Below are 288,358 nucleotides of genomic sequence, written 5' to 3' on the forward strand. Positions count from 1 at the left end.
TGTGCAGCTTTGAAGGAAAGTATTATTCTATCAATCCTCCATCCGCGGCTGTTTTAAAGCTGCAACACAGCTGCCACATGTAATGTATAGATGGGGATCAAGCAAATTGCATTTCCAAGGTGTAAAAATACATTTATTGCTCTAAAATTTAATTCAATTTGGAGCTGGGCAGACTAAACACAATGGAAATCAGTGACGTAGCTAATAATTTGCAACATCTGATATGAGGAGAATCAATGCTCTCGATGCATGATGTCATAATGATTGACATCACCATTATCCCTCCTCAATGCCAGAGACTCGTGTGGCCTTCAAGATGAAACATCATCTTATGGTTACAACAGCTGATGTAAACTACTTATTCTCAGATAGTCTCTATTGGATGAACCCCAGAGAGGAATAATGTAGAGGAAAATAAACTGGATAACCAGCAGAGCATAACTAAAGCTCTAATGATGATAGTGCGCTAGGCTTTGGTAATTGGATCAGGCGGTGCTTCATTTACAGCACCTTCAGCACTTTTCGTAGTTCATGAAATCTAAATGCTTTAACTTTCAGCATGTTTTTTTTTACCACTGTTGAACACACTTTCTCTTTTGTCTGTCTTGGTGGGAGTTACACAGCCTGAAACAGCTTTAGCGCTGGCCTGGTGGGATTCTGAAACCTCAGCCATTCACTCTGAGGCCAGTCCGCAAGGGGTTTTCAGCTTTCAGAAGCATCAGTTTCATCACACGTCCCTCACTGAATCCAGCGGGGCGTGGCACCCTGAGAAAGACCCAGAAGGGAGAAAAAGAGTAAGGCTAGCAAACGACACGTACTGAGCCCATTCATCTCCTATACTTCAACACGGAGCTCCAGTGTGGCCAGGGTGTTTACTTCCCAGTATTACTTAGTTTTGTTTTTACTGTTTTGTCGCTATCGGGGAAGATGAAAAGAAAGATTTGCATTTACATAGCACCTTAGATGTTTCTTCAGTTAGGGAATCAATGGTTGTAGGGAAAAGGCAGGATAGAGGAGTTGAGGACTATCAGATTAGCCATGACCTTGCTAAATTCTGGAGTAGAATAACTGGGCTGAGTGACCTCTTTCTGCTCCTATGTTTTATATTCTGTGCTAAACTTCCTCTCAAACTCAGCCTACTTTCAGTTTTTTTGTTTACTTCTTAAACCACAACGATGAATTAGGTTGAAGGGATTATTCAATGACGAAATGTTGGACAGGTTGGCCATATCTATTGGAATTTAGAAGAATGATAAGTAGTATGATTGAAATGCATAAGATCCTGTGACAGCATAGATCCAGGGGCATGAGGGGGATGGGAGGCGAACGATCAAAAGAGGGAAAGAGAAAGGGTGATCAGGGAGGCCTGAAAGAGCAGGGTGGAGGGGCTGAACCAACCATCTGCTGGTGTCAAACACACATCCCTCTGCCCCTCACATCCTGTCAGCCTGTAGCCCCGGCCCTACATGCTATCCTACCCTTACCTTGGCCCTCAACACTCATTTGTTATCCTATCTTTACCTCAACCTTCAAAATTCATCTGCTCTCCTACCCTCAGCTCGTCTTCAATACTTCATCAGCTTTCTTACCTGCATCTGAGTCTTCAACACTCATTAGCTATCCTACCCTCAACTTGGCCCTCAACACTCGTCAGCTACATCACCCTCACCTCAACTTCCAAGGCTTATTCCTAACCCCACCCCTCTCTCTCACACACACACACACACACACACACACACACACACACACACACACACACACACACACACACACACACACACACACACACCACTCTAGTCCAGCCCCCTCCATCCTCCCAGCGCCTAACTCCCTCCAGATACTCAGGTTTTGTCAGGACCTCACGTCCCCACAGTTACACAACTCCTGATCTGTACTTAGTTTCTTCTCCCCTACAAACTAGTCAGCCTCGTGGATATTGAAGATCCCAAGGCACAGCTTGGAAGGAAAACTTGAAAGCTGTTCCCTGTGTCCTGACCAATGTTTATCCCTGACAGAATTAGATTATCTGGGTCATTCGCATGCTGCTGTTTGTCAGAGCTTGCTATGTACAAATGGGCTGGTCTGCTTACTGCATCACACTTCTAAAAATGTTTGATTGTCTGGTAAGTGCTTTGGGATGTTAGAACGAAACATGAATTATAGAAACATAAGTTACTTGTTTAGAAATAGGTGGGGTTTAACACCCCTCCCTGAAAACCAGCACCTTCAAGAGTACAAGACGCAGTAACACACAATAAATGCTTCTCTTGTGAAAAGCTAGCTCTACAGTCTAGGGGAATAACAGCTGAACCATGACAATCTAGAAAGAAAAACGAAACATGATTGCAATCTATAAAAACATTAACATGAATGCACAAAAATGCTTAATTCTCCTTGATGTATATTTAATAGTATTTACTGTTTTGTTTGGAATACTTTGTTATTCTGTTTGTAAACCCTTTTATGCTGCCTTTGATTATCAGCAATCTCTGTCCTCAATGCCTGATGAAATTCACAAGGTTGCAAGAGATTTGTACAAGATAAGCCACCATAAAGTAAAATACATAATGAATATCAGAAAAGGCTTCCTCTTCAGGGCATTCAATCAGCTGCGCTATTGGTCCTCACCACAAATTCTGTTTAAGCCACCGGTAAAACATTTTGATTCAATTTAAAAAAACGCTATTTACATACATTAATATGTTGCTGAGATCCTCTCCAAGCATTCTCTTCATTCTTTCACACTAAGCCTGTTGTAAAGTTAATCAAATTGTACAGCTACTGTAAAAAGTAACCAATTCATACATCAGGCAGCCTCAGGCTCAATCCCTAGTCTAATCTGTTCTCAGCTGGAACAAAAATGGAGATACTATAGTTGGCCACAGTGTGCTGGGCGAAGGAGGGGAACATCAGGCTTGGCTTTGCTCCTGATGGCAAAACCAGTGACCCTTTGTCGTAAGGTGTGTGCCTGTGAACGTTGGGGGAGGACTGACTGTGTCTCAGCTGTGATATCCTTCACGAATGAAAAGCTTGATGGCCCAAGCTCAGTGGTTGCTTTTCTGAGGGTGCGAAGGACACTCAGTGTCCACAGATCCATATCCAGCAACCATCAGTGCTTTCAGGAAAGGATGAAAGTACAAACTCACAAAAGACCTTGAACAAGCTGTACTGTGATGGCTAAGCACTAATAACATTATTGTTGCTACTCTGACATCCTCTCACTCCCACGCTACTGGTTCACATAGGAATCAAAATTTAATCCATGCTATGAGCATTCAAGAACTGAGCGAATTATTAAAACAACAGAACTATTAATACAAGCCAAAGACTTTAATTTTGCATTATTTTCAATGAAGAAAATATTCAGGATAACAGATGGTTGTTAGCACTGTTATAAACTATACAAATGGATGTCACTAAACTGAATGAATAGTTTAGTCACTCCCACACATTTACTAGTCATAGAGTCATAGAGATGTACAGCATAGAAATAGATGCTTCAGTCCATCTCATCCATGCCAACCACGTATCCTAAATTAATCTAGTCCCATTTGCCAACATTTGGTCCATATCCCTCTAAACCCTTCCTATTCACGTACCCATCCAGAGGCCTTTTAAATATTGTAATTGTACCAACATCCATCACTTCCTCTGGTGGCTCATTTCATACTCGCACCACCCTCTGTGTGAAAATGTTGCCCCTTAGGTCCCTTTTAAATCTTTCCCCTCTCACCTTAAACCTACATCCTCTAGTTTTGGAGACCCCATCCTGGGGAAAAGATCTTGACTATTCACCCTGTCCATGCCCCTCATGATTTTATAAATCTCTATAAGGTCACCCCTCAGCCTCCAATACTCCATGGAAAATAGCCCCAGCCTATCCAGACTCGCCCTATAGCTCAAACACATCATGGTGTCTCAGTGGTTAGCACTGCTGCCTCATAGCACCAGGGACCTGGGTTTGATTCCACTCTCAGTCGATTGTCTGTGTGGAGTTTGCACATTCTCCCTGTGTCTGTGTGGGTTTGCTCTGGTTTCCTCCAATAGTCCAAAGTTGGGCAGGCTAGCTGAATTGGCTGTGCGAAATTGCCCGTAGTGTTCAGGGATGTGTAGATTAGGTGGGTTATAGCAGGTTGGGTCTGGGTGGGATGCTTCGAGGTTCATGTGGACTTGTTTGGCTGAAGGGCCTGTTTCCACACTGTAAGGGTTCTATGAAAAACCCTCCAACACCAATCTTTATTGCACCATTTCAAGTTTAACATCATCTTTCCTACAGCAGGGAGATCAGAATTAAACGCAGTATTCCAAAAGCAGCCTAACCAATGTCCTGTATAGCTGCAATATGTTGTGCTAATTCCTATACTTAATAACTGACCAATCAAGAAAAACGTGCCAAATGCCTTCTTCACTACCCTGTCTACCTGTGATGCCTCCTTCAAAAGAACTATGAACCTGCACCCCAAGGTCAATTTGTTCTGCAACACTCCCCAGAGCCCTACTATTAAGTGTGTTAAGTCCTCCACTGACTTGACCTGCCAAAATGCAGCACCTTACAGTCCCAAGAGGTTATTCTGAAATTTGATTTTCCATATACATGAGAAATGCAATATATGGTTCTGCTCATTAACATGCGTTGAGGTCCTACTTAAATGTGTTTTGCTGATTTCCTATTACTTAAAAGTCCTGGAGACAATGGTGAGCTACGATCAAATAATTGCTGGTCACTGCACGTTCACTAGAAAACTTCTAGTGGCAATAAGCATTGCTTTGTGAGGAATATTAACAATTGGTATTTGTTTTCTTATCTGATGTGGGCATCACAGGCAAAGCATTTGTTGCCCTTCTTACAAGTACATCACACTGTAAGCCCGACTGACAATTGTAAATTGGTTGTCAACATGATTTTTCACACACTCAGCAATATTTAACAAATGCTGTTCAACATGAAACCACGTCTTTATATCTCACTGCGCATTGTGCAAACTCATGAATGGGCCAAAGGCTGCTATTTTTGTCTTAAAACGTGTCCCATCTGCCTGCATACGCTCTGCATCCCGAAGTTAAATGCATTCACTGTTGAACCTGGGGATTGAACCAAGGACCTTTAGACCTTCAGTCTAACAATCTTTCAACTGAGGTATTTTGGCTGCAGATTTATGGCAATAGATGTAGTTTTGCAATTGGATAATATTTACTAAATAATTGTATGAAGAATTAAGGTGACAATTGGTATTATTGGTTAGGTCATGTCCCAGAATAAAACCTGCCTTCATACATGATATGCTTAGTTTTAGTTTGTTAACATGGTGGTTAGTCATGCAAGACTACATATTAACTTTAAAGATAGAATAATGGTTTATGACACAAAAAAGATGCAAAATAAAAATCAAGCAATGAAGATATAGGAAAAACTCTAGTCCAGAGAAATTATACTCAAATTCCAAATCTTTAAGCTTCAACTTAACTGACTGCTTCCCGTTTCTTTTCTGTATGACAATTTTACGATTCCTTTCAAAGCCTGCTTTCACAACTCTGAGGACTGAAACTTTCCTAATTCAAACAATTTGAAGACTTCTAAACAAACTCTCCCAGCTTGGAAACTCCACAGATGAGAAAACTCTTCTGTTGAGGTGACTGGTCCCTCTGAATTTAATTGTATTCTTGTTTCTTCAGAAATGAGCTGGCAAACTTGCTTCTATGATTTGAAGTCCAAACAAAACTTATGGCTTTGCTCTGTTTATTCTGCCTGTCATAAACTCACCAGTATAAACATTTTATCCATTGACACATGTGGGCTCTCCCAGTGACTTGATTGCAGTCATCTAAAGCGATAAATTTAGGTGACTGTCCTAATGTTTTTTACTTACTGAAAACAAAACTTTTATAGAATAGTTTAAAATCCACCTGCATTTACTTAAAAAAAACAGAATCTAAAAATGATAATCATATATATTATATGCCTTTCATTACATAACGAACATAGGAATACTATTGAGGCTTACATTGTGGTGTGCTTGCATGTACTGGAATCTACATATATTAATACACAGGGCCCTGTTCTTCACATGCAGAAAGAACACATAAACACTCACTTCAGTTTTATTTCAACAAAATAAATGGTAGCCATTCATGGGTTCACTTCTCAGGGCAATGTCTTGACCAACAAGAGTCGACTTATCTAGTTTAAAACTTGAACAAACCTGGTAGTTAACTGTCAATTATTGTTAACTGGTCTATCTTCCATCACAACAGCTCTACAACAGAGTCCAATTTTCAAATAATCAGTACTCTTCTCATGAAGTATACATGTTGTTTTTCCTTTTCTTGGAGAAAGAAATGGAGTTTAGAGAACTCACAGAAACAATTATTGATGTTTTTGAAAACAGTTCACATTATAGAAGAGGAAATGCTGCAGGTTTTAGAAAAATATAAAGGTGGATAAATCTCTGGGAATTCATCTTGTGTATCCCAGTACATTGTGGGCCCCATTGTAGAAATACTTGCATCGTTGATCACTACTTGTGAGGTGCCAGATGACTGAAGAGTGGCTAATGTTGTGCCTTTGTTGAAGAATGGATGTAAGAAGCCTAGGAACTGTAGACCTGTGAGTCTGACTTCAGTGATGGGTAAGTTGTTGGAGGTTGATCTGAAAGATAGGATTTGTATGCATTTGGAGAGATAAAGAATGATTAAGGATGGTCAGTGATAATGGGAACTGCAGATGCTGGAGAATCCAAGATAATAAAATGTGAGGCTGGATGAACACAGCAGGCCCAGCAGCATCTCAGGAGCACAAAAGCTGACGTCCAGGCCCGAAACGTCAGCTTTTATGCTCCTGAGATGCTGCTGGGCCTGCTGTGTTCATCCAGCCTCACATTTTATTAAGGATGGTCAGCATGGTTTTGTGTGAGAGAATTGCATCCCACAAACTATTTTTGAGAAAGTAACCAAGATTAAGCACTGAGCAATAGATGCTGTTTACTTGGACTTTGGTAAAGCTTTGACAAGGTTCTGCACTGTTGACTAATTAGGAAAGTTAGATCACATGGGATTCAGGTTGAACTTGCCAGTTGGATACCAAATTGGTGTAATGATGGGAGACAGAGTGATAGTGAGGATTGTTTTTCGGACTGGAGGCCTGCTACCAGTTGGTGTTCTGCAGGGAATGGTGCTGAGTCCACATTGGTTTGTCATTTATATAAATGATTTAGTTGAGAATATAGAAGGCATGGTTATTTGCAGATGACACCAAAATTGGTAGCATAGGTAACCTTCTTCACCGTTCACTAAGATTACAAAGAGATTTTTGTCCAATTGATTCAATGGGCTAAGAATTTGTAGATGGAGTTAATTTGGATAAAGGTATTGTATTTTGGTGGAACAAACTAGGGCAGGACTGATACAACTACTGGTAGGGCCTTGGGTAATGTTGTAAGACAGAGACACCTAGAGGTTCAGGTACTTAATTATTTGAAGTTTGTGTCAGATATAGACAGACACTTGCCTTCATTACTCAGATTCTTGAGTATAGGAATTGGAATGTTGTGTTGAGGTTGTATGGGATGTTGGTGAGGCCTCTTTTGGAGTAGAGTGTCCTGTTCTGGTCACCCTGTTGAGGGTGGTTTGTGCGTGGAATGAACTTCTCCAGGAAGGGTTGTATGTGGGTACAGTTACAACATTTAAAATGCATTTTGATAGCTACATGAATAAGAAATGTTTGGCAGTCTATGGACCAAGCACAGGCAGGTGGGACTAGTTTAGTTTGGGATAATGGTTAGCTTGGACTAGTTGGACTGAAGGGTCTGTTTTCGTGCTGCGTGACTCTATGACTGTTTGGTTTTTCTTTTCATTTGTCCTGATGACCACAAGACAAATGACAACAATGACAAATGTCCATTATCAGCAAAAATTTCATGTGTCAAGAATTACAAAACAACTAATTTAAGATTATGAACTGGGGTCACAGTGCAGCTCACTTATGTTTAGTAGAAGCTACATATATTTATATACAGGGACAAGTCCTCTGCCGGCAAAAGAGATATGCCTTGACATTATACTTCTCTAGTCAATACAAAAACATGGGAGACAATACTTCCTTGGTCCATGCTTTTGGGACATGGGTTCAAATTTCATCAGGGCAGCTAGTGGAAATTAAATTTAATTGGATAAAACATCTAGAATTGAATGCTGTTATCAGCAATGGTGATCATGAAACCATCATAAAACCCCAGCCAACTCATTGATATCCTTTTGGCAAGGGCATTATATTCAGCCCTTACCTGATCTGGCTTATACATGATTCCAAATCAACAAAAATGCAGTTAATTCTGAAATGTTCAAGGGCAGTGAGGAACTTCCAACAAAAACTGGCCTTACTAGTGATGTCCACGTCCCAGAGAAAGCAGAAAATAAAAGACTTTGTTGTATTCAGGGGAAAGCCAGTTGCATAAAGATGTACCCTGAAAGCAAGGTAAATGTATTGTGCATAAAATGGTATAATGTAGGGGACTGATGGAAGTCACCAAACTGAAATGTTAACCTGGTTTCACTCTCCACAGTTGCTGAATCTTTTCCAGCACTTTCTGTCTTTATTTTAGCTTTCCAGCATCTGCAGTAATTTGCTTTTTTGCACGTGGTTCAATGTTACTGACATTACAAAACAGTGCAGCATCTCACTGGCTGCGAGCAACACCACAGGAACTCAGCTAGCAAATGTAAACCATTTCCAGCCCCTTGTGCTTCTGGGCAGTTGCCAGCAATTCTCGGAGAATCATTTTTTCGGGGCAACCTTGGAAAGTTGATATTTCACTCAAATCAAAAGAACACAAAAAAAACCCGTAAAACAACCTGTTAGTTTACAGTGAAGTAGTTGTAGGATTTAAAATGTGAAATTAACAGCTACTCACTATTACTGCTAAAAAAAACCCCACTAAAAACCTGTTGTCATAAAAGATCATGTTACTCAGACTGAGTTTGGGACATTCTACAATTGTCTGGACATAAATGTATACCTGAGATACAGATGAATTTTACTTCCCTTTAAGAAGTCAAACAGTAAGGGAAAGGTGAACTATGAAAGGGGTTACTTGAGATGATTTAAAAGAAGTATTTTTTTAAAAACTCCTTAGGAAAATGTGACTGCTCATGATAAACTTTAGTACAATGAAATTCGAAGCTTGAGAGAACTTGATTGGCATAACCCAAGTGTCTGCGCAGGAGAGGTGTTGGTTCACCTGTTTGTGCATGGCCCCTTGACAGGATCCATTTAGTAACATCAGGTGAGCTGCCAGCACAAACAAAAGCACTTTTGGGTAAAGGAACAGCTGCATCATTCTGCAGTGTCAAAGAGCACCCTCTGACCAGTCACCCAAGTAACGACATTACAAAGGCCAATTTCTACCAACAGTAAGGACAATGTAGTATGGGAACAAAACTGTGAAGAGGACAAGAGAGGGACAGAAACGAAAGTGAAATCTTAATGGGACTTCAGGGAGTGAATTTTCACTTTATGCGATACTGTAAAGTAATTGATAGTGAATCAGCAATTCATGTTACAACCTTTACCATTCAAGACAATGCAATTAAAAATGTGAGAGATGCTAATTTAATAAAATCCAACTTGTATTACCATATAAAACCAGTGATGTTTTAAAAACAAATCATTCTCTAGCAAACAATGCAAAAGTAAGAAGACTCAGAACCCCTGTGAAGACATTTTTTATAATTATCTTATGCACTTACGATTGTTCGATTGTTTTACTCAGCTGCAAGACAGGTTTTAACCTTTTTTATTTTTACTGTAGTGAGTTTGTGTGTGTATTAACTTAGATGTGCCACATGTTTAAACTGGACCAGCATGATTGGGCTGCCAATCAGTTTCAACAAGTAGTGAAGCCATCTCTCCACCTATCCACACATGTTCTGTAAGCAATCCAAATGACTTCATTAGACTTCAACATTACCGAGCACTGAGAGGATAAACACTGTCTAGTTTACAATAACAAAGTTGCTGGAGAAGCTCAGCAGGTCTGGCAGCATCTGTGAAGGAAAAAACAGAGTTAACATTTCAGGTCCAGTGACCCTTCCTCAGAACCGTTTAGTTTACTTTGATAGGCAGGATTGTGATGCTGGCAATGTTTTAAAGCTCCTTTTATTTAGATGAACATACAAACAGTGGAGGACAGGAGAGCACTGGCTGGGGTTGAAAGGATGTGAAGGTACTGGAGAGGACATTGCAAAGATTTTGAGAACAGTCACAGGGATGAGAAACTTTATCAGTTAGTGGGATACACTGATGAAGCTGGGGCTGTACTTTTTAGAGACATGACAATTGAGATTATGTCAACGTTTCCAAAGTCATGATTTAACATCCTGACAGAGACAGAGAGAAACTGTTCACAGAATTACAACATTGCTGTGGTTGAGAAGGAGGTCACTCGGCCCATCATATTCCCAATGGTGGAATGTTGGAAAACCAATGGAACGTTTGGATCTGGAACTGAGAGGGTGTTACTGGCAGACTGAATCTTTCAAAAGAGAATTGAATAATTATCTGAAGAGAATAGATTTGAAGGACTATGGGGAAAGGATGAGGCAGTGAGATGTGCTGAGTAGTTCTTACAAAGATGAAGCAAGGATATGACAGGCCAAGTGCATCCTTTTCATTAGTCTCTGATTTGATGTGGGCATTGCTGGCTGAGCCCAGCATTTATTGCCCATCCCTCCCTTGAGAAGGTGGGCTGCCTTCTTGAACTGTTGCAATCCACTTGCTGTAGGTAGACCCATAATAGTGTTAGGGAGGTAATTCCTGGACTTTGGCCCAGCGACAATGAAGGAAAGGAGGTATATTTCCAATCTAGGATAATGAGTGGCTTGGAGGAGAACTTGCAGATGGTGGTGTTCCCATGCATCTGCAGCCTTTGTCCCTCAAGAGAGAAGTGGTCATTTGTTTGGAAGGTGCTATCTAAAGGTCTTTGGTGAATTTCTGCAGTGTATCTTGTAGATAGTATGGCAGTACACTCTGTGGCTCCTAAGCTTCAGTGGCAGAGGGAGTAGATGTTTGAGGACGTGGTGCCAATTAATTGGGCTACTTTACGCTGGATAATATCAATTTTCTTGAATGCTGTTGACACCATTCTGTGTAGCAACCACACTATGATTGTCTAAGTTTAAGCTACATTGAGACTGTCCTAGGTAGTAATAATACTTCTACACCAGAATACAAATACCCCCCCAACCACCCCACCAAAAACCCGTCAATATTTCCACAGCTAGTAATAATTTTATAGGAATGTGATTTTATATCTTTCAACTTATTTTGGTGACTTAGAAAATTCTGCTTCAGAAAATCTGACAAAGTTTAAAAGTCTCACAGCAAAATTCAGCAGAATTGCTTTTAAAGACAGATCAAATGTCTCTTGCAACCTCCTCCTTGTGAGACATCACATCTAGAACAATACAGAGGAATATTTTAGGTGTAAGATCCTCCTAAATCATAAAAACGCCAGGCTGCCTTCATCAGATTTTCCATATTTGCTTTGAAAGATCTAAATATACAAATTCATTTTGCAGAATAAATGACTGAAGTGAAAGCAACTAATCAGAGGGGATTGAAATCAATGCGATTGCTTGCCTGTCAACACCACTGCTGAAAGTGAAAGGCCAGTAATTGCACCCTATGATGAAAAAAATTATAGTCAGTAGCTTTTGTCACTGTCATGGCTATCAGTAGATCCAGCTGTTAGTCCTAAGTCTACAAGGCTTCCTGTAGATGGTAAGTGGGGCAATCTCAATTTTGCTGGATTTGGCAAAATCTCACTGGAGCTAATTTAAGGTTTATAATGAACACATTTAGCTTGTGTATTGGACTTCCAATATCTGAACCTAAAAAGCTGTTAAAGACAAACATGTTAGGATCATAAATATAATGTTCAGTTTATTTACTCTTGTCGGCATCACATTATTTCCTGAAGTTGAATTGCCGATTAATGAAACACACGCATTGAAAGTAACTTATCCCTACTGAAAAATGGATGGCAGCAGATTGGGTAAATAATTAGAATGTGTGTCTAATTAATCCTCAGAGAATAAGAAGAGGACAGGCTGTACCTGGGCTCAGGAACAATGTATTCCTATTCAACCACTGATCTATGATCAGGAGCTTAGCATCAAACTCACTGAGGTGTGGAAAATTGTTTTGGTCTCAGATGGACTTGCCTTCAATAGTGCCTCACCTCTCCAGGCCTCCAGCTCCCAGTGGAATAAATACTCTTCTTCTCCAAGTCTGAGACAGCTGCGTACTTGTGGGCATTACATTTAGCATCTCTCTTTTGTTCCCCAACATGAACAGGATTAAGGAAACATGCATTGCAGTCTGTTTGAGGCTGGTTATGGTGCCTGTCATTGAACTGCAAATTTGAGGCCTGGTCATAGCTGAAAAATTCTGCAGCACTACAGCCTACAGTAATCAGCTTAATCGCCACCACGCTCCCCCCCCTCCCCCCACTGCGCTTCTGAGCTTGTTCTCTATAAACGAAGGATCGACAGGCTGTTCTTCCTCTTGCTTGCCAAAAACCTGCGGCTTCATTATTGACAGCAAGGACTGAAAAGCCTGCAGGTTCAATTCTACTGCCATGCTGCTGTCCAGAATTAGAACAAAGAGATCACATGCATGGCTTGCAAAAAGGGCTGACAGAGAGGAAAAAAAATACACACAGACATTAACATAAGCAAGTGGATGAACAACATACAGGGCAAGTAAATGAACAAGAATCTGAGAATAATTCTTTGTCTCATCCTTCAGTTAGACCTCCCATATTATCTGCAAGTGTTTTGCTATCATGGCAGTGAATTTCTGTTTTTGAGCTGTTCATCACAAAGTGAAGCTGTTTTGTAGTGACAGAAAAGGAAAATAGAAGTTGAGTTTGTGTGGGCTACTCCTGTGAGCCTCTAATACGATACCTCACAGAATCACAAATGGGAACAGCCTCTATTGCTATTGTCAATGGGTAATTTAAACTCTACAAGTTCTTAAGATAGGAGAAACTTTATCATTATACGAAACATTTTTTACAAAAAGCAGGTTCACGATTTTTACAGTTCATTAAGGTGGGAGATGTCACTGTTGTGTAATTGAACAATTTTCTTCTTCCAGTACTTACTGTCAGCATCAGACACCTGGGTACAGCACAGGCAAGATGTGGAGTTTAAGTTAATAATCTCCATTAGAGTGTGCTCTGATCCCGACTTCAGAAGCACATTCTTTAATACACTCGAGTGATTGCTTTTCATCACCCACACAAAACATCCTGTTGGCTGTCTGAGGGACATCGCTAATTTCTCTGAAACTTGTGGGCAGCAGCGTGTTGAGTGCCTGTGTTCATTTGGAGGAAGCCTGACCTCAAGTGAATTAATAAACTACTCAGAGGAGAAATAAAGATGGGAGAGCAAGTTTGATGAATCCTTCAGGGAGAAAGGGCAGGAAGGCTGGGTGACAGAGAATACTGTGACATGCTGAGCCACAATAAAATGGAGGTCAGAAGGGCAGAGAAACTGAAAAAAAGGCAATGCTTCAGTGGCAAAGACTCAGCAGTAGGAAAGCATTTCAATACTTCAGCAATCAGAGGATAGTCAGAGAAAACCACATGACAATTAAAAAAAAGTCAACAGGCCAGAAATCAAGGATAGTTAACATATTGAATAATTATTTCCTTTTGAAATAGACTTGAGGAAAATGTCACCCTTAATAGAGATAGCCTCGGCATAATGAATTGATATAGATGAGATGGAATTCCTAGAAAGGCTAAAAGTATTGAAAATAAATAAATCCCCAGAGCTGGATAGCATTTACACTAAAATGCTAAGGGATGTAAGGTGAAGATTTGTGAGCCATTAGCAAAACCATTAGTAATGATTGGGAAGTGTCACCATGGATACTTGGGAGGTATTAATAGATTGGAAGCTGGCTAATAGGGAGAAGAAAGTCACAAAATAAATAATGAAAGCCCAATCCACTTGTTGCATTCCAATTCTCTGTAAAATAATGAAATTCAGAATCCTTCCATCAGAATACCTAAGCCAGACGATGCTTGAACAAGTATCTGTTGTTTAGACTGCCTTTTGGACAAACCCTTACACATGTCTAAGATTTGCCTTAAGTTGTGCCAGCTTCCAATTTAATTAAAGGCCTTTCATGTGGAACTTTGTCTGGTCACAGGATTTTGTAGGTTATTCCAGAGTCCATTTGAGACATGTGTCATTTCTCGGAAGATATCAAGCAGGTTTTATGCATTCACCCTGGAACCAAACATAGCCATCATTGTGTGACTTGTCATCATTGATGAAAGACCACTAACCTGAAATATTCACTCTGTTTCTCTCTCCACAAATGTTGCCTAGTGTGCTAAGTATTTCCAATAGTTTCTGCTTCAATTCCAACAAAGTATCAAAATCTTTAAACGAACAACAAAGATCAAGTCAGACTACTCCAAGAATACCGGGTCTAATTTTGGATAAGAAGAGTAGGTTCAAGTTTTTTAGGCACAGTGGGGAAGAGAGACAGAGTTAATCATAGTATCAGGCAATTGCATTTGTGAGGAAAGATTAAAGAAACACATATTTCCAAAGCTTGAAGATTATCTTCTGAGAGGTGAGATAGACAGGATAGTCAGCAGTTTGGAATATGTAGGTCTGGAATTCCATTAAATTGTAGAGAAAGGCTCATGAGTGATCTTAGATTCAAACAAACAATCAGTTCTGAAGAGGAGATTTCGGACTTGAAACATTAACTCCTGCTCCTTTCTCTATAGATACTGTCAGGACTTCTGAGTTTCTCTACCATTTTTATTTCAGACATCCAGCATTTTTTTTATCCAAACAATCTTTGGCTATTTCTAAATCGTTACTGTACTATCTTCCCAGATGATTACTGCTGCCATCTGCTAATAGTCACATGGTACTTGGGAAGTGTAATTTGAGGTAGTTTACTGCACCAATCCCATTTGTCTTTGCGAGAGATAATGGGAACTGCAGATGCTGGAGAATTCCAAGATAATAAAATGTGAGGCTGGATGAACACAGCAGGCCAAGCAGCATCTCAGGAGCACAAAAGCTGACGTTTCGGGCCTAGACCCTTCATCAGAGAGGGGGATGGGGAGAGGGAGCTGGAATAAATAGGGAGAGAGGGGGAGGCGGACCGAAGATGGAGAGTAAAGAAGATAGGTGGAGAGAGTATAGGTGGGGAGGTAGGGAGGGGATAGGTCAGTCCAGGGAAGACGGACAGGTCAAGGAGGTGGGATGAGGTTAGTAGGTAGCTGGGGGTGCGGCTTGGTGTGGGAGGAGGGATGGGTGAGAGGAAGAACCGGTTAGGGAGGCAGAGACAGGTTGGACTGGTTTTGGGATGCAGTGGGTGGGGGGGAAGAGCTGGGCTGGTTGTGTGGTGCAGTGGGGGGAGGGGACGAACTAGGCTGGTTTAGGGATGCAGTAGGGGAAGGGGAGATTTTGAAACTGGTGAAGTCCACATTGATACCATATGGCTGCAGGGTTCCCAGGCGGAATATGAGTTGCTGTTCCTGCAACCTTCGGGTGGCATCATTGTGGCAGTGCAGGAGGCCCATGATGGACATGTCATCTAAAGAATGGGAGGGGGAGTGGAAATGGTTTGCGACTGGGAGGTGCAGTTGTTTGTTGCGAACTGAGCGGAGGTGTTCTGTAAAGCGGTCTCCAAGCCTCCGCTTGGTTTCCCCAATGTAGAGGAAGCCGCACCGGGTACAATGGATGCAGTATACCACATTGGCAGATGTGCAGGTGAACCTCTGCTTAATGTGGAATGTCATCTTGGGGCCTGCGATAGGGGTGAGGGAGGAGGTGTGGGGACAAGTGTAGCATTTCCTGCGATTGCAGGGGAAGGTGTCAGGTGTGGTGGGGTTGGAGGGCAGTGTGGAGCGAACAAGGGAGTCACGGAGAGAGTGGTCTCTCCGGAAAGCTGACAGGGGAGGGGATGGAAAAATGTCTTGGGTGGTGGGGTCGGATTGCAAATGGCGGAAGTGTCGGAGGATGATGCGTTGTATCCGGAGGTTGGTGGGGTGGTGTGTGAGAACGAGGGGGATCCTCTTAGGGCGGTTGTGGCGGGGGCGGGGTGTGAGGGATGTGTTGCGGGAAATACGGGAGACGCGGTCAAGGGCGTTCTCGATCACTGTGGGGGGAAAGTTGCGGTCCTTGAAGAACTTGGACATCTGGGATGTGCGGGAGTGGAATGTCTTATCGTGGGAGCAGATGCGGCGGAGGCGGAGGAATTGGGAATAGGGGATGGAATTTTTGCAGGAGGGTGGGTGGGAGGAGGTGTATTCTAGGTAGCTGTGTGAGTCGGTGGGCTTGAAATGGACATCAGTTACAAGCTGGTTGCCTGAGATGGAGACTGAGAGGTCCAGGAAGGTGAGGGATGTGCTGGAGATGGCCCAGGTGAACTGAAGGTTGGGGTGGAAGGTGTTGGTGAAGTGGATGAACTGTTCGAGCTCTTGTGGGGAGCAAGAGGCGGCGCCGATACAGTCATCAATGTACCGGAGGAAGAGGTGGGGTTTGGGGCCTGTGTAGGTGCGGAAGAGGGACTGTTCCACGTAACCTACAAAGAGGCAGGCATAGCTGGGACCCATGCGGGTGCCCATGGCCACCTCCCCTTCCCCTACTGCATCCCTAAACCAGCCTAGTTCGTCCCCTCCCCCCACTGCACCACACAACCAGCCCAGCTCTTCCCCCCCACCCACTGCATCCCAAAACAAGTCCAACCTGTCTCTGCCTCCCTAATCGGTTCTTCCTCTCACCCATCCCTTTCTCCCACACCAAGCCGCACCCCCAGCTACCTACTAACCTCATCCCACCTCCTTGACCTGTCCGTCTTCCCTGGACTGACCTATCCCCTCCCTACCTCCCCACCTATACTGTCTCCACCTATCTTCTTTACTCTCCATCTTCGGTCCGCCTCCCCCTCTCTCCCTATTTATTCCAGCTCCCTCTCCCCATCCCCCTCTCTGATGAAGGGTCTAGGCCCGAAACGTCAGCTTTTGTGCTCCTGAGATGCTGCTTGGCCTGCTGTGTTCATCCAGCCTCACATTCCATTTGTCTTTGCATTGTCTTGGGCTTATCCAGTAATTAGTGACAAAAGCTACAGCAGAATAATCTGCCTTCACCCACAAAATGTGTGACATCAATGCAGTGCATGAAGCCAATGTAACATGAGCTTTAACCTCTACAGAACTATTAGCTTATCCACCAGTCCGGTTTAGATCTTCAAAATAACTCTTCTTAGAGAAAACAGCAAAGTTATGTGGATCACAGATTTTAAGGATCATAATGGTTAATATTTCAGAGAACGGGGTAGCATTAGTAATTGTGCATTTCTTCCCCTGCACCTCTGACGACACAAGACTCTGCACTTTGGGCCAACAGAGGGAGGGGCATAGTTTCCCATCGCGCCTCATGGCACCTCTGCAGAGAACAGAGAACACGACTCAGAAGAATAATCAGAAAATTGAGAAAACAACTTGGTTGATCACAAACCATCCAGCTGCCTTTGTAGTGTCCCTAATGCTTCTGCTTCCAGTCCCCTGCCTGGAAAATTGTTCCAAATACTTGTCAAAAGACGTCTCCCTAACATCAGTTTTAAATGTATGTTTCACTCATTATGGTCTCAGTTTCTAGCCTCCTATATCTGTGCACATACACAAGCCTAGTCACAGGCTGTTATAAAGCAGCGCAGGCAGAGCTAGGGTTATTGCCAGCCTGATCTGCAGCATTACGAGGATGGAAGGAGAAATGAAAAATAATTCCATTAAGTATAATGAGTAAAATAATTACATTGCCATTCAGATACAATGGGGCTGAATCCATTTGCAATCAAGTTTGAGACTGAGATTGTGTCATCGACTGTGTTCTCAGAACTAACAGAAAAGCCTTGCTGTCAAAGTGGCCCCATTCTCACAGTGTGAGCAGACTCTTGGTTTGTGCTGAAGTACCTCTTTTTGTGTGTTACCAAAGTGACAAATGATACAACAGTGCAAAGTGCAAAATGCCTCAAACTGTATGTTCTCTGATAGCATCAAGCACTCTCGAGTTTGTTCTGGAGAAGACTTGCTGTAAGGTTGAATTAACCCAGGAAAGGGCCTCAGCTGCATCATCACTCAGGAGTCTCTGCTTTATTAGGCCTTTCAGTCCTTCCTGGCGATGGAACATTGCTGAATCGCTATTAATTACTGCCAAATGTACAGGCTGCTTTGTGTGATAGAAGCTGGCTTGAAAGTGCCTAAACACACTGCACTTGTGATCCTTAACAGCCAAGAGAGAGGAAACCATTATCCACCCATCTGTCTGGGTTCGTATTCAACTCAGGCTCTCTGGGGTAAAAAGGTTGTTCTGACAAACTGGGCCACCCAGAGCTTTCAGAATCCAAATTGGATTATAGCACATCAAATTAGTGCAGCAGTGAAGTGAAATTTGACCTGTGGCATGTAAAAATGCCCAAAGCCCCTTTCAGCCTCTTACAGATTGCCAATTAAGCAACAGCTTTTGCACTTGTTCTATTTTGACGTCAGGTACCTTGGCTCTGCAGGGGGTGATGGGGGGTGGGGGAGGTGGTTTTCTGGGGAGGGAGATTCCCATGCAAATGGGAGTCCAGAGCAAATTTTGTTAAAGTCTGGTTCTGTGATCACTGAAATGTCCACTGAAATATCGGCCTCAATTAGAACTGGGGTGATCATTCAGCAAGATGTTTATTTTGATTGGTTCTAATTTGGATGTTGCTGAGCAATTTAGCTGTTCCAAACCAGATGTAGATGGATTTTCCAGGGTGTGCACTCTCCTGGGTACCGGCTGATGAGTTTTCTTACTTAATTTAGGCCTAGAGGGACGCTTTTATGGCCTCTGCCAGTTATCTTAACCAAGTCAAAAATGTCGATATGGATTCCCTCATTCTCAAATTGCCAAGTAAAACGGATAAGGTCTCAGAATTAGAAAATGCTTGGGGTCATAATATTCCTTAAATATATCTGTCAACTCTTAAAAGGTTTTTAAGACAGGGATGCCAGGCTCCTAAGAACTGAGAAAGCTGCGGGTCCACCGGCTCTCAGGAGAATTACTTATTGCTTTTCATCTGCCCCAGTAGTTATTTGCCCGGAATAAATAATGCATTCTTTCCACATACTGGGCCAGTTTTCAATGGCAGGATCAAACAAGTCAAGCTTCCCAAATAGTGGCATGATGCCAGAAATGCCTACCCCAACTCAAGGATGACTGTTGCAAGCAAGTTTTTTTAAAGAGCATCACTACTGAAATAACTCCAGAGACCAGTATCCCATCACCAAGCCACCCTTTATTTGCATGTGGAGAGTCCTTGACACTGATCTAGCTTCCTCAGTGTGTAAAGAGCCTCTGACACTCCTGTGTATGTCTGTCAGCCAGGGCTCCGTAATTGGATCAGATTAGCAGCCCCAATAAGGGAACTCATATTCTATGAGGTCCACCTGGCTGACCCAATTACAATCTCTACAACACTGCCACTGCACAGCTGTGGTAGCAGAATGAGATCCTTACTTGGCCTTTAATTGTCCAGTTAGGGGTTCCATAGGCGTAAGGGTGGAGAGACAAGCTGCTTGCCTTTGGGTTTTACCCATTCTGCTCTCCCTTCCCCTGAATATGGGATAATAACTCAGGCATGGGTGGGGAGGATCTCAGCAGGCCACCCCTTTATTTCATGCTAGTCTGACCTTCAACCACATTGGCAATGTAGTAGAAAGCTCAGCACCTGGTTTGTCATGCTCAGATTCCCATCTGCGCATTACTAATACCCTACACTGCAGGGAAGACAGCCAGAGGGTTGAATGCAAGTTTGCTCTCAGTCTAGTTGTTGTGTTCATTTGGAACACTGACACCTCAACACCATGACTTTTAAACAATTTTTAACTTCTCTGATAAATCCAGAAATAATGTAGGAGCAAATTAAGTACAGATTCCAGCATCCGCAGTAAAATAAAAAATGCTGGATATAACAATGGGTCAGGCAGCATCCATGGAGAGAAAGCAAGCTAATATTTCGAGTTGGGCTGATGTGATCTCCAGAAATAGTGGCCTTGATTTCCATCAGGCTACCCCAGTGACAATTATTTCCATAACATTGTGGATTAAGTAGCAATCTGTTGGAATCATGACTGTGTTGCATACCAACCAGTTGCAGTTCAGGTTCATTTTTCTCCTGTTTGGTGTGTAGCCACATTACTTTCCACCTCATCCCTTCCAAATGATCCATCATTGGGTGGTAAACTAGCCCATTTAACACGGGATAGGAAAAAACACTTATTTTGACATGCAGCTAAATGAAGAAACGTGAAACAGATTCAAGCACAGCTGATACAAAGGACCAAGAGTATGATGCTTCAAGTCAGGATTTGCTTTGAGTGAAAGGATTTGGCCCATGGACATGGTTCCTATTGTGCACTACCTGTTCCTAATCCCGGTTTTGCTTCAACAACTTGCTCATTGCAGAGAAGGAAAGTCAGCAATAATATTGCCTGCAGTTAATCTCATTGGACTCTGAACAGCTAACTCAGGAATAAGGCCCTCAGAGAAGCCCACGACTTGAAGATCTATGAGCTCTTCTGGTTGGGGAAATAGCGTACAGGCTGATAAGTTCTAAAAGCATTAAAACAGAATGTATTTTAAAAGGTGGGAAGTAACAGCAAGTGGAGTACAAAGCTGAAAATTCTTAGTGCTAGGGGTCTCTCATTAGCTGCTGATTCAAAACCTTTCCTGGAGAATATTATTGCAATGTGCAATGAAATCATAAATGTGTTCTTTATTAGTGGGCTTGCAATTCCGTTACACAATGCACAGCGGAAATCACAGCCCCTTAGTTGGTGTTCACTTGCTGAAGTTGATAATAAGATAATATCTCAATGCTTCCAATCTTCACTTGGCAGTATAATTTCCTCGGGCAGCTTCTTCTCTTACTGGTGCTATAATTTTAAGCAGCAGTGGGTTTTATAGCAGCCACTTTCTGCCTCGCTCTGTCCACCTAACACTGGAGGAGGTTTCCAGCTAATTATTGTAACAGCTGCAGTCAACTTCGCTCACCCGTATTCACCTTCCAACTCTTAACTTTTATAAATAGTTTACACTGTACCCTTCCCTTACTGGGCCAGGTGGAAAACTATTTCAAAACTCAGCACTGGCTAAGATTAAAGTACTGGTGAAGGCAGACACTGACAGTGCCCTCCTCGTGAAAGAAAAATATTCCTGTTATACCTTAACTATCACCTCATAACAGGGAAAGAAACTCATGCAGCATTTCTCCAACATAGTGCTCAATAAACTTTGTTACAAACGTTTCCATTTCTCTCTAGCATTATGCAGTTTCTCGCTGTGCCCATGCACAAACATCAAAACATTGCAATAAATCAGAATTGCTGTGCGGCTGTTGTTAATAAGAAGAACGTGGTGCAGGAACACTCACTCCACTACACATGCTGCTATTGCACAGAGAGGCATTAGGTTTTTATGTGGAATGAATTTGTTGCTAGGCAGCAAGTTGTGGTGAAGATGCTCATAATGTCTTGTCTCCATCCAGCTGCGATGAACATTATCATGTCTTAGTTAAGTACGGGAGCAGAGCCATCATTTCATTTGAATTTCCAGTAGCCTTTGACATAATGCAGTTCCCACTTTCATAGCAGCTGAGCTCGGATAGAACATGACATTTTTGGATCTTTCAGGATGAGAAGTGTTTGAATTTAAGACAAAGCTATGTCTACAACTTGAAATATCCTGAATTGCAGAAAATATAACATTCACTTTGTTCTGAGAACACTATTAACTCAGAGTTGCTGCATCTAAACAGCTACTTGACATGTGACTTCACTGTTACCATTGTGTCAATGAAAGGAGCTGGAAAGGCCATAGGTTGTCAACATGACTTGCCTTATAAATCTTGATAAAGCTTTGACAAGTCTTTATAACCACAAGGCAAATCATAAAGTTGAAAAGCTTATGGCTCCCCATTAGCACCAGTCATTAAATAACCATTAGAAAACAATACTGCTATCCACCACTGAATTATTTAATGAATTAACACTAATTATGAAATACTCATCATGTTCTAGGCACTGAATTCATTCAGGCATCGAAACCTTTCGTTCGGTGTGTCTGTTTTTAAGCTCTGTGGTAGGCATGTGCCTTTCAGCAACTTAAAGACACGTACTTTGTTCAAAAAAGTGAAAGTTTAATAACAAACGTCTAAACTTTAAGTTAATAACTTTATCATAATGGAAAAGTCAATAACATTTAGCATATAATCAATTTTAGTTTCCAGAAAGCCACTTCCAATACTTGAAATTAATTGTTGCAAACCACCGATCCATCTTAAAGCTGGAGTTTATTTCAACTTGTAACAGCCCAATTAAAGAGAATTATGAAACTACTTAAATTCCAAATTCTTAAAAACTCGATTTACTTCGGCAAGTTGGATATCATTACATTGGCCCACCATCTTGTCTACCTCTTCAAAACCCATTCAGAGTCATAAAGTCATAGTGGTCCACACTATGGAAAGTGGCCCTTTGGCTCAACTTGCCAACGCCACCCAGCTTTCACAATTAGATTAGTCCCATTTGCCTGCATTTGGTCCATATACTTCCATACCTATCCCATCCATGTAACCACTAAATGTTCCTAAAATCATGAAATTGTACTCGCTTCCACCACTACTTCTGGCAGCCTGTTCCAGACACTCACCACCCTCTGTGTGGAAAAAAAATTGCCCTTCTGCATCCTTTTGTCTCTCCCTTCTCACCTTAAACCTATGCTCTCTAGTTTTAGACTCCCTTAATATGAGCAAAAGCTGTTGGCTATCTACCTTATCCATGTCTCTCATGATTTTGTAGACCTCTAAGGTCATCCCTCAACTTCCTACCCTCCAGAGGAGAATTGTCCCTGCCTATCCAGCCTCTCTATATAACTCAACCTTCCTTTGACCTAATTTGCAGTTAGCCCTAGAATTGAACCATGTATTAGATCTAATCAATGTTCTTTGCAAAGAAGAATCAGGAAATATTTATTTCTATATCATACTTACACAATACCTTGCAAACATCCAATTAATGTAAATTTTGGCATGTTCCTGCAAGCGATTGGTTAACCAATTTATGCACAGCAAATACCCACAAACTGTAATCTGATGATGGCAAAATAATCTTTTGAATTGGGAGGAATATGATCCCAGACATTGAGGAGAGCATCCAGTCTCTTCTTTGAAATATGCCATTGGGTTTTTTGCGCCTATTTGAGTGAGCAGACATGACTTTAATCAAATGATTCACACAAAAGACAGCATTCCCATCAGTGCAGTCTTCCTTCACTACTGCATTGCAACGTTAGTCTGGACTTTACACTCAGACCTCTGTGATTTGAACCTTCATGATATTAGAGGCAAGAGTGCAATCAACAAACCATAGCAAATACAGTTGTCAGAAAATATTTAATAAGTAACAAAGAAATCAACACACTGATCACAATCCACAACAGTATCTGATGGAACAAAGGCTGTGAGAAGGATAATAAACAGTGGGCCAGCATTAGCAAGCTCCCATTGTTATTGCTGCTGCTTCCAAGTGCTCAAACTTTGAATGGCAGAAGCAATGCCATTGGATTATGGAGACAATGATGGTAGAGAACAGAAAGCACAATGGGGAGTGTATAACAGCAGAGCACAGCAGACAGATGGGTAGCAGCCCAGGCTGTACAGGGTGGTGAAAAGCAATGACATCAGAGGAGCTAAAGAAGCTAGTGGGTATTCAAAGGAAAGGATGGGAAAGTTGTGGGGTGGCAAGATCAGGATTTTTTATGTTGAAAAATTATACGCATGTCACTCACTGATTGTGATACTCTGATCCCATCCTCTGCTGTGAAAAGGCTGGAATCCACCTTTTTTTTTGAAAAACATTATATTAACGTGTGCCAAGATAATAAAATGTGAGGCTGGATGAACACAGCAGGTCAAGCAGCATCTCAGGAGCACAAAAGCTGACGTTTCGGGCCTAGACCCTTCAGAGAGGGGGATGGGGAGAGGGAACTGGAATAAATAGGGAGAGAGGGGGAGGTGGGCCGAAGATGGAGAGTAAAGAAGATAGGTGGAGAGAGTAAAAGGTGGGGAGGTAGGGAGGGGATAGGTCAGTCCAGGGAAGACGGACAGGTCAAGGAGGTGGGATGAGGTTAGTAGGTAGATGGGGGTGCGGCTTGGGGTGGGAGGAAGTGATGGGTGAGAGGGAGAACAGGTTAGGGAGGCAGAGACAGGTTGGACTGGTTTTGGGATGCAGTGGGTGGGGGGGGGGGGGAAGAGCTGGGCTGGTTGCGTGGTGTAGTGGGGGGAGGGGATGAACTGGGCTGGTTTAGGGATGCAGTTGGGGAAGGGGAGATTTTGAAGCTGGTGAAGTCCACATTGATACCATTAGGCTGCAGGGTTCCCAGGCGGAATATGAGTTGCTGTTCCTGCAACCTTCGGGTGGCATCATTGTGGCACTGCAGGAGGCCCATGATGGACATGTCATCTAAAGAATGGGAGGGGGAGTGGAAGTGGTTTGCGACTGGGAGGTGCAGTTGTTTGTTGCGAACTGAGCGGAGGTGTTCTGCAAAGCGGTCTCCAAGCCTCCGCTTGGTTTCCCCAATGTAGAGGAAGCCACACCGGGTACAGTGGATGCAGTATACCACATTGGTAGATGTGCAGGTGAACCTCTGCTTAATGTGGAATGTCATCTTGGGGCCTGGGATAGGGGTGAGGGAGGAGGTGTGGGGGCAAGTGTAGCATTTCCTGCGGTAGCAGGGGAAGGTGCCGGGTGTGGTGGGGTTGGAGGGCAGTGTGGAGCGAACAAGGGAGTCACGGAGAGAGTGGTCTCTCCGGAAAGCAGACAGGGGTGGGGATGGAAAAATGTCTTGGGTGGTGGGGTCGGATTGCAAATGGCGGAAGTGTCGGAGGATGATGCGTTGTATCCGGAGGTTGGTAGGGTGGTGTGTGAGAACGAGGGGGATGCTCTTTGGGCGGTTGTGGCGGGGGCGGGGTGTGAGGGATGTGTTGCGGGAAATACGGGAGACGCGGTCAAGGGCGTTCTCGATCACTGTGGGGGGGATAGTTGCGGTCCTTGAAGAACTTGGACATCTGGGATGTGCGGGAGTGGAATGTCTTATCGTGGGAGCAGATGCGGCGGAGGCGGAGGAATTGGGAATAGGGGATGGAATTTTTGCAGGAGGGTGGGTGGGAGGAGGTGTATTCTAGATAGCTGTGGGAGTCGGTGGGCTTGAAGTGGATGAACTGTTCGAGCTCTTGTGGGGAGCAAGAGGCGGCGCCGATACAGTCATCAATGTACCGGAGGAAGAGGTGGGGTTTGGGGCCTGTGTAGGTGCGGAAGAGGGACTGTTCCACGTAACTTACAAAGAGGCAGGCATAGTTGGGGCCCATGCGGTTGCCCATGGCCACCCCCTTAGTCTGCAGGAAGTGGGAGGAGTCAAAACAGAAGTTGTTGAGGGTGAGGACGAGTTCAGCTAGGCGGATGAGGGTGTTGGTGGAGGGGGACTGGTCGGGCCTGCGGAACAGGAAGAAGCGGAGGACCTTGAGGCCATCTGCATGCGGAATGCAGGTGTATATGGACTGGACGTCCATGGTGAAGATGAGGTGTTGGGGGCCAGGGAATTGGAAGTCCTGGAGGAGGTGGAGGGCATGCGTGGTGTCACGGACGTAGGTGGGGAGTTCCTGGACCAAAGTGGAGAAAATGGAGTCCAGATAGGTGGAGATGAGTTCGGTGGGGCAGGAGCAGGCTGAGACGATGGGTCGACCAGGGCAGGCAGGTTTGTGGATTTTGTGAAGGAGATAGAAATGGGCTGTGCGGGGTTGGTGAACAATGAGGTTGGAGGCTGTGGGTGGGAGGTCCCCTGAGGTGATGAGGTCATGGATGGTGTTGGAGATGATGGTTTGGTGCTCGGGTGTGGGGTCACGATCGAGGGGGCGGTAGGAGGTGGTGTCGGAGAGTTGGCGTCTGGCCTCGGCGATGTAGAGGTCAGTGCGCCATACTACCACTGCGCCACCCTTGTCTGCGGGTTTGGTGGTGAGGTTGGGGTTGGAGCGGAGGGAGCGGAGGGCTGCCCTTTCTGCGGGGGAGAGGTAGGAGTGGGTGAGAGGGGTGGAGAGGTTGAGGCGGTTAATGTCTCGGCGGCAGTTGGAGATGAAGAGGTCGAGGGAGGGTAGGAGGCCTGGGGGTGGTGTCCAGGAGGAGGACTTGTGTTGGAAGCGGGTGAAGGGGTCAGTGGAGGGAGGGTTGGGCTCCCGGTTGAAGAAGTAGGCATGGAGGCGAAGGCGGCGGAAAAACTGTTCTATGTCCAATCGTGACTGGTATTCGTTGATGTGTGGTTGTAGGGGGACAAAGGTGAGCCCCTTACTGAGGACTGACTGTTCGTCCTCAGTCCACAGACTGAATACCCAGTTTCACTCAGCTTTGCTGGACACCAAAAATCAGTGTGGCTGTCTCCTCTGGGGTTGCTGGCTGTGGAGGTTGTGGGAGGAGCGATGAGGTCGTCGGCCGTGGGCGGGGTTCCGTCGGCCGTGGGCGGGGTTCCGTCGGCGTCGGCTGTGGGCGGGGTTCTGTCGGCCGTGGGCGGGGTTCCGCCAGCCGTGGGCGGGGTTCTGTCGGCGGTTGGAGTATCGGGGTGGGCGGCAGCGGCTGCGGTGAGGGTGGTGTGTGGGGTGTTGTACCTGGACGTGGAGGTGGTGACTGCAGCAGCGGTTCCGGAAGTTCTGTGGCCGGCGGAGGCGGATGTGACGTCATCGGTGGGGTCTCCGGCCGCGTCCTCATGGTCAATGGCGGCGGGTGCATGGTGGGAGAGGGGCAGGGACAGAGTCGGGATTTGGGAGGCGCAGGAATCCTCTTGTGGGTGGCAGGGGCCCGTGAGTTGGTAGTACTTACGATTTTTGGTGTCCAGCAAAGCTGAGTGAAACTGGGTGTTCAGTCTGTGGATCCTGCGGAGGATAAAAAACAGCAGGGGTCCTTTGCAGGTCTGGGAGAGGGAGGCTCTGAGCTGGGGCAGGCTGGATTGCCACACTGAACCCTGCCGCATCTTCACCATCCCCCCAGACCTCCCACTGACTGAGGACGAACGGTCAGTCCTCAGTAAGGGGCTCACCTTTGTCCCCCTACAACCACACATCAACGAATACCAGTCACGATTGGACAGAGAACAGTTTTTCCGCCGTCTTCGCCTCCATGCCTACTTCTTCAACCGGGAGCCTAACCCTCCCTCCACTGACCCCTTCACCCGCTTCCAACACAAGTCCTCCTCCTGGACACCACCCCCAGGCCTCCTACCCTCCCTCGACCTCTTCATCTCCAACTGCCGTCGAGACATTAACCGCCTCAACCTCTCCACCCCTCTCACCCACTCCTACCTCTCCCCCGCAGAACGGGCAGCCCTCCACTCCCTCCGCTCCAACCCCAACCTCACCATCAAACCCGCAGACAAGGGTGGCGCAGTGGTAGTATGGCGCACTGACCTCTACATCGCCGAGGCCAGACGCCAACTCTCCGACACCACCTCCTACCGCCCCCTCGATCGTGACCCCACACCCGAGCACCAAACCATCATCTCCAACACCATCCATGACCTCATCACCTCAGGGGACCTCCCACCCACAGCCTCCAACCTCATTGTTCCCCAACCCCGCACGGCACGTTTCTATCTCCTTCACAAAATCCACAAACCTGCCTGCCCTGGTCGACCCATCGTCTCAGCCTGCTCCTGCCCCACCGAACTCATCTCCACCTATCTGGACTCCATTTTCTCCCCTTTGGTCCAGGAACTCCCCACCTACGTCCATGACACCACCCACGCCCTCCACCTCCTCCAGGACTTCCAATTCTCTGGCCCCCAACACCTCATCTTCACCATGGATGTCCAGTCCCTATACACCTGCATTCCGCATGCAGATGGCCTCAAGGCCCTCCGCTTCTTCCTGTCCCGCAGGCCCGACCAGTCCCCCTCCACCGACACCCTCATCCGCCTAGCTGAACTCGTCCTCACCCTCAACAACTTCTGTTTTGACTCCTCCCACTTCCTACAGACAAAGGGGGTGGCCATGGGCACCCGAATGGGCCCCAGCTATGCCTGCCTCTTTGTAGGTTACGTGGAACAGTCCCTCTTCCGCACCTACACAGGCCCCAAACCCCACCTCTTTCTCCGGTACATTGATGACTGTATCGGCGCCGCCTCTTGCTCCCCACAGGAGCTTGAACAGTTCATCCACTTCACCAACACCTTCCACCCCAACCTTCAGTTCACCTGGGCCATCTCCAGCACATCTCTCACCTTCCTGGACCTCTCAGTCTCCATCTCAGGCAACCAGCTTGTAACTGATGTCCATTTCAAGCCCACCGACTCCCACAGCTACCTAGAATACACCTCCTCCCACCCACCCTCCTGCAAAAATTCCATCCCCTATTCCCAATTCCTCCGCCTCCGCCGCATCTGCTCCCACGATAAGACATTCCACTCCCGCACATCCCAGATGTCCAAGTTCTTCAAGGACCGCAACTTTCCCCCCACAGTGATCGAGAACGCCCTTGACCGCGTCTCCCGTATTTCCCGCAACACATCCCTCACACCCCGCCCCCGCCACAACCGCCCTAAGAGGATCCCCCTCGTTCTCACACACCACCCTACCAACCTCCGGATACAACGCATCATCCTCCGACACTTCCGCCATTTACAATCTGACCCCACCACCCAAGACATTTTTCCATCCCAACCCCTGTCTGCTTTCCGGAGAGACCACTCTCTCCGTGACTCCCTTGTTCGCTCCACACTGCCCTCCAACCCCACCACACCCGGCACCTTCCCCTGCTACCGCAGGAAATGCTACACTTGCCCCCACACCTCCTCCCTCACCCCTATCCCAGGCCCCAAGATGACATTCCACATTAAGCAGAGGTTCACCTGCACATCTGCCAATGTGGTATACTGCATCCACTGTACCCGGTGTGGCTTCCTCTACATTGGGGAAACCAAGCGGAGGCTTGGAGACCGCTTTGCAGAACACCTCCGCTCAGTTCGCAACAAACAACTGCACCTCCCAGTCGCGAACCATTTCCACTCCCCCTCCCATTCTTTAGATGACATGTCCATCATGGGCCTCCTGCAGTGCCACAACAATGCCACCCGAAGGTTGCAGGAACAGCAACTCATATTCCGCCTGGGAACCCTGCAGCCTAATGGTATCAATGTGGACTTCACCAGCTTCAAAATCTCCCCTTCCCCAACTGTATCCCTAAACCAGCCCAGTTCGTCCCCTCCCCCCACTGCACCACACAACCAGCCCAGCTCTTCCCCCCCCCCACTGCATCCCAAAACCAGTCCAACCTGTCTCTGCCTCCCTAACCTGTTCTTCCTCTCACCCATCCCTTCCTCCCATCCCAAGCCGCACCCCCATCTACCTACTAACCTCATCCCACCTCCTTGACCTGTCCGTCTTCCCTGGACTGACCTATCCCCTCCCTACCTCCCCACCTATACTCTCTCCACCTATCTTCTTTTCTCTCCATCTTCGGTCTGCCTCCCCCTCTCTCCCTATTTATTCCAGTTCCCTCTCCCCATACCCCTCTCTGATGAAGGGTCTAGGCCCGAAACGTCAGCTTTTGTGCTCCTGTGATGCTGCTTGGCCTGCTGTGTTCATCCAGCCTCACATTTTATTATCTTGGAATTCTCCAGCATCTGCAGTTCCCATTATCTCTGATACTATATTAACGTGTGCCAGTTGGCAAAAGCTGAGCCATAGGGGTAAAGACAAAGGAAGAGCCAGAGAAAAGATACAAGATTATCAAAATTTAAAATTCCCCGAATTGCTCACTTATAAGAATGCAGAGGGAAGTAACTGGCATCTTTTAATATTTATTAATAAACATAGGCAAATTATAAATATTAAGACCTGAACAGAAGTGATTAATAGGATCTTGACAGAACCACCAGCATACAACAATGTTCAGATTTAGATCTGTCACCATATCCTCACAGAAACATATTTACCTGAGAATTAGGAATGATTTCTACTTTTAGGATTTAAACAAACAATTTTATGGACAGAATGAATGACAAACTTAGTGATCAGATATACACCAAATCATACGCACTGTAACAACATGTTCCTAGAAAGCTCCAGAATGAATAACATTGGGATGGACTCAAAATGACTGCTTCATGTCTTGCTTTCTGAACCATCTTTGGAGACATTTACACAGATGGAGACACAATAAAACTTCAAGCTGAAAGGAGGATTGTGATGGCTTCATCATTTAAAGCTTCTATCTTGCTTCCCATCATATGTGATGTGTAATGATGTGCAAGAAATATAATGAGGCAGAGTTCTGCTCCGCTTTTCCCAGTAGCACGGATATTAGAAAGAGGGAAGCACAAAAAAAGTCAGTATCTCCAGAGAATTAAATACATACAAGGGAGTTTGTCAGGAAGTCAGATTAGACAGATACAGTAACAAGAGGAATGGATAAGATAACACAGAAAATGCTGAAATGCTGAAAGCAGATTGAGAGGCTGATCATTAGGGAGGAGATTGGGCAGAGAGGACAAGTTAGGAAAGATAGGGAGAATAGATGGAAAAAAAACACAAATGCAACAGCATAAATTATATCAAGATAGAGGTTATGTGAAAATTTCAAAGACTGGCTTTTGGAGAATAAAAAAATCTGATCTAATTTCCAAATCACTGAGATCCTTTCTTTTCTTCTCACTGTTAAGTCTCCACAAATTGTGCATCATTTGCTTGTTAAACAGACAGACAATTTATTCCCGGGTCTCAAATAACTTGATTCTTTAGCACCAGGTTATACAACCCAGAGAAATGAAAAGACTTTTCTTGGCTCGCGTCTGAAGCACTGGCTAAAATCGTGAACACTGTAGTGTTAACCTTCATTTTGGCACTGGTAGAAAACTAATTATTAGTGGATTGGGTTTCCGTTGTTCAAACAAACGGGGGGCTGAATCAGTGGTTTTATTGCCCCATATCTGAATGAACCTCAGTGACAGTGAAGAATATGTACATTGTGTTTCGAAGAATTCTCGTTTGATTTTGCTTCCCCTTCCTCCTCTTAGGTGCACTGATATTGGTGACGAACCAATCGCTAACTAAAGACAACTAATTTAGCATGAACTAGGAATTAAACTGTTTATGCAAGAGTGTTATAAAACTATTAAATTTGAAATACTGATCAATATTGGAACTTATTTGAAATTAAAGCAGTATATTCAAAAATTAATCCCAAAAGCTTTATTGCTGAATTACACTGAATAATAGACAGATTACAGTTTCTGAATTCTAATTCCAAAATGCCTTTGAAATTTTTCTTACAGTTTGAGACAGTTGGTATTCTTTAATATATCTACAGCTGTAACAGGCCAGCTGCACTGGGCATTTTGTATTCACATGAAACAGTTTTGTTTTAATATTGATAAGCTTTTTAAGAGTCAAATTGTGAAAAGCAACCTGAGATAAATTTAGTCAATTGACCACTGACAAAGGGGGCTGTTGCCTTATTTGGAATCTATCCCTATTGTTTTGTTTTTGTGTCATTGGTTCTACCCTCTGAATTTTACTAGCATCTGAATATTGCCAGAATGTGTTCAGAGTTCAATTGCCTCTGGCATGGGACCTTGAAATACAATTCTTGTCTGCCAGCCTCACATCTCTCTCTGAACACATAGCCAGTCTCTTGTACAATGCACAAGGACATTTTTCAAAAGTGGAACTTATATCTGTCGACACCAGCTTTTTCCTCACTCTCTCTCTCACTCACACACACACACACACACACACACACACACAATGATACAGCCATTTAAAATTCATTTAGAACCCAAACCATCAGTACTTGATTTCCCAGAAAAAGAGGGGGAACATCAGAACAAACCTAATGAGATGCAAAGCCTCCTAAATTGCTACTAGAGATTCAAACATCTCCTACTGAACAATTAATTCAAATCAATCAGTAGAGATTATGATTAATGACACTCACAGAGATGTTGAAAGGCTGGTAATAAGATACAAAATGAGCAGATACACATGGCAGATTTGATTCAAGTTTAAAGTTGCTTGTGACATGAAGTAAGGAAACGGGCTAATTTTCTCTAAAGGCCGTTACGTTGGAGAGTGGTTGCGGGATACTGCTAAGATGCTTCTGAAGAAACACACTCAGGATTAGAACATGTATTAGAATGTCAAGAGCTATTAATTAAAGTGGGCATGTTATGCAGGCACAAGCCTGCGCTGTTTAACCCCACGACCCACAGCCTGGATCTCCGAGATCATCAGGTTTCGTCCCACCTGGGACGTCACATGCACAAAAATGCAACACACCTGAGTATCTGTCAACTCACCAGCATATAGTTTCTGTTGTTGTATTCTATCAAGAACAAATGGACTCCAAGCATATTACTTCCTTTTGGGACATTGACTTTGCCCATTAGAAATTGAGACAGGAATCCCTAGTCGTATCAATATGTGCAGGGAGTACCCTCAAACAATATTAGTGTAGGATGATTATTAGGTAACAGCTGGAAATGTATCACAAGATATGTAAACTTGCACTTTTGTGTCAAGTGTCAAATAGAATAAAGATTGTGCAGCTCAAATAAATTCATTCAAGTTTCCCACATACCTCACACTGACAACTACTCACAAACCTGTGACAAGACAGCATTGCAGATGGAAATTATTGAAGTCTTCCAGAGTACTTCCAGATTATAGCCTCTGACATGTACAGCTATTCCTGTGGCAAGTGTCTTGCTCTTATATAATGTCTGAAGAAAGCAAAAACAAACTAATCTGAACGCTCTCCTGGCCAAATTCTGCTTCTCGCTTATTTTGAAGTATGCAGCATTTGCATCAGAAGAATAAACATTGCAGTCTAGGATGTTTGGATCAGACTATGCCCTAATGAGGACTTTGTAACAGGTCCTTTAGTGGACATGGTTAATACCTACCATTGAGTTGTGTAGAATTAACTGGGAAAAAAAAACCCAAAAGGTATAGTGATAAGTCTGCACATAATATTTTATATTTGACCTTTGTTTATCCAAGGGTACTGTCAGAAGGATAACAAATTTCAGTCATTCAGGCAGCTTGTCAAGTTGAATCTATCATACAGAAGTCCTTCAAGCTTATTAATTGAAATAGTGTACACTTTGTAGGTTTTTCATAGTTATATTTATTAACTCATCAAGTTATGAGCTGCATTGGTGACGCAGCAATTGGTGAGACAGCCCCCACTTTTCTGCAACACCCCCACCCCCTCCCAACATAGAATAGTGGAACAAAAGCAGAAGTTTCTGGAAAAGGTCAGCAGATCTGGCAGCATCTGCAAAGAAAAATATCAGTTAATGTTAACATTAATCACAAATTGTGATCTGTCATTGCTTTTGATCTGATTTGTTATTGTCACGTGTACCAAGACAGAGCGAAAAATAGTTTTGTGAGCTCTACAAGCAGATTGTACCAGAATGCATCAGGGTGCAGAACAGAGTATAACATACAGTATCACAGCCACAGGAGAGAGAGATCGATATTATTACTTGTGAGGTCCATTCAAAAGTCTGATAACAGCAGAGAAGCTGTTCTTGAATCTGTCTGTACATGTATTCAAAGGTTCATATCATATCTACTACCCAACAGAAGAGGATGGAAGAGATGATAACAGGGGTGGGAGGGGTGTTTGATTACGTTGGTTGCTTCTGTGATGCATTGGGAAGTATAGATGGAGTCACTGGATGGACTGGATCGTGTTCACAATTATAGTTTCTCGCAGTCTTGGGAAGAGCAGTTGCCATATCAAGCTGTGATGGATCTATAAAAAATGGTAAGAAGCTTTGCTGCCATGCTGAATTTCCTTAGCTTCCTGAGGAAGTAGTGTTGTTGTACTTTCTTGATCATAAATAATTTTTATTAGAGCTCTGTTCACTCTGATTTCATTTTATATTGTCAATACCCGTCCATCAGGCACTATTCTTGCACATATCCATCATCATTTTCTAACAGTTTCACTTAGCTGAAAGTGCTCATAGCTCCCTTTGGGTAGCCATCATTGGTCAAGGGATCTTCGTAGACTTGTATTTTTAGTTCATCAAATGTGAATAACAATAAAATTAAACCCAGCAAAAGCAGTCAATACAATGTTTGTACTGATTTTTTAAAATCAAATCCCCAATTGCATTGTGACGTATCTTACTTTGGTAATAATGTCATCCAATTGTAAAATCAACATGGCAATATTGAATGGTTATGACTCTGGAATCACTTCTGCTTGTTGGGATGATAGGGGCTTTGTCATTTTGAAAGGGGAGAAAGAAAAATGATTTTGAGAGATTTATTAGGTTTTGTACTCAAAGTTGTAAGAACTATTAAGATATGCATCAGCAAAAAGGCCATTTAAAATCTTCCACTGTCCTAGCTGCAAGGCTCACAGGAGCTCCCAGCACTGATGCCTAAAGCCTTCCCTATCTGCAAACAATTGAATCTTTAGCTCAGGAATTATGCACAATTCAAATCAGGGGTCCTGAGGGAGTTCGAAGTCAAAACAAGAGATACTGAAATGCAAGATTCAAGCATAATCAGAAGTTTAAAACTTTGAAAGGATATTGAGGATTCACAGCATGAGCCAAGTACACATTTTGGTTGAGTTTGAAAATCACTAATGTCATGCATGGAAACTGGCACCAATTAGTCAATAATGAAAGATTTAATTTTCAGTAAGTGATGCTAATCTGATTGACTTTCCATTATGTAGCTATAAACAAAATACTAGAAATCTGAAATTAAAAAGCATTAGAAATACAGAACAGATTGATTAAAACCTCTAAAAGGTCCAAAGCCATGAGATTTAAGGACAGCAGAACAAGGGGCAGACATCAAACAACTTGCAGATTATTTATTAATAATGAGGACCTGTGCCTTCATTTTACCTATCAATATGATTAATGTCGATTGCAGGCAGCTGGGTTTTCTGATCCTTAGAAGTCTCAGCAATGTAGAGATTCGCTGAATCCAGAGGTAAGCATCTTTATAGAACGGCTTACAGGCCAGGCACAGGATGAATGTTTCCTCCAGGTTCAAGAAGTTATTTCTATTAAACCTCACCACCCCACTCTCCCCACCCCCTGCATCCAGTAATCTATCTGCTCCACCCTTGAGCACCATCACAGCCCCAAAATTAGCTATCCATCCACCAAAATGGGAAAGTTACTCAATCCATGCCATGATCTTTCTTGGTTCCACTCTTTACTACCCTGATCCCTTAGTGTTCGACCTTGCAAGGCTGACTTCTCACCAGATCGTACTCCGTCTGGTCATTCAGGCTGACAGTGGCAACCTCACTTTAAAAAGGAGTTCAATGATTAAATTCTGCAAAATATTCATGAAAACCATTCTTCTGACCTCCAGTCTCCAGCACAGAACAATCCTTTAGGCTAAAATCTAGGCATACGTATTCAAAAAGAAGCAAAAAAAAATCTACTTTTCAGCATGCAAATCCCTTACCTAATTAAAAATATTTTCTGATACTTTGTACTAATTAAAAATAGTGGTTCATACACATCAGGCATGAAATGCCTTTGAGAAATGAGGCTTCAGCATCACAACGTGAACGGCACAATTTAGGGCAGCATGTTTAATTGGGAACATGTTAATGATTGGTTGAAATAAGAATTATTACCACTGAAATATTTAAACAACTAACGGTGTTCCACAATGATTGGTGATGGGTCCTTTATTTTTCCTTTATTCATTCACGGGATGAGGGCATTGCTGACCAGGCAGCATTTATTTTCCAGAAATAGTACGAATTGCAGATGCTGGAGAATCTGTGATAACAAGGTGTAGAGCTGGATGAACACAGCAGGCCAAGCAGCATCAGAGGAGTGGGAGAGCTGGCGTTTCAGGCCTAAACCCATCTTCAGAAATGGCAGGGGGGGGGGCGGGGAAAAGGGGGTTCTGAAATAAATAGGGAGCTGGGGTGGGGCGGGGGAGAAGGCAGATCGTAGATGGGTAGCGGAGAAGGTAGGTGGAGAGAGACAGACCGGTCAGAGGCAGGGATGGAGCCAGTAAAGGTGAGTGTAGGTGGAGAGGTAGGGAGGAGATAGGTCAGTCCAGGGAGGACAGACAGGTTGGGGCAGCGGGGGATGAGGTTAGTAGGTAGGAAATGGGAGGAGGGGATAGGTGGGAGGCAGGTCAGGCTATGGAGGCGGGGACGAGCTGAGCTGGTAAACGGATGGGAGATTTGAAGCTTGTGAAATCCACGTGATACCATTGGGCTGCAGGGCTCCTAAGCCGAATAGGAGTTGCTGTTCCTGCAACCTTCGGGTAGCATTGTTGCCCAGGGGGCAGTTAGGAGTCAACCACAGTGCTGTAGCTCAGACTGGGTAAAGATGGCAGTTTCCTTCCCTAAAGATATTACTGAACCAGGTGCATTTTTCCAACAATCGACAATGGATTCATGGTCATTAGATTCCAAATTTCAGATATTTTTAAATTGAATTCAAATTCCACCATCTGCTTGGGTAGGCTTCGAACCCACATCCCCAGAACATTATCTGGGTGTCTGGATTAACAGTCCAGCGATAAAACCACTAGATCTCCCTATTTGTTTGTCATTATATAAATGATTTGGATCTTTATCAAATGGGTCAATGGGCTGCAAAATGGTAGATGGAGTTCAATTTGGATAAATGCAAGGGCAGGACTTCTGCAATTAATGATAGGCCCTTGGATAGTGTTGTAGAACAGAGGAACCTAGGGGTTCATGTTATTAATTCTTTGATGTTTGCAAAGATAGCATGTTTAAAAAGATATTTAGCACACTTACCTTCATTGCTCAGACCTTTGAGCATAGGAGTTAGGAAGTCATGTTGAGGTTGTACAAGAGATTGGGGAGGTCTCTTCTGGAGTACTGTGTCCAATTCTGGTTGCTATTTTATCAGAAGGATGTCATTAAGCTGGAGGGAGTTCAAAAGCAGGATGTTGCTGGGTGTGGAAGGTTTGAGTGAGAAAGAAGGGCAGGATAGACAGGGCTTTTCTCACTGGAGCCCAGGAGTTTGAGATGAGACCTTAAAAAGTGGTTTATATAATCATGAGGGGTATAGACACAGTTAATGTGAGATGTCTTTTCCTTAGGATGGGGGATTTCAAGACTAGGGGCATATTTTTAAGGTGAGAGGAAACTGATGTTAAAAAGAAAGACATGGGAGGCAAATGTTTTTTTGCAGAGGATGGTTCACGCGTAAAATGAACTTCCTGAGGAAGTGGTGGATGTGGGCACAGGTATAACATTGAAAAAGACATTTGGATAAGTACATGAATAGGGGAGGTTTGGAGATCAATAGGCCAGAAGCAGACAATTGTGTCTAATTTAGTTTGGGATTATGTTCATCACAAACTGGTTGGACAGAAGGATCTGTTTCTTTGTCATATAAGACCATAAGACAGAGGAGTGGAAGTAAGGCCATTCGGCCCATCGAGTCCTCTCTGCCACTTAAATCATGGCTGACGGGCATTTCAACTCCACTTCCCTGCATTCTCCCCATAGCCCTTGATTCCTTGTGAGATCAAGAATTTAATCAATCTCTGCCTTGAAGGCATCTAACATCCTGGCCTCCACTGCACTCCATGGCAATGAATTCCACAAGCTAATTATGTCAATGAACAAAAATCAAAAACTGTTTATTTGACAGATTCTTGGGATGAAGGGGTTATCTTATAGGGAAAGGTTTGGCCTGTATCCATTGGAATTTAGAAGTGTTTTTATAAAAAGCTACAAAATCCTGAGGGGACTTCACAGAGTGGATGCTGAGAGACTAACACAGGGTTCCCCTTTTCAAGATGGAAATTTCTTTTCTTTTTTGATAGTTGAGCCCTTCCCCACACACTAGTGTAGACAGGGTCAGGGAATATTTTGATTGACTAATAGGGGAGTCAAAGAATTTGGCGATTAACTAAGAAATTAAGAGTTGACTTGAAGCCACAATCAAATCAGCCGAGATATTCTATAAAGAGGGAGAATGAGAAATGTATGTATATATTTATAAGGCGGGTGGCCAGGAGGGGGTAAAGTGTGGATCTGAACGGACCAAATTACCAAGACTGACCTCTTATTTTATGTATGTTATTAGTTTGCACTATTGGTGAATAAGCAAGACAAGTAATTCAAATAAAGTTAAGCCATCAAGCCTTCTTTGCAATTTGACTTATACCCATGTAATAAACACAAATAAAATGCACCGACTTAGAGTATTTATACTTATTCAAAACCATTTCTGTAGTGATATAAATCTTTGAAAATGTTTTGAAGTTAATCCTACATCACTATCTCTTGCAAATTTTGCTTCCAGGCTAATCATCTTTTTTGATTCCAGAATCTCACTACAGCTCTGTGGACTTCCAGGTTTAGAAGGAAAACATCAACGTATGGTAATTAAAATTAAACAGATGAAGGTGAGATGATGGTGGAGGCAATTTCATTGAACTGGTGATCCTGAGGCCCAGGTTAAAGCTAGAGTGATACTGGTTCAAATCACACGATAGTACTGGGAGAAATTAAATTCAGTACGTATATTCAGTTCATGTAGCCACCATACATAGTTATTGGAATGCACCTGGTTCATTAATATCCAAGGAAACCAATCTGGTATCCTTACCGGGTGTGGCCTAGAACTCCAGGCACACAGTAATACAGTTAACTCAATTAGAGATGTCTAATACATGCTGGAATTTCAAGACACCCACATCTTGTAAAAGAATTTTTTAAAAAAATTATGATGAGCACTTTGCTCATACTTTCTAACAAAATCAGAGACCTAGGACCAAGACTTGAGTTGATAGGAGATGTCAAAATAAAAAGTAAAAAAGCAGAAAAAAAACAAAAGTAAAAACAGAAATGCAGGAAAATGTTCAGCCGATTCAGTAGCCTCTGTGGATAGATGAGGAATTTTAACATTTAAAGATTGCTGGCCTAGATATTTTCTAATTAATCTGTTCAGAGACGTTATTACACAGGTCTGGAGCAGGTGGGACTTCAACATGGGTCATTTGGCTCAGAGGCAGGGGATTTGCCATTGCACCACAAGAGCATGTAAGGTGAATAGCCTATCATCAGAATTATTTACTGAACATAGAAAATTACAGCATAGTACAGGCCCTTCGGCTCATGATGTTGTGCCGTGGAATAATCCTAATCCAAATCCAAAACTAAAATAACCTACCCTACATTCCCCTCAATTCACTGCCGTCCATGTGTATGTCCAGCAGTCGCTTAAATGTCACTAATGACTCTGCTTCCATGACTACCACTGATAAACTATTCCATGCGCTCACAACTCTCTGGGTGAAGAACCTCCCTCTGACATCTCCTCTATACCTTCCTCCTAACACCTTAAAACTATGAGCTCTCGTGGCAGCCAATCCTGCCCTGGGGAAAAGTCTCTGGTTATCAACTCTATCCATGCCTCTCATTACCGTGTACACCTCAAATCAGGTCACCTCTCTTCCTCCTTCTCTCCAGAGAGAAAAGTCCAAGCTCAGTCAACCTCTTCTTGTAAGACAAGCCCTCCAGCCCAGGCAGCATCCTGGTAAACCTCCTTTGAACCCTCTCCAAAACCTCCACATCTTTCCTATAATAGGGCAACCAGAACTGGACACAATATTCCAAGTGTGGTCTTACCAGGGTTTTGTAGAGCTGCAGCATAACCTCGTGGCTCCTAAACTTGATCCCCCTGTTAATGAAAGCCAAAACACCATATGCTTTCTTAACAACCTTATCCACTTGGGTGGCAACTTTGAGGGAGAATAATCATTTGGTAGCACAAACTTGAGTAATGATATAAGAAAACTAATCTAAGAGGACAACCAATATTTACATGTGATGAAAGAAAGTATGCTGATCGATTGGCAAGAGAACTCTTGTTGGGAGAAGTGTTGCCAGGAAGGATTTTTTTGAAAAATGTTCAATGGGATGTGGGTCTTGCTGGCTAAGGCAGACCTCTCTCATTGACTGAACAGCAATTAAGAATCAACAACTTACGAGCCTGCAGCCATGTGTAGGCTGGAATAGGTAAGGATAGATTTCCTTGGCTCAAATGACATTAGGATAGAGTTAATGATTGACAGGTAACTGCAAGACTTTGTTTAAATTTTAAACCAGACAGATTGCCTCTGATTGATTAAATCGTTACCTGAACAAACTACTGAATGACTGTTATCTATTTCATTGAGTTAAAGCAGTCACAAAGAATATGTCTACTCAATTTGCTTGCCAAAAAAACCCTCTGTATTAAAATATGTAGCTTCCAGTACATTTTGGACCACCATACAATGAGGCTGACTGACATTCCTCAATTGGCTGTCAGTGTAATTATTCACACACTTAGGATTATCCAGCAAATGCAGTCTTATGGTGAATCACAGGTAATGTTGGACACAGTGTTGCCCATTAAACAAGCAAGAGCCAACTGGATATTGTTAATATCTTGTATCAAATTTCTGATGAAGGGTTTGGCCTGAAATGTCAGCTTTTGTGCTCCTCTGACGCTGCTTGGCCTGCTGCGTTCATCCAGCTCCACACCATGTTGTCATGGTTAATATCTTTCTTGCTGCAAAGTGAAGGGGAGGTGGGCTATTTGATATGATCTGCAAGTCTTTGGCTTGGCCACATACTGGTGATGAAAGATAAATTTGACAGCAATGAACACAATAGTAGCCTCAGTCATTTGCCACAATTATATACTTATTCTGTGCCACAGACATCTGACAGTCAATTAATTTAATTTGCGTAATTATAGCTTAAATCAGTGAAATTAAGATCATGACCAGTCAAACACTTGCTGCACTGCTCCTGCATCTTTCCAGTTCAAATCAGCACATCCAAAAAAAGTCAAAGCCAACACTGACATTCTCCTGTAGCTTTCAGCCAAGGCTACAACATTGTGTTTTGTGCAATGCATTACCACACAGCAGAAGACCAAAATCAGTCAATTTAGGGAACAGACAGTAGCTGGACATGCTGAACTGATCAACTAGGGTGGGAACAATATTTTCCTTTTATCATACTATGTTGTTCAATGTAGATTTGTTAAACAAAATGTAATTTTCTACATTTCACTGGATAAATACATTGTACATTTACAAGAACTTTTTTTCATAGCATCCCTACAGTGTGGAAACCGACCCCTGGAGAATCCCACCCATTCATAACCCACCTAATCTACACATCCCTGAACACTACGGGCAATCCACCTGGCCTGCACATCTTTGGGTTGTTGGGGGAAACCAGAGCACCTGGAGGAAACCCAGAGACACGGGGAGAATGTCCAATCACCACACAGACAGACAATCACCCGAGGGTGTAATCGAACCCAGGCTCCTGGCTCGGAGAGACAACAGTGCTAACCACTGAGCCACAGAACTAAATCTGACCACATTTAAACTGGTAAATGAAATGATAGCATTTGGCTTGATTGCAATGTGTAATGCAACTATCATATGAAAATGTTACCAATAATCCAGTGAAAGATATTAACTCTCAATTGGACATCTACAACTTGCCTGTATTTACAATAAATAATTTTATAACACTGAAATTCTTTAATGAAGATTTAGGCATGTTTGCAAGATACTATGAAAACATAGAAAGACATTATACTCGAAAGGCAAATTACTTGGTATATTTGTATCCATAGCAGGTCAGGCAACATTGGTGGAAAACTGGAAATGACAGGACAGTGCTTTAGTGAGGACTTGTGATTGGAGATGATTTCAAATACAGGATTATATCATTACTTAGTACAGTTCCCTAGAGGTCCTTTGAAAACATATTAACAAATTTAAATAATAAGAAAAATACTCGGTTGACTTAGGAGGTAAGAGGCTTAGAATAATGGAAGAAAGAATTTTGGCAGGCCATCATCCATGTTTGTAAATATGAATGTAACCAGACAACTATAACAAGTATAAAATGCAAAACCAGAAAACTCCAAGTGAGATTAAAAATTAGAAAGGAGTTTCTCCTTCCCATCTATCAAGGTATGCAGAATGTGTGGATTTAAAAAAAAGCAGCTGCATGAACATTTGTTTAGGAATGAGACTGAAGGTTACAGAGATAAGCAAAGAAAAAGATAATCAAAGTGAATACAATGACTTCTGTGCTACAGTCACAATGGAAGGATTATCCACAGAAAGCAAACACTGATATTTGAATAATGCAGAACATCTCCTCAGGACATTAAACAAGCAGGTTAGAGGCTCTGATGGGATAAATTGGTTACACAGTCAAAGGCTGGCAGGCAAGCTGGAGCAAATGGCATTTTAAAGTTCCGTGATTTGTTATGATGGTACTAAATTAGAGAACAGGCATCACAATGACATTTATTTAAAATTCTATGAAAAACTAATGAATTGCACAGATGTGAAGATGTGTCAAAATGCAGTCCCAGATGCTTAAAGCCTGTGCATTTGTCATCAATGGCACTGTAATAATGCAATGTTAGTGTTTATCAGACATTGATTCTGATCATGCAGCACTCTTACTTCCATAAGCAGTTCACCAAAAAACAAAGACAAAAATAAGTTGCCATCTATTTCCATTTTACAGGTATCAATAGAGTACATTTATTTGGCAATCGATTTCTGAAGTGCATCATTTTCAAAAAAATAATCATTTCTCTGACGCATGCCCCTGAAATGTTACTACATTTGTTGTGCAAGATTTCAACTGTGTAATCCTGGGCGCATGCTCTAAAGTTGTGAGAGATAATAACTATAAATCATAAAATTGACACGGCCAGGTTTGGTGTTCATCCCAAAGCATTGGTATCCTCTGTTACATGGTATCTTTATTTCCATTCTCTTTTAAAAGCTATTTTCTCATCATTATCATTGCCAGACATTGTGGAACTGGGTTTAAGTTGCCTTATGTGCAGGACATGCTCAATTGGTATACTTGTGGAGGAGTATCAAATCACTGCCCATCACAATAAATCCCAATAGCTGTCGAGATGAGGACTACAGTTCCTCTAGTGGTATAGTAGCAGTACTGTTGCTTTAGGAATCTGATGGTGTCTCAGATATCTCACTGTATCATAGCTCTTGTATGGCTACTGAACACTGTGGAACCTGTGGACTGGAACCATATGCCATATAGTCAGCAGATTGCCCTTTTTGCCCACCTCTGTCAGTCTTTTTGGTCTTTCCATCCAAACTTTCCCTAGTTCACTCAGTACATTTTAGCATACACTTGCACAAGTTGCTTTGGAGGTGATTTTCTGCATTAATGGTACCATGTAAAGTGTAACATTACAAATATAGTATTGTATCCACATGAGGAAGCAAAAGCAAATTACTAATTTCTGTCTGACCAAAAAATTACACTCAATACTCAAACAATTAGATTTGTTTTGCTTTTTAAAAATGACATATAGCTTTAAGACAGGACAGCACCCAAACTCTCGTCCTTCTAAAGCAGCACCTCATACTACCTGCAAACAGAAACCTTCTTGAGACAGATCCTCAAATTAGGCATGTGGAACAAATAATTTCTATGTTTCTACATAACTTTGACAGTGGAACCTAGATAATAAGATCCTTTGTAATTGTTGCAATGAGTTTCTGAAATTTCATTGCTGACACAAAGTTTAAGAAAATTTCATTTTGGACCACAACCCCATTTTAAAAAAATTTAAGTTGCCCTCCACATTTATATGCTAAAAGCAGCATCAATCCACAGGATACATATCAACAGTAGACAGCCAGAAATTTATTCTGCAATTAATTGAATAGCCCATTAGCCCCGATATGGAGACTTTGCTAACAGACCTTTTTTCCTCCCAGTTTGATCAACCTAACTAACTCAATTTACAAAAGGGTAACAAATTGAGAAAGTTCATAATTTGTTTTAATCATTACTGTCAGTGACATAAAAACTGTATTTGAGATATTTTATATTTCTATACAGGAGAGAAAAAACCCACTGATAAAGTAGATCACCATGTGGTGATAAGAAACAGGTTCAGATTTCGGATGCACTACAGGAGTTCCCAAACTCTCACTGTAAGAAGAAGGTGCTCATCACTTCATACCATCTTATAAGAAATGAACAGAAGTACACTCAATATTACTGTCATTTGTATTCATGGGCAATACTGGAACCAGGATGAATAAGAAAGAAATTCAACAGTAAAATAAAATAAACTATCAAGTTTTCAAACACTGATGCAGTCTATTAAATTTATCAACTGAAGAATTTATAGTTTTGAAACCAAGTGAAGACAGAACGCTCTTGCTGATAAATTTAGATTGCATAGGTTTAAGAAAAAAATCTACTGCCTTTAATCAGATGAAGACCAACACTTCTTTTCTGTTTAAAGACAGTCTGCAGGTTCTTGATTGAGCACCTTTCTTCATTCTCCCACATCTTCAGAAAAATAGCTCTTGAATGCACACAAGGAACAATTACTGTAGAATTCTCAAAGTGAAAAAATTCTGTGACTACAGTATATATCACTGACATTGGAAAAGTTTCAGACAGACTTGGGCTTATGTTAGTCCTATTCACGTTCTAGGGACATTTCAGAAAACTTATTACAATGTAGCAAGGTGGCAGTACAGCAAGCTGAATAGCCGGATATTTTGTTTAACGGTATTGATTGAGAGATAAATACTTACCAGGATAAGAGGTGACAATTTGCCCCTTCTTCAAAATACTATAGCACAGTTTACGTTCACCGAAACAAAAGGGACCTTAGTTCAATGTCTCATTCAAATGGTGACAACTCCATCAGAGTCACACTTGAACTCAATCTCTGATCCAGGTGAAAATGTCATCAATGAGCCACGGTGGACGTTAGTATGACAGAAGCTAGGAAACATTAGAACTGTGTTTAACATGAACTAAAAAAAAAATCAAACTTTGAAAATTTTTTTTAAAATCTAAAACTGTCAGCAAAAGTTACTCAGTAGAAATCGGTTTTGCTTCAGTAACTGGGAAAAAAGCCAGCATAATAACTATGAACTTTGTAGGTGGGATTATTGTATGTTGGCAAGGCCTATATATTGTGCAGCAATCACGGTCAATAGGAAATATTTTCGATTACTTCCGAAACTGAATTTTAATCACAAGAATGCAGTGCACTAGCTGATTGGGGCGGGGGGAGAGAGGAGAGAAGCTCTACAGCTACCATTCAAAATTGTTGTATGTTCATCAGGGCCCAAATATAATAACTGGATATGGTGAGCACACTGAGCATCTGCACAAAAAAAAGGGGCACATTAGACCACTCCTGAAACACTGGACCCAGTGGACTGGGTTTACAGAAAGAAACAAATGAGACAATTAAAATGCAGTTTCTCTGCAATCATATTTATGATTAGAATTTTCATCAATCTTTTTAGAGTGACCAATTCAGTCTTTTATTATTTACATTCGACATAAATATCAAATAAATCTTCAGGATGTCCAGCTTGTGCAGGTGTTTCAATGCGGAAGGCAGACTAGATATGCATCTAGCTGATGATTCCGATAGCAAGCAACACTGTCCAAAATCCATTCTCTGGTGACTACAATGTTGTTGTACTGTCTCTGGATTGCTGTAACAATTTAGAACATTATGCATTCTTAGAATTAGCATTGTAATAGCTTTCAACATAAACATTAAACCATTTAGAAAGATCTCAAATCAACATTAAGTATTTTGTTCATCATTGTCAAATGTTTAGCTGTCCTGAAACAGACAAATGATTCTGAAATAGAACCATCTCTGGCCTAAAACATAAAATTAGCCTCCAACAAAATAGGGATGAAAACGCAAGTAGAAATTAATTCAGCTCAGACTGTTGAAGCCCTTTGCTCCAGCAACACACTAATGAGGCCAGTCAGAACTAGGGTTTAGAAAAAGTATGAAGATTGCTATAATAGATACAAGTTATTTTCAAGACTCTTCATTAGGTTTGAAGATTCTGCAAATTACTACAGTGTAAACAGCTTTTAAACTGGTCCTGCATTTTTAGTCCCTATCCATTTAATATTCAATTCTCTTCCATTCACCCCAAGGTTTTACCTTTAAAGTGTAAAGCCAAAGCAAAGTTCTTGGGCTTATAAGTAGGTAATTGAATCTTCAACATCTCAAACACAGGTGGCTTTAAGCATTATTCAGTTGCTACAAATGACAGAGGAAAAAAAATAATAAAGGGCTCTATTGGGTCCTGTTTTAAAAGAAAATGAAGCAGACCCATACAGCCTGCTTAAAAAGAATGAGGGGATTTCTGGGCCTTCTTGTGGCACAGTGGTAATGTTCCCATTCCTGGAATGGGGGGCCCAGGTTCAAATCCCACCTGCTCCTAAGGTATGTAATAACATCTCTTAATAGGTTGATTACGGAAATATAGATGAAATTAAATATACAAATGAATTACCAGTAAAACGACAACAAAGGACGCTATTGGGTCTTATTTAAAAAAAACAAATGAAGCAGATCCATTGGGCCTTCTTTTAAAACAAAGGATTTTTGGCCCCACTTGTGATGCACAGGTAGCGCCCCCTGCACCAGGAAGCCAGAGTTCAACTCATCCCTGTTCCAGAGGTGTGTAATACCATCTCTGAACAGACAGAACAAAAAAGACAGATAAGTTGAAAACCAAAAGAAACATGGATGCAATAAATCAGGAACAAAATCAAAAGTTGCTGGAAAAGCTCAGGCGTGGCATTATCTGTGAAAATAAACCAGAGTTAACATTTTGGGTCCAGTGACCCTTCCTCAGAACTGATGGTAGCTAGGTAATGTTGGCTTACTTGCAGAAATTAGGCTGGGAGGAGGCTGTGACATAAACAATAGGTGGGGTAGAGCCCGAAGAGAGAAAAAGAACAGTTGGATTAACAAAGGAGTTGATAATGGTCTGGCTACGAGGGTGAACATCTGTTTATGGGGACTGTTAGTGACTCAGAGATAATGCATAACGGCAGACAATGTGATAACAGGGCCTGGTGTGGGGGGGTTGGGGGCCAGGACATGGGAGAATTTAAACCCTAAAATGGTCGAACTTGATATTGATTTCGGATGGCTGCACGGTCCCCAAGTGGAAAATGTGGTGTTGTTCTTCCAGCTTGTGCTAAAAAACTTTGCTAGAACACTGCAGCAAGCCTGAGACAGAGATGATGGCCAGGGAACAGGGTGGCGTGTCAAGAGTGGCAGAAAACTGGAAGCTCAGGGTCTTTTTTGCGGACGGAACGTAGGTGAACCGCGAAGCAGTCACCGAGCCTCCGCTTTGTTTGCCGAATATAGAGGAGACCACATTGTGAGCGGTGAATGCAGTAAAATAGATTATGAGAAGTGCAGGTAAAGTGCTGCTTCACCTGGGAAGTATGTTTGGGCTTTTGAACACTGGGGAGGGAGAAGGTAAATGGGCAGGTGTTACACCTTTGGCAGGTGCAGTGGAAGGTGTTATGAGACTGTGGGGGGTAGTTGGGAGTGAAGCAAAAGTGGACCAGGGTGTCCAAAAGGAAACGGTCCCTGGGGAAGGCAGACAAGTGAGGGGAGGGAAATACGAGTCAGGAGGTGGCAGAAATGGTGTCAGATGATCTTCTGGAAGTGAATATTAGTGGGTTGGTAGTTAAGGACAAGAGGAACCCTGTCACTGTTGTGGGAGGGAAGAGGGGAGTGAGAGCCAAAGTGCACATGATGGGTCAGACCCAGTTGAGTGCCCTGACAATAGTGCTGGGGAATCCATGGTTGAGGAAGATGGACATTTCAGAGGATGCCTTTTTGAAGTTGGCCTGATCTGAACACGTGATGGAGACAGAGAAACTGAGGGAATGGGATGAACGCTTTTCAAGAAGCAGGGTGTGAGGAGATATAGTTCAGATAGCTCTGGGAGTCAGTAGGTTTATAGTGGATATTGGAAGCCAGGCAATCTCCAAAAATGAAAACAGATGTTGAGGAAGGAAAGGGAGGAGTCAGAGATAGTCCAGGTGAAAGTGAGGGCGGGGTGGAAATCAGAAGCAAAATTGATGAACCTTTCCAATTCCAGATGAGAAGGGGAAGCAGCATCGATATAGAGAAAGAGTTGTGGGTGGGGGCCAGAATGCGATTAGAATGAGGAATGGCGATTAACAGTTAAAAGCCAAGAAAAACACTGATTTAGTGATGGGAAAGTTGTCAGTTTGCATGTGAAACCACTTGTAGATATACCTTAAAAAAAAAACAAGTTAGCATTCACCGTTTTCCAGCATTCACAAATGGTTGTCATTGGGATGGATTAGCTCTAAACAATATTTCTTAAAATTTTACATTGGATAAATACTTAATGTCAATGTAATACGAGTAGCTAATAGTTTTACATGATGGAGATTTAACTCTAAACTCACCTCTATAGTCAGTGTTTTCTGGATTAGCATCAGGTTGCACAATCACCACTACAGTACGATTCTAAGAGATCCATAAGTGAAAATTACATAAGATTATGCTAGAAGTTTCCTCATCCTTTCACAAGAACTCAGGTCTTCCACTTATTCCGTCAACAGTAAGAAAATACTTCGCTCAAAAAAACGCAGTAAAGATTTTCTCTCATTTATTCAGGGATGTTAGCTTCACTGGCTGGGTCAGCATTTATTGGTCATCCCTAACTGCCCTTGGAACCACTGCAGTCCTATTGGTATCAGTAGACCAATAATATTAGCATGTGCTATGATCTTAAAAGTAGCTACAGTGAAGGAACAGCAGTATATTTCCAAGTCAGGATACGTGTGGTTTCATACAGCATTTACTTTGGGAAATGGCACCATCTGCATCTGCAGCTCTTGTCCTTCCAAGTGGTGATCGTGGGTTTTGAAGGTGTTCTTGATAGAGCCTTGCTGAATTCTGCAGTGCATCTTGCAGATGGTAGTCACTGCTGCTATTGAGTTTTTCCAGAATAGATTATTTTAGCATTCATACTGTATTATATCAATACCATACTTTCTTTATATATTTTGCATTTCCCATAGATTTTAACAGGCCAATAACACAAAATGTAAAGGTTGCTCAGGTCACAATTTGAACACAAGACTGATAAGGATCTTTTGGAGAATGATTGGCAATGGAACAAATGTGGAGGATGCAGAGATCAGGGTTGAGTAACATACCAAAGTTCTGCATCTTTAGGTTTAGCCTGATATGACACGTCACAGAAGCCGATTGCAATGCAAAGTTAAGTCAGGAAAGCTTTACTGATGGTGACACCGCGCTTGAGGAGATTTCAGTTCGGAAATCTTGAAGACAGATAGGCAGATGAAGAAAGTGCCAAGATCCTTGAGGGAATTTAAAAGGCATCATTACTTAACTGCTCGATTTACTCTGTAAATCATTAGGCAGTCATAATGTACTATTTAATAATACAGAATTTCAATTTCTCTCCATTAGGATAAATCTAATCCTTTTATTTTACGGGTTTATGACCTTTAGACATATTATCCTGTACTTACAGGACTGTAGGTGAATAAATAAGGTTCCTTAATTATTGAGGCACCACAGAGCTCTACCATCCACTCTAGCTGATCTGAAAGACAGAGCAATATTCATTTATGACAGGTTTCAGACCTACATTTCACACTAATAGCAAGGCTGGATTTAAAAAAAAACTTGCAGCACAATTGAAAATTGATTTGTCAAGCTTCAGTGCCCAAATTTAGTTGAGCAGAAAACAAGGCAATTGAGAAAAAGTATGCAGTGTATCTGTCCTTATGTAGCCTTTGTACAATGCCATTAATCCTCATCCCCATAAAATATAACTATCTATAATCCACATTACAATCCAATAATTATGGTCTACCTTTCCACTGTGGTCTTATTAAATATGATATTGAAAGCTGCTTGGAAATATTTGAATTACAAACACCATTCCTGGAGCCAAGTTTTACAGTTAGGTTGCATTCCCAGAAACTGTGCATGTGTTGAATTCAATTTCTGTTTGGTAATTTTAATGGACAAAAAAAGATAAAAATCAGGAGCTATGCACAAATTATTTTCCAACAATAACTGCCCAAAGGGAAGCTTTTTACCATGAACATTGAAACTAAATATTAATGTTTTATATTTTCAGGGAAGAATGATCATTTTAAAATACAGCAATAATTTACTTTAATTTAGAAAAGGATTTCTAAGAAACATTCAATGCAGTAAAATATTATAACTCAAAATTTACTGCATTGAAGGAAGTCCTTGAAAGCAACACAACTGGGATGATAGATAACAAAGTGTGAAGCTGGATGAACACAGCAGGCCAAGCAGCATCGCAGGAGTACAAAAGCTGACGGTTCGGGCCTAGACCCTTCATCAGAGCTCTGAAGGCCCGAAACGTCAGCTTTTGTGCTCCTGAGATGCTGCTTGGCCTGCTGTGTTCATCCAGCTTCACACTTTGTTATCTTGGATTCTCCAGCATCTGCAGTTCCCATTATCTCTGATCACAACTGGGATAATGCTGCCTCTAAATTATTTAATCTAATTTCTCTTTTTCCTTTTCAAATACATAGTAACATCCGCTCCAGAAATGCTAGTATGAATCTCAATAGTCACATGTAATTTTCTAAGCAACTGCTATGTCAAACTGCCTAATTTTCACCTGGATTCTTTAGTGGTATTCTTGAATCTTTGCCTAACTTTCAGTTGAAGTAAAGCTGTCACTTCGTCTGAAACAAAATCTCAATAACTTCTATAAGTTTTGAAAATTTCCACTAGATCTCCTTTTAACTTTCTTGGTTTGAAAAAAGTAGTTCATTCTCATTTAAAAGCTACAACTTCTTACTTAGGCCCTGGTGAACCTTTATTATACCCATTTCTATGGTTCTATTATGCAATGCAGAAATGAATATAAAAATCTCTTGGGTCAATGAACTGCACTATACTATGTTTATTATACAATGCTTTCTGATGTTTGGGAGGCTAGTATGGAAAAGCCACATCAATCCTAAGCAATTCAAATCCAATATTATTAGGATGTATCCATGCATTATCATTGTTCAGACCTGCACTCGAATTCGACTTACAGCAGAAAACCAGCTTCCATATACAGGCATCCTTTATGCACTGAAACTTGTAACCATAGGTAGATAAATGGAATAAGAGTAATGTGTCTATTAGTGTTTAAAACCACTTTTCCCTACCCAGAACTGTAAACAGGTAGTCAAAATAGGAACTGAAGACCATCAGCTCAAACAATTTTGAAACATTTCAAAGACTGAAGATTCCATTTTGGGTATTAAAAAAGATTTCTCAGTAAAAGAGGATGACAGCTAAGTTAAGTGGACGATGAAGCAGCCAAATCTGGCAGGTAAAAGTCATGACCGAGGGTTTCAATAGGCTTGAGCTGAGAAATGATGTAGTTATCATTATGAACCTACAGGGGATCAGATATTCAGCTTGAAGTTGAATCAGCTAAGAAGGCTGAAAATGGAACCGTTCAGATTGCAACAGCGGGCAAGGAGAGAAAGAACGTCAGTGGCAAGCAGGTGACATGAGATCAAAGATAACAATGTTGTAAATGTTGGTCCCTTTAAGAAATAATCAATGACATGCTCCAGAGATAACAGCATATTGCAGCAAATAAACAGGGGCTGGTTTTTCCCAGTCAGGGGACTTGGTCATGTCAAAGACGGAGTATAGTGGAGTTTTTAAAAATTGAATTATGAAGTGCAAATAAGTAGTTGTGGAAGACAGACTGACTCATACTTTGGTAAAAGGATGAGCACTTCAGCAGAAGACAGCGAGTTCAGTTTTACTGTTTAGCATGAGGACACTGTAGTTCATCCAAGAATAGATTATGGCTGACCAGTCTGACTCTGGGATAATGAAGTCAATAGGTACTTGTGATTATTGTTGTGGATATGTATCCCAGGAGGATGTCCATAAGGCAACATGCACACAGGAGGACAAAGATAGAATGTTGGGCGACTCTAAATGAAACAAGAAAATCCTAACAAAAGAGTCCCTAGTATACAGCAAATCAAAATAATTATAATCCTAGACACCTCATACTTGAAAATCTTTCTATAACTTGTTAAGGAACAGAAACATATGCAAGGAAATAAAAATCTTCAATTATACTGAAATTAGTAAGTTATTGTTAAAAATAAAATAGGTGCCATGTGCCAATGAAATGTGTCCATCTGTGATTAACACAGAAACTAAAGGAAGCATATTAATTTATTATAACTCCTGAAACTTGTTAATATACACTAATGAACCAATATTAACCTTGCTTTCACTCTTTCAAGTATTTAATGATGCACCCAAGAAACCTCAGATTACCAATCACGTGTGTGTGGTCTCCACACAACAGTAGCTTATCTTCCTTTGTAAAAAGTGTTAAAGCATGTGGGAACTAGACATGCCCATCACACAGCATGCTTTAGAAATTTCAATGAGAATTTGCAAAATGACCCATGATCTCCAATCGAGATGACTCAGTAGTAACTGCACTACAATCATCAAACAAAGAGCTCAAATATTCCTAAGTCCATTGCAAAAGGTTAAACATGCTCTAAACCAGCAAGCATGTACCATACTATGCTCTGAAATTGCCAGCGTGCCCAACTAGCATTGAGGACATTTGAAATGGAGTGAAAAAGTGACACACAATAGAGGTCTTCCTAAGGTCACTAACTGTAAATCATCCTTGGACATGGCATATTTTAGATAAGCATTTGCATGGTCAACATCTTAGCGATACAGCCCACATAATTACTAGACTAAGCAAATATATACATTAAACTCTTCACTGCTTTCTTAAAAATCTGAAATGGAATGGTATAAAATTGGTAAGGGAAACGTCAGAGGTATCACTTCAGCAAATCCCTTATATGGTTACATCCTAATGTTACTTATGAAATAATTGACAATAAAGAAACCCTAAATACAGAAAATGGATAATTTAAGCATTTGCAGTGATGAGTCAGAAATGTCTTTGACATCAGTGAAAACAGGAGCTAAATGTTTTAGTGATATTTTAACAACTCAGTGGTTTCAGGCTTAATTCTAGCAAGGAACTTTGTAATTTTATAGTTATACATATACACCGGGACACACACACCAAATTTTCTGGTGATCAACTGCAAATTACCATTTGTGGTAGGACGTTGTACCAATTAACTGCTGTGTGCTGCATCAATGTAGAGTGCATTAGCAGCTGGTGTTGAAACTGGCAGCTAATACCAGAACCGCTGAATTAATCTCATTTGCATTGTTTCACTGACAGGTACATCCATCATTTAGTATCAATGATTTCCTTAATTACAATATCTGCTCAACATTCTCTAGAAACACGATGAAAATTTAAGATGTAGTGAAGTGGTTTACAGTATAGTCTACTTACAGGTAGCACCTGCAACAGTGGATAGCCACATTTCAGGGAGACAATAGATGTTCTTGTGGTATAGCATGGTTCACATTGGTCAATGCCAAAATAGTAGGAAAGCCATTGTACAGTTAGCCAAAGACAGATTAATACAAAGCCTAGAAGCAGCTTTTCTTATGTTTCTTAGTCATGCTTAGTGAATGATTTACCCAATTACCAGAACACAAGTAAATGGATTCCATCAACACCTCCACTTGTGAGCAAATGCTCAATTTCTAGCCAACATGTCAGGATTGGGAAATCAGTTTCTGTATTTGGCATCTAATGGCAAATGGAATTATCTAAATGTAAAGGTCCCACCACTACCGCTTTCTGGCATAGGCTGTTTCCCCTTGTTAGTGCAGAATTTGAGGACAAGAATTTGAGAGCAGATCCAGGGACCTACAACGCTGAAGAAACTATACTTTTCTGTTCCACTTCCAAACTAAACAAGGCATCAGAATTGCTAACAAAAGATACGATTGCTTACTTGGATTAGGCAAACATTAAGTGTTATTTCTTCCACTTTCCCCCAAACTTTCACAGCTATTTAGCTGCTGTCTTTACTTAAAAGATTTGAAAGCACTTCAGAAGTTTAAGATTTATTAAATTTAGTAATGCAAGCAGGGTTTAAAAAACACAATTTCTTATGCAGTTTTCATGAATAGTAAAACAATAAAAATAAAACGGTGGGCTCAGCAATGTTAGGACCTGAATAAAGATAGTTAAAACAACTTGAATTCACAAGTCAAAAGATGTAAAAAAAGAACTACTCCATGTCAAATCACTGGACACCTTCAACATAGAATGAACTATGTAAGGTTACTCTACTAGTCCCTTTCCCATTTAGGCATTTAAAACAAAACGACCTTAAAATGGATGGGAGCATAAGATCAGAAGCTTACTTCAATAAAGATACCACTTATTAGGTATTTAATCACACAAAATGGCATACATATTTAATGTATGAATACACCCAAGTGTATTTAGGTCAGTCTGTAGCCCTTGTGCTTCACCTTTATAATTCAATGCACTGTTTTTAAAAAAGTTAGGAATGCTTATGTGAATCCAAGATCATCGAAATGTTCAAGTGGCGTGATACAAAGAGGAGCAAGGGAGATCTCCCAATACCATGGTTATCCAGCACTGCCTGAAATGAATACTTCAAAACTCCATTTCTAATTGCGTGTAAGCCATTTTGTTGCGATTGCCTACATAAGATTGCTGAACAGCAATTCACAAGCACTTCACGAATATGGCTTTCTTCTCCAATAAATCCGTACGTATGCTCAGATTACATTATGACAGCACAGACCAGATGTGTTGAATGGTCTGCTTCAAGCTGCATATTCTCAGCCAATGAAGAAACAACAAAAACAAACTAACAAAATTATTGGTGAATGTAACAGATTCTGTCATGGAATTCAAGAAGTTCAGCTTCAACATTTATTGAGACAATATGTCCTACAAGTACAAGAAAACTTCGGTGAAAAACTTTAGGCTAGCATGCACGTTATAGTTGTATAGCAAGGAGTGGAGAATAAATGAGACAAGCATCAATAGCTGATTCTATGACTGGACTTCAGTGGAAAATTTGTTCCACCTCATTTCATTTGGGAAGTACCTGGAAATGTGAACTAATAAAGGAGTATAAGCATTTTGTTTGGGACAACTGTGTAACAGTTTATTTTCCATTGACATACCAGACTGCTTAAGGGTAATTGTGGTTACCATGGTTACAGCTGGCACTTAGTGACGATGAAATCAGATGCACAGCTGTTTTGATTTATTTTTAAAAATGCTGGTGGCTTGCGGGTAAGTTTATGTATATGAAGTCCTGTATTCAAAGGCAGGTGAGAGGATTCTCTTCTGGGCAATAATTCTACATCCAAGAAAAAGGGTGCTTCATTTTCTTTGGTCCTGGTGAACACCACCCCAGTCCTCAGGTTTTTCTGATCTAGAGACAAGCTCAAGCCAAATAGGTGTATAAGCAACCTGTCCCCATTACTTTATCAAAAATGCTCTGTGAACAGCTACTACAAAAAGGGAGAAAAGGCACAGTAAACTCTTACCACCATTCCCCCTTCGTCTCAAAGATCTCTGCTTGGTGCCACTACACAAAGCATAGTCAAGGTAATAGAACTAAAGGAATGGATATTCCTGGCACTAACCAGGTGTTCTGAAAACTCTGCAACTTTACATACTAGAATGGATGTGTGCAACAGTAGCATAACAGATTTCCAATTCCTCCTCCTTCAATTTCACCTCACCAAATGGACATGGGACAAAGACAGAACTGGCTTTAAACTGTCAAATAGGCTTTTGGCACAAGTTCTGGAATGTGAAGAATTTGAAAAGGTACGGGAGGAGGAATTTAAAAAAATCTTAGGGTTTCTATAACCCAACAAACAGCAAATATCTACAAGAAAAGGAAGGGGGGGTAGAAAACATGCTATTTAAAAGGAAATACCAGATAAAATAGCCAGAAGGCTTTAATTATTGATAGCACATGTATATATTTAATTTGTACTTCAAGTTTAGAAGGTTTTGGGATGATCAAATCCAATCGAAGATACGTAAAATGATAAGAGATTCAAATGTGTAGTTACAGAGAAACTATTCCCTCTAGTGGGAATACCAGGAACAGACTTAGAACCTTAAAATCAGCTCTGAAGGCATTTAGCAGTGAAAGCAGTGTTTTATAATGATAACGAGGAACACTTTCCCGACCGGCAATCCAAATCAGGAAAACTGCAGTTAAGACTAAAATTGATGGATGATTGCTCTTAAGTAAAGATCAAAAGATAAGCAGTCAAGGCAACTGTACTAAGTTTAGATTCATTTCAGCCATTTTCTAAATGAGAGTCAATGCCTGAACTTGTGCAATGGTTATCATGCGTGCAGAAAATTTTGAGTTTTATAAAAAGTAAAATTATGCTGGAAGAAACCACTTATCTACAGAACACTATTGGCATATATAAATGGTTGTACCTTGGTTATGCCAGTGAATATTTGATTAATCCATCTGAAGGTTCACATTTGCTAAAGTTATGCAACAAAAAAAACAAAGGCCAACCACATCAGCATAATTGAACACTAATGCCAACTTGGTCACCTGCAACCCATTATACAAGGCTTACTCCCTATTTTTCTATTAGATATGCTGAACCATAAAACTAATACACTATGCAAATCATCTCTCACCAAGCAATTAAAGCATCAGTAAAACACCCAATTTTTCTTGAATCATTCCATTCATTGAAAAGCAAAGGCCCAACATTCTCTTTGCATTTATCAAATGGACATTTATAAACTTGAAGAGCATTGACAGCACTTGAACCCACCAAGCCTTGGTTTACTGCACGATGAAACACTGATGTAAAGCTAATTGCTGCAATAAAACTGCATAAATATACATGATAATGACTAATTCAGGTGATTTAATTTCATTTTTATACTAGAAAGTTAGAGTAACCTACCAAAATTTGCATTGAGATCAATTCAGGAACTAGTATAATTTCAATCTCAATTAGTCAAACAGCAGTTTGAAATGTAATTGAGAAGTTCTTACCTCTGCTCATACCTGTAAAAGAACCAAAGCAGCAAACCTCGTAATGGCTTAACAGAAGCTGAAAAAGAAATTTTAAAAAAATTATAGCCAAAAAAAGTGGTAAATTATCCAAAAGTCAAAAATTTCAATAGCAAATTATAAAAAACAATTAGAAGGACAAAGGTAGTTAAGTTCTCTTCTGAGGGAGACGACGGCCTAGTGGTGTTATCGCTGGACTGTTAACCCAGACACCCAGATGATGTTCTGAGGACCCGGGTTCAAATCCCAAAATAAAAAAAAAAATCTGGAATTCAGAACCTACTGACAACCATGAATCCATTGTTGATTGTCAGAAAAACCCAACTGGTTCACTAATGTCCTTTAGGGAAGGAAACTGCCATCCTTACCTGGTCTGGCCTACATGTGACTCCAGACCCACAGCAATGTGGGTGACTCTGAACTGCTCTCTGGGCAATTAGGGATGGATAATAAAAGCTGTCTAGCCAGCAATGCCCTCATCCCATTAATGAATAAAGAAAGAAAAAAAGAACCCACCATTTGAACCTCAAAGTAAATCATTGTTCCTTCAGTGTTACTGGATCAAATTCCTAAAACTTCCTCACAAATGACATTGTGGGTCTACCTATAAACCACACACCCTGCAGAAGTTCAAGAGGCAGCTCACCACTACCTTGAAGAGAAACTAGAAACAGACCATGAATGACAACAACACTCACATCCCATTTATGAATTTTTAAAAATTGCTTTAATGCACTGTATTTCCACAGCACCTCCTCTTGGGAAAATGTCCAAGGCCACGTCAGAAGGGGAAAACAGAATTATATTTGGGCAGACAAATACATGGGTGGTGATCATTTATTCTGAAAAAGTGAGTAGTAGAGATTGATATGAATTGGGAAAGAAAAACTTGAAAATGGGAACAGAGCTGAGGCTGAAGATTCTACCAATGGCCTATAAAAACATTGAAGCTTGGGCAAGGAGACAACGCTAAATGATGGCAGCCAAAACTCTAAATGAAATTAAGGACAAGGAATTTTAACTTTAAAATACTTGGACAAGGCAATACGCGACCTGTTCAGGCATAAGAGACAGCTGCGATTTAGGCAAGTTAGCATTTATTTTGAGTGAAGAATTGATGGACAATGTAAGACATTGGGACTAGAAGAAACAAAGAGATGGATATGTGTCTTAATATTGGAAGGTAGTTGGAGGCAGATGATATTATCAAAATAGAAAAGACGTCCTGATGATGAACGGGTATGTGAAATATTTTTATTTTCAAAGCCTGGGTTAAAGCATAATTTGTTTATCTGGCCAAAGAAAGTAACAGTTTGCTAATTAGATAATAGGGAAGAGAAGCATGGAAGCAAAGGATTTAATTCTCTGCTGTAACAATGGACGAAAGTAAAAAAAAAATTCCTCTGAACAGACTATTTGTATTTACTTGTTAGGACAGCCTCTTCTCAAAGGAATACTAATAATCCGGTAATTGAAGTGGGTTGCACTTGCCATATAAATTTGTTACCAACCTATGATATAAATAAAATTCTGCACTACAATAAAATTCTTCAGATATTTGGTAACCTATCTTAAAGACACACATGTAGATGATGTAACTTGCAGTTAATTGTTATTCCTCAAAAATAGTCTCTAGACTGTTTTAGCAATGAGATTATAGCCAGTGGCAAGACAATTACTGAATTGTGTGTGCATGTGTGTGTATATGTATATTATATATATTTCATAAGTGTTAGCATAAATGATATTAACAATCTATTAAAAGTCCTCATTATTTTAAATGTCAATTAGATAACCTGTTCTATCAAAAGAAATCAAAGTTACCAATGTACAGAAGAGGCAATTTACCTTCAGGATATTCACATTTTCTTTACATACATACTGAATGACAAATATTACATTTGTCAATAACAACTTCCACTGAAAGAAGTGGTGGGAAAGGAAACAACAGCTATCACAATAACTCAATCTGTGACCTTACTTTTTCATCCGGTGTTTCTCTTGCTTTTCTTGGGCCATTGTGACTTCTTCCATTGATTACATCACCCTTCACCTCAAACTCACGCTGCAATATTTCAAAACAAAAAATATACCTTGTGGAAATAGCTTGAAAAATAGCAGATTTACTTAAAGATTACCAAAATACTTCAAGATTTACACTGTCACACACTTAATAGTTTGAAAAATGTTTCCAAATGCCCTAACCTATTGGGCATACGAAAAGAAAACTAATTTCTGTAATGAGGTTTCTAGAACTGCACAGACACATAAATTAATGAAAACAATCTATAACAAGTTAGATCAACATCTCATTCAGAGACTTTAGATTACCAAAGCAAGAGGCTGCAGAAGGACTTGGACATGGTAGGTAAGTGGGCAAAGAAGTGGCAGTCGGAATACGGTATGGGAAAGTGAGGTTAGCTCTTTGTTAGGAAGAACTGAAGCGTAGACAATTTTCTAAATGTGGACAAACTTTAGAAATCTGAAGCACAAAGACATGGAGTCCTGGTTTAGGATGCTCTTAAGGTCAATATGCAGTTCAGTTGGCAGTTAGGAAGACAAATTCATTGGTAGCATTTATTTCAAGAGCGCTGGAATATAACAGCAGGGTTGTACTGCTGAGGCTGTATAAGGCTCTCATCAGACTACATTTCAAATACAGTGAGCAGTTTTGGGTCCCGTATCTAAGGGAGGGCATGCTGGCTTTGGAGGCGATTCAGAGGAGGTCTACAAGAATGGTCCCAGGGATTAAGGGCTTGTCATGTGAGGTGTGGTTGAGGACTCTAGGTTTGTACTTGGTGTTTACAAGGATGAAAGGGGGAATCTCATTGAAACTTACAGAATACGGAGAGACCCAAACAGAGCGGATGTGGAGAAGATATTTCCATTAATGGGAGACACTAGGACCTGAGGGCACACAATGGGGAGGGTGTTCAAGGAATTTGCCCCAGCAACAGTGGAGGAATGGCACTATATATTTCCAAGTCAGGATGGTGTGTGGCGCTTGTAGAGTAATGTGCAGTTGGTGGTGTTCCCATGTAACTGCTGCTCATATCCTTCTAGATGGTAATTTGGAAGGTACTGTCTACACACCATTCATTAAATTCTTCAATGCAAATTGTACATGGTGTACACGGCTGCTATTGTCCATTAGTGGAGGAGACACTGAGTATTTGTGGATGTTGTGCTGTTTTGTCCAAGATGGTGTTAAATCATCAAATGTTGCTGGATCTGCACTTATCCAGGCAAGTGAACTGCAATCAGTTCTACTCTTGTCGATAGTGGACAGTCTTTGGGGAGCTAGATAGTGAGTTACTCATTGCAGGACTCCTAGCTTCTAACCTACTCTGAAAGCTTATAGTACTCATATGGCTGGACCAGTTCAGTTCCTGATCAATAGAAATCCGTGGCATGTTCATTGAGGAGATTCAGCAATAGTAAAACCTGTGCATGTCAAGAGGCCATGGTTACCGTCTGTCCTGTTGGTGCCAGTCATAGCCTGGTACTAGAGGGGCATATATGTTACTTGCCACTTGTCAGCCCAAGACTGGATATTGTCCAGGTCTTGCTGCATTTGTACACAAACTGCTTCAGTCTCTAAGGGTTGTGAATTGTGCTGAACATTGTGCTATCAGCAGCGAACACCCTGATATCTGACCATACAACTAAGTGAAGGTCATTGAGGAAGTAGCTGAAGGTTTTAGGAGCTTGGACAATACCCTGGTGAATTCTTGCAAAGGTGACCTAGAACCTGGACGATTGACTTCCAACAACCACAACCATCTTCCTTTGTGCTGGGTATGTGGACGTGGGAGTCAGTAAGTTCAGTGATAGAGCCAAGAAAGTAATAGAATATCCTTTATTGGTGCAAAACAATAATGGAAAATTGATTAGACCTTCAAACTTGGGAGAAAAATTTGCTTTCTATATATGGTGTCCAAAGCTTATTTTAATACAATTGGGAGTAACAAAGGAGGTAGAATGGTATGGTTTAAGTCTGTCATAAGGGTTTGATTCGAGACCAGATTTTCTTAAAAATATTAAGTAGTGAAGGTATCAACCCACGCCAAATCAAGATAGATTTTGATAGAAAATCTGAATTTTCTTGAATAAATAAATATCCGCAGTCAAGAGTGAACATTAACATTCAATTTCAGTGGTCTGGGAATGATCAAAGATAACATACTAAAAATGAAACAAGCCAGCAATACCATCGTCGTCAACAATTTTGCAATGATTTGTACAAGTGATTAAAGCCTTGGTGCACTAATGTCCACTGGACCAAAGTTATAAATACAGTTTTCATTTTGTGATGACAAATTGTTTTCTACAGTGGAAAAAATGTAAACGTACCTCATCAATTACCATTCCTTTTCTGAAACACTCAGTAATCCCTGAAATAAATTGTGATAGTAATTTTACAAGCATGATAAAATCTTAGCAAAAATGTTGGTCACATTAGGCATTTAATGACAATGATTTTCAACTGCTGAGGCTGCCATGGTTTCACAAAGCTGATCTCTAAGTGTTAAGTCTTGGATCAATGATAGAAATGTCACCGATTCAGAACGTCACACTTTAAGTTCATGGTCTCAACTCCAAAGCTAAGCTGATAATCTAAACTGACGCACGAATGCAGAACTGAAGAAGTGCTGTACTGTCAAAAGGTTCTGATTTTAGAAAGGAAGTGAAACTGAGGAATTCTGTGCTTTCTCAGATTTTCTAGCACTAAAGAGAATGAGTTCAAGTGACAACCTATCCTTTAAACAAGATCAACAGGACAAATTAGTTGGTCATTCATCTCCTTGCTGCTTGTGGGACATTACGTGCAAACAGCCTATTACTTTTGAAGAATCATCACTTCTGTATTTAGTTAATGGTGAAGCACTCTGGGACTTCAGTCCTGAAGGATGCTATACAAATGTGCACATATACAAATTCCCTCTCTCTCTTGTGCTTCAGTTATGAACTTTTCAACTTTCCTCTGAACTCAATCAGCCTATTTTCATGGTAATTTGAGCCAGCACATGAATGCAGTTGGTAATTAATTTATGGTAGAGTTTTTATTAAATTGCGCTTACACTGATAACTGACGACCCATCGCCTCCCTGCTATTCCCATGAAGTACTTCAGCGTTCTCTCACAAACTAAATCTGCATCTGAAATATAAATTTGTAAATAAATAGAGAATTAACTTGTCAGTTTGGTTTGGGTAATAATTTAATATCATCCAATACAAAACTTGCAGTTCTTATGTAGTTGATCTCCTTTTAATTATGGTCCCATTCATTGGCATGTTTGCACCTTGTGTGTTGTTTGAATTCTAATACCTTGTATTTAAAAAAGTAATCTTGATCAAGTTGCACCAACTAAACTTAATAATCCAGCAACAATCTCAGTATAACAAAGTGTGGAGCTGGATGAACACAGCAGGCCAGGCAGCATCTCAGGAGCACAAAAGCTGAAGAAGGGTCTAGGCCCAAAACGTCAGCTTTTGTGCTCCCGAGATGCTGCTTGGCCTGCTGTGCTCATCCAGCTTCACACTTTGTTATCTTGGATTCTCAGCATCTGCAGTTCCCATTATTCCTGAAACAACTTCAGTATGTTGCTTCTCGATGTTGTGCCATATCAAATTCGGATTTTACTGGGATTCTAACAGTACACTCAGTAAATTTTAGGCACTTGCTTTTGGTGCAATTACAACCAAAGTAGTGACAGAATAGAGGTGAGTGTTTCCAAAAACTTGATAAAATGCTTTTATTTTGATAGGTTGAATATTAATACTAGTCAGCTTCAATTAAAAGAATTATTTTATTCAAGGAAGGAGAAGAAACTAGAAGAATACAGGGGCAGGGTGGGAATGGTTACAGGTCAGAATAGGAGGAGAGGTGAGACAAATAGAACTGGCATTGACAGTTTGGTGATGAATGGCCTAGTTCTGTGTTGCAGATTCTAAGTTTCCCTGCTTCAAAACATTGACTTTCTTGCTGGAATTCAATAAAATGTACAGTCGTCAATATAATAATATACCTGTTTTCATGATGACATGGGTTGTGCTGGTTGAAAAAGTACTGAGAAATGTGGCCCCTGTTTTTCTTGCAAACGTTTCAACCAAAAGCTGAAATTAGCCAAAAAAAATCTCAAATGTATACAAGTTAATTTTATTTTACCACAACAAGGCATTAACTTGATTCAGTTCTTGTACAATTAACATTTTTCTTCAATTTCATAACTATCAAACTGATAATTCCATTGGACATGCAAAGTAATTCGAAGTTATGGACCCGACCAAAGCTCTTTCAAATATAACAAGGAGACAGGATAGACTTGCCTTTTAAATAAGATAAAAGTTAAGTGTAAGGTGTTATGTTCCAAATGTAAATCGATTGGTTACACTACTCAGCTTAAAGCAGAACACACTTCATTCTTACCTTATAGTTAAAATACAAACAAAAGAAAGATGAATTAATATAACTTTAACTCTGTGAGACAACTTAACAGAACAATAGATTATTTAACTACTGAACAGCAACTGTTCCAATACAGTAACATCCCATAAACACACCCTAGTAAATTCAGTAAAATAAATTGCCTCACATGCAATTCTTACAATAAACAGAACAGCTTTCAGCTGTAGTAGAAAGAATAACAGCTTCTACGTCCAGCTTCAAGACCCCAGCAACTGCTAAAAGCTAAACAAAAATCCTGGTTCTGAGAGAGCCTGATTCCACCCATTCAGGCTGCTTCTATTGTTCCAACTTTTTAAAAAAAACCATAAGTTTTCACAAGCTGTTTACTTCATTGGAGCAGTCTACTTGCTACCTCTGCCTTAACCTCTCTTCATAAAAAAAACCAGGACAGAATACAACTCTTAAAGCCACAGCATTGTCACAAAGTTGCCTTCTAAAGAAATGCACATCATCTGTCTGGTCCACACTTATAAAAGCATCAGGCTGGGGCAAAAGGTAATGAAATGGTGGAAACAATCCACTCTATGAAGTGGAGAGGTCCCGGGATCTCTGTTGAACATAAATCTCAGTTTTTTTAATTCACCAATTTAAGAATATAAACATACAGGAAGTGAAATTCCTTGTTAAATTGACAGTGAAGAAAGTACCTTTACAAAAATCAAAACCAAGTCATAAGTCATAGAGTCAGAGAGATATACAGAACAGAAACATAGTCTTTGGCCAACTCCTCCATGCCAACAGGATAACTTAAATAAATCTAGACCTATTTGCTAGCATTTGGCCCATATCCCTTTAAACCCTTTCTATTTATACACCAATCCAGAAGTCTTTTAAATGTTCTAATTGTACCAGCCTCCGCCTCCACTACTTCCCTGGCAGCAGAGTCCATACATGCACCATCCTCTACATGAAAAAGTTTCTCTTTCGGTCCCTTTTCAATCTTTCCTCTCTCACCTTAAACCTATGCCCTCTAGTTTTGGACCCCTCTGACCCAGGGGAAAAGACCTTGTCTATTTACCCTATCCATGCCCCTCATGATTTTAAAATCCTCTACAAAGGTCACCCCTCAGCATCGGATCCTCCAAAGAAAATAGTCCCAATCTGTTCAACCTCCCGCTACAGTTCATACTCTCCAATCCTGGCAGTATCGCTCCTGGCGAAGAACTGAAAGAAATTGTTTGTGGCCAATGTGGTTTGTTTTCTTTTGGTATACAGCAGCAAAAAGTGGCACAGCTTGTAGATAATTGCATCTCATTGTTTAACTGGAATACTGTCAATGCCAGCACTTTGTTAGCAGTGATATTAACATACAGAACTGAGCATGCAATGTCATGGGTGCTGGTTTTTAGCATTTCAGTTCGTTTGGGAACAGCCACGCTCAATGGTTGAACATGTGGTTCATATAAATATCGGCCCTTTGACCGTTTTGGCTTCAGAATTAGTTTCATAGCTTTCACTTTACTCTTGTCCAGAGCAAAAATGCCAGCTCAAGAACTAATGAATTATACTTGCCTTCAAGTTCTAGCTTCACGTGTATGCTTAATATAACAGCTTCAACTATTTTTCTACTGTGTCCTGAGACTCAGAGGTGCTGTCCTGCACATAAGATGCTAAATTGAGGCCTCTTGTGTCTTCTCAAGTCAACATAAAAAGAACTTCTGAAGTTCACTGAGAGAACATGCAGTGTAAAGCAGCATACTTTTCGGCACCATGTTGAATTCCAGCAAGTTATAGACCATCACAACAGCTAAATACTTCTGATGTTTCGAGAAGGTCATACGCATACAAGAACTACTGGCATGGAAAACATATCATTCTTTGGGGTAAACTTGCTCTGCAAGTAGCTGATTTTTTTAAACATGACCCAAGTAAAGGCGCTCCTCCGATGTCAAGGAGTAAGATGCTTCTCTGGTTGTTGTAGATTCCTCTCTTGTTTTTGTGTCAATGTGATAACTTTTGCATCACACCAGTCTTGTGGAATGGAGCATATCTCCCAATTAGAGAAGGGAAAGGTTGCAAAAGTATGGCACTAAAGGGAACTTCTGTTCAAACAATTTGTCTGACAGCCTATCTTAGTCTAACATCTGCACGATCAGGAGACTGGCCTTTTGAAGCTCACATGTTGAGGGTTCTTCATTTAACTCAACCATGACAGGAAACCGTGGGAGTGTGTGTCACATAACACATTGGGACATCTTAATTCTGAGGTGTACTTCACTAAACAGCGACTTCAGGAAGCAACTTTGATGACACAATAAGTGATCTTTCAATCCTTTCACCTTCACTTGAGGATTTTCATTATCGTGTAAAGTTTGACATACATCGGTCCAGTATTTATTTACACAGCACTTCTATCTTCTGTACAGCTGTCTTTGTCCAATGAAACTCCTCAATTTCATCTTCTTTCTCCACAAGATGTTATGAACAGTTTGATGGTTGCACTTCTGACAGTTTCAACGTGTAGATTAGAGAGTGCAACAGGTCTGTGCCCGGTATCTTCTTCAGCATGTCCAGACCTTTGCGTTCCCACCAGATATGGAAAGAGTCTGCATGCAGAAATGGCAAGCTGTACAGTCTAGTAAGAATGAAAGCCCAGGCAAAAACTTCTGTCCTGATCAGAGATTACCTCTACACTCATTAGCACAATATCAGTCACATGGAAACGCAATCACACATGCCTGCAACTTTTTCTGCATGAAATGTTACATTATCACCCTGAACACACTAAATAACAAGGCTGAGAGTGTTTAACAATTTCTGTTACTTTGGATGCAGTAACAACCTATCCTTTGGAGCAGAACATGATACACGCACGATGCTAGTGACAGTGGCTTTCACTTTTGCTGATTCACGAAATGCACAGAAGACCATGTCAAGCTCATCCTTAGGACCAAGGTAATGGTTGGTAAGGCCTATGTTCTTGGTACCTTGGAAATGACCGCGAAATATCGTTGACTTTCTGCCAACAAGAGTAGTTCAACGATGTCTACCTTCATTGGCTGCATCATATTATGCCAGGTTAAAATCGCAGATCTCTCTCAGGAATAATTTTTTTGAAAAATTCATTCACGGGATGCAGACATTGCTGGCCAGGCAGTGTTTATTGCCCATCCCTAATCGCCCACAGGGCAGTTTAGAGTCAACCACATTGCTGTGGATTTGGAGCCACAAGTAGATCAGACCAGGTAAGGACGACAGTTTCCTTCCCTAAAAAGACATTAATGAACGAGATGGGTTTTTCTGACAGTCGGCAAAGGATTCATCATCATCAGACGCTTAATTCCATATATTTATTGAATTCAAATTCTGTCTGTGGCAGCGGGGTTCGAACCTAGGTTGGCAGAACACTATATGAGTTGACAGTCCCATGACAATACCACCAGGCCATCACCACCCCACTGCCTACAATGTTGGCACTCAAAGGCTTGGCTTGGCCTGGCCACTCCCACAAGATGGAAAACTATCATATAGGGTCTGCTGTATAGTGAGCTAACTGGAGCTAGAAAATCAGCAGGAAACAAGCTTTACTTCAAAAGATGCTTGCATGAAGGCAATATGTATTAACTATCACATCTGGGAGTCACTAACATATGACAAAACAAAAAGGCAACATCTGTGGCTGGAGAGCCTCAGTATGGCCAGTAATTACAGCAGTTTGGGAGATATCAATGCCAAAAACAATAACAAGCCACAATCACACCTGAGGAATGGTCACCAGACCCAAAACATTAGCTCTGTTTTGTCTTTCACAGATGCTGCCACACCTGCTGAGCTTTTCTAGCAACTTTGTTTTTTATTCCAACTACACCTGGTTTTGCATTTATGGCACAGTCTGCCTTTCAAAGATGCACCTCTTCAGCCAACAACAAACGTGCATCATATTAAGGCATCCAATCAGAAATGGATTTGTTCGCTGTGCTTCCACCATCTTTTGTAGAAAGAAGGCTACCAGCCAGTGAACTACCTCTGGATTCAATTATTTTAACAGGCAATTCTGCTACCTCCAACAATGAGGTTCAGTAATATGCCAAATATCCTGATCCAACTGGCAACAAAATTAATTGGGAGGGTACAAGGAAAAAAAGAAAAAAAAATTAATACTTTAAGTGGTATTAGCTCTGTTAAAAGATGTTAAAAGTTTATATTTGAGGAGAGTGATTGGTTAATTTGCTTCAGAAAACTCAAAAACTGACATGGATTCAACTTACATTTTCATTTTTGTTCAGACCAGAGGCTACTAAGGACATGTTTCTTTGGATTGTCACAACTGTGTTCTTGGTGGTGCTTGAAGTTTTATTGAAAACAGGAGATGAAGTTGGTGAAGATCTGTTTTCCTCACAGCTTTGCAATATTGTCCTTCTGTTAGCATTCTCATTTTCAGGCTGTAATGTACTTGCATTGCCGACATTCTCTGTAGATTGGCTTTCTATGGGTGACAAAAATAGAAAGAAAAAACACTACTTTTTGAAGGCAAAAACAATCTCTCTTTCCTGCACTTTCTAATTTCTGCACCCGGACTTTCAGCAGTTCCTCAATATCAATATTTGAAGAATAAACAAATTAGTTAGCAAATTGTAGAATATTATATGTTGTAGAACTCAAATTTTTGATAAGTATTAGCAATCCTTGCTGATACAATTACATCGTTTGAAAGATTTTTGCACTTTGAAATCTCTCTTTAAAGGCAAAATGAAAAAAGGACATTTGACCAATTTTAAAGACTGCTTGATAGATAGCAAGCCTGGCTATTTTGGTTATTGAAGTGTCCCAGTCTGATTAGTAAGTAAGGAACTGCAAAGTACTTGGAGACAATAGCAACAGTGCATCCACTAGCAGTGGAAAGACAGTCTCCAAAATCCCAGAATAGTGTTGAAAATGTCAGATTGCCAGCCAGTGTACTTTAAACTGTCCCAGATAGGAGAGACTTGGACGCATAAGGATAGAAAATCAGTATTTACAGCTGGATACAAGACCCAGGTGATTGATCGTACTGTAGAAATGGGTTTTGAGAATAGGGACAGGTATCTAAGAGATCCTTGCAAACTTAGACACATCTAGTTAGTCTGACAAGATGTGGGGCAGGGAGAACTACAGGGAACAAGAAAAGATGGTTCACCATGCAGGAATACACATATACTTGAGCTCAAATCAGAAAGGCCAAACCAGTCGGGAGTTAAAACAAGACTGGAGGATTGGTCTGGCTTTAGTTAAGCAATGAAATCTCCAGGAAAACCTGCACTGCATATCATTTCCAGGCTTGCAGAAACAAACCCCTGGAAATCAGTATAATTTTGGAATGATTCTGAGAAAAGTGAACATCATCTTAAAGGACATTGTACCATAATAGGTTTCTACTTTTTCAGTAACATGTATTTTAAGCTAGAGAACTGAACAAGTTTCCAACAAGAATGAGGTTTATGTTTTTAGTCTGTTGCTACAGCAAACTTGCTAAAACATGAAATCTCATCTGTTCAACTATGAACTAAATTTTAGCTTCTTTTTAAATGTTATCAGTATTTACAGGGATTGTGACATTGCCCATTTAATTTAGTTACAACTCGAAGGATACATCGAGGAAATCAAAAATCCAAGCAAAACATGAAATTGTGTCCCAAGTGTTATCTTGATGCTTAAAAGAAAATTAGTTAATTGAATGTAACCTGTGTTTTCACTGCCATTCTAAGTCAACCACTAGGAAATTATCCACTTTTTCGCATGTAAACAAGACAGAACAATCAAATTCCTGCAAAATCAACAGTTCAGCTGGATTGAATTATTCAGGCAAACACTTCAGTAGTGGAAATTAGGACCAGACAATAACACTAAGCTTGCATAAAGATGCCGCAGTCTGCATTATACTAATTGTGTTAAATTTCTGCGGTACTTTTAAAGCAAATATATTGTTAGGGTCCTGCCATCAAACTCTAATGCAAACATTTGTGGATGTTTTGACTGTAAAACTTTCCTTTATATGAGAAATACCTTCACAGTCTGATTTTACATGCACCTTTGTCTCCCCTTCCTTCTGTGCTGCATTTGGAGAATTGGTCATTTCGTCTTTAGAACCAGCTTTAGCTTGGAATTGGTCCAGCAAGTCATTTGCAGCTTGGTGTTTCTCTGGTATTTGTCTAATTTCCAAATCCCCAAGAGATTCTGGGCTGACAAAGAAGAGAAAAAGCAAACTAAAATCATTTTGTTAGAAACACAACAGTCTTCAATACAATTTACAATTCCTCAGATACAGAAGTAAGCCACATCCACATGCAGCAAGCCTTGGACAACTTGACACTTAGGCAGAAAAGGTGAAAAGCAATATTCATACAACCCAAGAAAGAATGCAGTCATCACCTCCCCCTGGAAATTATCATTGCTGAATTCCGCAATACCAACTGAACTGAAATAGGTATAAAAATTTAGTAGTTATAAGGACGGTCAGAGATTGGGAATTCCGAGGCTAGCAACTGGCATCCTGACTCCCCCAGCTCAGCCAAAGTCAAACTTCTCACCAACCAAGAAAAAGCCTCTCTGATTGGTACCAATGCAGAGTGCCACCAGTGTGTGCTAAATACAAGATGACTCAAATATCACCAAAGCTCTTGTCACACTTGCAAACTCTATTACTTATCGGGACAAAGACAGCAGAGGCATGTGAAAACTGCCATCTACAAGTTCCCTTCCCAGCCACATCCAATATTGAACTGGACCCATTCACTGTCGTTCCATCAATGTCATGACAATTCTGGAACTGCCTTTCAAACAGATGTTCAGGTGTACCTGCTCCAGGTGGACTGCAACGTATCAAGGTAGCAGCACAATACTATCTTTGGACAATAGATGTTGGTTTTGTCAGTGCCAGCCACATCCCACAAAAGAATAATGAAAACAGTCTACAAGTTAGTTCTGACATTATTCACAGAAGGTATTCTGTTCACCTGTATTTTTGCATTCCCAAAATAATTGAAACACAAACATTACAAAAGGTAATGGAGATTTTGCAAGTATTTCTGTGTCATGGCAACCTACACCGTACCGGTAATTAATACTTCAGGTTAGATCAATATCATTACTTGAATCATAACTGGAAAAAGTTAACAATGACACTATCACAGTTAAGCACCACATGAAACATTCAAGTTGTTCAGACGCTGACCAGCTCATTACAAACTGAACTCAAAAAAAAGTTGTAATAAACTAGATTTCCCAGTCTGAGGGGAGAAACAAGAACAAGGGCTTCCACTATTCATGAATTCACAGTCTGCATGTTATATGCCTTTAGTCAGGAAACGTATGCAGATTTAAAACAAGCATTTTATCATTTATTTGATCTGCAAATGTAGTATTTTACCATTCAGACTCCTCTTGGACCTCATGCATAAAAGTTACACTTGTATTTAGAACTTCAGCTGCTGGAAGACATCTTGATCTGCTTTTCAAATTTTCAGTGTGCCCCTGGTAAAAGCCAGTCGTCACTGTTGACATGGAGAAAGAGAGGTTTGTGAGATATACTTATTTATTCTTACGAAGTTACAACGTGGAAGCTAGCCAAGCATCCCAGTCGGTGTCCAGATCTGTAAAGTTTTAGATGAAAGCCATAATTCCAAATTTGCTTCCAAAATTGATTAGATATGAGAAGATTTGTAGCTCAGGTGGAGGTTCTGGATGTGAGTTTGCTCGCTGAGCTGGAAGGTTAGTTTTCAGACGTTTCGTCACCATTCTAGGTAACATCATCAGTGAGCCTCCGACGAAGCGCTGGTGTTATGTCCCACTTTCTATTTATCTGGTTAGGAAATGACATCACCAACCCAAGGAAACCTAACCAGATAAATAGAAAGCGGGACATAACACCAGCGCTTCGTCGGAGGCTCACTGATGATGTTACCCAGAATGGTGACGAAACATCTGAAAACTAACCTTCCAGCTCAGCGAGCAAACTCACATCCAGATTGATTAGATATATTCTACCCAAGGCCAATTATGCTCCACTGCACTGATTGCAAAGAATTCATCAGCATAAACAATTCAAAATGCTGCCAGTGGATTGTGAAGGCTTAAGAAACTGATCAAAATTAACCTGTTGATGTCTTGCTACCTGTAATATTTAGGGGCTTGCAGCTCTCACCACTGGATTAAGCACTTTAACTCATCAACATTTTCCAATTAAGATTTTTTGTCGTTGAAGGTGAATGGCTCCAGAGTCATGCAAAAACCGACAAGGGAGAAAATCAAACAACAACAGGAGGGTGGTGCATGTGCTGAATTTGTTTTTGGGGGGGGGGGGGGGGGGGGGGGAGGGGATGGTGGGGGTACAATTTCAAAATTTTAAAGGCACCCGAATGGGTAAATGAATAGGAAGGGTTTAGAAGAATATGCACCAAATGGGGCTAGATTAGTTTAGGATATCTGGACAGAAGGGTCTGTTTCCATGCTGTACTGCTGATTCAAGGAGGGTCTGAATCCTCAGAGGAAAGTATGCACCTTGTTTAAAAAAAAAGTGACGTCACAAAGTAGCAAGAAGCCAATAACTTACAGAAAGTAATTTTACTGCAGTGAAGTAGTGTCTCATTATACAAAAACAACAGCAATACACAACCTTCAAAATTAATTAAGAAATTCAGAATTCAAGGGAAGGGTAGGGGAAAATGGTGGAAGAAGTGGTAGAAGCAATGAGTAAAATCAATCACAATACAAATAACCCAGATGTTGTGAAGTAGCTTTAATTCAGCATGCTCAACTGTTCCTGATACTTCATTTGTGACACATTTAAGGTCTGAATTTTCAAGTTATGGGCTGTAATGAGAAACTGTCATGTTTTCATCCAGAGTTTTGGAAACTAAGGGTTATCATATCACAGTTATAACTAGTATGAGACTACATTACATTTACAGTCTTGCAATAATAAGCCTAAAGTAAAAACTGTCAGTTGTAAAAAGCCATTGCAGTTAAGAACTTGAATCTGTGCTGGAATAGCATTCTGTGAACAGTTTAAGATCTCCGGTTAAAACAATTGTGTGTTTTTGGTAAGAAATGAAATGCTTGTGGATTGCACATGTGTAGTCTTGATTGTAAATAAAAGTAACGCGATATCACAAAGTACAATGCTAGTATGTGCATGCAATGGTTTCATTAATTCCAGTTTGAATTCATTTGAAACTATTAAAATGTCAATACCATCTTTTTTGATGTTGGCTGGCTTACCGAGCTGGTTTCCGGTTTCGGGAAAACACACCGATGCTTCACTGACGATATTACCCAGCATGGTTTAAAAAAAAGCCTACAAAACATAAAACCAGCTCAGCAAGCCAACCAACCTCAACACCCACAATCCGAGATACAAATCTACTCCAAGACCTTACAATACCATCTTTGTTAACAGCTCTCAAACGTTTGTTTGCCTCTGCAGTTAATTTAGAAAAAAAACCTATTGACTATTTGTTCTCAAACTTAAACTGACAGTTTAACATCTGGGCAGACCCACAGAAATCAAAATGTGAACGTTTTTAAAAAGTAAATATGTTCATGAAAACCACCATTTAAAAACACACACAAGTTTAGCTAATGAGTAGCTGCAGATGTGAAAAAGATTGCAAATGTGATTGGCAGAACATGCCGAACTGAGTTGATTCAATCTCAACTGAGATTAGAGAAATCTCAGCGCTCCAGAAATTAAACAAGTCATTAAGGGTACTTGATTCTGATCAACGGCATGCACCCATGCTTGAAGTCAGATTGTGTCCCCTCAGGCAAGGGCAGGAGCAAGCTTAGATGGGATGACCCAGGAATTTAATACTTGTAAGGACTGTGACAGATTTACACACAAGTAACATTTTGCCATGAACTACACTCAGTGAGCTCTCCACATCCTAATTAAAGAGAATGGAAAGAAAAAAAGACAAAGAAGTATATTTACAGCAATAATAGATTAGCTTTTGGCTCTCTCCATATAAAACAATGCAAGCTCAACTGTTGTATCAGTGATAGTGGGAACTGTTATCTTGGATTCTCCAGCATCTGCAAAGTGTGGAGCTGGATGAACACAGCAGGCCAAGCAGCATCTCAGGAGCACAAAAGCTGACGTTTCAGGTCTAGACCCTTCATCCATGAAGGGTCTAGGCCCAAAACGTCAGCTTTTGTGCTCCTGAGATGCTGCTTGGCCTGCTGTGTTCATCCAGCTCCACACTTTGTTATCAAGCTCAACTGTTGTGTTGGTCAGATGCAGTAAAAGGATGTTTGGCGCAAGCAAGTTGATCCCATTCCACTATAAATAATCCTCTGAAAATTTTCTGTCCAGTGAACAATACTGCTGTTGAAGTGAGATTTAATGTCAAAGTTGGTTCCTTAAATTTATCCCAAATAACGTGCATGTTAAATCTTTCTAGGAAATCCATACTAAAAGAAAATAGTGAGCTTTAAAATTAGATTAGAATCTTCAGTATTAAAATGAGATCAAGTCCAGAGCAATTTAATTTTTAAACTGGCGGCTTCTATCTGGGTTTCAGTTCTGCAGAGTCAGAAATATTTCTTATTAGAAAGACTGGATTTGACAGTGAACAGTTACAACTTATCTAAATAGTAGTTTGACTAAATTTTAATTACAGGTTAAAATTGCATTTCACAGAGATTGCAATTAAACCAGTTTGTAAATATAACAAAATAATGCTTCATTGTATTATGTGCATGATGGTAGAGAAAGGCTCCTGTTCTGAAGCAATGAAACTGTTGAAAAAATAGTCTGTAAATTCAGATAATATATGAAATATCACAACATGCTTGCACAACTAAATTGGTTTCCCGTGAGTCAGTCATGGAAAATTAAATTTCAAATTGGATACTGACCACTATGTAATATGAATAAAGTTTAATTCACATCACAAAAACTCCCATATTATTCAAGCACAGAATTTTCAAAATGGTTTAATGACTTGTAATAACTTTTAAAAAGTTCATTCGATGTGGGCATCACAGGCTGGACCAGTATTTATTACCCATCCCTAATTGCCCAGAGGGCAGTTATGAGTCAACCACATTGCTGCGGGTCTGGATATTGCTGGGGGTCTGGAGTCACAAGTAGGCCAGGTCAGAGGTAAGAGTGATAGATTTCCTTCCCTAAATATCATTAGTGAACCAGAAGGCTTTTCCCTGACAATGACCCAAGAACTTCACTTTTTAAAAAAAAAGCAAATCAAATAAACTACCTTCACTCCCATTAAATTCAATTAAGTCTGGACAGTCTTCTTGATCATTCATTGAGAGCAAGTGTTCAGAGTCTTGGCTTCCATGTTCATCCAGAACTGCTTCAAGCACAGCCATTTCATGTTCAAGTTTTTTGATGTTATCCTGTATTGCATATCTTTGCTTGGAATGTAAAACAAAAAGTCTCCAGTTTAAATAAAACTTGTTTTAAAAAAGTAACAATGTTATTTAAATGTAGCTAGTGACATTGACCAAATTATTTTAAACAATTCAATTCTACAGAACAATTCAAGGCCAAAAAGATCTTTATAGCTCTAATTTATAGCTCCAAACTTACGTGGAGGATTTTTAATCATTATGCCATGCTGATGCCAGACTTCATTAAAAAGAGTGATTTTCACCTAAAAATCAATTAATTTCCTCATGACCTGATTGAGAACATAAATGTACACTACAAGCTAAGGCTACTTGCTGCACCAAACTCACTTTCAATTGACTAGGCAAAAATTACACCATTACAGTCTTAACCCCACCTAATGTCCCAAGTCAGACTAATCGCTACAAATTAGATTTGAAAGGCTCTGGAAAGATCTGTCGTGTACCCTTACAGTCACTGATCAATAACTCTTGGATATTGATTTGTGAGATGTTATTCAACTCCAGGTAGTACTTCGCTGGCCCTAATTGGTATAGGAATATCACATCCTAAAACAGTACTACCTTATCTTGTTTCAACTTTGTTGTTAACCAATAATTTAAAGTTGTAGGAGGAATACGGCTGTTTAAAATCATAAGTCTATTCTACAGATCAGTCATGTGGGAAAATATTGCCACAAGTCCCAGGTCTTCTAACTTGTAACAAATTAGTTGCATTGAATAACATTAAAAAGTTGAAATGTGCTGTGGAATACTTTTGCGTCAATTGTATCAATATATCTTACCTGTGTGGTTAGAATCTCACTCTCTGGAGACGAGTCACCTATGTGGCTGGCTTCACTATCATTACCAGGTACATTCTCACCTTCTGTTGGAGAATATTGAAAAACCAAGATGGTTATAAGCTGTCAGAGATAATGGGAACTGCAGATGCTGGAGATTCCAAGATAATAAAATGTGAGGCTGGATGAACACAGCAGGCCAAGCAGCATCTCAGGAGCACAAAAGCTGACGTTTCGGGCCTGGACCCTTCATCAGAGAGGGGGATGGGGGGAGGGAACTGGAATAAATAGGGAGAGAGGGGGAGGCGGACCGAAGATGGAGAGTAAAGAAGATAGGTGGAGAGGGTGTAGGTGGGGAGGTAGGGAGGGGATAGGTCAGTCCAGGGAAGACGGACAGGTCAAGGAGGTGGGATGAGGTTAGTAGGTAGCTGGGGGTGCGGCTTGGGGTGGGAGGAAGGGATGGGTGAGAGGAAGAACCGGTTAGGGAGGCAGAGACAGGTTGGACTGGTTTTGGGATGCAGTGGGTGGGGGGGAAGGGCTGGGCTGGTTGTGTGGTGCAGTGGGGGGAGGGGATGAACTGGGCTGGTTTAGGGATGCAGTGGGGGAAGGGGAGATTTTGAAACTGGTGAAGTCCACATTGATACCATATGGCTGCAGGGTTCCCAGGCGGAATATGAGTTGCTGTTCCTGCAACCTTCGGGTGGCATCATTGTGGCAGTGCAGGAGGCCCATGATGGACATGTCATCAAGAGAATGGGAGGGGGAGTGGAAATGGTTTGCGACTGGGAGGTGCAGTTGTTTGTTGCGAACTGGGCCCCAGCTATGCCTGCCTCTTTGTAGGTTACGTGGAACAGTCCATCTTCCGCACCTACACAGGCCCCAAACCCCACCTCTTCCTCCGGTACATTGATGACTGTATCGGCGCCGCCTCTTGCTCCCCAGAGGAGCTCGAACAGTTCATCCACTTCACCAACACCTTCCACCCCAACCTTCAGTTCACCTGGGCCATCTCCAGCACATCCCTCACCTTCCTGGACCTCTCAGTCTCCATCTCAGGCAACCAGCTTGTAACTGATGTCCATTTCAAGCCCACCGACTCCCACAGCTACCTAGAATACACCTCCTCCCACCCACCCTCCTGCAAAATTTCCATCCCCTATTCCCAATTCCTCCGCCTCCGCCGCATCTGCTCCCACGATAAGACATTCCACTCCCGCACATCCCAGATGTCCAAGTTCTTTAAGGACCGCAACTTCCCCCCCACGGTGATTGAGAACGCCCTTGACCGCGTCTCCCGCATTTCCCGCGACACATCCCTCACACCCCGCCCCCGCCACAACCGCCCCAAGAGGATCCCCCTCGTTCTCACACACCACCCTACCAACCTCCGGATACAACGCATTATCCTCCGACACTTCCGCCACTTACAATCCGACCCCACCACCCAAGACATTTTTCCATCCCCACCCCTGTCTGCTTTCCGGAGAGACCACTCTCTCCGTGACTCCCTTGTTCGCTCCACACTGCCCTCCAACCCCACCACACCCGGCACCTTCCCCTGCAACCGCAGGAAATGCTACACTTGTCCCCACACCTCCTCCCTCACCCCCATCCCAGGCCCCAAGATGACATTCCACATTAAGCAGAGGTTCACCTGCACATCTGCCAATGTGATATACTGCATCCACTGTACCCGGTGCGGCTTTCTCTACATTGGGGAAACCAAGCGGAGGCTTGGGGACCGCTTTGCAGAACACCTCCGCTCAGTTCGCAACAAACAACTGCACCTCCCAGTCGCAAACCATTTCCACTCCCCCTCCCATTCTCTTGATGACATGTCCATCATGGGCCTCCTGCACTGCCACAATGATGCCACCCGAAGGTTGCAGGAACAGCAACTCATATTCCGCCTGGGAACCCTGCAGCCATATGGTATCAATGTGGACTTCACCAGTTTCAAAATCTCCCCTTCCCCCACTGCATCCCTAAACCAGCCCAGTTCATCCCCTCCCCCCACTGCACCACACAACCAGCCCAGCCCTTCCCCCCCACCCACTGCATCCCAAAACCAGTCCAACCTGTCTCTGCCTCCCTAACCGGTTCTTCCTCTCACCCATCCCTTCCTCCCACCCCAAGCCGCACCCCCAGCTACCTACTAACCTCATCCCACCTCCTTGACCTGTCCGTCTTCCCTGGACTGACCTATCCCCTCCCTACCTCCCCACCTACACCCTCTCCACCTATCTTCTTTACTCTCCATCTTCGGTCCGCCTCCCCCTCTCTCCCTATTTATTCCAGTTCCCTCCCCCCATCCCCCTCTCTGATGAAGGGTCCAGGCCCGAAACGTCAGCTTTTGTGCTCCTGAGATGCTGCTTGGCCTGCTGTGTTCATCCAGCCTCACATTTTATTATCCTGGTTATAAGCTGTGCCTACATGTTATTTCAGATAGATGTATGTAAGTCCTTAGGTGTGGAAAGGGAGATCTATTATCAAATACTCCCTTTCTGAACAGTAGTTTCCAAGTGGCGTAACTCAGATCCCAAAAACAAACAAATCTAGATCTCCAATGTTCTAACTGAAGCAAAGTAGCACAGACAGCATTCTACATCACCATCTTTCAGCTGTGCTTTCAACTCAAAATGTGTTGTTCTTCATGCATTTCTCAACACTTCCAATGGAAGATCATGAAGTTGTATGTGGGATATGATTTTAAAAAAAATTTGCTTACAAAGTTAACCATTTCTTTGAATTCTCCTATAACATGATAGTTGTGTTCTTGTGTGACTGTGTGCTATAGAAAATCACATCATAGGGAAGTCACTATACTGTAATAGAAAAGTTGCATTATCCAAAATGTTCACTACTCAATCACGTTACAGTCAATTCATGTTAACGAAACATGTTATAGCAGAAATACCTGTATGAATATTAAATTTATTTCTAACATTGATCTGTATTCACCAGTCCTCCTGAGACACACACTGTATTCCAAACTCTAAGGTTACCTCTGATTCTCTTTGGGATCATTCTCAGAAATTGTCCAAGCTTCTATTCCCACCTCCAGAACTATCAGCTTATTGAATTCCTATTAAAAAACCTTTACTAAACCGCTGGACTTGTTCTATTCACAATCCTGCTGGTCAGGTTGATCAACTAATTTGATACATTACTTCCAAACTTTTGATACAAAGGGAGGAGGGAATACAAAACTGCATCAGATATTGAATGACAAAATCAATGAGCAGTAAAAATACTGGAAATTTGGTGTCATTAAAATTCAGAAATCAAGATCACTGCTTGATCAAGATCAAGATCAGAAATCATTATACACACATTCCATGACACATACAAAGTCTCGTAAACAACTAGAACATACCAATAAGAAAACATGAAAAATTGATTTGTTAATATGAAGTGATACTGCCTGCAGTATCAAGACACACTAGATTCTGAAAATGACATTTCCAGTCGCCTTAAATGGTCTTGTTAAAAAAAGCACAATGACCACAAATGATCTTAATTATTGTTTTGATTAATAAGACAATGATTCAGTTAATATTTCTTCGCCAAACTGCAAATTTGGGCATTTATATTTTCTTTTTGACTAGAAATGTCACCCTTAAAATTTGTTTGAATTTTCTAGTCAACTGATAAACTAACAGAATTTAAGATCAAAACACCAACAGGAGTAGGCTGTTCAGGCCCCATAGCCTGGTCTGCCATTCAATACAATCACAGCTAATACTGATCACAAATCTATCTACCTCAACCTTAACTGTAAGCTTTTCCCCATGTTGAAACATTAGATTGCTGTCTTTTTCTGGGTCAACTAGCATCAAAAACTAAAACGTTTTTCCATAATGACCATTAATTACCATACCTAAACATGGTGGCTGAAGGTGTTGAGCTCCCACTGTTTCTTCAACTGTGCTGTAATTTTTTTCGTGATTTTCTAATTCAGTTACACTTAAAGCATTTATTTGTCTCAAAGTCTTCCCGCTCATTTTTGGTTGGGGACTGGCATCAGGGGATGAACCATCAGACTGAGAAGAGAACAAATCAGGAGATTCTCCAGATTCTTGGCTTGGGGAAAGGCATTTATTTTTGAGCGAGCCTTCACTACCTACATTTTCTTCCAATTTATTTGGTTCAGAACAATCAGCTTTTTTAGCTTCTGTACTGCTGTTGGGCAATAAAAAGACTTGTCCTGGTGAGCCTTTTGAAGACAGATATCCTGTAACTGAGGGGCTTTCTGACACAGTTGGAGCATTTGACCGTGATCTGCTGAATCCAAAGATCTGAAAACATGGCAGCTCTTCATCACTTGTTTCAGATTCAGAAGTTGATAGTTTAACTGGTCGCTTCCTCCGGCCTTTAAGTTGACCTTCAGATGAGGACTTCGAATGAGAGGAGCTCACAGGTTTCTCCACTACAGCTTCATGTTGTCTCAGTTGCTCTTCACAGGATCTCAACTCGTACACACTTTGTACTTCATCCAGTTCATCCACCGTTTTTGAAATGATTTTATTTAGGGTACCTCCAGAATTGTCCAACAGCCCGTCAGGAGTTATGGAAGATATCTGTGAAATCTCTGAACATTTGTTCTCACTAGTTTCATTTTTGACAGTTGTGCTGTGTTGCATGTTCATGAACGTGGGCTGAGTGTGACATCCTGCAACATCAGTTGACTTATCCAACTTGTTTTCTGCGGTGTTTTCTACAACCAAGAGACCATTTAGAGGTAAGTTGCTGGTTTTATAGAGACCTCTCTCTTTTGGGGATCTTTCTGAAGTATTTTCTTGACAATTATCTTTTTCACTTGCTTCTTGGCGAAGCAGATCTCTTGTTGAAAAAAATAATTCAGACTCTGGATGGGCACTGGATGCAAGTCTTGTGCTTAAGAAATCGTGCTGAGCCTCCAGGCCAACAGCTACTTCTAAGCCTCTGTTTTTGACTATTTTTGTGTTTTTTGTGTGCCATGAATTTTCTCTTGCATTGCTAGAAAACTTCTCATTAGCTCTGGCTTGGCTTGATCTATCAGAATCAAATATTTCTTTCTCTATAGTAACCACTGAGCTACTACAGTTTGATCCTTTCTTTCTGAGCAACCTGGTGTACCTGTTTCCCTTCGATCTGCTCCTTGATGGAGGCACCACCTTCTGGACATGCTGTGGAAGTACAGGTGGTAGAGGTGATCCAAGCGTTGAGGCTGTTGGAGGCACAATTTCTACAGAATTGCCATTTTCCCGATTCAATAGTTGCTGTACATTGCCCCAAGTAAATGTGCAAAGTTTGCTTTTGTCATCACTAGCAATCTGAGCATCTTGATTTGGAGAATCAATTTTATCCAAATTAACTTTTTCCAGTTCCTGACGTGTACCATCGTTCCCATCAGTGTCTCTGATTACTGCATCTTCTGTTTTGGTCTCCTCTGAATTAGAAGCAGCTACATTGTCAAAACACTGGGTATCTGGAGCTGTTGTACATGCATCTTGTGCTGCCTGATGCTCTGTGGCTGCCATAAGAATGAATGATCTTCGTTTTGATAACCTGAAAGATTTTAGAAGTAGTTCAGTGTCTACTTCACTGTCTTCATTTGTGTCCTTTGATCTTGTCCATTGTTGTACAGATACATCTTCTCTGCTGTTTACTTTGCTCATTACTGTTCCTGCTCTGGAGTGACCTACACACGGGGTCACTTCACTCTTACCCACATACCTGCAATCTAACTGAGGGTCACTAGGTCTTTCCCCTGGAACTAGCTGAGGTGCAAGTAGTAACGAGCTGGCTTCTGAACCTGAAGCCTCAGAGTTTCTGCCAGATGCTGCAACGAAGGAAGAGCGATCAGAACGTAATGGATGATGTTCAGCCAGCACTGCAGCATCCTTGGTTTCTGCTGATTTGTGACAGTCCTTTAACTGACATACAGCACTGTCTTCAAGCTCTTCTACCACAGAGTTAGCAAATGATTCATTAGAAGTGACATAGTCTTGCTTTGAGCAGTCAAGATCTGGCAATGGGTCCTTACAAGTCTGAACTATAACATCCAGCATTGGTAAATTCTCACTTTCTAAACACACCATTCCTTCTTCAGTATTTTTCTCAATAGGCTCTGTGAAAGGGACAAAGCTTGCACTAGGTGAGGGGACTGAATGCGACCTGGTCAATTTAGATTTTTTCCCTTTGTTTTTATCTTGCATGATCAACTCTTCTAACAATTTCAATCTGCTGCTTCTTCTGGTAATCCTAGTTTCTAGTTCAGCCTTCACTGGTTCTTCACTACTGGGAAAACTATCAATCTTGTTCTCATTCATAAAAATCTGGTTACTTCTTGGGCTTCTGTCAGCTTTGACGATGTGATTAACCAGTTGCAAGGGTTTAGATTTTTTTTTGGTCCGATCTATTGATGATTTTTTCCCCTTTCTCCCCAAACTTTTGCTCACTTTTTTCTTGCCTTCAGCATTTGGCTTACATAACTCCGACTTGAGCTGCTGCACAGTTTGCTCAGAATCCTTCATTATTATGTCATTACTAATTGCTACCTTGGTTGTTGTAGCAACAACTAGTTTGTCAATTTGTTTGACATCAGATGACTCATCTAATATTTCTTTATTTGTCTCAGTTTCAATGTTCTTAAATACAGGAACATTCTCTTTGGGGTCTATTTCATTATTTTCATTCTGAACACCGCTGTCACGATTATCTTCTTCACTTACAGTCCTCTTTATAAAGTCTTCAGGGTTCAGTCCATTACTTTTTCTTTTTGCCTTCCGAGATTTACTACAACTGTCAAAGACGTCTTCTCTGTGAGAAGTCAAATCATCACTCTTACTGTCAGAATTAAAACTCCAGTTTACTGGAACACTTTTTCTCTTGTCTCTCTTGTAGGTTTTCACAAAGATTTTGTTTTTAATGTCAGCTGGAGTGGTTTTTGGCATTTTTTGTTTGAAAGAGGAGAGGTGATCATTTTTAACATATTCAGCATCTTCGGCATGAGAAGCTTCCTTATCAGAGGCAGAGTTCTCTCTTTCCGCTAAGGAATCTGATTCAACGTTCTGGTCACGTGGATTAGGTCCAACAGCAACAGTTGCCATCTCATCGACATTAATTTTGGATAACCATTCGCTGACTTTCTTCATGATTCTCTGGCTTTTTCTCTTGGACACCTGTGGAACTGATGAATTCTTAGACTGCTTTATACTTCTCTGAAAATCAGTTTCATCTTTAACCATTTGATTGGAAACTTTCTGGTTTAACTTTTCATGGTTATCCAACAGATTAGCATCTTTCTCTAACGCATTTTCTGAAGAAAGCATTGTTCTGTCAGTGAAAGGTTTGTTCCCATCAGTGCAATTTTGTTTATTCACCCTTTCTGCAGCAATCTGTAATGAGTTCTCATTTGCAATGACTTTGCCGGGGGCCTCTGGGCTACAGAAGTCACTTACAGATTTGTCCTTGGTCATTTGTTTTTGCTCTGTTTCAGATTCAGTTGCACAGGAATAATCACCTACGTCTGTATTTTCAGTATTCTCTGGCACATCATTATCATCTACAAATTAAACACATTTTCAGACCTGGGATTAGTTTTGATTGCACATTAATTTTTGATCCCTTATTTTGCTTGTGAAGATTTTCTTATGAACCTTTACAGTTGAATTTAAATACAAAACCTTAGGTAGCAATTCTCCCTTGCAATGAAAAACAACTTTGAAGAAAAATGCAAATGAAAATTTGGTGAAAATTATGTTAAGTAACAGATAGCTGGGCAAACAAAAAGATCACTGTCATATGATCACAAGGGAAAAGTGTCATGTCAGAGACTTTCTTCCCCCAAAATTTAAAGCAAATTGATATACAATATCAACAGTTAACAATTTATTACGAATATCCAATATTATCCCTAGTCATATTAGTGATTCAATTCCTGCTTCTTATATTGAACTACATGGGGATAAGAACCATCCCATAACGCCCCCAAGAATGAGAGCAATGCGTTTCGTCCAAGAATCATTCATTTTTTAACAAATGTCTATTTATCAGTCAGATCCATTGTGGAATTCAATGGGGGGAAATTTTAACTTTCACAAAACTCCTAAGGTCAACATTCTGAATATGGAGAGATAAAAATTGGTGTATTGAAAGTTAACCTGCTTGTCTGAAAATGACACCACAGTGTAGCATGTAGATTAAAACGGACGGAAATCTTTGGATATTGGTCAAAATAGCCAAAAAGCATCGGCAACATACTGATGTTTACTACATTATCTAAAACTCAGTTTCTCTCATTTCACAGCCAGTCTCTCAACTGTGCCAACTCCTGTGGCTTCCCTCAATTTGAACAGTCAACAATTTCTGTTACTTCCTCCTATTGCTTAACAACTTTATTCTCCAAATCTCACCATCTGCCTCTCAGGAAAATACTGCTCCTCTGTACTGTCTATAACTTACATTCAAATTCCTAAGCATTTTCCTTGTTGACGTGCTTAACTAGTCTGTCACTTCTGCCTTTAAATTTCATCATTCCACATTCCCTGCTATAGGACCCATCTTTGTTCCTTCAGGTTCAAAGGTTGCATTGGGACATACCTACCATACAACAAGGCCAGTCATTCGATGAGTCGCGGCATTGGCCTAACTCTGTTAATTATTACTGTGTCTCATTTCTGTCGCTCTTGTGAAACATCAGTTACAGGCTTGTCAATGTTTCTACAATAATTATGAACCAGGACCACTCCATTCCAATTAAAAACGGTCATCACAGACTTCCTTCAAAAAGTCCACACTTCATCTAACTGACCTCAGCCAACATTTCCTTTTAACTTTTTCTTGGACCAGGGGCCTGTCGGTGATTTAAAACTTTGAGCAGCAGCAGCACCTCGGAGAGCAGAGGTTTCTGCGAAAGGAGGGATTTTTTCTCCCCCCTCAGCTATGTAAGTGAATGTTTTCTAAACCAGAGGCCCTACCACCAATCCAACTCCTCTAGCCTTATACACCAGGGACAAATCAGGTAAGCTTCTTTTTTTTAAAATTTACTTTCTGATAAGGAGACTAGCAGGGATGGCAGTGCAGGGAGAAGAATGCTCCCCCTGCATGATGTTTGGAGGTGAGGAACGCCATTAGTGTCCCATCGAAGCACATCTGCAGGAAGTGCACCCAACTCTTTCTCCACCAAAACCACGTTAGGTAACTGGAGCGGTAGCTGGATGAACTTCAGACCATTTGGGTGGCAGAGTCTGTGATAGGTAAGAGTTACAGTGAAGTAGTTACTCCTAGGCATTGGGGGGGGTGGGGATCAAAAAAAAAAGTCAGTGCAGGGATCCCCTGTGGTCGTTCCCCTGAAAAACAAGTATATCGCTGTTGGGTGGGACGACTTACCAGGGGGCATGCACTGGGGTGCAGGTCTCTGGCACAGGGTCTGTCCCTCTTGCACAGAAGGGAAGGGGGGAAAAGGAGGAGAGTTTTAGTCATTGGGGACTCAATAGTTAGAGGGTCAGATAGAAGGTTTGTTGGGAATGAAAGAGACTCACAGTTGGTGTGTTGCCTCCCAGGTGCCAGGGTCTGTGATGTCTCGGAACTTGTCTTTGGGGTCCTGAAGGGAGAGGGTGACCAGCCCCAAGTCGTGGTCCACATAGGTACCAATGACATAGGTAGAAAGGGGGATAGGGATGTAAGGCAGGACTTCAGAGAGCTAGGATGGAAGCTGAGAGCTAGAACAAACAGAGTTGTTATCTCTGGTTTATTACCCGTGCCATGTGATAGCGAGGCGAAGAACAGGGAGAGATATCAGCTGAACACATGGCTGCAGGGACGGTGCAGGCGGGAGGGTTTCAGGTATATGGATAATTAGGGCTCATTCTGAGGAAGGTGGGGCCTCTACAAACAGGACGGTCATCACTTGAACCAGAGGGGCACTAATATCCTGGTGGGAAATTTGCTAGTGCTATTCAGGTGGATTTAAACTAGTTCAGCAGGGGGATGGGAACCTGTGGTGTAGCTCCAGTACACAGGAGGATGAGAGTAGGGAGGACATGGACAGGATTTCACTGTCACAGGAGTGTGCTGGCAGACAGCAAGCTGGATTGAACTGTGTCTACTTTAACGCCAGGAGTATCCGGAACAAGATAGGTGAGCTTGCAGCATGGATAGGTACCTGGAACTTCGATGTTGTGGTCATTTCGGAGACACGGATAGAGCAAGGTCAGGAATGGATGTTGCAGGTTCCAGGGTTTAGATCTTTCATGAAGATCAGGGAAGGTGGTAAAAGAGGGGGAGGTGTGGCTTTGTTAGTCAAGGACAGTATAACGATAACTGAAAGAATTTTTGATGAGGACTCATCTACTGAGGTAGTATGGGCTGAGGTTAGAAACAGGAGACAAGGGGTCACACTGCTGGGAGTTGTTTTTTTTTTAAAATAGGCCTCCACAAAGTTCCAGGGATGTTGAGAAGAGGATTGGCAAAATGATTCTGGGCAGGAGTGAAAGGAACAGGGTGGTCATTATGGGAGACTTTAACTTCCCTAACATTGACTGGAAATGGTATAACTCTACTAAGTCGGATGGATCAGTTTTTGTCCAATGTGTGCAGGAGGGTTTCCTGACACAGTATGTCGAAGGGCCGACAAGAGGGGAGGCCACACTGGATCTGGTACTTGGTAATGAACCAGGCCAGGTGTTTGATTTAGTGGTAGGTGAGCACTTTGGAGAGAGTGACCATAATTCGGTTACTTTTGTGCTCCCGAGATGCTGCTTGGCCTGCTGTATAGAGCTGGATGAACACTTTGTTATCCATAATTCAGTTACGTTTAGTGTAGCGACGGAAAGGGATAGGAACATGCCACAGGGCAAGAGTTATAGATGGGGGAAGGGCAATTATAATGCGATTAGGCAAGACTTAGGAGGCGAAGAATGGGGTAGCAAAATGCAGGGGATGGGGACAATTGAAATGTGGAGCTGGTTTAAGAAACAGATATTGCGTGTCCTTGATAGGTATGTCCCTGTCAGGCAGGGAGGATAAGGTAAGGGAACCGTGGTTTACTAAAGAAATTGTATCTCTTGTTAAGCGGAAGAGGGAGGCTTGTGACGTTGAGATGAGATGTTCAGATGAGGCGATGGGGAGTTACAGATTAGCTAGGAAGGATTTGAAGAGCAAGTTAAGAGCAGCAAGGAGAGGACATGAGCAGTCATTAGCAGGTAGAATAAAAAAGAACCATAAAGCTTTCTATCAGTATGTGAGGAATAAAAGGATGACTACAGTAAGAATAGGGCCAGTCAAAGACATAAGTGGGAAGTTGTGTGTGGGCCCTGTGAAGATCAGAGAGGTACTAAACGAATACTTCTCATCTGTTTTCACTCAGGAAAAGGAGAATATTGTAAAGGAGAAGACTGAGATACAGGCTATTAACTTGAAAGGATTGAGGATAGTAAGGAGGTGGTGTTATCAATTCTAGAAGGTGTGAAGGTAGATAAATCCCCTGGGCCGGATGGGATTTTTCTGAGGATTTTCTGGGCAGCTAGGGAGGAGGTGGCAGAGCCTTTGGCCTTGATCTTCGAGTCATCATTGTCTACAGGTTAAGTACCAGAGGACTGGAAGATTGCAAATGTTGTGGCCTTGTTCAATAAGGGCAGTAGAGATGACCCAGGTAATTATAGACCACTGAGCCTTACATCTGTTGCAGGAAATGTTTTGGAAAGGATTATAAGAGATAAGATTTATAATCATCTAGCAAGCAACAATATGATTGGAGATGGTCGACAAGGATTCGTCAAGGGCAGGTCGTGTCTCACAAACCTCATTGAGTTTTTTGAGAAGGTGACCAAGCATGTGGATAAGGGTAGGGCAGCTGACAGTGTACATGAACTTCAGTAAAGCCTTTATAAGGTTTCACATTGGAGAAAATGCAGAGGCATAGGATTAATGAGATTTAGCAGTTTGGATTAGAAACTGGCTTTCTGTAAGAAGGCAACGAGTGGTGGTCGATGGAAGATATTCAGCCTAGAGTCTGGTTACTAGCAGCGTGCCACAAGGATCTGTTTTGGGACCACTGCTTTTTGTCATTTTTATAAATGACTTGGACGCAGGCATAGGTGGATGGGTTACTAAGTTTGCAGATGACACTAAAGTCAGTGGAGTGGTGGACAGTATGAAAGAATTTTGCAGGTTGCAGGGAGACTTGGCTAAACTGCAGAATTGGGCTGAAAGGTGGCAAATGGAGTTCAATACAGATAAATGTAGGTGATTCACTTTGGGAAGAATAATAGGAAGGCAGAATACTGGGTCAATGGAAAGATTTTTGGTAGTGTGGATGTGCAAAGGGATCTTGGTGTCTGTCCATGTACAGAGATCCCTGAAAGTCGCCACCCAGGTTGATAGTGCTATTAAGAAGGCATACGGTGTGTTAGGTTTTATTGGTAGAGGGATTGAGTTCCAGAGCCGTGATGTCGTGCTGCAACTGTACAAAATGCTAGTGCCTCACTTGGAATACTGCGTACAGTTCTGGTCGTCCCATTATAGGAAGGATGTGGAAGAACTGGAAAAGATGCAGAGGAGATTTACCCAGACATTGCCCGTTCTGGAGCAAAGGTCTTATGAGGAAAGGCTGAGGGAGTTGGGTCTGTTCTCATTGGAGAGAAGGCGGCTAAGAGGGGATTTAATAGAGACATACAAGATGATCAGAGGATTAGATAGGGTGGACAGTGAGAGTCTTTTTCCTTGGATGATGACATCAGCTTGTACAAGGAGGCAGAGCTACAAATTGAGGGGTGATGGATTTCAGACAGATGTCAGAGTCAGGTTCTTTACTCAGAGAGTGGTAAGGGCATGGAATGCCCTGCCTGCCAACATAGTTAACTCAGCTACATTAGAGGCATTTAAACAGTCCTTGGATAAGCATATGGAATGGTGATGGGATAGTGTAGGGGGATGGGCTTAGATTAGTTCACAGGTCAGCGCAATATTGAGGGCCGAAGGGCCTGTTCTGCGCTGTATTGTTCTGTGTTCTATGTTCATGAAAAAAAAATTTCCCACTCTCGGTAGATACCTCTGAAAGCTCCCTACTCACATTCTTCATTATGTCCTCTGTACCTACTAAGAATGGAGACCACTTCAATACAGCAAAACATACTCTTTGATCTTTGCAGAATTTGATATTTTTGCCTCTTATCCCAAGTTTAGCTCCAACTCTATTGTTTAAAAAAATGGATAACCAGAGTTCTTCTCCAAATGTAAGGTCTAGGCCCGAAACGTCAGCTTTCCGGCTCCTCTGATACTGCTCCAGCTCTACACCTGGTTGTCTTTCCTTTTCCAAAAATTTCTCTTCCCGCTTCTGAAATTTTCAGCAACATGCAAGGATTTAAAAAAAAACAATCACCCCCATTTCCCTCTGCTTTAGCTACAAGCCGCATGATAGTGTCATATCCAGTCATGGGGTCAGCATTCATTATACCAATGTTTACCTTTCCACATTCAGAATGTCAACATTACAGAAGTTAGGGCAAGTTAAAATTTGTTCCAGTTAAATTCCCAGATGGAAGATATACCATTAAGTTTCCACTACAAACTATATTGCATTCCCATTCCTGGCCAATTACTCAGACCAAACAAGAGGACTCCATTTGGCCAAAAATAGAGCTTCAAACATAATTAGAATTTTCATAATTGGTCAGAAATAATGTTTCCAATCTCACACTGCTAATGAATACGGATTCACATTTTTCACCTCCAGACTACATTTGTTTAATACATTACTTGCTAACGTTTTGAGCAGAAGTGATGCTGGAACAAAATCTAAATAACCCAATGCTGTCTGGAAAGAAAAATGGGAACCCCATATGAAATACATCTTAGATAGTCTAAATCATAGATCTGAGAAAGTCTAAAATAAATTCTGCAAAGAGCATGCTTAAAACAACACTATGTAGAGTCAAGCATATGTTAATCGATGAGCTATTGGAAGGACAGAAGTACACTAAATTGGGGTAAACGAGTGATTCTGGTCATGAGGAATTCAGAAAGTGTTTGAAAAGTAGGTGATAAAATGATAAAATCAAAGATTAAATCTGTAACACACAGAATAGTGTTATATTTTTTGATCACATACACCAAATACGAACACGGGAAGTAAGCACAAAGTAAATCTGAACAACTGGCTTTGAAGCCACTTCTTTCAGATGAAAGATCCTGCTTACATGACTAATCTTTGAACAAAAGAGTTGAAGAATCTTCTTTAAAAATTTTCCAACAAAGAGATTGCGTCTGTAAGGAGAAAGTTCTTCTAAGAAATCTCAGTCCTCCAAGAGAACAAAACAATACCTCTTGGACATCAATCGATTCCACATGACTCAGTCACGAAATAATGCTAAGCAACTCTGTTCTGTGTATTATTGATTAGGATGAGGCCATCAGTGAAACAATGTGATTTGCATAACTATTTATTTTCTATTGCAGCCAGCAGCACAGGAACATCAAATGGCAAAGATTACTTGATCATTCAGCTTGGTCTCACTTTAATCAATTTTCCTTCGTTTCTTTTTGAAAAATGCATTTACCACCAAAAATTGCTTTAGTCCAATTACCAGTGCTTCTTTCAGACAAGATGTTATAATAAATGAAGCCAAGAAGGTTGTAAATGCAGTTCTGAAGTTATATTGGACGCTAAATGTTAACTTTGTTGCACTCTCTGCAGATGCCGTCAGAGCTACTAGGTTTCAATGGTACTTTCTGCTTTAATTTTAGACTTTCTGCATCAGTAGTACATTTCTTTTATTGGAATAAATTCTATCCTTCACAGCAATGGAATGATACACGCATGGAGTTAGTGGTAAGGACCAGTAGGAAAATGAAGGAGGAATGCTAGATGGACAGAATTGCAAAGCACCACGGAGCGACAGTGCTTTAAACAAAGCACAGGCAACATCAGGAGTGAAAAACAGCTACTCATAAAATGGAGAGGAAAGCCATTAAAATTCACAACTGCAGAGCCATTGTGACTGAACAGCAAAGTACAGCAGGACATGTCACAGCAACATGACAGAATAAGTAGTCACATGGGGTCAGATGCAACTAATCCTTGAATTTTTCAGACATGAGGTTTGTCATGTAATTGTACGCAGTTATGAACTAATCAAACAAATGTAGGACTTAAGTTATGATTAAGTATAAAGTGAGAGAACATAAAGGTTTGGAACATTTCAGTTAAAAAAGCACAGCGAATGAGTAATGAGAGTTAAGTAAAACATTTAGATTTACCTCCCTATAAAGAGTGATGGTAGGACAAGGGAAGAAGTTGATGCATGAGAATCTTGATTTACAAGTTAATCTATTAGCCCATTGCTAAGCTGAATAAACTAATTTATCAGGACATTTGCCTTGATCATCTAGGGCGCTGGAGAAGAATTTCCTTTCTTGCACTAAACTTCTTCAGATTTTAATCAGGTTTGGTGCCTCTCTCTGGATCAATGGTAGCACAGGTACATAAGATACTATACGGTTAAGATATCAAGGAAGAGTTTGGAAAGAATAGCACATCTTTGGAACAGACTACCAGAAGAACTGCAATGTAAGGAAACAAGTGTGTCAATGAAAAGTAGGAAAATAAACTGGTTAGCTCACAAGGATTTTAATTCCTTTCACAAAACTCACATGTAGCAGCTTTTAGTTGTTTTTGAATCAAGTAGCTTATAAAGCAACAAGTCATTATGGCAGAGAATATTTATTGTCTCAGGAGGAAACATAAGGAATTTGCAAGCCTGCAATTTTGGCAATTCAAACAAAATCATACCTATTTTTGATGAAAACAGCTCCTCCAGTGTTGGTTGAGATAGGTTTGATTCTTCTCCTTGGCAAGGTTTCTCATCATTGTCACTTTGATCAACTTTCTCTTTTTGAGCAGTAGTATTTGTATTAACAGTCCTTGCATGTAGCGTTGATCTATGGGAGCACCAGAAAACAACTTTGGAGTTCAAGCTTCAGTCAATTAATTACTGGCATTACAAATCTTCATTTGAAAACTGAAGTTAGGGGTCTTGAAAGTGAATAATTCTGGGAAAAAGTACGAGTTGAATTAGTTAACAGACTACTACGCTAACACAGACTTGGATCAGGATAACTAATCAGCATGAGCAGCGGTGGGAAAGCACATCTGTTACCTACCAGCTGTTAATACCAGCTCTTGCACCTGTGCTTTCCCACAATAGGGCGAGGGGAGCTAAGAAGCTGCCTGACCTATTTCTTTCCTAACTGCTCATTTCACACACATACCATACAAACCCAAACAGAACAAAACCGGAAATGATACAACTCACCACAACAGACTGGACAGTATAAATTCCAAGCAGAGTAGAACAATATCGCTTCATTGGAGGCCTCACTGATGTTACCTAGCATGGTGATGAAACGTCTGACTGAAAACGAGCCAGCTTGGCGAGCAAATCAACAACCTCATGAAGAGATATAATTCTTGTCGCAGCAACTGCTGAACTTGGATCGCTGGCTTGGAAGTGTTTTGTGCACATGCCAAGGTGACAGTCTGAAGTCTGAGGACTTGAATACAAATCTGTCCTAGCCCCCACCCTGCTCCAAAACCTTGCAAAATCTGGGTCGCTTGGGAATTAGTAAAAACGTTAAAGTAACAAAATATTAGTTACTTTAACAAAAGGGCTACCCAACCAAATAATAAATTTGGAAAGTGTTCAAAGACATAAAAATCCTAATGTGTGACAATGTATTGAAATCCTATCTTTGCCACCGTGGCTGATCTTCTGTTGCAAGTCAATAATCTTTTCCAAATATCCAATGTCTCTATCCACATGGATAAGGAGAACCACGGATTCGATTGGGACAACACCAAGATCCTGGGACATGCAAAGCAGAGGAGTTCGTAGAAGCCTGGTACTCCATGAACAAAGCCATCAACGAACACATTGAACTTGACCCCATATACACTTCATTGCGAAGGAAAACCTGGAGAGGTAATCCAGCTCAACTGACTCCAGAGTTTAAATGCCAGGTGGGAAACCACAACGGCGCTTCAGAGGCTGCACTGATGTTACCCAGCAGGTAACAGGGAGTTGAGGACTGGCAGTTAAACATCCAAGGAGTCACAACTTATTGAAAAGACAGGGAGGCGGGCAGAGGGGGCAGGGTTGCCTTGTTAATTAAGAAGGAAATTAAATCCACAGCACTGAATGACATAGGGTCAGAGGATGTGGAGTCTGTGTGGGTGAAGTTGAGGAATCACAAAGGCAAAAACACCATAATGGAAGTTACGTACAGATCTAACAGTGATCAGGACCAGGGGCGCAAGATGCACCGGGAAATAGATAGGGCCTGTCTGAAAGGCAAGGTCACGGTGATCATAGGGGACTTCGATATGCAGGTGGGCTGGGTGAATAATGTTGCCAGTGGATCCAAAGAAAGGGAATTCATGGAATGTCTGCAGGATGGCTTTTTGGAACAGCTTGTGATGGAGCCCACAAGGCAGCAGGCTATTCTGGACTTAGTGCTATGTAATGAGCCTGACTTTATAAAAGATCTTACAGTAAGGGAACACTTAGGTGGTAGGGATCATAATATGGTAGAGTTCAGTCTGCAGTTTGAAAGAGAGAAGGCAAATCTGGATCTAATGGTGTTAGAGTTAAATAAAGGTAATTACAGGCGCATAACAGAGGAAATGACGAAAATCGACTGGAAGCAGACCCTAGCGGGGAAGACAGTAGAGCAACAATGGCAGGAGTTTCTGGGTGTAATTGAGGACACGGTACAGAGCGTCTTCCCCAAGGAAAGCAACAATTACCCCGGGGTGGGATTAGACTGCCATGGCTGACAAAGGAAGTCAGGAAATATATCAAAGAAAAACAGACAGCCTATAAAGTGGCCATGAGCACTGGGAAATCAGAAGATTGGGAAGGCTACAAAAACAGAGGATAACCAATAATGTACTTCACATTTTTTAAAATATAAATCTAAAAGAGCATTGGAGAAACATTTATTAAATGCAGTTAAGTTTCTGGCTCCATACAGGGCATGATTCTCTTGATTTGTCTAGTCCCACTTACTTTATGTTAACGTGTGTTTTGAACAAAGGCTCCTCTGAAGAATCTGAATCTGTAAAACAAAAAGCAAAAAGGCACACTTTAAACATTTGTATGTTGACCAAATGGCAGATGTTATTACAAGTAGGAACACTTCTAACTCATTGGCTAACTTGAGAGGACACAATCTAGACCAGGAGCGTTGTACTGCTAGAGGGCTCACCCCAGTACTAAATCACAAAAAAAATCCACTGGGGAGGGAAAAGAAGACCTCAACAGTATCCAAAGACAAGCAGGAATGCTCCCAGTGACCTTGCCAGCACTTATTCCTCAAACAATACCACTAAAACATTGTCACACAATTTATCTTCAAAACTGATAATCTTCAGATGAATAATTTAATTAAGCAAGAATCTACGGAACACATTTTACTTCAAAGGGAGACACTGCAAGCAGAACTGGCCACTGTTCTGTTGTTTGGTTATTGGTAGAATTAATCAGTAATGAAGGAGCTGCTGATGCCTGTGTGAAAAGGCATACTTCTCCTCCTAAATTTTGTTGGGAGAAGTGGGCCTTTGGTCCAGAGAAACACAATAAGCCACATAAAACAAAGATCATTTCTTCATGCTCAGTCATCAAAATTCTTACCAATCCCAACATAGGCTGGAGTTCCCTCTACTTTCTGCCTTTTATTTCTTGTGGAAACTCTTCTTACAAATTCAGTCAAAGGAGGATCAGAGTGCACTTTCTGTATAAGGAAATGCAAATTTATTTAGAAAATCTTTAATTATACAATAAGTCATGCAACATATTGTAATTATTGATCAAAAATAATGAGGAACAAATTGCAGAGATTACATCACAATCATCACTATTTTGGTCAAAGTCTCCTGCAAGAAACCCACTGGCTGATGTCTAACACAATATGAAGATCAAAAATTCTCACTGGAACTCCAGAAATAAAGTATAAACATAAGGGAGTGATCATGAGGCTGGATCTAATTCAGACTTCAGAAGCTCGTTACATCAATTGTTTTAAGCCACGAACCAAATCTTTGAACAAGGTGACTGCCATGAAATCTCAAGTATCTCTACACAGTGTAAATCGACCAAGGCATTGGAAAAGGCAACAGCAGAAACAGCCCTGTTGACCTTGCAAAGTCCTCCTCACTGACATCTGAGGCCAAAATTGGGAGAGCTACCTCCAGACTAGTTAAGCAACAGCCTGACAGTAATCCTCAAGAAATCATACTTTACAGACAAATGTCCCAGACACCACCATCACCATCCCCATCCCTGGGAATGTACTGTCCCACCAGGAGAGGTGGTGGTACAGTGGTACACAGATGGGAGGGTGTCGCTCTAAGAGTCCTCAACATTAACTCTGGACCCTGTTAAGTCTCGTGGCTGCAGGTTACACATGGGCAAGTAGACCTGCTGCTGATTACCATGTACCATCCTCCCTCAGCTGACGAATTGGCAGTCCTCCATGTTGAGCAACACAAGGCGCAAAATGTATTTTAGATGGCAGATTTCAACGTTCACCACTAAGAGTGGCTCAGCAGTACTGCTGATCAAGATCAGATCAAGGCAGTCGGGTCCTCAAGGACATAGCTGCTGGGTCTGCAGCAGGTGGTACGGGAACCAACAAGAGGGAAAAACATACTTGACCTCATCCTCACCAATCTGTCAGCTGCAGTTGCATTTGCCCATGACAGTATTAGTAAGAGTAACCATCACACAGGCCTTGTGGAGATGAAGTCCCACCTTCACATTAAGAACTTCCATCAATTTGTGCGATACTGCGCTAAATGGGATAGACTTCACACAGATCTAGCAACTCAAGACTGAGCACCCATGAGACACTGTGGGCCATCAACAGCAGCAAAACTGTACTCCAGCACAATATGTAACCTCATGGCCTAGCACATTTCCCACTCAACCATTACCATCAAGCCAGGGGATCAACCCTGGTTCAAATGGACAGTGCAGGAGGGCATGTCAGGAGTAGCATCAGGCATATCTGAAGATGAGGCATCAACCTGGTGAAGTCACCTAACAGGACAACTCGCACGCCAAACGGCAAATGCAGCAAGTGATGGACAGAGCAAAGCGATCCCACAACCAAAGGATCAGATCTAAGCTCTGCAGTCCCGCCACATCCATCATGAATAGTGGAAAATTAAATAACTCACTAGAGGAGGCTCCACAAATATCCCCAAGAATAAATGAAGTGCCAAGCACATCAGCACAAAAGGGTGAAGCATTCACAGCAATGATCCATTTTGGCCTCCTTTAGTGATCCCCAACATTACAGATACCAGTCTTCAGTCAATTCAATTCACTCCATGTGATAAAGAAAAAGTTGGAGACACTAGACATGGCAAAAGCTACAGGCCCTGACAACATTTCAATAATAGTACTGAACACTGGTGCTCCAGAACATGCCGCTCCCCTACCCAAGTTATTCCAATCTACCTGGCAATGTGGGAAATTGCCCAAGCATGTCCTGTACACAAGAGCAGGACAAATCCAACCCAGCCAACTACCACCCCATCAGTCTATTCCCGATCATCAGTAACATGACTGAAGGCGTCATCAACCATGCTATCAAGCAGCAGCTGCTCAGCAATAACCTGCTCCGTGATGCCAAGTTTGGATTCCGCCAGGGCCACTCGGCTCCTGAGCTCATAACAGCCTTGGTTCAAACATGGAAATAAATCGTTGAATTTCAGAGGCGAGGCAAGAGTGAAAGCCCTTGACATCAGGGCTGCTTTCGACAGAGTGTGACATCGAGGAGCCCTAGCAAAACTGGAATCAATAGGTATCGGCGGCGAGCTCTCCGGTGGTTGCAGTCATACCTGACACATAGGAAGATGTTGAAGTTGTTGGGTTGGTTGGCTTGCCGAGCTGACTTCTTGTTTCGCAGACGTTTCATAGAACATTACAGTACAGTACAGGCCCTTCGGCCCTTGATGTTGCGCCGACCTGTCATACCGATCTGAAGCCCATCTAACCTACACTATTACATGCTTGGCAACATCCTCGGTGCAGTCTCCGAAGAAGTGCTGGTGTGTTTTCCTGCCTGGTTTTTAAAACTCTGGCTTTTAATCTCAATCCACATGGACAAGGAAAATCACCACTTTGACTGGGACAACACCAAGATCCTGGGACAGGCTAGGCAGAGACAGGCACGAGAATTCCCAGAAGCATGGTACTCCACGAATCATGCTATTAATAAAAACTCTGAACTCAACCCCACATACATTCCACTACGAAGGTAGCCACAAGTGAGGCAATCCATCTCAACAGACCCTAGACTTTAAAAACCAGACAGTAATACATGGTACCAGCATGGTAACAAAACGTCTGCGAAACAAGAATCCAGCTTGGCGAGCCAATCAACTTCAACCACCTCAACACCCACAACCCAAGCTACAAATTTACTCAAAAACCTTAGACACAGGTAGATGGTCGCTGTTGAAGGTCAATCATCTCAGCTCCAGGGCATCTCCCCTCAGGGTTGTGTCCTCGGCCCAACCATCTTCAGCTGCTTCATCAACAACCTTCCCCCTATAAAGGGAGCAAGTGGGGATGTTCACCGATGTTTGCACGATGTTCAGCATCATTTGTGACTCCTCAAGTACTGAAGCAGTCCATGTTCAAATGCATCAAGGTCTGGGCAATATCCAGGTTCACGCTGACAAATGGCAAGTGATATTCACGCCACATAAACTAACCACAGACCCTCGACATGCAATGGCGTTACCATCACTGATCCCCCACTATCAACATCCTGAGAGGGTTATCATTGACCAGAAACTCAACTGGACTCACCACAAACGCTGTGGCTACAAGAGCAGGTCAGAAACTATGGCAAGAAACTCACCTCCTGACTCCTCAAAGCCTGTCCACCATCTACAAGGCATAAGTCAGGAGTGTGATAGAATACTCCCCACTTGCCTGGATGAGTGCAGCCCCAACAACACTCAAGAAACTTGACACCATCTAGGATAAAGTAGCCTGCTTGATTGGCACTATGTCCACAAGCATTCACTCCCTCCACCACCGATGCTCAGTAGCAGCAGCGTGTACTATTTACAAGATGCGCTGCGAAATTCACCAAAGATCCTCAGACAGCACCTTCCAAACCCATGACCACTTCATCTAGAAGGACAAGGGCAGCAGACATATGGGAACCCCACCATCTCCGGGTTCCCCTCTAAGCCACTCCCCACCCTGACTTGGAAATATATTACTGTTCCTTCACTGTTGCTGGGTCAAATTTCTGGAATTCCCACCCTAATGGCATTGAGGGTCAACTTACAGCTGGTGGACTGCAGCAGTTCAAGAAAGCAGCTTAACACCACTACCTTTTCAAGGGCAACGAGGGAAGGGCAAGAAATGTTTACCAGCCAGCGATGCCCACGTCTCACAAAATGAATAACAAAACGTTCTAACAATTTAAAGTTTCCTTAAGGATTGATATCATAGTTGCAACCTCATTTTGAAATCCAAGATTTAAAACAGTGGGCAAAAAAAAAATTCAGCTTTGAATCATCACCTTAAGCACACGTGGTTAGCTATTTGTTTAAAAAGCAAATGTCTTTTCCTTAGTTTATCAATCTCATGTTCAGAGCATACAAGGAAGTCAAGTATTTATGGAATTGTGAAATGGAGGGGAAAGAAAGTAAAAAATGACTCATAACTAACTGGAAAAAGAACAGCAAAGTCACAACATCCACCACCACGGTGCATTTTTAAAAACTGCAAGGAGGAAGAGATATGCTCTGAACTGAGAGCAGCCATAATTTACTGGACACACTGCATCTTAGTCGTCAAACTCCTCACAAATGTCAAGGCGTTGCTGGACTTCTGAACTTGTACAATAAAAACAAATGAATATTTCAGCCATTTAGGAGGGAATTTCATGTTTAACCTTGCTATTGATGATGTTTTATGGCCTTAACATATCAAAACTAGAAATGGAACTCAAAACTGCGACGTCTCATCTTTGCTAGGTACCAAACTGCTCAAAGATTATGATTAAAAACTGTTTTGTTGGCATCTAACTGAATGCTTATTCAGACTTCCCTCTCTGGACTTGGTCAGTTTGTCTCTTTATCCTTAGATCTAATGGTCCACTTTGACAATGAAAATTAACGTTCAAGATATTGGAAACCCCTTGCTGACTACTGCCCCGGGGGTTATCAAATCACATATCCAGCAATGTCTACTGCAAAAATATTACCTGGAACAGAGAGGTTAAAAAACAATTCACAAAATTCATGCGAGATGCACTCCTCTGGCAATTTTTTAAATCAACAGAGTATGAAACAAGCTGTTGTAGTACCAAAGTGCGATTTTTGGAGATCCCAGTAGCTTTAATGTTTTGTGGTGTATTGTTGCTCCAAGCTTGGGTGTCATCTTGCCATAAGTCTCTGTAAGCGCTGATCTCAGTTGGGGTCTTATTTGGCGTGTTGTCTGTGGAAACTATTAAAAAACATGCAAAATCATAAGTAATCCAAATTTTTCATTTGTTATTCTATATATTTACACATTCATTCACTAATTTTAAAACAGATTGAGTTTTTATTCCATTTTGTAAAAGCTGCAAAGGTATCTAATGGTTGAAGGGGGTTAACTTGAATTATTTTTAAATGCATTACTCGAGATCAGCTCCTCAGCAATTTTAAAAGCTTGATTTGAAAATACTCATTCTTAAAAATAAAACTAAAATATTTAAACCACCAATTTTTCGAAACATTTAAGCAATCTCAGCAGCAATGTGGAGTTTATCATTTTAATAAGACCACAAAGCATAGCAGAAGTAGGTTATTCAGTGAACCCTGTAGATTGAGACCATTGAGCTGCTTTCCAGTCTTTCCCTCCATCCAAAACATTCATGTCCTTTATCCTGTATGTGTCTGCATACGGGAAGTTTATCAGGCTTGTATATTGAAGTTTCATAATTGTTTATCTGTAGTTAGAATCTATTTTTCTGTAATAAATAGTAATTTTCTATGAATGTCCCAGGCTCTCTGTAAATCTGTCTGAATTAGGGAATTCTGCTATAAAACCACCAACTCCTACAGTAACATTGTCCACACATCCTCCCACCGCCACCCCCCCCCCGCCCACTTACTGTAAGGACTCCTTTCCATTCTCCTTCTCTGACTATTCTGGTGCTGCCACCTTCCACAAGTGTCCTCAAATGCCCACTCTTTCCTCATTAAGGATTCTTTGGCTTCACAGTTAACAGGGCCCTCAGTAGTGTCTGACCCATTTCCTGCACTTTTGCCTGCACGCTTCTCTCCCACAACATTCCCCGGGGAGGGGGTGGTACGGGTGGCGTGCAGTCTTCATTTCCTACTCCACAAGCATCTGCATCCAAGGATCATAAACTGGCATTTCACCCACATGCAGCGGGATGCCACCACCAGGTGTATTCTCTTATCCTCCCTTGTCAGCATTTGAGGGACTATACCCTCCAGGACACCCTGGTGCACTCTTCTGTCACTCCTAATACCTCAATTCCCAACATCTCCCCACAGCACCTTACCATGCAATCACAGATGGTGCAACACTTGCCCTTCCACCTCTTCACTCCTTGCTTTTCAAAGTTCCAGACACATCTTCCAGTACAGGCAACAATTTACCTGCACTTCATTTAATCCAGTCTACTGAATTCATTTTTCACAATGGGATCTCCTCGACAATGGGGAGAGGAAATGAAAACTGGTGGTTACCACTTCACAGAACACCTATGTCTGTCCCACAAAATAGCGGAGCTTCTAGTTGCCTGCCACTTCACACCACTGTTTCCTAGCCAATATTTCTGCCTTTGGCCTGCTTCACTGTTCTAGTGAACCTCAGCACAAGATACAAGAACAGCATCTCATTTTCTACTTAAGGACCTTGCAGCCTTCAGGACTCAGTATTGAGTTCAATAATTTTAGAGCCAGAATACCACCTTCCACAACCTTGACCCATCCCTACATTCCAGGCCCTGCCATGACATGGGCTGTTTTCAGCACTGTCAACTCATTTCATCTACCCATTGTCCCCATCAGCTATGAGCCACCCCTTGCCTGCCTAACTTTCTTTCCCTCTCTCTGGGCTCTATTGTCAACTACCCGTTCATCTTCATCACCACCACCACCACCCCACCTCACCACCCACAGTCAAGGCTTGGGCATTTTTGCAATGTGCTGGGCTCCTTCATTAATAAGGATGGGGATAATTGTTGCGCCTCCATCTCCTGTTATCTGTTTAATTGTTCACCATCATTCATGACTGTAGGCAGCAGAAATGCAGGGCTTAAATCCCATGTGTACTGCATACAGTTTTGATCACCTTACTTTAGCAAAGATGCACTGGCACTGGTAGGGGTGCAGCGGAGATACACTAGGTTGATTCCAGATTTGATGGGGTTGGCTTATGAGGTGAGATTGAGTAGACTGGGACTATACTCATTGGAATTTAGAAGAATGCAGGGGCAACTTACAGAAAGATAAAATTAATAAGGGAATAGACAAGGTCGAAGCAGGGAGGTTGTTTCTACTGTCAGGTGAAATTAGAACTAGAGTGCATACCCTCAAAATAAGGGGAAGCATATTTGGGACGGAGTTGAGGGGGAATTCTTTACCAAAACGTTTGTGAATTTGTGGAATTCCTTGTCCAGTGAAGCATTTAAAACTACTTCACTGAATGTTTTTAAGGCAAAGATAGACAGATTTTTGAACAGTAAAGGAATTAAGGGTTATGGCAAGTGGGCAAATAAATGGAGCTGAGTCCAGGAAAAGATCAGCCAGGATCTTACTGAATGGCACAATATGCTTGCGGGGACAGATGGCCTACTCCTGCTCCTATTTCTTAAGATTCAATGTTTATTGCAATCATTTAGCTTGGTGTACTGTGACAGGTAGATTGTTGAGGATAAGGTCAAGTTGTTTTATTAGTCTGGTTCTCATAATACCCCCTGCAGGATCAGTCTCCCAATCAATGTCATTTAGATCATGGCCAGCTCAGTCAGTAGTGGTGCTACCAAATTTTGTTGGTGATGAAATTGAAGCACCCCACCCTGACTACATTGAAACCTTTCTGCCCTTAGTGCTTTCATCAAGGATATGCTCAACACAAAACGGTACTGATGCACCAGTCGAGTAAAAAGTTGGAAATTTCTTTGCCTATGTTTGCTTTGTTACAATCAGACTTCATGGGTCCAGAATTAACATTAAGAACTCTATTACAGGCCATAACATATGCCTTACTAGTGGGAAAAGCATACATAAAGATGGTGATGCTAGTGTTTGGGACATCCTGTTTAAGGCAGAATTCAAAGTCAAAGTCAGGCTGCTGCTTGACTAATCTGCGGAACAGATCTCCCATTTTTGGCTCAAGCCCCCAGATATTTGTACAGGCAACTGTGCAAGGTCGACACACTCACTTTCTGTTGTCATTTCTGGTAGCTAGGTCAATGCCAGTAGGTCAGTCCAGTTTCATTCTTTTAAGACTTTGCAGCAGTTTGATACAATTAAGGGGCTTGCTGGGCCATTTCAGATGGTACTGAAGAGTCAATCACATTGTTCTTGGTCTGGAGTCACTGGCTTCATGTCCATTCACTCAAGTTCAGGACCACTGTGCTGCCATAACTTCAACTCAAAACACTAACTTAATCTTAGAGTTGCCAAAATTCATTACCAAGGAAAACCAACCTGGGACATCAACATACATTGGGCCAAGCTACTTACAGTCATGATGTTATGGGCAGCATTACGTGTATGGGACTATCATATGATCTACTTTTATTCCTACGTTTAGTCTTATGGTTTAGGTCCGTTTAAATTTGTTCCAACTTTTGGATATTTTCCTGTCCATTATCCAATAGCTAATAACTTGCACATCTGCAAACAGTCATTCTCTAAAACATACTTCAGGAGAACTCCCCCCACCAAATACACTTTATAAAAGTGTCGTATGGTGTAAAATACAACATGACCGCAAAAGAAGCAAAGCAATTTACATACTCACACTCATAACCCGTATCCAGTTGAAAGGCATGGATCATTTTCATAATACCCTCTGTAAGTTGTTTAAAGCGTGTGCTTTCCTGCAGACTTCTAAAATGTATAGCAAAAGTAGATAGGTGTTTAAATGGTAGGTATAAACAAAGCATTACCCATCTCCATCAAATCACAATCAGTGCTCTTTTCACAATCAAATGAAGAGGGATCAAATGGCTTCCCTCTTTTCTCATATTGTTGACTGCAAAGGATCACGCTTTCAAAATAATTTCTTGCCAACAGTGGATACTTCAGTTTATCACAAAAGCCAAAAATTGCACAGGTTTTATTTGTTATGCTCAAGAAACAGTTTAGCTTCATTATGTTGAGATAATAAAATGTGAGGCTGGATGAACACAGCAGGCCAAGCAGCATCTCAGGAGCACAAAAGCTGACGTTTCGGGCCTTGGTCTAAGTATAATCAAATGTGCTTTGCTGTTCCCATATACGTTTGAAGTTCACGCACAAAAAGATTTGAGGGGAAGGACATCTTGGTCCAATTATAGTCTGTGAAAAGTAAAGTGAACATAGACTTTGTAATTTTTTGACTCAACTGGCTTCAGGCTGAATTTGGCAGTCCTGTGACTTTGCTTCCAATTGAAAAGGATTGGATGGTTGATCTGGTTGTTACTATGGAAACAGAAGAGTCAAGTGACTTTTAACCACAAAGTCTCTGCCTTTAGTACCGCATAATGATAATAGTCAGCAAACACAGAATTGGAAGGTTTCAGGTGGATTCAAAGGAAGTGAGGAAAGGAGGGACCCTAGTCAAGGTTTTCTCTTTTTACCGTGTGATCTGAATACCCTCTTATCACAGAGATGCAGCTGCTTAAAAAACACAAAAGATTGGATTATCCCACGAACATCATCCAGTCATTCAAATATGGTTAACATTGGTAAATTCCCCCTTGCAACTTTGAACAGTTCACTTGTGGGAATACTCCTCTGAGATGGGCCTTTACTGTTCAAGTGATTAGGCTTAACAGCCTGATTAACGCAGCAGATTGTGTGGATGCCTAACTAAAATGTACAGGATGTGTGGCTCATGATATTCCCCAAGACATTGACCTTGATTGCAGACATGCTGTTCTTATTTTACTGGAATGGAAAGTGACTGTACAGTCATGCAAACTGGGGTGGCCACCTTTAACTCCAAGCTTAAGTCACCTTTAGGGTCAGAATTTTTAAGAAGTCTGTTTTTTTGCAAAATCAATTCATATTTCCAGCCAGTGGATGCCAAATCGTGATCTGTCATTATTCATAATCATGACATGACACACTGCAAAGCAGAGCAATTAAAAAACCTGAAAACACACCGTTACATCAAGTACAGCACTGCCTTCATTACAACTTGATCAACTAGAAAACACAATTCTCTGACCCTTCAAGAGTTTTCTTTAATCTTATTTTCTATTTTGAGAAGTAAATGAATGCTATGAATTTACATAACAGTCCAACAAAATTGCTAGCAACATGCATAACCAAATCACTCTGAAAGTGGTGTTTCTCCACAATGCAACATACAGATAGCTGAATTTAAACAGTTTCTTTCTGCTAATCTTCCATAAAAATGAACGTTGCTCGTAAACTTAGCATTTATTGCCCATCCCCAATTTTGCTTGAGGTGAATGAGAAACACCTTCTTGATCAAATGCAATCCATAAGCTTAATATTTGTTCTGGACAAATTCTGAAGATGACTCACTGGACCTGAAACATTAACTCTGATTTCTCTCTGCAGATGCTGCCGGACCGACTGAGATTTTCCAGCAATTTGTTTTTGTTTATTTGTTTGTTACCTGCCTAAAGAGTGCCCTGTCCAGATACAGCACTGATTAAAGCACACAAATGTTGCCTTACTGGCTATTTGTCCCCATTACAGATTACATTTCTGAATAAACACATTCGCTTTCAACCCACTAACCTTGGAAACCCAAATTTTGACACAAACACCTTTGAATAAAGATGCAGCTGCAGCATCTGAAATCTTAGTTTACCGAATATAAACTGAATTCCTGAAAAAAAAAACACTGTTGTGGGTGGATGGGGAGTGGAAGGTGGGGAGTAACTATAGATACAAGTTTCATAATCAGTTACAGATAGTTATCAATCTGAAACTGTATTTGCATGGTTTACTGAAAACATGTTGTTAATAAAAAAAGTAGCAATTAAATGAAAAACCGAGCAGGAAAACCAAGAAAATGATAATGATTGAACCTTGCGTGCAGCGGCGTCCTTGGAGGATACTGAATGAGCCAAGATGAATGCAAACATGGAGCAGACAACTGTACATCCAACCAAGACAAATTTAATTGGAATATAATACCGACTGGCACAATCCAATAAATACCATTGCAGGAGATCTCGTGAAGATCAATTTTTGGTCTGGACAGCACGCTCTTCAAAATGGTACATGAACAACAACTAAAACAATACATTTTTAACCTTGGTACCAACCTACCTCTTGGTAATTACGTTCTTACAAAGTGGGCACGGTATTGTAGTTTTCTTCCCAAAAAGCTTCAATATACAGAACCTTCACAAAAGGAATAAAAGAACTTTTTAAAAACTCAGCTGGAAAAAAAGGAAATAACATAATAAAATGTGAGGCTGGATGAACACAGCAGGCCCAGCAGCATCTCAGGAGCACAAAAGCTGACGTTTCGGGCCTAGACCCTTCATCAGAGAGGGGGATGGGGGGAGGGTTTGCAGAACGCCTCTGCTCGGTTTGCAATAAACAACTGCACCTCCCAGTCGCAAACCATTCCCACACCCCCTCCCATTCTTTAGATGACATGTCTATCATGGGCCTCCTGCAGTGCCACAATGATGCCACCCGAAGGTTGCAGGAACAGCAACTCATATTCCGCTTGGGAACCCTGCAGCCCAATGTTATCAATGTGGACTTCACCAGCTTCAAAATCTCCCCTTCCCCCACCGCATCCCAAAACCAGCCCAGCTCTTCCCCTCCACCCACTGCATCCCAAAACCAGTCCAACCTGTCTCTGCCTCCCTAACCTGTTCTTCTTCTCACCCATCCCTTCCCCCCACCCCAAGCCGCACCTCCATCTCCTCCCTACTAACCTCATCTCACCACCTTGACCTGTCCGTCTTCCCTGGACTGACCTATCCCCTCGCTACCTCCCCACCTATACTCTCCTCTCCACCTATCTTCTTTTCTCTCCACCTTCGGTCCGCCTCCCCCTCTCTCGCTATTTATTCCAGAACCCTCACCCCATCCCCCTCTCTGATGAAGGGTCTAGGCCCGAAACGTCAGCTTTTGTGCTCCTGAGATGCTGCTGGGCCTGCTGTGTTCATCCAGCCTCACATTTTATTATCTTGGATTCTCCAGCATCTGCAGTTCCCATTATCACTGGAAAAAAAGGAAACAATGTTTTATTAACTATCATGGATCTTTGCACCATTAGTAAATTGTCAATGGAGAACATGCATGACGTACAGATAGTGAATCAGAATTTGGGACTATTGGTCGTCTCCACTGGTATTGTGAGCAATCTAAAATAAAGATGAAAACTTGTAAATGCTGGTATGTCCGGTATCAGTGCTCACAAGCGTGTGTGCAGGTGTGTATATAGTGGGTGGTGGAATTAACTGTAGATACACGTTACCAAGATCAGTTGCAGACAAGGTGCAACTTGGAAGAACTGGTCCCTTAATAAGATGTTACCTTAAGTATTATAGAACTGTTATGGAACTGGCAGGCATAGTATAAAGTTACCCTGCAGATAATCTGTTTACTTTCTCTCGGGAGAAATTAAACAGTAGTGAAAAATCCTGACTCAAACTTCCAATCTGACATCCCTGACAAGTGCATCCTGTATTCCCTTAACTGTGGGGCAAGAGCAAATAAATGACCTGCAACATGAAATAACTAAAGTGGTGTGTATGGAAGAGGTATAAGGTTGGTATCCTAATAACCTGGGTACCTGTCTTAATTTCATTGGTTTGAAGTGTCTGATCAAGGGATTGATATTGGGTAAAATACAAGCCCTTTGCAATAAAATATATTAACGGGTACTTGGGGGCAGAGGCATAACTCGACAGTCAGCTGTTCTTTTCGATGGAAAAAAAAACTGAAGACAACAGAGGGTACAGTTTCTTAACACTTTGACAGGATAGCAAAATGCTGCAGCTGTGAATTAGAAAGATCAGCAGACACTGTGCTATCCCCACCTGTATGTCCTTTGGTTTAGAAAGCTGCTCTCAGTTGTCATGGGTCATATGCTTTTACTTTGTACTTAGCTTATGAATCATAACTAAACTATGATTTTTACTTTACCATTTATGGGTTCTGAAGCATCTAGTTTGAGTAATCTGTGACACTTTGAATCATGTCATTGAAATAACAATCCAAAACCCTAATCACATAGATCCAAATTCCACCATGACAGACGGTAAAACTCAAATTCAATAAAAATATGGAATTAAACAAAGCTAGCCTGGTTAATTAGTTTACCATAAGACTATAATGGGTAGGAGAAGAAGTCAGCCATTTGGCTCACCAAGTCCACACACTGCTGTTCAATGAAATCATGGCTGATCTGTAATCCTTACCATTCCCCTGCCACTTAACTCACTGTAACCTCATTTCCCATACTGATTAAAAAAATCAGTCTAGACTATCCTCGACAGCCCTCTGTGGAAAAGAATTCCACAGATTCATCACTCGTGAACAGAAGAAAATTCTTCCTCATCTCAGTCTTAAATGGGTGACTTCTTACTCTGAGAATATGCCCTCTGTTGCGAGACATGTCCACCAAGAAAAACAAAACTGTGCACCTACCCTTTCAAGGCCCCTAAGAATCTTCTGTGTTTCAATGAGGTCTCAGCTCATTCTCATAAATAGCAACCAGTACAAGCCCAAGCTACTCAACTTTTTCTTAAAAAAAATCCCTCCATACTCAAGATCAACTTTGTTAACCTTCTCTGGATTGCCTCTACTAATAAAGCTTTCCTTAAATAAGGGATCAGGCATCACAGTATTCCAGTTACAGTCCGACTAATGCCTTGGAAAGTTTTAGCTTGGCCTCCTTATTTTTATACTCTATTCCATTTGAAAGAAGTGCCAACAGTCCATGTGCCTTCCCTACTACCCACTGAACTTGAATGCTACGTCCTTGTGATTCATGGACCAGGACCTTCTGAATCTCTCTGGGCTATAGCTTTCTGCAATCTTGCCTCATTTCAATAATATTCAGGTCTGGCATTCTTCATGCAAAAGTATACAACCTCAGATTTTCCCACATTATTTTCTATTTGCCAAATTTTTGTCTATTTACCTAACGTGTCTACATTCCTCTGAACTTCTGCCATTCTCACTACTTGCCTTCCAACCTATTTTTGCATTGTCTGCAAACTTGGTAAATTGTACACTTACTTACATCATCTAAGTCAGTAAACATTTTTTGTATATAATAATGGCCCAGCGCTGATCCTTGTGGTATTCCACTAGTTATAGAGTTCCATCAGTAAAATGGCACCTTTATTCCAACACTATCTTTCATGGGTTAGCCAATTCATTGACAATTGCTGTCAAAATTCACCTGGTTCACTAAATGTTCACTATGGGAAAAGAAAACAGCCATTTTACCCAGCCTAGCCTACATAAGATTCCAGATCTTAACTGCCCTCATGGTATTCAAGAATAGGCAATAAATGCTGCCTAGCGAGAAACACCCATATTCCATATAAAAAACAAAAAAATGCTTCCAAATCTTAGGCTACAGTCAAGATAATAAAATGTGAGGCTGGATGAACACAGCAGGCCAAGCAGCATCTCAGGAGCACAAAAGCTGACGTTTCGGGCCTAGACCCTTCATCAGAGAGGGGGATGGGGAGAGGGAACTGGAATAAATAGGGAGAGAGGGGGAGGCGGACCGAAGATGGAGAGTAAAGAAGATAGGTGGAGACAGTATAGGTGGGGAGGTAGGGAGGGGATAGGTCAGTCCAGGGAAGACGGACAGGTCAAGGAGGTGGGATGAGGCTCTTAGGCTACAGTCAGCTGTTTTACATGTTAAAGTGCCGCATTGGAGGGGCAAAATTTTTGCAAATTCCAATAATTTAGCACTTTTGAAATCAAATGTTTAGGCTCGTCTCTCTTTTTGTCATTAAGTAGCTGAGTTTATCAACACGTGTAACAGTATGAACATTTACATTTTAAACAAGGAAATCCTTCATTATTCAGATTTGTATAACACCGCAAAAACTGAAATGACAGGTACTCAATTAAAAGAAAAAACAGCTGGTGGCAGTACATGTGTCTGAACTGGAACCTCCACATTTGCTTTAAGTGAATTGCTCAAGTTAAGGAGGATTAGTCCTTAAGCAATTAATTTTACAACCTATTGGATATCTTTCTACTGTGAAAGCAAGTTGTATAAGTTACTGCTATTTATTTGTGTGCTTGTCTGATGTTAAACCCATGAAAAGACTTGGAAACATTTAGTGCTTTTCATGGTCACAAAATGTTCCAAAGCATTACACAGGTCTTCTGTATTGCCGGATGTGGTAAATTTGCACACGGCAACGTCCTACTATGCAATTATCAGATTCTGTTTTTTTTTTGTTTTGTTGAAGAAGTGGTTGGATGGCTAGTTTGAGATGTAGACTGACATCAACAGATGTAGGTTCAATTACTGCACTGGCTGAGGTGACCATGAGAAACTCTCCTTACTAACTCTTCCCCTCATCGGAGGCGTGGTGATCTGTAGGTTAAACTCACCAACAGTCCTTCCTGTCTAATGAGAGCAGCCCTCTGGTCCTCTGGGACTGTGGCAACTTTGGAACGCCAGGCATAACACCGTCTACTCTTCTTCAAGGTCTTCATGTAGTGTCTCACACAAGATACAGGACAACCGCTACCTTAGAGTTGCAGTGGAGCAGCAGCTTTTACTTTTAAGCTAGAGACCTGATATGCATTTGAGGCAAACTGCTAGAAACGACAGCTGGCTCACTGGCAGTTAACATCTGAAACAAGTATCAACATCACCCCGATATCTGTAGAAGCAGAACTTACCATGCAGTAATGCCGGAGAACCATTAAGACTTGTCAACCATTTTAGAAAACTACTGACAGCAACTTTCAGGAATAAATCATCTCTAAAAATTGTCAGGTAACTTACCGACAGAACTGATGATCACATTTTGTTGAAATTGGTTCTTTCATCAATTCCAAGCTAAAATACAAATTAAAAGGAGCAAATTCATGGATGCTACTTATAATATAGCAAAGACCAAACAGCATGTATTTAAAGAATAGTTACAGTACAGAAGGTGGCCATTTGATCCACTGTCTCAGTGCTGGGTCTCTGCAACTCACCTTATCCCACTATACAGGCCTTTCATGTATCTTCTAAATCAACCAGTTCCAGTTATTACTATACCCCTTTGGAGCAGGTAGGGATGTAAACCCAGGTCTCCTGGCTCAGAGGTAGGGACACAACTGCACCACTAGAGCCAGAAATATTTGACCCTCTTACGGCAAGACCCTTCAAACCAGGATCATTCCAATCAACCTCCTTTCAACCCCATCCAATGCCAGCACCTCCTTCCTTAGATACAGTAAAAACTGTTCACGCTGTTGGAAACGTGGTTTGACCATAGCCTTATACAGCCTCAGCAGTACGTTCCTGTTCTGGTATTCTAGCACTCTTAAAATGAATGTGAACATTGCATTTGCCTTCCTAACTGCCAACGGAACCTATATATGTTAATTGTAAAGGAATCCCACATCAGGATTTGCAAATCCCTTTGTGTTTTAGCTTTCCACAGTCTTTTCCCATTTAGAAATTAGCTCATGCCTCTACCGAACCAAAAAATGAATAACCTCACACTTTAACATATTGTATTCTATCTGCCACTTCTTTGCCCACTCTCTGGCCTGTCCAAGTCCTGCTACAGCCTTCCAACTTGCTGAACCCTACTTGTCCCTCTACTTATCCTTGTGTCATCTGTAAACCTAGCAAAAACTCCCTCAGTTCCTTTGTCCAGATCATTAACATGGAATATGGATAGTTGGGGTCCCAATACAGACACTGTAGGGTTCCACGAGTCATCAGCTGCCAACCTGAAAAAGGATCCCCAACATCAGCCTGTCAGCCAATCCTCTATCCATACCAGTATCTTGCTCCTAACACCTAGAACTCTTGCTTTATTTAGCAACCTTCTGTGTGGCATCTTGTCAAAGGCCTTCTTGATATCCAAACAGATCATGTCTATTGGCTCTCCTTGTCTAACTTGCTCATTACTTCCTCAGAGTTCGAACCGACATGTCAGGCATAACCTGCCCGTGACAAAACTACACTGATTCAACTCCGTTTTCCAAGTGCTCTGCAATCTCATCCTTAATAACAGGCTCTAAAATTTTGCTAACGACTGGGATAAAGCTAAGTGGCCTATAGTTTCCTGTTTTCTGACTCCCTCCCTTCTTAAACAGGAGTGTTACATTAGTCATTTTCCAGTCCTCTGGGACCCTCCCCGACTCAGTGATTGCTCAAATATCATCAATGCTTCTATAATCTCACTTATCTTTGCCAGAATTCTGAGGCTTGGTCATCCACCCTCAGACCTTTCAGCTTCCCCAGTACCTTCTCCTTAGCAATAGGTACCACATTCACTTCTGCCCCTGACTCTCAAAGTTCTGGTATGATGCTGCTGCCTTCCACTGTGAAAACCAATGTAATATACCTATTCAGCTCCTCCACTATTTCTTGGCTTTCCATTCTTCCTCAACCTCATTTTCCAGCAGTCCAATATCCAATATTGCCTCTCTCTTACCTTTCATATATCCAAAATACTCTTGCAATCTTCTTTTATATTACTAACTAACTTACCCTCTTATTTACTTTTTCCTCCCTCACTGCCTTTATCAATATCCTCCGCTGGTTTTTAACAGCTTCCCTACCTCTGGTTTCCAAGTAGTTTTCACCACATTGTCTGCTTTTGTACTGTCCCCGACTTCCCGTCAGCCACGGATGCCTTGTCCTCCTCTTAGTATGCTTCCTCTACCTTGGGATAAATTTTTGCTGTGCCTCTCGAATTACTCCCAGAAACCCCTGCCAATGCTGCTCCACCATCTTCCCTGCTCCCCTTCTAATCGCCTACGGCCAGCTCATCCTTCACGTCCTTGCAGTTACCTTTACTCAATATTATAGTGTTACATCTGATTCCAGCTTTGCCTTCTCAAACTACAGGTTGCATTCTATCATATTATGGTCACTGTCCAATAGGGATTCTTTCACCTTCATCCCCCTGTTCAAGTTTGCCTCATTACATATCACCAAGTCCAGAAATGACTGTGGCTCTACCGCAAGCTGCTCCAAGAAATCATTTCATACACATTCCACAAATGCCTTGGCTTGAGATTCCCTACCACCCTGATTTAACTCAGTCCACCTGCATATTGAAGTCCCTATGATTATTGTAAGAGTGCCTTTCACATGCCTTTTCTATCTCTTAGTTTATTTTCTTCTCCTCATCCTGACTACTGTTTGGAGGCCTGTTTATAATTTCAAATCAGAGTCTTTTATCTTTTGCAGCTCAACCCTGCCCGACACAGATTCTAACCCTTCTGATTCCATGTTACTTTGTGCTATCAATTCAATTTAATTTCTTACTAAGAAGGCAATCGCACCTCCTCTGCCCAGCTGCCTGTCCTTTTGATAGGTCGTTATGTCTTTGGATATTTAGCTCCCACTCTTATCCCCTTGTAGCTGTGCCTGTATACCCACAACATTGCATTTTCCAATTTCAAACTGCACTGTAAACTCATTTAACTTGTTTCTGTAGGCTGCGTGCATTCAAGCATAACACCCTTGGTCCATTGTTGATTACCCCACCTTTTCGTGGTTGACCTCATATCTGCTGTGCCTGTTAGGTCCCCGACCCTTTCTATACTTTGCGCTATTACTGGTTCTGGAAAACCTTACTAACTCTGTTGAGCCCTCCTCTCCTTTAAACTTTTACTATAACATGCTAAGGCTCGGGACCTAACGTGACTCAGGTGGAACTTGTCATCAGAACAGCCGCCTCCTTTCCCAGTACTGGTGTCAATGGCCCATGAATTTGAACCCATTTCTCCCATACCAAGCTTTGAGCCATGCACGTACCTCTTTAATCCTGTTCACCCAGTGCCAATTTGCTCATGGGTCTAGTAGAAATCTGGAGGTTATGGCCTTTTCGGTTCTGCTTTTAAATTTAGTTCCTACCTGCTCATATTCCCTCAACCGAACCTCCTTCCTCTTTCTATCTATAGTTATCTTCCCCCACAACTCCAAGCTCCTCTACAGTCCAGATGAGATATACCAAACCCAGGCACCATGCAGCAAGACAATCTACAGGACTCTTGATCCTGGCCACAGAGAATAGAGTTGTTTCCCCTGACTACTCTATCCTGATTACAAATACATTCCTCTTTACTCCCCATTGGTCTGTTTCCTGATCCCCCCCCTACAGACCCTCATCCACACAAGTATTTCAAACTTGATAGGCAAGCTCAAGGGCTGAGGCTCCTTCAGCAACACCTTTTGGATCCCTCGACCTGCCACACTCAGTCACACCGTTCTATCCCTAACCACTGAGCAAATTAAATAGTTAATCTAAGTGGCGTGCTTGCCTCCTGAAACACAGCATTCATGTAAATCTCTCCCTTCCAAATGCGTTGCACTGTTCAAAGCTCAGACTCCAGCTCATCAGCTCTGAAGCGGAGTTTCTCAAGAAACCAACACTTACTACAGATTTGGTCACTATGAACTACAGTGAGACCCACCAGCTCCCACATCATGTAAATGCAACACATCGCCTGGCCCTACATCTCCAGTTTATTTATTCATTTCTGAAGAAGGGTCCAGACCCAAAACGTCAACTTTCCTGCTCCCCTGATGCTGCTTGCCCTGCTGTGTTCATCCAGCTCTACACCTTGTTATCTCTATTTCATTTGCTTTGTTTTTAAATTTGATTTCTAAAATGTCCTACAGGTTTTTTAGTTTGTAACTTGTAAATATTTTCCCCATTTACATTCGATAGGAGGGTAACCAATACAAGATAGTCCAATTAGTAGCTGTGACCTCTGATTTCACTTTTGTACTGGACCCTAATCCTGGGCTTCAATTTCTGTTTAAAAAGGCCTTACAAATTATGACCCAAAGAAAGCAAGCGAAACGCACCTCTGCACTGAATTCCCACATTGCCAAATTCCCTTAATTGTATACTCACTCAGGCAACATCTCACACTGGATGTGATCACTTGTTCCTGACTGTGCACCTTCAACAGGTCCTCTTTTAAACAGAGTTGAGATGACTCACTGGAATTAAACTTCAACAGTAATCAACACCTATCAAGATCCTATTCAGGCTTTAGGTAATTGTCAGATAACTGTCCCTCAGTCAGCTATCACTAGACTACTGAATATCAAAATGAAATAAAGATTTACCAGTTCTACTTCAACAGTGCCTCCAAATTGACTGAATTATATACTCACTCGGTGGCATCTCTAGATATGATTTCTCATTCCATGTGAAACTTCCTGATCCAAACGTGCTATTGCAATAGTTGCAATTATAAAATTGACATTTTCCTAATTTCTCTCTTTCCGGAGAGATGTGGTGGGACTTGAACCCAAGTGGCCTGGTTCAGAAGTAGGGACATTCTAAACAGGAGCTAACCATCCACCACCATGTGTTTTTAAATATTTGTGCACCTCCGGCGCAGGTGGAACCTGAGCCCAGGACCCCTAGCTCAGGGGTGTGGATCCTAACACAATAATTCTGGATCCAGGCCTTCCAGATACTTTCAAATTAACCCGTTCAGAAATGTTCTTACACATCTCTGGAACAGGTGGATGTGAACCCATGTGTCCTGCCTCAGCACTCGGGGCACTTGCCACTGTGCCACCCTATAAAATGATGTCTTTCTTAAATCATATTACAATAAAGAAGAAATGTATTGCCTATAGGAAATACTATACGAACGTTCAAAATGAATCAGTTTAAAAACTACACCTCAATTCATATATTCTGGAACTTCAGAAATAGACAAGAAGTGTGACTCACCATATTGGGCACTCCAAATTTTTCAGCATTAACGAGAGAACCTCGTGTACGTGCTCAATCTCTGATTTGCACAAAGACATTTCTCTTTAGTTTGATTTGATGCCCTCTGCAAATAAATTTGCACTTAGTTAGAGAACCATTTGATTTTGGTCTTACTCTCCATTTCAATCTGATGCGGTGGCATATTGCTGACATCACTGGGCAAGTAATCCAGAGAGTCAGGACAATGCTCTGCAGACTATGCAGTCAAAATCCAGTGGCATCAGGTGAAATTTTAATGAAATTACCAAAGAAAACCAATATGAATTCAAAACTTATCACAGTGATAATTACCAAAAAACAAAAATCCATCCTTATAAAAACCCAACTGATTCAGAAATGCCCTTTGTAGGGAAGGAAACTAGCTATTCTAATTTGGGTTGTTTCCTAACTTGATTCCAGAGCTGCAGCGGTTGAAAGGTTAAGTAAGCCATTTGATTCAAGAGCAATTAGGGATGGGCAAAGAAATGCTGGCACTGTCAGCAATGTTCCCCTTGAAAGGTTTTTCACTGCACGTATCTCCAAGGTATCAACACACAGGTTAATGTGGATAGAGATGGCCAGCAGCTACACAGTAACAAAACTTAGAGGTGCAATTTGTCAGTGATGCTCGCATCCCATGGAAGAATGTGGAAGGAGATGTGGCGGGAGGTTCACAATAAAGTTAATTTTGGTTCAAAGCTTGGATTCTCACATGAAGGAATGATGTACTGCTTTAACTTTTTGAAAATTTATGTATTGATATGGGTGCTGCCGGCTGGGGTCTGTATTACTGTCCACCTCTGGTTGCCATTGGTGACAATGAGCCGTTTTCTCAAAGCATTGCAGTCCACATCAGGAACAGTGATACATTTCCAAGTCAGATGATGGGGCTTCCAAGTGTCTGCTGCTCTGCTCCTTCCAGTTGGTCGTGGTCATAACTTTGGAAGATGCTGAGCAGCCTTGGTGAATTTCTACAGTGCATCTTGTGGATCCCATACACTACTGCTACTGAGCATCATTGATAGACAGAATAAATGTTTGTGGATATGATGCTACAACTGCACCCATCCAAACAAGTGGGAAGCATTTACCACACTTCTGGCATATATCTTGCAGATGCTGCACAAGCTTGGAGTTTTTAGGTGGGGGGTTACTTCATCAACATACACAACGAGGAAGGGACATGGTTTTAAAGTTTCATTCTGGGTTTGTTCTGAAAGTGGCAGTGGGATGACTCAAGATTTGTTTTGTTATCAAGCATTTCGATGTGGTATTAAAATGCGAGGTGAATAGCTCAGTGCATTAGAAAAAAAAAAGAGAAAAATTGCCATTGCTAGCTACAGGAGTCTAGTAACAAAAACAGCCACCCAGAAGAAGCTAGGTTCTGAGAAGTTACATTATCTGGACTGGCATGACAAATGGGAGAGGAGGGTTGTATAAATACCTGATAGCCTGCATCATCCAGTTTCTACCCTGTTTGTCAGATAAGACATCTTATCTATACCACCTGAACAAAATAAAAGCACCTTCTTTAACTGTGTATTTTCCACTACCACTTTTGTGTAAGGAATGTTTTAGGTTATGTAGGAGGGTATAAAAACAGAAGTTGCTGAAAAAGCTCAGCAGGTCTGGCAGCGTCTGTGAAGAAAAATCAGTTAATTTTTCGGGTTCGGTGATGCTTCCTCAGAATAGGTCACCAGATCTGAAACATTAACTGATTTTACTTCACAGATGCTGCCAGGCCTGTTGAATTTTTGCAGTAACTTCTGCTTTTGTTGCTGGTTGACAGCATCTGCCTTTCTGTTTTTATCTAAGAGGATATCTTTCTTATGTCAACTTCTCAGTGAAAGTGACCAAGTTTCAATTGCTAGTTGACTGATGAAATTTGAGTTGGCACAGATTAAATTAAATGCAATTGAATGAAAAACAAAAAAGGTGGTTAGGCTAATTGGCCTATAATTTTCATCTTTTGTCTTGATCCTTTCTTAAGCAAGGGGGTTACAACAGCAATTTCCCAGACTCCAGTGACTTTTGAAAGATCACAACCAACACCTCCACTATTTCCTCAGCCACCTCCCTCAGAACTCGAGGATGTAGCCCATCGGGGCCAGGAGATTTATCAATTTTTAGACCTTTTAGCTTTTCTAGCACTTTCTCTTTTGTAATGCCCCCCCGACTCTCCTTAATTGTTGGGATTCTTTGGCTCATTCTTACTTAGAGTGCAGTGCATAGGCCACAAGCTGAAGAACAATAATCAAGGCCAACGTAGCATTCTACTCCAGCCTCAGTCTTGCCCTGTGTCTCAAAGAGAGAGATGATGATTCTCCTCAAATTCAGTGCTGCATTTGCGAGGAATAGGTGTTATTATCTGAGTGGATGATTTTGCTGGGCAAGTCAAATTCTAGATTAAAGTCTGGCTTGACTTTTTGTTTTAGTGCAATGCTGTTTCAGTTAAAGCAAAAACAGGCAAATGCTGCAGATTTATGTTTTTAACAATAAAGCAGAACTGTATTAGGCAAAAGAAAGTATAAAATAGAAGAAACCATCCATTTACATATAACAAAGATTTTGAAACGCATGATAAAATGTGACCCCATAAAGCCTGATGACATTTCTTTACAATATTCAAACAGCTGAGACAATGGCTTTCTTTTTCCCACTGAGGATTTGACCTAGCTATGATATCAATTCCCTGTCCTGGGTCTCAGTTTCTTCACACAACTAAGCTTAGACTTCTTCAGCTTCACATAATTCCTTGAAGATTTTAACCAAACACTTCTGGTCTGGAAACCTGGAAAATTACTCTTTATACTGAAACCAATTACAATTGTTAAATAGTGTTAACTCCTTTTTATAGGAGCAACTGATTTACACATCTAGCTTCATGCTAGACTTGTGCAAACCTGACAAACTGAAACCCGAAAACTTTAAGCTACAGATAGCATCCCTATCAAAAAAGAGGGGAGAAAAACCAAACAAATAAACAGACATTTGAACTGCTTAACATACACTGTTTACTTTGCTCCCAGTGATAAACTTCAATTAGATCACAAGAACTCTCTCTTGGCTACAGAAACACTTAAAAGCTCATCATTAAACTACAGATTTCAAAACCCCATATGCCAAACTAACATAAAAGGTACTGAAATACACAAATTACACAGTTTACATTACCACACACAAATCTCTTAAAAAGCAGGTGACTGGCAAAGAAGGCAACCGTCAATGAATTGCCCTCCTGATGGAATTGGCCAGGGCAGAATCTGGTTATAACAAGTATTTATTTTTGTCACAGAGATAAATTCAAGACCTCATGGCAGCACACTTGCCTTAGGAACAAAATTGAGCACATGCTATTACTCTTGAGGGACCATGAGGTGTTCACATCACTCGTGACATGCCAGGATCTGCAACTGCTGGACTAATCATTGGCTAATACAATTTGCTATCTCCATCAGCCTCACCCAAGAACTGCAGCAGTAACATAAGCCAATCAGATGATATTCCATGAATGGCGCAGTGGCTCAGTGCCAGGGACCCGGGTTTGATTCCAGCCTCAGGTGACTGTGCAGAGTCTGCACATTCTCCCTGTGTCTGCGTGGGTTTCCTCTGGGTGCTCCAGTGTCCTCCCACAGTCCAAAGAAGTGCAGGCTAGGCGGATTGGGCATGCTAAATCGCCCAGAGTGTCCAGGGATGTTTAGATTAGATGGGTTCGACAAGGGAAATGTAGGGGTAGGGGAATGTGTCTGGATGGGATGTTCTTCAGAGGGGCGGTGTGGGCTCATTGGACCGAATGGCCTGTTTCCATACTGTAGGGATTCTACAATCAATGAACAGGAACCACAAAAATGCCCACAGCTCTTGGTCTGCCCTTAAATCTGTCTTAAACAGCTCATGAATAAACTCTAGCTTTCCCCAGCACAAGACCAGTTTGATGAGAATGATCAGATCCAAGGAAGGTGTTCTTGAACTGGAATTATCTCTGAAACCCTGAAGGAAAGAAAGCAGGGGGTGGAAATAGTCAGAGATGTACAGCACAGAAACAAACCCTTTGGTCCAACTCATCCATGCCACCCAGATATCCTATGTAAATCTAGAAATTGCTAGAAAAGCTCAGCAGGTCTGGCAGCATCTGTGAAGGAAAAATCAGAGTTAACATTTCAGGTCCAGTGACCCTTTCTCAGAATTGAATTATTTAGCATAGTCACAACTATTTGTGACCCAAGCACATATGCTGAGAGCAAAGAACAGAGTGGTGCTCATAAGAAGCAGTGCACCATGAAACACCACAACTTGCAAGTTCCCACCACACACCATTCTGACTTGAGATTTCTTCGCTGTTACTAGGTGAAAATCCTGGAACATCCTTCCTGACAGGACTGTGGGTGTTCCTATACTTTCAAATGGCTAAGTTTGAAGCAAGCAGCTCACATCACCTTAAGGCAATAAAGAACTAGTGCTGCCCCAATCATGTGAATGTATGAAAAAAATCTTAGATTTCATCATTAGCTTTTTAAAATTAAAACTGGCTTTAACATTTTACGGTCAGTCATTATCACCGTTTCCATTTTTGTTTCAGGTCCTGATGCTGCCAATTTCAGCTCTCACGCATCCACTGTTTTTGACTTCTGATCTTGCTACCCTACCACCATCACTTTTTGTCTTGTATAATCATCCCTGTTAGTTCGTTTAGACACGATCATACATTCCCCTTCTTTCTCCCTCCCAGCTCATTATAAGCTGAAGTATCATCCTGAGCATTTTGGTTTTGCCTCATAGGGTGTCAATGGCAGACTTTCTCAGGGGCAGAGCAAGGAGATGGATCTCAAGATTACTCCAGTCTGAATCGGAATGAAACCTGAACAACTATTATTCCCTGTGTTTATTTAAAATTTTGTTATAGTATTGTAACCTCTTGATCCGAACAAAAAGTTCTTAACTTGAAACTTTAACTGTTTCTCCCTTTTCAAATGCTGTCTGACCTGCTGAGTCTTTCCAGGATTGTTGGAAATCTGAAATTAACATCGACAATGTTTTGTTTTTGCTCTTACTTCCACAGATTTGCAATCAGCTTTACACAATTCAACTTTTATTTCTCAAGGTCTCAGTCCTGTGGTAAAATGCAGGAACACACAAACTTGTTAACAGTACAACTATATATTAATCCATTGTGCCAAGTGTATATGATTTAAGCATTTCATTGACTATGGATTGAAGTTTTTTTTTCCATTCTAACACTGCCACCTTCTCACAAATAGCACCCATAGTTATAAAAAAAACTTAATTCCACTTGCTTTGACTTCAAAACCAGGGAATAAGAAACATACTCATTCTCAGTGTCTGTCCTTCCTATTACTAATTAATAGTGACAAAACACAAATTCAGCTATCATATTACTACTACTTTTTTGGCTCGTCATATTTCAAGTCCAATCACAAAGACAGCAGCACAAATAAATTAAGCTTTGGAATAACAAAGTGTGGAGCTGGATGAACACAGCAGACCAAGCAGCAGCTTAGGAGCACAAAAGCTGACGTTTCGGGCCGAGACCCTTCATCAGAAAACCTCTGATGAAGGGTCTAGGCCCAAAACGTCAACTTTTGTGCTCCTAAGCTGCAACTTGGTCTGTGTTCATCCAGCTCCACACTTTGCTACACTTGCCCCCACACCTCCTCCCTCACCCCTATCCCAGGCCCCAAGATGACATTCCACATTAAGCAGAGGTTCACCTGCACATCTGCCAATGTGGTATACTGCATCCACTGTACCCGGTGCGGCTTCCTCTACATTGGGGAAACCAAGCGGAGGCTTGGAGACCGCTTTGCAGAACACCTCCGCTCAGTTCGCAACAAACAACTGCACCTCCCAGTCGCAAACCATTTCCACTCCCCCTCCCATTCTCTAGATGACATGTCCATCATGGGCCTCCTGCACTGCCACAATGATGCCACCCGAAGGTTGCAGGAACAGCAACTCATATTCTGCCTGGGAACCCTGCAGCCATATGGTATCAATGTGGACTTCACCAGTTTCACAATCTCCCCTTCCCCTACTGCATCCCTAAAAACCAGCCCAGTTCGTCCCCTCCCCCCACTGCACCACACAACCAGCCCAGCTCTTCCCCCTCCCCCCGCAACCAATGCATCCCAAAACCAGTCCAACCTGTCTCTGCCTCCCTAAGCGGTTCTTCCTCGCACCCATCCCTTCCTCCCACCCCAAGCCGCACCCCCATCTACCTACTAACCTCATCCCTACTCCTTGACCTGTCCGTCTTCCCTGGACTGACCTATCCCCTCCCTACCTCCCCACCTATACTCTCTCCACCTATCTTCTTTACTCTCCATCTTCGGTCCGCCTCCCCCTCTCTCCCTATTTATTCCAGTTTCCTCTCCCCATCCCCCTCTCTGATGAAGGGTCTAGGCCCGAAACGTCAGCTTTTGATGCTGCTTGGCCTGCTGTGTTCATCCAGCCTCACAGTTTAATATCTTGGAATTCTCCAGCATCTGCAGTTCCCATTATCTCTGATATGGTGACTATCTTATGTTGAGAATCTGCCGAGCTCAGGCACCTCCTGTGCTTTCTGCATTATAACAGGAGTCACATTGTAAACCGATCACTCTAAAACGTTTCGGAAGGAACAGCAGATGTCAAAGGCGCTGTGGAATCGCAAGGTACGTTCTATTCATTCCCCGCTCCCCATTCATCCAGAATCCAGTCTTCCCAAAAAAACACACATACCGCTAGGGTCCGTTGCTACAAACACAGAAAATCACACGCATTTTAATCAGAGAAAGATAAAATACCGGACGAAATGAAAAGTTGAAGCAGCATGCGACAGTGATCTCAAGCACTACCCTCAGCTCGAAGCATCGCCATATTTTGGGTCTCCCGCGCTCACACATGTCACAGGACATGACACGCACCGGAATGACGGTGCACGCATAGGCGCACCGTTTGTATTAAAAAAATGACGTAAGACGACGCTGCAAGCTTTTAACTTATACCCGCCAGATTCTAGCTGCCAACTTATTGTTTTAGACGATCCTTCATCTGACGGTCCAACATCCAACATTTTATCCGGTCTCTGATTTGTTTTGACGAATAGTGTGTAATCCCCCGGCCAAAGGCGTTATGCATGACGTCACATCCTGTCAGATGACTGGTTAGCTGCCAATGGGCGACCGTGTTTACCCTGGGCCGCAGTGGATGCTGGGTAACTGCAGGGCTCTGATGTAAACAGAAGCCTCTGGTGCCGAGGGGGGGGGAAAGTAATTACTGTCACTGTCACTATCATTGTCATCGGGCGGACGCCAGCTTCTCACCCACCGTGGAGGTATGGAGGAGCAAATCAAACTGAACGTGACCTTTGGTGGCGATACACAAACTTTCCTGGTGTGTGACTCGCAGAAGACGACGTGGGCGGATCTGGAAGCTATGGTTAGTGATGTGTAGGGAGGGGGTGAACCCCGCCCTGAATCAACTCTACACCCGCTCCCACATCTACTTTTCAATTCCCCCTGTCTGCATCTCCTCTCTTCTCCTGTCAGCGCCGCCCCCCCACCCCACCGCAACTTGTCGTCTCTCCCCAGCCCTCGCATCTACTGTTCTCTGTCCCCGACCCAACATCTATTCTTCTCTCTCCCCTACCCCCGCTCTCCCCCGATATTGTCACTTCCCTCCCCCCGCTCTTGCATCTTCATTTCTCCCCACCCCCCCCACTCCCGCAACTTCTATCTCCCCCCCCCCCCCCAACCCCCTGGCATCTTCACTCCCCCGGCATCTTCGATCTTCACCCAAACCTTCGTCTACACTCCTCCGCTTAACCCCCCCCCCCACCCCGTCTACACTGTTTCACCCCCATCTGCGTAGTCTACACTCCTTCCCCACTCCACCCCACCCCACCCCATATACACTCTTTGCCCCCTCCCGTAGCAGACATAGGATGATGTGCTCAAACTATTATGTTACGTAAGAACTAGTAGCAGAGTAGACCTTTCGGCCCCTCGAGCCTGCCCCCCCATTCAATAAGATCAAGATCAGCTCCACTTACCTGCCAGCACACCATAACTCGTAATTTCCTTACTGTTCAAAAATTTATCTAGCCTTGCCTAAAACACATTCAGCGAGGTAGCTTCAACTGCTTCATTGGGCAGGGAATTTCACAGATTCACAACCCTTTGGGTGAAGAAGTTCTCCTGACCTCAGTCCTACATCTGCTTCCCTTTATTTTGAGGTGATGCCTTCTATTGCTAGTGGAAACAATCTCCCTGCCTCCACCTTATCTATTCCCTTCATAATCTTATGTGTTTCTATAGGATCACCCCTCATTCTTCTGAATTCGCATGAGTATAATTTCAGTCTACTCAGTCTCCCCTCATAAGCCAGCCTCTCAACTCTGGAATCAACCAAGTGAATCTCCTCTGCACCCCCCTCCAGTGCTAGTATATATCTTCTCAAGTAAGGAGACTAAAACTGCACATGGTACTCTAGGTGTGGCCTCATCAGGACCCTATACGGCTGCAGCATAGCCTCCCTGTTTTTAAACTCCACCCAAAATTCCACTTGCCTTTTGCACCTGCAATCCTACTTCTAGCGACTCATGCACAAGGACACCCAGGTCCCTCTGCACGACAGCATGCTGCAATTTTTTACCATTTACAACATTGTCCATTTTGCTATTATTGCTACCAAAATGGATGACCTCACACTTATCAACATTGCACTCCATCTGCCAGACCTTTGCCCACTCACTTAGACTATCTATATCCCTCTGTAGACTTTCAGTGTCTTCTGCACAGTTTGTTGTACCACTCATCTTAGTGTCATCTGCAAATATTGACACCCCACACTTAATCCTCAACTCCAAATCATCGATGTAACTTGTAAACAATTGTGGTCCCAATGCTGATCCCTGAGACACACCACTAGCCACTGACTGTCAACCAGAAAAACACCCATTTACCCCTACTCTTTGAGTTCTATTAGTCAACCAATCCTCTATCCATGCCATGTTGTTTTTTAGTATTTTGAATAAAATGTTCAGCAATGACTCCTTGCAATAGTGATTCTGTCCTTGCAGCTAGGTTTCCTGGTTTAAATAAACAGTTTGGTTAGCTGTAGTATTATATATGAAGAATGTGATAACAAATATAAATATTTACTTTATAGTGTGTTGCTGCCACCTTGGGTTCACATGAACTCTGTTTAGCTAGTTCAATTGGGCAAACCGTGATGTGACGTTACTATTGATCTAAGCAGAACAATTTCAGATTCAGAACTTATTTATAATGTGATGTACCCTGACTCATGATATTTATCTCAGTATGTCCTGATGTTTATGCTGCTTAACAGATATGCAGTTTAATTTTTTTTCTGGGTGGTGTTAAATTGAACCTGTAAACAGGATATCAGATCATGCTTGTAGCTTTAGAAGGTTCTGATTTGTAGACATCAGGTTGAAACTGTTTGACTGAGTCACGTAACATGTGATGATATCCCAAATACCTTGGCAGTGTACTTTTTCTGTCATGACTTCCTGTGTTAATGGATTCTGAAATTTTATACAAGACTGTCTTCTTTGTGTTAATCTTTTTTTATATGTAAGCATTCCCTCACCAAATCCAGTAAAATAATACTGGAAGGGTGACCCAAGTATAGCTAATAAGTGAAAGTACGTTACAGTGAAAGTATTGTTGCAATTGTATAGCGTCTTGGTGAGATCGCACCCAGACTATTGTGTGCAGTTTCAGTCTCCTTTTTCAAGGAAGGACGTTTTGGCTCCGTAGGGAGTGCAGTGATGGTTTAACCAAGCTGACTGCTGGGATGGCAGGACTGACATATGAAGAGAGACTGGATTGGTCAGACTATAGAAGAATGAAGGGGTATCTCCTAGAAACCTATAAAATTCTAACATGACTCAATAGGGTCTGCCCAGGAAGGATGTTCCTGAAGGCCAAGTATCACAGTCTTGGGATATGAAGTAGGCCATTTAGGAATGAGATGTGGGGAGGTTTCTACACTTAAAGACAGGTGAATCTCTGGAATTCTTTCCTACAGAAGGTGGTTCAGGTCAAAACATTGAATAATCATTTATGATTACATTGAATGGCAGAGCAGCCTCAAGGGCCAAGAGACCTCCTCGTATTTTCTACATCTCAAGGAAATGATTAGCTAAGACAAATTTGGTCCACTGCAGAGAGAGTCATGAATGGGAAATAGAAAAATGGCAGAGAAGTCAGATACCACGTAATAATTTATCTTCACCTAAGGAAAGCAATAAATCTCCCTGACTTAGAAATTCAAGGGAAAAGAAGAATGAAGAATTGAAGAAGATTTGTATTAGTGAGTAGACTGGAGAAATGAATTGCTTTGAAGGTTAAGTTCCTGGGTCCCAAAGTTCCACATTTCAGAATGTTGAAAGAGATAATTATTGCAAATATGGGTGCTCTGCTGGTCACGTTCCAAATTCTATAGGTTCTGGAATGGTTCCTTCAAATTGAAACACGGTCAATGTTACCCTGCTATCTGCGTTTTAGAAGGAAGGGAAAGAGAAAACTGGGAAATACAGACTTGTTAACCTTTAAATTTGTTATGAAGTATGTGATAAATGGACACTTGGATAATAATTTGTTTGGACATAAATAACGTAGATTTGTGAGGATATATTTGAAGAATGTTACAAGCAGAATCGTTGAAGGGCAGTCCGTGAATGTAGCATATTTGAATTTTCAGAATGTTTTTGATAAATTCTCTCACACAAGGCTGGTTAGCGAAATGGAAATACATGGTCATGTGCTGGTGTGGATCCAGAGTTGGACAACAGGCAAAAGACTGAAAGTAAGAATAAACAAGTTATTTCTGCATTGACAGGCAGTGCCTGGTACTGTATACAGCAAAAATCAGTGTTTGTTGCTGTAGTGGTTCACAATATGAAACACTGATTTGGATATGGGGGTAAATGAAGTATTTCCAAGTTTGCAGATGAACAAAAAGCTAGGTGGGAATGTGTGTTGTGAGGAAAATGCAAACTTATTTCAAGGCAGTTTGAGGCAGACTTGATGAGTGAGCAAGTACATGGCAGATTGAATATACGGTAAAAATCTGAGGCAATCCAGTTTAGTAGGACAAGCGGATGTGCAGTGTACTTCGTAAATGAAACCTGTTTATAAAGTATGGATGTGCAAAGTAACCCATTTGTCCTTCAATTTGATCAATGAGTCAAACTGATTCTCAAAGCTCAAAAAAAATTTAAAACTTGGAATAGATTCCTCAACTCTCTTATGCTGTGTATGGAGTTAACTCGGCATGTTTAGATTTGAGCTCCTTTTTTTCTAGTTTTTTTTCCTTCCTGCCGTAGTTGCTGTTCAGCCAGTGCTAAAGTTGCAGCTTTCATTTGGTCAAAATTTTTATTTTATTTCCCAACATTGTGCATGATTAAGCATTCTTAAGATAGTAATCTGAATGCTGTATGATATAAGATTACTTGGATCTGTAGAATTTTGTTCGCTGGGCTAGAATATTTGTAAAACTATTAACTGGTGCTGCTTCTGGAGTGAAATAGCCAATTGCTACGAGGAGCAAACAAAAGACAATAAGATGTGAGAAGAGGTAGGCCATTTAGCCCATCAGGTCTATTCCAGTATTCAACGAGACAGGAACAGCAGGAGGCCATTCTGCCCTTCAAACCTGTTCCACCATTCAGTGGAAGAGAGTTCCAAAAATCTGCCACCGTCTACTCAGCCTCTGGCTGAGAAATTCCCCCTCATCTCAGTCCTAAATTGTTGCCCTATGAATCTGAGGCCATCTTTGTCTCTCCAACTAATGAAAACATTGTTTCAATATCCAATCTATCCAGGCCTCTCAGTATTGTGTAAGTTTAAATGCAATCCTCCTTCAAGCTTCTAAACTCCAGAGTTGTTTTTATTCATTTATGAGATATGGGTGTTGCTGGAAGACCAGCATTTATTGGCCATCCCTATTTATCCTTGAGAAGTGGTGTAGCTGCCTTCTAAAACCACTGCAGTCCACCTGTGTAGGTTAACCCACAATTCCATTAGGAAGGGAATTCAAGGTTTTTTGACTCTGCAGCAGTGAAGGAACAGCAATATATTTCCAAATCAGAATGGTGAGTGGCTTGGAGGGGTACTTGTAGGTTGTATTGTTCCCATGTATTTGCTACCCTTGCCATTCCAGATACAAGTGGTTGTGGGTTTGGAAGGTGCTATCTAAGGATCTTTGGTGAATTTCTATTCTGCATCTTGTAGATAATACATAGTGCTGTCCAGAGCATCAATGGTGGAAGGAATGGATATTTGTGGATGTGGTGATAATCAAGTGGACTGCTATGTCCTGGATGATGTCAAACTTCTTGAGTATTGCTGAAGCTGTACCCACTCAGGCAAGTGGGGAGTATTCTGTTACACTCCTGACTTGTGTCTTGTAGATGATGGGCAGAGCACTGGGGAGTCAGGAGTTACCCGTTGCAGTATTCCCAGCCTCTGACCTTCTGTTGTAGCCTCTGTGTTTGTGTGGTGAGCTCTGCTGAGTTTCTGGTCAAAGTAACACCCAGGAAGTTAATGTGGGGGATCCAGTGATGGTAGCACAACTGAGAATCAAGGCACTTTGGTTAGATTGTCTCTTGTTGGAGATGGCCAATTCCTGGCAGTTGTGTGGTGTTACTTGCCACTTGTCTGCCCAAGCCTAGATATTGTCCAGATGTTGTTGTATTTGAACACGGACTACTTTAGTATCTAAGAAGTCGTGAATGTGCAGTCATTGGCGAATATTTCCATTTCTGATCTTTTATGATGGAGGGAAGCAGCTGAAGGTGTTTGGGTCTAGGACAGTACCCTGAGGAGCTCCTGCAGAGATGCCTGGAGATGAGATGACTGACCTTCCACAACCACAACCATTGTCCTGTGTGCCAGGTATGACTTCAGCCAGCAGAGAGATTGTCCTCTGATACCTGTTGATTCCAGTTTTGCTAGAGTTACTTGAGGCTGTACTTGGTCAAATGTGGCCTTGATATCAAGGGCTATCACCCTCACCTCTGGAATTCAGGTTCTTGTCCATGTTTGAACCACAGCTGTAATGAGGTCAGGAGATGAGTGGCCCTGGCAGAACCCAGATGGGCAGTGAGCAGATTATTGCAGAGCAGGTGCTGCTTGATTTCAGTGTTGAGGACACTGTCCTTCACTCTACTGATGAAGAATAGATTGATGGGGCAGTAGTTGACTAGGTTGGATTTGCCCTGTTTTGTGTACAGGACATACTGGACAAGTTTCAACATTGTCAGGTAGAAGCCAGTGTTTTAACAACTGAAAGAACTTCGTTAGGGAGTTGCACGTTCTAGAACACAGGTCTTCAGTACTATTGCTGTAATGTGATCAGGGCCCCCAGCCTTTTCTTGATAACAAAGAGTGAATTGAAATGGCAGAAGACTGGCATCTGTAATGTTTGGGATGACTGGATGAGGCCAAGGTGGATCATCCACTTGGCACTTGTGGCTGAAGATTGCTGTGAGTGCTTCAGCCTTATCTTTTGCACTGTTGTATGGAGCTCTTCCATCACTGACAAGAGGGAACCATCTTCGCTAGTGGATTGTTTACTTGCCCACCATCGTTCACAACTGAATATAGCAGGACTGTAGAACTTGGAAGCGATCTTTTTGTTGTGGGCTCGCTTAGCTCTGTCTGTCCTTGCTACTTGTGCTGTTTGGCATGCAGGTAATCCTGTATGGTAGCTTTACCAGGTTGATGTCTCATTTCTCAGTCTGCCTGGTGCTGTTCCTGGCATGCCCTCCTGCACTATCCATTGAACCAGGGTTAATCCTCTGATGTTTTGGTATTGGTTGAATAGTGATATGACATACCAAGAGGTTGCAGATTGTGCTGGAGTGCAATTTTGCTGCTGTTGAAGGCTCACAGTGCTTCACGGATGCCCAGCCTCAAGTTACTAGATCTGTTCGGTTTGTCCCATTTAGCATATTGATAGTACCACACGATACGATGAAGGATAATGTGAAGGCAGAGCCTCATCTTCAGGAGGATTGTGTGGTAGTCACTCTTACCAGTACTGTTTAAGACAGATGTACCTGCAGCCAGTGGTTTCCTCCCTGTGCTGGAGTACTGATTCATTGGCCAAGGGAGGATGGTATGTGGTAATCAGCGGGAGGTTTCCTTGTCTGTGTTTAACCTGAAGTCGTGAGACTTCTTGGAGTCCAGACTCTGTGTTGAGGACTCGCAGGCCAACTCCATGCAGACTGTATACCAACCAAGCTTCCACCTCTGCTGGGTCTGTTCTGCTGTTAGGACAGCATTTATCCAGAGATGGTGGGACACTGTCTGTAATACGAATGTGACTATGTCAGGCTATTGCTCAACTTTGGTACTAGCATTCCCCCCCCCCCCCCCAGCAGTTCAGTTGCATAATTCTTTGAAGTTTGTTTCACACATGGATAGGTATTTGGTACGCTTGTCTTCATTGCTGAGACTTTTCAGAATCGGGGTTGGGACATTTTGTTGAGGTTGTACAAGGCGTTGGTGAGGCCTCTTCTGGAGTACTGTGACCAGTTCTGGTCTTATTGTCAAAGGAAGGATATTATTAAGCTGGAGAGGGTTCAGAAGACATTTACCAGGACCTTGCTGGGAATGGAGCATTTGAGTTTTAAGGAGCGGCTGGATAGGCTGGGACATTTTTTCACTGGATTGTGGGAGATTAAAGCGGGGGGTGTGCACATAGAGGTTTATAAAATCAGGAGGGGTATAGATAATGTGAATGGCGGGTATCTTTTCTCGAGGGTAGGAAATTTCAAGACTTGGGTGCATATTTTTAAGGTGTGAGAAGAAATATTTCTTTAAAAACAAGTGATTTGTTTTTAGAGATAATGGGAACTGCAGATGCTGGAGATTCCAAGATAATAAAATGTGAGGCTGGATGAACACAGCAGGCCAAGCAGCATCTCGGGAGCACAAAAGCTGATGTTTCGGGCCTAGACCCTTCATCAGAGAGGGGGATGGGGGGAAGGAACTGGAATAAATAGGGAGAGAGGGGGAGGCGGACCGAAGATGGAGAGTAAAGAAGATAGGTGGAGAGGGTGTAGGTGGGGAGGTAGGAAGGGGATAGGTCAGTCCAGGGAAGACGGACAGGTCAAGGAGGTGGGATGAGGTTAGTAGGTAGCTGGGGGTGTGGCTTGGGGTGGGAGGAAGGGATGGGTGAGAGGAAGAACCGGTTAGGGAGGCAGAGACAGGTTGGACTGGTTTTGGGATGCAGTGGGTGGGGGGGAAGAGCTGGGCTGGTTGTGTGGTGCAGTGGGGGGAGGGGACGAACTGGGCTGGTTGAGGGATGCAGTAGGGGAAGGGGACATTTTGAAACTGGTGAAGTCCACATTGATACCATATGGCTGCAGGGTTCCCAGGCGGAATATGAGTTGCTGTTCCTGCAACCTTCTGGTGGCATCATTGTGGCAGTGCAGGAGGCCCATGATGGACATGTCATCAAGAGAATGGGAGGGGGAGTGGAAATGGTTTGCGACTGGGAGGTGCAGTTGTTTTTTGCGAACTGAGCGGAGGTGTTCTGCAAAGCGGTCCCCAAGCCTCCGTCCAGGGAAGACGGACAGGTCAAGGTTTGTTTTTATGATTTGTTTTTATGCATGTTTGGAATGAACTTTGCCGAGGAAGTTGTGGATTGGGTATTTTTACTATGTTTAAAAGACATTTGGATAAGTATATGAATAAGAGATGTTTGTAGGAATATGGGCCAGGTTAGGCAGGTCTAACTAGTTTAGTTTGGGATTGTGATTGGCATGGACTGGTTAGATCGAGCAATCTGTTTCTGTGCTGGATGAGTCTACAAGGGGTCTGAGGGTTTTGCACGGTCCTTTCTGCGATGTAAGTCAATGCCAGGTGGTCCATCATGTTTTGCATTTTTTTTTTGACACTTTGTAGTGATTGATGCACTAACTGCCTTGCTTGGCCATTTCAGAGGGCAGTTGAGAGTCGACCACATTCCTGTGGATATGGAGTCACATGTAGACCAGGCCAGGTGAGGGTGGAAGATATCTTTCCCCGAAGGACATTAGTGGTCCTCAATTGCTCCTCTTGTGACAAGCCCTTCATTCCCAGGATTATTCTTGTAAATCTCTTTTGGATCATCTCCAATGTGAGAACATCCTGCCTTAGAACATAGAACAGTATAGTTCAGGAACAGGTCCTTTAGCCTGTGATGTTTTGCCAAACACGATGCCTAAATAAACTAATCTCTTCTGCCTGCCCATTGGTCCATATCCTTCCATTCCTTGCATATTCATGTGCTTATCTAAAAGCCTCTTAAAAGCGCCTATCATATCTGCCACCTCCATCTCTAGCTAGAGTACCCTCTTATTTCATCTCCTCCCTTTTATTGCTTTTTTGTTATCCTCTATCGGTTTTTAAGGTTTTGCAATCCTCTAAGTTCCCTCTAATCTTCCCCACATTATATGCTTTTTCTTTTGCTTTTTGACATTTTCTAATCAACCTGTTCAGAGGTATTAATACACACCTCAGCAGCAGAAGGGACTTGAACCTGAGCCTCCTGGTCCACAGGTAAGGACACAACCACTGTGTCACCTGAGCGGCTGCTCCCTGACTTCCGTTGTCAACCATGGCTGCCTTGTCCTCCCCTTAGTATTCTTGCACTTCCATGGGATAGATTTCTGCTATGCCTCTTGAATTACTCCCTGGAATCCCTGCCATTGATATTCCACCATCTTCCCTGATAGGTTTCCCTTCCAGTCATCTCTGGCCAGCTCCTCCCCATGCATTTGAAGTTTAAACTGCAGGGTGAATTCCATCATTTTATGATCATCCCATCGTAAATGGTCACTGATCCCTAGCAGTTGTTTCACTTTCAGCTCCCCAACCATGACTGCATCATTACATCACCATATCCAGAATTGCCTGTAACTTTGTGGTGTCTGCCATACGCTGCTCCAAAAAAATACCTTGTGTACATTCCATGAATTCCCTTTCTTGGGATCAACTTCCAACTTGAACTTTCCAGTCCACCGACATGTTGAAATACCCAATGAATTTTGTAATAGTGCCTTTTTTGCATCCCTTTAGTATCTCCTGGTTTATTTTCTTCCACGCATCCTGACTCCTGCTTGGAGGCCTGTAGCTGACTGCCATCAGGGTCGTGTGGTTCCTCAATACTACCTGCACAGATTCCATGTCTTTTGCTTCAACATCACTTCTGTGCATCTGCCTGTCCTTTCAATAGGATGAGTATCCTTCGATGTTGAGTTCCCAGCCCTGATCCCCTTGCAACCAGGCCTCTGTAATTCTGACAATATCATACCCACCAATTTCAATTCAATGCCTTCATTCTTGCATTGATTCTTCCCTTCAGAGATAGTAGGAACTGCAGATGCTGGTGAAACTGAGATTAACTGCAGAGACCTGCTGTGTTCATCCAGCTCCATATCTTGATTCTTCCCTTATCTGCTGTGTTGTTTTCCTCCTTATTTTACTGTGAATACTGAGGCAGAGAAATTGTTCAGTATATCTGCCATTTCCCCATCATCATTGACAGTATCCTCACTTTGTCTTCCCTGGGCCAACTTTACTCCTGGCCACCTGCTTTCCCTTTTTTTTTGGTAACTATAAAACCTCTTCCTATTGATTTTAAGCCCCTGCCAAGTTGCTATTCATGATCCCCCTTAGTACTTCTTGTAAGCTATTTTGTGGCCCTATGCTGGTCTTTGCATAATTACGATTTAACTGGGTTTTGTTTTTTGCTGTTTTGTGCATTTTTGTCAGGTCTTTCTTTTAATTTTATGCTGTCACTTATCCCTAATCATCCGTGGCTACTGATGGTGGCTGATCAACCTCACTTTGCTGCCTTTTTCCCCATAATCCTCAATCCCCTTACTGATTAAAAACCTGTCTATGTCACCCTTCAATATGCTTTAACAATCCAATCTCTGTAGTTAAGAATTCATCACATTGACTATCTATCAGAGAAGTTCCTCATTTCACTGTTGTATGGGCAACATCTTATTCTGAGATTGTGCCCTTTTTGCTCCCAAACTTTTTCACAAGGGGAAAACCTATCCTGTCAAGTTCTGTAAGAATCTTTGTATATCTTTCAAAAAATAAGGTCACCTATCATTCTTCACCTTTCCTCATAAGACAGTCCCTTCACCCCAGGGATCAGTCTATTGTCTCCAATGTCAGTATATCATTCTTTGGATAAGGGGACCAAAATTGTTTGGATTCCAAGTGCTGTCTGACTCGTGCATCATTTCGTTTTAGCAAGACTTCACAATTCTTGTACTTTTTTCCCTTTTGAAATAAAGGCCAGCATCCATTTGCCTTCCAGTAAACCTACTGAAATTCTGTGCTAGCTTTTTGTAATATATGAAATGTTTGTGCTGTAGCTTTATGCTGTTTGGCCCCTTTCAAGTAATGAACAGGTTTTTATTCTTCCTGCCAAAGAGCATGGCCTCACGTTTTCCCACGTGATATTCCATCTGCCATGTTTTTGCCCACTTGTAGACTGTGTCATTCTCATTCTTACCCTCCCCTCCATTCACAAATTTGGCAATAATGCAGTCACTTTCCACATCTAAGCCATTCATATATCTTGTAAATAATGGTAGCTCTATCTCTGGATCTCTGTGGCACTACTAATTAAAGGTTACCATCCTGATAATAACCCCCACCACCACCACCATCTCAATTCTGTCCTCCATCAGACTGCCAGTCCTCAGTCTATACTAGGATACTACCTCCAGGAGAAAGGAAAATCTCTGTGCATTTTAGCATAAGAATTAAAGCTGAAAAGATTTAAATCAACTTTGATACCTCTTATTTTGGACCTAGAATTTTCTTTTAAATGTACATTGTAATGGTAAGTTGATTTGGCTTTAAGGAAACTGTTGCAATAAATTCAGTTTCTGCGGTCATGGTTAACTGTCAGATCAGCTTGAGGAGAAAATTGCAGTCAAATTGGTTTTAAAACAGTACTTATTTCATTGTGAGTTTTCCTTATTAACTGTGCTGAAATGTAAAAACATCAAGTTTGTAGAAATTTAATTGAAAAGCCTATGGAACTAATTGTGATTTCCATTGAGGTGCATCAGTGAATCCTAGGTACAAATTACAGTGTAGCCTTTACTTCAGGATTGAACAATACAGGCAATAGGACTAAAATTCTTTCCTGAAATTATTCTGTTGTGAGTGCAGCACAAAAGTATGATATGGCTGGAATGCATTGGAATCATGTAAATAAAGTGAATTGGCACATACTTGATACTGCATCTCGGATCTGGTTGGATACTTTAAAACATGTGAGAGGTACCAATGACCAATCATAACTCACTTGGTCACCAGACTGTACCCATGGGGCAGCCACACCTCTCAAAATAATATTTAATTTTGAAATTGAATTTTGACTGTGTAACCTGAAAGCAAGTTTAACTTCACACACTGATTCATACTTCAGTCATGTATGCAACTGCCCGATGTGCCTATCACCACTTATGGTGAAAATCACGCCCATACCCAGTTTTGAATTGAAGGTCATTTTGGGCTGTGGCTACTGTATGGAGATGTAAAATAATTTTTTGAGATACTTTGCAGACTGATTTGCTGATCACCTTATTTTCAAACTCTCCCTGATATCAGCCCTAAATTTGCCATTTACTTGTTTGGCTCTTGTGTCTGAGCCTTCTCCAGTCTGTTGTATCAATACTGATGTCCAGCAGTATAGGGAAGTTAATTTTCATCTTCTTTGACTGACTGAACAATACTCTACAGCGCATTTAGCTCATCCAATTTTCATTCGATAGATTTTAAAGTACTGTCCAGGGACTGGGGTTCAGTGTCTTTTACCTTTCTGGTTCCCTGGTGAAACTTTGACTTCTACCATCCTAGGATTCCCTAATCAATAGAAACAAAACACTTTGAATGACTATAAAACAAATTTCAAAGGGCTTGAATGATAGCTGAAGTAACTCCGCAGAGGATGGTATCCTGTTACCCTTTATTTACCTGTTGGAGAATCCTCAACACAGATCCAGCTTCCTCTGAGTCAGCTCTGAGTGAACAGAACCTCTGACACTGCTGTTTTTATCTGTCAGTCAGGACTCTCTGATTGGACCAGATTAACTGCCACAATCAGGGAACTCTTATTTTATAAGCCACCTGGCTAGCCTTGTTACAATCACTGCATTCTGCCCCTCTGAAAATGAGGACGTAGGCCTGTCCTTTTTTGTAGCTCCTCTTGGTATTTTAGCACTAGGCCAGGTTCTTCCAACTCTGCCTTTGACACGGGCAGCATGTAATGCACTGAAGGGCCTGGAGCAGCTTGGAAGAAATTCATTCTCCTCTTCAGGTGGCAGAGGCATTGAGACGATGACACCTCCTATGTCCATGATAGATTCTGAGGTATTTTCAACGTTTGATGGAGAGGGAGATCCAATGGACTCGGAATAATCGGAAAGGCAATCGAGGAGTCTGGCACATTTTGCTTCTGCACCATTTGCAAGCTTGCAACTTTCGTATCGTCTACATGCTTGTTCAGAACCGCCACATCAACCTGACCTTTATATGTAACTGGACCTGACCTTGCATTGACCATATCTGTAACTCATGCAGGGCTATTCCCCTGGTTCCAACACCAAACATCAGCCCCTGAAGTAAACTTCCTTAGTGGAGTCTTGAGAGAGAGAGAGATACCAAAGTGTGGAGCTAGATGAACACAGCCGGCCAAGCAGCATCTTTGCACAAAAGCTGATATTTCGGGCCGAGACCCTTCATCAGAAAAGGGGGATGGGGAGAGGGTTCCAAAATAAATAGGGAGAGAGGGGGCAGGCAGATCGAAGATGGATGGAGGAGAACTTCTTCAGGTTAGGTATCCCTGGAGGAGACTTCGCAGTGAGGTTAAAATTGTATCAGAGATAATGGGGAATTATAGTGGAGTCTTGTCCAGCATTCACCAACAGCCACTCCCCGCCACCACCCACCTCTGGTTCCGAGAAGATCAGATTTAACCTAGTGTGGAATCTTCTCTCCATTGTCAACTCTGCTGGAGCTGTTCTTGTAGTTGCATCAGGAGTTGTCCTATAATCAATTAGGAAATGGGAAAGTTTGGTATCTGGTGAAACTGTCAGCTGATCCTCAAAGCCTGCCTTCAAAGTTTGGATTGCAAGAAATGCTTAGTCCAACTCAAAGACAACTGTTGCGAACAGATTTCTTCAGGAGCATGCTTCTCTCCTGTCACCACCTAAATAACTCTGTAGAGGCTGGTATAACTTCACCAAGTCACCTTTCATTAATCCGAGGTGATCCTCATTCCAGCTTCCTTAGAGCCAGTTCTGAGTGAATAGGATATTTGGCACTCTTGTTTATATCTGTCAGCCAGGTCTCCCTGATTGGGATTGTTAATCAGTTCTGGTTGGGCAGTCAAATCTGAAGCCCACCTGGCTGACTTTGTTACAATCATTACAATAGCACTTGTACACCAAAAGGTGTGTTCTTACCTCGTAAATACATATATATTTAGAGTCTGTTCTCAGTTTGGAAGTTAGAAATTCAAATAGGTCAAGTAGAATTGGGTGAGACTGTTGTTATACTCTTAGTGGTTTCTAGCCAAGTAATACATCAATGCCAACATACAAAGTCCACTGATACACAAGGTAAATCCTACACTGTATATTGTACTTCGGTTCCTTGAATTTGTCTCTGAGACAACAGCCCTTCTGAAAACCTAAGGTGCGTGCTCATTTAATTTTTTATAGACTTTCTTGTATATTTTTTGGAGAGATTTCTAATATTTTGATGTGCTTGACTGGTAATTATCTTGAACTTTGTACCCAAACAATGGAATTAACTAAATTGATGTATGATGCGCTATCCTTCTGTAGTTCCATTAATTCTCGGTACCTTACCTGCAATTTACTGCAATTACGGGAAATAATGGGTTGCAGAGGAAATATAGTCAAAGCATAATTTCTTATAGCCACAAGCTAGGGGCCTGAAATTTTGCAGTAAATAATGCAATGTTTTTATTTTATTGAATAAGTAGTCATCCATCACAACCAGTCTTGAATTGTTTCAGAGATAGTAGGAACTGCAGATGCTGTAGAATCTGAGATAACAAGGTGTGGAGCTGGTGGAACACAGCAGGCCAAGCAGCATTAGGGGAGCAGGAAGGCTGACGTTTCGGGCCTAGACCCTTCTTAGGCCTGAAACGTCGGCCTTCCAGCTCCTCTGCTGCTTGGCCTGCTGTGCTCATTCAGATCTACACTTTGTTATCTCAGTCTTGAATTGTATGGCTTTGTAAAATTATGAAGAATGAAGCAAAATGAGCATACAGCTTTCCAGTCATTCAGAAATTTTGGTTCCCAGCATATTGAGAGATTAGGTTTGATCACTGGTTTTCCTAAGTATTATAAATCGTTTTCCATATTCCGATGGAAATTCTTATGACTATGACACATAAAATAGAGACACTGTGGAAATTAGGTAAAACAGTGTGGAGCTGGCGGAACACAGCAGGCCAGGCAGCAGCAGAGGAGCTGGAAAGCTGGCACTTCGGGTCGGGACCCTTCTTCATTTCTGAAATGAATAAGGGTCCTGACCGAAATGTCAGTTTTCCTGCTCCTCTGATGCTGCCTGGCCTGCTGTGTTCCTCCACCTCCACACTGTGTTGTCTCAGACTCCAGCATTGGCAGTCCTCACTATCTCACACTGTGAAAATGTATTTTGTTTTATCATTTTCAATTGAGCATAAATTAAACTTCTGTAAAGTCGCTGACTGAGGCATTTCACATCCCAAGTTTAAGAGGAGAGAATAAGTCCACAGGAAGGTGTATGCCCACTTGTTTAATAAATTCATGATCGGGTTGGTTAAAGCTTATGACTAAACAGGGTAGCAACTCATACCCTCCCTCTACTGTGTTCATCATACAGCACCAATGCACTTTGTAGAATTTTTACATGACAGAACAAAGCCATTCTGTCCTTCACCTGTGTCCCCTCCAAACTTCTACTTTGTTCAAGATGACTGAAGGCAGCCTTATGCTCAAAAGTGAGGAACAAACTATCCAAACTGTCATGTTCTGTGCAGGTCAACTCTCTGACGCAACCATTTTGTTTTATTCTGGGAAGTAACTCCAAATGTCAGCCTGTGCTGCTTGTGTGTGTGTGTGTGTGTGTGTGTGTGTGTGTGTGTATATCTCGGTGGAAATTGACAAGACTTTGTGCTCAAAACCAATCCCCTGCAATACCAAATAATTTCTTATACTAGGCTGTTCAGTCTAACATTAAAAGTGACCACTTGAATACGATTGCAAGAGAACTGGCAGTCTTTGAGGAATCTGCAGCATCTTGGATTTAATGAAATGTAAAAGACATTTGGATAGGTACGTGAATGGGAAAGGTTTGGAGAGGTATGGACCAAACGCAGGCAAGTCGGACTAATTTAGTTCGGGAAATTGGTTGACATAAACTAGTTGAACGAAAGGGTCAGTTCCATGCTGTATGATTCTGGCTCTCTCTACCATTGTTCCACCGCCGTCTTTGTGGCTAAACCCCTTTCCCAGTCCACTCCAGCAACACAGCCCTCTCTATATTTATCCTTTTTTCAGTTTAGCATTATTGTTTCTGACCAAAGTTTCTCATTCCTAAAAGAATGCCAGGTTCTTCCAGGTTATGGTCACTGTTATCCAGATTATCTCTCTTACTTGAAGAGCATTTATTAAAACTGTCTGAATACGCATTAGCCTGATCCCTGGTTGGTGCTGTAACATATTGTTTCAGGAAACTGTATCAAATGCACTTGTTTTTAATTCATTAGTGGAACATCCACATCACTGCTGACAGGTCAGCATTAATTGTCAGTCACTATTTGCGCTTGAGAAAGTTGACCTGCTGTAGGTTGATCCACAATGCTCTGAGGAAGGAAATTCCAGTATTTTGACCCAGCAGCAGTGGAACAGCAATATACATCCAAGTCTCAATGTGGGTGACTTGGAGGAAGCTTGCAAGTGGTGGTGTTCCCATGTGTCTGCTCCCCTTGTCCTTCTAGAAGGTGGTAGTCATAAATTTGGAAGGCTTTGCCTAAGTATTTTTGGCAATTTTCTGCTGTGCATCTTGTTGCTACTGCTGCTATTGAACATCAGTGAATGCTTGTGGATGTGATGTCAATCAAGCGGGCAGCTTTGCCCTAGATGATGTCGAGCTCCTTGAGTGTTGGTGGACCTGCACCCATCCAGGTGAGTCGGGAGCATTCCGTCACACTCCTGACTTGTATCTTGTTAATGGTGGCCTGAACTGGGGAGTCAGGAGATGAGTTATTTTCTGCAGGATTCCTAGCCTCTGACCTGCTGATGTAACCATTGCTTATGTGGCAAGTCCAGTTGAGTTTCTTGTCAATGGTAATCCCAAGGATGGTGATGGTAATGTTTGGAGCATTGTAAGGTTGCTGACTTGCTCACTAAGCTGGCTTGTTTCTGTTCAAACGTTTTGTCACCATGCTAGGTGACATCATCGGAGGCTCCACTGATGATGCCACTTCGTATGGTAATGAAACATCTGAACAAAAACAAGCCAACTCGGTGAGCAAGTCAACAACCTCATCCACAACCCAAGCTACAGATCTTTGTCAGTACTTTAAACGTTGTCTGTAACATATAATTCCATGAGCATGATTATGTCAGGCTGTTGCTTGACTAGCCTATGAGAAGCTCTCCCAATTTTGACAGTAGCCCCCAGATGTTAGTAAGAAGGTCTTCCCAGGGTTGCCTTGGGTGTTTCTGCCTTTGTCTTTTCTGATGCTTAGGTTAATGTCAGATAGTCTGTCTGGTTTCCTGTCTTTGTTGAGACTGATCCCTCTGAAATGGCCTAGCAAGCCAGTCAACCACACTCCTGAAGATATGGAGTCATACGTAGATCAAGCCAGATGAGGATGGCAGATTTCCTTCCCTGAAGGGCATTAGTGAGCCAGATGGAATTGTTTTTTTCTGATTTATCACTGGCATGGTTTGAGCCTAGGTCCCTAGAACATTAGTTGAGTTTCTGGGTGAATTGTCTGGTAATAATACTACTAGGCCATTCCCTTCCTTTTTATCTTTCTCTATGATGTATTCTTCTAATCTGATTTGATTTCCCTCACTTTAAATATTATTTTAAAGCTGGAGCATATAACTGGGTTCCCTAGATCTCAGGAGATTGTTCCAAACCTTGACAAAAAGCTATTTATTTACCCCTCCATAACTTGTAGACATCAGACTGTGTATTTTCTTTTTTTTTGGCTAGCTTTCTCTAGAGTAGTGCTTGACAAATCTTTGTGCTATTATAAAACTGCTGCAATGGTATTTCAATATGTTAGAATGTGTGAAATTATGCTGCACTTCTTCAAGAATGAAAGGAAATATATTGTGATAGAATTTTACAAAATGTTCAGACTTCATTGGCCATAACCTTTAACAATATATTTAATTCACATGGCCAGCGAAGTCTATATTTAGTAAAGTTCTTTCCACAAAGTATTTCTCTGCCTTAAAAAGTATTTCTTTGCTTAAAAATTCAAGACTTGAATATTGTGATCAGTGCAATGCATTTAGAGATTCCTGAATGTTCTATCGAAATGGTATTACATTAGATCTGAATACTGTCATTAGTGAGAACAGTTTGCCCAAGGAGGTTTTCTCTGTCACTGACCGGGTGAGAAGAAAAATTGGATGAGCAATTGCCTCTGAGTAACTAGTACAGGTAGGCCAATCAGTAATGTCAATGAGAAGGTCTGTATTCTCAGAGGTTGTAATAACTTGAATTTGAAGGAATGAGTAGGGAAAATTTAAAACTGAAAGAACTGTGGATGCTGAAAATCAGAAAGAAAAGCAGAAATTTCTGGAAAAACTCGGCAGGTTTGGCAGCGTCTGCAGAGACAAATGTGAATTAACACTTTGGCTCCAGTGAACCTCCCTTGGTTCCTTACTTGAGCCAAAACGTTGACTATGCTTTCTTTCCAAAGATGCTGCCAGACCTGCTGAGTTTTTCCACAATTTCTGTTTTTCTTTCTCTTCGGTAAGAAAATGCTCTTTCTTCTTTTAAGATTTCTGGGAATACTCCTGCAAGCGTGGAAAATTGTTGTGGTGTGGTGTTAAACCCGATTGTTCGGGAGGGCTGTACAGTCTGTTTGAAAAGCACTACTCCTGTCACATTGTTTTTTGAGATGAATTCTCAAACTTAATTTGAAATGACAGTGCTAATTAGAACTGATTTACTTTCATAACCGAATTCCAGCAGTGCAGATGCTGTTTACTAATTCACCGCCCTCAAGCTGTTCTGCTAGAAGTTGGGCACATTGGGTGTAGTGTAAAATGTTACTATGGTTGACAAATTCTGTAACTGTATGGTAAATTAAAATACACAGTATTTTCCTTTTTTTTTTCCAGGTACAAGTTTCCTTTGACCTCAACAAAGTGCAAATGAAGTATTTTGATGAAGATAATGAAGAGGTAAGCATTTGCAGTGCTCAAATCTTTTGGAATTCTTTTGGCTTTCTTCGTGTTACCCTGGCTTTTACTTCTCAAAGTAGGAATGTCCATTACTTGTGTAACCTTCTCTAATTAATACAGGTATTTTGTGCAAGGTTGTACTGTGAACTCCTTAGTACCTCTGGTCCGTTAGCACTGGCTTAAACCTGTGCTTGAATATTGTTTTAATGACCACTAATAATTTCCTGGAGAATAAATACAAATAAATAAATTCCCTGGGCTCACCTGGCTGCAAGAGCACACCAATTGTAGTGATTGGAATGAGCTCAGGCAGGTGGACCTCATAAATATGAGTTCCCTGATTGGGGCTATTAACCTGGTCCATTGAGGGAGTTACAGCTGGCAGCTATAAACAGGAGTGGCAGGGGTTCTGCTCACTGTAGGTGCCAGCGCTGAGCTAGCTGGGTTAATGACATGTGTTTAAAAAAATGTGACTTGGTGGTTCGATACCAGTCGTCTTGGAGTTCTTTGACCAATGAAAAACAGGAGTCATGTTGAATCCTTAGCAGATTCAGAAATCGGATAATTGAGCTAGTCCTGCAGGATGCAGTTGATGAATGACTAGCTGGTCTGGCATATTAACGGGATGTGTCAGAATAAATCCGTCATGAGGTCTAGATAAAGCTGACACATTGGCTAGTTTTATAAGCAGTGGAAGCTTGCCAGTGATCTCTACTGTTATGTAATCTGGAGGGTTTTCACTGGTTAACCTCCATCTGTCATCCTGTGTATGCCTCAGGTCCATAACCTTGATTCTAGTCAACCTGCTTCAAAATTCTGTAAGTTTGAGCAGAATTTAGAAATGCAAGTCTATGTCTCGTGCACAAACTGCATGTGATTTTCTCAAACTTGCCTTGGAAACATGTGCTAAGTCTGTGCAGAAATTAATTCCCTTGCTGATCAAAATTCCATGTTCACAGCATGTGGATATGTGATATTGCTTTGATATGCTCTTTTGCTCCCCTGGCGGGGATTGGTAAATTCTTGATCTCACAAGGAATTAAGGGCTACGGGGAGAGTGCAGGGAAGTGGAGTTGAAATGCCCATCAGCCATGATTAAATGGCGGAGTGGACTCTGGGCCAAATGGCCTTACTTCCACTCCTATGTCTTATGGTCTTATGCTCCCAAGCACCTCAGTGTTTGAGGAAGGGAACCTTAAAGATAGATCAGCAATTTGACAATTAGTTTTCAAAGCTATGTAAGTACTTGATTTTGAAAATTTTGAGAATATTCTGTAGTTCTTGCTTTATTTCATAACTTGTTTTTTGTTTTTTAGGTGTCTGTTAATAGTGCAGGTGAGTGTGCCATAGAATTAAATTTAAAAATATAGACAACATGTAAATGATTTACATGTCAGTCACTTTTGAAATATTCAACAACGTAACTTTGTTGGGTTTCTCAAACATTTGGTTTGCCTGCAATAAGTTGTTAGCAGAAAACAAAGTTTTGCTGTGACTCCAGAATCATTAATTTTCAGAATAAGCTTATAATATGTAAGTTTGTATTTTCTCCCCTCTTCATGCCTGCCATTTTCGCAAATAGCTCAAACGATTCTAACCCTCCACAATGAAGTTTTGGAACTAACTTATTAGTGTACAAAAGTACTATACTTACACAAAGAGTCTCAGGACATACTGTGTGCTCAATATCATCTGTAATATCCAAATTACCTAGTTAAATTTGTGCTTTGCAATCCTCATTATGATTCATATCTTTTTTTGTTTAATCATTGGGTTAAGGTAAACCTATGTTTGTAGCATTGTATAAAGAACCTATGTTCTTTTAAACAATGTTTATTGTTAACTATAAATGTTTATTATTGGAGTATTATTTTTGTGAAATGTTGAATAGTGCTAATTAAATGGTGCTGTCGATGCTTTTGTTTACAAGTGTGTGTTTAAAGTGCAATATTGGACCTAACCACTGATTAACTTGCCTGGAGGTGTTCGTTTGCAGGTTTAGCATTAGTACCTGAGTACTGGTTAGAAGTTTTTGTGGGCTGTAAATGCGTGTTTTTGTTTTTTATTTGCTCGGGATGTAGATGAAAAGTGAAAGCTGACTGACACTAAGGAGAAGGTTTCAGGTTGGCTCTGGGACACAGTAAGAGATCACATAGATTTTTGAAAGTGACACTGGTGGTTCTTGCACATGTCCAGAAGAAGATGGATGCCCTTTACTGCCAGGGTGAAGGACTCCATCTCCCCATCCTATCCATTTCTCCTCTAACAGCTATTACTGTTTTGTCTGATGTCTTATTCCTCCTTTCGATCCAGATGATGCCTGAGAAACATGCAGACAGAAGAACGTAGTAATGCAATGTTGTCTATTGGATTAGTAATCCAAAATCCCAGGCTTGCTTTCTGAGGTCATGGGTTTGAATCCCAATGTGCTAATTGGTGAAATTTAAATACAGTGAAAGTCTGGAATAAAATGTGAGACTCACCGTAACTACTGTCAAATGTTGTTAAAACCTATAAGGTTTGCCAGTTCTCTTTTAGTAAAAGGAAACATCCTTATCTCCCATGTGATTCCAGACCCACAGCAATTTGGCTGATTGTAATTGTCTCTGGGCAGTTAGGGATGGGCAGTAAATACTGGCCTAACCAATGTGCTGACATCTCACCAACAGTTTTTTTAGAACTATATTCTTTTCTCCAGATTATAACTGCAGAGTATAGTAGTGTAACATTTTCTTTTTCTTTAAGTGAAATCCCCAGAGAATTTAACTGTTGGAATTTTGGTGAAGTCTTGACAAAGTATTCCAAAAGGTCTTCCAATGTGTTTTAAAAGTACTGTTTAAAATTCCAACAACAAAGAAATAGAAAGTGTGTACAACTCTAAGTTGTGCTGAAAATAACAGCAGTGAAGTGTTTACTCCGATTCAGCTTGTTCCTATTAGGACAGGATGTCAGAATGAGTAACAGCCTTATCCACAAACCAAGCCAGTTTCCATGGTAAGGTCTAATAAATTTAAGTTGTAAGTAACTACTGAACAATCCTTTTGGCAGTAATTTCAACACATTTCAACTTTTCTGAGTGGTTTCTTGTGAGCTCAATCCAATCCAGTACTCCAGCCTGCACCCTATCTTGACCACTTAACATGCCATGTTCCCTGTAACTTTTTATTTTGGATATGTAGTTTAGTCATCTGGGCAAGTGCAAGGTTCATTGCAAGGCTAAACAGATAGAGTGTGAGGCAGAAAGGCATCTACAATGCACTTGGAATCCTTGTTTTTACAGTGGTAGTTTATGGAGGCCTGTCTCCTTGCTTTGACCCACAATTTATGTGGAATGGTGCCCTTCAGGGTACGTAAATAGGTGAGATAACTCGTGTTCATCCAGCTTCACACCAGCAGGCCAAGCAGCATCAGAGGACCGGGAAAGTTTGACGTTTCGGGTTGAGACCCTTCTTCAGGGTCCGAAATGTCAAACTTTCCTGCTCCTCTGATGCTGATTGTCCTGCTGTGTTCATCCAGCTTCACACAGTGTTATCTCAGATTCTCCAGCATTGGCAGTTCCTACTGTCTCTACACAAGTAGGTGCCTCCCTCTCTAATGCCTTTGTGGTCTATGGCTGGTTACCAGTATAGACTTAGATCCATAAGGTACGTGTTTGGAAATTTTAATTGCATAGGTACACTCTATTCTGTATGACTATTTTTTAAAAACTGTTTTTTTTTTACAACAGAGGAATATGAAGAAGTTTTGAAGGTAATTACACAATGATTAACTACTGTTTAATAATGTGTCACTCAGTGTTACGCCAGTCCTTTACTTTCTGCTTAATAACAGTGTTATGAAAGATGAACAGCATTGTTGTAAGAAAAGTGGTTCAGAATACAGTAATAAAGATAACACATCTGTAATATGTATGCTGGCCCGGTTACTTCATTATAATTAAACATATATTAGTAGTTACTTATACTTCCCTTACATTTTATCTTGTATATGAATAATCATTTTCATGTTCAATATAGTAAAAGTTAATAATAATTATATTATGATCCCAACTGATGGTATAACTTGACAAGTTCAGATCCCAGAATGAAAACCTGCTTGATGAATCATGTTTATTTTTCTTAGTGACTAACCACCACTTGAACTGACATATTCCCATGAGGCTGCAGGCTTTCTTTTTGAACAAAAGTTTTTTTTACGTAAAAGGATAATAAAAGACAAAATGAGCTATCTAAATCTAGTAGTCATTTAGAAAGATCTCAAAACACGCAACAGCCTGTTTCCTAACTCTATGCATTAAAGACACTATACATTAAATGCAGTGGAATTGTATCCAGATCTGAACTGACATTTAACAACTTATTCGCTGCAGTGGTGAGACAGTTTAATGGTTCTTTTTCTGATCTACTGAATGAGGTTTTCACAAATCTCAACACTTGCACTTCCTTGGTTCTAATAACCCACAGATTTCTAACCAGCCTCTCCTGGTTTGTCAGTTTCACAAATGAAAATTTTCTACTGAAGTGACTGGCTTCCTAAACTACTCCTAGGAAGGAATCTAAACTTACCTCTATACTCCACCTTAGTGTCTACTAAATTGAACTGAAAACAAACCACGTGGCCTTACATGTTTACTGTACCTGTTATAAGTTTACCAGTAGGCACATCTTTCCATTAAGACCTTTAAAGGTCTGAAGTTACCATCCTTTATGACCAATGCTGGATTTCATCACTTCCAAAGGGATTCAAAGAGCAAACCCCTCCTTGTCAATAAATAACTAGCATCCATCTGCTTCTGAAACTTGCATACTAATATCATTTTTCATACTTAAAAATTATACACTGTTCCATCACAATAGACACAGTTGAATTTGCATTGAAAATCCTTCCAATTTTAATGTGGTGGATACTTGATCTTATAAATTTGTTAAACAATGTTGATGCCTTTTATCAAAATTAGTCCCCACTTTTTTTTGTTGGAAATGGAAGAGTCAGGGCTTTGCACTTCATAGCTCATTTTAGTGCTATTGAATAAATTTGAAAGAGGCAGTATTTCTAATAGAGCAAATTGTTCAGTTTCCCTTATGTGGTGTGTGTTCCTGTTCATGATTTGTCCTGTTAATGCTGATGCTGATGCTGATGTGCTTGACTTTGCAACTTAGTTTTTCTGCAAGCATTCTTTTTTAATTTTTTTTTATGCTTGTCCTTTGGGTTCAAACAATGCTGCCATATCAGTTGCCTAATTATTTGCTTAGCTAACTCAGAGGGAAGCAATCGGTAACAGTATAAGGGGAGATGGGAGTCACATGTAGGCAACTGGAATTTTTCCTTGCCTTATTGTCTACCACAAGTAAATCAACTTATTTAATTCACGCTCGTAACTTGGTGAAATTTGAATTAACATCCTCTCACCAAATATTACAGTATCATAAGCATTACATTTCCTACTGCCTGCTAAATACCCACCTACTACTTGTTTTGAAAAAAATGCATTCAGTAATCTTTTTGGTGATGAACCATTTGTTGAATTTCAAATGTTTCATTTGCAGTAAAATATTGTAACCTTTATTTTTACTTCTTGTAATTAGAGTGCAATTAAACAAGGAAATCAGATTCAAATGAATGTTTATGAAGTCAAGCAACTGAAGGAAAAAATGGAAAGCCAGTGTGCAAAACGAACCTTTGAAAATAATGAACAGAAAGAGTCTCAGAATAAGAAGGCTAAGAAAAAAGAAATTAAACATTATTCACAGTTGGCGAAATGCATTGGCCAAGGCATGAAGGCCACAGAAGAAGCTAAAGTAAAGGTAAAATGTTTTTATGCAGCACTAGAAATTTCAAAGTCGAAAAAGCAACTTAAATGTAAATACAGAACATAGCTAGCCTTTGATTTCATCATGCAATTGAATTAGAGTGCTTGGACAAAGGATCCCTATAGAGCCATGCCTGTTTCTATTCCGCTTACTGCTTCCATTCTACTTTCCTGACTTGGAAGCCTGCATCTACTCTTTTTTTTATTTTAAGGTCTTTTAGTTTCAAACTTCCCCTGTCACTTGACTTGCCTTCTCAAGAGGCTTATCATTCCATGACAAGGAACAGATAACCTGCTTTCACAATTTTTGCGTTATAATTTGTCTAGCCAGACAGCAAAAATTGCCTGAAAGGGAGACACAAGAGAATTCTTCCTTGTTAAAGGTTCAGCAACTGTGGCTTCCTGTTAAGTCACCTAACATACCATGTAAAACCACAAACTTTGAGCAGATTAAATTGTAGTAACAGACAATGTACTGGTATCACATTACATCTTGTTGATGTATCACTTCTTTTAAATTGTTCCACAAATCTGTCACAGCCTTGAGCCAACTAGTATTTGAAGTTTTCTTTGACCTATCTTAACACTGCAGCAAATCAAGGTAACACTGTCTATGCTGCTTTATTTTCTGCTAGTTTAGACAAATGTGGTAACTTTCTGTACTAATCACCTTTCTTGTAGGTGATGTCAAAAGATGTAGATCAAAGCACGGAAAATTGGCGACTGCCTCCAGTTTGGTTCACACGGTACATGGAAACAGTAAGTATTTGTGTACCTGTTGTTCAGGGTGGGAATAAAAGGCAGAAATTGAACCGTCTTACTAACAGTGTAAAGCACAGATTAGATAGAGGTGGGGCTATAATAATACAACTCTGACTGACCAATTGCGTCTATGTGAAACTGTGCTGCTAAAAGTCTTGAAATTTCTGCCCTTCTAATTTTAAAGCATGATATTACAGTTGCGTTGAAGGGAATGCATGTCTAGAGCTGTAGTCTGATGTTTCTAAACCATTGCTGTTTTTACAGTGGCTGACTAGTCTGAGGATGACATGTGCAATCAAAGCCTTGAAAATATTAACATAGAAGAATAAAGCAGCACTATTCTGTAACCTTAATGCTGAGCAACATTAGTAACAGGACACTCCATGCTTCCTGTGATGGGAACATAATGAGTAGTACCACTGCTTTTCAGTCCAGCCGCATGTATCTTTTTGGTTTTAAGATGAAAATAGATGCTTCCTTCCATTGTAGTATAAGAGAGAACTTCGATGTGCATGCGTTTTCATGACTTCAGTACATCATAAAGAAATTCACAGGAAACAAGAGGGAAACAAATAGCAGAGACAAAACATTAAAGAATCATATTCATTTTGCTTGCACTAACAGTGGAGTAAATATTGGCCAAAACACCTGAAAATCTCTCAATTTCTTAGATTAAAAAGTTAAATGCAAATATTCAATCTAGGATTATAGGAAAGACCCCTCTTTTGGATCAGACATCAAACATAGTTATAAAGTGTTGAGCTAGAATATGTGCTAAACGTCTCTGGGATGGTCCTTGAATCTGTGATCTTGGCTTGTGTACTCAGCAGAGGGTGTCAGCCTTTATGTAGTGAATACCTTGAGATGACCGTTCCAACTGGTATCTTTGTTATGTCTAAGTCAATTTCAGTCCTATATGATCACTTAATCCTGGTGGATTTGAAAGTTTTACTTCAGTTGCTTGTCATAATAAGACTTAGTTTGCTCGGATCAAAAATGTCAACTCTATTTAGAAGAACTCAAATTTAACACAGTTTTGCTCATAGTGTTCACTGAAGCAACCTGCTATTACACTGGACAGTTGTATGAATAACCAATGCAGGTAACCAAAAGTTAATGACTCAAAAGCTTTTGGAACCGGACAGTTTGATAGTTTGTGAACCAGCACCATTTTGTGAATTTTCAGTGAATGATCTGTGTTCACCTAACCTGATATTTCGTTGCGATGGATTGTTGGTTTACAATGTAATTGTACAGGCCAAAAGATGAAAGGGAAGTTGATTTTTTGTTTTGAAGGGCAGTCTAAGCTCAGTAAGCCCTGTACAGACTTGGCCTCTGGCCTGACGTCTTCCCAGTCTCCAGTGATGCCTACTCGAGACAGATTACTCAGTTTGTCAAGGTTAATTATCAGGAAAACTGGTAGGGCATTATGCTTATCTTATGTTGCTGGACTAGTTTTAGGAAGGCATGGGTAGTGAAATGTGGTTACACTATTGATCTGAATTTTATTGCACAATGCCTCTACTTTTGACAACCAGTTAGGACAGGATTGGCCACCTTGTGATGCCCTTGTGGTTGAAGTGATGACCAATATTTTCAGTCAAAGTCGAGATATTAAGAATGTCTCCTTAGCTGGGGTATAGGAGATTTACAAGAAGTGTAGAACTGGACTTCAACATGATTCATTAAACAGGGTATGGAATTAGAATTTAACTAAAATAGGTATTTCCAGTATTGTCGGTCACAAAAACTGCAAGGATAGATATTTGTTGGTTCATAGAGACATTAAGGTCAGTTGTTCTGCTATTGATCAGTGCCCAAAGGGACATTAAGTTGATGCTGTCCAGACACACTTACGTAGATTCCAAATTGGCTGTCATTCCCTCTAATAGATATTTCATCCTAAATTTGCCTGGCCAGATTGAAGGCCACTTCTTAGCAATGGACTTTAGAATTTGTCTGAGTGGTTTGTAACGTCTGAGGGCCAGTTTAATGTTGAGCTGGTCTTCTGGAAATGTACACAATATTCAAATTCCGTTTATTTAATTCTACTTGAATTGAATAAAGTGATCTCATTTATAGTTTTGGTTGTTCATGATGAACCTCCAGTTAACTGAAGTAAATGGACAGTTTTGTTTTTTATGTAATTGCATAGAACAAGAATATTCGTGTGATACAAAACTAGTGGATATGCAATCTGAAAAACAAAGTGCTGCAGATACTCAGCAGATCAGGCAGGACATTGCTTCTTTTTAGTAAAACAAATTATATACTTGCCACTTTTCACAGACCTACTATTGACAGACTAAATACAAATCTGGTTACCCAAATCTAGAATTTTTTTGTTTGATCTTTATCATTTTAAGCAGGTTGTGCTGACGTAGGAAAGTTGGGGAAGGAGAGTTCTCAAATCTAATGTGTGAGAAGCAAATTAACATCAGCAGTGACACTATCATTATCTAGTGTGATATACAATCACATCATTTATTTTTCCTGGATCATCTATTCATTGTGTTAAGACATTCTTTGTAATTGGAATCAAAGCTTTCTGATTTTTTTTTTTGCCCCTTCTGTAAAAGGCAAGGCCTTGGTCCTGAGGCCGCTGAATATAAGCGTATGCCTACAGTATCACAAGATTTAAATGTTTTTGATCTGTACCAAAAGATGGATTGGGAACATGAAATGTCTTCACTTGCTCAATTTTACCTGAATCTTCCTTTTCTTGGCTATTTTGTTCACAAGTAAACTGTTAAGTTTATCTCCACTGTGTTTGTTTAGTTATAAGCAGATGGAGGGGATTGCAGTTTCACTTCTTCATGTTAGAAGGAGATACTGAGTATAACTGCGGTGTGATTGAATTAGAAGGTGTATGCTTATCATGTTTCAGTGTAAATATATGCAAGTGTTGAGAATCTTTCACCAGCTCGCCTTTCCTAAACAGAATATAAGCCAGTAGCAAAATAAGAGAATGGGACAGAGTTTTGATCCACCATGCTACCTAAATGAGCCTTTAGGTTAGAATCTATTTGCTTACCCATCATTTTATTCACAAAAATCATTCATAAAGCAGTCATGAACTGCCAACTGTATGTAAGACCCCACGGGTGCCATGGCTTACTGGGATAGGGCAATGTGTTACAGTTACCTTTTAATCTCTTGTAACTTTGCGATTTAGAACTTTTACTTATGTACATTCTAACTTCAGTTCAAAGATAAGCTTGTGAATGAAACAGTTGATCGGATCTGTTGCGACTTCTTCGAGAAGGTGACCATTCATCAGAAGGTGCATGACCCATTCAGTGCCTCGGCAGCATGTTCTGTACAAGTTCCAGAGATCCACACAACACAGATTGGCTACCACGATTGGCTTATGGCTTGTAGCAACTGCCTGAGTCGAATTATTGGAGTACGCTTTCAGTGCAGGTAATGTAAAGTATAAAATATTTTGTGTCTGTTATTTATTTTTTATTTTAATTTACCTCTGCTCCGTATATTAGAATCTAAGTTTGCATTATCTTTTAAATGAATGCGAAATCAGGGGTATGTAAAATAGGTGACTGATATGCTGTCACCAGTTCTGAGCTGCCACCCAAGATGAATTTTACTTGCAAAGTATCTGGTTCTGCTGCCTCCTTCAGCTTTCTCTGGATCAACGTTAATCTTCTGAATTTGAGGTCAAAAGTCATTCAGTTTGTTTTGTTCTTTCTGGAAATTTGACAGATCAGATTTTATGTTAAAATGGAGTACCCTCAATATTAAAATTCAGCAATGTAAACTGAGTTATATAGTTGAAATTTCTTTTATACCAATTAGAACATAGAACATAGAACAGTACAGCACAGAACAGGCCCTTCAGCCCACAATGTTGTGCCGACCATTGATCCTCATGTATGCACCCTCAAATTTCTGTGACCATATGCATGTCCAGCAGTCTCTTAAATGACCCCAATGGCCTTGCTTCCACCAATGCTGCTGGCAACGCATTCCATGCTCTCTCAACTCTCTGTGAAAAGAACCCGCCTCTGACATCCCCTCTATACTTTCCTCCAACCAGCTTAAAACTATGACCCCTCGTGCTAGCCATTTCTGCCCTGGGAAATAGTCTCTGGCTATCAACTCTATCTATGCCTCTCATTATCTTGTATACCTCAATTAGGTCCCCTCAATTGGCAGCTGGACTTTAAACTGTCTGAAACAGTATGAGTAAATGTTTGAAGTTTAAGTGCCTTGTTTGTAAATTTGTTATTCTGCTGTGCAGATAACTTTGCAACTAAATTATTACAGTTTTAGGATACCTTTTAAACCTGAAACAGCAGCATAATATTCAAGAGCTTCCCATGTATACTGACATTGCAATTATTTTGTAACAGTAGTTTTACCTCAAACATAGAAACAAAGCAGTGACACACAAGAATATCTGAGGAGAGAATCTTGCTGCACTTTTCTCAGAATCACTTGGCTTCAAACCTGATTTAAATATCAAGGGCTGAATTTTGTGGCATCTGCAAGAGGATGATAGGAGAGGACGTATCTGGAAAATGTTGAGGGAATATGGGGCTGAGTGCCAAGTAAGATACTTTTTCTGCACTGCCATTTTATCACCAGTTGGTGGGCCTTCTGTCTTGCTGAGCAGATGGTTTGTTCAATCTTGGCATGTTGCTGTCGGTTTGGGTTAGGGAACCCTTTTAATTTGGTGGAAATATGCTTTCCTATGGCATCACTGGTCTTGCCCTTGCCAGCCACACACCCCTTGCCAAGACCTGCCTGACTGGTCTTGGTGATCCTCAAGTGATCTCACTTGCTGCAACAACAGTGATCATTGCTGCATCTCATGTATGGCTGCAGTCCTACCAATGATCATTGTCTTTTTGCACCTGCTGAGACTGAAGAGCTCCAGCCCCCCCAATTAGAATAATGAGCTTGAAATGCTGTTCACAGCTGCAAGGTGGGCACACAGTCTATCAGGGTTAATGCCGGATAGTGAAACTAGATTGTTTCTGGCTCATTTTTGAGGCCAGCAATGCTCCTATGACAAAGTCTGTTCCCAAGTTTCATGTGATTTTTGGTCTTGCATTTTCACTGAACTTGTGGAGTATGTTTCATAAGTAAGCTGACTTTGTTGACAAAATATGGCACATGTATGGTGGCTAGTACTTATTTTGGGATCTTCTGAAAACCACTCATTATATATAGATGAAATGCAAAGTGAAAGCTATGTGCAGTTAGATCATGGTTATTGGCTTCTGACATGATTCTTGACCCAAATGATGCTTCACGGTTTCCATAAGTGGAAGACCAAAGGCATTTCTCACTCTTATCAACTATAACTTAATTGCCTTAACTTATGCCTGAGAGAATGCAGAACTGTACTTTAATTTCACAGAAATATCCTGTACAAAGTATCTCTACTACATGTATATGAAAACCTTAGTGCAATTTTTTTTTGTTTGTACTTGTTTGTAGTTCACAAATATAAAAGCTTAGTTTCTGTTTTTGTTAGCATTCAGGTTATGCTCAAGCCTTTTCTACTGTTACTAAGACTTCTTTGTGGGAAGTATAAAGAGACCATAACATTGGAAACAGATGCCATACGTGTGTTTTCTATTGTGTACTTCCGCACGTTACTTGTAAAATGGGTGTTATTAGGAGAGATTATTTTCACAAAATCAACATCTAAGAATGTAACCACTTGGTCTTGCATGTTTTACTGAAATGGGTTCTCCTTATTCACTGCAATACTTTGTTATTGGAAAATTGATCATTACATATGTTGAATATAGGTGCATAATTGTGAAATAATTAATGCAGTTTAAATCTTCTCTTCAAAGCATTTGTCCCACGTACACTATCTGTGAGTCCTGTGAAGCTAGCAACTATAGGCATGATCCTAACCACCCCTTACTGAAGCTGAGAAAACCTTCAACATCTTTGCCTGACCTTACACCAGCGCAGCTTGTTGGAAGTGTTATATCTGGTGCAGCAGAACAAACAAGGTAATGTCAATACATTAGCATTCTAGAATTTTTGCTTTCACTATGATTCTGCCTGGTGTGAAGAAATACAAAGTAGGTTCTTTTTCGTTTGAACAATGCAAATTATAGAGCAATAAGTTTGAAGTGTTCAAATTTATGAAAGGATAGAATAGAAAGGTGGGAAGAATATTTCCAACAGTTAAGCAATCTAGAGGGTTGAACCGCGGGTAACAAATTAAAAAACAACTTTAGATCATGGAGCAAAAAAAATTGAAATAGAACTCTGAGTATGAAATTCACTTGAAAATGTAGTGTGTGAGGGGAAAAAAACTCCACAGCTTGGTCTCAATGGATGAAGTTTAAAGAATGTAAAAATAAAACCACTGAATGTAGTGCACGCTGTTTATTTATGGAGTGTACATTCTGATGTGGCTCAGTTATGTTGAATGGCCATGTTGTTGAGTTGTAACTTTTAATCTGCTAACATTAGTTCACTGTTGTTGAAGTAACAGTATTTCTGAGTTAATTTGTCCTTTGCTATATTTGTCATGTTGAAGTCCAGCGCTTTGCTCATTGTGAACAGGTGCTGTTCATGATGATTTTCTATTATTCGTGATTGTATAATATATGGATATAACATAAATTCTGAAAGCAACTCCTAACAAAGTGATGTTTTTGCAGTGCATTCCTATATTGACCTTTGAGCCAGATTGTAAATCTGAACCTTGATTTTTGTCGGGGCAAAGTTTGTTCTTTAGGTGTCAGCTACATCGACAATACTTTTTGTCTTTCAGTCAGAAGGCTATGGGCTGACGTCAGGTTCTCAAACTTCAGTATGAAGGTTTTGTGTCCCCTGACTGTGGAGAGAATCCAGCATTGTCAAAAGCACTGTGCTTTGTATGAGATGTTTGAGTTATTGTGTTCTCCACACTCATTAGTAGATCTGAAAGAACTCTTAGCAATATTTTGAAGTAATTTATTGCTTAATGATCAACTCTGAAACAGATTACCTGGTTGCTTGTTCTGAATTGTGTATTTTCAACTTTTCTTAGACTGCAGAGACAAATCGACAAAACCTTCTGGAAAGCTGAAAAGCAAAGACTACGAACTGAAAAGAGGCAACGCAAAGCAGAGTTTAAGGAGATTAAAAAACAGTTAAAATTGCAGAAGAAACATCTGCAATGGAATGGTGTGCATCTTGGTGAACACTCGAATCCACCAATACATGAACCCAAAAGAGTTCAGTGCATTTCAACAGTGTAAGTAGAGGAAGAGGATCATTAACTTTGAGAACCATTGCAGCATTTTCCGAAGCAAGTATGGAACTTGTGCAACCCACTTTTTATTTTTACCCTTTTTTAATGTTTGAACAGTTGCAGAAACTTTTGTATTTTCCATAAATTTGAACTATGTAGGATGCAGGATAATTTATTAACAATATGTAAGTGATAATATGTCTTTATACACTGTTTATCTGACGTAGCAAATTGATAATTGCATATTTTCCATAATTTCATAAATTGTGAACAGTCATTAAACACCAACTGTTCCTGGTAAATAACCCATCAAATAACATTGACTGTATTACTTCCTAGGGCCAGAGGCATAAGTGAGTTGTGTTGGCTGCAGTCTGATGGATGTATTTTTGTTGGTACTGGTTTCCCATCAGTGTGTACTTCATGTTTTTTATGAATGTTCAAATAGATTTGACAATTTTCGGGAATGCACATGACTGAAATTGAAGGCTATATATTTTCAAATGAGTTTGTGTATCAACACAAAATTGGCAACAGAAATAAAATACATTCACGGAAAATTTGGCTTCCATTGTGTTTTGGAGGTTGTAGGATTTGAGTCCATTCTAAATCCATTTTCATACTCGATCATTCGCAGTTTTTGTAGTCTTTCAAGTCTGTCTGGTAAACATTCACATTTTTGGATAATTTGATTTAAAGTATTAAAGTCAATATGATCCGCTCGAGTGCATGCAGTGTCTCCAAAGAGTGGTTCAGTCAATCACATTCCCCAGTTGTAAGTTGGGAGTTGCAAAAGCTCATTTTTCTGATATGCCTATCCAATTTCCTTTTGAAATCATTGCTTCTGAACCACAAGCGTCAAGTTTCAGCTCATTACCATCCATTGTAAACATAGTTTCCCTCACTTTGTTCCTACATGTCTTGTCCAAAATATTGAATCTGCTTCCCCTGGGAAGGGGACATTCCCTATCAAGGGGATGTTTTTGTTTTCTAACCACCTCATTATTATGCGCATGTATCAGATCGCCACTCAACCAATTGTTTTGAGAAAAACAACTCCATCGTCTTAACCCCAGAATTTTTCAGTAAATCTACATTGAGCCATTCATGAATTTTCCTTTGGATTTAACTGTTAAGTTGTTACCAAGTTGGCCCTGTTTTATTCTTTATTTGTTTTTAACAAGTATTTTAATCTCATTTTGCAGGCCAGTTATTTCAGTATTAGGTGCAGAATTTGTGGACGAGAACTTTCCAGATGGTACTCTTCTTCAGCCAGGAACCAAATTTATCAAACACTGGAGAATGAAAAACACAGGCAATGCTAATTGGACATCTGCTACAAAAGTAAATTTTTTTTTTAATATTACAACTTAGAAAATATTTCTCCACGTGTACTCTGATAGCCAACTGATAACTGTGATCAAACTTGCATTTTGAAGTTGTAAGTGGATAACCTCACTTTCAAATATGACAATTAGCAACATTTTTAATAGCCTGTCATATTAATACGTTCTAAATGTTTTTTCGCATGTAAGATCATTATATATCATTCCCATCTGCACCTTTTTTTTCCCTTATGAAATCATGTGCTGCCTGGTCTGCGTTGAATCAGTATAAGAAGGTGCAAAACAACTGGCCAGACATAGAGATTTCCCAATGCCAATGTGTCAGTTGGGTTGTGTCAAGATAATGAATTACCATTGATTCTGGAGGGAATTGATTCTGCTCTGACCAAGCTGGAAATTTAAAATTTATTTGTAATTTTGTTATTCCTTGATGACTGTTTTGGTAATCAAATAAAAAGAATTTAAAAGAATGGGATCTAGAAATAAGTCTGTTCAGTTGGCTAGAAAATTACAGAAATATGATCAGGTTCTTAGAATAAAATTGAAAACTTACCTGTACTGAACAAAGACAAACCGAACAAAAAACCATTGCTCTGGGACCTAGCAATTAATTTAAAAATCAACTGGGAGAGGCACATTGTTTGTGTTGAGTCGGGGATATTGTGATTTGTAGTGTGTTCGTGACTTTGTTTTTAATCAACAAAAGAGAAAGTATTCTTGATGCTCACAAATTAAAGAAGCAAGAAGGTGATCTAAATGTAATTGGGTTCACTGAAAGAAAAGTTTTTTTTGTTTAGGACTACTTGCCTGGAAAGGCAAGTTATAGTGAGTCAAAATAATAGTTCAGAAGGAAAATTGGGTAACTCTAGATCCAGAGTAGAAAGCATTTCAGAGTATGGAAAGGATATAGTGCATTATTACAGGCAAAAATTAATGAAATCATTGTAGATTTATGTAAATAAATTGAAAGATAATATCTGTTTTTGACAATGAAACATACTGTAAAGGGCAGACTTAGCGAGAGGCAAGATAAAGACAAATCTATACAAGAACATTACAAAAGGCAAGTTAGAAATTATAAGAAGTGGGGAGGGAAGCTTTTTTTCTTTGAAATGAAGGCAATAAAAACCCTTGTCAAAGGGACTATATGGTCATGCAAATGTCTGCTCAGTAAAAATGGGAGAGGTGGTTCCTGAGATAGTATCAGAGATAATGGGAACTGCAGATGCTGGAGAATTCCAAGATAATAAAATGTGAGGCTGGATGAACACAGCAGGCCAAGCAGCATCTCAGGAGCACAAAAGCTGAGGTTTCGGGCCTAGACCCTTGATGAAGGGTCTAGGCCCGAAACGTCAGCTTTTGTGCTCCTGAGATGCTGCTTGGCCTGCTGTGTTCATCCAGCCTCACATTTTATTATCGAGGTGGTTCCTGAGTTTGTTTTGCACAGATCCCTGTTTGTTCTTCATTTAGTGGAGGTTAGTGTTGAAATGAATGGCGGTAGTAAAGAAGTTCCTGAAACTTAAAAGTGGACAGATTCTCTGAACTGAATATCTTGAACCCAGATGTGCACTTTCATGTGTATTGATCAAAATCAATGTTGCTGGCAGTTAAGTCAAAAGGTCTTGACCAATTGCCAAATAGTTTGTGAAATGGGAGAATATAAGAACTCTGAACGCGAGTAGTAATTCAGCCCCTTGAGTGTGCTCCACCATTTAGTATGATGATGGCTGATGTTATGATCACCTCAATTCGACCTTACTGCCCACTCTCCATAACCCTTGAACCCATTACCAATTTAAATGTCTGTCACTCTCTTCCTTAAATTTATTTGGTGTCCTGGTTTCTGCCATACTCTGGAGTGGTGAATTCCACAGATTCATGTCCCTTTCAGAGAAGGAGTTTGTACTCATTTCTGTTTTAAAACTGCTACCCCTCATCTTCAGACTGACTCCTCAATCTAGATTGTCCCAGAGGGGTAACATCTGCTCTAATCTACTTTTGTCATTCCCCTGTAACATCTTTGTATATGGAGTGATTTTGTTTTCAAATAAAACCAGATTTTATTTGCTGTCGTGCTTAAAACATTGAAGTTCATTTCATTTGTATTTGTCATGTTTTGACAGCTCCAGTTCATGTGGGGCAACCTCATCCTGGCTTCTCCTGGAAAAAAGGAAGTTTCTGTTCCATTCCTCCAACCAGGAGACGTTGGTATTGTGTCAGTGGAATTTGTTGCACCCACCTTTGAAGGCACTTACACTTCTCATTGGCGCTTAACTCATAAAGGAGAACAGTTTGGGCCCAGAGTATGGTGCAGCATTATTATCGACTCGCCACTGCACACTGAAGCTCTAGATAGAAATGAAACCTCCCTTTTTAGCTCGGTCAAGACTAGATCTCCTGACAATGGAGTAAGTTAATTGAAAAAAATATATTTTTCTCACTATAAATTGTTTCTTTGTGGTAAAACTTTGCATTATGTTCAAATGACCAAATTGCATAAAAGTATCGTTTGCCTTTTTTCACATATTGCAAACGAAGTAAAACACACACATTTGCCAGGTCGTATAACTTAGTTACAACACATTCAAGTAAATGCAATAGCAAAATAATTTTGTTCGTACTTTCTCATTGCTGTGAAGACGTGATGGGTATCTTTGAGTATGTTCTTGTAAATGAAATGTCTGAACTCAGTTTGACACCTCATTGCACTAAAATCAAATGAAGTGACGGCCTGTCGGTTTTTTTTTGTCTGTTCCTTTTCATTGTCCAACAGAGAGACAATTTGACTACGTACAGTTTAGAGTGGATCAGAATCTTGCTGACAGTTCTGCAATTTTTAGACACTGGACTGTCTCCACCGTCTCACTTGCTATGCTTATCTTATTTGTCCAATTTTAAACAAGAAAAGAGAGTTAGCCCCATCATGGAGACATGAATAGAACTTCTGTTGTCATTTTAACTGAGATCCACTTACTAGGGGGAATTGAGGCTGAAATTTATTTTCCGGCTCAGTTTACCCTGTAAAAATTATTTGAGTAAATGAGAAAGCAGTAATTGAATTTACCACAGAATAATATAATTGGAATTTTCTTCTCTTAGATCAAGGCTTCCTTGGCTGCAGGCACTGAACAGCAGCAAGTTGTTCCTGATCCTGAAGTGGAATCTGCAGGCACAGCAACTGCACAAGTAATCAACTATAAGTGCATGTTTTAGAGAGATGAGAGTTCTGAGATTTTGGGATATACGTGCTCATCGTCAGATATTTCAATCTTTTTCTATAAAGGAATGTTGCTTGCTTTTTCTCCTCCTGATTTTCTACTTCATTGTTCATGTTTAAAAACATGACAGACTTGTATATTTAAGCAAGATTAAGTGCAATTCATGCTGCAAGCTGAAATATGGTCTTTGATTTTTTTGCCCCTTTTTTCTCAATAGATCAGTCAGGCATGTGAAGAAATTTGGAGAACGTTATTGTCTGTCATGTCCCACCTCTTCCCCTGTTTTTCCCCCAACCCTTCTCTCTTCCCCTTCCAGCTCATAAAATTAAATTGGAAAAAAGAACAAAATCTAAAATTGCAGGAAAAACTGGACAGATTTGACAGCACCTGTGGAGACAGACCAGAGTTAATGTTTCAAGCCCAGTGACCCATCTCCAGAACAAACGAGTGAACTAGTCTCCAGCAGTTGGAGGCTGATGCAAGTGTTTGAATGTTAGAACCTTATTTACCGTGCCAGAGAATGTCTATGCATGAGCCACATCAGCTGCTGTTAGATTCAATCCTAAAACAATTTTAAAATTGGACCTTGTCTTCAACCTTGCCAGTACTAGGTAGCTTTTTTTCTGGTACATCTTGTTGAGAAATTTGACTGAAGCCAAGCAGCACCCTTCTGCTGGATGTAGTCCTGCCCCATTATAAGAGAACCCCACTCACGTAATCCAGATCATTGAGTGTCAACAGGTCATTACTGCTTGTAGACATCACAGCTTAGCCCAAAACTGTTGGTCTGCACACTTTGCTATCCCAGTCTCTACTGCAATCAAGACTGTCTGGTAAAGTAATTCTAGGAACCCTGTCAGTTGATACTGCTCTGTTGTTATTTAAATTTTGAGTTTACCAATTTGTTGCTAAAACCAGCACTGACCTACTTTTGTCGTTTAACTTAGTTCATTAGCTTTAGCTTTTGGACTCATTTTTGTTCCTTTTAACTCTCTTTCTAACTGTCCATCTTAGTATTTTTTCATCCTTGTAATGCTTAAAAGTTTAACTGACTGCTGTTGTAGAGTCTCCACTCTTGCTTTTAATAGCTCCAAAGAATTAGCAAAAACTTAAATGTAAGAAAGGATGAAACAATCAGCCTGTGAATGCTCATCGGTGAATAATTCTCATGGTGATATCTAATTATATTTTGAGTTACACAGGTCTCTGTCTTGTAACTTAGTTGATAATTCTCGCCATTTATCACCCTTAAGTGGAGTAATTGTCTATGTCAAGTTTAAATGACTTCTTCCTGGTTTGAAATGAATATTCTTTGGTCCCTGATCCTTGGGTCTTGTTAAGATCATCTCATAACCTGGAGAACAATGTCTGTTGTGTGTGTACAAACATACACTAATGCCTCTGTACCTCCTAGGTTTGCAATTTATCTCTACTCAGTAGTATGCTTTTTTAAAAATTCTTCCACCAAAAGTGAAACAGTTAACAATATATTCCATTTGCCAAATTTTTGCCCACTCGGGCAGCCCATCCAAATTTAATACATTTTACCTTCTCTTGACAAGTTCCTTCTACTTGTCTGTCCGTGTTCACATCATCAGCAATAATAGTTATTATGCACTTTGCCCGCAACTATGTTGTTGATATAAATTAAGACAAGAACAAACAACAACAACAAAGAAAATTGCAGTACAGGAACAGGCCCTTCGGCCCTCCAAGTCTGCACCAACATGATGCTCGTCACAACTAAAATCTCCTACCTTTCTGGGGCCCGTACCCCTCTATCCCCATTCTATTCATGTATTTGTCAAGATACCCTTTAAAAGTCACTACAGAATCTGCTTCCACTACCTCTCCCAGCAGTGAGTTCCTGGCTCCCACCACCCTCTGTGTAAAATAAAAAAACTTTCCCAGTAAACCTTGTCCCTCGTGCCTTAAGCCCATGGCCCCTGGTGACTGACTGTTCCACCTTGGGAAAAAGCTTCTGACTGGCCAGTCTGTCCATGCCCTTCATAATCTTGTCGATCTTAATCAGGTCGCTCTTCAACCTCCGTCATTCCAGTGAGAACAACCCTAGTTCTCCAACCTCTTCTCATTGCCAAATTGTAAATAGTTGATGCCCCAGTTTCAATAGTTGCAGTCTGCCAACCCTATAAAGACCCTTTATCTTTATCCACTTTTCTGTTTGTTGGTCAGTGCTTTATTCCTGCTAATATGTTATCCTCTACATTCTGTACTGTTGTGTAACAACTTTTACTGTGGCAATTTATCGAATGTCTTTTGGCAATGCAAGTACCCTATATCGACAGGTTCCACCTTTATTCACCTAGTAGTGTGTTACTACTTCAAAAGAAACATACATTAGTTAAATATGATTTTCCTTTCACAAAAATGTCTTGACTGTGCTTGAATGCACTGATTTTCTAAGCATCCAGCTTTGACCTCAATTTTGGTGAATTGCTAGAAATCAATACTAGTTCACACATGTTTGGGTAACTGGCCTATAGTTTGTTTGCTTGCTTTCTCCGTCCCTCCTCCCTTAAATAAAGGTGTTACATCGGAAAACAGCCAATTTTTTGGGATCTTTCCAGAATCTAATTATCAAAGATTATAACCAATGCACCTAATATCTCTGTAGCCACTTCTTTTAAGGCATTGGGATGCTGGCCATCTGGTTGCTTGAGGGTGTTTTTGCCAGCCTTTAGGTATAATAGTTTACCCAGCACTTTTTCCCTGGGGAGGATATGGAAACAAATTTAGAACATTTCACTTGATCAGTTCTAAGTTGACAGTGGTTTATTGAAGATGGATAAAAGTTACAATTATCATCTTTCTAGAAACAAGACTCTTTGACTATAGAAACTGAGAATCAAACAACTGTGTCTGATCTTGAAGCAACAGAGTCTGCAAAAACAACAGGTACCGCGTTGGTCAAGCTTCAGCAGCAAAAAGATCAGAGCAGAGACTTGTGTACAATGGTGCCGTCTGTAGACCTTCTGACTGCTCAGGTATTTGGCATATGCTGCAAATCTTGAACTATGTAGGATAAGTCTCTCCTTTTCCTGATTTTGTTTCCAGAAATACATTTATTGATGTGATTCGCATATTACAAACTGATGTAGCGGATAAAAGGGAGATTCTGCTCCTAAAGTAGCACAACTTATTTTACTCATATGATTGGAAAGCTGGCTGAATTCTAATGTCGAGAGCACAATAGCTTTTGGGGATAACTGTGGCAAGGCATCATTGTACTCTTGTTTGCTTAATATTCCAGGACTTGCTTTCATTTGAACTGTTGGACATAAATATTGTGCAAGAAATGGAGCACGTACCAAACAACACCCCTGTTGGTAAGATTTTAAGTTACTTGAATAGTCTTAAGTGTTGCTTCAGCCTGAACAAGCCTTGTTATTTAATTGCTAGATTGCAAGAAAATCTGAGTAATTGAGTTCATTTTTTTCCCCATTTTAGTCTTAAAATGGAAGTTAAAATTTCATTGTTAAAAGCATTAGTTAAGAATGTAAGATCATCATTACAGCAGTGCCTTACAGAATAGCCTGTTACTGCTGTGTTATCATAGGTATATGACCAGTTACTATTCTTTTGTCCATGGTTATTAAGAGCTCAGTTATGATCTCATACATCTTATTTCTTACTTGTATTGGGGTAGTAACTACCCTTGATCATTGTACGTGATTTGAAACTTGATTCAAATTGAGAAAATCTTTAACATTCTTGAATGAGATTGCATCAGTGTAGTTGTTGAAAACATTCTCTGTGGTAGAGCAGAGCAGGCAAGATATTGTCATTCTCTAAGGAAATTAACATTACACAACTTAAGTTCACTGCTGTCTGGTTTGAAGAAACACATATTTTACATCTTTCAATGTATTTGAATTTATTTTTGCTTTCCATTTAGATCGTTCAGGTTATTTGGAACACAAGTGATTGAAAATTGTGATTGAACCCAAAATATTTTGAAAATTTGACTACTGTTTGCACAATTTAACTTGGCAAATAGGCTAGCTGCTTTCTACATTTTAAACCATATTCCTATCAATTATAAATGGGCATCAGTTTTGTCATATTAGAATTTTTCAAACAAAGCTACAAAGCTTTTTTAGGAGACTGGAAGGTTCTGAAAATGTAAATTGTGCTTTTGTTTAAATGTCAAGATTTTGTTACTGCCTGTAATATCTTTATCTCTTTTTATTTGCTGCATTTATGCCATATTTGATTATCATTTACAGTTTGGATGTCCGTTGTTGTGGCAAAATCATTAACAATATGTATTGTGGCAATTAGCAGTTTGGCTGGAGAAATGTTACTGCAGGATTGTAAGCAGTAAAGCTCTGGATTATCACCAGTTTTTGCATTTAATAAAGTTTCAGTTATTTTCTATGTTTTTTAGGCTAAATTTAGATTGGTTCCCAAAATAATCAAAATTGAATAAAGTCAGTGTATGCCTCTACTCTCGGTAATCTAACAGTTTAGAATAATTCTGCGTAATAATTATGGTTCTTACCGGTGTTTATAATGATAAACGTAAGACATTTATTCATAAACTGACACTGGCAACAAATCAAAATGATCATGCTAGTATAGATTAACTAGTCAGTATGCCCAAGGACTACTTACTTTGTTGGAAGCCTAAATTTAGTCTGGAGTAATAAAATTAAAACGTTTATCTGCACTTGGACTGCTATGAGCAATTCTGATCTCCCAAGTTGGGAGACTTTTGGCTCATCAAACCTGCTGTCCCCATTCAGCATGAGCATGGCTGATTCCCTATCTCAATGCAATACTTTTTCTCTCCTCCCATACTGTTTAACATCTTTTAGCCTCTTCAAGTCTACTTCGTTCTTAAATATATTCAGTGACTGAGCCTCAACTTTCTTCGATGGTAGAAAATTTTCACAAGTTTCGCCTCCTCTCTTTCTGAAATAGACTACCACATAATCTGAGACTTTGACTCCTTGATCTGGACTCTGGCTCTCCCTTTCCCTTTATTGCTCCCACCCCACCTCCACATGTTGCCACATTGGCCGGGAGAAACATCATCCCTGCATCTGGTATGCCTATCCCAATCAGAATTTTATTCATTTCATTGAGAATCTCTCTCATTCTTCAGAACTCCAGTTGATACAGGCCAAATCAATCTCATATGGCAAACCTGTCACCCCAGAGTGCTTGCTTTCAATGCTGCCAAAGTAACTTGTCATGGAAGTGCAAAATCAGATTTGCAAGATCAGGAGTTCTGGTTACATTGATCAGAAGAACACTGAACAGGTTTTGGCCTGGTAAAGAAGCCAACTTGGGAGATCACAACCTACCTACCTACCTACCACCTCATCCCGCCTCCTTGACCTGTCCGTCTTCCCTGGACTGGCCTCTCCCCCTCCCTACCTCATCACCTATACTCTCCTCTCTACCTATCTTCTTTTCTCTCCATCTTCGGTCTGCCTCCCCCTCTCTCATTTATTCCAGTTCCCTCTCCCCATCCCCCTCTCTGATGAAGGGTCCAGGCCCAAAACGTCAGCTTTTGTGCTCCTGAGATGCTGCTTGGCCTGCTGTGTTTATCCAGCTCCACACTTTGTTATCTTATAATAAAATGTTGTGGATAAATCAAAAGCAAGGACTTGTAAATATCAGTTCGCCATTAGTACATCAAAACAGGAACTTCAGAGAAGTTTCTTTAACCTAGCCTGTTGTGGCTAGGATGTGAAACTTGCTACCATATGGTACAGTGAGGAATGTTGGAGAAATGCTTTTTGAGCTGAAGCCCATTTAGTTTGGTTGGTGAAGAGAAAGGAATGAACACTTATTACCATTAGGCATAATCAAGTAGGCTGACAGGTGGTTCATTTGGAGCATAAATATTGGCATAAATCAGCTGGGTCAAGTGACTTGTTTCTGTGCTGTTACTAAATTGCTACATAAGTATACAATGATCATTTTTATATATTACTTCACTTATTCAGGTGTTGATCTTAGACTGCTTGTTGTGCATTCCTTTTGAAAATGTTCTTAAATTTGTGATCTTTTCACATATTAATTTTAAAATTTAAAATTGTTTTTGTTTCAAAGACATGACTCCATGTATGTCACCTTTGCCCCACGATGGCCCACTAGTGGAGAGGCCAGGCTTAGGGCAGATTGAAGAGGAAAGTGAAGCTACTTTCAAGTCACGGTTTGGTAAGACACTTTGTTTCATTAGATACTGTGGACTTAGAATTAACAACTTGGTTTTCAATAGTTATTCAAAACGTTTTGTAATCTGGAAGAATCACCTTTTGCGTTGAATTCACCTTGCACCAGATTCTCAGCCTTTTCTAATTTGAACTGTCTAGTTTTATTGCATCTGGTGGTGAAGTAGAATCCCAAGTGCCATGTCAAACTTTTACTAATTTTTCCACATTAAATTGGCACAGTTGGCAGAATTTACATTGGCAGACTTCAGAATTATTCCTCGTTTTGCCGCAGTGGGGAGCATTGAACGGTCGAGGGGGTGACCAACTTATCAAATACCTCTGAACAAGCCTGCCTGCTGTTCCTGTGCATTTTGACAAAGTCATTAATGATAGTGCTTACGGGATCTATGCCTAACTGGGACTGAGCAGATTTCTGATCTCCAACAGTTCTGAGTGACAGAGACCGGAGGTGTTTCTTCTGCAGTGAGCTGTGGAGGAGTGTCAGTGATGTTCTCACCAAAACTGATTCTAGATTGAGGATCCACCAAAGTGAAAATATTTTGCGCAGGTGAACTCCTTGATGCTGCACCCTCTGAGGGTTCTGTAGCTTATTTCACACATGCAAGTTGTGCCACCACTGGTGCTGGCACAAGAAAATAATGAATTAGTTCTGTGAGAGGGATTGGAGCTTGTGATTAAGAATGAGTTAGCAGTGGAGTTAATAGGAGAGGAGTGTAGCACAGCACATTTGAAGCTTATTGAATTGGTTTTTGACATAGAGGTTATCCTCTCCTTAAATGAGCATCTACAAAGTGGAGTATTAACGTACCTTTCTAGGTCATTTCTTCAGTGGTAATAGTTTGAGTACCACAATATGAAGGGCGATTGCTAGCTTGCAGCATCTGAATGGTGCTGGGGTTTAAATATGCCACTGGTGGTATGAATGTCAGCAAGTTCTGACAGTGGCGATCACTCCTGTCTCTGTTGCCGTATGAATCCATGAGAATAATGCCAAAGAGTTGTTGGTGAGATGAAGAATGAAAGATTGTTTGAGAAAAGTAGTTCTGAGCTGTGGAGGGCTGATTGCCATCAGTATCACTTGGCAAAACACTGGCTGGAAACTGAAAAATTTTGCCTGGAACTTTTAGCTTCCTGGTTTGCTGTTTGTGTTTTAAAGTATGTCTCCTGGCACAATGCATAACAGATGTCTTTGAGATTATGGGTGGTTTGACCGCTTTTTTGTTATTGCTGCTTTGAAAAAGAAAAGGGAAAAAAATAGATTATTCAAGGAATTGAAGCACAATTCTCTTTTGAAAATATCATTATATGTTGTGCATTTGAATTCTGTAATTCTGCTTGTTTGTGGATCAGTGCCAGAAAAATGGCTGCGTTCTACATTTTCAGAAGTATTATTAATGGCTTTCATGATAAGGTGTTTATCTCTTACCTATTTGCCTCTTCTCTGTATTCAGAGATTGATTCTTATTGCCTACAGGACAGCTAATCATGCGCAATAAATGCACCATTCAAATCCGAAAGACAGGTTGAAGATAAACTCCTGAATTTTAGGGAGAGGTTGACCAGGATGGGACTTTATTCCTTGGAGAGTGAGGGGTGAGCTTATTGAGGTGTATAAAATCACAAGGGGCATAGATAGGACAAATGCATATAGTGTTTTTCCCAGGGACAGGGAATTGAAAACTAGAGGGTATAGGTTTAAGTTTGGGGGGGGAAAGAGTTAGGAAGGACCTGAGGGGCAATGTCTTCACACTGAGATTGGTGTGTATATGGAATGGGCTGCCTGAGAAAGTGGTGGCGGCAAGTACAGTAGCAATATTTTAAACAACATTTGGTAGGTGCGTGGATGGGGAGGGTTTAGTGGGATATGGACCAAATGTGGGCAATTGGGACTGAGTGGGCACCATGGACCATTTTGGGCCGAAGGCCCTGTTTCCATGCTGTATTACTCTACTCTATGACTGTTAATAGATGATACTGTAGTAGTCAATACTGGTAAAGCTACCTTGGCTGTACATTGGGTTATCACTTCAGTAGTTTGAAAAATACTATTTACAGTTTTACAAAGCATACTTTCTTTTTGTTATTTGTTTTGAAGGATACGCTTTTAATAGTAAATTGGAAGTTGTACTTCTGAATATTCCTCACTAAGTCCTTCAATTTTTGTGGATCAAGATATCAGTCTAGTTTTAAATTTGAAATGTAGGCTTTGGTCATCTGCATCATTTTTGATGCTTTTCTTATTTCCTTACAGATGTGACACTGATGGAGAAGCCAACAGATCATCCTCATTTAGAAGAAGGCGAGGAGGACATCAGCGGAACTCAGTTTGTCTGTGAGACAGTTATTCGTTCTCTAGCTTTAGATGAGGCACCTGATTTGCTGCCACGCCGCAGGGGTAAACCTGACAGTAAGCATTTGCAGGGGGTAAAAAATAGTAAACAGTGTCAACTTGACTGCTACATTAGCATTCGGAATTTGTGCAGAAACTCTGAACAGTTCTGGACTGTGGAGGCTTGAATGTAGAATTTATTAAATCCCCTTTGTGGAAAAGTCCTCTTATGACGTGTTGAGTGATGATAAATGATTCAATTTGCTGTTAAGAGTTGTGTTTGACAGAACTGTTATTTCTCAAATGGAGAACTGTTAAGTTTAAAAAATTGTTTCTATTCCAGATCATTGTCTTGTTTTCCGGTTGAGTTGTTTGATCAACACTAATTATTTGCTTTGAAAGCAAAATAATTTCTCAAAAGTAAACATCTTAAAACAATTTGGAGATCAGACTTTTTAAAATCTGGTCCTTTCTGTAGCCTAATACACTGAAGATCGTGTAAGGTTTTTTATTGTGGTTATGCTACCTTTTTGGCACATTTACAGTAATTATTACAACCCTACTAAATGAGTAATAAATTTTTACTTCCACAGTAACCCTTTGTTCATACAAAATTGTCTCAATTGTAATTAATCATGCATGTAATTAGTGATGCATAGGGGCATTTAGAATACAAATGCAAGACTGCGCTTTTAGTAGTTGTAGAGCATGAATGTTATTCAGTTTCAAGAATTACAAGAATTTTTTTACAGTAATTTTTTCTGCTTTAGAGAATAGGGGAGAAATAAAATAGGGATGCAATGTGCTTGGGCAGGTATAGGAAGTTCTAGAATTTTACTTTCATTTTCAACAAATTGGACTGAGTAATATCACTTCTGATTCTGTTAACCGTTCTGATGATTAAGGCAAACTGAAAGGAAGTAAAATACATCTTAATCCTTCATCAAATCTTTCAGTATCTCCAACTATAAGCAGAAGTTATCCATAAGCCTTTCAGCCAAGCTCCTTTTTTAGCAGGCACCGTCCAAGATCTGCAAGAAACCTGTCGCTCTGCTGGCATCAGCGAAGAGAAATCTTGCAGGGCCATTCTGACCACAGCTACTGCTACAAGTTCAACAGAAGAATCCTGCACACAAGAAGTGTTGCCAGAGAAAGGTAATAGACCTTAGAAACAAGAGTAGCCCATCTAGCCCGAAGAACTTGTTATGCCTCTGTTCAACAGAGTCATGGCTGTCTGTCACTTAAAATTAATATTCACTTGTGGCATCTGGTTTCACAGGCTAGACCAGCACTTGGCCAAGTGAGCTGCATTCTTGAAATGCTGCAGTTTTGAGAATATAGGTGCACTCTCAGTGCTGATTGGAAGGGAGTTCCAGGAGTTTGACCCATGACCAAGGGTTCCAAGTCAGGATGTTGTGTGGCTTGGAGGGAAATTTTCAATCTTTTTTTTTGTATTGATCCTTTGCATCTGTTACCTTTCTGTTTCTAGCTGGTAGACGTCAAAGTTTAAAAGATGCTATTGAAGGAATCTTGCTGGGTTAATGCATCTTGTAGATGGTGCACACTGCTCTCTGTGTGTTGGTGGTGAAGGCATTGAATACTGGGAGTGACGAAGGGAGTGCAGATCAACTGCATTTCTTTATCTCAGATGGAGTTGGGCCTCTTGGGTGTTGAAGTCACACTATCCTGACCAGTGGAGAGTGTTCCTTCACACTCCATGTAGACATTGGATAGACACTAGTGGGGGAGTGGAGAGCCGGGTTATCCTTTACAGAACTGTTCTTTCTGAACTATTTCAGTGTTTATACAGGATTATATACACATGCTTTTGCCCAGTCCCTTCACACCAAAAATATTAATCTTAAATTTACAGTTATCAGTTGATCCAGCATGTTTTTGCTTTTCCCTTTACTGATCATGCCCTGTGCACAATTTCTCACATGTTGTACAATGCTTTTGTTTATTTTGAAATGATTTATAGAGACTTTCCCAGCTAAAAGTTTTTTTAAAAAAATTTTTTGTAAGTATCCTATTCAGTTCAAGTACAAAAACGCTTCAGAATTAAGCTAAGTATATGTATCTTGGAATCTTCTGAGAACAACAGTAAGGTTATTTTAAAATTAAGTAAAATGTACTGTTATTCTATTGTACTATTGTTGGAAGCCTAGAGGATTGTTTTCTATTCCGAGTAACTCTCTTGTCTCTGTACTAGAAAGATATGGAAACTGTATCACCATTCACCAAAATGCCAATTTTTCTCAGGTCGACCTTCCTCACCTTCCCCATCACAAGTGTAGAGGACCTATATTCATCCAAGATTGAATCCAGTTTAATTTATAGAGCAATGTACTTTAGATCTCTTGGAGCCATTGCATAATCAGGCAACTCTTGGAAAAATACATTCCTAGATCGCAGTTGAAGTCTAAAGCATTTAATATCATCCTTATTCCTTTTAACATTTTTCCCAATTTCTCAAGACTATTTGCAATCATGGTGACCAAAACTAAAAGAAAACTCAATGCATATTACCATTATCTTGTTGAGAATCAGTATTGTGTCATTGAATTTCATAAATGAAGCTCAAGAGTGACATGTAAACTGCAATTTAAATGAATGATAAGATTATTGATCCATTTTTAAACAAATAAATAAACTGTTGTTTGCTTTTGATTTGCAGATAATAAACTTGAAATTCATGTGGCTGGCAGTTCTACTGTAGACTTTGAAGAAGAGAAGTATGACATACAAAGCCAGGTGTCCTCAGAATGTTCAGAGGATTACGTTATCATCCTGCCAGAGTGTTTTGATACTAGTCGTCCTCTGGTAGAATCTCGATGCAGTTCTGCTTTTTCTCAACCTGAAGAAGTGGAAGATGAGATAGAACTGGTATCAGATGCAGTGGTTACTGAGAGTGCCCAAGCAGTCGATGAAAATAGACCTCCATTGCAAAACATTAATGATATATTGTGCACATCTCAGACATTGGATATGGAGCCACTTAAACCAGAGGTGCTGTCTGCACCTTTGCTTCACCAAAGGTAGTATTATTAGTTTACACATTGCAATAATGGTCTCACGTATTGTGTTTAAATAATGCTTATCTGTAAATTTACATTGATCACATTTTAAATATTTAAGTTGGAGCATTGCCTCTCCATAGCATATAACCTTGTTTCTGCAAACCCAAGTTTTGAAATTCAGTAATGTCGCGATACTCCATGGTTTCAACAATTACAAAGTGTTTTATAGCAAACATTCAGAAAGCTTTTATTGGCTGTCTAATGGGTTAAACAAAAAATCATGTATGAGTCACGTTCCCAAGAATCCAGTTTGCAACAAGTTAGCTAAATTATTCAGTTATCCATTATGCTTCTGGTTTAAAAACCAAACACACTACTTGTGTTTTCTTTGTTTTTTTTTGTGGCAGTGCAGATTCTGGGACAGACAGAATCAGATCATGCTGTGTTTTCTCTGAATTCCAATGGCCTTCACCTTCCCTGTGAAGACTCTGACATGAGTAATATTCCCAACATACTCCATATCAAAAATCATACATGCCAGAGATTAGAAGAGACAAATAACGTGGCTGTCGATGGGAGCATGCATTCATTTATTTAAATGTGTTGCTTTCATTAAAATATTTAAAAGCTCTTAAAAACCCTAGTCTTCTATACATTCTTTTGGTAATGTTAGAATGAAGGTGTTTAACCTGAGTTTATAATTTAAATTGGTAATAAATTATATTCACATGGGCAACAAATTTTAATTTGTTTTCCTGGTTTATTGTTAAAGGAATGACACCTCAACTCTAAATTCAAAAGAAGTTCAGTCTGATGTATTGGAAATGGCTGATGTGGAGAATACTGCAGTTAGATCACCTGTCCATCATGAAAACAACGGTAATATGGAATATCATAGTTGCAAATGTTATTTTTCTAGTTACTATTTGCCATAGGTTCCCATCTTCCTGATTATTCATCACTGGTTCTTTCAGCTTTTCTTGACACTAGCTTTCAATTGCAGATTAGTTGCTGTGTTGCTGGGAAGTATTTTGGCCGGTGCTGCAGATTTCAAACACTTATTATTTGAATGATAAGTTAAAACAGGCATCATGGAAACTTTGAATTAAAAACACCAGAAGAGTTAATTTCATAACATTGTGAAACCGGGTACGAAGTGGATGGGGACAGCTTAATAAGACAAGCCTGTTTGGCTGGTATTAGTACACTTTTTTAGTTCCAATTAATGTTTACTGTAATTTGGATTTGGAGGCTCTAAAACAGCTTGAACACTTGAAGGCTGATTGAGCACCATTTCAATTGGGCAGTAACTATGGGCTTGAAAACCGCCAGTTCAAATGAAGGTCTGAAACATGCTGGCTGATGGCCAGTTCCAGGGTGGCAAAGGAACCAATTCAGAGGGAGTCCAGGTTTTTGGATGCAATATCAGAGATTCAAGTGGGCAGGGTCCAAAGGTGGAGAAATGTCCTGTTTGTACCTCTGTCCCCCTCTCTTGCAGCAACTGTTTCTGCTCATCCTAGTTTAATTTCTTTTCTTTTTCATCCTGCAAACTAAAGGGAACCTCAATAAGTGATCAATGACCAAGCAGCCTTTTTTTTTCCCTCTTTGTGATTAAGTGAGTCAGTTGTGCAAAGTAACTCAGCTCTTAGTAGTTTTGGGTGAAGCCCTCTAAGATGTTTTCAAATAACTTTTGCAAGAATGTTGATAAAGTCTCGACAAAGTGCCCCAGGAAGTTGACTGTGTTCAAAAGTCCTCTTCAAACCTTCATTAGGAAGTAAACTGTGAAAGGGGTTAAAGCTTTAAGTACTTTACAAAATATTTTGCAACAATAGATTACTCCAAATCAATTGGGTGATGCTAGGAGAGATGGTCTTTGGTCATCCAGTATTCATTGAAATGCAACTCAACCATTTTATTGAATGCTGCATAATGATTACCTGTGCAGCCGTTCCTAGTGTAAGCTTTCAATCTTTTGCTGAGACGAGCTAAACCTGGGTGTTTTGACTTTCGACACCAATTTGGCCACCTTAGAGTGCATTAGGAGCTAAAGGAACTGTTGAAAGTTGACTGCATTTGAAAAATGACAGGTAAGAATGAACTGTCGCAATCTGGTTTTAACTGGTATGTAGATAATAAAACGTGAGGCTGGATGAACACAGCAGGCCAAGCAGCATCTCAGGAGCACAAAAGCTCACGTTTCGGGCCTAGACCCTTCATCAGAGGTATATAGTTCAGTTTTCATTTCCCCCACTTATTGTACTATGTTTAATTGTTGTATTGGCCGGATACTTGGTTCATTTGTACAATTATGATATATCCTTTTGATTATGATTAGTTAAAGCCAAAACACATGAACTTTTGTGAACTTATAACCATATGTCAACTTTTCTAGCAATGGCAAGGAGGCTTTTGTTTTAATGATGTAGACACCAAATAGTATATTGCCTTTAAGCCACCTTAATATTTTGAGACTAATTACTATACCATTTGTTTTCAGTATCTACGCATTTGGAGATAAAGTTTGCAGAACCACCCAAGACCATGAAAAATAGACAGTGCCCGCATTTAAGGTGAAAGTACAGACTACACAGACTTGCTATTAAAAATATGCTTTTGCAATACAAGATCTGCTTGTTTTTGGAACTAAAAATGTTCAAGATGGAAGTTTGCATGGGAACCAACAAGTTGGGAACAGGAGTAAGGCTTTGGTCCCTTGACCCTACTCCATTATTTAATAAGATCACAGCTAATCTGATTGCAGCCTCCATTCCAGATTCCTGTTCACCCAATAACCTTTTAAATCCTTGTCCAATAATTTACCCACCTCTGCCTTGAAAATATTCAAAGATTCTGCTTCCATTACCTTTTTGAAGAGAGTTGAGAAGATTCACAACCCTCTCAGAGAAAATAATTAACCTCAAGGGTACAGTTCTGGTCACCCTGTTGAGAGGGAGGATATTGTTAAATTGGGGAGCATTCAGAAAAGATTTACCAGGATGTTGCTGGGACTGGAGGATTTGAGTTACAAGGATAGGTTGAGACTTAGGCGTGTAGGAGGTTGAGGGATGATCTGTATAGAAGTTTGTAAAATCATGAGTGTTTTAGATAGTGAATAGCAAAGGTGTTTTAAAACCAGGAGGCGTATTTTTTAGAGAGAGGAGAAAGCTTTAAAATGGACACGAGGGGCAACTTTTTCCTCACAGAGGTTGGTGAGTGTCAGGAACGAGCTGTCAGAGAAAGTGGTAGACAGGTAAGTTACAACAATGAAAAGTCATTTGGACAGGTACATGAATAGGAAAGGTTTGGAGGGATTTGATCCAAATGCAGGCAAATGGGACTAGTTTAGTTTGGGAAACTTGGTCGGCATGGATGAGTTGAACCAAAGGGTTTCTATACTTTACGACTCCGACTCATCTCTGTTTTAATGGAGACTTTCCTCCCTCCACTCCCCACCCCCAAATTAAACAATGACCCCTAGTTCGAGAATTTCTCATGAGTAGAAACACCCTTTCCTGTTCACCATGTCAAGCCCCCACAGGATCTCGTATGTTTCAAATCTTACTGTTCTAAACTCCCAACAGATATGAGCTGAGCCTATCCAACCTTTGTTCAAATGATAACCTACCATTTCTGAGTGTCATTCTAGAAAATCTTCTCTGAACTGCTCCCTTAAATAGTGTAACTAACATTGTACACAGTACACCAGACATGGTTTGATCAGTGTCCTGTGTAACTGATGTATGACCTCCTTACTTTTGAATTCAGTTGCCTTTGCAATGCATGACAAAGTGCTATTAGCAAGTACGAAGGAAAGCTGAACCCTGTGTACTAGTATTTCATGATTCATGCATGAGGACACTCTGACTCTGAGGTCTATAATCGCTGTCCATTTAGTTAAAGTGCTTTTATATTTTTCCTTCCAAAATGCAGTTTTGTATTTTCTTATAATACACTATAGTTGACAGATCATTGTCCACTCACTTAACTTGGGTATATCTCCTTCTATTCCTTGTCTCTTCTTTGCAGCTTACATTTTTGCTTTCTTCATAGCAACCATATCATCTGTCCCTTCATCCAAGTCTTTAATAAGAATTGTCAAAAGTCGATGCATTGACCCCGTGACACATTGTTGCATTTTTCCAACCAGACAGACCCATTTGTGTCTGCTGTCTTTCCTGTCAGCAATCCAGTTCTCTGTTCACAACAAAATGTTATGCCAACGTCATGACACTTTGTTTTCCACAACAATCTTATCGAGTTCTGGAAATCTAAGTACATTCACCTGATTCCACTTCACCCACAGGGCATTTTACTATCGGTTAGGGAGGCAGAGACAGGTTGGACTGGTTTTGGGATGCAGTGGGTGGGGGGGAAGAGCTGGGCTGGTTGTGTGGTGCAGTGGGGGGAGGGGATGAACTGGGCTGGTTTAGGGATGCAGTAGGGGAAGGGGAGATTTTGAAGCTGGTGAAGTCCACATTGATACCATATGGCTGCAGGGTTCCCAGGCGGAATATGAGTTGCTGTTCCTGCAACCTTCGGGTGGCATCATTGTGGCAGTGCAGGAGGCCCATGATGGACATGTCATCAAGAGAATGGGAGGGGGAGTGGAAATGGTTTGCGACTGGGAGGTGCAGTTGTTTGTTGCGAACTGAGCGGAGGTGTTCTGCAAAGCGGTCCCCAAGCCTCCGCTTGGTTTCCCCAATGTAGAGGAAGCCGCACCGGGTACAGTGGATGCAGTATACCACATTGGCAGATGTGCAGGTGAACCTCGGCTTAATGTGGAATGTCATCTTGGGGCCTGGGATGGGGGTGAGGGAGGAGGTGTGGGGACAAGTGTAGCATTTCCTGCGGTTGCAGGGGAAGGTGCCGGGTGTGGTGGGGTTGGAGGGCAGTGTGGAGCGAACAAGGGAGTCACGGAGAGAGTGGTCTCTCCGGAAAGCAGACAGGGGAGGGGATGGAAAAATGTCTTGGGTGGTGGGGTCGGATTGTAAATGGCGGAAGTGTCGGAGGATAATGCGTTGTATCCGGAGGTTGGTGGGGTGGTGTGTGAGAACGAGGGGGATCCTCTTGGGGCGGTTGTGGCGGGGGCGGGGTGTGAGGGATGTGTCGCGGGAAATGCGGGAGACGCGGTCAAGGGCGTTCTCAATCACCGTGGGGGGAAAGTTGCGGTCCTTAAAGAACTTGGACATCTGGGATGTGCGGGAGTGGAATGTCTTATCGTGGGAGCAGATGCGGCAGTTTCCTTCCATAAAGTCCGTTAGTGTACCAGATCGATTTTTCCTGCAATCGGCGATGGATTTGTGGTCATCATTAGATTCTTAATTTCAGATATTTATTGAAATAAAATTCCAGCATGTGTCATGGCGGGATTTGAACCCGGGTTCGCAGAATATTACCTGGGTCTATTGATTAACAGTCCAGTGATAATATCACTAGGCTGTCACCTCCCCTAAGGGACCATACATCAGTATGGTCACACCAGCACTGAAATTCCACATTAGTAGACCACGTTAACCATTTGTGTGATAGGCAGGATATTTTCTCGTAGCATCCTTTTGGGAATAACTCCACTCATGTTGCTGCAGCTTAGTAGCATTGTGCAACATTTAGCTTCATCTGCTGAAACATTTGAGGTACCGTAACTTACCTTTCCATGGTAATCTGAGGTAGACTAGGCATGTTTTTGTCAGGATCAAAAGTGACAGCTTTAGGCCTCATCAACAAGAAATGATCTGATCAGGATAACCATTATTCTACAGGATTGCTTTGATGTGCTCTGGTTCTGCATCAAACTTGCAGTAGATAGTAGTAGAACATTCCCTGGCTAGTTTGTAAACTAGAACATCAAGGAAAAGGGCTGATTTGACTGCTGTGTTTCACTTGTCAATTTGTACATAGAATACAGCCCATTAAGGTGTGTAAGGAAACTGTTAGGGGCAGCTGCAAATTCAAATGTACTAAATATATCATATTGGAAGTACCCAAGGGATAGGGGTTAGTTGTCATTCCATCATAGGCAAGTTTCTCCGAATCCTGACAAATATTGAAAGAACTGGGCCCCATCACTGATTCCAAGGCAGCATTGTACTTGTCCTCGCCTCTGACTGTTTCTGTACGACAGGAACATTCAAATGGTTGAATGACATTTTGACAAGTCTTCCACAAGAGATGAAGGATTCAATCATGTTTGCAAAGACTATTTGGTAACAATGCGCTCTTGCCATTGTCAGCCATTTGCCAATATGGCATTTGAGGAAACCATAGACAATTGCATTGTAGCATTATATCATGGCAATCTAGAAGCAGACCTATTGTGTGAATTTTGTATCAGTGAATGTATGAAGTCAGCAAATTGTGCAGTTGGATTCAGTTTCAACGACATGATGAACATCCAAACAAATGTTGCCTTGGGATTCCTGCTAGGCTCAACTCTTGCAAACTTTTTTTGCCATGAGAAATGTGTCTTCAAAGGGATGACGTCCAACTTCCTACTCCTTGTGTATTTCTCAATGTTGATGATATGTTTGTTGTAATATAAACGAGGTGCTGGAGAAACTCAGCAGGTCTGATTGCATCTATGAAGAGAGAAAGAGTAAACGGTTTGAATCCGATATGAATTTTCAGAACCCAGCACTGTTCTGCTGGATACGACTCTGAATAGCACCCATACGGGACCTGAAAAGTTAATATTCTCTGTCTGCAGGTGCTGCCAGACCCGCTGAGTTTCTCTTGCACTTGTTTTTATCTCACAATGTCTTACATCTGCAGTAGTTTGCTTTTATTTGGAATGTTTGATAAATTTGAATCCTCAACTGCTTGTAAGAATTTACTTGTGTCTTATTGAGTTTCATCTGCTGAAATGCATTTTTTGAAATGGTTATGTGAAATCCAGTTCTTTTTGATATCCTAGTTAAGAAATTGACCAGGAGGTTTATACTGCTGTCTACTGTAAGCCTACCTCACTGGTCAATATATACGCATTCGGATTCTTGTAGTTGCACACAACATTTGCTTTGTGGCTCTTTTGGTCCCAAAATGTGAAATTAACATGTGCTGGAAGCTGCGTGTATTAATACACAAGGCTTTGTTGTTTGCATAGAAAAAGAATTGTATATATGCTGCACCTATTGACTGTCACCTGTTTTGTCGCTTTCTCTGGTTAAATTCCTGGGGGATATATTCCCGCAAAAGGGTTATTCTTCATGGTAATGCCACTATCAGTCAGAGTATACTTATCATTCTCCTCTCAGAGTATAAAGTTTTTTATTTTTCCCCCCTGCATTAATATTTCTTGAAAATTGTCCTGACGGTTATTAGAGGAAAATCATTGACAAAATGTATCCAATGCTAAGAGCACTCAAATTCTGTAGTACCACCCATCTACTTACTTAAAAACAGATTGTTTCTATGTTGGATTGGCTGGCTGGTAGCAAACCAAGTATGTATAAAAACTTATTTTTCTAATATCAGGATGTGACAAATGGGATCCCACAGAACCTGAGCTGGCCTCCCAACACTTTCACAATTTATATTAATAACTTGGATGAAAGGATTGAAGGCAAGATGGCTAAATTTGTAGGTGGTATGAAGATAGATGGGAAAGTGCATTGTCAGATGACATAAGGATACAGACCAGTACACCATCGGTAAAGTGCATTGTACTCCAGGCTTTTGCCATTGGGGGAAAATGTGAAGTTATTCACTTTGGCAAGAAAGAATTAAAAACAGAGCAATACGTAAATGGAGAATGACTGTAAGGCCCAATGAGACTAGGCATTCTAGTGCATATGAGTCACAAAGCATTAGTATACAGGTATAGCATTTGGTCAAAGGCTAATTGGATGATAGCCTTTATTTCAAGCTGAATTGAATAAAGAATTAAGTTTTTATTCATTTGTTCAAGGCACCGGTGAGATCACATCTCAAATACTGTGTATAATTTTGTTGACCTTCCTTTATGGAAGGGGTAAATTTATTTGAGGTGGTTCAGAGCATATTTACTAGATTGATATCTGGAAAGAGTGGGCTCTCTTATGAGGAAAGATTAGAAAGCTGGGCTTGTTTTCACTAGTCCAATAGAGCAAGGATGATTTGATTTGAAGTTTATAAGATCCTGAATGGTTCTACAAAATGGACATGGAAGGGATGTTCACTCTTATGGGTGAGCTCAAACCTCGGGAGCACTGTTTTAAAATTTTTGGATGGATTTTGGAGTAATATTTTCTTTGAGTGGATTCTACACCTTTGTAATTCTGCCTCAGAAAGTGGTGCAAGTGTGGTCATTGAATATTTTGAAAGCAGAGCAAGATGGATTCTTATTGGGCACAGGAATTGAAGATTAACAGAGGTTGATAAGAATGTGGAATAAAATCAGCTGTGATCTTATTGACTGGTAAAGCAGGCTTGAAGGGCCAAATGGCCTAATCATACCCTGATTTGTATGTATGAATGTATTCTCATTTTGTCTTCGATTTGTACATGGGGTATTTTTTTCAAACCTTTGTTTTGGAAAAATCACCAAGTTATCTTTAATTTGACTAATTAAGAAATCTCGCAGACAATCAAGTACTGAAACAGTTATTTTTAAACTTTATTGCATAAAGCAACCAAAATAAGACCCCTCAAATAAGCAAGTCAAGCCTTATGCCTCAACTTGGCTATTACCTGATTAATGGTGGAGTTCAGCTGCAGTTCCAACCAAAAATGTCTGCCTCTGAAACTATGCAGTGTTCAATGTTTGTGCATTGTTGTTCTTCGAAGGTCAGCTAATGAAGGGTTCTGGTGTTGGACTCTTATACAGATTTTTGACCTTCAGATCTGTGATTTGATATTATTGATGATTTTCTTCCCAAATATTGCAGATCTGCAGCTTGCCTTCTTATCAGGAGTAGCTTCCTGCTCCTTGTTACATTTGTCATTGACTGACTGTTTGAAGACACAGGTTTCCTATGATTAGCTGCTTAAATTCTTCTGCAGGGCAATCAGTTATCCTTGTGGCATAAAGCAGCCAGTTATCAAGTGATGTCAAAACAGTTCTGTTCATATAGTCTCAACTCGTTCTTTTCCCAGACATTACTAATTACTTTCAGTTCCTGTCTTCGTTTGTCCCTGTCCTGTAATAGTTTATTTCAGACAACATTATTGATGCATCTGTCAGTGTGTAACTGTTTATCTTTGATTCTTTCAAAACATGAACAGTTTATTAAAGTTCTGAAGTTTATAATATCACACCTTGCCCCACTCTCATAAGAAACCTGGAGCAATAATGCCTGGTCACTTTCAGGAAGCTCTTGTTTTGATTGGGGAAGGACAGGACAGGGTTCTGTTCATGCAAGAAGAATAAAATCTCTGGGCGGGTGTGGGGTGGGGGGGGGGGGGGGGTGCGCGCGCGCAAGGTTTGTTTTTATTCTTCAATATAATTTTTTTCAATACCCCAACTTAAACTTTGTTAGCAGATCTAATCAGAAATCTTTATGATTTGAATTCACCCTTACATGTGTTATAACGGAGAAGTTGAGCCCCTCTGATAATTCCAATCGAAACACAGGCCTCCAATCTGTTATGGCAGGACTAGAGGCTCCCTTCTAATACTTACCTCTGAAATACCCAAGAAGCTCACCTTTCTCCTCATAATCTGTTAAGAGTGGTTAAAAGAAAGAAAACCCCTGATCTACTTTGTAAATAACAAGAAACAATTTATGTATTTAACCCTAACAATGAACAAATTATCAGAATGACTAACAAACCAAACAATTCCCTGCAGACTACTAACCCATCCCTAACTGGCCTAAATACTACCGGAATGCTGTCCAATAAACACAAGTCCCAAATACATACATACAGTTAATAAGACAACGATAAATTCAAACTTAACCTCTCCACATTTTCACAGACTGCGTCTTCTGGAACACTGCCTTCTCTGTTACTCCACAAACAGCTTTGTTCTGCTGTCTAAAATGTTTTTGTCTGTAATTGTTTCTGTGTGGACTGTTAGTGAGAGAGAGAGAGAGAGAGAGAGAGAAAGAAAGAAAGAGCTGAGGGTTTTTAATCTGGACAAATGTGGTCTGTTAGCTCTTCTAATTAAACTTTACAGCGCGAAAACCTGTGGGACTGAATGACCACTAGGGATCTGTTCATGCAAGAGGAATAAAATCTCTGGTGGCGGGGGCAAGGTCTGTCCAACTGCCCGCTCCTTTATACCCATGATGACCTAACAGTGTTTCTTACATAGAATTGGTTCGATGTTGTCAACACCATCAGGTTTAAATTTGACAGGTTTTTAGTATCTAAGGGCTTGGTTTAGATTGGCTAAATTTGAGTGCTGTTGTCTTGATTAAAAATGCTGTTTGACCTTTTAATATAAAGATTTCATTTTGGGTACTTTCTGTTCGGGCAACCTCCAGCTGCTGCTCACAGACATATATTTTAGAAATCCCTAAGCACAGAAAAAAAACAATCTCTTGAAGGAACTCTTTCTTTCTTCCTTATTTTTACAAACACATTCCAGCTTCCTGCCATCCAACTCATGACTATTCTACATAATTTTGTAACATGTCTTCGATTTTTTTTTTCCTTGTAGACACCACAGTGGAATTGCTAGTGAGCTGGTGAAGGGAGCCCTATCTGTAGCAGCCTCTGCTTATAAGGCCCTTTTTTCAGGGGATACCAGTGTGACACAGGTAAATACTCTTTAAATAAAGCCATTAGAAGGCTGTTCACAAGATAGTTGTGTTTACAAGATAGTTTTTAGTGCTGTAAAGTTTTTAATGTGATCTGTGTATTCTTGGTGACATTACACTAATAAGAGAAAATTATGATCATCCATTTCTATTTTGAGGCCTGTACTGTATGTAGATGTTTGAAAGGCATTCTCTGCTTCATATTATGTGTGATATAGTTACTTGAAACTGATTACATTACCAGTGATAGTAACCAGATGAATAGGATTAGCAGAAACCAGACAGCTGCTCATACGCATATCTTAGCTAGATAGGAGGAACACTGATAAAGAGAGGTGAAAATATTTCGCTAAAGCTCCCATTTATAGTTTATTATGACGTGCATGGTTCATGTTAATTTGAGTATTTAGACAAAATTCTTCAAAATTTACATTTATTGTGACTGGCAAGGGCTGCTTTAACTTTCATTAGGGAATGTGGGTATCACTGGCTTGGCTAACATTTGTTGCCCATCCCTCAATTGCCAGGAGCAGGTGGTAGTGAACTGTCTCGTTGACCCATTGCAGTTCAATTGGCTAGTGAGATCTGTTAGAATGTGAGTTCCAGGATTTTGACCCAGTAACAGTGAAGGAATGGTGCTATAAATTCCAAGTCTGCAGTGTTACATCCCATTACTCCCTTTCTGCACCAATTTTACTTCCAAATGGTAGAAAGGTTACTGTCTCCAAAGAGTGACCTGGATGAGGGCATAAAAGGATGGGTTAGTAAATTTGCAGACGACACTAAGGTCGGTGGAGTTGTGGACAGTGACTAAGGATGCCGTAGGTTGCAGAGAGACATAGGTAAGCTGCAGAGCTGGGCTGAGAGGTGGCAAATGGAATTTAATGCAGACAAGTGTGAGGTGATGCACTTTGGTAGGATTATCCGGAAGGCAAAGTACTGGGCTAATGGTAAGATTCTTAGCAGTGTAGATGAGCAGAGAGATCTCGATGTCCGTGTACACAGATCCTTGAAAGTTGCCACCCAGGTTGACAGGGCTGTTAAGAAGGCACACAGTGTTTTAGCTTTTATTAATAGAGGGATCGAGTTCTGGAACCAAGATGTTATGGTGAAGCTGTACAAAACTCTGGTGCGGCCGCACTTGGAGTATTGTACACAGTTCTGGTCACAGCATTATAAGAAGGATGTGGAAGCTTTGGAAAGGGTGCAGAGGAGATTTACTAGGATGTTGCCTGGTATGGAGGGAAGGTCTTACGAGGAAAGGCTGAGGGACTTGAGGCTGTTTTCGTTAGAGAGAAGAAGGTTGAGAGGTGACTTAATTGAAACATATGAAATAATCAGAGGGTTAGATAGGGTGGATAGGGAGAGCCTTTTTCCTAGGATGGTGACGGTGAGCGTGAGGGGGCATAGCTTTAAATTGAGGGGTGAAAGATATAGGACAGATGTCAGAGGTAGTTTCTTTACTGAGAGAGTAGTAAGGGAATGGAACGCTTTGCCTGCAACGGTAGTAGATTTGCCAACTTTAGGTACATTTAAGTCGTCATTGGATAAGCGTATGGACGCACATGGAATAGTGTAGGTTAGATGGGCTTGAGATTGGTACGACAGGTCGGCACAACATCAAGGGCCGAAGGGCCTGTACTGTGCTGTAATGTTCCATGTTCTATGTTCTAAGGTTATAAACTTGGTGAATAAAATTGTCAGTGCCTGATTGAATTTGAATTCAAATTCAAATACTGTTCTGTTGAATAGCTTGGTGCTAAATGTTCGGACCTGAGCTGCAGATATCCATGAATTTTTGGGATTAACTAGCCCTGAAAGATAGCTGATTTTTAAGATCAGATGATATAATCTTTGTGGATACATGAAGTTCAAATTCTGTCAAGGTGATTGAACTTTTACACAACTCCAGATTGAAAAAAGTGGTAAATGATGATTTGAACATTGTGTGCATATCAAAAAGATGTGCTGCATCAGTTAACAGTTTAGTTTCATATTAAAAAATTGTAACATTGATTTTCAGCAAAAAGAAGTGGTGATGTTGATAGATAATTAGACAGATGACGCAGATAGATGATTATTTTCTCAACTAGTAGTAGATATTTTGCCAAAACAATTGATATTGTGGCCACAGACAGTTGGAAAAATGAATAAATCAGAATATTGTGCTGATAGATCTTTGATCAAGCTTTCAGTCTCGTGCCCTATCTTTGTCCATAGATCAGTATCATTGTTGTTTCACAACTTTCTGTGAAGCGTCGTTGGAAATTTTGAATATTAAAGACACGTTAGAAATTGTAGTTGTATGAAGTTTTTGAAGTACGTGGAAAAGAGAGCTGCTAAATTAGTTCCAAAGTAGCTTTGTGTAAAGGCTAATGAGGGAATATTCTGTTGCAGAATATTGGAAAAGGCAAACGACCAGTTGATGACAAGGGGATGCTTGATCGAAAAAGGCATTGCTGTAATAAATTTTAAAAATGCCTGGTGCAGATTAGATGCAAAGAAAGTTACCAAAGAACGGTAACATAAAAATACTGTGGCTACAACAGCATGTCAGAGGTTCAGAATTCTTCAGCGAGCAACTCGCCTCAAAGCCTCTCCATCCACTGCAAAGAAGTAGTGTGATGGAATCCACTAGCTTTGACTGCTGCTAGAATGACACTTAAGCTTGACACTGCCCAGGACAGAGCAGCCCACTTGATTTGAAACTACATCACAAACATTCAGTCATTCTACCACGTGTACTTAGAATTAGATTCTCTTGTCACATGTACGTAAGTATAGGGATACAGGAATACAGTGAAAAGAGTAAGAAAAGGTTGCCATTTCTGGCATCACCTTGGGTACAAAGGTGCTAAGATACAAAATCTTAGGGATAAATAAGAAAAATAAAGAAATCAAGTTCAGCATTATAGTCCTTCTAAAACAGGAAGAGTGAGGTTTTAAAAACAAAAGGAGCACAGGACTCCACACTGGACCTCAACTCGGGTCCTTGCTGGCCTTCATTTTGAGGCTGGGAGTCCACATTAGGCTTCCCCTCAAGGCCAGGAGTCCCATGAGTCCATGCTGGGCCTCACTTTCAGTCTGTGCTGGGCAGCAGTCTGTCCCATCTACAAGACATACTGTAAAAATTCACCAAGTCCCTCCAGCACTTTCCAACCCTGTAACCAATGCTAACTAGAAAGACAAGAACAGCAGATGTATGGGAATACCACCACCAGCAATTTCCCCTCAAAACCATTCACCGTCCTAACTTGGAAATGTAATATTCTTCCTTCAGTGTCACTGTGTAAAACCCTCCACCTCACTCCCTAAAAGTACTAAATTGTTTCCAGCAGTTTATGGTAGCAGTTCACCATTACCTTCTGGTGGGCAGTAGAGAAGAACATTAAATGCTGGTAATCTCAGCAATGACCTCAATCTCTAAATTTTATTTTTAAAATTATGGATAGAAACCTTCTTTTAGCAGTGAGGTTAATGATGAATTGGTATGGGTCTTCTGCTGATGATTTCGTTAGTGATAATAGGTTTTATTCTCTGACAGTCTAGAGGGTAGGTATTCAAAATTAGAAATGCAATTCGATACGTCCAAAGCTCAGAATTAATGATGATAGGTTTAAGCTGTTAATCCATTGCTGAATTCAACTTCTAACTTATTTTCCTCTGCATAGGCTGAAGTAACAGAAAATCAAACTGCATCTATGATGGATATTCTTTTTGAAATGGGATTTTGTGACCGACAACTAAATATGAAACTGCTCAAAAAACATAGCAACAATCTTGTTGAAGTCGTCACGGAACTTCTCCACATCAATGAAAATGACTGGCATGCTAATCGACACTGAATATATATGATTACATGGATCACTTCTTAGTTAACATTGAGCTGCCACTTTTTTTTGCACAATAGCAGTAATCAAGGATAACATGACAATGTTAATATTCTAAGAATTCATTTACAGTGAAGTGCTCCATTGCATTAGCACGGAATTCATTTATTATTGAGAAAAATGATGTGCTTGTTTTCTCTATTTCATATTAATCCGCAATTCACTTCTTAGTGTGGGTTTTTATAAAGTCAAAGCCAGAAGAAACACAGCTCAAGATGTTTGTCAGTCTTTGAGTCTGTTTAATTATTTTTGGAAACTGTTGTTGATATCCTCAGAAAATAATACGTTAAACACCTCTTTGCATTGCATCGTCATGTATATATTTGGTTTTGGAAAAGCGATATTACATGAGGGTACGATTCTGCATACAGTTAAACACTACGGTAAATCTGTATCAATGCAATGTGTATATTAAGGACACATTGTCTTGAACGTGCTTTTTTTAAAGTGATTCTACCAGGGAAGAACATTCTAGGAGCATATTGTACCCATTTAGACAGATACAATTGAAACTTTGTTTTACATTTTGCTGTATAACTCAAATATTTAGTGGCTGAAACATGCATTAACAATAATAGCATTTGCTTCAACCTTTATTCATTTAATGAGCAGGTCTGCTAGTGTTAAAGATATTATTTTGGACTGTGCAAAAGTAGAATGTTCATATGTGTCTGTGCATGGTCAGTTGTTGTACTTGATAATTTCTTAAGCAGCCACAATGTGCATAACACATTATTAGTCATAATCAGACTATTTTTAAGCGTTAATCTGATGGAGGTAGGAAAAGCTTAATTTGAAAAAGAATTCTCTGCTGGAATTGGATAAAAATTACATTTTCTTAAGCTTTTATTTATGCTTTCCTCAACTGGTTCATGGAAGTTATGCATTTTCCAATAGTCATTGTAGCTTTAGTTGACAGTCAGTGTATGCTTCTGAGGTCTGGTGTCCTCAGTAGTTTAGTCTCAGCTATATTTCAAAGCTGACATTTAATATTCTAATGATCTAGAGGTGTTTTGTGTCCAGTTTTTAGTAGCAACATACAGTAACGTTTGGTTTAAATCTGTCAATAGGGCTTTGAAATATGAGTCTCTTAATGGTACTTTTTTCTTTTAGGACTGGAGTATATTGAGGGTTTTGTATTGATCCAATTGCAGATAATTCCAGATTTGTAGGAACCAGCTTTAGCATGTATCAATCCATGCAATATTATAATTCTCACCCCAAGTATGCCAGCTGTGTTTTTTTGGTCTATAAATGTGGTACTACTTTGTGTTATTCGTTAGTTAAATGTTTCTGATAAAACTTTGGTTGATACAGTTGTGATTTGAAGAATTCTACTGGTATTGAGACTCCTCTTGAGCTGTTTGCTCATTGTGAGCTTTCTAGCAGTTACACAGTTAGATTATTGAAAGGTACCAAACATCTATATAATTGTTAACTTTTACACGCATACCCAAAGGTGGAAATGCATGGCTATATGTGTAATACCAACTGTTCTGTTACTTAAGATAAAAACCTCTAATGACTCCAAAATCTTCACGTCTGACTTTCTCTGTCTTCCTTTTCCCCTCACCTATGAAGAAAAAAACTTGATCTGCTCAAACAATTGGTTTCTGTGACTGAATTGGTAAGCAGTGATTAAGACATTTTTGATGAGGACATCTGTAGTTCAATTAATTAATAGTTTAAAAAATGAAACGAGTTTTAGACGATGAAGTTTTCATGGTTTGGAATTAATACAAATATTATTAATTGGTTACAAGTTGGTTTTCAAGAAAATTGTGATCTTTGAGTTGTGCAAAATTTAAATGTTGGTTGTGCTAAGGGAAAGTAAACTAATACTTTAACATAATGTCAGTATAGACATCCAGTGTTCTTGGTAAAAGAACATTTTAGGCAGAGAAGCAACTTGCTACTTTTTTAACTTCTGTATCCTGTAATTAGTGATTAAAAGAAAAGAAGTGCTAGTAAACCTACTTTTGAACACAGTTTATGTTCATCTAGAAAAATAATGTGTGATTGTGTGCATTTTTAAAGCTCTGATTTACAATAATAGCATCATATTTAAGTTTTCACTGTAGAAGTCTAAATTTTCAAGATTTGCTAAATACTTTTAGTATCAATTTCAGCTTCATTGCTGCCAAGATGAAATAAACATTAAAATAAGCATTAAAAGCAACAAAAAGATAAAATTAAATATGTTTGGACTTGATTTCTGTATTTGCCATTTCTAAATAAGGATCTGATCTGGAGGATACAACAATATTTACAGTTTTGGTGGATATTTTGTAGTAGTTAGGAATGTCTTGTAATGCTTAAAATTGTGTTCACCGTAGTTGCTATTGAAGTTGTCCATTCAGTAAATTGCAGTGCTATAGTACACAATATGTTCGATGGTTGAAATGGACATCCTGGACTTTCTGTTATAAATTATGTTCTACAATTTTACTCTATACTGCAAGCTTTTAAATGTCATGAGTACTATGCTGTACTGAATTGTGTGTTGCTGTTTCTTTCAGATAATTGTGTGGCCCAGTCTAGAATTCTTGAAATTGACATTGTCCTATAGTATGCAAGAAAAAATTGCTGTTTCCCCGTAAACTTGTACTATGACACAATTTGCAAATTAGCTTCAGTTACATTGTAATAGTTTAAAATATACATCCAATTATTATGTACCTTTTTGAAGTAATGCAACTATTATCAGTTAACCTTAAAAGTCAAGTATTCAAACTGTTAGCAAAATGCCAGTATTTTAAGTGGATCTAAAAGTAAAACATCTAATGGTTGATCTAATACTGTATAGGGATTCCTGGTCAACAGGTTTTACACTAACAAGTGGTTTACATGTTTACATAGCTAGTCTTCACAGTATGGTCGGAATGAAGAGTGCACACATGCATTATTCAGTTGATGGGTTCTTCCTTGGTACCATTTCACTTTACAGTTAATGGCTGGTAATCTTACATTTTGGACTAAGAATTGGAGGATAAATCCTCCAATAAAATAAACTGGAGATAAAATTATACTTCCATATTTCAAGGACATAGTGGATATTACATACATAGGAGGCAATTTAACTTTGAATTTCTTCTGTTCATTCATATTCAGCATTCATTCATCCTTTCACATAATTTAACATAACATTCGCAGTATATTAAGATTAAAAAAATTAATGCTTTAGTAACTTCTGATGGCTTCGTTTGCACATTATCTACATTTGCATGTAATTGTCTTAAACCAATTTTAGAATACAGACTTGCTTATTGCTCAACATTCTTTACAGATCTGTATTTTTCTGTCCTTTTAAAATTGATGTAAATGAATTTTGAATCCTAGATAAATGAATCAATAAAAGTATTGTTTAAGTACCATGAGTTCTTGCCCTTAATTAGCTTTTGTTTTAAGCATCTGTAACATCACAAGATGACTGAAATTGAATTGGTGTTCTTCCAAACATGTTCGGGCATTTGTTCTGCACTTCTTGTTTTCATTGGTATTTGTCACTCAACATAGATGTGACACTGGTCCTTGACTGCTATGAAAAATGAGCAGCTTCTAGGCAAACATTGTTTTGAAAGGTAATGTGTTCTTTCAAATATGAATGATGTCCGTTTTCATTTTGTTGTCCTTCAGGAATGTGAGCAAGATTTTATTTGTTTGAAGCATGAATATCTGTGATTTGTTTACTCTCTGTGCAGTGAAGAAAATGCCATCTACTTGTAAAGCCGCTCCAAACTGGGAAATGTTAAGGTGATCCACAATAATTTTTTTTCTTGCTGTACATAGCCACCATGTATACAGAGGAGGAGAGGACCTGCCCTGCCCCTTCCTCATAGGGTCTTACAATTGATTCAAATCTTTTCAACACAAATAAAAGCAACCCTTTCTTTTCCACTTAAGATGTTGGTGTCTATGGCTGTGCCAGTATTTATTACCTGTCCATATTTGCCCTTAAGATGATGGTAGTATGCTCTCTTCTTGAACTGCTGCAATCCATTTGATGTAGGTGTGCCCGCAGTGCTGATAGGGACATCCTTTTTAAGATTTTGACCTAGAGGCACTGAAGGAATGGCAATAAATTTCCAAATCATGTGTGAGTGGCTTGGAGGGGAGCTGCAGGTGGTGGTATTTCCATGTATTTGCATCCCTTGCCCTTCAAGATGGACATAGTTGTGGGTTTGGAAGGTGCTGTCTGAAGTCTCTGTTAGATAGCTCATCTAAGCAAATGGTGAGTCCTCCTTCGCACTCCTGACTTGTGCCTTGTAGATGGTGCACAGACTTTAAGGAGTCAGAAGCTGAGTTACTTGCCACAGTATTTTACTATTAGTCTAGTTCACTTTCTGTTCAATAATAAATCATAGGATGTTGTGAATGGAGGATTCAGTTGTGATAATGTCAAGGCCATTCCACATTCACTAATAGTCCCACATCATCTCTGTAAATGTCACTTTTTGACAGCAATGCTGAATCAAAAACAACAATAAAATCAACATTCTAAGTTAAATTTATAAGCCAAGCTGTACCATTTTCATATAAAATGTCACTATCATTCCATTAATACCTATCCTCCATGTACTTATGTCCCTCTTCTATGCCCTAATAGATTTGGAAGAAAACAGCAAAAGTGTCACATGTTGGGCATCTTGCCATGCTATGTACATATGATCCTAAGCAGCACATGGAGAGACCGCTTCCCCAACCAAAAAGTGGTACAGAGGACAGGACTGCTGGCACTTATTTTCTCCCCTTGGGATGGAAGCCTCACTAGATTGGCATGGAGTAGACATCCAGGTGGAAGAGGATCAGGATTAGCCAAAGAAGATCCAGTGAAGTATGTTGAAGGAGGATGTTCAGGAATGGAATACTTCCTGACTGGAATGACTGCAATATTTCAGAGCTGCTGGCACAGTCTTAGTGTAAATTACCCCAAATGAGACCAGAGGAACAAAATGTAGTTTTTTCTAAGTTCCTCTATATCTGTCAAAAAACAAAATAAACAAAGATATGAATCAACATTATCTGCAAAGTCTCTTCCAGAAGGCAGGATGCAAAGACCACCATTCTTTGTACTTCTGCTGGAGCTGTTGGTCTTGACAGTTGAGTATTGGACTCTGGGCCTCAAGCCACCAAACCTGACTCACTGATAATCTCTGGATTTATTTTATAATATTCCTTCACAGAATGAAGGCATCACTAGCTACGCCAGCATTTTTTGCCCATCCCAAGTTGTGCAGTGGGCAGTTAAGGGTCAATCACATTACTATGGGTCTGGACTCACATGTAGGCCCGACCCAGTAAGGATGGGAGAGCCCTTCCTTAAAGGACACCAGTGAGCCAGATGAGTTTTTCTTGTAATTTGACAATGGGTTCAAGGTCATCATTAGACTCATAATTTCGGATTTATTTTTACATTGGTTTCAAATTCCACCATCTGCCATGTTGAGATTTGAACTCATGTCCCCAAAAACATCCCTTCGTCCAGTGATAATACCACTGGGCCATCACATCCCCTTAATTTTTAGATCATCAACATGAGATCATTGGCAGTCCTCTCAAATGTTGTCTGCTAAATTCATCAGGATAGAGCAATACAAAAAAAAAATTCCTGTATTATCAACTTGATCCTCCCTCCCCAAGAGATGTCTTCAAAATCCCTCAGCTCACTACATAGCTTGGCAATGCCCTTTCTGGAAGTGTACCAAATACCCTTTAAGTTAATACCTGAAAGAAAACCTGGTCAGAAAGCACCCTCCTAAATAAACATAATGTCTGAGTCCAATATCTTGCTACTCAGACTTCAATCTCTCAAATCCCACTACCCCCCCTCTCTCGCACACATACACAGATGTGCGCACGCACGCACACACACACACACACACACACACACACACCCGTAACTGTGGTGACCACTTCCAATGCTTAAACCTCCCAAAGGGAGAATATTGGAACACTCCAATTTCTTTATTTCCTTAATCTCAGTTTCTCATTTTCTAAGAAATATGTAATTTTATTTTTCTTGTCACCATGTAATAACACATTTTAACAGGTTATTATTCATTGAATACAAATAGGCAAATCAATGTAGGGGTGTTTTTTTAAATGAATCATGGAAAATGTGGTTAATAACATGTATATAGATTTTCAAACAATGTTTGCCAAAGTATCACGTAATAGCCTTTTAAGCAAAATTCGAATTAATAATGTAGTGATAGTATTGATACTAAGTTCTCCAAAGATTTAAAAGCAGAATTGTGATAAATGATGCTTTTTCAGATAGGGGCAAAGATAGTATTGTGCTATTTGCTTGCAGTGGATATAAGTTTTTTTTTGACGTACTCAATTTTTTAGATTATTTCAGAAATAAATGTTAGCAGCTGATGTAACATTTAGAAATGCATTAAATTGAAAGATGAAGATATGAATGCAGCAGGCAGTTAACAGGAAATGTTGCAGGTTTTTTTTCCCCAGTTACTTCACACCTCGAAAGCAGGTGGAACTGAAATCTGGGCTAACAAGATGTAGAGCTGGATGAACACAGCAGGCCAGGCAGCATCAGAGGAGCAGGAAAGCTGACGTTTTGGGCATAGACCCTTCTTCAGCAATGGTGGTGCAGTAGCAGTATCTATAGTGCTGAGGCAGGAAGCCCAGATTTAAGAGATAGCAGGAACTGCAGATGCTGGAGAATTTGAGATAACAAGGTGTAGAGCTGGATGAACACAGAAAGCCAAGCAGCATCAGAGGAGCAGGAAGGCTGACGTTTTGCGCCTAGACCCTTCTTCAGCAATCGTCTAGGCCCAAAACATCAGCTTTCCTACTCCTCTGATGCTGCTTAGCCTGCTGTGCTCATCTAGCTCTAAACCATGTTATCTGATTCTCCAGCATCTGCAGTTCCTACTATCTCTTATATCTGGGCTTCCTGCCTCAGTGCTATGGATACTGCTACTGCACCACTAAAGCCTTCAGGGAACTTTTGTTCTATATTTTCAAATCAACCAAATTCTGTGCCCCTGAAGCCAGTGTCTTTGAAAAGGAGTTGCTGGACCTGAAACTTTAATACTGCTTTCTCTCCACAGATGATACCATACCTGCTGAGTTTTCGTAGCAATTTGATTTTGTTTTTGATTTTCAGTCGGTGCAGTTCTTCAAGTTTTAAAATAAATACTCAATCCTGAGCTTTCTGGTTTAGATGTTAGGGACATGACCAGTGCATCTCAAGAGCATTCAGGGCATGGTATATCTTTATAAAAACTTTATTGAAACTGGGGGGGGAAAAAAACATTATTGAAACCAGGCATTAGTTTCTACACCTAAAGTCATATCATCCTAAACAAAACAAAAGAAAGATGCTGGAAATCAGAAATTGCATCCTCAGAACTGAAGGAGGGTCACTGGACTCTGCTTTCTCTGTATGGATGCTGCCAGACCTCCTGAGGTTTTTCATGCAATTTTTGTTTTGCCCCTCACTCTGCTTTGCTGTTTTTATTAAAAGAAAACACTACAACTATTCTGGCCCCCAAATCTTCTCTTTACTCACTTCAAATAAAGTGCTACTTCAAATAAATTCGGGTGGCACAGTGGTTAGTACTGCTGGCTTCAATTCCAGCCTCGGGTGACTATCTGTGTGGAGTTTGCACATTCTCCCTGTTTCTGTCTGGGTTTCCTCCCACAGTTCAAAGATGTGCAGGCTGGGGGGATTGGCCATGCTAAGTTGCCCATGCTCAGGGATGTGTAGATCAGGTGGGTTAAAGGGGGATGGGCATGGGTCTGGGTGGGATGCTCTGAGGTCTCATGTGGACCTGTTTCCACACTGTAGGGATTGTATGATAAAGTTATTGCTGGAGAAGTAACTTGAGTGGTGTCTCCGGACACGTTGACAATGAACGATGGGAGGGGAAAGGCAGAAACGGGTCACAGTTGCTTGGGGTGGGCGTGCGGGCCTTTCTTTCTGCGTGTAGCCTGCAGTAACTGGAGTCGCCGGAGAGGGGCGGTAGAGGCTGCAGGCCGTGGTGAGGGGGAAATTCGGCAGCGACGACGGAGGAGGGTGAGTGAGGTATTGGGGCTATGCGGAGGGATAAGGGGGAGGTGTGCGAATTAAACCCCGCTGAGGGGGTTGACGGTGTCCGAGGCGGTGGGCGATCGTCGCCGTGAGGGCCTTTGATGCCGCAGCGAAGGAAGAGGTTGGAGAAATGGTTGAGGATCTCTGGCCTGTCTCACTCCCTCATCCCCACTCAGGCCCGGCCGAAGCCCTCCGCTCTCATGACAGTTTATAATTAAAAAAACTACGAAGGACAAGGAATCGCAGAGTAATTGCAAACCGGGGCGCGCCGCTCAGCCCTCTGTCATCAATAAGATCACGTCTGATCTGATGTTGACCCCAATTCTAAGGTTCTTGCAAAACCCCGATAAATCTTTCTCCTGCCCCATTGGAAAGTCAACAGTCTGTCTACCTCTGCCCCCAGAAATATTTAAAAGATTCTGACACTGCACTCCGAGGAAAGGGTTTCCAAAGACATCCAGTCCTCTGATATGTTCTGTTTTCTTCACCTGTCGTAAATGATCGACCCCGTATTTTTAAACGCTGACACCTAATTTTAGCTTACACCATAAGAGGAAACATTTTTTTCTTAATGTTCACCTGGCCAAGTCACCTCCAGTCCTTCGTTGTTTCGATTAAGTCACCTCTGACTCTTCTAAAATCCAGAGGGTGCCGCTGTCCAGTCTTCCCTCATTTCCAGTCCAGTAAACCTTCTCTGAATTGCTTCCAGTGTATTAACATTTTTCCATAAGTACAGTGACCAATACTGTACATGATGTGGTCTCACCAATGTCCTGTAATTCTGAAGCATAATCTCCCTACGCTTGCATTCAATTCGCCATAAATGATAAAATTGTCTTAGCTTTCCTGATTGTCTGAATCCTAATGTTCTCTGATTTATGCAGTAGAAAACCTAGATCTCTCTGCATCTCAGCTGTGCAACCGTTCACCATTTAGGTAATAAGCTTTTTCTTATTATTTTTGAAAAAATTGACAATCTCAATATTTTCCGCATTACACTTTAATTTTCCAGATTTTTGACCATTCACTTATTCTATCTACATTCCTTTAGGCTCTTTATGACCTCTTCTAAATTCATTTTCCCACCTATCTTTGTGCCATCAGCAAATTTAACTACCATGTCTTTGATGGCTTCATCCAAATTATTTACATAAATCATAAGCATTGAGGACTACCTCTGTAGCACTCCACTCACAGCATCCTGCCAGTGTAAGAAAGACCCATTATCCCAACAGTGCTTCCTGTTGGCCAGCCAATCTTCCATAGAATCCCTACAGTGTAGAAACAGACCCTTCAGCCCAACACGTCCACACTGACCCATCCCCCATAACCCACCTAACCTACACATCCCTGAACACTGCAGTCAATTTAGCATGGCCAGTCCATCTCACCTGCACATCTTTGGACTCTGGAAGGAAACCCTCATCCCACCCCCTTGACCTGGACTGACCTATCTCCTCTCTACCTCCCCACCTACACTCACCTTTACTGGCTCCATCCCCGCCTCTTTGACCTGTCTGTCTCCTCTCCACCTATCTCCTCCTCTATCCATCTTTGATCCGCCTCCCCCTCTCCCTATTTATTTCAGAACCCCCTTCCCCTCCCCCATTTCTGAAGAAGGGTCTAGGCCCAAAACGGCAGTCTTCCTGCTCCTCTGATGCCGCTTGGTCTGCTGTGTTCACCTAGCTCTACACCTTGTTATCATTGGGCTAAATGGCCTGTTTTTATGCCATATGTCCTACGTTAAATGGTTGAAGGTAAATTTGCTGCAGTTTAGAGAATGCGAATTGATTGAAACAAAAAGTCCTGATGGGGTTGACGGTTTAGATGCGGAGAGGATGGTTACTTCAGCAAAAGAATCCAGAACGAGTGTCACAGTTTAAAAAGCAGGGATTGCTCATTTAAGACAAATTAGGGAAAATTTCTTCTTTCCGAGGTTTGAGAGTTTTCAGAACTCTTTGAAAAGGTATGGAAGCAGATTCCTTGAACATCTTTCAGGCAAAAGTAGGTAAATTTTTCATAAGAAAAGGCTCAAAAGGTTTTCAGAGTAGGCAGGAATGTGGGTTTAATATTTCAATCGGTTCAGCCATCACATTGGCAGGACAGGCGTGAGGGGGCTGAATGACCTAGTTCTGCTTCTGATTTGCATGTTCATGAATCCCTGGTATACTTTCAAAGGATTGAGGGAAATGGAAACAAGGGAAGTAAGACGAATTAATTTTGGCAGTGAGTTTTTTTGTGGGCATGAGCAAAATCACTGAGATAGCATGGGCAAGTTTGCCAAAAGAGCAGTGACAAAGAACATGAAGAAATTATAGTGAAGGTTGAGAGGAGATAAAACAAAGGTATCATTTGAGGTCAGGTGTGGAAAGCATTTCAAAAATGAGGATAACAATTTTGAAATTGTTCCATAAAAGTTCATGGATTTAGGTCCTACAAGCAGCTGACATTATGGAAGGGTCAACTATAAAGAACAAAAGTAGTGATGTTCTAGAGATCATGGGAACTGCAGATGCTGGAGAATCCAAGATGACAAAGTGTGAAGCTGAATGAACACAGCAGGCCAAGCAGCATCTCAGGACCACAAAAGCTGACGTTTCGGGCCTAGACCCTTCATCAGAGAGCGGTTGGTCCAGAGGGAGGAGGGTAACTACTTCAGATTAGGCATCCCTGGAAGAGGCTTCGCAGTGAGGTTCTAGTGATGTTCTAGATGTGTTGAGCCAATGGTGATGTGAATATGAGCAAGGGGGCATTTGAAAGGTCGGGCCTTGAGCTAACAAAAAAAAATGGATCTTAGAAGTAACTGCTTTGGAAATCTCTCATTTCTATTTTGAATCTTGGGGAAATATATGGAGATGCACAAAGAAAGTTTGGGCTTTTACTGATACCCTGGAAAAGCCATATTAACCTCCCCCCCCAGGTTTATATTTATATTAAAAGTAGCATAAGATATTTTGTTACCTGTGCTGTTTAATTATCCATTTATTTCATAGGAAATACCAGCGACATTCATAGTAATTGCCTTGCTTTCTGTTAGTGCTGTGAAATGGCAACAATGCAAAATGATGAATCCTTATAACTGAAGGTATAAACTCATCACTTGATTTTATAATTAGTCACACAGATCTTTTAACTCCCAGGTTTAATTCCCAGACTGTACCTTGTTAGCTAATCTCAGCCGGAGCCTCAGCAGGTAGGGAAAATAAGTGATTTTTATCCCACTGCTGACAGCAATCTTGTGACACCTACAGCAAGGTTTACATGCGAAGATCGATAACAACAGGATTGAGACTCCATAGAAAAATAATAATTCTTTCTCACACGGTATGGGTAGGTCATTTTAATCTTTACTGTCCTGAGGTACCCCTGCAAATATTGGCACTGTCCTACTTAGATCCCTCATTGTTTAACACCTTTTCTTAACATTTACATTGTAAACTGTTACCTGCGGCCTGCGTCAGGCCTTAATTGACAGGAGTGTAAAGTGCAACAGGAGATTTAACATTCTCAAAATTGGCACAGCCATTTTGTATTTCTGTAGAGCTGGATGAACACAGCAGGCCAAGCAGCATCTTAAGAGCACAAAATCTGATGTTTCAGGCCTAGACCTAACATGCTATTTGGCCTGCTGTGTTCATCCAGCTCCACACTTTGCTATCTCGGATTCTCCAGCATCTGCAATTCCCATTATTTCTTGTATTTCTGTAGATCCCAGTTTAAAACAACTAGTTGTCTGGCAGCAGAATTTTTTGTTAAGTATATTTGTGTTGGTAGAGTATCCACTTTTAAAGGAAATGTTGACCTACGCTGACCAAAACTTGAGCCTCCAATTTTGGACTAATTAGAAGAGATCTGTGGCTAGAAAGGATTTTACATGTGTGAAATGAAAGTAATTCACACAGTAAGGTAAATTGAAGTACAGCCATATAACCACTAACTGGAGCTTTCAGATCACGAACTGCAGACTGTATTTTTGAACAGTGATAGTCTCATCAGCATATCAGGACAGCCATTTTGAAATTAGGGGCTCAAATGCTTTTTGTGAAGTCACAATACTTAGAGGTGGATTTAACATTGCAATAAGGTAAGTTAGACATCACACAGGAAAGGCAAACTGACGATTTCATTCCCACTGACCCTGGTAATGATTAAAATCTCTACCTTAAATTATGAATTTAAAATCAGGAGGATGTCTGTGGAATTGAGTGACTATTAGGAAGGGGAGACAGTATAATACCTGAGGTATAATAGGTCTTAAAAGCATTGTGGGTCTGATTTCTGATACTGTTTATTGTTGTTTTAATTGCTGAATTTTACATGTTTTGATAGTGAGACAAGATCTTTCCAAATCAAAAATAGTGCTGTGTAAGACGCTCTTGTGCCAACAGATTATTAGTATCTGAAATGCACTCTCTGAAAAGATGGTGGAAGCAGACCCATTGGTAACTTTCTAAAGGGTGTTGGATAACTACTTCAAGGTGAGAGTGTTGCAGTGCTCTAGGGAAAGAGCAGCCTGGTTGTTATTAAAAGAATAAAGATTTCTCACCAATGATGTCGATTTGTATCTCTTATTTCTGGATACAGTTTAAAACCACATAGGTTTGTATTGCCATGGAGACAATTTGTGTTTTCTCACTGTTGTAAACAGTATGTTTTGTGTGAAAAGATGTGTTTTCTTCCGCTTTTGGCTGTGTATTCCAAGTAAATACTTCTGTGAGTTTGAAGCGAGAATGTTATTTGTTTGGCAGTGTTTGCTGACAGCCCGTAACTGTGCACGATTCCAAAGAAAATACATCATCACATCAAATTTTCTGTGCGATGTTATACATGTTGCACTGCAGATGTGCAAGGAAGTGCATGTATTTGAAATGTACTTCAGAAGTGGCGAGAGAAGACATGCGATGGGGTTGGGAGGAGTCCCCTGGAGGGAGGAGGGCACACAAGCGTAATGTACTTGTCCCCTCTCTCTCTTTTCCTTTCCATCCTCCAGGGTTTGCCTGGTAGCACCACCAGCCCCCCACTCCACCCCCCTACCCTCTGCCATTTTGCTTGGTCTTGCCATCACCCACCCCAACCACCCCCCACCCACCCCAGTCTCTTCCTTGTCTCTCCTCCGCTCTCTTCAATCATACCCTTTTGGTTGTTATTTGGGAATGGCACGGATTCATGTCTGTCTGGAATGTTACGTTCTTTCTTGAGATGGAGGAGAGGTTCTAATCCATAAAACACATAAGGTAATTCTTTCAAGTGAAACAAAGAATTGTAGATGCTGGAGATGTGAAACATAAACAGGAAGTGCTGGAGAAACTCAGCAAGTCTGGTAGCATCTGTGGAGAGAAAGACAACGGGTCATTGAACTTGTAACATAAACTCTGTTTTCCTTTTGGCAGATGCTGCCAACCCTGAGATTTCCCAGCACTTTCTGTTTTTATTTGAAGGTGATCCTTTGGCCATCGCTTCCAGTGTATGCCCAGTTTGTAAAATTATGAAATATAGTTTAATTTAAAAAGAGGGCATGTCAGCATTTAGCACAAGTATATAATCAAGTATATTTCAGTTGTATTTTGTGGTTTGAAATTAGTAAGTTCACTGTTTGCAGGGTTGTCTTACAGGCTTCTAAACACATTATGATCTCCTAATCAGTTACTTATACAGAATAGTCTGGCATGTTCCTTTTATTTTTCAGATTCCTTTAGAATGGAATTACCTTGGGCGAAGTAGAGCTGGAATCTCAAATATTCTGAAGTTACCTGCTTTTCAGAAGAGGTGAACAAAATCTAAAGTAGACAACTGTGAATTTTTCTGACTAATTTCTTGCTTCTGTCAAAATTTTAGCTGCAGCGTGCTTGTGGTTAGAAATTGGTTTCATTACTTCTTCTAATTTAAAACTCCCCAGTTGTGTTGACAGATCTTTAAACCTCAACAGAACTGGTGGTTATTTCATTCCACAGCAAATATCACATCTCAAATCATTAAGCTGGCAACTGGCATTTTGTCTGTCTTCCATAGTTGGACCCTTTACTTCTGATTGATCCTTAGAGAAAGGCTCACAGATTGTGGAGTCACAGCCTTCAGTGATACTTTTTTTTTGCCCCTTGTTGTTCTTAACAGGTAGGTCCTTACTTCAAAAGCTCTTTTTTAAAATTCATTCTTGTGATGTGGGTGTCACTGGCTAGGCCAACAGTTATTGTGCATTCCTTAATGTCCAGAAGGTAGTTACAAATTTGGCTGAGGGATTTATTGATTACCCCCATGGTCACAGAAGCTGCTTGTTAATGGACAGGGAATTATTGACATTTAAATTAGATTTATCTTTAATGAGAAAAATTGGCTTGTAAATGTGGGATGCCACCAACCTTCACCCTCCTTGCACCCTTTGACGTGTTACAAACCATTGGATCAAGAGGTGGATAAGCAATCTGCTGTTTGACTTGGCTGACTGGATAAAGCGTCTAGGCCCGAAATGTCAGCTTTTATGCTCCTGGGGTGCTGCTTGACCTGCTGTGTTCATCTAGCTTCACACTTTGTTGCCTTGACTGTTTTGTTAGCTGTTTGCACAGTTATCGGAGGCATTGGTTGTGAAACTCAGCAACTTCTGCAGAGTTTCCAAAGAGAAATTGTTCTAAGATAGAGCACTTGAAACCATGCTTAAAGATAACGGAGTCTGATCTAATTTGATTTTCTCTTTTACGTGACTTTTTTTTAGTAATTGCTTTTACAGGTTTTGTTTGCTTTTCTACCATTATCCTGTTTTGAAATAATAATTACTTTGTTAGACTTCTGTTGTTTGTGTTTAATAAATTTACTTAACATCCATTATTCCTGGAAAATTAGCCTAATTTCCTTTCACATATTTTCATATATTGCAACATTTTGTGGACCCAGATAGGTAATGATTAACATGTGATTGCTGTGGAAGTGCTGTGGAACTTTGCGGCTATTAATAAACTTATATGCTTAATGAATATTTATAATTGCAGCCCGAGCAACAGTAACCTGTAGAAGTTAGCTCTCAATATTTTCATTCAAAGTCAAGTCCCAGACCTCCTGACATCTGCAGACAGATTGTCAGAGGCCCACAGGGCCATCAGATGTTTGGCTGTTTGTCATTTTCTAGATTTGGTAGTTCTGATGCTGTATAAATTGTTCACATTTTCTGTTATCTTTGCAAGCTTAGAGAACTGCAAGCAAATTGTTAGTTATCAATTGGAGAAAAATTGCAATAGAAACCGCAGTTTTCCTGTAGGCACCTGCTGCTTTTAATACCCCAGTGGTGTCACAGTGGTTTAGTTTGCCTGACATCAATTCTTCGTAGCAATATATTTGGAGAGGGGCCTTGTCAATAGAGATTTTGTTTGAGGATCCCTCACACAATATTTTGAAAAGTATTTCTTTTTAGGCTGAATATAACTTCATCCTGTCTATTTACCTTCTGTTTTCTTTGCCTTTTCTAACTTCCCCAATTTTTTTTATACTTCAGAAAGTTGTGCCAGCTCTGCCAGTTCCTTAGCAAGTGGCAGTTGTTCATCTGTAACATCTGCAATGAATGTTGGCTTTCAGCCAATTCCAATCAGCTAAATGCCCACCTGTGTACATGCATACATGCACATGAACAGTGGACATTACTTTGATTTCCTTTCCTAGCTAAGCCACATGAGATCAGCTAATTCAGGACGGACTGGGGATCAAGGCAGTTTCTTCTGGTGTTGTATAGTTACATTCTTCTGCTTGGAGCTTCTGACTACAAGCATTATGACAGTTGTATACTTCTGAATAACTGGGCCTAATTGGATATGTGCTGATGAAGTTTTCCACATATGTGTTTGAAAAATCAAGCCTCTTTCACATTCTGCCTGTAATAAAAAATTTAAAAGATATTACTTTTTCAGCCTGTCACTTCTATCTTTCTTAATTGCATTTTCCTTTGCTAACTTTTATTTCACTTTTGTTTAGGATTTGATTTATGTGTAACCTGTATTTCTTAGTTTATGCATTTTTCTTTGAACATTCAGTATCTTAGTAAAGGCTTCTCAATCTGGTCAGTATCCTGTGTATGCATACACTTGTGTAGTTCAATTCACAAATTTTGACTTCCTAAAGCCCTTTAAACTAGTGAATAAACTTTTGAAGTGTAATCACTGAGTTCAGTCAATGAAACATGGTAGCCAATTTACCTTGGAGCAAAGGAAACTGAGGGGGGCGGGGGGGGACATAATTGTGATGTGTAAAATTGAGGGATTATAGATAGGGTAGACAGAAAGGAATTATTCTCCTTGGTGGAGGGATCCATGACTAGGGGCATAAATTTAAGGTAAGGGACATGAGGTTTAGATGGGATGTGAGGAATTTTTTACCCACCCAGAGGGTGGTAGGAATCTGGAACTCACTGCCTGTAAGGGTGGTAGACGCAGAAACCTTCACTGTATTTAAGTGTTTAGGTGTGCACTTGCAATTCCAAAAATACACATGATAATAAAATCATTCATTCATTCATAAAATCAATTGTGTACAAGGCTGGAAAATGGGATTAAAATAGTTAGGATAACAGGGTATAGAGCTGGATGAACACAGCAGGCCAAGCAGCATCAGAGGAGCAGGAAGGCTGACATTTCGAGCCTAGACCCTTCTTCAGAAGAAGGAGGGTTTAGGCTCGAAACGTCAACCTTCCTGCTCCTCTGATGCTGCTTGGCCTGCTGTGTTCATCCAGCTCTACACCTTGTTATCTCAGATTCTCCAGCATCTGCAGTTCCTACAATCTCTTAAAATAGTTAGATGCTTGTTTTTGATCAGCACAGACTTGATGGACCCCTTTCTGCACTGTAGACGTCTGATTCGATGAGAACTTGCTGCTTTTTTTCTTATAATTAAACAAAACACTATATTGAGTAATTGATTCACTTAGATGAGGATGAGAGTCATGATATTTGTTAAGATTAGTTTTAATTTGTGCATCTAAATATTAAATATGTTGCCTTTGCATTGGAGCAGTTATAGCTTCAAACTAACACAAGTTGGAACCTTGATTTCTTCTCATAATTAATCAGCTTCTGAACCAGAAATTAGTTTTACAATTAACGGAAATGGAACTTTACTTGAAATTTGCGCCCAAGTCGAGGAGTGGAAAAAGGTTGCATGACCCTTCAAAGCTTCTTTCTTTCCCCAGTCTCATTCTCCTTTAGTCAATATAAACACTAAACAAAACAGAAATAGTATTTCAAAGCACAAAGCTAGACCAGCACATTAGTTCCAGTGTGACTACAGAGACTGTAAGTTTCGTGATACAGGTTAATAATGTTCAGCTTTGAAATGTATTTTGAAATGTTTTCAGTAATTATTTTCTCTATACAGTATGACTCATTATTTTGAATTCATATTACAGGACTGGTTAAGAAGCCATGGGTAAATCATTCTCCCATTTACCTAATTTTGCAAGACAAAGCAAGAAAGACGACGCAGCACCCATCGTGCCTGAGACTGAAAGAACAGTTCCAGAAAACACAAACGAAATACAAGCGAGTAATGGAGAGGCCAGTTCTCATGTTCCTTATGTAGAGTTTGTGGGAAGAGAGAGCATCACATGTCCCACCTGTCAAGGAACAGGACGAATACCCAGAGGTAGATAACTTTTTACCACGTTTGCGAGAAGGATGATGTTAGTCAAACAAAACGTGTTTCATCTTTCCTTTCTCCAATAGTAGCTCCCTGCTACCTCTGTTTAAAGGAGAGGAACATTCCACTGTAGCCATGAACAAGCAATATCAATTCCAAACACAATGTTGTTGGCAATACATTTGTCAACTCTGGGAAGAATTAGGGACAGTGTTTTCGAAGTATTATTGATGCCAAACATATAACATTGACATTCCACTTGACATTATTTTAACATAATTGTTTTATTTACATCAATGGTGTGCCCTTTTCTACTGCTAAGTGTGTTCTATGTATATGTTCTCTGGCCTTAGTTGTTGCTACTTTGGATCTAGAAATTCTACAAGTCAGTGTTGCCAATGTTTGTGATTTACTGGAGAGAACACTGCCAATGGCTTGGCCACTGTTCAGATATCTACAGTACAAACAAATGCCGATTTCCATTGAGACTTCTCTATTCCTTATGAACAAATATGAATTTTAGCAAAAGTGTTTTGGCAGTTACTCTTTTGGTGTATTTTTGGAGTATTTTTGTTGTTCTGTTCTCTTCTGTAACTTGGACTAATGTGTCCTTGATGAGTTCTAATGGGGCTCAGACTGGCCCAGGAATTGGAACAACAGTAAAAGACCAAAATTATTCAATTTCGCTTTATCACAAAGCAAAATGCTGGAGACTAAAATAAAAATAAAAGAAGCTTGAAATGCTCCATGTGTTGGATAACGCCTGTGGAGACAGAAACCAAGTTAACAATTCAGGGATAACAAGGTGTAGAGCTGGATGGACACAGCAGGCCAAGCAGCATCAGAGGAGCAGGAAAGCTGACGTTTTGGGCCTAGACCCTTCTTCAGAAATGGGGGAGGGGAAGGGGATTCTGAAATGAATAGGGAGAAAGAGGGAGTTGGATAGAAGATGAATAGAGGAGAAGATAGGAGGAGACGAGACAGTTCAGGTCAATAACCTTTCATCAGTTTATCACCTGAAATGTTAATTCTATTTCTGCCTCCACTGATGCTGCCGAACTTGTGAAGTATTGTCAACAGTTCTGCTCTTTGATTTTTCAATGCGAGCCTTTTTTTAAAAAACAATTGATTAAGTGTTGACTTATTGCAAATCCTAAATTCAAAGTCAAAAGATTGTTCCACAGAATTCTTTACCTAAAAGTAGTTCACTAGTTTTCGGACCTAACTTAAGCTGCCAAGTTGGTGAGAGTCTTGCTCATGCATTCAATAATGGGTCATACATTATGCAGATAAAACAATAGCATATTTGTTAGACAATGAGTCTTAGTAAGTTGAGTGATTATTTTGATCGCCTCTGTGTTATGTGCACCAGTATCCATAAATTGAATTTGGCAGCCATGACCTTCAGAGATTTCCGAACATATTTTTGTAAATATAGTAAGTTATTTTTCATTACATGTTATTTCCCTGTCCAGAAACCAGCAATCAGAATTTAGCTCTTAAGTTATTTTAATCTACCATCTTATGATACACCTCAGAGATAGGCGGGACTGGAACCTGGATCTGCTGTCCCAGAGAACGGTTATTACCACAACACCATAAGACCCTCGAATTCAGCTTCTATTTTTTATTAATAGATCTGGACATGTTATGATACACTTTGGGAGGAGATGCGACTTGACCAGCACCTATCAGCGACAAGAACCTGATTGGTGCTGAACTCTGATCTTTTTCAATTAACCCGGTTAAACCTGTTATGACACAGGAGCAGGTCAGACCTGAACCCAGTCTTACTGGCTCAAAGGTAGGGACAATCCAATGGACCATAACAGCTACTGGAAACCAAGCTTTTTTATAAACTAACTTGTTTAGACACGTCACAACTGATGGGACATATATACAGACCTTCTGTTTTCAAGTGCAATCTGATCAAAATATGTGTCACATCATATTTGAACAGGTTGATTAAAAATATCTAAGAGCTAAGTTTAGTGAGGCTTGTGATTTTAAGGGAACATGCTTCATAATGGTGCGTTCCCAAATATCACACTGGTGCATTTTTAAAACACTGAAAAACGATCTGTTTTTCACAAATTTAGCATTTCAGAAATCAGTCCAAAGCCAGCGAGGCACTTTTAAATTATTGTAAAGTAGGAAAGCATAGCAACTAATTTACCCACAATCAGCTGTTTGATATTGTTAAGTGATAATCATCGTCTTAGAGTAATACAGCAGGGAAACAGGCCTTTCAGCCCAAACTGGTCCATGCTGACCATGGTGCTCACTCAGTTAGTTCCAATTGCCTGCATTTGGTCCAGATCCTCCTTAAACCCTTTCCATCTATGTAGCTATCAAAAATTTTTTTTAAATGTTGGTATTGTGCCGGCCTTGATCACTTCCTCCGGCAGCCCATTCCATGTATGCAGTGCTCTCTGCGTGAAGAAGTTCCCTTCAGGTCCTCCTCAAATCTTTCCCATCTCACCTTAAACCTATTCCCTCGTTTTCAATTCCTTATCCCTGGGAAAAAGACTGTATGCATTCATCTTATCTAAGCCCCTCATGATTTTATACACCTCAGTAAGGTCACTACTCATTCTCCTATGTTCCGAGGAATAAAATTCTGTCCTGGCCAACCTGTCAATGTAACTCAGGTCTGCTAGTCCTGGCAATGTCCTCATAAATCTTCTTTGCAGACCTTCCAGTTTAACTCTGTCTTTCCTATAACAGGGTGACCAAAACTGTATATAATACGCCAAGTGCGGCCTCACCAACAACTGGTACAACTGTAATATAATGTCCCAACTCCTGTACTCGTTGCAGCGACTGATGAACGCCAGTATGTGAAATGCCTTCTTCACCACCTTGTCCACCTGTTACGCCGATTTCAATGAACTATGTACTTGTACTCGTAGGTCCGCCGGTACAACAGCGCTTCTCAGGACCTTACCATTTACTGTTTTAGTATGTTACTGCTTAATCAACATCAGATCTTCATGTTGTTGATTAAGCAATAATATTGGTCAAGATTGATACAATTGGATCACTTTATGGCTGCCTAAAGGGCTTTGATTGAATGTCTCATCTGAACGGTGGCGCTGTTAACTAATAGCCCACCCTCACTACTGCCCAGAGTGTCAGCGGGGATTACATGCTCAATTCACCGAACTTGTACTCATTTGAAAGTTACTGGTGAACATAATACTACAGAGCAAAGCCGATATAAAACTGCAAAATTTCACTTGCAATGCCATAGATAATATGATGTTTCAAAGTTTGTTTTCTTGCCTTTCCAGGTCAGGAGAATGAGCTGGTTGCTCTTATTCCATACAGTGATCAGAGGCTGCAACCGCAACGAACGTCAGTATTAATAGTTTACTGTTGTAACAATTCGGTATTTTACCAACAGCCACAAAGAGGAAAATTGGTTCCAATCTTTGGGTATGATTTCTTTGCAGGAAGCTTTATGTGGCAGTCGCTGTGGTGATCAGTCTCCTGATTAGCGGACTTGCAATCTTCTTCCTGTTCCCACGCTCCATTAAAGTAGAACATGTTGGTATTAAGTCAGCCTATGTCACCGATGACACGACAAATTATAGAGTTGTTCTTAAAATAACGGTAGGTCCACCTTACATTAGATGTAATTTCAATTCTGGACGGAATGTGGCTTCTGTGAGCTATACTGTCTGTTGTAAAATTGGAAAATATCAGTTATATTGGCACATTGATCTTTGCAGAAAATTTTAGGCAACTTTATTCTGCAGCATCTGATGCAAAGGGTGGCAGTGGAGGACAACAATTGCTGGCCTTGCTATTAACACACACGTATCATGGAAGAATTTTTAAAAAGTCAGAACTAAATATTCAACAGACACTGCCTCCCTGTTCCCAAGGCTGAACTTCTCTGATGTAAAGGTTGTGTACTAAATGATTTGGACTGTTTCAGTTAAGCCTCCATAAGATCCCAATGCATAACATGAAACTGCCCACAGCTCAGCACTAATTAATACAAATGTCTCATTTTACTGTGCTGTGAAAAGCCAGAATCATGGCTGTTTTAGAAAATGGAGAAGTGTTTACTGTTAATAGAGAGTAAAAAGTAAGGTAAGAAATGATGTTTTGGTTTAAAAACCACAAACAGGAGAAGGCAGCTCAGCCCCTCAAGCCTGTCATTCAGTATGATCACGGCTGATCTCATCTTGGCCTCAAGCCACTTTCCTGCCCATTCTCCATAACCCTTCAACCCATTATTAATTAAAAATCAGTCTGTCTCCTTCTTAAATTTGTCTTCTGTCCCAGCATTCACCACACTCATCATAATTCCACAGTTTCCTGACCATTAGAGAGAAATAATTTCTCCTCATCTTGACTTTAGATTTCCTACACATTCTCTTAAAACTATGATCTCTCATTTTCGATTGCCCCACAAGAGGAAAATTTATCTTGATATCTACTTTGTCAGTCCCCCTTAGCATCTTGTATCTCAATTAGATCTCCTTTCTAAACTTTACAGAATGTAGGCATAAACTGTTCAGTGTGTGTTCATAAGGCAAACCCACCATCTAAGGAACCTTCTCTGAGCCACCTCCAACTAAATCCTTCCTCAAGGATAGGGCCACCACTGTACACAGTATGCCAGGTGCAGTTTCAGTAATGTCATCTACAGTTGCTGCAACTCTCTTAGCAGAAAATGCCAAAATTCCATTTGCCTTCCTTATAACCCAGCTGTACCTACATCTTTGTTATCTGCCGTTCATGCACGAGGACCCAGATCCCTTTGGTCCGAAGCATTCTGAAATTTCTCTTCATTTAAATAATAAGTTGCCTTTATGTTCTTCTGACCAAAATGGATAACCTTACACTTAATCACGTTAAACTTAAATGCCATATTTTGGCCCAGTCACAGAACTTATACACTTGCATTTTCAAATTCCTTATTTTGATGGTAAACCCATTTTCCACCCATGTTCGTTACATCTTGCCAGCCAGAAGAAGACCTGAGTATTCAAACGCTCTACTTTATGGTTAGCCAATCCTTTATCCAAGCTAATAAACTAACCGTAACCTATATGATCGCTCCTTGTGTATTAACTTTTTGTGCGGGACCTTCACAAATGCTTTCTGAAAGTCCAGATATACTGCATTTACAGCACCTCCATTATCCACATTGTATGATGCCTTCATTTTTTTAAATTGGGCTTTTGATTGCTAATTTCCTTTTCTGTTTTGCAGAATATAATAAATGTAACAAACTACAACTTCTACAGTATCAGCATTACAGATCTCAATGTGCAGATTGTGTTTTTTAATGAAGTTCTAGGAACTGTCAACATCAAAAACACTACAGTTTTCAGGCCCTTAGGAGGCGGCCAGGTAATGAATAGTGGCTCAGTTACCATGGGTGCTGTTGATGTTGTTGCTGTTTTAACAAGAACGTAATTAAATTTTCAACGGGTTACCTAGAGCAGCGTAATGGCATACCTTGTTGAACATGCAAAACTCGTATCTACTAATATCACTAGCACTTACTTCGACTCTCATTGGTTTTGTTCACTTCTGTTAAGCTCTAGTTCTGTATTCTGTCAAAAGCAAATCTGGCTAGCTTTTGGGTGAGAAATAACAGTATTTACAGTAAAAGTCTTTAACTTCAGATACATGCAGCGCAATAATTTTGATCACTCTGTTGAAAGTGAAAAGTGAAAACAAAATACAATGTAAGTTAAGATTGGAACCTGCTCTGACATGACTTTTTATCACTTATAGCAGAAAGGAGTGTCCATATAATTAAAACAAATGAATGGCTTCCTTCCGTTCAGTCAAATTTTAGCAGTTTCTCAGACAAGTGCTTGAATACACAGCATCTTTATTGAAGCAAACGCAATATGATATTTGAAGCCCTTACAGTATTTGGGAAAAATTGTTAAGGGAGTTTATTGTTTATTATTTAATTAATTTGTTATTAAATTCATAGGTAATAAGTAGGTTTATGCAGATTAAGAATATTCCTTTTAGAGATGCAATTTGAGTTTTGCTCCTTGTTCTAATGAAATTTAGATAGACCAAATGTGTACAATAAACCTCACTAATTGCTAAGGATCACTAATTATTAACGAGTGCTATGTATAATTAATTCAGCATGGACAAGTTATCACAGATTATTTACTGACACAGATGGAAGGAGGACATCAATAACAGGATTCCTTCAGATACTGGCTATCAGAATTGTTCAGTTTCAAGTTTGTTATGTTTTGCTTTACAGTTCAAACACTGGTGAATTTCATCGTCGTTAGTGTGATTCATATTTGTAAACAATTACAGTGATCTTAATTTCATAGAAAAGACCATTTCCTTTTACAATGTTGGTCTTGTGTGTCTTTTTCTGATCTATATAGCATGATTACATATTTTCCTCTATTTCAGATTTTATACGAGGTGACTGCCACGTTAGATGATTTAGGCATGTAGTAAGTATTATAATTGTTGTTTGGAATTATCTGGCCATCATGGAAATAACAATGGTTTAAGGTGACAATATCCTTGAGTTACATATAATGAAAAATAATCTCACTATTCAGTGTAGAAACAAACAAAAATTACACTATGATGTAAACGAAATAATTGATATTCATTTCGTGCCCTATATAACTTCAGAAAGTCTTGGAATCTGTCACAGACACTCAACAGTAAGGCCACATTATTTATGCTAAATTGCAATTCAAATTTGTTGTAATGGTTGAAGGCTGAATATTGGCCATCACCAGTAGAATTTGTTGCGCTTAATAGATTCCATGGTGCATGTTTTACATTCATCTGAGAATTTAGACGTGACTTTGAGATAACATTAGATGCAGAAAGCCTCTGACAACCTCTTAGTGTGACATTGACCTGGTAGCCTAAATTTTATACTCCACTTTGTACCATTGTTTCTCCCACAAGTTTCTGATTCAGGTGTGAAAATTACTAATTGAGACAACCTAAACACTTGAAATTCATTTTTATAGGATTTTTAGGTGATTGTAATAATTTAACACTGGTACGTTTTGGGCATTCCCAAAAACAGTTACATCTTTCATTTCTCCTGCTTCCTTTCCTGAAGATGACATCTCTTATTGAGCAACTATTCTGCTGTCTCCAGCAACTAACATAGTGGACATTCTTTATTATGTGAAGCTGAGATCGTGGTTGAATTGATAACTTTGATTTTAAATTAATCTTAATGCTATCTCAAAAATTCCTATTCAGTGAGAATAGTGATGGAACCACTAACAGTGTACAAGTATAGATGTTAATGAGTAATTTGCTGCAAATGTCAGAGACTCTGTAACATTTTTGTTTCTTTTTGTCTTTAAGCCATTACTGCACAATGCCTGAAATTAAAGTGCACAATATTGTGATCTCAATACAGTAAGTACTGTAATACCAGACTGTTTCTTTAGTTGGCTGAATCTCTATGCAGATGTAATCAAAGTAAATTATTCGAGTCATACAGCACAGAAACAGACCATTCAGTCCGAGCAGTCTATGCTGAACATACTCCCAAACTATGCTATTCCCAATTTCCTGCGCTTGGCCCATATCCCTCAAAGCACTTCTTCTTTGTGTACTTATCCAAATGTTTTTTAAATGTTGTAACTGCACCCATATCCACCATTTCCTCGAAGTTTTTTCCATACGTGAACGATTCTGTGTTTAAAAGATGGTGCCCCGTGTGTGTGTGTATTTTATTTTAATCTTTCTCTTCTCACCTTAAAAATATACCCCCTAGTCTTGAAATTCCTCACCCTAGGGAAAAGACACCTTATTTGTACCCCTCATGATTTTATAAACCTCTGTAATTTAATTTACTTCATCTAACTGAACCTCTGTACTTAACCCTTTGGCAGTACATGCTTTCTGTGCATCCCATATCTGAAGGGAACAGTATAATGGCCACATATTCACATATTTTTCCTATTATTCCTTCTTATCACGAAGAACAGGATATTCTGTTCTGCATAAGCAGATTGTTTCTGTGTAGTGGTGATTTCCTGAAGCAGACGGTTTGTTTTTTGTTGTGGTCCTCTGTTGAAACAAAAGAGTTTCATCCTGGATTACTCCTTTAAGTTAATGAAATGTGAGGCTGGATGAACACAGCAGGCCAAGCAGCATCTCAGGAGCACAAAAGCTGACGTTTCGGGCCTAGACCCTTCATCAGAGAGGGGGATGGGGTGAGGGTTCTGGAATAAATAGGGAGAGAGGGGGAGGCGGACCGAAGATGGAGAGAAAAGAAGATAGGTGGAGAGAGTGTAGGTGGGGAGGTAGGGAGGGGATAGGTCTGTCCAGGGAAGACGGACAGGTCAAGGAGGTGGGATGAGGTTAGTAGGTAGGAGATGGAGGTGCGGCTTGGGGTGGGAGGAAGGGATGGGTGAGAGGAAGAACAGGTTAGGGAGGCAGAGGCAGGTTGGACTGGTTTTGGGATGCAGTGGCTGGAGGGGAAGAGCTGGGCTGGTTGTGTGGTGCAGTGGGGGGAGGGGAAGAACTGGGCTGGTTTTGGGATGCAATGGGGGAAGGGGAGATTTTGAAGCTGGTGAAGTCCACATTGATACCATTGGGCTGCAGGGTTCCCAAGCGGAATATGAGTTGCTGTTCCTGCAACCTTCGGGTGGCATCATTGTGGCACTGCAGGAGGCCCATGATGGACATGTCATCTAAAGAATGGGAGGGGGAGTGGAAATGGTTTGCGACTGGGAGGTGCTGTTGTTTATTGCGAACTGAGTGGAGGTGTTCTGCAAAGCGGTCCCCAAGCCTCTGCTTGGTTTCCCCAATGTAGAGGAAGCCACACCGGGTACAGTGGATGCAGTATACCACATTGGCAGATGTGCAGGTGAACCTCTGCTTAATATGGAAAGTCATCTTGGGGCCTGGGATAGGGGTGAGGGAGGTGGTGTGGGGGCAAGTGTTGCATTTCCTGCGGTTGCAGGGGAAGGTGTCGGGTGTGGTGCGGTTGGAGGGCAGTGTGGAGCGAACAAGGGAGTCACGGAGAGATTGGTCTTTCCGGAAAGCAGACAGGGGTGGGGATGGAAAAATGCCTTGGGTGGTGGGGTTGGATTGTAGATGGCGGAAGTGTCGGAGGATGATGCGTTGTATCCGGAGGCTGGTGGGTACTCCTTTAAGTACTGTTTTGTACCTGCGTGATTACATCTTCTTTTCTATCTGGTCTGTTTTCCACAAACAATCTAATCTTCTGTGCCAAACCAAGAATGTGCTGTCCCTTCCAGTTTCAATCTGTGTAGGAAAGTAGAGCTTCAGTCTATATATCCTTGCACCCAAAGATGATTTGCAGTTTCAGTCACATCCTTCAGGTCTTCACTTATCCACATATCACTGTACTTGGGAAGCTACTGCTAACAGCAAGACACATTAAAATAGTCAACTTGTGAAAGCCAATTATTTAATCTTGTTAAATAGTATCCTTGCTCAAATGTGAACAGAGTTAGAACTACCATTGATTGCTAAAATAGATCAGCAAATTAAATGCACCAACAGTCTTCCAAAAATGTATTTGTAAAAATAGCAGGATAAAACTATTGTTAATTCTATTTTTTACATCTTTTCCAGAGCAACAGTAACAGCTTGGTATCTGTCGCACTCTGAGCAAGTCTCCTTCGATGCCTACCAATATGTTGATTGTGGCTCCAACACCACCCGTCTTCACAGTCCCTACTACCCTTCTCAGGGCACCCATTTGCAAGAGATGCTCAGTTAACGCAAATGATGTTAGTGCCCTTTCACTAAAGGCTTCCAGCATGGCACAACATGTCATCCTCTCTGTGTAGATGTTGTGCTCCTGGACTGATGAGATGATCCATCAACCAGTTCTGCACTCGTCCGCCTGATTATTTTATAGTGCTCTGTGTGGCAGTGTTACACTTGTAAGAGGAGTACATTAATTTGGATGTCAAGCGTGTAATGGTAATTTGATAATCCAACAGTTCTAGTAATGGAACATTCTGCTGAATTACCGGAGCTGGACGATAAGTTAAATTTAACTGGGGAATGACTCGGGACTGAACTGTGAACTAATGTTTGTTGATTGATTTCAGATATAATAGCTGCACCTTTTGTGGCCTTGAAATTTAAATATGTTTCTTTAAATAAGTCACGTTTCATGCATTAGGCTGTTGCCCCCTTAGTAAAGGGACATAAATGTACAAAATGCTTCTTTTCTTGCGACATTTGTAGGCAACATTCTGGACAACATCTGGAAGGTTCTTGTGCAATTATAGAACATGAATAATGCAATCCCTGAAAATACCTAATTACAGAAAGGCAGTATTCCCAATCACTAATATGCAGTGACAGAATATGCAAAGTCAGATACCCCAGTACATTCTGATGTGTTCTTCAATGCGTTCTGAAAAGCCACATTGTTTATTATACTAGTGCCGTTTGTGAATATACACTACAGTTCCTGTATGGTTCAGTGGATAAATGTGTCGAGATATTGAGCTAAATGGGTCAAGATCACCCTTTTTTTGATCCTGACTTGTTTTGAATTTAGATGATCTCAGTACAGAGGGGTTAGATGATTCAAGTGCGAGTTACCTCAGTGTTCATGAGATAGGGCATGAAGAGTTCACTGTGATTCCCACTTTAATTATGAATGTTAAGTGAATTTAAAATTGATGTGATGCTTCTTATAACTGAATCGGTTGCAGACCCTTAATAACAGCCCTAAACTGATTCCAAAGAGTGCACAGGAAGTATATTGCAGTGGGATGACATCCCTTCAGCAGAGGGGAGAAGAATGTTGGAGAGGAATTTTTTTTAAAATAAGCCTTATTTAGATAAATACTCAGCAAAACTTTACAGCCAGCCCCAAAAGATGCCCCCAGTACATACGCATAAGGAGGTCTGAGTGTGACTGTGTCTCGGCCATACAGAGCAGATACCCATATTTTAAAAGCCTTAGACTTACTAATGTAGTAAATAATCACGATTCAGTATTATCTCTGTAATATACGTAGTGTTCTCCCCCTTCATTCATTGGGGAGGATATTAGCATTTACCACTTGCATGCACACTTCGAGTTCTTTTAGTGATGGGATAGAAGGTATAGTTATTAGCACAAAAAGATGCTATTACAACAATGTCGGTCACAGCTGACCACATCATAAGTGCAGTAGTTCATTCCTGCTCAAGCAGTTTTTAACCATCAAAGATTTAGAGTAATTTGAAGCAGGATATTGTTCTTGCCTTAAACTGAATCATACTAACCCAAGCAAACTTTTATCTGAAGTTTACTTTGATGGGCAGTTGGAAAGAATTCATTGTCAATCTGCATGGTTCTTGAGTGGTTGCTATCCATTGGATTATGTTTGTTGCTGAGCGGAAACATTCTTTAAAATTTAGTTTCCCACTTTCAATGCATGTTTAATAATGACCCAGTTTGAATTTGATTGATTGAGTGAAGCAGGATTTGCTTCCATTAAATTTGCAAACGCTGCATCAAATGCTTTTACTGTGGACCTCAGTTTGCAAGATGTGTGGCTTTTTGCATTATTTCTACCTTCAGTTTCGCTCATTTGTTGCAATTGCATCAGCAATAGAAGTAAAACTGTCCTATGTTGTCCCTCACAGATAATTAAATGTTGAAGAATTGTTAGTACTTCTTGATTTAAAGAATACTTCTGTGCATCTACTGTTTCAGGCCAAACTATAATCTTGTCATATTCATGTTTCAGTTTGAAATTACACTTTCTCAAGTAACCTCTCTGACCGCATATCCAATGGTTTTGGAGCTACCAATCATGGTGCATTCTGAATCTTGAAGTAGGAGTAAACAATTCTTTGGTAGATCATGCCTTCTTAAAGGAAGAAAGATCTGTGTAATTAGATTCTGTGGGATTTCAGTTGAGTGTTGAATGGAACTGTAAGTCAAAGAAAAGTCACAACCAGGGCTAATCTTATGTTTTGTTAATCTGTATCATATTGAAATTATTGACCAAAGTAATAATTATATTGAATTTGATTAAACCAATCCATTCTGTCCTTTGTGGTGGTCACTGACAGTTGCTGATTAGCACAAGGGCTAATTTTATGGCCTTTTATATGCACTAAAAACAGCAGATTATCACAGAATTTATTTTAAATGACCAAAGCAAGTAAGTACATTGGATATGTGGTGATGTTAGTCCTTAAAATTTACACATGCTTCTGATATTTTAACAAGAATTAAAGCTGAGTTTAGTAAACATTTCATTGTCTAAGAAAATGTATTTATGATTTCACAGGCCAGAAGAAGTGATTATTTTCACCCTAATGATGTTTGTACCCATAGTAGTTAGGTGAACTTAGTGAGGTGATAAATATTGTGTGTAGTCACTTTTGATTTGCTAACATTTCCTGAAGGCAAAAGTACTTATTTATAGATTCAATTCTATTTAGCAGTATGATCACTTCTTTGCAAAGCTCTGTTTCTTTCACAAGGAGTACATATGAGGTTCGTTATCATGTAATGTAAGGACATTTTATTTTACTAGGAATAATATTTATGTAATATAACAATATACATCATCAGACTTAAAAGATATTTCAAATTTAAACTGATACATGTATTTTAAGCTTTTGCTGTAATATTCCTTTCTTGTACTTGCCTCCTGACTTTTCTTTACTATTATTCATTGCATGAGCATTGCTGGTGAGGCTAACGTTTAGTGCCGATTCTTAATTTCCGATGTGGTATCAGTTGCTTTCTTGAAATCCTGCAATTCATGTGGTGTAGGTGCACCAACAGTATTTATAGGGTGGGGTCTGGGATCTTCATCCAGCAGCAGTGAAGTGGGAAGAACGTCTGATGTACAGAAAATATTTTCAGTGCAGATTGACATGACAGAATTTGTATTCTTTGCCTCTTGTATGTGTATTTTAATTAACTTTATGCCTGACACTGCACTGTTATTGGTACAAAGTTGAGAAGTGGTGTGCAAACTTGAAAGGTTGTAGACAAACAAGTGTGCAAATTATATGTTTAAAGTTTGACCCTTGTCAGTCAGTGGGTCTGATGCACGAAACAAGAGTCCGTTACTCATAGATCTATCTCAGTTAGTAAATTTGTGGCCTAAAATGTACGTGGCCATGCAGACCAATAACTGTCATATTCAGTCTCTGGTCTGTTTTACATTTGAGCATGGACAGTGTTGGACATGCTACAGGTGGCCTCAGTGCCCCGAAACTAGTTAACTGAAGTATATCTGACTTCTTGCTCTTGAGTATTATACACCAACTCTGGCTAGTAACTTCAAGTGATGGATTTAGATGGGATCAAGCTCTGAAGCAATGATCTCCACATTTAAATAGTTCACCACTGTTTACTGCCTATGCTGAAGCATAAAGAATAGCATCTTGGGCAAGATGTACGTGAGTTGTAGACAGTTGTGGAACTTTTGTCCACAGTCAGAATCTTCAGGAAATTGAAGGAGAAAACAGGGATTAATTTTGAGAGAGATAATGGGAACTGCAGATGCTGGAGAATTCCAAGATAATAAAATGTGAGGCTGGATGAACACAGCAGGCCAAGCAGCATGTCAGGAGCACAAAAGCTGACATTTCGGGCCTAGACCCTTCATCGGAGAGGGAACTGGAATCCCACCTCCTTGACCTGTCCGTCTTCCCTGGACTGACCTATCCCCTCCCCACTTCCCCACCTATACTCTCTCCACCTATCTTCTTTACTCTCCATCTTCGGTCCGCCTCCCCCTCTCTCCCTATTTATTCCAGTTCCCTCTCCCCATCCCCTTCTCTGATGAAGGGTCTAGGCCCGAAACGTCAGCTTTTGTGCTCCTGAGATGCTGCTTGGCCTGCTGTGTTCATCCAGCCTCACATTTTATTAATTTTGAGAGTTTGCTTGGTACGCATACTAATATTAGTGATTGAAATAGATCAAATGAGGAACTTCAACTGAAATAATTGAATTAACATCTCCATTATCTAATTATTAGATTTTTAGACTTATAACAATGTTTTACAATTAGCATGTTACTTTGATGTTTAACTTTGCAGAGTATTTCACTCATTTATGCATTAACTGGTTGGTGCAGTAACAAAGGACAGAAGACCTTCCTGCAGAATATTTGAGCTTGCACTGTTCCCTAAGATTGCGTCTAATATAAATAGACTTGAATGAAGTTTAAATGTAGTTTGCATAAAATTCTATTTATGTAACTGTATTCACATTTTTAACTGTACAAATTGCCAGATATGAGGCAGAAAATTAAAAATGAATTCTAATCCTGAGTTTCAGGTGAGTTTAAGCTTTGTTTAGCTGGCTCATAACATGACCTGAACCATGGATTCAGTTTCAATTTTGTAATTCCTTTAAAGGTATCATTATTTCACATAATTAAGCATTCTAAAGACACCTTTCAAGGCAGCCTATGATCATTAGTTAAGCCTGTGAAATAGATTGCCTCCTTGCAATAAATGTTTTCAGTCTGTATTACTGATAAATCGTGGGATGAACACAAAAGGTTATTAAATTACACTAATAACACAGCTGGTAAACCACCACTGCTGCTATGTGATGGAGGTTTTACTCAGATTTTCTTAATTAAATATTCTCAGTGGAAGTTAGGCTAAACATTTTAGTTAGTAATTGAGCCAACAGTGATTCGAAACATTGTTTAACTAGGTAATTAAGTGATGGGGCCTCAGTCAGCCAGGCTCAAGTAAATAACTTAGTTGTGAAGTATCCCAGTCATATAGCTTTGTGTATTGGGAAAGGTATCACTTCTTATGTAGATGTGAACTGGGAACGTCTTGTTCTGAAAGGTCCTTAACTCCTGCCATTGAGAAAACTAGCCCTGAATTGGGTGCTGTCAGTCAACTGGTGTGGAACCCTCAGTGCAGCTCTTGTACTCTTGGATTTAATTGTTCAGATTATAAAGCAATTTCTGATGTTAATCATGGTGGCATGAAATCATATCACCAATAACGTCATTGAGTATTTATCCATGTGCAAACCCAATGACACCTTATGGTAACCACACTGCTGTAGTCCAAGGAAAATGTAAAAATGAAAGTGTTGATCTTAACGCTACTAATTACATTGGTTTATGAAAATGGGAAAGATGTTTTCATTCACTCTTTACATACAGTCAATATGCACAACAGAAAGATAACTGCTAATTTAATTTTTGATGTCCAACTTAATTGCAAAATGATAAAATATTCTTTTAAATGTAGTGAGTTTTGTGGAAAGTGTTGTGTCACACTTAAGTATTGTTTTAGTTTGGTACTACCCTATGTTTTCAAATGGATTGTCTTGTAATTGTGGCTTTTTTGCTGATTAAAGGATAATTGACATTTCTTTGTGATGTTGAATTGCTGTATTAATGCATAGTAATTTGTAATTAATGGAAATCAGTTGCAGGCTAACGTGACAGTTGTGACCTGGATATCAAGACTGAATGTTTTGAAATGGGTTAGTAAGACTAAATGGCACAAAAATTATCACCACCTCGGGTAAATTGGGGTTCTCTTGCATTTACATGTGCAAGTCATTCATGTTTGCTCTGGTGGCAGGTAGATGGAATTCCATCAAAGAATGTCAGTTCTAAATATGACTTCATTTCCATTCAGATTTAATTTTAATTTATTTTCATGGAATATATAAACTGTTTCATGTTCAGATTATCTTAAAATGCTTTCACGACTACTGGTGTCCCTTACAGCAACAAATTGTATTGAGATAGTGCCTTTAAAATAAAACACTCCAGGATATTTCACAGAGTCTATATAAAACAGAATTTCACTTCACATAAGGTGGTAGTAATTACCAAAAGCTTGCCCAAAGAGGCAATGTTTTAAGGAATGCCGTAAGATAGGAAATGTTAGAGGGACATCCAGAATTTAACATCTAGGTGACTATAGACATGGAGCATTTAAAATGTGCCATGTTCAAGAGGGCAGAATTAGAGTTCTGCAGAGATCTGGTTCTTGGGTCTGTAGGGAGATAGGGATGAGAACATGGAAGGATTTTTAAAATGACGATCACAATTTTGAAGTCAGGATATTGGTTGACCAGCAGCTATCATTGGTCAGCAAGCACAGCTACAATAGGCGAATAGTACAGAGTATGAATAAGGGTATAGACAGCAAATTGTTTGAATGGCCTCAAGTTTTCCAGCGGTAAATTGAGATACTAGCCTGGGGTGCCTGATAATAGTCAATTATAAAGGTAAAAAGGGCAGAGTTGGGCAATGTTGTGGAGATGAGAATAGGCTGTCTTAGTGCAGATGCAGATAGATGGTCAGAAGTTCATATTTAGTTCTTAAATGACACTAGGTTTGTGAACAATTTGATCTTGAGGCTGAACCATTGTCACAGAAGGGTAGTCTTGCAGGGACTGAAGATGGTGGCTTTATGGATATCAACAAACCATTTAGCACAGTGATGGAATCATGAGAGGTAGTGGTGGTGAGAGAGAATTTAGTGTCATTAGTGAACATGTGAAAGCTGTTTTCAGATGAAGTCAAGGAAGAGATGTATGTAGGTGGCAACTAGAAGACAATTAGAACAAGGCTAGAGTCTTAAGGGTCCTGCAAGATATGCATAAGGAAGCAGGAAGAGAAGCAATTGGTGATACACTGGCTATAATTCAATAGGCCAAGGTCAAGCCACCATAGTCTTACCAGACCATCCAGCTGCTCTCTGAGAGAGATGACTGGCCACCAGACTTCAGGTGAGGGGAGAAGTTGAGAAGTTCATGGTAGCCTCAGCCAATTATAGGAATTGAACCCACTCTGTTGGCATAGCATTGCTTTGCAAACCAACTGTCCAGCCAACTGAGTTAAAATAGTTAAGAATGTAACCATATGGGTCTAGTCCCACACAGATGAATAACAGCTAAATGACACTGAAGCTGGTGTGGTCAACAATGTGAAAGGATTGCAAGAGTGTTTACTACTGTCATCATCACAAAGACTGTCATTTATAACATTACTCTATTTCGGTGTGATGACTGGGGCAGGTATCTGAATACAAGAATCCAAACAAGGGCATCCTTGAATCTGGCCGAAACTGGTAAAAGTGCTACAGGGAGTAACATTAATGTTGTAAAACCCTGTGTTAGTAGAAACTACGTTTTTATTTGAACCTTGAATAAATTAACCTGATCTTCAGTTTATGGCAGTTGATCTAATAGTATCTTCAGATGATAATGGCAACACATCTGGTTTACATCTGCTTATTCTGGCATATTTTGTGTGATGCATTTGATTAGAACTCAGCACTGCTGGAATGTTCCTATTCATAATATCCAAATGGTGAACTCAGCACCTATTTAATTGCCTCACTTTACTCTATTGCTGGTATAGAATATTTTTGTATCACAAAAAAAACACAACTCCCTTGGCTGCTTCTGAACAAAGCCTAAAATTTGGAAACTTTGAGAACTGTTATATGAATTTTGCTTGACATGTTTACCAAGGATAGAACACAGGAGACTGGCTAGGGATGCATTGGACTGTTCATGTATACAGGTAACAGCAATAAAGCATTTCAGATTAATTGTGCAACTCAGTCTCAACCACAATGTTGTGGAGGTCAAAATAGTCTGTGCTGGTGCAGATGGATGGTCAGACATTCATTCCAGATTCATAAATTGGCGTTTGGGAAGTCCTTTGCTTAGCCTCAGATATCATCTTTAATTGAGAAACTAGTAATCAATTTAAACATGTTACTACCATACACAAGCTAGTCTTAAGTGAGCTGCTAGCATCTAGCATAATTATTGTTAAATAGTTGCAAGTCATGTACTGAACCACAAATGGAGTAGAATACATAATTCCTCACCATTAAACTCCCAATCTCGGCTATTCTTTGAAAGAGCGTTCAATGCTGCAAGGGGGAGGGACGCACGATGAGTAATGTCTTGAAACAGTGCTAAGGAACATTGATGGCAAACATAAGAATGTATTTGGATAAAGTTCTCTTTGTTTCAAATGTTTAATCTGTTTCATATGGGCACATTAATGGAACTTCTATTAATAGTATTTGCACATGGTAATTTCTACCCCAGAAGTTAGTCAGATCTCTTTTTCTTCCAAGCAATTTGAGCATATGGTGTAAAAGAATTGTTGATGGGAATTGTGTGTCCTGCAGTGGAACAGATATATTTTGAAATAAAGTGGATCACTACACAATGACTTCTTTACAAGGGTCATGGAGAGGTATGGAGTTTATACAGTAACTTTCAGATTAAACAAATTTAGTTCTAGTTACAGAATCAAAGATTGTAGAGGAAAAGGAGGAGTTGTACCAGTAGGTGACAAACAATGCCTAATGTTGACAAGATTTTGAGTTGAGCTTTTCAGACTGGTACCGGGGTTGTTCAAGCTATGTGTAACAATCAGGACTATTTTACATTCCGGTGTTGTCTATTTAAAACACTGCTAATACAGAAGTTTTCTCAGTTGGAAGGAAGGGTTTTCATTATCTTGAGTTTAACGATCTCAGTAGTTCAGTTCTTCACCATTGTTGATTATAGTCTGTAGACTGAAACCCAAAAAAGGAACAAAGAAAAGGGCACATTAAAATCATCATCAGATTTGTATTCAACAAACAAGAGCTTTATGTGCAAGCCTATACTTTAAGGTTTAACATATTTATGTTTTTATTTGTGTATATTATTTTGGTTCGTTCCCAGTACACTTCATGCGGTTCATTAAAAAGACATGGCGTCTCTTTGTCAATTACTAGCTCAAACATACCGTCTCATTTTATCCGCTCATGATCTGCCCATAAAACTTAACCCTTTTATTTGACATTTCAACATTCTCTCATGTTCACTCCAAGTTGCTGTTATATTAATATTCAGACTGAAGTAGCTTAAGGTATTTGCTCGTAACAGTCAACACAATGTGGAGCTGGTGGAACACAGCAGGTCAGCCAACATCAGAGGAGCAGGACAGTCGACATTTCAGGTTTACACACGTCTCCAAGTGATGCACACTGTGTTGACTCTGACTCCAGCATCTGCAGTTCTTGCTACTTCCAAACATTTGCTAGTAAGGGTACTTCAGAGTCAAAAATATGCAGCAGATACCCAGCAACGTTATGCTTGACCTACAGACTACTTAAGGGTCTGGAAATAGACTTTAAAAGTCCCAAGGTCTTACATTGAGTCTGGATGTGAGTTTGCTCGCTGAGATGGAAGGTTAGTTTTCAGACGTTTCGTCACCATTCTAGGTAACATCATCAGTGAGCCTCCGACGAAGTGCTGGTGTTATGTCCCGCTTTCTATTTATCTGGTTAGGTTTCCTTGGGTTGGTGATGTCATTTCCTGTTCTTTTTCTCAGGGGATGGTAGATTGATTTGGAGCCAATGTGTTGATGGAGTTCCGGTTGGAATGCCATGCTTCTAGGAATTCTCGTGCGTGTCTCTGTTTGGCTTGTCCTAGGATGGATGTGTTGTCCCAATCAAAGTGGTGTCCTTCCTTATCTGTGTATGGATACGAGTGATAGTGGGTCATGTTGTTTTGTGGCTAGTTGATTTCATGTATCCTGGTGGCTACCTTTCTGCCAGTTTGTCCAATGTAGTGTTTGTCACGGTTCTTGCAAGGTATTTTGTAGATGACGTTCGTTTTGTTTGTTGTCTGTATAGGGTCTTTTAAGTTCATTAGCTGCTGTTTTAGTGTGTTGGTGGGTTTGTGGGTTACCCTGATGTCAAGAGGTCCGAGTAGTCTGGCAGTCATTTCGGAAATGTCTTTGATGGAGGGGAAAAAGAACAGGAAATGACATCACCAATGCAGGAAATGACATCACCAACCCAAGGAAACCTAACCAGATAAATAAAAAGCGGGACATAACACCAGCGCTTCATCGGAGGCTCACTGTTGATGTTACCTAGAATGGTGACAAAACATCTGGGAACACACCTTCAAGCTCAGTGAACCAGCTTACATCTGGAACAAAATAAAGACCCACTCTCTTGTGGACCGAGAGGAGGAGAGCGCTGTGTTGGAGGCGAAAGGAAGACGTCGGGTTGGCTGTGCACCCTTGCAACCAGTGGATCTTAATGCTGGCTTCGGCCTAACGCTGGTTCAGGGGAGCAGCCAACCTGCAACGATGGCTGCGGCAAGCGCTCATGCCCCAGGTCAGGGGGTCCGGAACACCATCCGTGTTTCTGTGAAGAAGGTGAATGAATGTGCACCTGTGGACCGCACCTTCTTCGTGAAGAGGGTCCTGTTGGACTGTTGTGGGTTCGCTGCTGCAGACATTTACTGCCTGCAGGATTTCCCCGGAGGAGGTATTTACGATGTGACCTTCAGGAGTGCCAAGCTTTGCGAGCACTTCCTGGAGGTTTTCAAGGAGAAAGGAGGTGAGGGCCCCCTCTCTGTATTGACTGCTGTCCCGCTGTTTGCGATGCCGGTGCAGAGGAGCCGTATGGTGACTGTACACATGTACAATCCGCATGTGCCAGCAGTTGATGTCCTGACCTTCCTTGGAAGGTACGTGAAGGTGGAAGGGGACCTAACTGACATCATGGACCCCTTTGGCATCTGGACCAGTAAGAGACAGGTCAAGGTGACGCTGAGGATGGGCGCGGACGGGAACGTCGTACACCCACCATCCAGCTTCGCGATTGGCGGGTGCAAGGGCAACCTAAAGTCTGCCATGCCTGTGGTAGGTCAAGTCGCGTGGCGGCCGACTGCAAAGTCACCATCTGCAGGAACTGCAGGGAGGAGGGACACCTTGCAAAGGATTGCCCACAAGAGAAAAGCTGCAACCTTTGTGGGGAAGCGGGCCAACTCTATAGGGCATGCCCGCAGCGGGGGACCACCTATGCCCAGGTCGCCAGCAGGGGCAATGCGGGGCCAGCCCCCCCGGAGGAGAGGAAGGCACCAGGGCCCTGCAAGGACCCCACTAATGTGCAGGAGGGCCAGGCCGTGCAGGAGGGCCCAGCCCCGCAGGATGGGCCCGAGGCCAGCAAAGCGTCCTGCAGGCTCCGCTCCCCACCGACAACCTGGAGTCGATGGAGGTGGCGACAGGCGACCCAGGAGAATGGACGACGGTCTGGAAAGCGAGGAGGAAGGTGCGTCGGCGGGCCCAGGAACCACAACTATCAGGCGGGAAGAGGCAGCTACAGGGGGGCTATAAGAGCTCCTCTGACGAGGGGGATTCGGAGAGGGCCCGCCCGAAGCAGAAGTTAAAGATCTCAAGGGAGAAGGAAAGCAGCATCACGCTTCCAGGTGACGGGAGGCGTCCTGAGGCTCCCTCCAACACCCAGTCACGTGCCGCTGGGGCACTGGAGGGCCCCCCGGAACTTGCAGGCGGGAAGGAGGAAACAGTGCGTCCCCAGCCTGACCCAGAGCCGGACTCTCTTGCCTCTGTACCCCCGATGGGGGGATGCCACCCGGAAGGCAGCACGACGGTTTCCTGAGCCTGGAGAGCGTCCAGCAGTTAGCCCGAGCAATGGGCATGAAGGGACAGATAGAGGGGCTGGGCCTTGGACTTGGGGAGGGTACTGCGGTCACTGCCCACAATGGGGGTACGAGTTGCGAGCATTAACGTGTGCAGCATCAAGTCCACCGCAAGATGTGTATCCACGTTGGCCTACCTGACCAACGTCAGGGCGGACCTCCTGTTTCTGCAGGAGTGCGGGATACCGCACCTCAGCAGGTACGGGAAATGGTCCGGCGCCTGGACATTTGGGCCTTCGATCTGGTCGGGGGTAACGACTGTCGCTCCTCGGGCCTGGCTATTCTGCTGCGGGGGCACAACTTCACCATCTCTCAAGTTCAGGAGGTGGTGGGGGGGCGCCTCCTAGAGGCTGACATCACCTACAGGAATGCTCCCCTGAGGCTGATCAACGTGTACGCCCCAGCGGTATGGAGTGAGCGGTTGGCCGTCCTGCAGCGGCTTCCACCCCTGCTGGCTACGTCCAGGCCGGTCATCCCAGGCGGAGACTTCAACTGCATCATCGATGCAGATGCAAGATCCAGCGTGGGGACAGTGGGTGGGGGAAGTCAACTGGACGTCACGTCCAGATTCCTGATGGGCACGGTGAAGGACGCCAAGCTGCTCGATGTCTTCAGCGCCCCTGCAGACGGAGTGCAGCAGAGGTACACCTGGTCGCGGCCAGACGGGTCTATGCGCTCAAGGATAGACTTCCTGTTTGTGTCAAGGGCATTCTCGGTCAGGTCCACCGGCGTCGAGCCGGTGTTCTTCTCTGACCACTGCCTCCTGCTGGCCGACTGTCACTTACATGACGACCAGTCGGCCGGCAAGGGGATGTGGAAGCTCAACGCGACTTTGTTGACCCCAGAGAACGTCGAGGAGCTTAAGAGGGAGTACGCCGGTTGGAGAACCGTGAAACCCCTCTTTGAGTCTCCGGGCGACTAGTGGGAGACGGTGAAGGAGAACATCAAGAGGTTCTTTGTCCTCAAGGGTGTTCGGAAGGCGAGAGAGAGGCAGGGAAAGCTGTCGCAACTCCAGAAAAGGGTGCAGAACCTGCTCCTTCTGCAGTTGATGGGGGTCGATGTCACGGAGGACCTCCGTGAGGTGAGGGGCCAGCAAGCCTCGCTCTTCGCCGCGGAGGCCTCCAGGATAATCTTCCGTTCCAGGGTCTGCTCCGTGGAGCAGGACGAGACGTGATCACGTTTCTTCTTTCAGAAGGTGCACAAAGAGAGCTCTGTGCTTAGCTGGCTGAAGGAGAACAACGGCTCGGTGACGTCGTCTCGGCCCGACATTTTGAGGATCAGCAGATCCATCTATGCCGGACTGTATGACATGAAGCCCATGGACAGCACAGCTTCCGAGTTGTTCCTGTCGTCTATCACAGAGATCTTAGACGACGGCACAAGGGAGTGGCTGGACCGGCCGATATCCCTGGACGAGCTGACCGGACCCCTCAAGTCCTTGGAGAGGAATAAGACTCCCGGGAGCGACGGCTTACCGGTCGAGCTGTATTCCGCTCTGTGGGGCCTGGTCGGCCAGGACCTGCTGGAGGTGTACAATAGTGCGCTTCGGGCAGGGGAAATGTGCAAGTCCATGAGGAAGGGCATCATCACCCTCATTTACAAGAGGAAGGGGGAGAGGGAAGAAATTAAGAATTGGCGTTCCATTTCACTATTGAACATGGACTACAAAGTCCTGGCCAAGGTCATAGCCAACCGGGTCAGGTCTGTCCTGGAGTCGGTGATTCACCCTGACCAAACCTGTGCTGTGCCGGGCAGGAAGATTGCTGAGAGCCTTGCGCTCATCAGGGATACGATCGCCTACGTACAGGACAGGCGGGTGGACACCTGCCTCGTCAGCCTGGACCAGGAGAAGGCCTTCGACAGGGTCTCTCATGCTTACATGAGGGACGTCCTCTCCAAATTGGGGTTCAGGGAGGGCATCCGCAATTGGATCCGGCTGCTCTACACCAACATCGTTAGCGCAGTCTCGATCAACGGGTGGGAATCGGACAGTTTTCCCGTCAGATCTGGAATCAGGCGGGGCTGCCCGCTCTCTCCTGCCTTGTTCGTGTGCTGTGTGGAGCCCTTCGTCGCATCCATCAGGAAGGACATGAGCCTGAAGGGCGTGACTATCCCAGGCAGCAGAGGCCTTCAGGTCAAGCCCTCCCTGTACATGGACGATGTCGCCGTCTTCTGCACCGACCATCAGTCGGTGAGTAGGCTGTTGGACATCTGCGGCCAGTTTGAACTGGCCTCGGGTGCCAAAGTCAATAGGGGTAAGAGCGAGGTCATGTTCTTCGGGAACTGGGATGACTGTTCCTTCATCCCCTTCACCGTCAGGACAGACTACCTGAAAGTGCTGGGTGTTTGGTTTGGTGGAGCTGGGGCGTGCACTAAGACTTGGGAGGAGCATATCACCAAACTGAAGCAGAAGCTGGGCAGGTGGACGCTCCGGTCCCTCTCCCTCGCGGGTAAGAACCTGGTTGTCAGGTGCGTGGGGGTTTCGGTACTGTTGTATGTGGCGCAGGCCTGGTCTATTCCCTGGGCCTGCGCCGCTGAGGTCACACGGGCCATCTTCCACTTCATTTGGGGGTCGAGGATGGACCGGGTCTGCAGGGACACCATGTACAAAGACCTGGAAAATGGGGGAAAGGGCGTACCGAACGCCACCCTCGCCCTGATGGCTACCTTTGTGTGTGGCTGCATCAAGTTGTGCACAGATCCTCAGTACGCAAATGCCACTACTTACTGAGGTTCTACCTGTCCCCGGTGTTGCGAAGGGTGGTCCTGGCCTCGTTGCCGCAGAACGCTCCAAGTAGTTGGACCGTCCCGTACCACCTGTCCTTCGTGGAGAAATTTTTGAAGGGGATCACCTTTGACCACAAGGCCGTCAGGCAGTGGTCAGCACATAGTATCCTCGAGACCCTTCAGGAAAAGGAGAGGGTGGATCCCGTCGTGTGGTTCCCCACACAGACTGCCAAAGTCGTTTGGCAGAATGCCTCATCGCCAGAACTTTCAAACAAGCACAAGGACATTGCTTGGCTGGCGTTGAGAGGGTCTCTGCCAGTGAGATCCTTTATGCATGCCCGGAATCTCTGCGCCACCGCACGCTGCCCTCGAGGTGGCTGCGGGGGGTACGAGACTGTCGATCACCTCCTTCTGGAGTGTGCCTGTGTGCAGGAGGTCTGGAGGGGGATGCAGTGGTATTTGTCGAGGTTCGTCCCGAGCAGCTCCGTGATGCGGGACTCTGTGCTCTACGGGCTGTTTCCGGGGACGCACACCGAGACCAACATCAATTGCGCCTGGAGGACCATCAATGCGGTGAAAGACGCTCTTTGGTCTGCCTGCAACTTGCTGGTCTGCCAGCTGAAAGAACTGACCCCGACCGAATGTTGCAGACTGGCGCACTGCAAGGTCCAGGACTACGTGCTGAGGGACGCACTAAAGCTTGGGGCAGCCGCCGCCAAGGCGCGGTGGGGAAAGACCACCACATGAAACCACTCGTCCAGAATAGGAAAAAGGGCCCTATCTGGTAATTGGGCCCAAATGGTGCCTTCCCCTACTGGTCAGGGGGCCAACTGGGACTGTGCCGGGTGACAACTGCCGGGGTGTTTTCTTTGCTTTTTTTTTCTTCTTTGTTTTTTTCCTTTAGTTGGTGTATTTACCCCCTGGGTAACCCGGAGCAGTCTGCATGACTGGGTAGGTGTCTAAATTTTTTTTTTGTACATCTTATGAATAAAGTATATTTTTTCAAATTAAAAAAGGTGACGAAACGTCTGAAAACTAACCTTCCAGTCAGTGAGCAAACTCACATCCAGAACCTCAACCTGAGCTACAAATCTTCTCAAAACACTCTTACACTGAGTTCTTGGTTTGGAAAACAGTCAAACCAAAGCACCTGAGCCCTGCAGAAAACCAGCAACTCCTGTAGTTCATTTTGAACTCCAAAGGCAGATTTGTATACATAAGATCAGAAAGCTGTTTCACTAAGGTAACGTTAAAAGCCAACCATACAACCAGGTAGCATATGAACAGTAGTCACATTGGTGTTTTTACTTCCTTTTGAAGGCAAATTTTCATATGAAAAAGCATTCCTACTCTCATGGATGCAGTGGTAATGAATGTTTTTCATATGGATACTTAACCTTGCATGTGTTAACATTTCAAAAACGTGACAATGTCATTCACTGATATATATGTTTTTATGTATGAGTCTAGATAACTGGTTTGTATCTGTATATATGGGTGTCTGTGTGTATGTTTTGTTTTTGAGAAGCCAATTTCAGTGGACTGGTCATGTGGACAGATAAGTGGCAAAATGGTTTCCAACCCAGACAAGTGAAGTGTTGCATTTGGGAAGGCCAAACAAGGTAAAGAAAGAGATCATTAATGGGAGAATGTCAAGAGGTGTGGAGGAAGCCTGGGAACCTTGGACTGAATGTTTGCAGATGCCTGAAGGTAATAGGACAGATCAATAAAGGAATTTAAGGTGGTATGTGGAATCCTTTACTAGCTCAGGTTCAGAATATAAGAGCCAGGAGGATCTGGGAGAAGCGTACTTTAGTTAGGCCACAAGTTGAGTAGTGCGTGCAGTTTTGGCCACCTCATTACAGAAAGGATGTAATTGCACGAGAGAGGATCCAGAGGAGATTTACAAGGATATTGCCAGTACTGGAAAAGTGCAACTATGAGGAAATATTGGACAGGCTGGCATTGTTCTCTTCAGAACAGAGGAGGCTGACAGGAAATTTAGTCAAGATGTACAAAATGAGAGTGCTGTGGCTGAGTGGATGAGAAGGAGACTTTTTCACAGGAGAAACAACCTTTCTGCGTCTGTCGTGTCAAGTATCCTAAGAATCTTGTATGTTTCAGTGAGGTCACCTCTCATCCTCCTAAATCCCTATGAGCACAGGCACAATCTACTCCACACCTGATATCAGCCAAGTGAACTTTCTTTGTGCAATTTCAGTGCCAGGATATCTTGCCTTATATAAGGAAACTGAAACTATTCACAGTATTCCAACTGTGATCTGACCACTGACTTTTATAGATATAGCAAATCCTTCCTACTCCATACTACAGTCCCTTTGAAATAAAGACAACATTCGATTCGCCTTCCCTATTACTGAAATTGGGTGGGTTTTTTTTGTAATTCATGGACAAGAACTGTTCTGTAGCTTTTTGTCCAGTGTATGATGTGGAACAATACCAGATGCAGTTCTTAGAAACTGCATCTGCATTCAATGGACACTTACTGAGTATCTTTTAACACGTCTATAACCAGGGCTCTGTGCTTCAGGTGGAATTTCAGGTGCAGGAGCTTCTAGAAAAAGAGAAAATCTCAGCAAATGTGATTTTATATTCCTATCATTGACATTTTGAAACTTTATCATTTCTTATCCTGCCTTCTATCTCCTCCCTAATAGGTCAGCCTTGAAATTCACTGAGGTTCCAAGAAATCCTGCAGCCCTCAGCTCTGTACATAAAAATCCATGTTCAAAACTTGTTTACAGATAGGATGCCCTATCAACTTTGGGTGAGCATCTCCTGATCATAGGGTCCTATCCATAAATGCACACATTCAAAAACAAAAAACACTGCTATGAACCAGGAATCACAGCCCTACTTAGTTATCCCCTCCATGCACAGAATCTCTGAACCAGGACAGCAGTTGGAAACAGTTCAGCACTAAACAGACAATTAACTTGATTGTGGGCATCCTCAGCTGTAATGGTTAGTACAGCATCACATGATGCATCTATCCATTCAGCTACTGGGGGCAGCTCTATCTTGCACTTCATATCATTAGGGTATTTGGAAAGATGTCACAGAGTGAGGTTATTATCTTTGTACCTTACTTGTGAAACAAAAAGGTCACATTTATCACTCAATTTTGTCTGAAATTGGTCTTCATTTCGTATTGTGGACGCAACGGCCTCTGAACTTTTGAACTGACTCGATCCTTGTTCTTGCCTGATTTGGGGAGCTATAGCCAAACCGGAATCTGTTACTGTCTGATAACTCAAACACGCATAGCATGCAAAATGCAGAACCATACCCCTGGTCTTATGACAGGATAAATGGGGGGAAATGGCAACACAGCATTGAAAATAAAGCCGGAGGAGAGAGTTTGTTTGAAAGGAAATGAAAGTAGGTTTTAAAAAAATCAAAACTCATGGGGCAGGTTTGGAAAGAAATGAAGACAAATGGTGACAATGGTGGCCTTGAGCTTTGATTTTAAAATGTGTTTGTTCTAGAGGAAAGAAAGACTAATTATATACAAGGAATTCTTCAGTTTTTGTCCTTTAAAAGAATAAGATAGAGCAGGAGCTGGTGTAGTTTGATGATTTTGGCAACGAGGAAAATTCTGAAGGTTCACCGGTTTGCACTTTAAGGGAATAAGTCAGGAACACTTTGAGAAATATTGACATTAGAAAGGAACACAAAACCAGCAAAGCTAACAAAAGAAATATGTCTTAATTAAAATATATATTGTACTAAATATAATATTAACTATTCTTGTACCTTTGCTTCTTGTTGGATGATTTGAAGGTTTAGATCGTTTCTTTTTCATAAGTTCCTCCTGAAACAGGAACAATGAAATCATATTTTCTAATTATGTCCCAGAAGAAGCCAAACAACTTGTTAAGATAAACCGCTGAGTGTTTATGATCTCGGGAACAATATGAAAGAATGACAGAAAGCAGTTGTGAACTACAGTCGCTTGTGTTATAATATACGTGTTCCGTCAACGCGAACTTGCGTTGGCTATAAAATGATTCTATCGGTGTGCGGAGAAGCACGCACTGACATCTCATGATCGCTTCATGAACTTCGATGTGAATAGGTACAGTGTTAGCGCTGAAAGAGTTTCCGTGTTATAGCAGAACCGACTGAGTGCGGTGTTGTTGTTAATCGGTTTACGAAAACTTTCCAGCCAGGGCAACATTGTGGTAAGTGAAATGGGAACTGCAGATGCTGGAGAATCCAAGATAATAAAATGTGAGGCTGGATGAACACAGCAGGCCCAGCAGCATCTCAGGAGCACAAAAGCTGATGTTTCGGGCCTAGACCCTTCATCAGACATTGTGGTAAATCGCCACTGCACTTTCTCCGGTGTCTTCACATCGCTTCTAGCGGATCCCAGAACTGTACAAAATGCCCTAGCTGTCAAATGGCTTATTGCTAGTTCTCAATTCCTCAAGCATGGGGACAGACTAGCCATACTTCTCAGGGGAGAATACACGCAGGGAAATTACTTCCTAATCAACCTGTTCAGAGATGTTATTGCACACTTTTCGAACAGATGTAATTTGAACCTAGGCCTAAACTGCCTGTTTGTGCACACAGTGTGTACCGGGTGGTGTACTGTTACTGTTAAAACAATCTAACATGCTGTATGTGGATCTTGCATGACTGTTGCAAATTGACGAAACATTTGCCTGGATTCTCTAAGGCCCCAGTGGACATATTTCTCAAACACCCCTTTAACGGTTGACTTCTGGTTGCAGTGGAGTACACAAGACACCCCGGAACCGTCACCAAAGTGCAATATTTAAAACAGGCAGTAATGGACTTTTAGGTCATTTGGACTTGCAATAATCAAACACACTGTGACTGGGGTTCTTTCAATGATTCGCTGGGCCAAATAGCTTGGGGATTTGCCAAGTTTGATCAGGGCCATGCTGCAATGGTAGGACAGCAACATCTCAAGGTTGGCAAGATAAAACAAATCAGCCAGGTTTTGAATGACCGATTTCTGGCCAATGATCCCTTTTCCAGAAATGAAAAGGTGCTGGAACTATAAGCACAACAAATCTTCAATAGTGTGGGTTACACATAGTATTGACAGGCCATTTGAGCCTCCAGCTGCAAACAGTGTTTAATTATTTTAGATCAATCCAGTTGGACGGGTGGGACTTGAACCCAGACTTTCTGCTGTGGAGCAAGGGACACGGCCGCTGAATTAGACATCCCCCTCAGTTATTATTTATATTACACACAATTGATCTTCTGTCAGAACTTGTGCGATAACATACTTTTAACCCATCAGAGAGTCACAGTCGTTGTACTCGACAGCACAGAAAAAGGCTCTTCAGCCCATTGTCTCCATGCTGGTCGAAAGCAACCACAACTATTCTAATCCTATGGCCTTGTCTCCCTTGGCATTACAATGGCACATCTAAACACTTACATTTAAGAAGTTAGCATCAATGTATGATGGTTTCTGTCTCTACCACTGACATAGCCAGTGAGATCCAGATTCCCACCACCCACTGAGTGAAAAACAGTTACCTCACATCTCCTCTAAACCTTCTGCTCTTTAAATCTTTGCCTTTGATCCAGACACTGTCGAGGTAAATCGCCTTTGCACTCTAGTGTTATCATATCCCTGCTAGAACTGTAATAAAAAACCCCTATCTATCGCCTTACCAACATTTATACGGTTCCAGCATAATCTCTCTGCTTTTAAACTCCATGCTCTGGCCAATTAAGGCAAACATCTTAACCACTTTATATTCCTGTACCGCTACCTTAAGTGGATTCTGATCCTCGGCGCTTCCCAGGATCGGATATTCCCTGTTTATCCCATGCAGGTGCGTCAGCTCATTCTCATCCCGATCTTTCAAATGTTGATAATTATATTTGCTCCTTTTCATTAACAAATCCGAATTGTGGTTGGAAGTTGCTGTGAGTATGGACACTGGGTTCACATAGCACCTGACCACCTCAGTAACCAGCTACAATCTGCTGCACTCACACATATTGGGGCTTATCACAGGGCGACTTTGCAAGCAAGAGGCAGCTACTGTAAAGGAATGAGAGACTGGATCACAAGGACAACTGGCCAACCCGACTCAATGGACAGAGATAATGGGAACTGCAGATGCTGGAGATTCCAAGATAATAAAATGTGAGGCTGGATGAACACAGCAGGCCAAGCAGCATCTCAGGAGCACAAAAGCTGACGTTTCGGGCCTAGACCCTTCATCAGAGAGGGGGATGGGGGGAGGGAACTGGAATAAATAGGGAGAGAGGGGGAGGCGGACCGAAGATGGAGAGTAAAGAAGATAGGTGGAGAGGGTGTAGGTGGGGAGGTAGGGAGGGGATAGGTCAGTCCAGGGAAGACGGACAGGTCAAGGAGGTGGGATGAGGTTAGTAGGTAGCTGGGGGTGCGGCTTGGGGTGGGAGGAAGGGATGGGTGAGAGGAAGAACCGGTTAGGGAGGCAGAGATAGGTTGGACTGGTTTTGGGATGCAGTGGGTGGGGGGGAAGAGCTGGGCTGGTTGTGTGGTGCAGTGGGGGGAGGGGATGAACTGGGCTGGTTTAAGGATGCAGTAGGGGAAGGGGAGATTTTGAAACTGGTGAAGTCCACATTGATACCATATGGCTGCAGGGTTCCCAGGCGGAATATGAGTTGCTGTTCCTGCAACCTTCGGGTGGCATCATTGTGGCAGTGCAGGAGGCCCATGATGGACATGTCATCAAGAGAATGGGAGGGGGAGTGGAAATGGTTTGCGACTGGGAGGTGCAGTTGTTTTTTGCGAACTGAGCGGAGGTGTTCTGCAAAGCGGTCCCCAAGCCTCCGCTTGGTTTCCCCAATGTAGAGGAAGCCGCACCGGGTACAGTGGATGCAGTATACCACATTGGCAGATGTGCAGGTGAACCTCTGCTTAATGTGGAATGTCATCTTGGGGCCTGGGATTGGGGGTGAGGGAGGAGGTGTGGGGACAAGTGTAGCATTTCCTGCGGTTGCAGGGGAAGGTGCCGGGTGTGGTGGGGTTGGACAGCTCCCTCTGACACCAGCTAGGGCTCGGCTGAACCAATGCGTTCATTGCCTACTTGCGGCTGTAAGTGTCGGCGTGCAGAAAGGATGTGTGAAGAGAGCTGTTACCTCCTGTGCCTTGACTCTCTTATCCAGAATCCACTGCCTGCGCCGGCCTTCCCAATGCATTGTAGAGGCCATCGCAAAAGATCACGGAAACTGCAGATGAGGGACTGAAAGGGAGCGAGGGTGAATGAAAACTTACTTCGAGCCCAAACTGGCAGCAAGGAGCTTGGAGTCCAAGGACTGACACACACACAGATCTACACGTAGACACATATCTATACACGCACACACATATCTATACACACACACATCCATACACACACCTACATCTATACACACACATCTACACACACACCTATACACACCTGGCCCCCCACACACATATATGTACACACAACTACACACATACATATATGTAAATACACACATACACACATCTACACATGCACACACATATCTACACACCTACATCTACACATACACACACACACACACACATCTATACACACACACATCTACACACACACCTATCCACATACATATACACACACATACATTTACATACACACATACATATATGTACACACATATACATTTTCACACACACATTAACACACACACACACATATACACATACATACACGTACACACCTCTACATACACACACAAATAATACACACATACATATATACACACAAATAGACACATATATAACCACACATATCTATACACACACGTATCTATACACACACATACATCTATACACACACACATCTATATACACACACACATCTATACACACACATCTATATACACAGACACACATCTATACACACACACATCTATACAAACACACACACATCTATACACACACATCTATACACACACAAGCATCTATACACACACATCTATACACACACACATCTATACACATACACACACACATCTATACACGCACACACATCTATACACACACACATCTATACACACACATCTATACACACACAAGCATCTATACACACACATCTATACACGCACACACATCTATACACACACACATCTATATACACACACATCTATACACACACACATCTATATTCACACACTTCTATACACACGCACATTCTATACGCACACACATACACATCTATGCACACATACATACACACAGTGCAGGCGTCGCTTAGTAACTGGACGCCAAAAGTTACCGATGGTGGCGCTTGCGGTCTGTCCGTAGTTGATTTCCCGCGACAAATGCTTCTTGATAAACTCCAAAAGTTTTATTTTCGAAAACCGCCAGCCTTTAGCCTTTTGCAAGATGAAGTCACGGTATTTTAAAATCTGGTTTCACTTTCCTCCCCTCACCCCCTGCCTTGACCACCCCCCCTACCCCCCGCCTTCCCTTCCTTCTGTATCCGGGTGAAATCTACAACACAGTACAAGGTCCCCACATCAGTTTACACAGTCAGCCGCACTGTTCTTTGCAGGGTAAAGGCTGAGTGATGGCTGACTAAAATAAGGAGCAGCATTTAAAGTGGTGTCATGTTAAAAGGAGGAGCCACACCTGAATCCGTGACTACTGTGTTTTTGTTTTCAGTAAACCATTAGATTGCAATTTTTCTCTGGCATCATTCAAACTTTACAGCCTCATTCCTGGTTATAAATGTAGCTCTCTTCGGAATTTCAATAACCAAGTGGTGCATGACAAAACTAAACATTCCAGATGCCAAGAAAGTTACATCAGATGAAGCACCAACCGGGAATTGATCAAACAGTTTAACCAAGTACAACCTATCAGGAGTGCATTCAGTGAGCACACACGAGTTAGATGTTGCATGATAGCAAGGCCTCGATAACCTACAATGCTCTCTACTTTTTGGTTAACTGATCTATTTATCACACCAAGATTGGCTTCCTTCCTCCCACTGATCACGCTGTGGTGCAAGAAAAATACCAAAAGGCATTCATATATCTAACCATTTCTCATGGCTCAGGACTGCAACAGTTGAGATTGTGTTGCAAGACATGGTCACGTATCAAATGTTTAAGATGTCTACAGTCTAAGGAAAGTGAAATATTAATACTCAGCAATATTGACGCTCACTACCTATGTTTGGTAACTAAGTGCAAGTTTGTAGAATCTAGGACAGCATTAGCAATTGTGTATATTTGTCACCATCAAGAACAAGATGACAGCTGGGTCATTTTGTTTAAGCTAACACCCAGTAACAGCAGAGAGGGCACATGTACCTTGTAAAATGAAATATGGTAAAGTAGATGATACAATAGGGCTGTGCTGAACCATTACACAAGAAAAACAGAGGACAATTAACAATAAGAGATGTAAGCCTGGTATGGAAACACAGGTGAACAGTCAGAAAGTTGACATCAAGTGCAAAAAACGGAGGAAATCAAACATTTTTAAATGTGCATTGCTTTGTAGTGTAAACATTGCTGTCCCTACGAAAGGACTATATGCGTAGTTCTTGCTTACATGCCAAAAGTGATTTCTTTGGATTATACAGAAGCCTTGCTTCTCCAGCTGCCTCTACACTGACACTGTATTTCAGTGAATGCCTGTAAGGATCAATGTGGCCATTTATCTCTCAAATCAAAAGGCTATGCTTTAATTAATTGCTCTGCCTGAAATTTGAACATACTATTAAAACTGACTTCCTGTATAATACTGAGGGAATGCCATGCTACAGTGTCAGCATCATAGGGTTGTTTAGCACAGAAACCGACTCTTTGGTCTAAACCGTACATGCTGACCAGATATCCTAAATTAATCTAGTCCCATTTGCCAGCATTTGGCCTATGTCCTTCTAAGCCCTTCCTATTCATATACCCAGCCAGATAGCTTTTAATGTTGTAAATATTCCAGCCTTAACCACTTCCTCTGCAGCTCATTCCATACAAGCACTACCCTCAGCATGAAAAAGTTGTCCCTTAGGTCTCTTTTATATCTTCCCCCTCTTACCTTAAACTTATGCTCCAGCTTTGGACTCCCCCACCGTGAGAAAAACACCTTAACTATTTACCTTATCCATGCGCCTCATGATTTTATAAACCTCTGTAAGGTCACCCTTCAGCCTCCAACGCTCCATGGAAACTAGCCCCAGCTTATTCAGCAGCTCCCTATGGCTCAAAACCTTCAACCCTGGCAACACCCTTGTGAATCTTTTCACATTTAAAAACATCCTTCCTATAGAAGGGCGAACAGAATTGAATGCTATGTTCCAAAAGTGGCCATACCAATGCCTTGTACAGTTGATGTCCCATCTCCTATACTCAATGCACTGACCAATAGAGTCAAGCATACCAAACGCATTCTTCACTATCCTGTCTACCTGTGAATCCACCTTCAAAGAATTATGAAGCTGTACCCCAAGGGGTCTTTATTCAGTGACACTCCTCAAGATCCTACCATTAAGTGTATAAGTTCTGCCCTGATTTGCCTTTCCAAAATGCAATGTCTCACATGCAGGTGATGCTGTCATTTGGATGATTTATGATATTCTGTCTGCCCTCTCACGTTGACATAAAAGATCTCATTTACATGACTTGAAGAAATTCTGCCATGTCTCCTGGCCAGGGCAATACTGCAGTTTGCTGGGTGCAAAATTAAATGCCATGTTTCCTACAAAGGAGATATTTCAAAAGTAGAACATTAAAAACACTTTTATTTAAAAGATAGAAAGATTACCTAATCCAGCATTTTCTATACGTATATTAACTAGTTAATTTGCAGACTCTGAGGCTGAGGACACTCATAGGCTTCTTGTTACAGATAAATTAAAGTAGTACACACCTGCACAGACAGCCTGAGATTTGGAGAGCCCTTCCTCCTATTACTGACCCAGTTATATTTTCTGAGGATGCTAGTCAAAATGTAACATTTTAAACCTGTTAAACAGGAGAGGCAAAATGCACGAGTGGGATTGCAGGCACAGCAAGTTTTTTTTTAATTTATTACTGGTCACAACATATTTATCATGTGCCTTGATTTTGAGAAGTAGAACCATAGGAATGACAATAGGCTACTTAACATCTTTAACTCTATTCCAACGCTCAATTAGATCAGAGCTGATCGGGATTTCAACTCTATCCACTCTCTTGGCTCCATAACGGTTTGATTGGAAAAGAGGGAGGACCGTTTATTGAAGAGATCAACATTACTGAATCTGTGAAAGTCTCCCCAGCAGCCGGGAAATTTGTAATTGCTGTTTTTCATGTGTACTCAGCATTACACCTCTCATTCACTTCCTTTCAATGCTGAAAAGCCAAGTTTATCTTCTTTCTCCTCCTAACTTTGTCATAATGTTTAAAGTTAGGAATTAGCTGCATGGTCCATTTCTGTACTCTCTTCACTCTTAAGTCTTTCCCTTATGTTTTCATGACCACAAATCAGAACAAAATGTAAACCTAAAGTGTAGCCACTCAATATGAATTCGTACTGTGCTTATGGCCCATTTTGTCTGCACCAATTTTCTGAATGAACAGTTCACTTAGTGGCATTCCCCCATCTTCTACCCATAACCCTGCACATTCTTCCTTTTCAGAGAATGCCTCAGCGCCTCAGTTGCACTTGCTGCCACTGACCCTGAGCCAGTGCATTCAAGATCTTAACTATTTGTGTGTTGTTTTTGCTTCTCTTGACAATTACTTTTAGGCTATGTCCTCATACTCAATCCTCTCACAAGTGGGAATAGCTTCTCCTATTTACCTACTCCAGACCCCTCACTAATTTGAATACCTCAATCTAGTCTCTCCTCAGCTGCCTTTTTTACAAAGGTAGATGGTCCTAACTTTTCATCTGTTTTCCTAACTGTAGTTCTTCTTCCCTGGAGTCGTTTTCACGAATCTTTTTAAGAGTTCTAGATTTCTTTAGCTGTCCTTGTCTGACTCATCCTCCACATACCCAAAGCCATAATATTTTTTAATGTGGAACTTTAGAAACAGGGATAACTCATTTATTAAGTTTTGTATCGTCAGCTGGATTAGGCAACGTCTCCCTATTTTAATTCCATAACATTCGCTATTTCACACATTATTACTGCACAAGTAATTCTCAACTTCATTTGTAATAACTGGAATGACTGTTTTGAGAAAGCTCTAGGATGTTATCCATTATAACGAGTAATAAAAGTAAGGATATTATGCTTCAGTTATACAGGGCACCGGTGAGACCAAATATAGTGTGGCTGTTTAGTTTCCTTATTTCCAGAAGTCTGCAAATGTGTTGGAAGTGTTTGGAAGTGGCTTTCGGGATTGATCCCTGGAATGGGTGGGTTTATTTAGGAGGAAAGATTGGATACACTGGGCTCATTCCCACTGGAGGTTAGAAGATCAAGGAGTGATTTTGGCTAAGTTTAAATGATCCTGAAATTGCCTTGATAGGTTGGATGTGGAAAAATCCAGAACGAGGGAGCACTTTTTAAAATTAAATGCTATATGTTTAAGAGGGGAACTTTGGAACTCTCTGTCTCAGAAAGTGATGAAGGGGAGATTATTGAAGGTTTTGAGGCAGTGGTAGATATATTCTTGTTAGGCAACACGATCAAAGGTAGATGGAAATGTGGGATTCTGAACACAAGCAGCTTGGTATGATCTTACTGAAATGTGGAGCAAGCTTGAAGACCTGAATGGCCTATTTCTGCTCATAATTTGTGTGTTTATAAATACTAGCTGATGGTTTTGTGGTATTATTTGATAGACTATTAATCTAGAGGCCGAGGTAATGTCCCTGTTCAAATCCCACCTTGGCAGATGATGGAATTTAAATACAGTTTTAAAAATATCTACAAATACAAGTTTAATGATGTTTATTAACCCATTGTCAATTGTTGGGAAAAACTCATCTCATTTAAAAGACATTTGGACAAATACGTAAATACAAAAGATTTAGAAGGACATGGGCCAAGTGGAGGCAAACGGGACCCACCTAATTTGGGAAACTTGGTGGGCACGGACAAGATGGACTGAAGAGTGTGTTTCTGCGCTGTCTGACTTTATGGTTTGTTCACTAATTAGGAACGTGCAATAAATGTTGGCCTAGCCAGTGACGCCCACGTCCTGTGAATGAACAAAAACGATAGTAACACGTTTATTTTTAGTCGAATACTTGCAAGTCTTGAAATCAAGTGATATGCTAATTAGATGTGATAAAATGCTTCAGGTATTCCGTTGGAAGGAAAGAATTTTAATCGATCACATTGCTGTGTTGCTACTTGAATTGGCAAATAGTGAGTTGGACTGCACTGCTGGGAATAATTTCTACAAGGCCAGAAGTTTGAGAGCTGCTTGCACAGAGATAAATCTTTAAGGACCGTTTGAGGATCATATTGCTTTTCCTCAAGATGTTGACCGTAGTGCAAAGTGCTTTATTTGCATAGATCTTCTTTCGCAATGAAAGCACTAGTTTGTATGAAAAATGCAAATATAAATGCAAATGAAAAAAAAGTGTAGTAAATTCTAGCCACAAAATTGAGACAACCAAAAACATGTTTGCAAACGTCGCGTTTCTGTATTATTTGAAAATTAATTTTCACCTGCCGGTTTGAAAAACAGAACATTCGAGACTCGCCTTTTTATACAGCCTGCAATGCCCTGGGCTATGTAGCATTTTGACAACTCAAGGTCGGCGCGCTGCTGTCAAGAATTCACCAGGTGGCGCTGTCATCACGTTATGAAAGAAGAAGTGGGAATCCGGAAATAAACGAGTCCCTTGGACAATTCTTTCTTCAACTGGTACTTAATCTTTGAATATTTTCACATCAAAAGACCAAATATCGCACATTTATGCAATGCACTCGTGTACTAACGACTCATCTCATAATGCTGATCTTGTAGAGAAAAAAACTCCTAATTTCCAAAAGCAAACAACGTATTGCAGTGGCAATATTATTGGGAGGGTGAGTTTCTAAGATTGATTCATGAAACAGACATGTTTATTTCAAAATATTACTTTCAAACAAAATGCTGGCGAAACTCAGCAGGTCTTTCAACGTAGAAGACAACACAAAGACATGTTAATAAAGTGTGGAGCTGGATGAACACAGCAGGCCAAGCAGCATCTCAGGAGCACAAAAGCTGACGTTTCAGCCTTAGACCCTTAATCAGAGAGGGGGATGGGGAGAGGGTTCTGGAATAAATAGGGAGAGAGGGGGAGGTGGACCGAAGATGGAGAGAAAAGAAGATAAGTGGAAAGGAGAGTATAGGTGGGGAAGTAGGGAGGGGATAGGTCAGTCCAGGGAAGACAGGTCAAGGAGGTGGGATGAGGTTAGTAGGTAGGAAATGGAGGTGCGGCTTGGTGTGGGAGGAAGGGATGGGTGAGAGGAAGAACAGGTTAGGGAGGCAGAGACAGGGTGCTCTCTGATGAAGGGTCTAGGCCCGAAACGTCAGCTTTTATGCTCCTGAGATGCTGCTTGGCCTGCTGTGTTCATCCAGCCTCACATTTTATTATCTTGGAATTCTCCAGCATCTGCAGTTCCCATTATCTCTCACAGGCTGGACTGGTTTTGGGATGCAGTGGGGGAGGGGAAGAGCTGGGCTGGTTGTATGGTGCAGTGGGGGGAGGGGACAAACTGGGCTGGTTTTGGGCTGCAGGGTTCCCAAGCGGAATATGAGTTGCTGTTCCTGCAACCTTCAGGTGGCATCATTATGGCACTGCAGGAGGCCCACGATGGACATGTCATCTAAAGAATGGGAGGGGGAGTTGAAATGGTTCGCGACTGGGAGGTGCAGTTGTTTATTGCGAACCGAGCGGAGGTGTTCTACAAAGCGGTCTCCAAGCCTCCGCTTGGTTTCCCCAATGTAGAGGAAGCCACACCGGGTGCAATGGATACAGTATACCACATTGGCAGATGTGCAGGTGAACCTCTGCTTAATATGGAAAGTCATCTTGGGGCCTGGGATAGGGGTGAGGGAGGAGGTGTGGGGGAAAGTGTAGCACTTCCTGCGGTTGCAGGGGAAGGTGCCGGGTGTGGTGGGGTTGGAGGGCAGTGTGGAGTGAACAAGTGAGTCACGGAGAGAGTGGTCTCTCCGGAAAGCAGACAAGGGTGGGGATGAAAAAATGTCTTGGGTGGTGGGGTTGGATTGTAGATGGCGGAAGTGTCGGAGAATGATGCATTGTATCTGGAGGTTGGTGGGGTGGTGTGAGAGAACGAGGGGGATCCTCTTTGGGCGGTTGTGGCGGGGGCGGGGTGTGGGGGATGCGTTGCGGGAAATGCGGCAGACGGGGTCAAGGGCGTTCTCGACCACTGTGGGGGGAAAGTTGCGGTCCTTGAAGAACTTGGACATCTGGGATGTGCGGGAGTGGAATGCCTGTCTCTGCCTCCCTAACCCGTTCTTCCCCTCACTCATCCCTTCCTCCCACCTCAAGCCACACCTCCATCTCCTACCTACTAACCTCATCCCTCCTCCTTGACCTGTCCGTCTTCCCTGTACTGACCTATCCCCTCCCTACCTCCTCACCTATACTCTCCTCTCCACCTATCTTCTTTTCTCCATCTTCCGTCCACCTCCCCCTCTCTGCCTATTTATTCCGGACCCCTCACCCCATCCCCCTTTCTGATGAAGGGTCTAGGCCCGAAACGTCAGCTTTTGTGCTCCTGAGATGCTGCTTGGCCTGCTGTGTTCATCCAGCTTCACACTTTATTATCTTGGATTCTCCAGCATCTGCAGTTCCCATTATCTCTGATACAAAGACATTGCCTCATGACATGTGATTAGCAAGATCACTACTTCAATATAACCCAAAGCTTACACATTAATGCAGATTGTATCCTCTGTGTCACTCGCTGGTTCTGCTGAAGGGGCAACATGCCCTCATCTTTTTAAAAGAAAAGCTGACATAAGCTACTGAGTATAGATAAATTGAGGGGTATTTCTGTCTTCACTGGTGTAGCTTGATCCAGGGAAAATGCTTAATATATTCAGCAAAAAAAACAGCAAAGACAAGAATATCAGCTCTAACTGTTATGTTACGAGAAGATTTAAAGGAAATTTGCTCAGCACCTACACAGTGTTGGTTTAGGGACACCGTCTAAGACAGACACGAGCAGAGTTATTTTTCTCTGAAGGTTTGTCTGTGGAATTCTTTTGCCAGAAAATGGTGGCGGCTGGGTCATTCAATGTACTCGAGGCTGATTTGATAGATTTTTGAGAAATGAGAAGCCAAGACCATGACCAGATCAGCTGTGATTTTTATTGAGCGGAGGAGCAGGATCAAATGGCTGAATGGCCGACTCCTGTTTCTGAGGCCTGCGTTCCAATGAAATCACTCATTGTGAAGATACATTCTGTTATCTGAAAGTAAATCTGATCTGTTAAAAAATTATAAAAGCATTTTAAACATGTAATAATTGCATTTGCCAAGTTATTGTCTCTGCAAGAACAAATGCATCCCTCACCTACTCACCTGACCGAGTGCAACCCCATGAGGGGTGCATGTTATACTCCACGTACACTGAAAGCGTCTTTTCAATTCTCCTAAGCAGCCAACAGCTAGCTCTTTGCCCCCATCCCTAAAACGTGCCCATCCCAGATTGGGAGAGAGGCACAATCTAATACAATTAGAATTTAAGACTTGAAAGCCTAGTTTCATCAGTGGCAGCATTCTTGACTTTGTGTCTGCAGGCTAAGGGTTCGGATCCTGCTGTACTTCAAACAGGTTGTTCATTGATACCTCACTGCAGTGTGGAACTGTAAGGTCGTTAGATTGAGCCCTTATTTAGTTCTCAGGTGAATCTGATAGCTCCTTTGACAATTATTTGAAGAATAGCCATTCTGGCTGTATTTAAACCTGAAGTGACATTGATGAAATGTATGGTGCAGCTATTTATCTCACTTCTATTTGCAAAATAATTGACTGCCACATTTGTCTGTCTTAATGGTAACTTCATCTGCTGAGTTTCTCATCAGCTGTAAAGTGCTTTGGGACATCTTAATCGATGTGGAGGTACCAAATAAATGCATGTTCGTTTCTGACCAACTGTATGATGTGTTTGAATGGCTCGATGGACACGTCATTTATGAAACACATTGGAGAATATTGTATTGTTTCAGCTGAATTATAAAGGAAAACCATACTGGCAAAGTTAGCCTTCCCATTATTTGGTAGTTGTGAAGTAGAGCCATCGAGAGAATTCCTTAGCATCAATATCTCCACCCAAACAAACAAAACCAGTCATACCTGGGAGTGCAATTGTGTGTTTTATTTCCCGGTTAAAATGATGTTGCAGTCTGACCTTAGCTGTCAGTGTGTTCCAGCCAAATGAGGAAGTGGAATTTGTAAAATGTCAGGGCATAATCGACAAGCAAAAGGGCCTTTTTCTGTGAGTCTATGAGGGCAGGACTATGAACATAGAGTGGAGCAGGAGGGAAAGGTCAGGCCCCCCAAAATGATGATTTTGACACATTTCAGTTTTTCCAAGGTGCCTTTGTATATAAATATTTTTTGTGCACTTTATCTGACAGAGGTTAATATTATTACAATACGAGATAATAAATGGCCTATGCTGTGCTCATGTATGATACTTGGAATAACATAATAAAGTGGTTAAGTATCTTCAACTATGCAATTTTCCTTATCTGCCTTGACTATCTCAGATTCACCCACAGAATAATCGAAAGAGGCAAGATATTATATAATTTGGGGAAAAAAATAGTTTATTTCCAAAGATAAAATACAATTCATGAGCAGGAACCAACTCAGGAACAGCCAGAAAATGTCTCCTTATTACATGATTTGTTCAGGTTAAGGTTTTCTTCAGCTGAATTTCTTTGTTCTCATATGGCCAACACTGTTGGCAAGGCTGGACTTCTTTGCATATTCCTAATTGCCCTTGACCTGGGTGGTTTTCTTGGTCAGCTTGGAGGGCAGTTAAAAATTTACCATATTTCACAGCCACTGTGCGTTTTATACCATTATTGCTGAGATTAGGTTTATGTGCCATATTCATTAATTGAATTTAAATTCCGCCAGCTATCGTGGAGGGATATCAGTTCATAATCTTCTGGGCAGAGACATAACCACTACATCATGACCTCATTAAGATTTGGTTTTGTCCTTGTAGAAAAAAGAACAAACTACTACTATCCCATTGAGAGCAGGCATGTGAAGGCTTTTATTCAGTTTGGATCATGTGTAACTCAAATCATTGGTCTTTTAATTTGTATTGATTTCAGGTTACTGGAAGTAACCACGTATTTTATTCTGAATTGGAATATATCCACTAATACAAACTTTTTGCCAATTTACACTTTTCTTGAGTAGAGAAGTCACACAAAAAAAAACACTAAGAAATTCAAAAATAAATGCTATTCCTGGCCCTTGTAGTCTGGCTTCCAGGATATATATGGTACTCAAAATATAGTACTACAGAGTCTAGGCATTTCTTCAGTGAGTCTCATGTCTCTGTGTTCACCAACTTTATTCACATTCCATTCCTTCTGTTCATTACCTTTGTCCTGATGCATGTCATAAGTTTTGCCCATGACCATTCTAAGCTCACATTTCAGACAAACCTGGAAATCATTAGAATTGATGGCATCTTCGCTTACCAACATTTGGAAATTTATTATTTTTTAGTTTGTTGGAAGCACAAGACACAACATCGTAAATTGTTTCAAAGTACTCTGTTTTGCCACTTTTGTGTGGCATTGCTGTTAAGAAATTTGATGTGGTTTTTCACTGTCATCACTTTTTAATGGAAATGGTACCTGTTCTACGTGTTTTAGTCCATGCAACATAATAGGCTGCAAATTCAAGAGGACAGACAGTAAAACAGACAGGTAATATCTATTTGAGATATGTTTATTTCCATCATTTCTAATATAAGGCTTAATAGAAAGTAACTCATTTCCTTTGTTGTTTTTACCAGCAAAGCGCTATTAACATAATCCCTGATTTATTGCTCCATATTATTAGAATCACAAGGTATAATAAGGTTGTTAAAAAATTCTTAATTGTTTTATTAATATTTACAGATTGTTGATCTGCTTGCAGATGTGAAGCATGTTTGCTTGAATGACAGTTTCAACCTTCTTTTGGTTTCAGTTCTGATTATTTACAAAACATTCACAGAGAACTACTCTAGACTTGCTCAATCCTATGCTTTCACTTGAAGGTTCCCTGTTACGCGTTGGAACTTGCCATGCAGCCATACTGAAAGGGCAGCATGTATAGTAACAGCTGAAGGCTGTAAACAACCAAAGGCAACTTCAGCATTGCTGTTTTTGTGGCTACCTTACAAACATCTGCTGGTTTGTGAGTTATTTTTACTCAGCTCATCTGCAACTTTTTTTTGTACAGCAATACCATGACTCAAACCTAAATTTCCAGACATGCACAATAGCTTTGCAAATGCCTTAACTTGTCCCAAATGATTAATGGGATGTTAGAGGTGAATTTCAAATGCAATTTGTATTTTTGCAATTTGCAGGGGAGAGATTTACCTGCTGGGAATGTAGACTGAGAACCTGTTTTTTTTCCCCAAGATTTTCTGTCCACGTATGAACAGGATTTTCTGCCATGTTTCCCCTCAGCACTGGGAATACACTCTCCAAATCAGAACAAAATGAACTTCCCTCCTGTCCTGAAGGCACGCGTTCTGTACAGAGTTGCAGTCATTTTCTGCTGATGACCCACACTCAAGTGACCATTCTTTTACAAAAACAAAATTGCTGGAAAAGCTCAGCAGGTCTGGGAGCATCTGTGAAGAAAAAAATCAGAGTTAATATACCGGGTCTTGACCCGAAATGTTAAAGAACATAGAACAGAGAACAGCACAGCAAAGTACAGGCCCTTTGGCCCACGATATTGTGCCGACCTATTATCCAACTAAAATCAATCTACCCTGCATACCCTACATTTTACTATCCTCCATGTGCCTAGCCTAGAGTCGCTTAAAAGTCTCTAAAGTATCGGACTCCACTGCCACTGTCAGCAGTGCATTCCACACGCCCACCACTCTGATCCTTTTTTTCACAGATGCTGCCAGATCCGCTGAGCTTTTTCAGCAACTTTGTTTTCATTTTTACAGCATCCGCAGTTCTCTCTTTTTTTTGACCTTGCTTTTCGGTGTGATTCAAACAGTTAATGCCAGGCCATTCCGTCACCACAATGAGGCAGGTCTACTGAGGTGATGGAGGTGATGGTCTTGTGGTATTATTGCTAGACTGTTAATCCAGGGTCTGGGCACCCAGACTCGAATCCTATGATGGAAGGTGAGGGAATTTGAATTTTAAAAAAATCTGGAATTAAGAGTCTTATGATGATGAAACCATTGTCGATCATTGGAAAAGTCCCATCTGGTTCACTCATGTACTTTAGGGAAGGAAACTGCCATCCTTACCTGGTCTGGCCTAAATGTGATTCCAGACCCACAGCAATGTTGTTGATACTTAGCTGTCCTCTGGGCAATTATGGATGGGCAATAAATACTGGGCTGGCCAGTGATGCCCAGATCCCACGAACGATTAAAACAAAAACTGAGCCTGATTTCTATTTGCATAGTTGTGCAAAAGTGGTCAGATACAGACCAGGTCTTCACACTGCCCTGAGAATGTTAAGGTCAAATTCAGCAGCCCTTATTCAGCATTATCTCAGTTGTGATCAGCAAATTCAACATAGTCATAAGAGTTATACAGCACAGAAACAGACCCTTCAGTCCAATGCATCTGCACCAACCAGACATCCCTATCTGATCTAGTCCCATTTGCCTGCATTTGGCCCATATCATTATAAACCCTTCCTCTTCATATGCCCACCAGATTCCTTTTAAATGTTGTAATTGTACCAGCCTACATCACTTCCTCTGGCAGCTCATTCCATACACGTACCACCCTCTGCATGAAAATGTTACCACTCAGCTCCATCATAAATTTATCCTGTCTCATCTAAAACCTATGCCCTCTAGTTTCCACCCTAGGAAAAATTGGCTATTCACCCTATCCATGTTCCTCATGATTTTATATACTTCTACAAGCTCACACCTCAGTCTCTGATGCACAAGGGAAAAACACCCCAGCCTCTTCTGCCTCCCCCTATAAACCAAATGTTCCAGACCTGGCAGCATCATTCTAAATCCTTTCTAGACCCTCTCAAATTTAACAACATCCTTCCTATAGAAGGACAACTAGAATTGCACACTGTATTCTAAAAGTGGCCTCACCAGTGTCCTGTACAGCCTCAGTATGACAACCCAACGCCTATACTCAATGTTCTGACTAATGAAGGCAAGCGTGCCAAATGCCATTTTCACCATCCTGTCTACGTGCGACTCCACTTTCAAGGAACTATGCACCTGCAGTTCTTGGCTTCTTTGTTTGACAAAACTCCCCAGGGCCCTAACATTAACTGTAACAGTCCTGCCATGGCTTGCCTTACCAAAATGCAACACCACACATTTATCTAAATTTAAATCCATCTGCCACTCCTCAGCCCATTGGCCCATTTGATCAAGATCCTATTGTACTCTGAGATAATCTCCTTTATTGTCCACTAGACCACATATTTTGATGTCATCTCTAAACTTCCTAACCATATCTCCTATATTGACATCCAAATAATTTACATAAATGTCAAAAATAATTGAAATTGAGCCATGCCTAGTCCTTTCCTGACTCGCTTTCCATCATCCATACGTTTGGATTTGTCCAGAACTCTGCAGCCTATATCCGTACTCACATCAATTCGCATTTACCGGACTGTGCTCCCACGCCCCTCATCCCGTCGATTAGCCTTAAATTATGGATTTCTCTACCTACTCCGCTATTTTTGATGCTTATTCTCCTTTAAGACCCTCTTTGCAAATCTACCTTTTTGAAGAAGTGCCCAGTCACTAATTCTAATAGGATGTTCTTCACCATGGTGTGAAGGATAGATTGAAGAACCTCAGGCATGTGTTTACTATATTAAGGGTACAAAACAATGCAAGTTGTTATGTTGATGGAGCCACTTAAAACATTATCTTTTGGGCATGTATCTGCTCTTCACAGAGCATCAGCTGCTGCTGGTGTTTTGTGGTACAGATCCACCTTTCAGTGCCTATTACTGTGAACTTCATCACAATGTTGGTAAATGTCTCAGCAATAAGGCTGTCACAGCCACATTTTATCCTGCCCTAACCTACTATTCACATTCATTCACTGGGGCTAACTGAAAGTCATCAAAGATGGTTGCTCTTTCCTCGCTAAAAGTGGACTGACAGAAGCTACTTGGAAAACTGGCTAATTTTCCAGCTGAAATAATGGGAGGGAATTAAGCGTGGAGCTTTTTTGGTCAGGCTGGCTCAGAAGCTAACTGAAGCTCCTTCATCTCAATAGATGATTGTTTCAAATGCTTTCCCAACACCTGGGGAAAGAAAAATGCTACTGGCATTTATTTGTATTTTAATAACATAAAACCAAGGGGAGCACACATTTCCCAATATGTACCAAATAGAGAAGGTCCAGTGCTGTGCTGTGCATTTCTAAACTTGCCCCAATCATAGAACATAGAACAATACGGCGCAGAACAGGCCCTTTGGCCCTCGATGTTGCGCCAACCTGTGAACTAATCTAAGCCCCTCCCCCTACACTATCCCATCATTATCCATATGCTTATCCAAGGACTGTTTAAATGCCTCTAATGTGGCTGAGTTAACGACATTGGCAGGCAGGGCGTTCCACGCCCTTACCACTCTCTAAGTAAAGAACCTGCCTCTGACATCTGTCTAAATCCATCACCCCTCAATTTGTAGCTATGCCTCCTTGTTCAAGCTGATGTCATCATCCGAGGAAAAAGATTCTCACTGTACACCCTATCTAATCCTCTCATCATCTTGTATGTCTCTACTAAATCCCCTCTTAGCCTTCTTCTCTCCAATGAGAACAGACCCAAGTCCCTCAGCCTTTCCTCACAAGGCCGTTGCGCCAGACCAGGCAACATCCTGGTAAATCTCCTCTGCACCTTTTCCAATGCTTCCACATCCTTCCTGTAATGGGGTGACCAGAACTGTACGCGATATTCCAAATGAGGCCGCACTAGCATTTTGTACAGTTGCAGCATGACATCACAGCTCCGGAACTCAATCCCTCTATCAATAAAACCGAACACACCGTAAGCCTTCTTAAATGCACTATCAACCTGGGTGGAGACTTTCAGGCTTGGGGAATATTATTTTTTGATGTTGCAAATATGCTAATGTTACATCTGAGCATGTTAATCCAAGGTGCTGATATGGGGGGGCGGTGGGAGTAGAGTGGGTGGGCATGGTTTCCATTGGCAAACCAAATATTCAAAATTAGGCTAAAAATACATCGGATTTATAGCTATTGCTATGCCAAAGTGACCAGGCAAAACACCTGCCTCTTTATTATTTGGTGGGTGTGGATTTTATGGTATTTTGCATCAAAGTAATTACAATGTTACTGGTCTGGTTGTCCACTCTAAAATGGACAGGTAAAGACAAGTAATAATGACATTTTGCTGTTCATAAGCAAAAATATTAAAAGACAGATAGTAAACAATATCAAACTTCATTTAGAACATATTCAAAGAATGGAAAACATGAAAATAAGATAACAGTTTAACAACTAGAGGACTATATGAATACAGCAAAGAGTTCCCTTCGTGTCCTTTTGGAAATGCCACCTTCAATCAGTTCTGAACAATATTCAACCCTCAATCTGTGCTGTCCAACATTCCACACACAATCAGTCATGTCCAGCATTTCCACACTCAATCAGAGGTGAATGTTCAACTGTCAATCAGTACTGACCAACATTCCACTCAGTCAGTCCTGAAAAACACGCAACTCTCAATCAGTCTGAAAAACATTCCTATATCAATCAATACCACCTAAAATAGTCTAACTAGCCAGTAATCTCATTGTTTTTGTTTTGGATGTTGCTATGTACAAAATAAATGTTATATTTGTCTACCTAACAAGCAATGTGAGTGAAGTAATTCAACAACAGCCTGTATTTATATAGCACCTTCAATGCAATTAATAGTCGGGATATAAAAGGCAAAAGTCAGAAAATAAGTCAAAAAAGGAGATTTAAGGATTAGAGCTTAGTCAGCTATGCAGGTTTTAAAGTCTGCAAGGAGATGGGAGTGAAGAGATGCAAACTTATAGTGAGGGAATTTCAAAGTCTATGGTCAGTGTTGCCAATAATGTAGAGTGTAGGGAGTGTGCAACGTACACATTCTGAAGTCAGACAAACATAGAGTTTTTGGAGAGCTGGAGGAGGATGGGGAAGGGTGAGGTCATGGGAGGGAGCTGAACATAACCATGAGAATTTTAAAATCACTGGTAGAGCTGGTGCCCATGCAGATAGTGTGTACAGGGGTGATAAATTTGCAGTACAGTACAAGTTAGGATATGGGCTGCAGTGTGTTGGCTGAGCTCAAGATTGTGGAAGATTGTTATTGGTAAAACAGATAGAAGAGTATTGAAAGAGTCAAACCTAGAAATAACAATGAATGTGAGTTTCAGCATAAGATGGATTGAGGTCAGGTGAGGACAAGCAAAGCATCAGAGGTATGCAATCTTGATGGTAAAGAGGATGGAAGCTTGGTACAGCTCAGCTCCAGATGGGATGCTGAATTTGCTAACAAACAGTTTACTTCAGGCTGAAATTGTTGGCAATGGAGGGGGGGGGGGCAAGGAAATCGGAGCAAGGATCAAACTCAATGGCTTCGGTTTTACCAGTTTTCTTTGAGTAAGTGTAGCTCATTGAGTACAGAGCATCAGGCAAGTAGACCTATGACATTGAGGTGTCAGGGGGAGTAGAGGTGAAGCAGAATTCTATGTCAGCATTCAGGTAAATCCTGAATTCTTCTTTGGATGAAAACTCCCGGAAAAGTATGTATGTATGAAGTGGGAAGGGCCAACATTGAGAACTCCTGAGATAACAGTTTGGCTTAGGAAGAGAAACTATTGCTGAGTTTTTATTGGCCCTGATTGAATAGGGCATTTTAAAATTCACTTTCCTTTCGAACCCCGTCCATGGCATTACATCTTTCTATTTCTGTAATCTCCCCCTGCCCTACAATACTCCAAAGTGTGGTCTTCCAAACTTGTTTTCTTGTGAATCTACAGTTTTAATTACACCACAATCAGTGGCTGTGCCTTCAGCTGCCTTAGACTGTTGACTCTGGAATTCCATCCCTAACTCATCTCTTTCCTCCTTAAAACCTGCCAAGCAATTGCCCCCCTCACCCCATTCTAATGTGTCCTTAATATGACTTGGTATCAAATGTAGCTCATTAAAATTTCTGTGTTGTGATTTACCCAGTTAAAATGCTGGATAAATATAAATATTTGCAGTTATTGTCAATATGTAACCAGATGTAAGCAACCTCCATCAGCTGATTGTTTGAGGATGACACTGGTAACCATGGCAGAGACTGCAAGAAGGTGCACAAAAATGAGGATCGTTGGTGTTTCACTGTCACATCAAGTGTCTCTTAATTCCAGTCTGTGACAGCGGATGTAATCTGACTGTACAGTTCAAATATGTTGTGTTTATAAAATAATAAAGGGCGTGGATAGAATCAATGATCATTGTCTTTTCCCTAGGATGGGGGTTTCAAGATCGGGGCATATTTTTAAGGTGAGGGGAGAGAATTTTAAAAATGATAAGGGGCAAAATTTTTCTGCAGAGGGTGGTTTGTGTGTAGAATGAATTTCCTGAGAAAATAGAACATAGAACATAGAACAATACAGCGCAGAACAGACCCTTGGTGGATACGGGCACAATTACAATGTTTAAAGACATTTGGATAAGTGTATGAATGGGAAGGGCTTGGAGGGATATGTGCCAGGAGCAGGCAAATGGGATTCGTTTAGTTTGGGATTATGTTTGGCATGGACTGGTTGAACCGAAGGGACTGTTTCTGAGCTGCATGAGTATAATAGATGGGCACAGAGTTAAAATGAGATTGAAGCATTTTATGACATTTCAGAAAGGTATGATCCATGCTGCAAAATTACACCCTGGTTGTTAGATTGGGCAACTCTTCAACCTCACAAGACATGAGATACTTTAGAATAAAAAGAAGTCTTGAGGTAAAGAATTCCATGGAGATTCTGGTACTGTAAGGATTTTTTAAAAAAAAATCACTCATGGGAAGTTGCCATGGGAAAAACTCAGCAGTTCTGGCAGCATCTGCGAAGGAGACAACAGAGTTAACGTTTCAGGTCTGGTGACCCTTCCTCAGAACTGATGGTGGCTGGGCCAGCACTTATTGCCGGGACCTAGTTTCCTTTGAGAAATTGCTGATGAGCTGCATTCTTCAACTGCCCAAGGCCATTACATCCCTGTCCAATCTAGGTTCAACAGTTACTGGGTCAAAAACAGAAGTTGCTAGGGAAAGTCAGCAAGTCAGGCAGGATCTGTGAAGAGAGAGAAAGCAGAGTTCAGGGCCCAGTGTCAGGGTTACCTGCTGAGTTTCCCCAACAATTTCTGTTTGTGTTTCAGATTTCCAGCAACCGTAGTCCTTTGTTTGTTGTTTTCAGTTACTGGGACAATCTGCTTTTACAGAACCCAGTAATCCCAATGACAATAGCCTGATTTCCCTCTGAGGGGAAGGCAGGCTCAGGGGAGCTGAATCTGTGCACGACTGTACATCGTTGCAATTTCTCCAACCACTTCGATCAGTTGGAACTGTTGCAGTCAAATAAAAATTGGGCGCATACGCAGATAATGTCTTGCAGTGACCAGATTAACGCAGGTATAATTCCTTATTAATTTCTTATAATTCCTTATTGGACGACTTATCGCGATACGCTCTCATTTTTATAGCACCTTGTCTCCGGGAGATGTCTATTTTGACGGGGCAGTGCCTGCATAAAACTGTCAGGTTTTATTTTCAGGAAAGAAGAGTTCACATCAGCGGCCGGGAGGGACACTGACGTCAAAAGTGATGGGGCCACTTTGAGAAGTGTCTTCTGAGGGTGTTTTTCCCGGTTAAGTCGACGTCAAAGGGGAATGTGTTGCAGTTGCCACTGTGTGAGCGAGTTACTCTGAGAAATCCCGAGCTAAGGGGTGGTTCTCTGATCTGTCAGCTCTTATGGATGGTCTAGAAAGTGCGTAACAAACTGCTGCATTTAGCATTCTCTACTGAATCTTTACCAGCGCCACTACAATAGCTGCTCTCCAACAGGACAAAGGTAATGCTTTTGAGGCTTAAAAATCGGTCTCCCTCTCACTACGTGGATGATCAGACTTGTGGATTGACTTCAATTTATTTTTTTCACAATATTTAATTTCTGCTCAGTCGCAGAGTGCTATAGTTATTTTAATCGGAATAGTATACCTGTCAGTAGTTGGCGACTTGTGCAATAATATGCATTTTAGTAAATGTGGGAGCTCCGTGAGAACTGCAGTATTTGAGAATGCAGGGTAATGAAGTTTGTTGCTCTTTGTTATTGGCAGTCGTTCTCATGTTGCATTTCCCAGTTGATTTTTTTTAGAAAGCAGACTCGGGTCTCTGGGGTGTCTTCACACATTAGCCTCTGGGTTTATGTACTCACATTAAAATCAAAACCCATTTTGTACCAGCCTTGATCAGCCCCAAGCTGACCAGTTAGAGAGCTAAAGCTGTGTTGTTGCGAATTGGACACTTTTGATAATTGAAAAAAATACGTAGTCTGAAAAATGTACTTAAAATGACTTTTATTCATATGCAATTTGTTGCTGTTTGAGCTCTCCCTCCCAGTGATAATATTTGGGTATAAACGTTTGCTTAGATGGGAAAAAAGTTGCATAAATAATACACCGCCCACATTAAATCCCTTAAAACAAAACACATGGAGGGTGCTGCTGTATTGCTGGCTGGAATGCAGTTTAAAACTAGGACCTGGAAGAAACCTTCAAAGCCTGGGTCCAGGGTACAGCATTGGATATTGATGTGTTAATTCCGTGTTTGGTTTACACTGACCCTAATGGATTCTTGCTGAGTATAATCGGGAAGCGCGTGATTACTAAATAAGCAGGGATTGCAGGAGTTTTTGACGCTTAAAATGCCAGGAGTCTGAATAAATCCGGCTCGATGGTGAGTGACAGAGAGAGAGGAGGAGGAGGAGGGGAAGAGAATGCTGCAGCCGCACGGGGCAGCCAGATGAGTAATCTCGTTTGTTCTGACCTTTTAAATGTTGGTCAATATGTTGATTCGGCTTTTGTTCATTATAGAGACCTGCATTCTTATTTACCGTAGGAAACCCCAAACTGGTAAGGTGCACACAACCACAGTCTTGTTGCCGTGATAACACAAAAATAATGGCCGTTGTGTGGACAGGTTATGTTGAAAATGGCATTCTTAAAGAATCTGGGAAGTTTCCATGCAAAATCTTAAAATTCATTCTTTCTTATAACTACAGAACGAGTTATCAGGAATAGTGAGTTTTTCATTTGGAAAAGACAGCGTTTAAACTAACCAGATATTAACTTTTTTTTGAAATTAGCCCAAAGTAAACCGTGCCCAATGAACTCAGACTGGCTTTGAAGAAAGTGCCACGAGGCGACACCCTCCAGATCTACAAAACAAGGATATTGACCATTGAGACTACGCGTACTTTCATTTAAAGGGGAGCTGAAGATATTTGGTTCACAATGGGGAATCAGCTGTCAGAACTGACACCTAGTGGAACCTTCTTGCCTCCTTTCCAGTCCCTGCATGTGGTGGTGATTGGCTTGGATTCAGCTGGGAAGACTACGCTGTTGTACAGACTGAAGTTAAAGGAGTTTGTCAACACCATTCCTACAAAAGGCTTCAACACTGAAAAAATCAAAGTGCTTGTTGGGAACTCGAGGCCCATCACTTTCCAGGTCTGGGATGTTGGTGGCCAGGAGAAGCTGAGGCCTCTGTGGAAGTCGTACACCAGACGTACCGATGGCATCGTCTTTGTGATTGACTCTTCTGAGATGGAGAGGATGGAGGAGGCCAAGGCCGAACTTCATAAAATTTCCAGGAGCTCGGAAAATCAAGGAGTGCCTGTATTAATCTTTGCCAACAAGCAAGATTTGCCAGGGGCGCTGTCTGTAGCTGAGGTGGAGAAATCCCTAAGTTTGAGTGAGCTGGGTGCGTCCACTCTGCACCACATCCAGAGTTCCAGTGCAGTGAATGGGCAAGGTCTGCAACAAGGTCTGGAGAGGTTATACGAAATGATCATTAAACGGAAGAAGATGCTCAGGCATCAGAAGAGAAAGAGATGAACTGAGGATCTTATTCCACAATCAGCTCAGATCGATTTGAATAGCTCACCAATGGAATCTCCTAAAAGGAGCAACTAAATAGTCAAAAGCACACATCTTGCCAAAAATGTATCTTCCAAGTTTTTTGGGCTGATCCAAATTTTACTTTTTCTTTCCTCCAGACGCAGTGTAGCATATACAACAGCAATGACAGACACCCGACCTGCAACTTGACTGTTCATTTAAATAACATGTTCACAATAAAACAGGGACAAGTAGCTCAATTGTAGATGGTTGATGAGGAGTTGAACTGATTACAAGCCACCTCCAACCAGAGACAGACTGATGTTTTACAGGAAATATGGAAATTTTTCGGGGATTGATGCTTACAGTTATGATGCTCAGCATTCTGGAGAGTATGCAGTCTTCTGATTTACATTTACAAATAAATTCCTGTTATAATTTGGTTGTACCGAGATAGCCTACTCACATGTAAATTGATGGACGATCACTGAAAATTGCCTGGAAAGTTAGAATAAGTGAGAAAGAACTGAAATATCCTTTCTCTGTGTCTCTCTCTCTTGCTCTCTTTCACACACTCTCTCTTTCTTTCTTGTTCCCCTGTCTTTCAAGATTCTTAGTTTCTTAACTCCAGAAGACTGGAACATGGTGAAATGTTCTTGTGATTCACTAACATTGTTCTGATGCTACTGTACTGTATAAAGTGTTTAAAACTTGTGTAGCTTTTTGTAGATGGATGATGTGCAAGTCAAGGACGTTATTGTCCAAAGTTACAAAAACATTTAGTTCTGAAAGTGTTTGCAAAGATAACAAATGGACTGAGGGAAGCACTTTGTACTTTTGTTTTGGTCTGAAAATATAATTCAGCTACACGTCCCAGCAAATGGGAGTAGCGAAAGCAGTATTTAACTAAATATTGGAGTACAGTAAAGCTTCTACATTTTCTGTGATATGAAACAGTTCCAGCCTGACACTCAAATCTAACAAATCCAAATGATGTATGATCTCTGCCAGAAAATCTCTTGATACCTTGAAGTTAGCGTTAGCTGCAGTGAAACTCTTGCTCAATGTGAAGCTGCGTTTTCATGGTGCCAAGACAGAGAAAGGTTCTTGAGGTTGAGATTGTGAATGGGACCTGCCTTCACTGTCTCTTACGAGAACTCTACATGTGCCCAAGTATGTGCAACAAATTCTGTTTGTGGCTATCCTTACTGTAATCTGGTTGGATTACACAGCCAGCAGTAAAACTACAGTTTAGTGATGGGTCTCTTACTTGATAACTAGTTTGAAACCAATATCTGCAATGTAACTATAGCCTTTGTTATGAAGCACACATGAGCCGATGTGCTTTAATGCAAGAGAAGATTCGAATGTCACATCTTTTGTTTGAAATCATTTGCATTATCTATGTTAAGAGTTTCACTCAGGCTTTCATGCTGAAAACTGGACCTTGCGGTAACTATTTAAGCTGTGAAATGAAATGATGATTTGTACATTTTTTTGTACTTTGATAGTTTTTTTTAAATAAAAATTTGTCTTTGGTGTTGAAATGAAATGCTAAAAATTGTATGTTTTTCTTAATAGCTTTGCTACTTTTTTGAAACTGTTTCCTAGTGTGTTTTTTTTTCAACTATCTTTAGAAAACACAAGAACATACTTGTATCTCAAATCAAAAGTAAAAAGGACGAGCTGAAAAGTAGCAACTAGCATTGATGATAACAAAATGTGAGGCTGGATGAACACCGCAGGCCAAGCAGCATCTCAGGAGCACAAAAGCTGACGTTTCGGGCCTAGACCCTTCATCAGAAAAGGGGGATGGGGAGAGGATTCTAAAATAAATAGGGAGAGAGGGGGAGGCGGACCAAAGATTGATAGAGAAGAAGATAGGTGGAGAGTAGAGTATGGGTGGGGAGGTAGGGAGAGGATAGGTCAGTCCGGGGAGGATGGACAGTTCAAGGGGACGGGACGAGGTTCGTAGGTAGGAAATGGAGGTGCGGCTTGAGGTGGGAGGAGGGGATAGGTGAGAGGAAGAACAGGTTAGGCAGGCGGGGACGAGCTGGGCTGGTTTTGGGATGTGGGTGGGGGGAGGGGGGGAAGATTTTGAAGCTGGTGAAATCCACATTGATTCCATTGGGCTGCAGTGTTCCCAAGCGGAATATGAGTTGCTGTTCCTGCTCCCTACGGTTGGCATCATTGTGGCACTGCAGGAGGCCCAGGATGGACATATGTCGTCTAAGGAATGGGAGGGGGAGTTGAAATGGTTCGCGACTGGGAGGTGCAGTTGGTTAGTCCCTAAGACTTCGCTTGGTTTCCCCAATGCACAGGAACGCCCTCGGCTGTGTCTCCTGCATTACCCGCACCTCATCCCTGACAGCCCGCCCCCGCAATAACTGCCAAAAGAGAATCCCCATAGTCCTCACATACCACCCCACCAACCTCCGGATACAATACATCATCCTCCGACACTTCTGCGATCCGACTACACCAGCAAAGTCATTTTTCCAACCCCACCCTTGCCTGCCTTCTGGAGAGACCACTCTCTCCGCTTGTCTGCTCCAAACTCCCCTCCAACCCCACCACACCCAGCACTTTCCTCTGCAACCGCAGGAAGTGCTACACCTGCCCCCACACCTCCTCCCTCACCCACATCCCAGGCCCCAAGACAACTTTCCTCATCAAGCAGATGTTCACCTGCACATCGGCCAATGTGATATACTGCATCCGCTGTTCCCATTGTGGCCTCCTCTACGTTGGGGAAACCAAGCGAAGGCTTGGGGACCGCTTTGCAGAACACCTATGCTCGGTTCGCAATAAACAACTGCACCTCCCAGTCGCGAACCATTTCAACTCCCCCTCCCATTCCTTAGACGACATGTCCATCATGGGCCTCCTGCAGTGCCGCAATGATGCCACCCGAAGGTTACAGGAGCAGCAACTCATATTCCGCTTGGGAACCCTGCAGCCCAATGGTATCAATGTGGATTTCACCAGCTTCAAAATCTCCCCTCCCCCCACTGCATCCCAAAACCAGCCCAGCTTGTCCCTGCCTCCCTAACCTGTTCTTCCTCTCACCCATCCCGTCCTCCCACCTAAAGCCGCACCTCCATTGCCTACCTACTAACCTCATCCCACCTCCTTGACCTGTCCATCGTCCCCGGACTGACCTATCCCCTCCCTACCTCCCCACCCATACTCTCCTCTCCACCTACCTTCTCTTCTATCCATCTTCGGTCCGCCCTCCCCGTCTCCCTATTTATTCCAGAACCCTCTCCCCATACCCCTCTCTGATGAAGGGTCTAAGGCTGAAACGTCAGCTTTTGTGCTCCTGAGATGCTGCTTGGCCTGCTGTGTTCATCCAGCTTCACACTTTGTTACTTGGATTCTCCAGCATCTGCAGTTTCCATTATCTCTGATCGCAACTAGCATTGATGAATGTTTTCAATGATGTTTCAAAAGCATGTGCTAGGCTTATATAAATTCCTTTTTTACTTACATGGAGCTAAAATATTAACTGGGATCTAATTTTTGAAGTCAGTGTAATGGGTGCTTGTTATATTAGGGGTCTTAAGGCTAACAATTACCCTGAATAAAACCATGGTTGTAATTTTCTGCTGCTGCTATTCTGAAGTAATTGCTAGCCAAATGGGCTTACACTTAAACTCACCCGGTCTACTATTAGTCCATCTGTAAAATAATGGATGAATGCAAAATAATCTCTTAATTTTTAAGAAAACATAGCTTTAGATGGGCATGATTTTTCATGGCAAATCTTGCTTGTTTCAAGATAAAATTAATAACGGAATAAGTGTATTTTGGGCATTTATAATTTGGGACTTTTGGCAGCATCTCTGTGTGATTACAATAAAAGACAGTTGTGGTTGAAAATTAAACACTTCCCTTTTCAGACAACCAGCTTAACCTCAAATACTGCCAAGACGGGGAAAGACTGGATGCCATTAAACGCCCTTCCTCCTTTATCTGTGCTGTGTACAAGGAGCATCTACTGAACCAGTGTGCTTTTTCATCCTCAATTTCCACATTAATAAGCTTCTTTGAATGACTTAGTGAATTAGAGACCATTTTGTATTATACGGGAGGCAATGGCCCATCAGTATTATCACTAGACTATTAATCCAGAGATCCCGGTATTGATCCAGGGTCCCGGGATTGAATTCTGCCATAGTGGAATTTGGACTCAATTAAAAATCTGGAATTAATAGTCTAATGGTGACCATGAAACCTGTGATTGTCAGCGAGACATCTATCTGGTTTACTAATGTTCTTTAGGCAAAGAAATCTGCTATCCTTACCTATCTGTGACTCCAGACCCACAGTAATGTAATTGATTCCTAACTACCCTCTGGGCAATTAGGGATGGCCAATAAATGCTGGCCTAGCCAGTGACACCCACATCCTGTCGTTGCATATTTAAATATATCCAGTATGAGCTGAATGGAGCTAGCTCATTCTGATTTCACAGATGTTGTTACAGCCAATAGATAGAGGAACTATTTTGTCCCACAGTCTGGTGTGAATTTGATGTTCAATCCAGTATCTAGCCCACTCTAACACTCTGACATGAATGATATAAGTAAGAACATGGGCCCAGAATTTTAAAAACTGCTTAAAAGGAAAAAAAAGTGGGAGTAGTAACATTGGGCCAAGTAAGCACTGAGTTGAGATCCACAAGGATTAATGCTTTAATTCGTATTGGTTCTAATCTTCATAAATGATCTATTTCCTGAAACCAAGTGGAAGGTGATCCAATATTTTGCCAATACAAAGCAGAGTAGTAGAGATGGTGAATGCAACAAAAGAATTTAAATTATTTTTGCTTTTGAAAAAGCATGTGGATGGACACTAAATGCAAATTATTTCCACAAGGCATAAAATGTAATCATGAAAATAATGTAACTGACAATACCAAGAGACTCAAAGAGGAGCTTGTGCATGTATAACACACAACACCCTCATATATAGCCAGATCAGTTAAGTCCAGCAGACTAAAGCTTTGCAGTTTACTAGCTAGTCCAACCTTAAAAATCCGTGTTCAGTCCTATCACAATCTCCAACAATGTTTGCTTTGGATAGGAATAGAGAATCTCATCTTGAATATGAAAGGAACAAAAAGGTGAGAAAATGCGAAGTAAATAAATAATGCACTTAAATGATGGACCTTGTCAAAGGATATTGTGATGATGCTATGACTTTAAAGAGCTGTATCTTGTCCTGGTTTTTTTTTTGAAAAAAGGTTGGGAACGTTGTGCTGAGTAGCCTGCTTCAAGCCAATAAAGTAAACAGCTCGTGAAGTATTGGGGTTTTCTTCTAAAGTTGGAGCAACAGAAGCAGCATGAATGGGTAGGCTCAAGCTCCCATAGAATTAAGATTGTAGTTTTAGCTTTCAGTAACTAGCTGGGGCCTTACAGCTGGATGCGGATGCTCTTATTCCTCTGGACTTCTCTGCTGCCAGAATTGTATGTGAGACAGTCTATTTTACTGAATTTGCCTTTGCCAAGGGTGTGTTTATGGGATGTTACTCTATTAGATCAGTTATTTAGTAGTAGATTATATGATGTTATTTTGTTTAGAATTTTGTTAGAGTTAAGCCATTTTTTATTTTGCTTTTATTTTTATTTTGTCTGTATCTTAATTATGTGCATGAATAAAGTGTGTTTTGTTTCAAGCCTGGTATTTGGCCAATCAAACTGAATCTGGAACACAATGCCTTACACCAATCCTTTAAAATAAGAAAAGGTTAGTGTCTAAGCTGTCTTCTTAGTTTGTTTCGAGGAGATTTGATCTAGTCCATAACAATATAAAACATTTAAATGGTATTAGTCAGATAAACATGGACTCTAAATTCAGAGTATGCAAAGAGGTAGGACTAAGGAACATAACAAAAGTGTTTTCACACCAAAATAAACTAGAAAAGATATCATAAAATGTACATTTTGTGGACAAATTGCTAAATATTTGGAATAAATTGGAAGACAGCTTACTGGGAAAAATAATTGAGGATTGTTCAAAATATTATAATGAGTTGGATAGAGAAGAGTGGCTGGTAACCAGACCGATAAGGCTTGTTTTGCTAATATTTTCTCTTGTCCCTGACTTTTCTAACAAAATAGGGTATATTTTAATGTTCACAGAAATATGCAGGATGCACAACAATAATAACACATTTTTACTGTAAAGAGCCTGTGATCCACCTCACCAGATGTAGACCAGGTGAAGATGAAAATCTCCTCTCATGTCTCTGTTCTTACATGTTGCCCTCGTCTCCTCCTGGCTCAGTCTCTTGTTTGTGGTTCAGTCAGTATTTGCTTTGTGATTTTAGTACATGCTGCATCTTGTCTGTGTGTGTGTGTGTGTGTGTGTGTGTGTGTGTGTGTGTGTGTGTGTGTTTGTGCGCGCTTCTGTTCATCTCTCTGTCTTCCCTTTCCCCTGACTGCTGTGAGTGTTGCTCAACTCAATTTATGTCAGTGTCTTGCAGGGCACTGACTGCTTTTTACCCTTCTTCAGGCAAATGAGCTAGCATCCATGCAGCATCTCTCGCCTCTCCCAGATGGTATGCCCAGAAACCAAGAACTCACTGCATGAAATAGTAGATCTGAGCCAATGTGCTTTGGCAAGTCACCACAGTTCAAAGCTATTAATTATAAGTTCAGAGAGACAAGAAAGCAACAAATGATTTTGCTACTAAAATCTCACATAATATTTTAAATTTGCTTTCACTTGTATTGCAACACCTGTCTTTCTGTTATTTAAAATGATTGGGCAGGATACAATTCCTGGAAAAACAAGAGTGTCGCTTCCAACTAAGATAATTTTTTGTCATCAGCTTTCCTAAGCTAAGAATAGTGCCAGTAATTATAGTTCAAATCAACAGCAAATGATGCTGTCTTCAATTGTTTTTGCCATTCTCCACAGACCAGATGTATCTGGTAGCTGGAAGTAGTCCAACTGTGTTTTTTAATTATACTGTACTTTGGATCAGGGTGTAACATGAGAACAATTTTTAGGACTTAATTGGATTGCAGTAGTTTTTTAACATACTTTGGAACATTTGCTTTTATAAAAAGATATACCGCTTCAATTCAATCCTCTCTTTTCTCCTCCCTGAACATATTGATTTCATTACAATTTGTAGTTACCAATCCCCATTTTGTACTAAGCTCAAATGACCCTTATACATGTTTGACTAATGATGATTGCCTGCAGATTATCCAAGTGTGTAGTTTCACAGCTGAGTTTAAGTCTGTCCTGACCTGGCATTCCAACTGTGCAGTTCCTGTAGGAACCACAGTGCAGTTGTCAGGACTAGGACAACCTGCCGACACTTCTTTCCCCATCTCAGAGATATTGAAGTCAACTGTAGTGACCTAATCACTTCCATGGTTAAGATAGCTTTTTTGACACAGATCTAAGATTGCCCTGTTCTGTCTTGTGCATAGCCCAAAACTTTACTTCGAAACTTTACATCATCATCAAAAGCATCTTTAAACATGTCAAGATTACAAGATGGAAACAACACATTTTGTCATCACCCTTCATATCCTTATGAACATCCAAAAGATTTTGTCTTTAACAACGTGTAGTTCAGCCAATTTTACAGCAAAGACAGCAGCCAGCAGGATCTGACAGACAACAAATAAGGTGAGATACAAATTAATTTGTTTGAATTGATTATAAGTATTGCTTTCTCAGATGTTTTATGGGATCTTTTATACCCACATAGAAAAGCAGATTACACCTCAATCTCATGTAAATGGCTACGGCTCAGACAATGGAGCACCCCCTTAGAACTGGAAACGTCACAGTTGAGTCTGCCCTTTGCCAAAAATTAATTATCCATAGGGGATATTACTACACAGTGAGGTGTTGGCATAGATAAATTTCTCAAGGCCAGCATTGGCTTTGCCCGTCAGATAATAGTGATGCCAACTGAGCCAAGGTGACAATCAGTACAGTGTGAGACAGTATACTACACAGACTATAACACTTTAGGGAGGAATGCCAAGAGTTCATTATGATAGCAGCAGAGACGTCAGCAACTGTAGTGCAACTGGTTCCCTGGACAGACAAGTTTGGTTGTCAGTATACTAAATGGGGAAGAAAATGGTAGTAACGAGTGAGATAAATAAGTACGTAGCAAGTGAAATAAATAAGTGCTGTTTACATGTGTCTTGAAAATATTTGTACATGCAACAGAAAATTAAATTCAGTTTCATCTCCAAGGATCCTAGAATCATCATTATTCTTTTAAGGATTCACTTCTTTCATTTTCTGTATTGGGCTGAATAAATATAATTTTGATTAGTCTTCATGCTGGCATCAATGTTGAGAGATGCAATAACTTTCCATTTGCCGTGGACAATGTTGGCAGAAATGACTTGCAGAACATGCACGGCCCAGGACAGGTGCAGAATCATGCATGCTTGAAGGACAATCTCAGAAGACTAACCTGCATTAACTGAGTGAGATAGTTTTGATTTAGTTTCCCATGGGCATAGCGATAACACAACACACAGTAAGTGGTATTATTACAATTCATTATGTTGCTGCTAGATTTTTTGTCTCGCTTACTAACTGTTATATTTTTTATTTGACACTTTTTCCTTCTCCCTGTAGTGTAGTGGGTAAATTTCAGTTTTGACAGGAGTGCCAAATACATGGTAACAATTTGGCCTGCCCATTTTATATCCAGCCTGACTTTTGCTGGATCGAACGGAAAATTGGGGAAACTAATTGGTAATTGCACATTTCTTTCTTCTGTCAAAGTTGCTATTTCTCCCCCAACAGTTCCTTGCTGGGATAATGGGAGCTGCAGATGCTGGAGAATCCAAGATAACAAAGTATGGAGCTGAATGAACACGGCAGGCCAAGCAGCATCTCAGGAGCACAAAAGCTGACATTTCGGGCCTAGACCCTTCATCAGAGAGATGTCTCTGATGAAGGGTCTAGGCCCGAAACGTCAGCTTTTGTGCTCCTGAGATGCTGCTTGGCCTGCTGTGTTCATCCAGTTCCTTGCTGGGATACTGTTCCACAGAGGAGAGTTGGCATCTAAGTGCGCATTCCTCATTCGTGTACCTGGATAGTTCTGGCAGGATATCCATTCACATTGTCATGATCCCAAATTTATGCGGATTGCGCAGTGGAAAATGTATGACAATCAGAAAGAGGATTGTGGCCAATTTTCCCTCCCTAGTTAAGAGGAGCTGAGGACACTTGTGAAAGCCCTCTAACCCTCAGCTGAGATTGGCCAACTCAGCACAGCAGGGAGCTTGGATCTGAGAGCACCCTGGTCTGAACAGATTGGTTAGCTACCACTTTAAATAGCTCAGCTGTTGACAATGCCGATATTGCCAGCAATCAGCTCCATTTTATAGGACATTCCATCATACATCCCGAATAAATGAAATAGAAACCTTTATGTTGAAACCACTTTTATCTTGAGCATCTGATAATTATCCTGAGCATGTGTCTGAACTATGACGGTTGCTATGATCCCAGACCACACTGCTAAATGTACGTTATGATTTGGCTGGGGCTCAGGAACTTTTATTTTTGAGGTGGACTTAGTGTGAGATCTAGAGAACTTACTAAGAGAATAAAGTCCTCAAAGTTCCATGTTTTTGAACAAACACCATTAGAATAATGATTCAACACAATCTACATATGCAGTGTTTAATCTAACACTCAGTATTTACATTGGTAAATGTGGTAAATGACTGTGATCAAATACCCCATGGTGTATATCAAATAGCAAAGACTGTCAAAATAAATCCTATGGATTTCATAGCAATTCCCACAGATGTTAATAACACATTGGTCACCACATCTCATTAGATATCACAAGGGATTACAATTCTTAACTTTTCCCAAGCTGGTCTTGAAATTCCATATCAAGAACTGCTCCTTCGTGGACTGCCTCAACAATTGCTCCAATTTGGTTGATCAACATCCTTCCTTGGGACTATACTCCCTGCAGTCCAAGCACTGAGCTCCAGATATAACTCCACCTCTTCGCTGACACCTAGTTCCCATCAAACTAGGATGTGGAAGCTTTGGAAAGGGTGCAGAGGAGATTTACTAGGATGTTGCCTGGTATGGAGGGAAAGTCTTACGAGGAAAGGCTGAGGGACTTGAGGCTGTTTTCATTAGAGAGAAGAAGGTTGAGAGGTGACTTAATTGAAACATATGAAATAATCAGAGGGTTAGATAGGGTGGATAGGGAGAGCCTTTTTCCTAGGATGGTGACGGCGAGTACGAGGGGGCTTGGCTTTAAATTGAGGGGTGAAAGATATAGGACAGATGTCAGAGGTAGTTTCTTTACTCAGAGAGTAGTAAGGGAATGGAACACTTTGCCTGCAACGGTAGTAGATTCACCAACTTTCGGTACATTTAAGTCGTCATTGGATAAGCATATGGACGTACATGGAATAGTGTAGGTTAGATGGGCTTGAGGTCGGTATGACATGTCGGCACAACATCAAGGGCTGAAGGGTCTGTACTGTGCTGTAATGTTCTATGTTCTATGTAAACCAATCTCACCCCTGAATTTGTCTCTGAGGTCCAATTGTGCTCAATTACACCAAACAACTGTTTATAGTGAAGTTTTTCAATCACAAGTCTCTCAATTGCCCATCAATGCTTGCAGTCTCTTTCTAAGTTCTGCTCCACTTCCTCCAACAGGTTTGACCTTTCCATTTCTTCAATTCCCCACAACCTCTTCTGACTACTGACTCCACACCTACTAATTTTTCTCCCTGAGTTCTAAGAGTACAGAAGCATCCAATTTTTCTTGACTTCTTACTGAGTCACTGACAGAGAATTTGTCTCCTTCCAAGCAGTACAGCTAAATGCAGTGCTGCTAACATCGTGCCTACCTCTGTCACCATCTTGCATCATTGTTCATTGACTTCATTTAAATCTTCAATAATCCCCAACCCTATTGCTGGATAGATTTGAATATTCTCTTGAAGCAACACCTCAAATGATCTGCTCCATAAATATTATTAGTTATAGATTGTTGGTTTGCTGAGTACAAAAGATTGGATACGAATAGAGAATTTCATCATACATTGCTCAATGGTCCACAATGCATCTTGTATTTGCCCTTTGTCAGCCCACCCGTGGTTTAGTAGCGAGCTCTCTTGCTGCTCATTCACAAGATTTTGGGTTCAAGTCTCAATCCCAGGATTTGAGTGCAAAAATCAAATCTCAGTCCAGTGCAGGAATGCTGCGCTGTTGTAAGTGCCAGTTTTCAAGTGAAATGTTCGCTCCTGGTGCATCACTGAGTGAGTTTAATGCATGGGTGACTGCAAACGATGTTACAGTATTATTTTGCATAGGACCAGGGGAACTATCTCCAGTGTCCAAGCTAAATCTATTCCTCGATCACCATCACAAAAACAGATTATCTGATCATTATCACATTGCCGTTGGTGTGAGTTAGCTGTGTGCAAACTGGCTGCTGAGTTCCTACATTATAACAGTGACTATGCCTACAAAGTACTTAATTGGCAGTAAAGTACTTTGAGACATCTGCCGATCGTGGAAATGTTATATAAGTCATTTTGTTTTGCTCATTTTAAGACCATACATTTCCTTCATTCCAACAACAAACTTGTAAGATAGTAACTCCTTGCTGGTGACTTGGTGATATTCAGCAACAGTGAAGGCCAAAGTATACGTCATAATGTTTAACAGTAGTTAAAATCTAACCATTTGATTGTCCTATCGCAGTACCTGATTTTTGAAACAGTGCAAATTTATTGCTTGCTAAAAAACAGAGACCACTGCCAACTGGCAGCATTGGAATTTGTCATGCAAGATGCACAACTGCTTTAGGATTCAACAAGGTCCTGTTGGCTTTGCATGAGTGATTGTGTGGGAAACAAAATGGCACATGATCCGGTAGCACCCTGGAACAGCAGTTACATCATACTGTGTAATGAGAAATGAGTACCTGGACAAGCAGCCACTGCATTGTCTATTTGACAGGTGTCAGGCCCTGGACCCCATCTGGTTTACATGAGAAACAGAGTCAAATGACAGGTTTGACTATTTATCACTCCAGGGAATCATAATGGTTGCTTTACTGAGTTACTGCCCTCATAAATTTTCTTACTAAAAAGCCGTACTTCCCCTAAGGTACTTTGAATAAATTCTGCATTAACTCTTTAGCATAGCAAGGTTTTTAAGGAGATGCTTTTTGTTTGGGTGGCAGCCAAATATAGAGAATTTTCATACTGAGAGAGCTGTAATACACTGTTTACAAATAGTCGGTTATAAAGGATAATGACTTTGCTATTCATTATTAATATCTATGCTTGAGTTTATATGACATGAGCTGTATTTATTTCAGATAATTGATTCCTGGGAGGATTCCACACACTGAACAACAAAGAACCTACTGTTTAATGTCTGTACCTTTTCAAGTTAGGAGACAACAGATGAAACCCTTTCCTGTAGGTACCAGAGAAAGACAGTGCGGAGAATAACCACATGGTAGGAGGCAGGCAGAAAGCCGTACAGGAGTAATTCAATCAAGTGGGTGATGATCATCTCAGGGTCTTTACACTGTGGTTTATCTCATCAGCAAAACAAGAGATCAAATTAGGTACTTGGCTCACATGTAAATATTTGCTATTTATTATAATACGCAGGGTATTCTACCACAATGTTATCCCCTCCCCCCTCCTCATGCTGTGGTGTTATCCCGTGGAGACCAGTCCTCTGGTATCTCAAACAAAGTACAGCGGTTTCTGCGTGAGCTGAGACAGTGAGTGTCAGCAGCTTTATGTGTACATTTGGGGTGGGCGTTGCAAGCCTGATCCAGCCTTCTTCAATAGCCACAATATAGGGTGCATTTCTCTCAACCATAAGATTAATATTACAACAAAAATTCACAACAGCATCAAATTCCATTATACCACAGTATCTTGTCAAGAAGTATAACTCCTTTAAAGTACAATGACACTTTTAAGCATGGATAACAATTGGGAGTGAGAACCTATTCTGATTTTTTGTTTTACCCTGTATAGTTGAGGTCACAAGCTTAACAACAATTGTGCATCTCTGTGATTATTGACACCTTGTTGCCTCCAAGAATTTACTAAGACGACTCATAATTATACCAACCCTTCAATAAGATATATTAGTAAATGTTTATTAATTGAAGTATGATGACAATTGCTACACAAGTAAATGATGTAGCTATTTTCAATGCATGATTCCAAAAACATAATTAGTCTGGTTTATGTGATATTGGCTGAGGTATTGTGTACAGAATAGTGCCCTGGGTTGGTTAATGTGGGAGTGTACTACCACTTAGAAGCACAGTTTAATATCTCAACTGAAAACCAGTTCCTTTTAAGTGCCCTGTGTAATAGTCTAACAAGCCACTCAGCTGTATCTGGAGATTAGTAATAAATACTGACCTTGCTACTACATCCCAGAAATTAATTCTTTAAAAGGCAAATTGGAAAGAATAAGGGAAGGTCTTGTGACTGTGTCTTGTGAATAACCATTGCACTGGTTATAGATGCACTTCAATAGAAGGATGCTTTTTATAACCTCAGAATAGTTGACACAAGATCAAAGGAGAGTAAATGCATAAAAGTAAATTAAGCCAGAAAACTAGTTAAGAATTTACAGTTTGATTCTATCACAAAAAGTGAGAGAAAAATATCAGTATTTAGAAGTAGAGTTGGAGTGAGGTCTTATTGAAGCTTTCTATGCATCACAATCATTTTATTTTCTATTTTGCTGCTTGAGTTTTTAATATCAAGAAACCACATGTTCACCTGCTGGCTGGCTACTGAAGGGGACTGACTGATGCCAAGATAAAAAGATTCTGTGATGCAATGTTAGTCTCCCTACCTCTGGACCAGGGAGCCTAGATTCAAGTCCCACCTGCTGCAGAGGCATGTAATAACGTCTCTGAACAGGCTGCTAAGGAACTAAAGAAAGACAGGAATCGGAAGAGGGAGAGACCAAACTCAGCCCAGCCCTCTGCATCGAGGAAGTAAGAAGTTAAAGAATGTAATGTGACTGCATATCTTAAATATTTTCACAGGGATTCTCGGGAATTCAGTGAAAGATTGGTAAAAATTCTGAGAGAATACCAGAAATGGCCCTTGTCACCACTTTTAGTGTAGCATAGGTCACACTGCAGGACAATTGCTGCAGGAGATGGAGAAGTGTAATTTGAGAAATTGCATGTATCTGCCACATTTATGTTTATGTAGTCGCAGTCCCAAATCAACTTTCAACATGTTCTTTGCAAAACAGGCAAAAATAATAGGAATACGTAGGCAGCATGCTGTGGTCCTGAGTCACAGAATTGGCCTGCAATCAATTAAAAGCAGTTTCATGTCTGACTGACATGAGTCGAAGGCACTAAGCTGTGGTACACTCCAATGTTAATGCACCTAATGGCACTTAAAAGCCAATCATGTAGTAATGGGACTGGACTTGTGTGAGTGAAACAATGTAAAAATGGCAGGTTTCTTCCCCAAATGAGTCTGCCCATGGACAAATCACTGAGGAAGTGAAATGTGGATACAATAGGGATCTAACGTGTTTATCATAAGTATAAATAAAAAAATGGAATGGAGAAACCCTGGGAATTTCTAAGTTTTCATTTGGATTCCCCAGTTATCATATTTAATAAATTCATTTCTACATGCGATAAAAAGGTGCCATCCCGGACCTATCACAGAAATTTTACTTACAAACATTATTATTCAGAATTATGATTTCATATCCTGAAGGCATTTTATTTTAAACTTCAATACATGTTAAAGTCTATCAAAGAAATGAAAACAAGACAGAAATATTAACAAGTGTAGAAGTGGTTAATAAACTGCCTTTAAATACCAAATGTGAATTGTGAAGGAAACAATCTATTAAAGAAAGGGTGTGCGGTGAATACCGAGCATTGCATACAATTTTGCAATTCTTAGTCTCAGTCCCTTCCTCTAGTCAGTCGCTTGACACACCCTTTTAATGCTCTTTTTGTACTAGTGCACTCATAATTAATAGCGTGCAGACAGTTCATTCCTGTTCAGTGACTAACCCAAGCTGTGGAGGTTCAAGTCCACTGTATGGGTACATTTGTCACACCATCTTTGTCAGTAATTAGAAATTAACTGAGAAGTAGTTTCCACTGACATTCTATTGCGCAGTTCACATATCCACAGGAGCTTTTCTCTAAATTGGTTTCAGTTATGACATGTAACTTGCAGCAATTTGATTCATTTTTGAAATAATAGAAATTTTACAGTTATCCAATACAGGCTGCCACATATAAATAGAAATATCAACAGCAAGTGACTCGTTCAGTCAGATTGCACTGGAATTATCTTCTAGGAACAAATATAAACATCAGTGATTATACTGGAAGCTGACTTATTTTAAAAAATCCACTTCTAATAATTTACAACAAAACGTGCTTGGATAAGTGGAGCTGAGTTTCAGTAAAATTGTTCAGTGCAAACAAATCTAACTAAGAACAAATGCCAATAGGAGGTTATGCTAGTTTGCTGGCTGGAAGCCAAGCAATGCCAAAAAACCAATAGTAATACTGGCTCTTACTAGAGATGCATGGATTCCAACGGCAACACATTATTTTGGCCTTTGTGATCCATATTATGAGTGGGTAAAAAAATGAATGTAAGCTCTGAGGGAAGAGGACACTGGGATGCAATTAAAAGTAAGTGGTATTGAGAATGGGTGAATGGTGTAAGGAACTGACTGATGAAAGTTGCACCATCTGTGTTTATGTAATTAAGTGAATGCAAACTAAGTACTCAAATAATAGATATATTAATATAAAAGATCTCCCTCAAGTAGATGCAGAAGTAATTTTAGCTGGGACAGAAAGTTTCTCTGGAATCCCAACATGGACCATTTCAATCACTATATATCAGATTTCTCAGAGTGTAACTAGTACCGGAGAAGACTTGTCTTGCTCACCTTCTGAACCAGGGTTACACTGCACCTCTCAGGAAGATGCTGACGTTTGATTCTGATTCAAATTGGATTGGCTATTGAGTGCAGAAATGGTAGCTAACATTGCAATTACAATTTGGACGTACTGTCCTCGTTGCATTTAATTTGTCTTTTGCAGGTCAACAAGATCTCATTAAACATCGAAGACATTTTACGTGCCTTTAACAGAGCTGAGAAATCAGCTTTTAAGCAATCATATGCAAAGGCTTCCAAAACAAATTCTAGGAGAATTTGCAGTATCATGGTTTGTAAGGAGTATTTTGCATTTGGGGCTAATTTGCTCTGCTGAAAATATTGTGGCTGATGTGAAGTATGGGGTTAAAGGCAAAATTCTGTCCAGCAGTGTATCTCAAAAGGCCAAAACAACGTGTTGCTGTAGGAATAAATGCATCACTAGCATACTCCAGTATTACTATTCATTTTTGAATACCACCATCCTGAATAGCATGTTGGTATTCACCTAGTATGTTGGTTTCCAGCCAGCAAACTACCATAGAATGGAATCTTCTTTTGGTATTTGTTCTTACTTAGATTTGTTTGCATTGGCCCAACTTTATTGTAACTCAGTTCCACTTATCCAAGCAAGTTTTGTTGTAAATTATTAGAAATGAAATTATTTTAGAAGTCAGAACTCAGCGTAATCAATGTTGTTTGTATTTATTTTTAGAAGATAATTCTGGTGCAATTTGACTGAATGAAACATGCGCTGTTGATTTTTGTATTTATAAGTGGTGAGAGTAACAGAGCTGACATTTTGAGTCTGGTCCGACTCTTCTTCAGAGCAGATATTTGGGGAATTCTTCAAAGCATCACTGAGGCGTCCAGATTGTTAATTTCAATCTTTAGTTTAGTAGGATTTGTGACTGTTATTCTTGACTTTACGCTGATGATTGTTGAGACATTAGAAGCAGGGAACTATGTGGAAAATCAGCTGAAAGCATGGTTGCAATTTTCAATAATGTGTGTGTGGTTAACTTATCTAAGGACAAAAATTATGGGCACCTCAGTAATTGATTAATTTATCAGTATAAAAACCAATTTACTATAGGCCAAAACGGGAAACTGCTGTCACTGCTGAAATAAGCTCAAACAGAAAATGGGTGATACATCCTAGAAGGCAACACAAAATCTTATAACCAGTTATGTATTTGAAGGCTACAAGATTTGAACATGTAGAAAGGGCAATTTGATGAAATCTATTGTACAGCCTGCAGACTGTACTTGAATTTTATTGAGTGTACAAATCAATGTGGACAAGCCTTGAAGTAGAAACTAATTTTAGTTTCTAATAATTAATTAGAATTAGTAGTAGCTAATATTAAGCTGTAGCTTCACGCTGTCCTTCTTCTCGTACTGTAACGTTGAAATAAAGGTAAGGCAAGAAACAAGGATCAAGTTTCTTTTTCATTTTACCTGATGGATTTAACTTCATTTCACTTCAATGATGAGTTTCCATCATCACATTTGGGATCAGGGCAATGCTAACGGAGACAGGAACTGCATTGGATGTTTTCTTCCCTCTCCATTTCTCTGCTCTCATTCTTTCACAGACTCTTCGATGGATATTAAGAGTTCCTATTCTTCAGGGTCAAGGCAATGAATGATGGAAAGTTGATTGACAATGATAGGATTTCACAGCCATGACTGATCATCCTCTCTCCCCAAAACACAAGCTCACACTCCAGCAAGTGCCAACTGCTGGTGATCAGGAGAGATAAACTGGGGTAATGTAATCCATTCAGAGCAGGAGATCCTCTGTTCCCAGTACTGAACCAGCTAAGCTGCAGTTGCAGCAATACAATTGACTCAATGTTGCTTGGCTGAGGTAAAAATTAGGCATTGTTCCTGCTCCTGACAGCTACCGGTAAACGTCAAGGGGCATTATTATTATGGGTGTGAACACAAAGTGTGACACCTATAGGGAAAGTTAAGAAAAATAATAAAACAATAATGGAAGCAAGAGGCTCATAGCTCAAAGAATTCCAATGATACTCTTTGGACCTTTCCCTTCAGCAAGTACTTTCTCCTTTAAAATCTCATTTAATGCACTAAACAAATATGGCAGAGTTCATCAGATTAAGCTTTAATAAGTGATTGCATCTGTTTACCATATGTACTAATTCTAATGAAAGTCTGTGAGAGGTATGATCCCATTTAATACAATCTTTGCTTCTGCCTTCCAGGTTTGTCCACACTGATTGGTATACTCCATAAAATGGTAAGATTATAGCAAGATGAGACTTAAAAAGCACCAGAATATACTAATGATATACACAGTGTTAATGGTAATCTGTGCATATTTTACCTCGCAGTCTTCAGCTGAGACAGGGTGCTGACATTCTGGTTATAAATTCCATCAGATTATAATAAAAGACTTGAGGGGTAAAATATGCTAACATAAGGATAAAAATCAACAACAGCTAGTCTGATTGCACAGCCCCATATTAGCTGACAAGCAGAAACACCTACTTGCATTCACTTGTTTTGATTATAGGAGACTTGGGCATAAACTACAGCATCTTCATTCAGCCAGGCACAATGCCAGCAACAGCTCAGACTGTCTCATTTGTTTGGAACAGGGCCCCTGCTATGCTACAAGTCCTGTTTTACGATAATTACATGGTAGCGTTTTTTTCTACAGTAGCTTTCCAAAATAATCTTCTCCTGTTCCTCTGAGGGGCTTAGTGGGCAAGCTTCCAGTGTGATACAGAGCTGTTGAGGTCAGCAAGGTCCAGACTCTGGTCTGTGTAGCTAGCTCATGTCAATCAATGTAATAGTTGGCGCAGAGTGCCCCTGGGCTAGCAAATAGGAAAATGAAACCAGGATTCCCACAGGTCATCATTATCCCAGTGATTGTGGCTAGAAAGTATGTGTGTGGAATTGGAATGGGGACAGGATTTTGATCTCCCCCTTAGTGCATCACCTGCTGACAGACTGAGGTTTGCACACAGCGAATGGCCTCATGGTGCTAGTAAACATTCAGAATCCATGGGACTGTATCTGAGGAAGTGCAAATGTTGGAAACAAGCCCAGCCAGATATGGTTTGAAAAGCAAAGAAAAGAACAAAAAATAAACCAACCAATACAGGAGGTCTTACGTAGCACAATAGAACTGTTATCCATCACTCAATTAATTTATCGATAGCGGTTGAAAACACTAACATCAATCTCATCTCACTTTCCACATGGGGACTCTGCAGCTTCAGGACTGGAGTTCAATTATTTTAGAATGTGAACACCTTCTTCCATATCCTTTACTATCCCAGCTGCACGCACAGGCACAAACCAACACACAGACACACATCCACACATACAACCATGCACACACCCACACACACCCACACCCAACTAGACACACACACACAATCACACATACTCACAAATGCATACCTACACAAACTTTGCATTCAAACAGATACACATAGGCTTACATACCCATACCCACCCTCACACACATCCACACACACACACATTCACCCACAAACACACACACACACACACAAACACACACACACACGCACATACCCACACGTATGCATACAAACAAACACATGCACAGATATACACACACCCACGCGCAATCACACACAGATATACACCCACACACACATACACACACGCATGCAAACACATACACACGTAGACACACACAAATGCAAGCATATGCACATGCCCACCCAGACACAACCACACCCCTCCATACCTACCCCCACTCCATCACCCACCCAACTCTCTCTCACACACACACACACACACACACACAACTGCCATGACACAGGTCCCCCGTCACCATTTTCGTATACTCATGGTTCCCGTTATCAGCTTTCTTTCTCCTGAGCATACTGTCAACCATCCTTTTTTCCCCCTAAATGTCATTCTCTCGCTGCCTATCTACACACTCCTCTCCTCCCCACCACCACCCCCACACCCCACTCCCCACCCCCACCCCTGTCTATGGCATAAACACCACCTTTCCAAGCAGTTCTAAAGAAGGGTCACTGGACTTGAAACATTAACTCTGCCTTTTCTTCACACTTACTGAGTTTCTCCAGAAATTTCTGTTTTTGTTTCAGATTTTCAGCTTTCATAGTTCTTTGTTTATTCTATCTTTTATTAAATAGTGAATCCTTTATCCATGCTAATGCATTAGCTCCATCATCATAGGGTCTTATCTTAGTAAATAACCTTATATATAGGACCTTACTGAATGTCTTCTGGAAATTAAAATATATTGCATCTATTGGTTCCTTTTTGTCTACTCTGATTGTTAACCAATCAAAAACTTGAATAATTCTGACAGGCATGATTTTCCCTTCATAAAGCCATAATGACTCTGCTTAATTATATTTTGTATTTCTAAATGTTCTGCTCTTACATCCCATGTAATTAGGGCTAACATTTTCCCAATATCTGATGTTAAGCTAACAGGTCTGTTGTAAACTTATTTTTGACTCCTATTACTTTAGTTGCTCTTTAGTATATGCTTCAGAACCCTAGGATGCATTTTATCGGGTCCATGGAACTTAGCCTCCTTTAGTTTCCTTGGTACTTTTTCTCTATTGATAGTTATTGCATGTATCACCTTTTGATCTTTTACTTTAGGGCAGTACCTGAGGGCAGCTCAATGGTTAGCACTGCTGTCTCACAGAGCAAAGGATCTGGGTTTTATTCCACCCTTGGGTGACTGTCTGTGTGGAGTTTGCTCATTCTTTCTGTATCTGCATGGGTTTCCTCCGGGTGCTTTCACAGTCTACAAATGTGCAGGTTAGGTGGATTTTCCATGCTAATTTGTCCTGTAATGTCCCGGGATATGCAGGTTAAGTGGATTAGTGATAGGAAAAGTAGGGTTACAAGGGTAGGATAGGGGGTTTGGTCTAGGTGGGATGCTCTTCAGACGTTCAGGGTGGGCTTAATGGGTCAAACAGCTTGCATCCATACTGTGGGCATTCTATGATTGATTCTATAAATATGCTACCAATTTAAAGAGTGGCTGAGTGGAGTTTGCACATTCTCCCTGTGTCTGTGTGGGTTTCCTCTGGGTGCTCCAGTTTTCTCCCACAGTCCAAAGTTATGCAGGTTAGGTGGGTTGGCCTTGCTAAATTGCACATAGTGTCCAGGGATGTGAAGGTTAGTTGAAATAGCCATAGGAAATGAAGGGATGGGGTAAGTGTGGTGGGTCTGGTGAGATGCTCTTCAGGCAGTTGGTGTAGAGTTAATGGGCTGAATGGCCTTCTCTCACACTGTAGTGATTCTATCCCTTGAATTTATATTTTTGGGACAATCTTAGTGTCCTGTACCATAAAGATCGATGCAAATTATTTATACATCTCCTGTGCCATTTCATGGTTCCTCAATATTATTTGGCCAGCCTTATCTTTTATGGAGCCTAAATGCACTTTGTCCTCATTATCTTCCTTTTTAAAGACATTCTTACTGTTCATTTTATATTACTTGCTAGTTTACCCTCAAAGTTTATTTTCTCCCTTTTTATTATTTTGTTTCCATTTGATGTTATCCTTAATTTCTTGATTAATCATGGTTGTGTTATACCCTTTCTAGAATCCAACTTCCTCACTGGGTTATATTTTTGCTATGAACCATGAAATATTTTCTTAAACAACTGTCATTATTCCTCGATGAACTTTTCTGCTAAATGTCTTTCTCTGTCCACCCCAGCCAACTCTGCCTTCATTCTTTTGTATTTACCCTTCTTTAAGTTTTGTTCAGTCGTTTTTGACCCAAGCTTCTTACTCTCAAACTGAATCCGAAATTTTACCTTTTTTGTTTGCAAGTCACAAGTCAGGATTGTGATGGAATATTTTCCACTAGCCTGGATGAGTACAGTTCCAATAACCCTGCAGTAACTCACCAAGTCTACTACTACAGCATCAACAAACCCATAGCTTCCCCCACCTAGAAAGCTGAGGTTACAAGTCACACGACACCAGGTTATAGTCCAACAGGTTTATTTGAAATCACAAGATTTTGGAGCACTAGTCCTTTGTCAGGTGAAGTGATTTAGGTGCAGCACTTCAAAAGCTTGTGATTTCAAATAAACCTGTTGGACAAAACCCTGAGATAATAGGAACTGCCGATGCTGGAGAATCTGAGATAACAAGGTGTAGAGCTGGATGAACACAGCAGGCCAAGCAGTATAAGAGGAGCAGGAAAGCTGACATTTCGGGTCTGGGAACCTGGTGTCTTGTGACCTCTGACTTTGCCCATTTCAGTCTAATACCAGCACCTCCACATCATAGAAAGCCAAGGACAGCAGTTGCATGGGAGCATCACCACCTGTGAAATCCCCTCCAAACTGCACGCCATCCTGACTTAGAAATATATTTCATGTTCCTTCACTGTCACTAGGCCAATATCCTGGAAACATCAACAGCACTGAGCGTATATCTAGACTGAAAGACTGCAGGACACCTTTTCACAGGGAAATTGATGATTTGCAATCGGTGCTAGTCTAATCAACAATGCCCACACCACATACGTTCATATTAAAAGGGAAGTCTTATACCCCTGTTCTATTCAACTTCAAATTTTCCCTTCAAGTGACTAAATTCTGTTTTAAAGGTTACTAATGAAACAATTCCACTGACGTTTTGGTAGGTACATTCCAGATTATGACAATGCACTGTACGATTTTCTTTTCCCACCTTGTAATCTGCAATTCTATTGTCAACTATCTCAAACATATGTCCTGTGGTTACTGAGCCTCCTGTCACTGCAAACTGTTTCTCTTCATTTAATGTGTCAAAAACTTTCACAATTTTAAACAGCTCTTTCAAATCTGCTCTTAACCTTTTCTGCTCTAAAGAGAAAACCCTTGGCATCTCCTGTCTGTTAATTTCTGTCTCCTTTGTTTCTTGTGATGTGCAGATCTTACCATTGATAATCTGAAACCTTTTCTCTAATGTAAGTGGGGGCAATTCCAGAGCAGAGTCAGCCAAAATAAACAGAGCCGTGTGTATCCACCAGCTGGTTCCCCTGATGGTATCTTTTGACACCTACCGTTTAAATAAAAATTATGCCAAGAAAAGATCTAAAACACCCAATATAATCTCAAAAAACAAAAGTGTACAAAACCAATCAAAATCTATTCTGTTTAATATTAAAACAGATGCTAATATGACCTTTGCTTGAAATTAAGAGACTTGACAGCTTCAAATACAAAGTGTTAAATCACTGTGGAGCAAGGGAGGAGATTTACACTGGGGATACTGGATACCTAATGGAAGTTGGTTGTTTTATGATACAGATTAGATCTGCTCCCTGGAGGTGAGAGATATTAGTCAGGAATAGGATTGCAGCAGATAACTATGCACTCACATTTGGGAATTTCCTGTGAAACAGATGGCAGTTGTAACAAATGCTAAATGCCAGCTGAGGTGCTGGAAAGATGATGAGTGGGGAGATGATAATCCATTAAAAGGGCACTGAAACTGAATGCTGCATTTGCTAAAAAAAACACTGTGCTACATTTGTAAATGATGCTGTACACAATGTCATGACTCAAAGAGCGGAATATTGGTTATTGTGAGATATTGGTTATTGTGATTTGGATTCAAATTTAAAAAGACATTAGAAAAACTCATGGTACACCAGAAATAGCAATAAACATTCAAGCATAACTGAGAACAATACAGTCATCCATGCAATTGTAGATTTTGACACACAATGTCCTAGACATCTTGTTTGTGTCAGTTCTAGAAGCTCCCCAGAACAGAACAAACTCTTCCAATATTGGTTAATTTTAGATACTAATGCAATAATGCCCAATATTCTTATTGAAAGTTTCTGCACTCCTTTGCTTGAAAGCATGATGTGCCACTCAGGTTGAATAGTGGTGCTTGCCCTCCAATATTTAAAGCCCACTGTGACCATTCCTAGTGTGAGATCTCTTTGAGCCATTAAGGTAGGAATCACCATCTCACTCTCCTCTGGAAGATTAAGTCGCAGTTTCATGGTGACCCTGCCCTTCACACTATTGTGCATTGTAGTACCTCTGTACTACAGGCAGATTCAGTACAGATCTACAGTTCAAAACCAGACATCAATGAGGCATTGTGGGCCGTTAACAGCGGCAGAATTATAATTAATTACAAACTGTAAATTCATGGCGCAATACATCCCCTACTCTACCACTACCATCAAGACGGTATCCATTCCAAGACGGCAGTGGAATAGCAGGGTCACATGCGGGCTCTTGCCTAGGGCTCATTCGCTCCTACATGCATTCCTTCATCTGTTTCTCTCTTTACACTTCTGCTCTTTACCTTTTCTTTGGAAGCTTTTGTGGTGAGGTAGTCAGCAAAATCGGCGTGACAGCTCGAGCAGGCGGTGCGCGGAATGGTGGTGGCTACTCTTGGTGGTGGATCCCAGTTCCTCACGGTGACTGGAGACAGTGTTGGATGTGGCAGCTGAGACATCCTCCCAGCATCTAGGGCTGACGGCTGCAGCAAGTCTCCTCTGGCAATCGGAGACGGCAATGGCAATGGAACATTTCAAGATGGTGGCTCTGACAATGCGACTTCCCAGAAGATGGCAGCAGCCTGGTCTGGCAGCAGGGCCGGGGACATCTGGTAACAAGGTGAGCCTGTGTTCAGCACGGGGACCTGGCATTGGCGTCGGCATCAGTGAGGTGGGAGCTGGGGAAAAGTGATGGCTCCCAAAGAATGGCAACCTCCATGTTGATGTTTCTGGTGCAGGTAATAGCAAGGCAGTGGAAGAGAAGTGGCAGTGCAGACGCTTCAATGGTGAGCCAGCTTCGGACTCTCTTTCAGTTATATTTTCTATCATTTTTATTCTTAAACTAGTCAAAATGGTGCAGGGCTGAGGTGATGGTTAAAGCTTTTCACTGTAAGATGCAAGTGATACCAAATAAGCCATTCACTCATTCAACAAGCAAGGGCATTAACCATAGCTCAATGAAGAGTGCAGGAGGCCATGCTGGGAGAAGCAGCAGCCATACGTAGAAATGAGGTCTCAACCTGGTGAGCCTACAGCACAGGATTACCTAGCAGCCAAACAGCAGGAGCGGCATACCATAAACAGCATTAGGCGATCCCACAACCAAAGCTCTGACATCCTGTCACATCCAGTCTTGATTGACAGTAGACAACTAAACAACTAACAGCAGGCAGCTTCACAAATATCCCCATCCTCAATAATAGGAGTTCCAGCGCATCAATGTAAAGGATAAGGCAGAGGCATTCACAACAAGCTTCAGACAGAAGTGCCAAATAGATTATCCACCTCAGCTTCTTCCTGAGGTCTTCAGCAGTATAGAAGTCAATCTTTCAGCTAATTTGATTCAGTCCAAGTGATAGCAAGAAATTGGTGAAGAAAATGGACACCACAAAGGCCATGGATGCTGACAACATTCGGGAAATAATACTGAACACAGTGCTCCAGAACGAGATGTTCCAGCACAGCTACAACAATAACATCTACCGGGCAATGTAGATCAAAACTTTATCAAGAAAATGCAGGAAAAATCCAATCTGACCCCTTATTGCCTGCTGAACCTCCACTCGATCATCAGCAATTTGACGGAAGGTATATGATGGAATGATGGAAGGTATATGATGGAATGATGGAAGGTATATGATGGGATGATGGAAGGTATATGATGGAACGATGGAAGGTAAATGATGGAACGATGGAAGGTATATGATGGAATGATGGAAGGTATATGATGGAACGATGGAAGGTATATGATGGAACGATGGAAGGTATATGATGGAATGATGGAAGGTATATGATCGAACAATGGAAGGTAAATGATGGAACGATGGAAGGTATAAGATGGAATGATGGAAGGTATATGATGGAATGATGGAAGGCAGTATTATCAAGTGAAGTAAACAGCAAACACCTGCTAATTGACTCTCAGTCTGGGTTCCTGACCTTGTTACAGCCTTGGACTAAGCTTGGATAAAAGAACTGTACTCAAGAGGGAAGGGGAGAGTGACTGATCTTGATATCAAGATATCATTTCACTGAGTGTGATATCAAAGAGTCTTGGCAAAACTGAATGGGAATCAGGGGCAAACTCTATTTATTGGTGGCAAAAACTAGTACAAAGGAAGATAGTCATGACTGAGGCAGAATTAAGTTGTTTTACGGTACAACTTGTAGCTGCAGCTTTGGAGGCAATGGCCTAGTGGTATTATCGCTGGACTATTAATCCAGAATCTCAGGTGATATTCTGGTGACCTGTATTCAAATCCTGCCATGGTAGATGACGGAATTTGAATTCATTAAAGAATCTGGAATCAAGCGTCTAATCATTACCAAGAAACCATTGTCGATTGTCAGAAAAACTGAACTGGTTCACTCGTCCTTTAGTAAAGGAAATTGTCATCCTCACCTGGTCTGGCCTATGTGTGACTCCAGACCCATAGCAATGTGGTTGACTCTTAACTGCCCTCTGGGTAATTCGGGATAATTATGGATCATCAATAAATCAGCTTTGAAGACGGGTCACTGGACCTGAAATGTTAACTCTAATTTTTCTCCACAGACACTGCCAGACCTGCTGAGTTTTTCCAACAATTTCTGTTTTTATACTAATAAATGCTGGTCCAGCCAGAGGTGTCCACATCCCGTGAATGAATAAAAAAAGGAAAAACCTAAACACAGGTACACACGAGTAGGTGGCCTGCCTGAAGTACTGGCCTCCTGGTCTGTCAGTGGGTACATGTCTTCTGCTGTTAAACTGCATCATCGCCACCTTGTCAGGAAACTGGAAGCTGACTGGAATAGTCAGTTTTAAGTGAGGTTGCTGAGGAACTTAATGACTCTGTTAGTTATCTATCTTGTAGAGGTCATAAAACTTGCTTGGCAAAAATTGTCAGCAACCGAGAGTGAGTCAAGATTTCGACATGTTGACTGGTGCTGGTATTTCTGAACCATGTTGACCGGTGCTGGTATTTCTGAACCATGTTGACTGGTGCTGGTATTTCTGACCAATGTTGACCGGTGCTGGTATTTCTGTACCATGTTGACTGGTGCTGATATTTCTGAACCATGTTGACTGGTGCTGGTATTTCTGACCAATGTTGACTGGTGCTGGTATTTCTGAACCATGTTGACCAGTGATGGTATTTCTGTACCATGTTGACTGGTGCTGATATTTCTGAACCATGTTGACTGGTGCTGGTATTTCTGAACAATGTTGACCGGTGCTGGTATTTCTGAACCATGTTGACTGGTGCTGATATTTCTGAACCATGTTGACTGGTGTTGGTATTTCTGACCAATGTTGGCTGGTGCTGGTATTTCTGAACCATGTTGGCCAGTGCTGGTATTTCTGTACCATGTTGACTGGTGCTGATATTTCTGAACCATGTTGACTGGTGCTGGTATTTCTGAACCTTGTTGACCGGTGCTGGTATTTCTGAACCATGTTGACTGGTGCTGGTATTTCTGAACCATGTTGACCGGTGCTGGTATTTCTGAACCATGTTGACTGGTGCTGATATTTCTGAACCATGTTGACTGGTGCTGGTATTTCTGACCAATGTTGACTGGTGCTGGTATTTCGGAACCATGTTGACCGGTGCTGGTATTTCTGAACCATGTTGACCGGTGCTGATATTTCTGACCAATGTTGACTGGTGCTGGTATTTCTGAACCATGTTGACTGGTGCTGGTATTTCTGAACCATGTTGACTGGTGCTGGTATTTCTGACCAATGTTGACCGGTGCTGGTATTTCTGAGCCATGTTGACCGGTGCTGGTATTTCTGTACCATGTTGACCGGTGCTGGTATTTCTGAACCATGTTGACTGGTGCTGGTATTTCTGACCAATGTTGACCAGTGCTGGTATTTCTGAACCATGTTGACTGGTGCTGGTATTTTTGAGCAATGTTGACTGGTGCTGGTATTTCTGAACCATGTTGACCGGTACTGGTATTTCTGTACCATGTTGACTGGTGCTGATATTTCTGAACCATGTTGACTGGTGCTGGTATTTCTGAACCATGTTGACCGGTGGGTATTTCTGAACCATGTTGACTGGAGCTGGTAATTTTGAACCATGTTGACTGGTGCTGATATTTTTGAACCATGTTGACTGGTGCTGGTATTTCTGAACCATGTTGACTGGTGCAGGTATTTCTGTACCATGTTGATCGGTGCTGATATTTCTGAACCATGTTGACTGGTGCTGGTATTTCTGACCAATGTTGACCGGTGCTGGTATTTCTGAACCATTTTGACTGGTGCTGATATTTCTGAACCATGTTGACCAGTGCTGGTATTTCTGAACCATGTTGACCGGTGCTGGTATTTCTGACCAATGTTGACCGGTGCTGGTATTTCTGAACCATTTTGACTGGTGCTGATATTTCTGAACCATGTTGACCGGTGCTGGTATCTCTGAACCTTGTTGACTGGTGCTGGTATTTCTGACCAATGTTGACCGGCGCTGGTATATCTGAGCCTTGTTGACTGGTGCTGGTATTTCTGACCAATGTTGACTGGTGCTGGTATATCTGTACCATGTTGACCAGTACTGGTAATTTTGAACCATATTGACTGGTGCTGGTAATTTTGAAGCCAGTCCACCACTGTTTTTGAACTTGGCAGGGCTCAAGGCTCCTTTCCAGAGATACTGCCAACTCTGCTAAGCTAAGAAAGTAACCAATGGAAAGCCTGTGTTATAGAAATTTGGGAAAGTAAGGTATACCTGGGAGCATTTTCTGTTTGTCCAACATTAATTCATTGGCAGATCTGCAGAAATCGGAGGAGAAACGATGTAAATTCTATCAATACTATCTCTCTGGAGTTTCAACAGAACTTCCAACAGAAATTTGGAAGTCAATTTGATGAGTATATTTTGACGTTCAATCCTTTAGTGTCTGGGTGACTGATTAGACTCTCCTAAGATTACTCTTATAATAAATGAGTCAGCAACATATTAGAAATATCGTATTAATTTTAGCAATTATCTAGTCCAGTCAGTAATTAAATATATCAATGCCTTTTTATTTTACTTTAAATTTTAAATTAATCATAAAACTAGGAGCCACATATTTTGCAATAGTTCAAATAGAGAGCAATTTAAATGATTGCACACTAGTTTCTGATGGTGTAATATTAGAATGTAAGGATTTAGGAATGTAAAATGGCTTCCAAAAGATTCACTGATATTTACAGATTTATTTTAGAATTCCAGTTTTTCACTACAACGTGGTTTTGATTCTGTAATGAAAACGTGTCTTACTGTGACGTGAAAACCTGGAAAACAGGATTTGCAGGTAGAGGTTAGGCCAGCTACCTAAGCCGTCAATGCACAACAATTGCATCAATTGCAAATAGATTCTGGAATTAACAAATATCTGGAACATTTTAAGGTACACTCCCAACGTCAATTGACAATTGAAAATCCTCTTACTAAGCAACAGGTAAGGTAACTAAACTTCCCAGATTATTTAAAGAACTGTATATCTTTGGCCCTGATATTATGGTCGGTTGAGTTTGTGAGGATCGGTATGATCCACTTGCTGAGTACAATGTGACAAGTTTTTAAATGTGGACAATCAGGGGACACTGTGGATGTAAAGATACTGCTGTTAAAATTGGGAAAAATAGGATTTCTGTAGAGATGAGGAAAATATTTATTGGAGCAACAGTCCTCTTGGTATCATAGATCTATCATCAATAGAACGCAATAGTTAACGGCATCATTTCATATTTGTGCTGTGCCTTGAAGAAAGAAAAGTGTTTTAAGGCATTTAAGATCAACAAAATTACACAAAATTGATACAAAATCCCTTTAAAAAAACTACCATAAGGAGTAAAGTAAACCTGACTAAAGGTATAGGTTTTAAGCTGGGTTTAGAGGAGGGTGAAAGAGAGAGATGAAGAGATATTTTGAATACTTGGATATATTGAAAGGCTTTGATGGCTTTGAAAATGAGTACTGCTGGTGTTCTTGGGACAATGATCAGGAGCAGAAACCCTGGGCAAATTTTCTGTTTTGAATTCAAAAACCCTAAAGACAACAGTAACATCAGCATATAGATAACAAAGCATGGAGCTGGAGGAATACAGCAAGATAGGCAGCATCAGAGGAACAGGAAAGTTGACATTTCAGGTCCCAAAATGATGACTTTCCTGTTCCACTGAAGCTGCCTGGCCTCCTACATTCCTCCAGCTCCACGCTTTGTTATCTCTGACTTCAGCATCTGTAGTCCTTGCTATTGAGTAGTACCAGTATTCCTGGTTCATTGAATCTGTTGACTGTAACCTTTCTAAACTTTAAAGACCATCTAATCTCTTGATAAGCTCATTATAAATCATCCAGGAAGTTGATGTCCTACATCACTCGAACTGCAGCTGCTGCAGATCTGAAACAAACAAAAGCAGAAATTGTTGGAGAAAGTCAGCAGGTCTGGCAGCATCTCTCCATTGAAAATAGTTGAAGTTTTGAGTCCAGTGGCCCTTCTTCAGAACTGATAGCAGCTAGAAAAATGTGGTATTTATGCTGATAATGGAGGGGGTGGGCTTTGGGAGGAAAAGGAGCCAGCAGCTAGTTGAAGATGGAGCCTAGAGAGAGAGAAAGAGAGACAAGAAAGGGTGAGCAGACAAATGGATTGTTGACAGTAAGCCAGGGAAGAAGTGACAGAAACAGAGGTTGCTGGGAAAGCTCAGCAGCCCTGGCAGCATATGCACAAAGAAGTCAAGAGTTGACCTTTCAGGTCCAGTGACCCTTCCACAGAACAATGAAGTGAAACTGGATAGGTGATAATGAGGACTATGAGTACTTGAAAACGGGTTGGCTGCTCTGAAGGCAATCCATTTCATGACAGGACCCAAAGTTGTAGGGGTAGGTAATAGACACAAAAGGAAGTCTCCAGATTTTGAAATTGTTAAAGTCAATGGTGAGTCCTGAAGGTTGTCAGGTACCTATGTGGAAGATGACGTGTTGTTCTTCCAGCTGGCTTTGGGTCTGGTTGGAGCACTACAGCAAGCAATACCTTTACCCAGCTGCTTCTAGTTCTGCAAAAAATGTCACTGGACCTTAAAATGTCATTTCCATTTTCTCTCCATAGATGCTGCCAGACCTGCTGAGTTTCTCCAACAATTTCTGTTCTTGTTTGTGTCAGCACGTGAGGCCCATCCAAGAACTTTAATTCTTAACAGACCGGCCTTGTGCACCAAACTGCCTTTTGAGAGTAAACTTATTAAATTTGTTTAGGTTGAAAGTCAGGAAAATGTCATAAAACTTGTTTTGTCTATAATAAATCTCAAACAGAATGAGTTTCAAACATCCACCTCTGTATCAGGGACCAGTGATGTTAGCTTGGGTTTTTCATGGTGTAAAGATAAATCTTTGCCCTCAGT

The 288,358-nt window shown here is 41.1% G+C and overlaps 4 protein-coding genes across 14 annotated transcripts; 3 read left to right on the forward strand and 1 right to left on the reverse strand.

Moving 5' to 3' along the window:
* Nucleotides 1–41,684: 41,684 nt before the first annotated feature.
* Nucleotides 41,685–121,980, reverse strand: LOC125466343 (breast cancer type 1 susceptibility protein homolog). Of its 4 annotated transcripts, none has more exons than XM_048560725.2 (23): nucleotides 121,845–121,980; nucleotides 114,820–114,925; nucleotides 109,893–109,946; nucleotides 105,212–105,286; nucleotides 102,720–102,808; nucleotides 99,040–99,179; nucleotides 94,335–94,434; nucleotides 93,711–93,759; nucleotides 91,436–91,584; nucleotides 79,541–83,209; nucleotides 75,664–75,746; nucleotides 74,725–74,884; nucleotides 70,878–71,001; nucleotides 69,515–69,690; nucleotides 67,741–67,958; nucleotides 63,093–63,180; nucleotides 62,144–62,221; nucleotides 61,416–61,456; nucleotides 59,044–59,127; nucleotides 57,045–57,102; nucleotides 49,569–49,642; nucleotides 48,474–48,534; nucleotides 41,685–45,700 (listed from the first exon to the last, which is right to left on the reverse strand). In XM_048560725.2, the coding sequence occupies exons 2-23, from the start codon at nucleotides 114,897–114,899 to the stop codon at nucleotides 45,588–45,590; spliced, it is 5,763 nt and encodes a 1,920-aa protein (XP_048416682.2). In that variant the 5' UTR covers nucleotides 114,900–114,925; nucleotides 121,845–121,980; the 3' UTR covers nucleotides 41,685–45,587. The 4 variants fall into 4 exon arrangements, with proteins under 4 accessions (XP_048416682.2, XP_059494666.1, XP_048416683.2 ...); XM_059638683.1 differs by lacking the exon at nucleotides 121,845–121,980 and adding an exon at nucleotides 121,644–121,822 and having other exon boundaries at nucleotides 57,057–57,102; XM_048560726.2 differs by lacking the exon at nucleotides 121,845–121,980 and adding an exon at nucleotides 121,644–121,821.
* A 58-nt stretch (nucleotides 121,981–122,038) lies between these two features.
* On the forward strand, nucleotides 122,039–189,181 carry nbr1a (NBR1 autophagy cargo receptor a). Of its 6 annotated transcripts, none has more exons than XM_048560482.2 (22): nucleotides 122,039–122,277; nucleotides 141,281–141,343; nucleotides 142,660–142,678; nucleotides 145,071–145,093; nucleotides 146,929–147,147; nucleotides 147,834–147,911; nucleotides 151,120–151,337; nucleotides 153,743–153,907; nucleotides 154,939–155,145; nucleotides 156,348–156,486; nucleotides 158,612–158,896; nucleotides 159,588–159,674; nucleotides 162,541–162,711; nucleotides 162,978–163,053; nucleotides 165,791–165,898; nucleotides 168,167–168,322; nucleotides 169,259–169,399; nucleotides 170,922–171,282; nucleotides 172,037–172,143; nucleotides 173,762–173,834; nucleotides 181,844–181,943; nucleotides 185,615–189,181. In XM_048560482.2, exons 1-22 carry the CDS (start codon nucleotides 122,176–122,178, stop codon nucleotides 185,786–185,788), a joined length of 3,072 nt encoding a protein of 1,023 aa, XP_048416439.1. In that variant the 5' UTR covers nucleotides 122,039–122,175; the 3' UTR covers nucleotides 185,789–189,181. The 6 variants fall into 6 exon arrangements, with proteins under 6 accessions (XP_048416439.1, XP_048416440.1, XP_048416441.1 ...); XM_048560483.2 differs by having other exon boundaries at nucleotides 169,262–169,399; XM_048560484.2 differs by having other exon boundaries at nucleotides 168,167–168,247.
* A 4,596-nt stretch (nucleotides 189,182–193,777) lies between these two features.
* Nucleotides 193,778–217,067, forward strand: tmem106a (transmembrane protein 106A). 3 transcript variants are annotated; one of them, XM_048560615.2, is made up of 10 exons: nucleotides 193,863–193,877; nucleotides 196,886–196,977; nucleotides 199,579–199,658; nucleotides 203,272–203,507; nucleotides 206,795–206,858; nucleotides 206,957–207,116; nucleotides 208,731–208,871; nucleotides 209,919–209,962; nucleotides 210,849–210,902; nucleotides 213,096–217,067. In XM_048560615.2, exons 4-10 carry the CDS (start codon nucleotides 203,288–203,290, stop codon nucleotides 213,241–213,243), a joined length of 831 nt encoding a protein of 276 aa, XP_048416572.1. In that variant the 5' UTR covers nucleotides 193,863–193,877; nucleotides 196,886–196,977; nucleotides 199,579–199,658; nucleotides 203,272–203,287; the 3' UTR covers nucleotides 213,244–217,067. The 3 variants fall into 3 exon arrangements, with proteins under 3 accessions (XP_048416571.1, XP_048416572.1, XP_059494851.1); XM_048560614.2 differs by lacking the exon at nucleotides 196,886–196,977 and having other exon boundaries at nucleotides 193,778–193,877; XM_059638868.1 differs by lacking the exons at nucleotides 193,863–193,877; nucleotides 196,886–196,977 and having other exon boundaries at nucleotides 199,556–199,658.
* A 37,485-nt stretch (nucleotides 217,068–254,552) lies between these two features.
* Nucleotides 254,553–258,532, forward strand: arl4d (ADP-ribosylation factor-like 4D). The gene is made up of 2 exons (XM_048560243.1): nucleotides 254,553–254,933; nucleotides 256,227–258,532. The coding sequence occupies exon 2, from the start codon at nucleotides 256,375–256,377 to the stop codon at nucleotides 256,975–256,977; it is 603 nt and encodes a 200-aa protein (XP_048416200.1). The 5' UTR covers nucleotides 254,553–254,933; nucleotides 256,227–256,374; the 3' UTR covers nucleotides 256,978–258,532.
* The last annotated feature ends 29,826 nt before the right edge of the window (nucleotides 258,533–288,358 follow it).

Source organism: Stegostoma tigrinum, chromosome 31, assembly GCF_030684315.1.
Source record: "Stegostoma tigrinum isolate sSteTig4 chromosome 31, sSteTig4.hap1, whole genome shotgun sequence".
In the NCBI taxonomy this organism is placed as follows: domain Eukaryota; kingdom Metazoa; phylum Chordata; class Chondrichthyes; order Orectolobiformes; family Stegostomatidae; genus Stegostoma; species Stegostoma tigrinum.

What these genes read in the sequence shown, in the direction of transcription:
- LOC125466343 (XM_048560725.2), bottom strand. Translation starts at nt 114,899, where the DNA reads ATGTCTTTGTGCAAATCAGAGATTGAGCACGTACACGAGGTTCTCTCG. An exon ending in AATTTGGAGTGCCCAATATG is followed by an intron (nt 109,947 to 114,819) that starts GTGAGTCACACT and finishes TTTGTATTTTAG; the next exon opens with CTTGGAATTGATGAAAGAAC. An exon ending in GTGAGATTCTAACCACACAG is followed by an intron (nt 74,885 to 75,663) that starts GTAAGATATATT and finishes TTACATTCCAAG; the next exon opens with CAAAGATATGCAATACAGGA.
- nbr1a (XM_048560482.2), top strand. Translation starts at nt 122,176, where the DNA reads ATGGAGGAGCAAATCAAACTGAACGTGACCTTTGGTGGCGATACACAA. An exon ending in AATATGAAGAAGTTTTGAAG is followed by an intron (nt 145,094 to 146,928) that starts GTAATTACACAA and finishes TCTTGTAATTAG; the next exon opens with AGTGCAATTAAACAAGGAAA. An exon ending in TAGACCTTCTGACTGCTCAG is followed by an intron (nt 162,712 to 162,977) that starts GTATTTGGCATA and finishes TTAATATTCCAG; the next exon opens with GACTTGCTTTCATTTGAACT.
- tmem106a (XM_048560614.2), top strand. Translation starts at nt 203,288, where the DNA reads ATGGGTAAATCATTCTCCCATTTACCTAATTTTGCAAGACAAAGCAAG. An exon ending in GGCCCTTAGGAGGCGGCCAG is followed by an intron (nt 208,872 to 209,918) that starts GTAATGAATAGT and finishes CCTCTATTTCAG; the next exon opens with ATTTTATACGAGGTGACTGC. An exon ending in TTAGATGATTTAGGCATGTA is followed by an intron (nt 209,963 to 210,848) that starts GTAAGTATTATA and finishes TTTGTCTTTAAG; the next exon opens with CCATTACTGCACAATGCCTG.
- arl4d (XM_048560243.1), top strand. Translation starts at nt 256,375, where the DNA reads ATGGGGAATCAGCTGTCAGAACTGACACCTAGTGGAACCTTCTTGCCT.